The 286,800-nt window shown below is 45.7% G+C and overlaps 5 protein-coding genes across 17 annotated transcripts in view; 4 read left to right on the plus strand and 1 right to left on the minus strand.

Moving 5' to 3' along the window:
- TOR1AIP1 (torsin 1A interacting protein 1) overlaps nt 1-10,107 on the plus strand; it is a 26,377-nt gene extending 16,270 nt beyond the window's left edge. Inside the window, exons 6-9 of the mRNA XM_066361667.1 lie at nt 529-570; nt 1,128-1,190; nt 4,742-4,798; nt 7,711-10,107. Of these exons, the coding sequence (XP_066217764.1) occupies nt 529-570; nt 1,128-1,190; nt 4,742-4,798; nt 7,711-8,498 (950 nt within the window). The 3' untranslated portion in view covers nt 8,499-10,107. The remainder of the gene's footprint in view (nt 1-528; nt 571-1,127; nt 1,191-4,741; nt 4,799-7,710) is intronic.
- A 19,899-nt stretch (nt 10,108-30,006) lies between these two features.
- Nucleotides 30,007-154,483, plus strand: CEP350 (centrosomal protein 350). Of its 12 annotated transcripts, none has more exons than XM_066361651.1 (40): nt 30,008-31,014; nt 48,242-48,316; nt 50,394-50,479; nt 51,397-51,443; nt 54,147-54,261; nt 58,454-58,613; nt 63,326-63,948; nt 68,949-69,062; nt 72,827-72,940; nt 76,956-77,102; nt 78,324-78,979; nt 79,759-79,880; nt 82,469-83,538; nt 85,311-85,461; nt 87,644-87,816; nt 90,616-90,802; nt 92,182-92,402; nt 92,807-92,970; nt 93,266-93,376; nt 94,567-94,707; nt 96,663-96,799; nt 97,589-97,711; nt 98,448-98,617; nt 105,407-105,603; nt 106,183-106,367; nt 107,248-107,335; nt 107,989-108,135; nt 111,033-111,190; nt 119,547-119,669; nt 120,757-120,956; nt 124,270-124,481; nt 125,449-125,593; nt 129,010-129,170; nt 133,512-133,648; nt 136,261-136,343; nt 137,410-139,397; nt 140,216-140,623; nt 140,718-140,864; nt 145,275-145,397; nt 150,704-154,483. In XM_066361651.1, the coding sequence occupies exons 3-40, from the start codon at nt 50,407-50,409 to the stop codon at nt 150,866-150,868; spliced, it is 9,486 nt and encodes a 3,161-aa protein (XP_066217748.1). In that variant the 5' UTR covers nt 30,008-31,014; nt 48,242-48,316; nt 50,394-50,406; the 3' UTR covers nt 150,869-154,483. The 12 variants fall into 12 exon arrangements, with proteins under 12 accessions (XP_066217755.1, XP_066217748.1, XP_066217752.1 ...); XM_066361655.1 differs by having other exon boundaries at nt 51,400-51,443; XM_066361658.1 differs by lacking the exon at nt 48,242-48,316 and having other exon boundaries at nt 30,007-31,014; nt 68,964-69,062.
- Nucleotides 30,604-31,344, minus strand: LOC136391943 (putative uncharacterized protein FLJ46214). Its single transcript, XM_066363871.1, has one exon. The coding sequence runs from the start codon at nt 31,342-31,344 to the stop codon at nt 30,604-30,606; it is 741 nt and encodes a 246-aa protein (XP_066219968.1).
- Nucleotides 154,484-174,390: 19,907 nt separating the features above from the next.
- On the plus strand, nt 174,391-218,878 carry QSOX1 (quiescin sulfhydryl oxidase 1). Of its 2 annotated transcripts, XM_066361665.1 has the most exons (13): nt 174,394-174,746; nt 182,513-182,613; nt 196,277-196,322; nt 196,792-196,894; nt 199,057-199,147; nt 201,903-202,048; nt 203,526-203,660; nt 205,509-205,638; nt 208,762-208,884; nt 210,059-210,206; nt 214,910-215,089; nt 217,016-217,290; nt 218,077-218,878. In XM_066361665.1, the coding sequence occupies exons 1-13, from the start codon at nt 174,482-174,484 to the stop codon at nt 218,083-218,085; spliced, it is 1,752 nt and encodes a 583-aa protein (XP_066217762.1). In that variant the 5' UTR covers nt 174,394-174,481; the 3' UTR covers nt 218,086-218,878. The 2 variants fall into 2 exon arrangements, with proteins under 2 accessions (XP_066217761.1, XP_066217762.1); XM_066361664.1 differs by having other exon boundaries at nt 174,391-174,746; nt 217,016-218,878.
- A 20,947-nt stretch (nt 218,879-239,825) lies between these two features.
- On the plus strand, nt 239,826-283,711 carry LHX4 (LIM homeobox 4). Its single transcript, XM_066361666.1, has 6 exons — nt 239,826-240,030; nt 257,285-257,456; nt 272,114-272,316; nt 276,348-276,502; nt 276,875-277,046; nt 279,045-283,711. The coding sequence occupies exons 1-6, from the start codon at nt 239,955-239,957 to the stop codon at nt 279,437-279,439; spliced, it is 1,173 nt and encodes a 390-aa protein (XP_066217763.1). The 5' UTR covers nt 239,826-239,954; the 3' UTR covers nt 279,440-283,711.
- Nucleotides 283,712-286,800: the final 3,089 nt, after the last annotated feature.

Genomic DNA, 286,800 nt, shown 5'->3' on the forward strand with positions numbered 1-286,800 from the left:
ATTGTAGTATCATTTTCGAGTTCCGTTGTATTATTTTACAGTTGTCCTGAAATACAGCCCCAACACATGCAGTAGCGTCTTTTATTTCATAACTACTCTGCAGTGTCCAGAGATTTGCTTACATAATACATAACATTGTAGATGGACAGTCTGGGTTTACATCTCAGCCCTACTACTTTGAGATACATAACTGGGCAAGTTGTCAATTTCAGTTTCCTTTTTTGTAAAATAGGAATAATATAGTATCCACCACAAAAAGTGTGGAAATTAAGTAAATTACACCGACACCAGGTAAATATTTAATACAGTTTGTCATTATTTTGATGGTAATATCCAATTTCTGAACATTTTGAAGTTTAGAAAAGGGAAAACAGTTACATATTGTATATGTTTGGGATTGATGAAAGAAAGGTTTTGGTTTTGTTTCTTTGCTTTATAGTATCCATAGTAAACAAGCAAAACATTTATGCAGTGTCTTCATTGTTTTATTTCCATGTATTCAGTGACCTTTTCTGTTTTCTCTTTCAGGTCCAGACTTCTCGTATCTTAATAAGCAACATTCAGTGCCAAGTAAGTGGCTGGTGGCTGTTATAGGTCAGCCAGCTCTAGCCTGTCTGACTCTGCCTACACAAAGTGCTTGTAGGATTTTGAGTCATTTTCTCCTCTTTGCCTTTTAGTTCAGCACACATTGGTACTACATGTGGTAGTTTTCTCCGTGAAATGAAAATATGTTTGGGACCATTTTACCAAAAGTAATTTATTTGCAAGAGTAAAGGATTAACTTTTCTTAAATAACATTGAAATCAAGTTCAGTGTTGCTAAACTCAGTCATTCTCAGAGACCAGAGCAAAGGACGTGTACAAAGTTTTGTTTCTTAGGTGATTACAGGAATGGGCAACAGTGTTGTAAGTATGGGAAACAGAGTTTATTGTGTTATTATTTACTTATTGTGTTATTTATTGTTGTTACCCTACTTTTGCCCACCCCTGTATATTTAGTTACTACCTGTTTTCCTAGGAGATAGTTTATCTTCACTGATGTGGTCCTTTGACATTATCTAACACTGGGGTCTGGTATACATTTTCAGAGTATGTGAAATGATATTTTGATATATGTATTTGCTTCAGGCCCAAGAAGGCAAAAAAAACCTGTTGGGATTGAAACCCCAGGAATAAGGCCGAGGATACGAAGTAAGTTAATAAATCTCTACCTGTTATTGAAATGGTTTTATTTGCTCTTTTTCTTGGTTATTTAATATGCAAAAATATATAGTTATTCAGATAAGCATTTAGGTTGTTTGTGATTTCATTGGTAAAGGACAAAACTACAGTTACTAGTTTAGTTATTCCTGTCTGCTTGGCCTGACAGAGACGGACCAGATACGAAGTGTAGGTAGTGGTGTGAGCACACCAGGGAGTGGGTGATGGGTCTAGACTGGACCAGTTGTCGGTTCTGTCTACCAGCAGCACAGTCTCTACATGATAATGAGAATCTGCTCTTTTAACAATACCTGTTTTTTATTTTTAGCAGATTTTATTTCTACATAAGTAAACTTGGGACAGCTTTGTGTACCCATTATTTTAAGTAATAAAGGCTGAAATCCACAAATTGTATTTTTATGTTTAGGTATAGAATGAATTGAATGTCACAGATTTTAAGAAATACCACAAATACATGTGATGAAACAATTATATTTTGGATTCAGTGTCCATCATAATTTCTCTGGCAATGTGTTTATATTAAACCTTGACTATAAAAAATAAAATTCCATGCCTTAAGTGACCCTTAATCTTTCTCCCTTCTTTACTCATCTAATTACAGTAGGTGTCAAGGTCATCAGGTATCCCCTTTTATTTAGATAATATAAACATTCCCATCATGTGTCTCTTGCTCATGAAATGACTGACTATAATTGGGCAAGGTAAGCTCTATGGTTTTGTTTCCCATGAGTAATAAATGGTCACAATTCATTTTTTCCAGCAATGAAGTTTCACTGCACATAAGAGCTCTTCAGTTGTCTAAATGGGATTAGCTTTTTGCCCTTGTCTTATTGGCTGTCATTTCTTAACTGTTGTGTGTACCTGCTTTTGGAAGACCCTTTCTTCTTACAGTTTGCTCTTCCTGTCCTACCAGAGTTAGGAAACCAAATATTATTACTCAGTTTATTAGGATTATGTTTATAACCAGTATAAAAAGTTAAAATTTACTTTGAAGACCTGAGCGATGCATGAGTTTGAATATATATTCTAAGAAAAGCTCAGAGACTTTATGTTATTTCTTAGTTTTTAACTATATATTCTGGGTAATTAATATCAGATTACTTTTAGATAAATGAAGTTTAGTATACAGTATTATAAAACTGTTTTAATAAAAAAGTAAAAATAAAGCTGGGAGATTTTATGTAATAAAGTGGACTTAAGACTAAAAGAAAAATATAGTTTTTATTTTTTCCAATAAGACACTGCAAATGCAGTGTAGAAGGGAAATAATTATATTGAAGACCTGGTTGGAATATAGAAATACAGTAGATCTCTTAGTTGCTGGATTTGTAGCTAATTTTTTGTATTGTATGTGTTAGCTTTCCTACTTTTTCTTAAGTTAGTGTGTTTATTATGGTTTAAATAGTTGTATACTGATTGATAGCCCTATATAGTGTGTGTGTGTGTGTGTGTGTGTGTGTGTGGCTTTGAAGGTTGTATGGAAATTATATACCTTATAAGTTTGCACATTAAAGTTCAGGCAACATTATTTTATACTTTTTTTTTACTTTTCCAAGTGAGAGGAGGGGAGACAGAGACAGACCCCCACGTGCCCCTGGCCAGGATCCACCCAGCAGCCCCTGTCTGGGGCCAATGCTCTGCTCACAACCGAGCTATTTTTAGTGCCTGAGGCGATAGGCCCCATGGAGCCATCCTCAGCATCTGGACAGATATGCTCAAACCAGTTGAGCCACTGGCTGTGGAAAGGGAAGAAAAAAGGGAGGGAAAGGGGTGGAGAAGCAGATGGTCATTTCTCCTGTGTGCCCTAACCAGAAATCGAACCTGGGACTTCCACACACCAAGCCCATGCTCTACCACTGACCCAACCAGCCAGGGCCAATATTTTAGACCTTTAACCACACAAGGACTTTAAGATAAGAACAGTGAACAGGAGGAAAGTATTTTCAATGACAGTAGAAGACTGCTGTGGTTTATAAACAGCCTTATAGATGTATTTTCCTAGGCTTAACTAGTAATTGTAAAACAATATGCCTTTATTGTTAAGGTTGGTGTCATTTGTTTCGTTTGAGGTTTTTTTATCATATGACCAAAAAGACTGTCACTGCACCTTAGCAGTGCTAATCTTACTTCTCCAGTTTAGTTCAGGATTTCTCAAATGAAAGCTGTTGATAAACACCATGAAGATACACCAGAAAGATCATTTATATAGATATAACATTTGTAACTTCAGACAAGTGATAGAGGTCAATTTTGGTAAATGTAGATCATACAAATGAGTAACTTAGCTTATTCACCTTCTGAACCCTGTCCTTCTCTAACCTCTCTCTTAGAGATTAAAATCGATGGCCAAGTAAAACAAGAAGAAGAGAGGGAAAAAGGGAAGAGTTGGGATAGTTTTTAATTTGTTTTTTAAAGTAACAAAAGAGGTAGAGATTCAATGAAATTGTGAGAAAACTATTTTTGAAATCTATTGTTTAGCCACAACCCTAAAACAGATTTACTTGTCTATTAACAGAAATGATGAAGTTTTTTAAATGTAATTTTTACATTAAAATTTTTTTAAATTACAGTAGACATTTAGTATTTTATTTTCAGGTTAGATGTTTATATGTATAACATACAAAGTGATTCCTCGTAAGTCTGGTACCCACCTGGCCCCATACATAGTTAAAAAAATATTGTGGACTATATTTCCTATTATACTTTACATTCCTGTGACTCTTGTACTGCCAATTTGTACTTCTTAATCCCTTCACTTTTTTTACTCATTTTTCCAACCAAAATAATTTTTAAAAATCACTTATTTTTGAAGTGATCAGAAGCACCAGAGGAAATTTTTTAATCAGTTTGAGGTAGCAAATAAGGGTAAGATTCACTGTTGCATTAAAATACCTTATCCAGCCTGACCTGTGGTGGCACATTGGATCAAGTGTTGACCTGGAATGCTGAGGTCACCATTTCAAAACCCTGGGCTTGCCCGGTCAAGGCACATATGGGACTTTTTGCTTCCTGCTCCTCCTCCTCTCTCTCTCTCTCTCTTTTCTCTAAAATGAATAAATAAATAAAAATAATTTTAAAAGTACCTTATCCAGATAGTTCAATAATCCATAATCCATATTTCATTCTTTTTTTTCTCTTTGCAGCATCATCACTAGGCAATAGTTTTAATTTATGTCAATTTTTCAGCCAGCGTATGTTTCCTTTTATTATAGTTGTGCTTAGGTACTTGGTCCTCCTAACTTTGTCCCAGAAGTTTCACAACTCCCATCAAATACTTCCAGGCTTGCTCACACGGTGAATGAGTATGCTCTGTCCTAGACCACCACACATCGGCGGTACTGTGGGAGGAGTGGGTTCCTGTCTCAAGGACCTGTCATTCTACTGAGCATTTCTACTTTTTTCTCCTGTTTCTGGCTGGTCTTCACTTCTTTTATCTGGATAGACTTCTTATTTTCTTTCTCTGTTGGTAATAAGTTAGTTATGAGATATAAATTGATAATTTTTATCACTCTTATCATTAGATGACAACATTCAGAAACCACAGTTTGGAAACCAGTCTTCATCAGCGTTTAGCCAACGTAAGTTTGTTCAGTTTTTATTGAGTCTCTGAAAGTAATGATCCATAATTGTTTTTAACTTTTTTTTCTTACAGCAAAATAACTTAATACTATTTGAAGAATTATATTGTAAGCACTTCAGAGGAAAATGTATGTGTTTTTTTAACAGTGAAATTCTTTGAGGGTAACTATATGAAATGACATCTGGTTTTCCTGTTCACTTTATTGTCCTTAAGACCAAAAGTAAAAGTTAGTAACTAAAGCTACTATTAACCGAGTGAACCTTGCTAAGTCAAGAAAAGACTGCACATAGCATAACATAATGAGATTGCCAGGGGTTTTAGAGTCCACGGGTCCGTATTTGAATACAGTTGGACCACTTATCTTTTCTGTACGCTTGGGGACAAGTTTAGTTTTCTAAGCCTGTCTATTATCCTGAGTAAGTACTAAGAACAATAGTAATTCTCGCAGTTTTTTATCTCAATGCCACTTTCTTGAGTAAAATTAATAAGTACTCCAAAGACCTTTATTAAAATATATATACATATGGGTTATACCTGTTCATATTTACCTAGATATTAAAATTGAAAAAGTTTCTCTTATTTATTTTTAAATAATTTAGTAAGAAGAGTGACAAATTGCTTTATATTTTTTCTAATCTTTTTAATGCCTGGCTTAACATTATAGAGCTATATTCTCATATCTGCTTTCTGCATTCAGTGTGTTGCAGTATATTATTTTGGTTGAAGTATCTTCAGAAAATCCAGCTTTATACAGATATGTAGAATTTTAATAGTTTCAGGTAATTGTGGATATTCTTTTTTTTTTTTTTTTTTTTTTGTATTTTTTTGTATTTTTTTGAAGCTGGAAACGGGGAGAGACAGTCAGACAGACTCCCACATGCGCCCAACTGGGATCCACCCGGCACGCCCACCAGGGGCGATGCTCTGCCCTTCCGGGGCTTCGCTCTGCCCCGACCAGAGCCACTCTAGCGCCTGGGGCAGAGGCCAAGGAGCCATCCCCAGCGCCTGGGCCATATTTGCTCCTATGGAGCCTTGGCTGCAGGAGGGGAAGAGAGAGAGAGGAAAGGGGGGGGGGTGGAGAAGCAAATGGGCGCTTCTCCTATGTGCCCTGGCTGGGAATCGAACCCGGGTCCCCCGCACGCCAGGCCGATGCTCTACCGCTGAGCCAACCGGCCAGGGCCTAATTGTGGATATTCTTATTTTGATACTCTCCAAAATTCAACAAGTGGTAATTTCTAAGTGTTATTTGAAATGAGCAGTCTGACACCACAATAATGAACTTTTTGTATTCTATGAAATCTATTGGTCTTTGTTGTACTTTGAGTAGAATATCAAGCACTAGTCAGTTGGAAATACTGGTTCACTAAGTTACGTAGTTCTTCCAAATGTTGAGACATTTGTAATACAATATTTTAAAATTATATTTGTTAAAATCACACCAGCCTCAAGACAAAAAGATATTTAAGAACTGGGAGCTTTCAAACTGATAGTGGCAGATATAATATTTCCACAATCCTAATATTTACTTGAAACCTTGAATTTTATAATAGCAATAAATACTGTCAGTTGTCAGGTTATTTCATTTTCAAGAAAATGGCTATTGGCCCTGGCCAGGTAGCTCAGTTTGTTGGAGTGTTACTCCAATATGTCAAGGTTTTAGGTTCGATCCCCGGGCAGGGCACATACAAGAATCAACTAATGAATGCATAAATTGGTGGAACAATAAATGGATGTTTCTCTCTCTCTCTCTCTTTCTTTCTCTCTCTCTTTCTCTTCTTCTCTCTCTCTCTCCCTCTCTTCATCCTCTCCCTATCCCACTGCCTCCTTCTCCCATTCTCTCCCTCTTTCTCCCTTCACTAAAGAAGTAAATAAATAAAATTATAAAATTACAAAAGAAAATTGCTATTAAATATGCAAGTCTGATATTTGTCACTGTTCTTTCAGTAAAAATTTTATTAGAAAATCTCTAGTTCAGCTCAACTCAGTGGCACAAAATCCTTCTCCTGAGAAACCGGTACTGTGCTGTGCATCAGAAGTGCTGTATGTGTGCTTCTCATTTCTTCACACAGAATATTAAAATTTATACACAAGACTTGAATTTTAGTGAGATAAATAATTTTAACCACATAATGAAGGACAGTCAAGTGAAACTGATAACCTTGAACGCATGGCCATCAAGAATAAAAAGACTAGCCTGACGAGGCAGTGGCGCAGTGGATAGAGCGTCAGACTGGGATGCGGAGGACCCAGGTTCGAGACTCTGAGGTTGCCTGCTTGAGCATGGGCTCATCCAGCTTGAGCGTGGGTTCACTGGCTTGAGCCCAAAGGTCACTTGCTTGAAGCCCAAAGTCACTGGCTTGAGCAAGGGGTCACTTTGTCTGCTAGCTCACCCCCCCCTTCAAGGCACATATGAGAAAGCAATCAATGAACAACTAAGAAGACTGAGGAGCCACATCTCTCTCCTTTTCTTACCTGTCTGTCCCTATTTGTCCCTTTCTCTGTCACTCTGTCACAAAAAAAAAAGAATAAAAATAAAATCTTTAAAAAGAAACCTATGAGGCCCTGGCCAGTTAGCTCAGTTGGTTAGAACATCTTCCTAAAGCACAGAGGTTGCCGGTTCAATCCCTGGTCAGGACACCTACAGAAACAGATCGATGTTCCTGTCTCTCTCTCTTTCTTCCTCTGTCTCTAAAATCAATAAAATAAAACAAAAACAAGCAAAAGAAACCCATGGGTGTGAGCTTTCGTGAAAACAAGTAATTATTTCTCTAAGAAAGTAAATTATCAGCTCCCTCTTTGTATTTGTTCCTTTGTTTAGTGTTTATAATGATTAACATTGGTTTTATAAATGACTTGCCTTTGGGTCTAAGAAAATTATATTTGTATCTGTCATTTTTTTTTCCTGGGCAGACGTGACTGGACAACCCAAAAATGCATCTTTGGTCAAGATGAAGTGGTGGCCGATAGTTCTCCTAATACTTCTTCCCTTTGGGATTTGGGGGTACTCTTTTTATTTTTCTAAGGTAAAAACCACCGCTGTGCAAGAGTTCCAGAACCAGATGAAACAACTTATGGATAAGTACCAAGGTCAAGACGAGAAGCTGTGGAAGAGGAGCCTGACACTCCTGGAGAAGCATCTCAATAGCTCCCAGCCACGGCCCCAGCCCGCCATCTTGCTGCTGACCGCTGCCCGCGATGCCGAGGAAGCACTCAAGTGTCTGAGTGAACAGATCGCCGATGCCTACTCGTCCTTCCAGAGTGTCCCCGCCATCCGGATCGACGGGACGGGCAAGGCTGCTCAGGACAGTGATGCTGTGAAACTGGAGGTGGACCGCGAGCTGAGCAACGGGTTCCAAAATGGCCAGAAGGCCGCCGTGGTGCACCGCTTCGAGTCGCTGCCCGCGGGCTCCACCTTGATCTTCTACAAGTACTGTGACCATGAGAACGCGGCCTTCAAAGACGTGGCCCTGGTCCTAACTGTGCTGTTGGAGGACGAGACACTTGGAACCAGTCTAGGCCTAAAGGAAATTGAAGAAAAAGTGAGGGATTTCCTCAAGGTCAAGTTCATCAGCTCTAACACACCCAGCTCCCACGCACACATGGACCCGGACAAGCTGAGTGGGCTCTGGAGCCGTATTTCCCACCTAGTCCTGCCTGTGCAGCCTGAAAATGCCCTGAAAAGGGGCATCTGCTTATAAAGGTTGACAGAAGAGAAATCATGCCTCAACTTCTGAGAATTTTCCAGACTTTCTAATCAGAGACAGAATTTAGAGCTCTTTTTGAAAGAACTGCTTTATTTTGAAAGGAAGTTTTTATGAAACATGGAACATCTAAATCATTTGTCCAGTCTGTTACCTGTTATTTGAGTGAAACATTTCCCTATTTCCATTGCGATCTGTGTTACTAGTATCTGAGGACTGTAAGTTATATGCAGTTCCATAGAGGGTCAATTCAGATTCTAGGTTGAATCATCACTGCTATGGTATGACCAATGGGAAGCACTAGAAAATCCTTCCTACGAATTCTCCCAGTTTTTAACTTAGACTTTTTACTGATTTGTTATTAGTAAGGCAGCTCCTGAAATGCAACTGGGTTTCCCCATTTTGTTTTCTTTTACTTCACTTAGGTTTGAGTTCCTTAGTCAGTTTCTGCATGCATGTAGGAACAGAAGTAATGGAAGATTATCCTAGTGTGTGTTTGGGTTTTGTTTTGTTTTTTTTCTCTTTGTTTTAGAGAGTAGGGGAGAAGGAGGCAAAGGAGAAGAGAGAAATTGGAGCATGGGGAAAATAAGTCTTTAGGATGAAATGTTAAGCCCCTTGAGACTTAGACTAGTCAGACATAGTTATCTAAACTCCATTCTCAGTGAATTCTGTTGGGATTTGTTTTCCTGTGTCCTTTTTGTTTTTTGGGTTGTTTTTTGTTTTTGTTTTTCACCTTTTAAGAAAGTTTTGGTCTCCCAAAGATTTTGAAGCATGTATATTATGAGGTTAAGATGTTTGTTCATCTGACTTTTAAGGGCAGGTAAATTCAGAGCAGTTTTTTTTTTATAATATCCGTAAGGTTTGTTTTGAATTTTGGGAATGAGTGAACCATTTGTTAAACAGCTTTTCTGGGCTATTGAAGGATTTAATTTTCTGAGTGTCCACTTGTAGCAGTCTAAAATTTTTTAGTTACACTCTCAGAACAAATAAAAAGATTTACTATGCACATGATAAAGTTTATTGAGTGCCTCAAGCCAAAAAGAAAGTGAACTTTACCGCATATGAAGAATGTTCAAATGTACTACTGTGCATTACTGTACTATAGCATTTTAGTTGTAACTTTGCATCGATAACAGCCTTCTCATCTATCAACTGCTTTGGTTTGCTTAGAATCGTAAAATTCTAGAGCTATCTTTTTTTAATTATCAATAAACCTTTAAATGAAAATACTGTTTTTAGAATCCTAGAGCCAGTCATTGGCTTCACCATTTAACTTTTGAGGATCCCATGACTGGTAGTAGAGGGGTCTAATTTCTTCCCACTAGGACTACCAGTATTCATCAATTTATACCTCTTACTGTAATTTGTTTCTGTCAGAAGTCAGATTATCTGATTTATAGAGGATTCTAAGGCAAGTGTCTTTGAAAAGGCTTATTTTATACCTATATATTGTATGAAGAAACATGCTTTTATTAACATTTCACTGACCAAAATAAAGTAATTAATTTTACTTACCTTTCAGGGAAAATAATTATAGCAGTTGATCTATAAAGGACTTTAAAAGCTATTTTAGTAACTTAAATAAATGTACTTTTCTCGGTTTGTATTCTCTGTATGTGTTGAAAACTTAATGACTCATAAACTTTTTAAAAATTAATCCTAGAGTTTTCTTTACACTTCACAAATTTTAGTGACTTCTGCTAGGAGAAGCAAAGGCCACAGAATTGGATCCATTCACAGATACATTGGTTAGAAGTATAACCACCATGACTTTCTCTTTTATCCAGGGGTCTTGAATTATCACTAAAATGGAATTAATTTTGGTATTCTTGACTTGACAAAATAGTCTATAGCTCTGGTTTTCAAATTTTTCATTCTCACCTCCCTAAAGAGCCTTATTAAATGTATTTTTTGTCATTGTCTTCCCCCATGAAATTATAATACCACACATATTCTGTGTACATGTTTATGAACTATGTATTTTGGGGCTTGATACATATGAGTAAGACTTTTATGCCCCCATTGAGAATGCGTACTCAAGAACATTGTGTTTTAGATCCTTGCTCCCTGAAAAATTCTATTTTCTATTTATGTTATTATAATCCTTTTGCAAGGAAAAAATTAATGTCTTTATCTTGAAAATAGGAACTAGGGTCTCTAGAAATTAGTCACATTGTGATTGGGTGACAACACTGGTCCAGGAAAAACCACAGTACAGTACTGGTCATACAGATGGCTAGAAACTTAACTTGCTTCCCTTTTAATGACTTTATTTTTAAGAAAGTTTTCTAAACCTCCAGCCCTCAAAACAAAGGTTGGAAGTGAACTTGATTCCCATTCTGTGGGGAGAAGAACAGAAAGGGTTTGCATAGTTCATGCCTAAACTGAAGGCAAAACTGTTTCCCTGTGCGCTCACGTCTTTGGAAAGGGGCCTTTATGTCGACAGTGTAAAGAAGCATTTGTCACTGAGTGCGTAAAGATAATGGACTATTCTGCCCTATTGTCCCTATTAAGGGCATAAAGCAAAATCTTATGGTATAACAGTTCGACTGACATTAGCCACCTTGGAATGAAGGTGTGAGTCCTGCATCTGGGAAGCCAAACCCAGCAAGCTGCCATTGACTGGCAAAAGGAAGCTTCTGTTGAGTTTGAATACATGTCTCTCTGGCCTAGATGCAGAGCAGTCCTGGAGTGCCCGTGGGCGCTTCTGTATGGAGGGAGAAGTATAGCCTATCACCTGACCATAAACAAGGAGAAACCACCTCACAGTCTACACTTTGTACTCTTCCCTTCTGTGCATGCTTGGAACCTTCTGGAATGCAGCTTTTCCTGCCCCCTCCCTTTCCCCAGTCTCATGCTCTGCTCGTTCTTACTTGTTTCTTAAGACCTTACATATTTAGACGTCACTGAACCCTTCCCTAATTCCCTGCCCCCCAGTACTGACTGGCCTAGCTGCCCTGTCTCTGCTCTCCTTCATCCGGGACCATCGCTGACAGCAATGATAGTCCACTGCCTCACGCCCCTTGAGAGCAGAAGTGTCATCCACCCATGCGTGATGATAATCACATCGCATGCTCAAATATTTGTTGAATAAAATTTGCATGCCCTACCTAGTTAGCTAGATTAGGTAAAGTGTATCACAGTGTTTTGTTAGCTATTCCTGAGCTTAAATTTTTTTTTAGTCTGTACCTTTCTTTTTTTAAGATTTTATTTATTGATTTGAGAGAGAGAGGAGTAGGAGAGGAATAGGATGTGTCAACTCATAGTAGTTGCTTCTCGCAACTGGCTTGACCAGGCAAGCCCAGGGCTTTGGACCGGCAACCTCAGCATTCCAGGTTGACACTCCATCCACTGTGCTGCCACAGGTCAAGGCTTCCTGAGCCTTCTTAAAAGGCTTATTTTATATAACTATTTCACCCTGGATTCAGCGTTGCTGTGAGTAGTTTAAGACAAAAGGGACCAACCCCAGTGGTGCGAGGAAACTAGCCCTTTTGCAGGGAAGCAGGGATCATGAAGGAGAGGTCCCCAAGGGAAAATGAATGTTCAAGAGGCAAAACTGAGAGGCCCTGACGTCTTTACACTGTGAGATTTGGAATTTGAATTTACTTAAAAGCAAGTTTTCTTACACTTTCCCATGTTGCTGGAAGAGACTTCTATGGTTTGGATAAGAGAAGGTGTGGAAGGAAGACGGAGAAGTGGAATTCACAAGGTTGGTCACTGAACGTGGTGTTACAGAGCAACTGCTTCACAGGAGAGACTTCAAAGTGCTGTAGTACTAAAATAGTATTTTAGCTCGTGTCTCTTCTCTCCCCAAAAGACTAAGCACATGGTGTTGGCCTGAATTCTCTCTGCATGTCTTTATGTTGACTTTAGCAGTTTAAAGTAGAGAGAGCCACATGTTTACTCAGGAATTGTTTGATTATAAATAAAAACCCAGTCTAACCAGCAAAAGAGAGAAGGAGGAGTGGATGGCATCTCAGACCCCAAGGCAGGAAAATGTCAGGGCTGGGAAGGCTGTTCTGGACGGACACTCAGCAGCTGCTCTCCCTGCCTCTAGTTCCAGTCCACTGCGCCTTTGTCCACTGTGCCTCTAGTTCCCCTTTGTGCCTTAAACACGCCAACGGGCGAATCTGATTGGGTGATCCCTGAAAAAAAATACAACTGACCAGGCGGTGGCGCAGTGGATAGAGCGTCAGACTGGGATACGGAAGGACCCAGGTTCGAGACCCCGAGGTTGCCAGCTTGAGCTTGGGTTCATCTGGTTTGAGCAAAAGCTTGGACCCAAGGTCGCTGGCTCGAGCAAGGGGTTACTCGGTTTGCTGAAGGCCCGTGGTCAAGGCACATATGAGAAAGCAATCAATGAACAACTAAGGTGTCGCCACGAAAAACTCATGATTGATGCTTTTCATCTCTCTCTGTTCCTGTCTGTCTGTCCCTATCTATCCCTCTCTCTGACTCTCTGTTTCCGTTAAAAAAATAATAAAATAAAATAAAAAAATAAAAAATAAATAAAAACAAGAATTCCTTAAAATATTTGTATTTAAAAAAAATTTGCCAGCCCTGGCTGGTTGGCTCAGCGGTAGAGCGTCGGCCTGGCGTGCGGGGGACCCGGGTTCGATTCCCGGCCAGGGCACATAGGAGACGCGCCCATTTGCTTCTCCACCCCTGCCCTCCCCCTCCTTCCTCTCTGTCTCTCTCTTCCCCTCCCGCAGCCAAGGCTCCTTTGGAGCAAAGATGGCCCGGGCGCTGGGGATGGCTCCTTGGCCTCTGCCCCAGGCGCTAGAGTGGCTCCAGTAGGCAGAGCGACCCCACCCCACCCCCGGAGGGGCAGAGCATCACCCCCTGGTGGGCAGAGCATCGCCCCTGGTGGGCGTACCGGGTGGATCCCGGTCGGGCGCATGCGGGAGTCTGTCTGACTGTCTCTCCCCGTTTCCAGCTTCAGAAAAATACAAAAAAAAAAAAATTTGCCTAGGTCACCCCTTTTAACAGGGGTGGGGATGGCGGTCTGCTGAGGTCAGATCAAAGAATAAGCAGAGATGGTTAAGGGATAATAGAATACATTTCCAAATATATAAAGACATATATATATATGTATATGTGTGTGTGTGTGTGTGTGTGTGTGTGTGTGTGTGTGTAATGCGATACTCAGCTGGTTAATTCATTTTATTTTTTAAAAAATCAATGAAAGGAAATTAAAGGTAATGGAAATAATATTAAAGTTTTAAAATCTGGGTCCTGGTCACAGCTCTGTCTAGATAAATTTGGCCTAAGCAAGTCCTTTTTGTAGCTCTGCTGCAAGTGTTCTGATTTCTTCCCATTGCGTCTGTGCTTTCTATGCTGACAAAGGGAAAGTTCATCAAAACGGATACTGTTTTAATATACAATGGCTACAGTTTTTGTTGTCAGATCCCCAGAAGAACACTGAGCTTTCTTTACTTTTCAGTCTGTTTCTTGGGCAAGTGAGTGCGGTAGGCACCCATGTACCGCTGATGCAAACCTAACGTCTTGGCGTTCTCCCACTTGAGAGAGCACTGTTCTCGGGCTCACTGGAGGACAGGACCTGCTCCATGCTCTACTGCCCTCTGTGGAGCGCATTCCCCCATACTAGTTATGTGCATTTCTTCGTGGGCAAAATGTTTTTAATCTCAATCGCTCCTAGTTTAAATGGACTTCCTCCTTTTCATACAACAAAAATGGAAAAGAGCTATACAAAGATCTTTATATTTGAATATGTATTAAGTTGCCTTCGCCCTTTTCTATATCTTGTTAGCTATTTATTGAGCACTTATCCAAGCTGTTCCAAGTGCTTTACATGTATTGATTGAGTTCTCACAATAACCTTGTGACGTGGGACTGTTACTTCAATCTGATAGCCAGGAGGCTGAAGCACAGAAAGGTATAAAGTGATGGTCAGGAGTGCCCAAGGAGCAAGTGGTCAAGCAGAGAAGTGAACCAGGCAATGTGGCTTTAAAACATCTCTTCTGGGCACTGTGTGAATACTCTCTACAACCCCACATAAAGTATCCCCCCCGCCCAGTCCCTTTAAGCTTTCTATACACTCTTCCAACCTGTAGATTCTCATTTCTGGCTCTCCTTTAAACCCTTTTTTTTTTCTTTCCTTCTTGCTCAGCTTTGTGGAATTTAATATTACAGTCTGACGAAGTTCAAGTGGAACAGTCATCACATGGTCGTACCTGTTGACTCATATTTGCTCTCGTTGGCATCATGCTTTTTTGAAAGCCTGCAGTGTTGGCTCCCAGTTCATTTTCAAAATACCTAACTGCAGCCTGAGTGTCTAGCTTTCCCTGCATACCACACAGCCTGTTTCTGCCCTCTCTCAGCCTTGATGTAGAAGGACACCTCTTTGACTTGCTAAGATAGAGCCCGTTTGCATCAAAAACACTGTTGACTTCACAGAAATGGAAGGGAGAGGAGGATGAAGAGCACAGGCCCTCCAGTCCTGGATCTGCCTGCCCGAGCCCCAGTCCCAGACCCACACCTTTCTCACTGCATGACACTGGCAAATTTCTTACTTTCTCTCAGCCTTGGTTTCTGCATCTTTTTTTTTTCTTTTTCTTTTCTTTTCCAAGTGAGAGGAGGGAAGAAAGACAGATAGACTTCCACATGTGCCCCAACCAGGATCCCCCTAGCAACTCGTGTCTGGGGTCGATGCTCTGTGCATCTGGGGCCATGCTCACAACCGAGCTAATTTTAGCACCTGAGGTGGAGGCTCCAAGGAGCCCTCTTCAGCACCTGAGTCTGTGGGAGAAGAAAAGAAGGGGGGGAGCAGATGTTTGCTTCTCCTGTGTGCCCTGACTGGGAATCGAACCTGGAACATCCACACGCTGGGCTGACACTCTACCACTGAGCCAACTGGCCAGGGCCTATTTCTGCATCTCTAAAATGGAGGAAAATCATGGTAACTACTATCCTAGAGTGTTGTGAGGATTATGTCAGGTAGTACATGCAAAGCACTCAGAAAGGGCCAAGCATGTCAAAGTCTTAACTGTTTTTGTTTCCCCGGTATTCTTAGCAAGGAGTCTCCTCGCCCCTTCTGAATAGCATCAACTGGGGCTGAATTCTATTTTCACCCTCCTGGTGACCCTTATTATGCAGAATACATGGGGTTTCTTCCATGTTATACTGTCATTACAAGCCCTAACCCATCACAATGTTCATTAAACAAAGGGCTCACAGGTACTAGAATCCAACCTCTCCAAAAACTGGGGGGGGGGGGGGGAAGGGGGGAGGTGCATTAAAAAGAAGGAGAAAGTTTTCCATCTTATTCAGTTTTCTTGTCCTGCTCTTGTTCTTAAAGACCTCACTTTTAGTCAAGCATCTGTAATTTGTTGATAGTATTTTCCAAATGCTGCACAGACCACCCACAGAACAACAAAGGGACCCTTACAAGGTAGAATTTGTTGTGCCAGCTGCTGGGTAAGCCATCAGGGGACAGCTTTCACTGTCAGTCACTTCATGGATTGCCTCCGCTGCAGAGAGCCACTTTGCCTGGGGTCATGCCCTGCGAGGGAGAGTGGTGCATGCGCAATGACTGATGGAGGGAGTATGGAGGCTCAGCCTTCTCAGCCCAACACAGTGCACCTTAGAGCTCCCCAAGGGGTCAACCGAGGCTATAGGACCTGTATTACAGCGTGACTTCTCCTCTCCCCTCCTGCCTCCTTTTCCTCCCTTCCACAGGTGTTCATACAAAGGCTACTTACTCCCTAGTAAAGATCCTGCACACTATATTTTGTCTCATAGTCTGATTTTCAGAGACCTCGACCTGTCTCACACCAAGCTTAGTATAACCTAAGCTAATGTTTATTGAGCACATAATATGTGCCAGGCACGTCATAGGAACTGTACACATATCTAATTTAATTTCCATAATCTTTTGAAGTAGATACTATCACTATCTCCCAGTTACAGATGAGGAAACACAGATACTAAGCTATACTGTTAGTAACTGAAGGAGGTAGGATTTGAATTAATGGTCTGACTTCAGAACCTACATTCTTAACCATCATGCTACATCATAATATCTACTTTTAAAGGAGTGACAATGATATTAAACCATACCTTATAAACCTTAAACATAATAGACATGAGAAATACTGTAAAGCCCATGATATTTTGTTTGATGTTTCTGATAAAAGTTTATCTCCTATAGTGCATAATCTATCCATTGTTCAATGAGATGACTCAAGCTGTGTTTGTGTTGTATGGTACTTGCCACTTGAAATAGAATGTCTTTATGGGCAGACTCCAGTGAAATCTTCCTTTGATAATAGTCCCAAGAATTAAAGTTTCTGTTGTTATCTGGTAGATTCCAAAGAACAAGTTGGCTTCTCTGAAATATTTTTATTAGCCTTGGATAAGAAGGTTGACAGACATAGGGAATGTAGTGATTTCATGTTCAGGAAATGCAGCCAACTTCCTACCTCTGACTTCACCTCTAAGTTTTCATTGTTACTGAATCAGTAGCTCTGCTTTTTGAGTCATCGATTGTTCCTGAAGTAGCCTTTTGACCTTAGCCATTTTTCTGGAGGAAAGCAATGTGTATTAGCTGGTTGCACTAGAGGTTAAGCTCCAGGTTAGTCCTCAGCAAATAATCCTTTGCTTCCTTATGTCATGTTATCTTGTTCCACTAGAAAAGGGGCACAAACACCAAAATTGAGAGCAGGTTCAACATCTACCTTAAATCTTTCACAAAGTATACAGCGAGGAATATAAAGGGATATGTGCATGCTCAAAATTACCTTTTCATATGAATACAAATATAAACAACTCAAACAAGAAGGCTAATAGAACTCTCATAGCTATAATTACAAAGTTGTTTAAGTGCTTATTTGTTTCAAATCTTGAATATAAGCATGTGAGTTTAAACAAAAAGAAAAGAGCAGAAAACATTCAAGCATGATTTTATAGTTTCTTCAAAGCATCAACTCTCCTCGAAATGATGCAAATGGTACAACAAAGTTAGAATGCATAAAGGATACAACCAGAGATGAAGAAAGAAAAGCAAGTCGAACAGGAAAAGTTTGGAACGTAGCTGCTAGGATAATCTGCAAGGCTGATGAAGTCCAACTTTCAGCCAGAATGAAGTCATGCCTCAGATAATAAAATCCTTCTGGCGCCTTTCATCCGAGGTTCTCCAAGGGCTTTGCTGACATTATCTAATAGCAAATATTATTTACCCCCATTTTATTGGTGGAGAAACTAAGATAATAAGAGATTAAATAACTTGGGTGGGTGATGGAACCAGAAAATTATTTCAGGAATCTAATCTGCTTTTCTGTCCATAGCCACTAGGTCAGCTTTCTAGAAACCAAAAGGTATTTATTGGTATAAACTCAAGTAAATGTCCTTTTAAAACTGATATCATCTGTAAACAATTGGATAAAAATGTTTTTGGTATAAATTCTGGTTGTTTTTGGTCGGAGAAATTTAAGAGGTGATTTTAAAAGAAATTCAGCCAGGGTCAAAACAGTATTCACATTTAGGTTTAGGATATTTAATAAAATTCAGAGCCATAGTAAATGATATCAGTTAATACTCAATGTTCTAATGGTCATTTTATTTATGTGGGAGATATTATTTTTAGTAGGGTGGGCCATGAACAGGAGAAGCCAGGAATTATTCTATAATTTCTAGCCCCACTCAGCTCAGAACTGTCCCTGAAAATTCTGTAATCTCTGTGGGAACACATCATGAGACAAGAGGGTTGTTCATGGCGGTTGTCCTTCAGAAATGTTACTCTCTCCCGTTAGCCTGACTCTCCAAGCTCCTATAAATGTTTTATATTCTGCTTCATGAACACAAACGTTTTGGTGCAAAGTCGATATCACTACTCCTGACGGAAATCACAAATAAGATTTCTTTATAACTACTAATATCAAATACTTGTGTGACAAGAAAACTAATAATCATGGGACAAAGTTTTATATTAACTGCATGTAAACTAACTACATTTCAAAGTGAAGATTAATAAATCTCTCCTTCATTTTGGCCTGAGGTAGGATTAAAGTGACTGACAGAAAATCAGTTAATTTAGGGCAAAAAGCTGCATGTAAATACCCTTAGATGTGTATATCTGCATATATGTACTACTTTCTTCATCACCTGTGTGCTCTGGTCAAAAGGTGGCTAGAGAGTTGGAAGAATGAGAGGAATCAGAAACCCAGGAAACAGAACTATTTCCACTCAGTCACTCATAACTTTTGTGTTTTGCCGAACCACAGAAATCCACCCTCCAGCGTTCTTTCTGAAGAACCTCTGATTGCTCTGAGCAGCCAGAAATGTTGTAGGTTCAGACGATGAGGTGCCAGTGTCAGCTCTGCCACACTCTAACCTGTGGCCAAGACCACGTCTCTTCACCCTCCTAAGCATCGGTTTCCTCATCTGTAAAAGAGGGGTGATGGTAGTACTGCACAGGTTTCAATGAGAATTAAAGCAGCAAGTGTGAATAACTAAATTCATTAGAAGTTATACAAGATTTACTTCAATATATGTTATATAATATATATATTAATGACATAAAATGCATATATATGAATTACAATCACGTAGGTATGTAAAATAATTATCAGCGTATATTAGAACAGGATCAGCCCTGGCCAGTTGGCTCAGCGGTGGAGCATTGGCCTGGCATGTGGAAGTCCCGGGTTCAAGTCCTGGTCAGGGCACATAGGAGAAGTGACCTTCTGCTTCTCCACCCCCCATCTCTCTCTTTCCCCTCCCGCAGCCATGGTTCAAATGACTTGAGCAAAGTTGGCCCTGGCCGCTGAGGATGACTCCATGGCCTCACCTCAGGTGCTAAAATAGCTTGGTTGCTAAGCAATGGAGCAGTGGCTCTGATTGCCTGTTAGGGGGCTTGCTGGGTGGATCCCAGTTGGGCGCATATAGGAGTCTGTCTCTGCCTCCCCACCTCTCACTTAATGAAAAAAAAAAAAAGAGCAGTATCTGTATCTATGTTTGCTTTGTCAAATTTTTCAAGTCACACTTGATAATGTATGCAATCATTTTCATTCCCAAATCACTCTTGTTTCTGCCTGTCAGTTTTTCTGTCACACAGTTCCAGCTGCTTTTACCCCCTTGTCATGTTTTCTGGGCCTTCTGCTAATGCAATAGGATTTGTAACCAAATGCTCACACGTTCTCATTTCTTGTTCAACAGGTGGGGAGCACCCAGTCACGGGATTCCAGGAGTGTTTTAGTGGCTGATAAGCTTCATTAAAACCTGTGGGTCTTCTTCCAGCCCGGGCACCCAGCTGCCTTTTTCTATTTTTGGAACGGCCACAGAAAATCTCCTGTCAAGAGTTTAAAACTTTCCACCGCCTATAAATAAGCCAGTTCACCCTCGGCAAAATATAACCTCATTCTGACTTATAGTCTTCAGCTTTTTTTTTCTTTAATTGCAGCTGTCTTGCTATATTTTATTGCATGTTTCATTTTTATTACTAGTTCATAAATCATCGAAACAGAGACATGCTCTAAAGAGAAATGCTCTTCTCTTCAAGAGTATCCTAAGAAAAAGAGGTTGCCTACGTATAGTAAGGATCGCCGTACCATGTCTATCAAGCTAAGCAATTTAAAAGGAATGTCAATAGGGAAAATACTAAGAAAGAAAGGCGCTCAGCATGAAAACAAACTAATCTTTGAAGGTTCATGGGGATTAAATATAGGAAAATACAATTTTTAAAGGTTAAAAATATTTCAAAATCACTCATTTAAGAAGTATTTTTGTTGTTAACACGCACAAAACTTAATTTGGGAAAAATAGGAAAGACTTAGTATTGATACTTAGATTTAAATATATTGGCTGTCTCATTGACAAGTCTTGCTGGGAAAACCTAACTAGATAGGAAGCAAATCATAGCAACAAAATGATCAAAAGTCAGCCTCACCTTAATCTACGTCTGCTCCCTAATGCCAGTTTACGGTTTTTACATATTGTTATATACTTGTGTATATGCATGTATCCACAGAACATGTACAGAACTACTTTGGTTTTATGTACATAAACATCAGACTGTTTAAGCAAGTTGTTTTTTACACCCAACAATGCTTTTATTAAACAATGCTTTTGAGATGTACCAATTGTTTCCAATGTCTCACAATTGCTATAATGAACAAATCTATGATTCTAAGCCTCTGTTAAAAAATAAATAAAATTAAAATGTCAGCCTCAGGTTTGTGCTAAATCCTGGTTTGCTTTTGACCTTACCAGAAATGGAGGAAGAAATATACTAACCCCATTGTTTGGCTTTATTCCAAGAGCACTTCAGTACTCATTTTAAGGGAGGGATTAGCCATCAAAAGTGAGATGGGGATTTGAAGCAATTTTCCAGATAATTCAATCTCCATAAAGCTACTTTGAACTGTACAAGTAGCTGTTTGAGAAGTGGGATTTGTTCTGCCTTTAAATTTCCAGCTAGTTCTCTTGGTCTACTTGACTGATGGAATGAACTTCATTCATCCATCCATCCATCCATCCATCCATCCATCCATCCATCCATCCATCCATCCATCCATCCAACTGTTTAATGAGTTTTTATTAACTGTTAGAGCTAAATTCATGGTACTATTAAACAGTTTTATATCTTATATGTGGTTGTAAAGTGTTTTATTTGTTTGTTTTTGTTTGTTTTGAGAGAGAGGCAGGAAGAAAGAGAGACAGGAACATTAATCTGTTCCTGTATGTGCCCTAACTGGGAATTGAACTGTCAACCTTCATGCTTCCGAATGACACTCTAACCAACCGATCTATCCAGGAGGGCTGAATTTTTATTAATTTTGAGAGAGACAGAGCAAGGAAGGGAGAGGGGGGGAGGGGGAAGAGAATCATTCATCCGTTGTTCCACTCAGTTGTGCATTCTTTGGTTGCTTCCCATGTGTGCCCTGACTGGGGATCGAATCCGCAACCTCATCATTTTGGGAAAATGCTCTCAACCGATTGAGCTAACCGGCCAGGGCCAATAAGGTAAGTTAATTAGAATAACAGCCTCTATTTCAATTTTACTAGACCCTGTTTAAATAGAATTTCTTTTCTTCCAAGCTATGTTTTTTTGCAACTAACAGGTAACTTCACATTTAAGAAAGTGAGATTCTGAGCTACAGCTGAGTTCCAATCCCAAATTCCTCTTTTCCGATGAGGTAGACAAACACTGTTGTCTTATTGGTGTGTTTTACCTGTGTCCATGGCTGAATTTTCAAAGAACTCTAAGGTACATTCCATGTTCCATATTTCTGACCAGCAATGGGCCTTAGCCTGTGCCCCTCACAGGCCATTCCTCTGCACTAAGTCATGGTCTCAGGACTGAGGGGCGGTGTCATCAGAAAAACCAGAAGAAAAAGAAGACTCCCATCATTTCATATCTTTGCCAATATGTAGTATTAGCAGACCTTTTCATTTTTTGCCAACCTGGTGGGTATGAGATGGTTTCTCATTATTGTATTATTGTTGTATTTTGTCTTTGACTGATTGCTAGTGGTGTAAGCATTTGACATTTTTTTAAAGATTGGGTTATAGTTTTTTTGTGTGTTTTTTTTAATTACTGAATTTTTCTGGACTGTTGCTGCAAATCTTCAATTTTTTTATTATTTATTCATTTCTTTCTTTTATTCAATGTTCCAAAGATAGACCATGTCTGCTTATTGCTTTTTAAATATTTTCCTCTTTCTCTCTGTTTCCTTATTTTTAACCATTCTGTTATTGCCTGTGGAATGTTGTTGGTGCTATTATGACTGGCTTTCTGCCTTTTGACTCTGCTGATCTTCCTTGGGTTCCCTTAGGGCAGGGGTCCCCAAACTACGGCCCACGGGCCGCATGCGGCCCCCTGAGGCCATTTATCCGGCCCCCGCCGCACTTCCAGAAGGGGCACCTCTTTCATTGGTGGTCAGTGAGATGAGCACATTGACCATCTCATTAGCCAAAAGCAGGCCCATAGTTCCCATTGAAATACTGGTCAGTTTGTTGATTTAAATTTACTTGTTCTTTATTTTAAATATTGTATTTGTTCCCGTTTTGTTTTTTTACTTTAAAATAAAATATGTGCAGTGTGCATAGGGATTTGTTCATAGTTTTTTTTATAGTCTGGCCCTCCAACGGTCTGAGGGACAGTGAACTGGCCCCCTGTGTAAAAAGTTTGGGGACCCTTGCCTTAGGGTCTCCGCTTTTGGTACAAGTCACCTAACAGCTTTCTGAATAGCAAGACTCAAGGGTGTAAGTAATATTAAAACCAACTTTATTTTGTTTTCCCACTGTCCTAACTCTGTCATGTGGAGGAAAATCTCTCTTACTCCTGGATATAACTCAGGCTGGCTCCATGACTTGTCTGATCAATTTTAGTTAACAGAAAGTCTTACATCACATGAGCTGACAAACACAGTGTTTCTTGTTGTTGTTTAATTTTTTTTTTTTTTTTTTAGCGAGAGAACCAGACAGACAGGGACAGATAGGAGACAGATGAGAAGCATCAACTCATAGTTACAGCACCTTAGTTGTTCATTGATTGCTTTCTCATATATGCTTTGACCAAAGGATTCCAGCTGAGCTAGTGACCCCTTCCTCAAGCCATCAACCTTGGGCTTCAAGCCAGTGACCTTTGGGTTCAAGAGAGCAACCATAGTGTCATGTCTATGATCCCACGATCAAGCCAGCGATCCCATGATCAACCCAGCGATCCCACACTCAAGCTGGTGAGCCTGCGCTCAAGTCGGCAACCTTGGGGTTTCAAACATGGATCCTTAGCATTCCAGACTGATGCTCTATCCCCACTGCGCCACCGCCTGGCCAGGCAACCACAGTTTTAATTCAATAATTACAGTATAGAAATCAATATTCAAGTGCTTTCTTCCTGTATGTGTACTTCCTGTTTCTGGGTAGGGGGCATGGTCCTCCTTTTCTCTTTTTCTGTCTGGATGGTCTCCCCTTACTCAGGTTTGCTAGTTTCAGCCACTGCCCTGCCCAGGGCAGGCAGGGATTGGGGAGGGAGGGTGGAGATGGGAGAGATGCGAGAATATTCTCACCTAACTGGTCCTGTTGTAAGGTGGCTTTGCCTTCCCCAGATGTGGTAGATGTTTAAAGCCAATCTTTCTTTTGGAGTATTTCCCTGGGATTTTTAGAGATTTTCCTGCCCAGCCTCCGCATCTGCAACTCCCTGATGTGTGTTATGTCCCTCCTTCTGCTGGCCACACCCAATGTCCCGTCATCTACCTCCAACCAAATACTTTTCATTCTGGGCTCCATTAACCCTGGCACACTGCCCTCTAAGGAGAATTTCTTCAATTCTTTGATTTTAATTAATTTTAAAAAGAAAAATTCCTATTTTTAAAAATATTTATTTTGGGGGCCCTGGCCGGTTGGCTCAGTGGTAGAGCGTCAGCCTGGCGTGCAGAGGTCCCGGGTTCGATTCCCGGCCAGGACACACAGAAGCGCCCACCTGCTTCTCCACCCTTCCCCCTCTCCTTTCCCTCTGTCTCTCTCTTCCCCTCCTGCAGCCAAGGCTCCATTGGAGCAAAGATGGCCCGGGCGCTGAGGATGGCTCTGTGGCCTCTGCCTCAGGTGCTAGAATGGCTCCGGTTGCAATGGTGCAACGCCCCAGATGGGCAGAGCATCGCCCCCTGGTGGGTATGCTGGGTGGATCCTGGTCCAGTGCATGTGGGAGTCTGACTGTCTGCCCCCCACTTCTTACTTCAGAAAAATACAAAAAATAATTATTTTTTGAATATTAGTTCAAAAATTTTAAAGTACAAAAGAATGTGACAAATAAATCGCCCTCTCACTCCTGGTCCTCAGTGTTCTTCTGGGTAGCAGCCAGTGTTAGCCTCCTCTTCTGCATCCCTGTAGAGATGTTTTGTGTATGTACAAACAAATGGTGTCTATCTCCCTGCCTTTTCTTAACTCAAATAGTAGAATACTATTTATGTGGCTTCCTACTTCAAGTCTTACCTCAGACCTCTGGGGCTGCCTAATTTCTGGCTCCTTTTTTTTTTTAAATTTTTAAATTATTTTATTTTATTTATTCATTTTTAGAGAGGAGAGAGAGAGGGAGAGAGAGAGACAGAGAGGGAGAAAGAAGAAAGAGAGAGACAGAGAGAGAGAAGGGGGAGGAGCTGGAAGCATCAACTCCCATATGTGCCTTGACCAGGCAAGCCCAGGGTTTCAAATGGGCGACCTCAGCATTTCCAGGTCGTGGCTTTATCCACTGCGCCACCACACATCAGGCCTGGCTCCCTTTTTGCAGCAGGAACATGAGCCGGAGCCCGAGGGCACCATCCTCTACTCAGACCCTTTTCAAACCCAAATCCAATCCAAACTCAGGCTACTTGAGTTTCTAGAGAGTGGGGCACACACTGAGCTCTCCCTGCTGTCTCCTCAAAGCCCCTCTCACTACCTTGATAAGGAAGAAGGTACCTCTGGACCCCACTGCCTGTTCCCTCCAAAAACACTTCCCCTCAAGATCTTTGGAATTATAGTTAGCCCATTTTTGTTTTTTTATTTTTCATTTTTCCGAGGTTGGAAACGGGGAGGCAGTCATACAGACTCCTGCATGCACCCGACTGGGATCCACCAGGCATGCCCAACAGGGGGCAATGCTCTGCCCCTCTGGGGCATCGCTCTGTTGCATCCAGAGCCATTCTAGCACCTGAGGCAGAGGCCACAGAGCCATCCCCAGTGTCCGGGCCATCTCTGCTCCAATGGAGCCTCGGCTGCGGGAGGGGAAGAGAGAGACAGAGAGGAAGGAGAGGGGGAGGGGTGGAGAAGCAGATGGGCGCTTCTCCTGTGTTCGATTCTCCTCGGGAATCGAACCTGGGACTCCTGCACGCCAGGCCAACGCTCTACTGCTGAGCCAACCGGCCAGGGCCTAGCCTGTTTTTGTTTTGTTTTTTTCATATCATTGACCAAATTGAAGGGGCTTGGGTGAGGGGCCCGAGAATCACATAACTGGTCTCATGTTACTCCTTTGAAAAATGTAATTCTTGGAGGCTGTCCCATACCTTACTCTGCTTGGTTGTCATTATCATTTTGTCCTAGGACCTCACTCAAAAATTCCAATTTACTATCCCATTACAGTCAAATATGGCTAAGGGCTGCCTCACAGATATTTCTGTTCTGCTTCTGCTGTCTGGATTTGAAACACAGGGACTTCTCTAACATTTCCTTGGCTTGTGTGCTCATACACACATACTCTCACACATACCTGATATTTACATATATGAAGATAAATGACTATTTCTATTTTCTTGTTGAAAATTCTTATGGGTAAATGGTAGGGTTTTTTTCTATAATTCTGCCTATCGGAACACCACATGCCCTAGAAAAGTTCAAAACTAAGCCAAAAGACTGAATCAAGGAAAAGAAAGTAACCAGAAAACTCATCCCTAGTTTGCTAGAGTTGCACAGTTTGTCATGTTTGCAATCTGAATGGTTAAATTTATTACCAAAAAGGTGGTGAACAGGATTACAGATCAGATTTGGCATTTAGGCTTGACATTTCCATAGCAATGTCTTTAACCAATCCTGACACGTAATTGCATTTCATTAACCTCAAATAGGAGTGACATTGTTACATCACCATAGCTGTATCTCTCCATTTCTCAATTTGTTATGTTTTGAGATCAATGTCAAATTTCACATTCTCAGGACAGCAAACATGTTGCTACTCACCAAAATTTAATTCAACAAACATTCAATTCGATTGAACAAATATTGAGAACCTAGCTTATGCAAGGTGCCTATTCCGTTTATTTTAAAAATACTACAAATAACCAACATTTTTGAGTACCTACTATGTGCTAAGTACCATGCTACTTCCTTTATACATATTATTTCTTTTATTTATTTTTTGACAGAGACAGAGAGGGAGTCAGACAGAGGGACAGATAGGGACAGAGAGACAGGAAGGGAGAGAGATGAGAATCATCAATTCTTTGTTGTGGCACCTGAGTTGTTCATTGATTGCTTTCTCATATGTGCCTTGACCAAGGTGCTAAAGCAGAGTGAGTGATCCTTTGCTCAAGCCAGCAACCATGGGGTCATGTCTAGTATCCCATGCTCAAGCTGGTGGGCTGGAGCTCAAGCCAGATGAGCCCGTGCTCAAGCTGGTGACCTCTGGTTTTGAACCTGGGTCCTCCGTGTCCTAGTCTGACACTCTATCCACTGTGCCACTGCCTGGTCAGGCACACACGTGTTGTTTCTTTTTCTTTTTTCTTTTCTTCTTTTTCCAAGTGAGAGGAGGAGAGAGAGAGAGAGAGAGAGAGAGAGAGAGAGAGAGAGAGAGAGACTCCTGCATGCATCCCAAGTAGGATCCACCCAGTGACCCTCATCTGGGGCCAATGCTTTGCCCATCTGAGGCCATACTTGCAACTGAGCTATTTTTAGTGCCTGAGGCAGTGTTCAAACCAATTGAGACATGGCTATGGGAGGGTAAGAGAGATAGAGAGAGAGAGGTAAAGAAGCAGATGGTCACTTCTTCTGTGTGCCTGGACCGGGAATAGACCCTGGGACCTTCACACACAGGGCTGATGCTCTACCAGTGAGCCAACTGGTCAGGGCTATACATGTTGCAACTGGACAAAAGGGGAGTACAGTAGTCTCTCCCTATCCTTGGTTTTGCTTTCTGTGGTTTCAGTTACCCATGCTCAACTATATTTGGAAAGCATTAAATGGAAAAATTCCAGAATGAAATAATTCATAAGTTTTTTGAGAGTTTTTTTTGTTTTGTTTTGTTGGGTTTTTTTTTGAGAAAGAATCAGGAAGGGAGAAAGATAAGAAGCCTCAACTTGTAGTTGTTCATTGATTGCTTCTCATACATGCCTTGATCAGGGGACTCAAGCTGAGTCAATGACTCCTTTCTTAAGCTAGCAATCTTGGTATTTTGTTGAGGATCCCGTGCTCAAGCCAGCAACTCCGAGCTCAAGCTGGATGCTTAAGCTGGTAACCTTGGGGTTTGGAACCTAGGACCTCAGCACCACCAGTGGTCAGGCTAAGTTTTATTAAAATTTTTTTTTTTTTTTTTTGTATTTCTCTGAAGCTAGAAACGGGGAGAGACAGTCAGACAGACTCCCACATGCACCCGGCCGGGATCCACCCGGCACGCCCACCAGGGGGTGACGCTCTGCCCACCAGGGGGCGATGCTCTGCCCCTCCAGGGCGTCGCTCTACAGCGACCAGAGCCACTCTAGTGCCTGGGGCAGAGGCCAAGGAGCCATCCCCAGCACCCAGGCCATCTTTGCTCCAATGGAGCCTTGGCTGCGGGAGGGGAAGAGAGAGACAGAGAGGAAGGAGAGGGGGAGGGGTGGAGAAGCAGATGGGCGCTTCTCCTATGTGCCCTGGCCAGGAATCGAACCCGGGACCTCTGCACGCCAGGCCGACGCTCCACCACTGAGCCAACCGGCTAGGGCTAAAAATTTTTTTATTGGGGTAACATTGCTTAATAAGATTATACAGATTTCAGGTGTACAATTCTATAATACACCATCTGTATATGCATTGTGTGTTCACCACCCCAAGTCAAGCAATTCATAAGTTTTAAGTGAATGCCATTCTGAGTAGTGGGATGAAATCTTGCTCAGACCCAGTCCATCCTGCCTGGGACATGAAAGGTCCTTTTGTCCAGTGTATCCATGCTGTTAGTCACTTAGTAGCTGTCTTGGTTATCAGATCAACTGTCTTGGTATCACAGTGCCTGTGTTCAAGTAACCCTTTTTTGTATTGTTGTAATTGATATGTTTATTATTAGTTATTGTTGTTAATCTATTACTGTGCCTAATTTTCAAACTGAACTTTACCTTAGGTATGTATGTATGTATGTATGTATGTATAGGAAAAAACATAGTATATATAGAGTTTGATACCATTCATGGTTTCAGGCACTCACTTGGGGGTCTTGGAACATATTCCCTGCAGATAAAAGGGACTACTGTAGATATCAGAAATATTTGTCAATGGTATTTAGAGACTTAATAATTGATTGGGTAGGAGCAAGGCATGGGAAAATATATAATATTTCCAAACTTTTGAGCCTCTCAATTCTCTGAAGGGTTTTCTGCAATCGCCATTAACAGAATAACAGGGCAGGAGGAGAAACTAGCTTTGTGGGTTAAGGAGAGGGAATGGATAAACCTACTTTGGGAGCTGGAGGTGCTGGTGGCTTATGTATCTATATAGAGGTGGGTAACAGACAATTAGAGAATTTAGTCTGAAGTTTGGGCCAACACCCTGTTATATAAAGGAAGTTGAGAGTGCACTATAAAGCATAGAGAAATTCAATTTTGGTGTCTACTAAGAAGTAGAAGAAAAAAGGGAACCTTAAATACCTATTATGTGCCTAGTACAGTGGAAAAGTGACAAAACTCTTTTTAATGAAGCTTCCAATTTTTTTTTTTTTTTTTTAAGAGAGAGAAGGGGTGGGAGGAGGAGCCGAGAGCATCAATTCATAGTAGTTGCTTCTTGTATGTGCCTTGACTGGGAAAACCCAGGGTTTTGAAACAGTGACCTCACCATCCAGGGTTGATGCTTTTATCCACTGAGCCACCACAGGCCAGGCGGAGCTTTCGATCTTGTTCCAGAGATGAATCACTCTCATGAAACTATGAGCAAGTAGGACAAAACTTAATATATTCAAGAGCCAATCTGTAGGGTATAAATAATAAGACATATGGGATGTTGAAAAGGAGAGAGGTTGACATCTTTGAGGTATTTGGGAGGTGTGGGAGAGGGCAGGGATTGGTGCAAGGTGTAAGAGTTGGAAATTGTACATAGGCTGACATGAGTGTAGCATTGCTCCTCAGGTATGACAGGAACTTGTGGCGTTTTCTCTGTTGCCCAGGAAATATCATGGGGGTGGAAAATTATAAATGGGCTTTGGAGTAAGAGAAACCTCAATTTTTATATCTGCCTTTTACTGAGGGTATAATATTGGGCAATCTCGAGGTTTCCCCTTTTTTAAGTGAGTATAATACTTAACAAGATGGTTGTATAAGTTCAGTAAAATAACACAGGAAAACCTAAATAACTTTTTTCTTACGTTGCTTTTGTTACTATCACTTGCACCATTGGGATACCCCATTTCTTGTTCTTCCCTCCAGCCCATACAAATGCTGCACTTGTATGTACAGGAGACACAGTACATACAAGTGCAGCATTTTTGTGTGTCCACTTAGCTCTTATTCAGGTGTAGCTATAGGCTCTCCAAAAACGGGGGCAGTTAACCACCTCTCACTTTTATTGATATGATCTGCTCAACAAGCATTTATTGAGCACCTACAATGTCCTAGTTACTGTGCGAGGCCCTGTTGGGGTATATATAGAGAGAAGGTACTTAAAAATCCTCAAAATACTTAAAAATGAGCAACAGTCTCTAGGTAAACAGATGTTGGACTTCCGAAGGTGGAGGCAAGTGATGGGTGGGGACCTTGTGTGCAGTGAACACCTAGCGGAAGGCGCAATGATTTGCAGCAGAGCTGTCATTTAAGCTAAATTTTGACAGATGATAGAATTCACCACGCGGAAACTGGGGACAGAGAATAAAGATATTAGAAGAGTTGTTGATCGCAGAGTGTCTCAAAGCGGAGTTATATCAATGCCAACACCCCTCAGGAGGGATCTCTGTTCGACTTGCTCTTAAGTCTTAAGCCATTAGACAGAATGCTTGCTGAACAGAACTGTAGCCCTCGCGAATCAGACGGCCAGTGACAGCAGGGGGTAACCGCAGCAGCCGCAGAGCTGCGATTGCTCTGAAACTGGGGTGAAGAAGACTTATTTGGACAATTGGTGAAACATCGTAAACTCCTGAGAAGCTCAACCTTGTCAAACGTCCCAGCTTGTTTTTTCGGCCGAGGGTGAAACAGGCAACCAGGAGGCCCAACTAGAGTCAGAGGAAAGAGGGTGGGGGGAGCTCTCCGCTGCGGATCTACTCCGGCTCCTCCCGAGTCCAGCAAGGCTCAAACTTCGCCACACCAAACATGGCGCCCTCAAGGTTCCTCTCCTCGCTTTCTGTCGTCCTTAGTTTTTGGCCACATTCAACATGGCCCTAACCGAAGGTTGCATTCCTGCGGAGCCGTCTCGGGACAGTTCTCGCGAGGTTTGCCCGGGCCCCCTACTGCTCCCGCCCTGCCTCGCGCCGCCGCCGCCTCCGCCGCCGCCACTGCTGCCGGCGCCGCTCCTCCTCCGTGTCAGTTGTTGGGCTGTAATGGCGACTGGGCCGCCGCTGCCGAAGTGACTCCCGGGCGGGGGAGCGGGGCCAGACCTGCGCCAGAGGAAACTGCAGAGAGCCGCAGCTCAGGGGCTGGCTTGCTGTGGGGGAGGGGAGGCAGCCTTTCCGCCTCTCCTTCCTTCTCTGCAGACCCGCGGCTCCCCGGAGCCGGTGCGAGGCGGGCACCCGGTGCGTCCCTGGAGCGGGGAGGCCAGGCCGGGCAGCCCTGGGGCCGGTCGGGGCGGCGTCACTGCACCCTCCGCCAGGCCCCGCGGGATGCACCGTGGGAGCCGAGGGCGGAGGCGACACTCTCAGGTGAGCTGCGGGAGGACCTGGCTGGGACCGCGGACGCTCGCTCAGCCTCCGCTGCCTCTGTCCGCGGTCCCGGGTTCCTGGTGGCGGCGAGAGAAGCGGGGCGGGGCGCGGGGTCCCTAGCCCAGCCTGGCGGCCCCCTCGGTGAGCCTCCCTGGGTCCTGAGGCTTTGCCGGGAGAGCCATCTAGAGACCTGGGTTTCAAGTCCCACCGGTGCCTGCCGAGGATGGGCTTCCCTGCCTTACCTGCCAGTGCGCGCCCCCCGCCCCTCCCCTCTGCCGCTGAAGCTGTAAGGTACCTCTCACCTTTGGGCTCCGGAGGTGTCGTCTTCATTTAGAGATCAGGCGTATTTTGGGAAATTCCGGGGAACTGGCTCCAGTGGCAAGGATGACTAGTTTCTGTTCCTTTTTGGTAGGGATAAACATTTTCAAGTACGTATAGGGAAAACTTCGATCTTCTGCTCCAGGCTAGCAGCTGCTGAATGTCGTCTTCTGATTTATTAACAATTGATTTAAGAGAAATTTTAAAGATCTTGACGCTCTGAAAGTTGTCATTCCACCCACCCCTGTCCTCTTTTTAAATGTAGTCCAACATACTAAAAAATATGTAGCTAATGTTACAAATGTGGGTTGGAATTTGGCTGGATTTTTAGTTTTCAGATAGGAAGTTACACACAGGTATAGGTTTTAATGCGGCTTTAGGGTCGTATCAAATCCTTCTTTTGGAGAAAATAGGTTGTTAGGAATAGTGTCAGTATCCCTGTACCTGATTGTTTTGTTTTGATGCTGATCCTTGTTTTGAATTTGGAAAAGTCGTTAATGGTCAGGTTGCCATGTTAATAGTACCTCCTCCTTCCCTGTACTTTAAGGGTTTCATAAAGGAAAGGCTATCGTGGGCAAATCTAGTAGCAACCTGAAAAAGGTTTGTAGAAGCAATGATAAAACACTGAAAGCTGCTCTTCACTTTAAAAATGTCTTAGTTTAAAATTTTGTTTTTAAATAAGGCAATGTTCTACTAAATAACATGAGATTGTGACTTTGGAGAATTGGTTGTAAGACCTGTGCTAGAAGTTGACTCAGACTCTTGGGTGTGTGTGTAATTGTTGCGGTGTGTCAAATCGACAAACTCCAGTGTAATAAAGTAAAGCAACCATTGAACCCTCATTGCCCTGGATTTAAGATACTTTAATCAGAAAACAAACATCAAGTTAGAATACATTGTATGTGTGGATAAATACATGTGTATCTTTCTTACCCTTTCATAGTCATTGCAGGACTTTATAATAATGGTGAGTTATATGTAAACAATTCTGTACATGTGTGAAAGAATTTCTCTGATTCTCTGAGACATAGTGCTGTGTAGTGTTATGTAAGAGCTTTAATGCTTGAACACCCAACCTCCTGTGGGATAATTTATGAATTAGGAAGTTTTAAATTTTTTTCTAATACCACTAATTGCCAATCTTTTGCCTGTATTATAATACACCTGCCATATCATGGACAGAAGAAAGGCAATGAAGTCTCTATCTAACCAATTTTGTTTACTAAATTGCTTTGTTATAGTGGGAACAAAAAAGAAGCTGCTGTCGCAAATAACTGACTTCATTTTTTGGTGTGGTTCTACATACATTATTTTATTTATTTATTTATTTTTTTACAGAGACAAAGAGTCAGAGAGAGGGATAGATAGGGTCAGACAGACAGGAACAGAGAAAGATGAGAGCATCAATCATTAGTTTTTTGTTGTGACATCTTAGTTGTTCATTGATTGCTTTCTCATATGTGTCTTGACTGTGGGGCTACAGCAGACCGAGTAACCCTTTGCTCAAGCCAGCGACCTTGGGTCCAAGCTGGTGAGCTTTGCTCAAACCAGATGAGCCCACGCTCAAGCTGGTGACCTCAGGGTCTCGAACCTGGGTCCTCTGCATCCCAGTCCGACGCTGTATCCACTGCGCCACCGCCTGGTCAGGCTTTATTTAGTCTTCATAGCAATTTTGTGAAGTAGGTTTGTAAATATCATCCTTATTTTGTAGTTGTGGAAATTGACACACAGTGAGGTTCATTTATTTATGTGAATGCTGCTCTTATTTCTGCAGATGATCCAAATTTAGTTTTATTTTCATTTATTTTTTTATTGAGGTATAATTGATCTATATCATGTTTCAGGTATACATCATAATGACCCAATACTTGTATATGTTGCAAAATAATCACAGTAAGTCTAACATTATAGAATTAGTTTATTTAAAATTGACTTAATATAGATACTTCTAGTATTGGTTATTTTTAAATCTGAAAAAAAATTTTGTTTGTGTTTTTTGTCATACCACTTGCTCCTGATGTTGAGGATTGTCAGGTCTTTAAAAACATTAGTATTACTATAGCATTTGTTAACGTTAGCAAGTCATGAATTCTGATAATATATTGCTTTATTTCTGTATGTACTTTTTGCTTGAACAGTGTTCCTAAGAGATTGTAGTTAATTTGTTGTCTCTCATTTTGTTTGGATACTCCTGTTATATTTGTTACTTCAAATAATTAATATTCTTGGTTATGTAAAATAAATATTCGAGCTACATGGTCAGTAACATAACTGAAAACTAGTAACATCTTAGTGATTGAAGAAAAGTGATGATTTAGAAAATCAACTGGCCATCTATACTTGGGATTGCTATTTTTGCAGGGTAGGGCAAGTTGTGAAATAATATATTTATATATTTAAAGATCTAATTGACTTTGTTAAGCAATTCATGAATCGAGCAGCATCTTATCTAGGAACTAGAAGGGCACTCCCAAAATAATTACCATTATTGACTTTTTACCCCATATCAAATAATTTCTAGTGTCACAAATAGTTTTCAAAAAACTAAATAATCAGCTGTCAGTGGTGCAGTGGATAGAGCATCGGACTGGGATGTGGAGGACCCAAGTTTGAAACTCTGAGGACCCTGGCTTGAGCGTGGGCTCACTAGCTTGAGTGCGAGGTCACTGGCTTAAGCATGGGATCATAGACATGACCCCATGGTTGCTGGTTTGAGCCCAGAGGTTGCTGGCTTGAAGCCCAAGGGCACTGGCTTGAGCAAGGGGTCACTGGAGCCCTCCGGTCAAGGCACGTATGAGAAGCAATCAGTGAACAACTAATGTGCCACAACGACAAGTTGATGCTTCTCATCTCTCTTCCTTCCTGTCTATCTGTCCTTCTCTTTCTCTCTTTCAGTCTTTCTCTCTAAAAAAGAAAAGAAAAAAAAAAAAGCCACTGAGCATAAGCCACAGGTGGATCCTGAAAACTTTATTGACTATTTTAATGATTTGCCTAGATGTTCTGGCAATAGTTAGTGTAATTTAAATAAATTAGATGCTTTAAGACCCTGCCTGTTATACTAGTATTATAATTATAGGCTTGTGATAACTTTGTCACTTCTTAATTACAGTATTGGGAGGAGCTTTAAATCTTAATGTCCAGCTAGTCCAATTCCCATGTTTTATACATAAGTAAACATAGCATTATGTGAGAGAAATATCTCACCCATAGTTGGTTTCATAACAATGAAAAATTCACCATATAGCTACTAAGACTGTATTTGTTTAATGTGTCAGATAATTATCAAATGAGAGGATAATTGTGAACAACCAGGCAATCTATTCTATATCAGTATTAATTAAAAACTCGAAACAGGCCTCTCTTTTCAAGAATCAAAAATATTTCCTAACAGTGAGTTTCAACCCTCTCTTCTGTCATTGGACTATAGATTGGTACAACTGAAACAATGTTCTGGAAGGACATTTGGCATTACCTATTAAACTTACAACTAAAAATGTGCTCTTTTGATAAAGTCACTTCATATATAGTTTATCTTACAGATTTTTTTTTTTTTTTTTTTGTATTTTTCTGAAGCTGGAAACGGGGAGAGACAGACAGACTCCCGCATGCGCCCGACTGGGATCCACCCGGCACGCCCACCGGGGGGCGACGCTCCGCCCCTCCAGGGCGTAGCTCTGCCGCGCCAGCGCCCAGGGCAGAGGCCAAGGAGCCATCCCCAGCGCCTGGGCCATCCCCGCCCCAATGGAGCCCGGGCCACGGGAGGGGAAGAGAGAGACAGAGAGGAAGGGGGGGCGGAGAAGCAAATGGGCGCCTCCCCTATGTGCCCTGGCCGGGAATCGAACCCGGGTCCCCCCGCACGCCAGGCCAACGCTCCACCGCTGAGCCAACCGGCCAGGGCCTATCTTACAGAATTTTTTTAAAATTTGTTTTTAATTGTCATTTTATTAAAAAAAATTTTTTTAAGACTTCATTTTAGAGGGGGGGGGGGTAGAGATAGAGAGAGAGAAGGGGAAGGAGCAGGAAGCATCACTCCCATATGTGCCTTGACCAGACAAGCCCAGGGTTTTGAACCAGCGACCTCAGGGTTCCAGGTTGACACTTTATCCACTGCGCCACCACAGGTCAGGCCAGAAATTTTAATACAAGAGCACAAGAACAAATCTATAAGGATGTTCATTTTAGCATTATTATTAATAAATGTCATTAACATTTATAAATAACAAGAGAGTGTTCTAAATGTCTTCTGGTGGGGGACTAGTTAATATTATAGTATATTTATGGTGTGAGGTACTATGCGCTTGTTAACATTGTGAGGGATATTTCCATTTCCAAGAAGTAGCTGAATGTACCCTTGAGCATAGTGACCATGTAGCAGACTTTCTGGGTTTAGATCCTAACCCCATCATTTATAAGCTGCGACCATTAGGAAGTTACTTAAATTCATCTATAAAGCGAATATAATTATAGTTTTCTCCTGCAGGTCTGTTATGAAAAATAAGTTAATATTTAAACCTTAGGTAAGCATAGTAAGCAGCACCACATGAGTGTTTACATCTACTATTATGTACTGACTCGGAAAAATGTTCAATATGTAATATTGAGGGGGAAAAGTTGCACTACACTGTGGAATATGATTCAATTTTGTAAGAACACACACACACACACAGGCAAAGAAATGTAGTTTGACTTTCTTTTGGTTTGTATGTGCATAGGAAAAGGTCTGTAAGGATAGATGTTAAGCTATTAGCTGTGTTATCCCTGGAGGAATGGATGACTCCTTTTTATACTCTCAATACTTTTGTATTATTTTTCATATGTCTCACTTTTATATTTGAAAGCTTTTAACCTGACCTGTGGTGGTGCAGTGGTAAAGCGTTGACCTGGAACGCTGAGATCGCTGGTTCGAAACCCTGGGCTTGCTGGGTAAGGTATATATGGGAGTTGATGCTTCCTGCTCCTCCCCTCTTCAAAGCTCTCTCTCTCTTCCTCTCTAAAAATGAATAAATAAATTTTTAAAAACTTCTGAAAAAGAAAATATTGAAGTCAAATTTTTCTTTTCTTATACAGTCATATAAATGTATTTTGAAGATAGTAGTTTTTGAGAGAGCGACAGATTTCATCAACTGAGAATAGCACATGATTAGATTCTGTTTTCAATCCCTAATGTAGTTATATTTCTACTAGCTTTATGACCTTAAACTTCATTTTGGAATTTACAAAGTAGCATGTAGGGTAGATCAGTATATATTTTTAATTTTAATTTTATTTAATTTATTTTTAAAATTTATTTGTTTAAAGAGAAAAAGAGGAAGGGGGGAAAGAGTGAGAGAGAAACATCTGTTTGTTTTCCACTTATTTATGCATTCATTGGTTGACTCTTGGGTAGGCATTGAACTTACAACCTTGGTGTATGGGGTGGTGCTCTAACCAACTGAGTTACCCAGCCAGGGTCAGATCAGTATATTTTTTTGTATTTTTCTGAAGCTAGAAACCGGGAGAGACAGTCAGACAGACTCCCGCATGCGCCCGGCCGGGATCCACCTGGCATGCCCACCAGGGGGCGATGCTCTGCCCCTCTGGGGCGTCGCTCTGCTGCGACCAGAGCCACTCTAGTGCCTGGGGCAGAGGCCAAGGAGCCATCCCCAGCGCCCGGGCCATCTTTGCTCCAATGGAGCCTCGGCTGCGGGAGGGGAAGAGAGAGACAGAGAGGAAGGAGAGGGGGAGGAGTGGAGAAGCAGATGGGCGCTTCTCCTGTGTGCCCTGGTCGGGAATCGAACCCGGGACTTCTACACGCCAGGCCGACGCTCTACCACTGAGCCAACCGGCCAGGGCAAGCAGATCAGTATATTTTTAAAAAATGTTTATTGTATTGATTTTGGAGAGAGAGACGGGAACATGGAGCTGCTCCTGCATGTGCCCTGACTGGGGATCAAACCAGCAGCATCTGCGCCTTGGGACGATGCTCCAACCAACTGAGCTGTCCGGCCAGGACAGATCAGTATTTTTAAACTCAAGGTTCCCAAACTGTTTCCCAAGTTAACTAGGAGCAGCATAGTGAACTCACATGGGCACTGTGGGGTATTTTTAAATTTTTGAGGGAAACAGTAATATGTGACGGCTGTGGGATATGTGTGGGATATTTGACATCTGTGGGACACTGCTCAAAAGTTTAGTTGGAGATAGTGCTCTTGAAATTGTGCCTCATTGCTTTGGATGACAGAGTGTCTTCAAAAACCAAGGTTTTGCCCTGGCTGGGTAGCCCAGTTAGTTGGAGTGTCCTGATATGCCAAGGTTTGGGTTTGATCCCCACCCAGGGCACATATAAGAGGCAACCAATGAATGTACAACTGAGTGAAACAACAAACCGATGTTTCTCTCTCTTCTTCTCTCTATCTCTAAAATCAATAAAAAAAAAAAAAGGCTAGGTTTTGGGGGATTTGCTGTGATAAAAAGCAAGTACTGTGCAAAAATCATGGTGAAATGGTCAGTGAAAGTGATAGTGTCCAAAGTGATTTCAAGGCTTGAGAAGTTGTGTAATGTCTGTTAGATGCACACATTACATTAGTAAATAATTGTTATTAGTAATAAAATGTTTCTTCCAACTTATATGTATTTTTCAAAGTTGTTAGGACATACATACTTAGTTGTGTGGACCTAACTACTTAATAAATGAAATTGTTAGATATTCCTTGGGCCTAGCGCCACCATGAAAAACTTACTGAGCCTGACCAGGCAGTGGCACAGTGGAAAGAGTGTCAAACTGGGATGCGGAGGACCCAGGTTGGAGTCCCCGAGGTCGCCAGCTTGAGCGCAGGCTCATCTGGTTTGAGCAAAAGCTCACCAGCTTGGACCCAAGGTCGCTGGCTTGAGCAAGGGGTTACTCGGTCTGCTGAAGGCCCATGGTCAAGGTACATATGAGAAAGCAATCAATGAACAACTAAGGTGTTGCAATGGAAAACTAATAATTGATGCTTCTCATCTCTCTCTGTTCCTGTCTGTCTGTCCCTATCTATCCCTCTCTCTGACTTTCTCTCTGTATCTGTAAAAAACAAACAAGCAAACAAACAAAAAAAACTTACTGAGTGCTAGGGTCCTGTGAGCTGAGAAAAGCTTGGGAACCTCTGGAACTCCTTTGGCAGGAGACCCACAGTAAGAAATACATTTTCCGTGGAGACATAATATTCATATATATCTATACATAAAATAGAACAAAAGTAGAATTTGAAAAACATGAGTCTAGATGACCCTGACTTGAGCTTTAATATGCTTTGTTCTCTGATTTGTTATAAAGCTGGACTATACTTATACAATAGATGTATCTCTGAAAACTTGTGTAGATACACGTTTTTGTATGATGAATTGTTTTAGATGCTGAGAAATAGTGATTTCAAAGTAAGGAGATCTTTTTACAAATAGAAGGATATTTTTTCTAACAGAAGAATCTGACTTAGCTATGATAAGTTTGGGTTTTGGTGATTTTTAAAAAGTTAACCACTTAGCTTTACCTGTGGTGGCGCAGTGGATAAAGCGTCGACCTGGAATGCTGAGGTTGCCGGTTCAAAACCCTGGGCTTGCCTGTCCAAGGCACATATGGGAGTTGATGCTTCCTGCTCCTCCCCCTGTTCTCTCTCTATCTATCTCTCTCTCTCTCTCTCTCTAATAAAAATGAATAAATAAAATCTAAAAAAGTAAATAAATTTAAAAAATTAAAAAAAAAATTAAAAAAAAAAAGTTAACCACTTAAAATTTTCACTGTTGTTCTAAGTGGACTTGTAAAGCTGTTTTTGGAATTGTGGTATCTTTTCCTTTATATTTTATTTATTTTTTAACCATTTTTAAACTGTGGGTTGCTTGTCATATGTGCCTTGACTGGGTAAGCCAAGGGTTTCAAACTGGCAACTTCAGTGTTGCTCTATTGATTGATGCTCTATTCACTGTGCCACCACAGGCCAGGCTTCTCTCCCTTTTAAAAACGACATTGAGCCTGACCTGTGGTGGTGCAGTGGATAAAGCATCAACCTGGAATACTGAGGTTGCTGGTTTGAAACCCGGGTTTGCCCGGTCAGGGCACATAAGAGAAGCAGCTACTATGGATTGATGCTTCTTATTCCTCCACACCCTCTTCTCTCTCTTTCTCTCCTCTCTCCAAAAATCAATAATTAAAATCTTAAAAAAAACTTACATTTAAAATCATTTATAAGTAATAGCGCTTGCTGCAAGTTAATAGTAAAAATATTATATGAACAATTTTTTTTAGTTTTGGGCTTGTTTTAAAATATAAAATGCATATGTACACATTTATTTATTTATTTTACATTACCATAAAAGAAAGAATTTTTCTGCTTAAGAGTGGTTAACATCTTCATATTATATGTAATACCCCTGTGTGTGTGTGTTTGTGTACGCACGCGCGCACGCACCTGTTTGCATTTAAGAATTGGATTCTGGCCCTGGTGGGTCGGCCTGGCGTGCAGAAGTCCAGAGTTCGATTCCCAGCCAGGGCACACAGGAGAGGCGCCCATCTGCTTCTCCATCCCTCCCCCTCTCCTTCCTCTCTGTCTCTCTCTTCCCCTCCTGCAGCCAAGGCTCTATTGGAGCAAAGTTGGCCCAGGCGCTGAGGATGGCTCTGTGGCCTCTGCCTCAGGCGCTGGAATGGCTCTGGTTGCAACAGAGCAACACCCCAGATGGGCAGAGCATCGCCCCCTGGTGGGCATGCCAGGTGGATCCCAGTTGGGCGCATACTGGAGTCTGTCTGACTGCCTCCCCGTTTCCAACTTCAGAAAAATACCAAAAAAAAAAAAAAAAAAAGAATTGGATTCTGAGACATATCGCTGAGCTCGTCATCATTCAGCAGATAGCTCTGGAGCCCCCAGTCTGTGCTGGGTACTGTGCATGGACTAGGGCTATGGAGAGGAATAAGACATCATCCCCACAGCCCCCCAGAAGAGACAGATATGTAAATAATAGTATGTGGGTGGGTAGCAGGAAAAACAAAGAGCTGTGGATTCACAAGGTGGGAGCAATTGCACTGTGTCAAGAAGTCAGGAAAGGTTTCCAGTGAAAGAAGGAGTAGGTGTCTTTGTTTCCTTAACAGCCTCTAAATTAGCTAAGTTATTGACTGGAAGGAAACTTTTCAAAATTATTTATTTTTCCCTTTTTTTTTCTTTTCCCTCAAAAAATGATAAGTGCATCTACTTTTAAAAAAGTGGAAAACATATCCACTGGAAAGTTGGCTTCCTATCCTGGACCCTCACTCTCTCCCCTTGGAGTTACCCAGTGTTAACAGTTTCTTCTGTATCAGGGAAGTTTTTGTAGTGAAGGTTTTACACTTTAGGGCAAAAAATAATCCTGACTTGCAAACTGTAAGACTCCTTTATGGGGATATATTTCTTGGAATTAATTTAGAAGAGTAAATACTCAGGATAACTAGATAGTGTTTAATTAAAGCAAAATGAAAAATATAGGCTTCTATTTTTAGTGTGTTTGTGTGTGTTATTTATTTATTTATTTATTTTTGGTCTTCTGTTCTCAAGTAAAAGACTCCTTTCACATCAGTGGGGAAGTTGTGTTCTTTGTGATCCTCACCATGGCTCCTCTACCCCAGCAGCCAAACTAATACCAAATATTACATAGTTTCTTCTGGATTCCTGAATTATGGTAGTTCAATCAAGTATTTGTAAAAGTATATAGTTGTTGAGGTTTGTATTTTAAATATTTTATTTTTTAAACTTGATTTTAGAGGGGAGGGAAGAGAGAAAGAGACAGAGGGCTAGAGATAAAAGAGAGGTATATATAGAGAAACATCAATTTGTTTTTCTACTTGTTTATGCGTTCACCGGTTGATTCTTGTGTGTTCCTTGACTGGAGATCAAACTAGTAATGTTGGTGTATCAGGATGACACTAACCAACTGAGCTACCCTGGCCAAGGTTTGTTATTTTATATGTAAAGAGAGATGAAGCTAAATCCTCAGGTCATTTGTATTTGTATATTATATTATGGGAGTGTAGGTTATTTATAGTTTACTTGGAACCATATAATAGATCTGGCTTAGAGCTGGAATGTTTTCCACTTTTCCTAGCCTGCTGCCTACTAAATTTGTCCGTTCTGTAATGAGACTAGTTTGTACAACTATTGCAGGGTTGTCTTTTCTTAACCTTTCAGGCACAAATGGTTGTCACATAGGGACTGATAGAGAAGAGAGAACTGAAAAGTAGCAAAGGTAGGGGAAATTGTCTCTGTGAGGCAGAATGAAGTCATTTCTTTAATCTTTTATCCCTAGCACATAGTAGGAGCCCAATAAATAATTGCATTGAATGAGTCTGTATGACTTGCATGTCCGTAAATGTGAAAGGAAAAATGGCTGTTAGAAGATAATTGTGAATTGAGTATGTCATCTTATATCTTATTTGTGTATATGACATAGGCATAGGTCAGCATTTCTCAAACTTTTTGGTATCAGGACCACTTTATACCCTTGTGTTACTGAAAACTCAAAGAGATTTTGTTTATGTGGGCTATATGTATTGTTATTTACTGTATTAGGAATTGTAATCATTTATTAATTTACTTAAAATAACATTAAACACATAACAGATTAACAAATAATCATTTTTTAATGAAAACAAAGAAATACTTAATGAAAAGAGAGACATTGACATTTCTCAAATATTTTTAATGTCTAGCTTAATAGAAGACATCTGGATCCTCATATCTGCTTCTGCATTCAGTCTGTTGGGGTATCAGATATTGTGAAGCCTTAGGGAAATTGCACTGGACACACTCATAAAAGAATGAGCGAAAAAAGACAAATAATACCTTAATATTATTATGGAAATAGTTTTTTTTTTTTTTTTTTTTAATTTTTTTTTTAAATTTATTCATTTTTAGAGAGGAGAGAGACAAAGGAGACAGAGAGAGAGAAGGGGGGAGGAGCTGGAAGCATCAACTCCCATATGTGCCTTGACCAGGCAAGCCCAGGGTTTCGAACCGGCGACCTCAGCATTTCCAGGTCGACGCTTTATCCACTGCGCCACCATAGGTCAGGCCTGGAAATAGTTTTGACTTAAGGAACTTCCCTCTGAAAAGGTGTCATAGACCCTCAGAAATCTCATGACCACACTGAGAGCTGGTGGTGTAGATCATTAAATCAGAATAGAAAAGGACCTTAGAGAGGTAATATCACCACTTGTGGCTATTTCTGGCTTGTGCAACTGGAGTGAAATAGGGAATACCTCGTTTGCTTTTTGGGAATAATCATGAGTTGGCTTTTGGAAATATTGAGTTTGATGTGTCTTTGATATTTCTGAATAAACAGTTTGATATGTGGGTTAGGATATCAGAGACAAGATCTTGACTGGAATTTTGGCAATCATTGACATATAGGTGGTACTTTGAAGCTTTGAGCAGCTAAGGAGAGAGTATAGTGTTAGAAAAGAGACCAAAATTATACCCCCTTGAACCTTAAGATTTAAAGGAGAAGGACTAGCTGGCAAAGGAGAAGGAGAAAAAGAACTAGAGGGGGGTGGGGGGGTGGGAAATCAGAGTGGAGTGTAATAGAAGCAAAGGGAAGAGTGTTCCAGAGAGTGGTTGGCTGTGATGAATGCTGCCAAGACATCAGGCAGGTTGAGGACTTTTTATTTGAAAATGCCCATTAGATTTAGAGATGAAGAGGTCTTGGGTGATTTCGTGAGAGCTGTTGTGGCAGCTGATTCGGGGTTGCTTGAAAGGTAATTGAAAAAAGAAAAAGAAAAATATTCTAAATAGAGACTGAATATATTCAACTTTTTAGAGATGTTTGTGAAGGTAAAAGAGAGCAGTGACAGAGGAGGGAGCTGGGTTGAGGGACTTTTTTGTTTTAAGTAAGGAGACTTGATTAAGTAGAAATGCTGCTAAGAATCTTGGTGAGGAGAGAAGACAAGCGATACACAAGAGAACAAGGTAGTTGATGGTTGAAGTTTCTTGAGAGAATGTGGAGTGGGGAGATCTTGAAGCAGGTGAAGTATTCTTATGGCTTCTTTCCTCTAAAGGTTATTTTTTCTGTTTTTTTTCCTATTCTCCCTATTTATGAATTCTAAGCTTGCCTAAAAGAGAAAGTTAAATGGTAAATATAATTATTTAAAGTAGTCAGACTTATTGGCTATTGGTTTTCTTTGAGCCGTTATACTTATGAGATGAATATTTTGGTGACATTTGAACTGTGGACTCCTTGTTGGCTTTAGATTATATTTGATATGAGCAAATTGTTCTTTAAAGTTATATCCTTATTTGATTTATAGGCCCTTGTACTTCTTATTTATATCTTTTTTTTTTTTTTTTTTTTGTATTTTCCTGAAGCTAGAAACAGGGAGGCGGTCAGACAGACTCCCGCATGCGCCCGACCAGGATCCACCCGGCATGCCCACCAGGGGGCGACGCTCTGCCCACCAGGGGGCGATGCTCTGCTCCTCCGGGGCTTTGCTCTGTTGCGACCAGAGCCACTCTAGTGCCTGGGGCAGAGGCCGAGGAGCCATCCCCAGCGCCCGGGCCATCTTTGCTCCAGTGGAGCCTCGGCTGCGGGAGGGGAAGAGAGAGACAGAGAGGAAGGAGAGGGGGAGGGGTGGAGAAGCAGATGGGTGCCTCTCCTGTGTGCCCTGGCCAGGAATTGAACCTGGGACTTCTGCACGCCAGGCCGATGCTCTACCACTGAGCCAACCAGCCAGGGCCTTAACTGATTCTTTTTATGTTATTTATTATTACTTTAGGGAAATTAAATTTTTATTTTAATTTCTATTTTCTGTTGGCAGGTTAGAGTCATCCTTAGTTAATTTGGGAAGTTGATTATCGCTTTCATTTATTTATATTTTACATGATGTAAATAGAGTCATGTCAAATATAGTTTCTTTTTTAATTCTCATAATATTTGACTTTAACCTGAACAAAGCAGTGTTGTTCATTTATTTTAACTTTTGCATGAAACAACTTGTTTCTCTACAAGATGCCAGTTAAATTCACTGTAGAGAGGACAGTGGAATAAAACTTTGAGTCTCTTAAATGAATAATAAAAATGTTTTTTAGTTTTCTGAAATTTAATAAGCTTTCAGTATAGGAAGAGACAGAGTGCAATAGAGTAACACAGTCTATGTTACTGGTTTTTCATCCCATTTGTAATATTTGTTGAGTATCAATGTCCCAAGCAAACTTTAGACTGAGTGTGGTGCCCATGTTTGTTTCCCTCCCCTCCCCTCCCCTTCCCTTCCCCTTCCCCTTCCCCTGCCCCTTCCCCTTGTGAGAGAAGAGACAGACAGGAAGGGAGAGAGATGAGAAGTATCAACTCTTAGTTGCAGTGCTGTAGTTGTTCATTGATTGCTTCTCATATGTGCCTTGATGAGGGGTGAGTGCTTCAGCTGAGCCAGTGACTCCTTTCTCAAGCCAGCTTCGTTGGGCCTAAGCCAGTGGCTTTAAGCTTCAAGCCAGTGACCGTGGGGTCATGTCTATGATCCCACACTCAAGCTGGTGACCTCAGGTTTCAAACCTGGGTCCTCAGCATCCCAGGTCGACACTCTGTCCACTGCGCCACCACCTGGTCAGGCTGTTTGTTCTTTTCACAACTATATTCCCACTGCTAGGCACTATTCATTCCTACTGCATAGTCGGCACTCATCAAATATTTGTTGAATGAATGGGTGGCAAGAGTCAGATTGCGGAATAGGGTTTTCATGAGTGTGGAAGAACACAGCCTAATGCAGCTGGGTAGGGGTGGGTGGCAAGGAGTTTGCGAAAATATCTCACTTGTCCTGTTTAGGAGGAAGGGGAGAATAAAAAGCTTCATCTATAGATGTTTGTGAGGAAGCCTTATCTTTTGGGGTGAGTTTGATAATGGTCAAGGCACATTGGTTAAATGAGTATTCTCTAAAAAAAGTTAAAATACGTTGAAGTTCATGGAATAGAGGAGGTTCTAACGAGGATAGAATACAGGTGGGATAGCAGGGTGTCTTATGATGAAATTACAAGAGAGGATAGGGAGTTTTGTTATAGATGGTGGTTGAGCTTGAATGTTATGAGAGGCATTGTGTGAATGACCCTTAGAGACTTTCAGAGGTCAGAGAGAGGTTTAATTTCTAGTTCTTTCTTTTTTTTTATTTGTTTGTTTTTTTGTTGTTTTTATTTTATTTTATTTTTTTACAGAGACAGAGTGAGTCAGAGAGAGGGATAGACAGGGCCAGACAGACAGGAACTGAGAGAGATGAGAAGCATCAATTATTAGTTTTTCGTTGCACATTGTGACACCTTAGTTGTTCATTGATTGCTTTCTCATATGTGCCTTGACCACGGACCTTCAGCAGACCGAGCAACCTCTTGCTGGAGCCAGCAACCTTGGGTTTAAGCTGGTGGGCTTTTTGCTCCAACCAGATGAGCCTGCGCTCAAGCTGGCGACCTCCGGGTCTTGAACCTGGGTCCTCTGCATCCCAGTCTGACGCTCTATCCACTGTGCCACTGCCTGGTCAGGCTAATTTTTAGTTCTGTCACTTATTAGCTGAATGACCTTGGAGTAGTTCTTTGGTCTGTTTGATACTGTTTCTTCATCAGTAAAACAGATATATGGATAGTTGCCTCATGGATTGTGACAGAGATTAGAAATAATATATGGAAAACAATACTGTCTTTGGCTTACAGAGAAGGAACACAGAAAATGATAGTTGTGAATATTAATTGCTTGCATGATCATCCCTGTAGTGTTAGAAGTCTGTAATTTTGGCTTCTAGTTTAAAGGGATTGTTGCTGTCAAATGTTCTGGAGCTTCAGGAGAGAGATTTTCTCAGATGATTTGGGGAATAGGATTAGTTCTTTCCACTGATGTTTATCTTTATGGAATTAACTGTTTTCAGAGGCTTCAGACTTCCAAAAGTAGAATTGAAGTTAATCTCTTGGGATGTAGTTCTCAAAGCTGTTGTATTTGGGGATCTTTGTAGACCTTTAAACAAGCGAACTTGACTCAAGAACTCCTGAGCTAAAGCCAGCCCTGTAGACCTTTAAAAATTCTGGGATTTTGCCTCTTCTGAGACCCACTGATTTAGAATCTCCTGTGGGTGGAGCCTCAGAATCACTGTTTAACATGTTTTCCAGGTGATTTTCCCAGAGCTGCTTGAGAAAGCAGACTCAGGAGATAAAAACTCTGCAGCTGCTTGGAGGAAGGCAGTGTGCGGCTACTTAGAAATTCCTTTGCAGTGGGAATTACTGGGAATGTATGTATGTATGGGTTATTTGGTAGAGAGTTTTCTTTATAGACTTAAAAACTAGCCTGACCAGGCGGTGGCGCAGTGGATAGAGCGTCGGACTGGGATGCGGAAGGACCCAGGTTCGAGACCCCAGGGTTGCCAGCTTGAGTGTGGGCTCATCTGGCTTGAGCAAAAAGCTCACCAGCTTGAACCCAAGGTCACTGACTCGAGTGGGGGTTTACTCAGTCTGCTGAAGGCCCGCGGTCAAGGCACATATGAGAAAGCAATCAATGAACAACTAAGGTGTCACAACGAAAAATTGATGATTGATGTTTCTCATCTTTCTTCATTCCTGTCTGTCCCTATCTATCCCTCTATCTGACTCTCTCTCTGTCCCTGTAAAAAAAAAAAAAATTAAATAAATAAAAACTAGCTACAGAGGTTAAGTGGGAGGGGGTGTTAACGGTTTCAAAGTATTGTTCTTTAAAAGATATTTAAATACAAAGGATGTTTTCTGTGTGGTCCTATTTGACATGGATTAAAACAATTAGATATGATAACTTAATGACTAAAGATGCATTTTGACAATACACTGGCATCAAAGACGTACTTTGTGCATTAACCTTAATATCAGTTCATGTCATGTACCCACATTTTAAAAAATAAGCCAAGTGTGTTATGTTTTAATAAATATATATTCATATATATGTATATATGTGTGTGTATATATATGTATGTATAGCATATCTCAGTGTGGTAAAGGTTTTTTTTGAGTTATGAGAGAAATTTTATTATGTCATAGTTTTATTTATAAAGATTTCTAAACCTTTTTCAGATTTAGAAAAGTTAATCATAAACATATTAATTATAAATATGAATAGTAGATATAAAATGGGGTAGTTAGAGGTGAGAAAGGGGGCAGAGGAAATCAGATAAGAGATTAATCAGGAAACAGGAAAACGTAAGAGGGAAAGTATTATATAAGAACATAGGAGGTAAATAGGAAAAAGAAAAATAGACTGCTGATATTTGAAGAGACTATGCCAGATTTGTTTTTTGGGGGCTAGATATAAATGTTTCCCTCATTTTAAGCCCATTTTCTTCAGTGAGACTGGACTGGAGAGAGAGAGGACAGAAAGCATTAGGATCCCGCCGCCCCCTTTGGCTCACTTTTACCTGTAGGATTTTAAAGGGAATCGTGTGGTGTGGGGTTTTTTTTGTTTTTGTATTTTTCTGAAGTTGGAAATGGGGAGGCAGTCAGACAGACTCCCACATGCGCCCGACCGGGATCCACCCGGCACGCCCACCAGGGCGTCCCTCTCTCTGACTCTCTCTGTCTCTGCCCATCTGGGGCGGCGCTCTGTTGCAACCAGAGCCATTCTAGCACCTGAGGCAGAGGCCACAGAGCCATCCTCAGCGCCTGGGCAATCGCTGCTCCAATGGATCCTTGGCTGCGGGAGGGGAAGAGAGAGAGAGGAAGGAGAGGGAGAGGGGTGGAGAAGCAGATGGGTGCCTCTCCTGTGTGCCCTGGCCGGGAATCGAACCCGGGATTCCTGCATGCCAGGCCGACGCTCTACCACTGAGCCAACCGGCCAGGGGAGGTGTGGGATTTAGGAGAAGGAAAACATGAGCTTTTTTGCTTGAATTAATCAAATATGATCTAGAACAGTGTGCCTACATTTCTATTTTCATTTATTTCAATTTCCATGTTAGGATTCTGGCTGCCTACTGTCCATGGGATTACTGTACACCTTGGAATCTTTGCTCCTGGATTTCAGTATAGATCAGGTAGAGATCAAGTCTGTTGAGGACAATCACTCTGGGACATCATCATACTTCCAGAATAAGGGAACCTGATTGCTAACAAATGCAGAATTCCTTTTTTTTTTTTTTGTGGCAGAGACAGAGAGAGTCAGAGAGAGGGACAGACAGATAGGAAGGGAGAGAGATGAGAAACATCAGTTCTTTGTTGCGGCTCCTTAGTTGTTCATTGATTGCTTTCTCATATGTGCCTTGACCGGAGCTACAGCAGACTGAGTGACCCCTTGCTCAAGCCAACAACCTTGGGCTCAAGCTGGTGAACCTTGCTCAAACCAGATGATCCTGCGCTCAAGCTGGCGACCTCAGGGTCTCGAACCTGGGTCCTCCACATCCCAGTGGGACGCTCTATCCACTGCACCACCTCCCGGTCAGGCCAAACGCAGAATTCTTAACAAGGTCGATGTGTTTGCCAAGTTGTAGCCTGGTAGTTAGCAGTATTACCCTTTAGTAATTCCTGCAAAGAAGCAGTTTAGCTAGGGCCACACCATTACCCTTGAAGAAGCACTCAGATTTTTTTGTGAGGTTGAAGCCATAGGTCTGGCAGTTAATCTTTGCTCTGGGTTAGTAGCTGGGAGAAATGTCTTCTCTTTTTCTCAGTAGTTTCTGCTGCTCATAAACTCTTACAGGCTACTTGCAAATTAATATAGGATTCCATTTCCCTGTTTTCCATTTCTTTTTTCCCCCCCTGGTTTATGGACCTAGTGGTGTATGTTGTGTTCCTCTTCCTTTTGCAATGAATCTAGATTGCAGTGTTTTATTGTTCCAGTTTAACTGCTTATTACCTAGCTCATGTCTGGAGAGTGAATAAATGAATCTTCATTGTAGTCTATTCATAGTTCTTGTACTGTATTTTTGGCTTAATGTAGTAAGGCTTTTACTTGGTTATAGTTAGAGCACTGGCATTCTCTTTTTCTCTAGTCTTCTCATGCATTTCACATTGATGATGTGCTTTTATCAGGTGACTCCCATTGTTTCCATGGCATCATACATTAGCTTATTGTATAGCCACCTGTAGCCCTCTTTTTCCCTCTGTTATTGCCAGCAAGGGCAATTACGCTTTTTGTGTGTGTTTTGTAATTTTATCATAAATTCTTACAGGTTACTTGCAAATTAATATAGGATTCCATTTCCCTGTTTTCCATTTCTTTCCCCCCCCCTGGTATGGACCTAGTGGTGTATGTTGTGTTCCTCTTCCTTTTTCTATGAGTAGTTTTCCACCCTGGCTTTTTTTTTTTTTCCCAGCCTGACTTTTTAACCACCTCTTCTGTTTCTTTGATAATGTGTTTTGTCACTTTCATTGATTGACCCCACTCCCATTCCTATTCTTCCTTTCATAAGCCACCCTGCCTTTGATTCTTCTTTATTCTTTTCTGTTTAAGTTGAGATCCCAGCAATTTCCAACACCACCATTTGTTTATCTGTTCATTGAAGGACTCTGTTGATATGAGGATGAATGAGAAGACATAGTCCTTAAGGACAACCTTGTGAGGACACTGAAACATTACATGGTGTTTGTAACTTTATTATATAATCATCACATTATATATTAACTATTTGTTTATCTGTGTCTCTTCCATTAGATTGTGAAGGTTAAGTGTTCAACTAATGTTTATTGAATAAAGGAATGAATGAATGATGGTGTATGTGTGTGATGATGATAAAGGCTATAAAAAGTTAATAGAATGCTATGGGAAACAGATGAAGTAGTAATTCTGTTAAAGTGGTTAGAAAAGGTATTTTATGAATTAAAATTTATACTTTAAAGAATTAGCTTGACAGATTAGATTCTCTTTCTGTGAAGAGACTTCTTTCATTGTACTTTTCCACAATAATATTTTTCTATTTTATAGAAAGTGATTTTTATACATTATATTATTCTTACATAAAAAACAGACCTACTTAGATATAGAATATCAGGAATGCTTAAGATGGTATAAAGATAACAAAATTCTTTTCTGACTTTAGTGAAAGGCTGGATAAGTCAGGGCATTTTCTTGACTCACATGTAATGTGATGCTCAGTGGATGCTCTGGTGTGATTGCAGGTAAATTGGCAGGATGAGGAGCAGCAAAGCAAAAGAGGTGCCTTTACCAAACCCAAGGAGCTCTCAAAGCAGGGACCCTGTTCAAGGTAGGATTTGTTTGTAAACTGAACTTAATCCCTTGTTTAGGTCGTTTGTATAAAATTCTGGGCTAATCAGTAGATGAAAATTGTACATATACTTTGATTATAAAAGGAAATATATAATTTTAAAAATTCAATTTTGTTTTAAAAAATACAATGTCCTTCACCTTCAAAGACATCCTAAAGTAAAAGAAAAAAAATCCTTTTTGAAAAAGAATCAGTATATGTAAAATTAGTTTTATTTCCTGAGAAATTCTAACTTAATGTCAATAAATAGTATTATATAGCTCTTAATATAGTTATAGGTCTATAGTGCACAGATAATGAAAATAATAGTCTCATTGAACTCTTTAATGATGCTTTGGGATAACATTAATTTAGAGCGTAATGTTTTTTTGAGGGACATTGACAAACTGGAGTATATGTGGAGGAAGATAATTGGGTTTGTGAGGGATTTGGAAATTATGTCACATAAGAAGCGTTTGGAGGAAATGAAAATATCCTAGAGATGGATGAACTTGGGAAATATGCGGCCTTATGCCATTCGAAGGGCTGTTATATGAAAGACTAAATATAAATAGATTTTACCTTTGTTTCTGCTGGTAGATTGATGTCTAGAGTAGTTTTCTAATCTTTACACATTATAATGTGAAATACCATACAGTGTAGGTGTAGGTTAGTCCAGCTGTCCTAAGGAGTAATGGGACCAGTGTCAAATACCACTTTGAACCACATGGTGGGAAGCTCAACTTTATTGGATGAGAGAAGAACCATGCTTGGCTCAGCATAATAACAGCACTTGCTGAGGAATATTTCTGCCTAAAAAAGGGGTTCTCAAACTTTTGTGTGCGTTTGGGAGCTTATGAAAATTCAGAGTCCGTGGTTAACTGCAGAGATTCTGAGTAAATATCAATGTTCCCCAGCAGATTTAACCACATCGTGGCATGCACTTTCTCAGACCAAGGCTGCTGTAAGTATTTCCATTTATTTCTTTCTGGTTTAAAATTGATTACTTGTTATGATTGAAGGAATTTAAATTTTTTTCTATAGTGGTTTTTGGTAGAAAAATAAAGTTAATATTTTGGTAAGAAGTTATATACCATATCATATATTAACAAAATGAACATTAATGACAACTATTAAATAACAAAAGAATAATCAAGATACTTTAGGTATAAGGAACATTAACACTATGACATGAAATATTAAAATAATTTGTGCTGTTTATTATCTTTTATTAAATTTGCCAATTTGGTATGAAGATTTAAAACAAGGAATGCATTTGGGAAGGTGAAGCTATATATCTGTGTAGAAGGCTCAGACTCAGGAAGGGAAAGGAACAACTACTTCTTGAATGGACTGTGAGTTCCCTCTTCTTTTTGGTGGCAGTAATAGACAGTTTCTCTCAGCACTCCTAGAGAGTGACTGTGGACCCTCATTGTCCTTTGTGTTCTGTTTAGTCTTGTCAGGAGTTTCAGAATCCAGACATGGCAGGTGATGCATAGTGCCTTTGAAGAGAGACTCTTTCCCTTTTCTCTTCTTTTTCATTTGCTCTCTGAGCACATTACTCTTCTAATAAATCCATTTTGTTTTCTTTTGTATCCTACCTGGATTTGAATCACCTATTTCTTTGTGGTTTGAACATGGTATTTTCTGTCTCCTAATCTTTTGAACTGGTTTGCAAATCACTCTAGAAAAGTACTGTAACCTAGATTTGGTCATAATGCAGAGTTAACTTTTGACCCCATAAACAGCAGTATATCTTCTCTCTCCTCTACATATGTAATTAAGAATCGTTTCTATACCCCAATTTAATTTAGAGCTAAACTAATTTAGAGCTGAACTTTTAGTTTGTCAAAATGATTGGGCGTTTTTAAAGAATTTTTAAGGATGATAAGGGGCTCATAATACATATACATAGGGGAGGGAGAGCCTGATTCAGAACTATTACAGGATTATTTTAATTTTGTGAGCACATTGTACTGCAGAAATGCAAAAAGAGGTAAGTCAGAATTTTATACAAAGTTTTTTATATCTCTGCTGGGATTTTGATGATTTTAACTTTGTATTTTATACCTCTTCTGTTTTCTTTTTCAGGGAGAGAGAGAGAGAGAGAGAGAGAGAGAGAGAGAGAGAGAGAGAGAGTGTGTGTGTGTGAGAGAGAGAGAGAGAGAGAGAAGGCGAGGGGAGGGGTGGAGAAGCAGATGGTTGCTTCTCCTGTGTGCCTGACTGGAAATCGAACCAGGGACAGCCACACACTGGGCCAATTCTTTATCACTGAGCTAATTGGCCAGGGCCTATATTTTTTATTTTTTATTGAGAGACAGAGGACTGGAGAGAGAGGGAAAGAGAGCAAGAGAGAAGCATTTACTTGTTGTCCACTTAGTTGTGCACTCATTGGTTGCTTCCCATGTGCCTTGACCAGAATTGAACCTACAACCTTTTGTTTTGGCTATGCTCTAACTGACTAAGCTAACTGGCCAGGGCAGAAAATGCTTTTTAAAATCATTCAGAATATTGGTGGTTGTACAAAAAGTATAACCACACAAAGATTTGTATGATGAATTATATGGAAACCTGAATTCTGTATTTATTGTGAAACTTACTGTACAGACATAAGACTATAAAAAGTTGTGACTATTTGAATAATCCTAAATGTTAGTCTAGCTAAATTGTTCTTTCCTCATTTTTGCTTGTAAAATGTACAAGATATATGCATAATGATAGGCAGCATATAATGTCAGAAAATTTTTACTACTTTAAAAATACTCAATTAAGCCTGGCTTGTGGTGATGCAGTGGATAAAGTGGCTACCTGTAACAGTAAGGTCACCGGTTCGAAACCCCAGGGTTGCCTAGTCAAGGGACATATGGGAGTTGATGCTTCCTGCTCCTCTTCTCCTTTCTCTCTCTCTTTTCTCTCCCTTCTCTCTCTCTCTCTCCTCTCTAAATGAATAAATAAAACCTTTAAAAAATACTCAATTAAAATATAGGTCAAGGCCCTGGCCGGTTGGCTCAGCGGTAGAGTGTCGGCCTGGCATGCAGGAGTCCCAGGTTCGATTCCCGGCCAGGGCACACAGGAGAAGCGCCCATCTGCTTCTCCACCCCTCCCCCTCTCCTTCCTCTCTGTCTCTCTCTTCCCCTCCCGCAGCCGAGGCTCCATTGGAGCAAAGATGGCCCGGGCGCTGGGGATGGCTCTGTGGCCTCTGCCTCAGGCGCTAGAATGGCTCTGGATGCAACAGAGTGACGCCCCAGAGGGGCAGAACATCGCCCCCTGGTGAGCATGCCGGGTGGATCCCTGTCGGGCGCATGCGGGAGTCTGTCTGACTGCCTCCCCGTTTCCAGCTTCGGAAAAATGAAAAAAAAAAAAAAATAAAAAAAATAAATATATATATATATATATATATATATGTCAAGACAAAAGAAACACTGACATTCTTCAGACTTTTTGATTTTCTCTAAATTTTGGCAGCATTGTGCCAGTTATTAATACTGCTGAAATAGTAAACCATGAAAAAAAGCCTGTTTTTTTTTCTTCATTAAATAAAATATTTGAGTTTTTTTCCTGCTTTGGATAAAGGTATTGGACAATATACTTTTAAATAGCAATGTGAATCATTAATAGCTGGTTATTTACAGAATTAACCTATTTGTTTGATGGTGTTTAACTTCAGCTGAGACACATTGAAAACAAATTAGAAGTCACCCCTACAAGTACAGCTGTGTTTGATTCTGTCATGGATACCAAGAAATATTCTGCAGGTTCTACCCGAAAAATAAGTAGAAAAGGTATGTCTGGTGTTACTTCCAAAGATCTGAATATATTCAATGTAAATTTTTTATGTTGGTTTGTTTCTGTTTAATTTCTCTTACAGTCCATGTGTTTGCTTGCTCTTGTCAGATGACACCTCATCAGCCTCTAGGTTTTTTCCTTCGGTACTGAGTAGTATAGTATAGTACGTGGCAGCCCCAGATTCAGTGGCCCTGGAGAATGTTTTCCTCAATTTTTAATTTGGGGCTTTAGCGCCACTATACCACCGGTGACAGTGAATTTTCATTTGTTTTTAGTGGAGAGAATTTGATATTGAGCCTTTGGGGTTACATACTGCATACAAAAATTAGGGAATATTTTATTGCTTCATATTTATTTTGAAATATCCCCTAATTTTTGTGAGCAGTATATATGTCTTTTTTACATTTTTTCATTTATAGGTTTTTATATCACTTTGAAATTTAGTTGGCTTAATAAGATTTCTATTTTTTGGTAGCGTTTAAAATTATAAATGGAATTATCTATCTTCTAGATCCTATCATAAATTAACACAATGCCAGTATTTTCTTTGTTTACCTTTGATATGTTTAATTCTGTGATTTCTTAATTAGTGGGTTAAAACCTGCAGGCTAGCTAGTACTTTCCACAGAAACTTAGATTTTTTTTTTTAAACTTGTGACTCTCTTGGGTTTTATCTGATATATTTTTTTAAGTGAGAGCTATTGACAAAAAAGAGTTTTCTATGTTGAATTTTATTTTGCATTGTTTGCACAGAATATACAGTGGTACCTTGAGATACGAGTTTAATTCATTCTGTAACCAAGCTTGTAAGTCAGTCAACTTGTATATCAAACAAATTTCTCCCATTTAAAGTAACTGAAATAGATTTAATCCATTCCAGCCCTGTGAAACATCCCCAAACCATCCTAAATTATGAAAAAAGACGTTTTTAATTAAGAAACACACATGTATACTTTACCAATGCATAACAAACTATATGAAATAAAAGAAAAAACTTATTTAGTACTGTATTCTTACCTTGGAGACAGACGAGTGTGGCTAACGGAGGTGAATGGCGGAGGAGGAGGGAGGGAGGAAGGGATGCAGGCACTGTAGACACGTAAACTAAAACTGCACTTTCTTAACACTAAATGTAAACTAAAACTGCATTTTCTTTACTTTAAACAAAACTAAAACTGCACTTTCTTTACTTAAAATAAAACCACAAAACTTAATTGTAAAAAAAATGCACTTTCTTAACTTTATAACCTAAGCTTAACATTACGTGTTTTTCATTTAATCATCACCTGTTTTTGCCTTTTTGGCTGCACTTTCAGCACTTTCACTTGCAGGACTTTTGAATAAAAATCTCTCCAGCCTGACCAGGTGGTGGCGCAGTGGATAGAGTGTCGGACTGGGATACTGAGGACCCAGGTTCGAGACCTCGAGGTTGCCAGCTTGAGTGCGGGCTCATCTGGCTTGAGCAAGGCTCACCAGCTTGGACCCAAGGTCGCTGGCTCGAGCAAGGGGTTACTTGGTCTGCTGAAGGCCCACGGTCAAGGCACATATGAGAAAGCAACCAATGAACAACTAAGGTGTCGCAACAAAAAACTAATGATTGATGCTTCTCATCTCTCTCTGTTCCTGTCTGTCTGTCCCTATCTATTCCTCTCTCTGACTCTCTCTCTGTTTCTGTAAAAAAAAAAAAGAAAAAATCCAAAGAGGTTTACTTTTGCCTGCCTTTTAAAATGTTACAGAAATGTGACAAACAAGTATCATTAAATGTGCTGAAGCAGGACCAGTTGAAACTTTTTCTGGGTGTTTCTTTTCAATGAAACTTGAAAGCTTCTCCCACATTGCCAGCATGTCTTTAATTTCACTTGTAGAAATCACTTCCTCCGACTGGACCTCCTCCTCACTACTAATCTCTTGCAGAAGCTCTGTATGCTGCATCATCTGTAGCTCCTTCAACTCCTCAGTTGAGAGTTCCTCCTCATGTTCCTCGACAAGCTTGGTTACATCACCCTCATCTACCTCCGGACCCATCGACTTTCCGAGGGACACAATCTCTAATGCTTCTATGTCAGTCTCAGTCTTTGGTTCGAATCCTTTGAAGTCCCTGTCTGCAACAACATTAGGCCATAACTTTTTCCATGCCGAGTTCAAGGTTCTTCTTATAACCTCTTGCCATGCCAAGTCAATAATGCGTAAACATATCACAATGTTGTAGTGATCTTTCCAAAACTCTCAAAGGGTTAGAATTGTATTCTCAGTCACCTCAAAGTGGTGGAACAAGTGCTTTGTGTAAAGCTTTTTAAAGTTGGGAATGACCTGCTGATCCATAGGTTGCAAGATTGAAGTTGTGTTGGGTAGGAGGTAGAGGACTTTCATGAATTTGAACTCATTGAGAATGTCATCTTCAAGACCAGGTGGGTGGGCTGGAGCATTTTCAAGGATTAGTAATGCTTTCATCAGGAGTTCATTTTCTTGAAGATATTTCTTCACTGCAGGACCAAAGACGAGATTTACTCATTCAATAAAAAGCTGCCGCGTAACCCATGCCCTAGCATTGTTGCGCCACATAACCTGCAGTTTTTCTTTAAGAATCTTGTGAGTCTTAAGGGGTCGAGGATTTTTGGAATGATACACTAGCAGTGGCTTTACTTTACAGTCACTGCTAGCATTTGCACACAATGCAAGGGTCCCACAGTCCTTCAGGGGTTTGTGGCCTGGCAGCAGCTTCTCTGCAATGAAAGTCCTCCAGGGCATTTTTTTCCAAAAAAATCCTGTTTCGTCACAGTTGAACACTTGTTGGGGGATGTAGCCTTCCTTTGCAATAAGTGCAGCAAAATGTATGATGTACTCCTCAGCTGCCTTAACATCAGCACCCGCAGCTTCACCATGCCTCACCACCAAGTGGATGCCAGATCTCTTGAAATTTTCAAACCAGCCGTGACTTGCCTTAAACGTATTTTCTGCTGCCTCTTTTGAGGTTGATGGTTCTTTCTTCTTCAAGTTGCCGTAAATAATATGTGCCTTTTTACATATTACAGTCTCCATCACTGTATCTCCTGCCAGCTCTTTCTCTTTCACCCACACAAGCAGAAGCTTCTCCATTTCTTCATGGATATTTGTCCTTCATAGGGACAGAATTGTAGTTCCTTTCACTGGGTTTGCGCTTTGATGGCATCCTTTTGTTTAAGGATGGTACAAATTGTAGATGTATTGTGGTTGTACAGCCTTGCCAGTTCCATCACTCGTACACCATGCTCATGTTTTTCTATTACTTTTTTTTTTTTTGTATTTTTCTGAAGTTGGAAACGGGGAAGCAGTCAGACAGACTCCCTCATGCGCCCGACCTGGATCCACCCGGCATGCCCACCAGGGGGTGATGCTCTGCCCATCTGGGGCGTTGCTCTGTTGCAACCAGAGCCATTCTAGCACCTGAGGTAGAGGCCATGGAGCTATCCTCAGTGCCTGGGCCAACTTTGCTCCAGTGGAGCCTTGGCTGCAGGAGGGGAAGAGAGAGACAGAGAGGAAAGAGAGGGGGAGGGGTGGAGAATCAGATGGGCGCTTCTCCTGTGTGCCCTGGCCGGGAATCGAACTGGGACTCCTGCACGCCAGGCCGATGCTCTACCACTGAGCCAACTGGCCAGGGCCTTTCTATTACTTCTTGCTTTACTTCTATCAACATCATTCTCTTCTTCTCACCACTGTCCTTTACACTCACTTTCTTCGGCCCCATGATAGCACACAAGAAAAGTTAGTAAAAAATGCAAAAATGATGCAAGAGCGAGTATAGCACACAAGATTCTACTTGATTCTGCAGGTAACACATGAGAAAGAATGAGATGCTGATGTTGTGCTGCAGATACTGGACCCGTGTGCCAACATGCCAACTACCAGCAGCTTCCCGAATCACGACATGTATCTTGGAATTTTGCTCGGATCTTGAACAAAAGTACAGACCGAGTCATAGCTCGTATCTTAAAAAATTTGTATGTTGTTCTGCTTGTATCCCAAGGTACCACTGTAATCTATAGTTATGTAATAATTTAAATAATCTGAATATTTTTCATCTACTTATATAATATCCTACTATAGATGACAGAAATAGTAGATACCTAAGTATTTTCTTAGATCCTTACCAAATTCGAGAGTCATATTTTATATCATATGTTATCACAGATTTTTTTCCTTTTCTTTAAGATGGTAGATACCTGGATGATTCTTGGCTTAATGCTCCAGCCTCCAAATCTTCTAAATCACGGAAAGAGAAATCTCGCAGTCCTCTCAGAGTTACCACCTTGGAAAGTAATGTAAAGAAAAGTAATCGTGTTGAGTTCCGTGAACCTTTGGCTTCTTACAGGTTAGTGGATTTTTTGTTTCTGTTTTTTAAGTTACCAAATAGGACTAGTCTGTAATGTTTACAGTAAGATTATAGTTTATTTTCTGAGTTTTTCATAGCACTCTGGCTCTGGTATTATTATTTTCATTTTTCAGAAAAAATTAAGCAAACATCTTTTATATTACAAAATACTGACTTTCTACTTTTACTGAGTAAATACTGGGAAGGATAGAAGTAATAATATTTGCTCCAGGCCACTATCACCATTGCAATAAGTATGTTTTCTATAGACAAATTACTCAGGAAATGTGGCTCCCCACCCCTCTACTATCTCAGATTGGATGTTCTATCTAATGGACTTTGTATAGTTTAGTTTTCTTCTTCTCCTTTTTTTTTTTTAAATAGCATTAATCAGTTACCTAAAATTTCTTCTTGAGAACATGGGTTGGTTTATTGTTTTACCTTTTGCCAGTGGCTCCTTTCAGCAACTTATTTAGTCAGATGGTCAAGTTTGATGTATGAATTTTGATAGTATGGATAATACAAAATGCTTTGTGGTTTTGGTTAGCTGATAATTAAGGATATTGAACAGATAAAATGATCAAATTTTGTATTTAAGGGTTCTTTTGTTAGCGATATGTGTGTGTGCTCTTAATATATCAAGTAATAATTAATAAATACTGTTTAACACAACCATTTAAAAAGTTTCAAAGTGTCAATAAACCATGGAGTTTCATGATGGTGCTTGATAGTACTGGGTATATATTTGAACTCTTAAATTTGAAAGAATTTGGGAGATGGAAGGGAAGAGAATTATGAGTTCAATTTTCAGTATCTTTAATTTGATGTAGTTTTGAAATATGTGTTCAGTAGACATTTGAAAATTTTGGTAGGAATGTGTATGAAAAGATCGGACTGGGAATATAAATTTGGGCATTGTCACTATGTTGTAGTGATCAAAATGGTGAAAAAAACCTTAATTTGGGTAAAACTTAATAGTTTAGAAAAAAGAGATAGAAAGAAGTTGAAAAAAGGCAGAGTTCAGAATCTTATTTTCTTTTTTTTTACTTTTGCTTGAGAGTTCAGAATCTTTTACTACAAAAATATTAGGTAACTTCTCTAGAAACATAATCACTATTAGAATTAAAACTAAGTTACTTTTTTTTTAAAGAATGGGGGGGAAGCAGGAGAGAGAGAGAGAGAGAAAGAGAAGCATTAACTCAGTTCCACTTAGTTGTGTGCCCATTGATTGCTTCTCATAGGTGCCCTGATTGGGGCTTGAACTAGCAACTTTGGACAATGCTCTATCCACTGTGACACTGGCTAGGGCCCTACTCTTTATATATATTCTAATGTTTTTCCTGCTAAGAATACTACCTAGTATTTAAAATTGTGTAAATTATTCATCTAAATTAAATAAAATTAAACTAAAATAAAATACCACCTGACCTGTGGTGGCGCAATGGGATAAAGTGTTGACCTGGAACACTGAGGTTGCCGGTTCGAAACTTTGGGCTTGCCTGGTCAAGGCACATATGGGAGTTGATGCTTCCTGCTCCTCCCCCTTCTCTTTCTCTCTCTCTCCCCTCTCTCTAAAAATCAATAAATAAAAAATATTTTTAAAAAAATTAAAAACCTATATAAGTATGAATAAAACGCTCTTTACCTGGCAGCTCCATTCATCACTTCAGACTCATCTTTTATCACCTTCTGTATGAAGCATTGCAAGATCTGATTCTACCCAACTCCATAACCCTTCTTCTCTGCTACTATAATACTATATAACTTCCTTTATTTTTTATTTTATTTTATTTTAGTTTAATTTAGTGACAGAGAGAGAGATAGGGACAGACAGGAAGGGAGAGAGAAGAGAAGCATCTTTGTTGCGGTAACTTAATTGTTCATTGATTGCTTTCTCTTATGTGCCTTGACCAGGGGGCTACAGCAGACTGAGTGACCCCTTGCTTGAGCCAGCGACCTTGGGCTCAAGCCAGCAACCTTGGGCTCAAGCTGGTGAGTCTTGCTCAAACCAGATGAACCCACACTCAAGCTGGTGACCTCAGGGGTTCTCTGCGTCCCAGTCCAGTGCTCTATCCACTGTGCCACTGCCTGGTCAGGCTATTTAAATTTCATGTTGTTATTATTTATTTTATTTTATTTTATTTTTTGAACAGAGACAGAGAGAGTCAGAGAGAGGGACAGATAGGGATAGACAGGCAGGAAGGGAGATGAGAAGCATTAATTCTTTATTGTGGCACCCTAGTTGTTCATTGACTACTTTCTTGTATGTGCCTTGAGTGGGGTGCTACAGCAGAGCGAGTGACCCCTTGATCAAGACAGTGACCTTGGGCTTCAAGCCAGTGACCATGGGGTCATGTCTATGATCCCATGCTCAAGCCAGCGACCCTGTGCTCAAGCTGGTAAGCCTGTGCTCAAGCAGGATGAGCCCACACTCAAGCTGGGTGACCTTGAGGTTTCGAACCTGGGCCCTCTGCATCCCAGTCCAATGCTTTATCCACTGTGCCACTGCCTAGTCAGGCTTATTATTACTTTTTGGGGGAGGGGAGAGGAGGGCAGATAGAGAGACAGACTCCCACACGTGCCCCAACAGTGATCCACTTGGCAACCCCATCTGGGGCTGATGCTCAAGACCAAGCTATTTTTAGTGCCCGAGACTGATGTGCTCCAACTAAGCTATCCTCAGTGCCCAGGGCTGATGCTCAAACCATTTGAGCCACTGATTGCAGGAGGAGAAAAGAGAGAGAAGGGGAGGGAAGACAATGGTTGCTTCTCCTGTTTGCCCTGGCCTAGAACATCCATACCTGGGCCAGTGCTCTATCCACTGAGCCACTGGCCAGGGCCTGAATAACTTCCTTTATTAGAGCATTTTTATATTGCATTATGTTTTGATTTCATATCTACCTATTGTATTAGTTTATATAAAGCTGTAAGTCTAGCTTATCCTCAAATCACCATTGTAATGCCTGTCATTTACTAACTATTACATAAATATTTTGCCCAACACTTTATTATGAAAACTTTCTGCCTTTTTTGCCTTTTTTTTTTTTTTTTTTACAGAGACAGAGCAGACAGACAGGAATGGAGAGATGAGAAGCATCAATCATTAGTTTTTCGTTGCGCGTTGCAACACCTTAGTTGTTCAATGATTGCTTTTTCATATGTGCCTTGACAGTGGGTCTTCAGCAGACTGAGTAACGCCTTGCTCGAGCCAGTGACCTTGGGTCCAAGCTGGTTGCTTTGCTCAAACCAGATGAGCCCGCGCTCAAGCTGGTGACCTCGGGGTCTCAAACCTGGGTCCTCTGCATCCCAGTCCGACGCTCTATCCACTGCGCCACTGCCTGGTCAGGCGAAAACTTTCATATTTACAGAAATGTTGAAAGAATTATCCAGTGAACACCCTTATATGTATTTAGCAAATATTTAGTGAGTGAATGAATTCTTTTTTATCTCCCTCCTTTTTTCCTTTCAATGTCCTTCCCTTTTCTAAGATAGAGGCATGATATGTAATATGTCTTGTTATGCTTTATTTTATTATCTACATGCGCTAATTTTGTATCTTTTGAATTCATATGTAATTAGCATTCTAGCGTATCACAGTTTGGACTAGCCACATTTCAAGTGCTCAGCAGCCACATGAGGCTAAATCTACTTATTCAGACATTGCAGGCCCAGGTTGTTGTTATGCTTTTATAATTTTGTTGAGTGTTTTTTCATGACTCATGTACTCTTCTTACTGCTGAAGCCTTTTGGTCTTCATTTACCTCCCTTGTAATAAACTGCTTCTGTTCCTAAAATATAACTTATTGTAATGATGTATATATAAAATAGAAATAGTCTCTGAAGGAAGACTTTTGCTAATGTTTTTATTAATAGAGAATATGGACTTTGTCTTTTTGTTTTGTTTTTTAGATTTTATTTATTGAGTTTAGAGTTGGGGAGAGGGGGGGGGGGAGAAAAAGAGGGAGGGAGAAAAGGGAAAGAGAAAGGGGGAGGAGCAGGAAGCATCAACTCCCATATGTGTCTTGATCAGGCAAGCCCAGGGTTTCAAACCGGCGACCTCAGCGTTCCAGGTTGTCACTTTATCCATTGCGCCACCACAGGTCAGGCCAGAATATGGAATTTGTGATGTGTACTTTGGCTATGTCTAGGCTTTTTGCTTACACTAGAGTTTCTAGATATGCTTTACATAGTTTGAAGCTGCCAAAAAAGTGGTCAGTGGTGTAGAGAGGTTTGACTTTACTAACCACAATTATTTGAAGGAAAATATTTATTGTACTTTTATTTCTGCTCCCAATCTAATATTTGTTAATTAAGTACATTATTTAGAAGTTATACGTATGAAATGCCAGTATTTGAGAACTTTTTTTTCCTAGTACTTAAGATTTCATAAAGGAGTAAAATACACATTTTGTTAAAAGGTGTCAAGTGAATGTTCAAAATCAGATTGTAATCCTGTTTTCTGGAATTCTTAAGGAAATCTCTGTATACATTTTTTAAATTTTTTCTTATTTTATAATATGCAGATTCTGATTTAGAACTTTATAGAGGGGTCGTTGAATCTTAATATTAGTAATGGTTATTTATTAGTTTTAACTTTCTGGAATTTCTGGGGGGTTTTTTGGTCTCCAAATTTTAGCTTAGACTTCTCGATTTGTAAGACTGGTTTCAGTTTTTGTGCTTTTTATTTAAAACTTATTATTTTTTAATAATAGGGAAATTCGTGGCACATCTTCCAACATAAGCCCCAGCCCTTTAGAGTCAAAGCATGTATATTGTGTGGATGTTAATGAAGAAAAGTCTGAGAATGGGAACCGGATGGTAAGCAATCGAGAAGAGCGGAATATACATTGCTGTGATTTTGAGAGTTCCCAATCATCTGTCATCAATGATACTGTTGTTAGGTTTTTAAATGATCGACCAGCAATTGATGCATTGCAGAATTCTGAGAGTTTGATTAAGATGGCAGCTCCTGTGAGAACTGAGGAAGAAAAGTCGAATAGAACAAAAGGAAATGAGAACAATTTGAAAGCTCCAGTCAGTAACATGGCCCATGATATTGACCCAAAAGTGTTACGGCTAACTGACTCTTCTCCCTCTTCTACTAGTACTTCTAATTCCCAAAGATTAGATATTTTAAAGCGGCGACAACATGATGTCAGACTGGAAAAACTCAAAGAGCGAATTAGGAAACAGTGGGAACACTCAGAAGAAATAAATGCCCGGAGCCAGAACCTGGGTCATACTGACCATCCAGTAATGGTTGTTAATGTTGATAGCTCAGTGACAGCAAAAGTCAGGAAAGTGGCCACAGCACCACCTGCTCCAGCATACAGAGGTTTGTAATCAGTCTTTGTTCCTTTCTCTTTCTGCCTCCCTATCCCCATCACCCCATGATGTATTTGAGTAGAGATGATCTTTAGAACAGAGTCTTATTCTTAGATCAAACACAGAAGACATTAATCCAGGGCCCTGCAGGTGAAAAATGCAGTTCTCTGGACCTAACTCAGAATTTCTGAGGGTAGAGTCTAGAGTTAGAATATTTAATAAGTCCATCAGGACCACTCTATGAACATTTAATAAGCTGAACAAAAGAGGGAATAAGGACTAGTACATTTTCAGAGATCTGAAAGAATATCTTTCTTATACTAACATTATATTTGGATTGTTATTTCAAGTTCTTTCAAAAGTATTAAAAGTTAATTCAGTCATTTTGAGTTAATATTTGGTTATAGAATATTTTGGCACTGACATTTGGTTCCTGCTTTTTAACTTTAAGTTTTAATACTAGTGTTTTTTCTTCTTGTGTTTAAGAAAACAAATATTTAAATCACATTTATACCAACATTGTTAGATTTTTATTGAGAAAATGCTTTTCAGAGAGAATTCTTATTTTTAGCCAGCTCAAGTTTTTATATATTTATGGTTTTAAGGCGTTTGTATTTTTATGTACCTGAAATTGTTTCCATAGGGTCATCATGTAATGTTTCTAACAAAGAGTTAATTCATTGATCAGGTGAGTCTATGTTAGACTTTTGTCAGGGAAACTTCTGCCATTGTAACCTTTCTTTTGTAGGTATTTTTCCAAGTTCAGTTTTTCTAGATGTATGAAGATCAAAATATATATTGTCAAGATTTGTTTCTGTTAATTTTAAGTTATTAACAAATTGGGAATGATTTTTGCTGCAATTTATTTTGAATTTTCCTACTAAGTCTAATTTTTCTCTGACAGCTTTTGTAATTTTTTTTTTTTTTTTTTTACAGAGACAGAGAGAGTCAGAGAGGGGGCTAGACAGGGACGGACAGACAGGAACGGAGAGATGAGAAGCATCAATCATTAATTTTTCGTTGCACATTGCAACACCTTAACTGTTCATTGATTGCCTTTTCATATGTGCCTTGACCGTGGGCCTTCAGCAGACCAAGTAACCCCTTTGCTCGAGCCAGCGACCTTGGGCTCAGCTGGTGAGCTTTTACTCAAACCAGATGAGCCTTCGCTCAAGCTGGCGACCTCGGGATCTCAAACTTGGGTCTTCCGCATCCCAGTCTGACGCTCTACACTACCGCCCGGTCAGGCGCTTTTGTAATTTTTTCTAATTCTAAAGTATCTTTAGGCATTTTTATCTGCGAAACAAATTTTACTGTGTACACTTAGAGCAATGACCAGTTTTATTTTTTTGCTTGTTGTTTTGCTGGTGATATTCATTGTGAATCAGATTTTTTAAAAAGGGGTAATTTAAAAAAAAAGGGGTAATTTATATTTTATTCTAGCTAATTTGTGATGAAATTGTGAGCAGTTCCTTTTAGAATGCTGAAAAAGAAAATGTTCTCTTTGCCATGATTGGTGTAATGCATTATTAATAAAAATTCTTTTATATCCTTTTAGTTAAATTTGTATATCATGTAGTAATTGTCCACAGTTGACAGAGCAAATAGCAGATAGTGGGATTAGAATGTTCTTGTTGGTTCTGAGCTAGTGAGTGATTATCCAGAACTTTTGCTATACTTATATCAGACTCATTAAATGTATACTGCACATTTAAGGTTTGTTTATTTTAGAAGTTACCATTCTAAAATTCCAGTGTTATTCCACTAAGGCAAAGTTAAGAAGTTCAATTTGAATCTATATTTTATTTAATTATTTACAGAAATCCAAAGTGACAGTTTCATTTGTTCAAATACATAATAAATTTAGTTGGTTCAAAAGTCAGAAGATAAAAAGGGTGGACTTTGAAAACCTCTCTGCTCTATCCACTTGGTCCCCTTTCTGGAGGTTACTGGGTTAATGTTTGTGTATCCTTCCAGAGATATTTTTGCATACACAAAATATAAGAGAAAAAGAGAGTTAATTTCTTTTCTAATAGAGTTAGTATACAAGACCCATTCTAATCTTGGTATTTTATTATGTTTTTGTGGGCTTTATTTTTTTAAGGAGATATTGGAACTGTTTTGTGATTCTGCTTTAAAATTTGAAGTACTAAACACAAACAGTGTTTATATGATTCTTTATTTAAAAAATTTTTTTGAGAGGGAGACAGAGAGAGCGACAGATAGACAGGAAGGGAGAGAGATGAGAAACATCAATTTTTCATTGCAGCACTTTAGTTATTCATTGATTGCTTTCTCATATGTGCCTTGATGGGGGTAGAGGGGCTACAGCCAAGCCAGTGACCTTTTGCTCAAGCCAGCAACCTTGGTCTCAAGCCAGCAACCTCAGGCTTCAAGCCAGTGACCTTTGGGCTCAAGCCAGCGACCATGGGGTCATGTCTATGATCCCATACTCAAGTGTGTCCCTGTGCTCAAGCTGGAGAGCCCGGGCTTAAGCCAGCGACCTCAGGGTTTCGAACCTAGGTCCTCTGTGTCCTATGCTGATACTCTATTCACTGCGCCACTGCCCAGTCAGGCATATGGGATTCTTGTCTTATACTTAGTTGTTTGAATATCCTTTTCTTTACTATGTAAATGCCCATGAAGGTTAGAGCCCAAATAAGCCATCCTTATTTTATTTCAGGGCCTAGTATAGTGTGTTAAATATTAATAAGTGTACAGTACATTTTTTATTTAATAAATACAACTAGAAAGAGAAAAAATGGACAAAGAATGGAAAGAAAGACTGGGGGACAGAAAGATAAACTGATGTAGATATTGAAAGCTTCTTGAAGTTAACTTCTAAGTAAAGACACAAACGTAAAGAAAGGCTCCCATGGAGCTAAGTAGTTCTTAAAGAGGAAAGGAGAAGAAATGACAGAGTTGATGCAGAGACGTGAGATGGTGGTGATGGTGAAGAGCTGTGGAGAGATAGAACCTTGCATGAAATTGCCATATTTTCTTATTATAAGCTATAGTTTATAATAGGCAGAACATCATGTTTATAAAATTTTTCCTGATATACCGGCATAATTGTGTGCCCCTTGCCACAAATGTCAGATGAAATTAAGTTTATGCTATTATACCCAAGAGCTGAATAGATTATTTGTTATCAGACATGTAATTAACCTACCAGTTCGTTTTTATGTAACACCTTTAAAGTGCTTTTACCAATTTTGACTCCAACTCATTCTTTATTTTGATATAATTTTACAAATATTTATTGGCTGCCAAGTTTTTGATAGGTTGAACCGTCTGAAAATATAAATCTTTGTCCTACTGTGGTTACCATCCATATTTATCATTTTAGGTTTTTTTGTTTTTGTTTTTGTTTTTTTTGTGGCAGAGACAGAGAGTCAGAGAGAGGGACAGACAGGGACAGACAGACAGGAAGGGAGAGAGATGAGAAACATCAATTCCTCTTTGCGGCTCCTTAGTTGCTCATCGACCAATCTCCCACATGTGCCCTGACCTGGGGGCTACAGCAGACCGAGAAACTCCCCAATCGAGCCAGCGACCCTGGGCCCAAGCTGGTGAGCTTTTACTCAAACCAGATGAGCGCACGCTCAAGCTGGTGACCTCGGGGTCTCGAACCTGGGTCCTCCACATCCCAGTCCGACACTCTATCTACTGCGCCACCGCCTGGTCAGGCTCATTTTAGTATATATTTTGTAAAGTAACATTCCAGGTTCAGTGCATTTCTTAAAGGGTAATGATCAGTTTGAAATAAGAAGTCAGAACAGCAATTTCTAGGAAAAAGCATGTGTGTTAGGTTTTTTGAGAAATTGAATAGTATGTTTTAAAGACCCATTTTTCACACTTTGGGTGCATTCTGCCTGTGTAGGCAGTTTGTTCATTAGTTCAAGCCATGGGCAGAATCAGACAGATGTTAGCGATTAATGCCTGTCTACAAAGAAAGATTAAGTAGTGTAGTCTCTCTCTTAGTCTTGAGAAAAATAGTTTATATCTTTGAAATTTATAAAATGTGATTAGCATTTTTTATAATTTAGTGTTTTCCATTTTTATTCTTTTTGAGCAAATGTATATTGCTCTATCTCATTAAGTCTACTCTTTCCAAATAATATTAGTGAACACATTGTGTGGTAGCCAGTTATGCATTTCTCTCTTAAAAGCTTATAAAGCTGCTCAGCATTATTAGTTATTAGGAAAATGCAAGTCAAAACCACAATTGAGGTACCATTTCACACCTACTAGGGTGACTAATAAAAAAGACAGACAATAGCAAGTGTTGGTGAGGGTGTGGAGAAATTGGAACCCTCATACGTTGATGGTGAGAGTGTAAAATGATACAACTATTTTAGAAAACTGTTTGGCAATCCCTCAAAAAGTTAAACATAGAATCATTGTATGACCCAACTATTCCACTACTAGGTATGATAACCAAGGGAATTGGAAACGTATGTCTGCACAAAAACCTGTACACGAATGTTCAGAGCAACATTATTAATAATAGCCAAAAAACAGAAGCACCCCAAATGTCCATCAGCTGATGAATAGATAATAAATGTCAGTATGGCCACATAATGGAATATCATCCAATAATAAAAAGGACTAAAACTTTGATACATATTGTATAGTGGATGAATATTGAAAACATTATGCTAAATGAAGAAGCCAGACACAAAAGGCCACATATTGTATGATTCTATTGATAGAAAATGTCCAGAATGAGCAAATCCATAAAGAAAGTAGATTAGCAGTTCCCAGGGAAAAACAGTACTGTGGGGCATGACTGCTAATGTGTACAGGGTTTTTTCTGGGAGATGAAATGCTCTAGAATTAGATGGTGATAGTTGTATAACTTTGGAAATATACTACAGATCACTGAGTTGTACACTTTATAAGAGTGAATTTTATAGTATGTTAATTATATCTCATTAAAATAAAGAGTATAGCAAACAACATATAAAACAAGTTTGACGAATGTTCTGTACTGTTGATATGTATTAGGCTTCAATCCTTCAGAGACCAAGATTCGGACACCTGATGGCAGAGTGTGGCAAGAGGCTGACTTCCAAAACATGAGCAGAGAACTCTACCAAGACATAGCAATTCACTTTGCAGGTAAGAGTGGAGCTTTCTAGGATTTTGAGTGTTTTATCATGCATGCTGTCAACTTAGAATGCTTTTACATAAAATGATCACCAAGTTAACATTTCCCTTTCCTAACTACATGGTGTGCTAATGTAATGGTGGTTTTAGTCATAAGGCTCTCTTAGTCTCTAGGCTCTGCTCCAGGGTTAAAATTAGCAGACATGGCTGATGAGACAGAAACAAGGCTATTTTTAAACTGAGGGACTTCCAGAGTAGAGCCTGTCTGATTTGAAGAAAATACAGCAGTCTAGTAAAGTTTAGTTGAGATCTCTGAGATCTAAGAACTCTGAGATCTTTGAAAGGGTCAGCAATTTGGCAGGCAGCAGATTAGAAGATACTAACATGAAGGCAAAATGCAGAAAGAAAGGGAAGGGAATAATGCTGGAGAATTGGAAATATGAGGAACTTCTGGAAGATCAGAAGAAAGAAGAGGGAAATAGGAAGGCTGTACTCGTAATGTTACTATGTATTGAACAGCTAGTATGATTTTAGGCAAGATGCTGGGTACTTAGTATTCTGTATTGTTTACAGCTGTGGAAATAGAGGCTCAAAGGGGAATTCTCCCAAGGTTGCATAGAGAAGTTAAGAATTGAAGCCAAGGTGCAAAGCTGACTCTGACTGTAAAGCTTGAGATTTTTCTAGTAAGCTCCCAAAGAGATTCTTCTAATAAATTGTGTAGCATTAAGTGTTCTGTCTAGTTTCCCTACTATTGGAGCATGTATTCAGAAACTTTTTTTCTCCTGTGAAGACGTAGAATGTAATAAATAGGAGCAAAGACTTTGGAATCAGCTTAGAAGGGTTCAAATTTGGGCTCTGCCACTTAGTAGTTGTGTATGTTCTCTGTGTTACAGAACCTTTCTTCCTTGGTTTTCTCATCTGTAAAGTAGGGGTAATAGCAGTATATCTCATAGGACAGTATCATTATGGACAGGTAGAATGCTGTGTGTCAGAGAACTCTTAAACAAGTTTGTACACTCTTATTAAGGCAGATGAACTCTGTGCTTCTGGCTAAGACCAACCCATACAAAAATTTGCTCTTGTGTATTTAAGACATAACTTAAGCCCTGTGTCCATCCTTCTTTCCTTCCTACCTTCCTTTCCTTTTTAAAAAAATTTTTTTCATTCATTTGAGAGAGAAGGTGGGAAGAAAAGGGAGAGAAAGAGAGAGAGAGAGAGAGAGAGAAGTGTGAACTCAGTGTTCCACTTAGTTATTCCATTTAGTTGTGCACTCACTGGTTGCTTTTCATATGGGCCCTGACCAAGGATCAAACCCACAGTCTCGGCACACTGGGATGACATTCTAACCACTGAGCAACCTAGTCAGGGCCTCCTTTCTTTTACATCGTCAAGTTTTCTCTCTCTACAAGGTCATGCCTGTCAACATATTTACTATTTGATAACATGCTACTATCTCAGCCATCATAAAAGCACCCCTCGCCTGACCAGGTGGTGGTGCAGTGGATAGAGCATTGGACTGGGATGCAGAGGACCCAGGTTTGAGACCCCGAGGTCGCCAGCTTGAGCGCAGGCTCATCTGGTTTGAGCAAAGCTCACCAGCTTGGACCCAAGGTCGCTGGCTCGAGCAAGGGGTTACTCGGTCTGTTGAAGGCCCACTGTCAAGGCACATATGAGAAAGCATTCGATGAACAACAAAGGTGTCGCAACGAAAAACTGATAATTGATGCTTCTCATCTCTCTTCGTTCCTGTCTGTCTGTCCCTATCTATCCCTCTCTCTGACTCTCTCTCTGTCTCTGTGTAAAAATAAATAAATAAATAAATAAAAGCATCCCTCTTTGGGCCCTACTCTCTTTAACTACTGCCCTGTTTATCTCTCTTTATAACAGAACTTCAAAAAGTTGCCTTATACTCATTGTGTCCAATTTGTCTCCTTCTTTTTATTCTTGGATCCTTTCTGTTAGGTTTTTGCTCCTATTTCTCTGTGAACTGCTGTCACCAAGGTCATCAGTGACTTCCATGTTGGTAAATTTAGTGTTTAATTCCGGTTTGTCATCTTGATCTCTCAGCAATGTTGGACATGATTAAAACTCTTTGAAACTCTTCACTTGACGTTTAGAAAACCATAAGTGGTTGGTTCTCCTCCTAAGTCTAGTTGCTCCTTTTCAGTTTTTTTCCTAATCAACTCCCTGATCTCTGAACATTGGCATATCCATTCTTGGTACTTGGTTTGTCTTCCTTCCTTTCCCACCCTTTCCTTTTTAAAAAAACCTCTTTCTTTATCTGCATATACACAAGACAAAGTTCATCTAGTCACAGGGCTTTAAATATTTATTGTTGATGATGATCCCCAAATTTATGCCTTTGGTTCAAACTTCTCTTCTGAACTCAGACTGTTTCAAAGTTAGAATATCAGCTGCTAATTCCACATCTCCCTTTGGATGCATAATAGATTTCTTAAGCTTAATATGTCCAAAATGGAGTTAACTAACTAAATGGGGTTACTGAACACTCCTTAAGCCTACTCCTCTCTGGTAGTCTCGCCATCTTAGGTAATACTATTCTTCTAAATGTTCAGGCCCCTTGATCCCCATATTTCCCTCATACCTTATATCTAGTATTGTCTGAACTATATCTAAAATAAAACCACTTAACCTGCCTCTGTCACTACCATCTAGGTTCAAGCCACCGTCAGTCTCTTGCCTGGATTACTGCAGTAGCCTTCTAACTGGTCTCCCTGCTTCTGCCTTTCATCTGAGTCTGTTCTCATCACAGCTGTTAGAGTAAGCTTGTTCAAATTTAATTGAGATTATATCACTTCTTTGCTCACATCTTCCAAAAACTTCTATCGTTCTTGAGTAAATCTTGAAGTTCTTGCAGTGAGCTTTTTAAGCCCTACATGATCTGGCCCTCAGTTATGTCTCTGATCCTAGTTATGACAGCTTTTTCTCTTCGTTTCATGCACACTGGCCTCCTGCTGTTTCTTAGACACTAGGTATGCTCCTGCCTTAGGGCCTTTGACTCATATGTATTTCCACTTTGCCCAGAATGCAGAGTTCTATATGTATTTTAAAGTATATTTATTTAGATCTGTAATGGAGGTTAATTTTTATATGCACATATACACACGAATACACACAAGAATAGGTAAAAATGGGTTTATAGTTATAAGTACACAAAATAGTTTATTTCTGTTATTTATTAATTGTATTATTTGTATTATTTAAACCTACTTTTGCCCACCCCTGTATATATTCCCAGATTAGAATTGAAAAAATTAATAAGTAGTAAATTATATGGGATGTATCTTGATATGTTTCACTAGCATAACCATAAAAGAGTTATTATATTGAGTATTTTATGAAGTTTTATTCTAGAAGTTCGTGAATATCTCAGTTAAGTAGGAAGTTTTAAATGAGATTGGAATCTGAGAAAGTGCTTACTTCTGAGACTGTATAAATGTTATATGGACCCTGGGTTGGAAACCATTACTGTTGCAGTTTCTTGCAGTTTGTGAAAACAAGTTAAATTTCTCAAGTGTTTCTGGAAAAAACACAAAGAATTGGAAGCTAACAGTGGAGTAGTGATGGTAAACTTGAGACCTGTCTATAAGAGGAGTTGGCATTGGTAGCTTGTGGGTCACAGAAATAGCCACAGTGAAGGTTTCTTTTTCCCTACCTGAATTGTACATTTTATAATGATTTTTCCAGCTATGGGGAGGATGAATGGATGGGCAAGAATCATTGTAGTATTTCCTGTAAATGTTTCTGCTTTTCAGATGATATCTCTGTGAAAGAAAAACCTGCTGAAAAAAGTAAGGAGAAGAAAGTGGTCAAGCCAGTACGAAAAGTCCAAAAGGTAGCACAGTTTTCAAGTCCAGAATGCAAAACAGGTTAGTTTTCTCAGTATCATGTACCTCCTCAAGTTAGGTATTACCGAAATGGCATCTGTGTGGAAATAAATGTTTGTAAGCCAGATGTTCTCATTGTTTCGCACATGTAAAAATGGAATACAGGCCCTGTCCGGTTGGCTCAGTGGTAGAGTGTCGGCCTGGCGTACAGGAGTCCCGGGTTCGATTCCCTGCCAGGGCACACAGGAGAAGCGCCCATCTGATTCTCCACCCCTCCCCCTCTCCTTCCTCTCTGTCTCTCTCTTCCCCTCCTGCAGCCAAGGCTCCACTGGAGCAGAGTTTGCCCGGGCGCTGAGGATGGCTCTGTGGCCTCTGCCTCAGGTGCTAGAATGGCTCTGATTGCAGCAGAGCGACGCCCCAAGATGGGCAGAGCATCGCCCCCTGGTGGGCATGCCGGGTGGATCCCGGTCGGGTGCATGCGGGAGTCTGTCTGACTGCCTCCCATTTTCAGCTTCGGGGGAAAAAATAATAATAATAATAAAAAATAAAAATGGAATACAGTTTACATATCATTATTTTGTGTAGGTATGTTTAATTGATATAGCATAAGCTATATGTTTAGAATGTATAGTTTGATAAGTTTTCATAAATATATGTACCCATGAAATCACATGTTCACCATAATACTAAATACATGTCATCCCCCCCCAATTTTTTCCTATCATTTTTAATGGAAATAAGAAAGATTAAAGATAGTGATTTTTATGTAGTGAACTTTTTATTTTTTTTTGGAGAGAGAGAGTCAGGGGGACAGAGACAGAAACATCGAACTGCTCCTATATGTACCCTGATTGAGGAACCAAACCAGCAACCTTCACACTCCAGAACAATGCTCTAACCAACCAAGCTATCCGGCCAGGGCTTAATTTTTTTTTTTTTTATTGATTTTTAGAGAGACAGAGGAAGGGAGAGAGAGGGGAGGGGTAAGGGAAGCATTCATTTGTTGTTCCACTTATTTGTGCATACTTTGGTTGCTTTCCATGTGTGCCTGAGCGGGGGTCAAACCCACAAGCTTGTTGTTTCAGAATGACGCTCTTAACTGACGGAGCTAACCAGCCAGAGCCAGTGATCTTTTGTATACAAAGGGATTGCTTGTGACAGTCACTAGGATAGTATGGGTGTCTGTGCATCTAGTGGTCAGGCTGAACTATGAATAGAGCAAGACTGGGGAAAAAGAGAATCCCCTAGTTCCATAGTGATCAACATTTCCGGCTCGATCCACATTGCTCAGATTTATAACTTGGCTTTGTTCCTTTGGTAAATGAATTAATTTTAGTGCCTTTCATTTTCCCCATACATAAAATGGGAAGGCAGTAGTACTTCTCACAGGGTTGTTGTGAGAACTAAAATAATATCTAAAAGCACTCAATATCATACCTGGCACATGATTAGGAATGATTCTATTAGGAATATTAGGAATGATTCTATTAAATATTAGGAATGATTCTATTAATAATAGTAATTATTATTTCTGGCTCTACTAAAAATAGCTATTTAGTATGTCATATTCATGTCAGTGAGTAATTTGAGCCAAGAGAGTGGAGAAAGTTGGGAACTTGTCACTTTCAGTTTGGAGACATTTTTAATCAATTATTCATACATTCATTCATTATGCAGTATTTTTGAGCACTGGCCATATGTGAGGCATTGCGCTGTCCTTAGCTTTGGCAGTACAGTGGTAAGCAAGACTGCACATGGCCCCTGCTTTCCTGGAGCGTATATTCTTGTCAGGAAGACAGCAGATACCTACATAGTTAGAATACAGTATAATGAATGTTCAGGAGGGGATGTACAAGGTCTGGGGGAACGATGAGCAAGAGTGATGGGCACTGGTTTTGACTAGGCACTTGTTTTTCTGGTTATAGACTAATCAATAGAGTGGCAAATAACATATTCTGTGATCCCCATTGTTAATTCTGTCAGAAGAGAATGACCCTCAATGGATACAAGTAAAAGATAAAATATTATAGAAGCATGAATTATCTGGACACTAAACTAAACTAATTCTTACATTAAAAGGATGACATTATTTTTCATGAGCTACTGTGTAATACTGTTGGGGGCATGATTAGAAGTGAATGGGATCACTATAAATTTTGAACACTGATCTTGGATTGTACTTGTCCAGTTTTGTGGTAGGCTAATTTCCATGTGTGCACTGGGGCAGTGAACGAGACAGAGAGTCATTAAATGTGCAGAAGCTGTATTCATAGTTTATCTATAGTGAAAGTTCTCTTTTTCTGCCAATGACAGCATGAGACTATTCCAGAAAGGCAGAAGTTAGAATTAACCACCCACCATATTCAAAAGCCAACATTTATAAATAACTGCCCAGTATATTCATGGTTGCTTGCTTTTGATTCAGAAAAATTAAGCTGAAATTGAAGAGAAGCCTGTTCTCATTTTGCTTAAGAACATAAAGCATTTTATAAATAGATTGAGCAATAGACTTCAAACCTTTTAAATATTTTAGATAGACTGTTTACAGTTAAAAACCAGATACAAAAATATTCCTTTTCTAAAATAAACAGCACACATTTATAATTTGTTTTTTATAATGCATTGAAACTATACTTGAATTTAAACTTTTAAATTAAAATCACTTTTTAAAGGCACGCTAATGGTAATGTCTTTTATTACAAATACAATTAAAAAACATCACAAGAAGCTTGAAAAATAGAACACACAAAAAAACCACTACTTACTTAAATAAAGTACTAGTATTTGTGTACTTTCTTAGAATAGTTTTAAAATCATAATAGCACATGATTATAATCATTGTATATTTTATCTTTTTCTCTTAGAAGCTTTCCACAGAATATTTCTGTTACTTCTTATGGAAATTTTGGCTTAAAATAGTCACACAGTGCTCTATCTGGTAGAAACAGTTTAGTTAACCATTCACCATTCTTCATTATTTATGTTACTTCTAACATAAACCAATGATAGAGTAAATGTTTTCATTTATTCATTTTTTCTTTTGTATTCTGTTAGATACAATGCTATTACTTGGATTATTTGAGCTAGGTGAATGAGCACATTTAGGGTCCCTGACACATAATGCTATGTTTTTATTTTTATATATATTTCCAAAAACACTGCATAAGTAGAATGACGTATTATAACTTTACCAGTATTGGCTAGGGGTGGGTGTAAAAATCTATTTTTCTAGTTTAATTAGCTTTAAAGTACTACTTTATTATTTTTATTCCATTTCTTACATTGCTTTGCATTTAAATACATATTTCATGTTTATTTTTATGGTTTCTGTTTTATAAACAGTCTTCTATGTCATTTGTTGTTTTTTTAAGTTACTGTCTATTTTGAGATGATGGTCTAATTTTTTTAGAATCTGAAAATAGTTTCTCCTGGCAAACAGCTGTATTTAATGGAACACATTCTTTTATTTTTATGAACTTTTATAATTAGGGCAATTAAAATGTTGTTGGCATTTGTTTTTTGAATGTCATTATTTTATGCATAAAAAGGTGTGTAGTTTTGGCATATATCTATAAATCTTAACATGAAATTCCTTGTAATACCACCTCCTCCAAAGGTAATCCCCGGTAACTGTTATATATTATGTATTTACTAAATTTTTTTTTCCTGTGCTTAGAGTAAGTCATTTGTTTCTTCAACAGAAAACTATGCTGGGGTTGAGAAACCAGACACTAATTATAGTTAAGGTATACTTTTGTTCTGTGCCAAAATTGTTGGATTCAGTGGCCTAGTTTTTGAGGTATTAGTTGTTACTAATATTTGATACTGAACTTACAAAGCATTTTACATTTATTTGAGGTGTTTGGGTAGATCAGGATTTAAACAAACTGTTTATTGATTTTGGAGACTTGGGTTAAAAATTAAAGTAGATTGTAAACCCCTTGACTTTGGCATAAGATAAGTGTAAGATTATTAGAAAATCTGTATGAGTAGATATACATATTAGAGCTCAAATTCAAATTTTAAATTTAATGCAGTACATGTATATGTATTGTAGGTAGCAGTCATCTGATAAGTACGTCTGCTTGGCGAGACGGACAAAAATTAGTAAAGAAGATTCTGGGGCCTGCGCCCAAAGTGGAGCAGAGAGAGCGAAGAGCAGCATCAAGTGACAGAGGTGGGAGAGAAAGAACTATTAAATCAGGTAAAAAATCAAATTATTAAAGTATCTCAATAATCAAAATTGAGAAAAACAAGTACAAGTTGCTCGTGTAAGTGCTTAGCATGAAAATACTCTTTTAGGAAGGAAGTCTTTATGACTTTGGTTTATATGTATAATTGTGAAAGTAGCTAAAAATAAAAGACATGTTCTGTTGGGCTTGTCTATGGATAATTACTGCACAGAGGTGTTTTGATGAACTTTATTAACAGTTCTGTTTATATTATGTTAATTGCATTTAGCTGTCATCATGAATAGTACAGCATCACTTAATCAAATATTAGACTTTTAGGAACCTTAAGGAATCAAATTCAGTCTCTCATCCCTATACACACATATACCAACACACAGACACACATCCACAAAGTTGAATTTGTTATTTAGCAGCTGAGGGAATTGGGTACATGTATGGGTGGCAGAGTTTGATCTGGGATCCACAACTCTCAATCCATAACTCTCCATTACGTTTCTCTTTTTGAAATGTCTTGAATGCTACTTGCAATAACTAGTTTTTCATGAACATGAAAAATTTTTGGGCATGAAATATAAATACCTACAGGCTAGGTATCCTTTTCAGCAGCAAAATTTGTCATAATTTAAAATTTTGGAATGGAGTCAGTGAGGAATGCAATTGCAACTAAAATTTAGTAGATAGAAGTCAATGTATAATTAGTATTTGCTTCTTCCTCTTCACTTTCATTTAGCTTGTACGTGAACTCACGTGCATTCGCAGTATAAAATTAAGCTACACCAACAAATGTCCAGATGATAAAATGATTGTTTTTGTATGAAAAAATGATTATTTTTTTCTGTCAATTATTGGAGAGTTGTGGCAGCTTACCATTTTTTTTAAAATCAAACTTTAGGGGGTTTGGGAGGGAGAGTAATATTAAATAAACAGATGAGAGAGGAATAGTAACTCTCTGTTAGTAGTTAAATATTGACATCAACAATAATATCCTTATTTCAGAAATATAAAAGATGCATTTTTTTCCAAATGTCAAGGAAGTAGAGTATTTCAGAATATAGAAATTCTCCTACTGCTACATGTTTTTGTCTCCTTCTATAATATCTTTAGAAAATTTTATACAATATTTGAATTAGAATTTAAGATAAAGTGAAATTTTGTAATTTTCTCCTGAATACAGTAAATTATAGGGAGGAGTACAGAATTTTAATGCATGACTAACAGTTCATTTTTTGCAGGGGGTCATATTGGAAGAGCAGAATCTGATCCCAGGTTGGATGTTTCACATAGACATCTCCCAAGAAACTCAGAACGTTCGAGAAGTAGAGCTTGGTCTGAAAACAATATAAAGAAATTAGCTCCATCTCTTCCAGATGATAAACAGGAGGAAAAGACTGCCTTGAACAAGGACTTTTTACCTGTTGAGATCCGTGGAATTCTGGATGACCTCCAGCTGGATTCCGCAGGGCAGGCCACAAGGCAAGAGGCAGGAGAATTACAGACTCAGAAGTTGTCGGCACCAGGACCAGCTCCAAGGAGCCATAGCCCGGTGAAGAGAAAACCTGACAAAGTAACAGCTAACGAAGACCCCCCTGTTATTTCTAAAAAGCGCCACTATGACACAGATGAGGTACGACAGTACATCGTTAGGCAGCAGGAGGAGAGGAAGAGGAAGCAAAATGAAGAGAAGAAGGCTCAAAAGGAGGCCACTGAGCAGAAGAACAAACGATTACAGGAGCTGTACCGGAAACAGAAAGAAGCCTTCACTAAAGTAAAAAATGCGCCTCCTCCAGAGCCATCAGCCACCAGGCGACTGCAGGAAACTTACACCAAATTGCTACAAAAGACCTTGCTTGAAGAGCCGACTCCTCAACATGTTATGCAGGAAACACAGGTAATAGTGGCAGAAATACAAAGGAAAGTAATTTATGGTTAGGAAAAGTTTATTTACTGTATTGTTTAAAAATTACGAACCATTCCAAAGATTCAGATCAGTGAAATCCTCAGACAGTATTTGTAATAATGATGGAAATTTATTGTGTATGAAGTTATTTGATAAATATTGAACACAAGACTCAGTTTTACTGTTTCTCTTCTGCTAAACTCTGTTCATCTCATCATTGCTATTACATCCCTGCCTCGTTTTCATTGTATTCCTGAGCAAATGAAGTTGGATTATGATAATGAAAAGCCTAGTTTTTGTGATCTGTGCTGAAATTAGAGAATATCCTTGTTCATTGTGATAATTTTATGAGTATTGCAATGTTTTTTAAAATAATAAGAGTAACATTAAGTGCATATCATGAGCTACATACTGTTCTAAGGTTTTACACACTTAAACTTTGGTAAATTTTCACAACCCTGAGAAGATGTAGGTATACTACTAGTATTTATACATACCCAGTGAAAAACTCAGGTTTAGAAGGACTTACATCCTCCAAGTTACGCAGTTGATAGTAAGTGCTCTTGTTGAATTTCAGGTGTAATTTCATTGTTAATTGTAATGGCTGTTTTTAGGGCAAAATAAGTTTGAATTAATTTCATTTCTCAGAAAAAAAGGCTATATATTTCATGATCTTTGTAATGGTGAAATGACTTACTATTTGTCTCATGTATTCCCTGAAAATATCTTTGTGATGGGAGTCAGATAAACCAGATGTCCTTTTCTCCTAGACCAAACCAGGGTATCAGCCATCGGGAGAATCTGACAAAGAAAACAAAGTGCAGGAACGTCCCCCAAGTGCATCTTCCAGCAGTGACATGTCTCTGTCAGAACCTCCACAGCCTCTTGCAAGGTAAAAAGGGGAGTAGAAAAGATGATTAAGGGTCTTTCTTTCCATGAAATTTCATATACTGGTCTATACTCAGTTTATTTTGTTGATTGACTTATGTGAGCAAGAGGTTTATTTATAAATTGGTTCCTATCTCCTGATGGATACTTAAGAACACTGGTCCCCAACCCCTGGGCCGCAGACCGGTACCAGTACTGGTCCGTGGGCCATTTGGTACCGATCCGCAGAGAAAGAATAAATAACTTACATTATTTCCGTTTTATTTATATTTAAGTCTGAACAATGTTTTTTTGTTGTTGTTTTTTGTATTTTTTTGAAGTTGGAAACGGTGAGGCAGTCAGACTTCTTCATGCGCCCGACCGAGATCCACCCGTAATGCCCACCAGGGGGCGATGCTCTGCCCATCTGGGGCATTGCTCTGTTGCAACCAGGGCCATTGTAGCGCCTGAGGCAGAGGCCATGGAGCCATCCTCAGCACCCAGGCCAACTTTGCTCCAATGGAGCCTTGGCTGCGGAAGGGGAAGAGAGAGACAGAGAGGAAGGAGAAGGGGAGGGGAGGAGAAGCAGATGGGCACTTCTCCTGTGTGCCCTGGCCGGGAATCGAACCCAGGACTCCTGCACGCCAGGCCGACGCTCTATACCACTGAGCCAACTGGCCAGGGCCACAATGTTTTATTTTTTAAAAATGACCAGATTCCCTCTGTTACATCCATCTAAGACTCAACTCTGTCTTGGTCACGTGATACATTTATCCGTCCCACCCTAAAGGCTGGTCCCTGAAAATATTTTCTGACATTAAACTGGTCTGTGGCCCCAAAAAGGTTGGGGACCACTGCTTAAGAATGATTGCACCTATACATACTGTATCTCCTATGCCATTGCTCAGCTTTTACCTGTCTTAATACCCAGGGTAAATGTCAGTTCCTCCTGGGATTCACCACAGTTGGAAGCATTCTTGCTTTGAACTAAACACATAGTAAAAGTTGGTTGGATGAATGAATCACAGTGAAATTAGTATTTTAAAGTATTGGTAGTGAATAATTTTCAAAAGGCACTTCTGTATCTACTACTATTCAAAATTTTTCATGTGACTCCACACCAGTATATTTATTTTCTCAAAAGTTTTATTTGGAGATGCATGTGAACCCATGAATAAGGATTAGGAAGGTTTTGATTTAATATCAGACTGGTGGTTGAGTGCAATTTTACCTTAAATTTTTGTAAAAAAAAAAAAAAAAGTTTTTGCTGTAATATATTGTTTGAAATAAATAAAAAAACTATTTGTGCAGGCAAGGTAAAATGATTTTGAGATTATATGGTTATGAACAGTACTTGAACCATTTTAGAAAGATTTTGACAGTCGTCTTTGAATGCAGAATTTGGCTTAATTCCGCATTCCAAATTTGGGTAATGCAGATGGTTCTCCCCCTCTAGTAAAACTGATAAAATAGTTAACGGTTACTGAGTACTTGTTAGGTGCTAAGTACTGATCTAAGTGTTACACTTGCATGTGTTATCTTATATAATCCTTATAAAATTTTTTGATTTAGGCACTATTATTTCTGTTTTATGGAAAATGTAATTAAGACCTAGAATTTAATTAAATTTCTCAAAAATCAAAATGTTAGTGGTAGAGATGGATTTGAACTTAGGCAGTCTGATTCCAGAGGCCTATACTTTTACCCACTCTATACACTATCTCTCAGTAAGTGAAATGTTTCATAGGATTTGTTTAAGGTTGTCAATACATTTCAGATTTTAAATATAAATTGGCCCTGGTTGGTTGGCTCAGTGGCTAGAGTGTCAGTCGGCGTATAGATGTTCTGGGTTCCATTCTCCATCAGGAGCACACAAGAGAAATGACCATCTGCTTCACTTCCCTTCCCTCTTCCCCTTTTCTCTCCCCTCCTTCTCTCTCCTCCCTTTCTCTCCCCCTTTCCTCTCCCCTTCTCTCTCCCCCTTCTTTCCCCCTCTTCTCTTTCCCTCTTCTCTCTCTCTTCCCCTCCCACAGTCAGGGGCTCTATTAGTTCGAGCATGGCCCCTGGCTCTAAGGGTAGCTCTCTTGGTCCCAGCGTCAGCCTCAGAAACTGAGGATAGCTTGGTTAATTGGTACATGGAACAGGTTGCCAGGTGGCTGCGTGAGTTGCAGGGCGCATGCAGGAGTCTGTCTCACTATCTCCCCTCCTCTCACTTAAAACAAAATTTAAAAAGATAAAAAATGAAAACAAATAAAGAATTTTGTCCAAAAAGTTTTAAAGATAATAATGCCTTCTCTTTAATTAATAGCATAAATGTCTTAGTTGAAGAAAGCAGTTCGTTTGCTAAGATTTCATTTTTGCGAAAAGAGCACCAAAACACACCATCTACATAGAAGAACATTTGGGAAGATATAATTCTAAATGAAATATTAATAGTACCTCTGTTATTGTGTAGCTATGAGTAATCTTTATTTTATTTATTCTTTTACCTGTCCTTTCTATTTTTACAGTGAGTGTGCATTACTTTAATAATCAGAAAAAAACAAAACTTAAAAAAATGGTGGCTCAGTTATGAGTTGCTGTGTTAACTAACGTTGTGACTTTCATTTGCAGAAGGGACTTGACAGAACCTACGTGGATGCAGCCTGACAGACTGAGCCCACGAGGTCACCAAGGTCACCATTCGCAGCCACAGCCTCTTGTTGGAACAGCTGGAAATTTACTTTCCCATCTCTTGAGTCTAGAGCACGCAGGATTTTTGCATAAGGATTTTGAATCTATTTTACCAACCAGGAAAAACCATAATATGGCTTCAGGGCCATTAACTTTTACACCTCAACCATATCTGACCTCACCAGCTGCTCATCCAGATGCCTTGTTAAAACCCAGTGCCAGCCAATATAAGAGTAAACTGGATCGCATTGAGGCCTTGAAAGCAACAGCTGCTTCTTTGTCCAGCAGGATTGAAAGTGAAGCCAAGAAATTAGCTGGGGTTCACATTAATTATGGGTCAGTATGGAACCCTGAGTATGATGTGCAGCAGACACCCCAAGAAGATGGACCTTGGATTAAGGCTATAAGTCCACCTGTGAAAGAGGATACTGAAGATGTTTTCTCTGCCCGAATTCAAAAGATGCTGGGAACCTGTGTGTCTCATGCAACTTTTGATGATGAGCTTCCTGGTGTAGGCAATCTTAGTGAGTTTAAAAAGCTTCCTGAGATGATAAGACCTCATAATGCCATATCAAGCTTCAGAATGAGATCCCCTGGTCCCAAACCAGAAGGGCTGCTGGCACAATTGTGTAAGAGGCAGACTGACTCTTCTAGCTCTGATTTGCAGGCTTGTTCTCAAAACAAAGCCAAACGATCTCTTGGTTCTAGCGTAGACTCAGTCAGTGAAGGACTTCTTCTCAGCGAGGGCAGTCTCTCTGAAGAAGAGGGAAGCCGAGATGGACGACCCCCTCTGAAGATAGCAGAAATGTTAAAAGAAAAGGAATTTTGTGCTGGTGACAGAAATGCTTATGAACCCATCAAAGAGTTTCAGAAGGAAGCTGAAAAATTCTTGCCACTTTTGGGGCACATAGGTTGTACACAAAGCAAAGGACCATGGGAAGAATTGGCAAAGGGAAGTCCACATAGTGTTATTAATATTTTTACAAAATCATATCAGTTATATGGAAAAGGTAAGAAATATAAGTAAGCCTTATAATAAATGTAATCTTAAGATACATTATTTCAAACTCTATAAAGATAATAAAGTAAAAATTTTATTGTTATTATGAGGGTAATAGAAACATTGTCTAAATTGAAATTACCGTATCTGCAAGCTTCAATTAGAGGATGGTAATTTAATCTTTAAATTTTTATTATTTTGTTTTTATTGTCATAAAATGATAGTTGAATGATAGTTACAGAAATTTTGTTCTAATTTAGAGAAATTGATAGGTGGTGTTCAGGATTTGTATGTGTCAAGTATATACTAGGCTTTCTGACCTTAGAGATTTAAATAGTATGTGACTTAATATAGTGAATTATTAAGAATATATAGTGGGGAAAAAAAAGAATATATAGTGAATTATTAAGAATTTGGTGATCAAGAATTAAGAGGGGCAACTATAGTATCATTTCTAATACGAAAACAAATCTATTACTGTTTGCCAAACTAATGTTAAAAACAGACCTTGATTGGTAATGTAGCTTCACATTTGGTTCCTGAAACAATAACTTCTAAAGTTCCCCTCCTATCCCTGAGATTCTGCAACACAGCTTTTCTTTTCTTTGATGGACTCAGTTTCTTCAAGTCCCTTTGTTTTTCCTGCCATAGGTGGATTCTACCCATCTTTTGCTAACATACCTTAGAATTTCAGGTTATAGTATGAGGCTGACTGAGACTTAACTGAGACTTACTGTGTTTTTTTATTTACTATTTTACATGGTGAGCAACTTATTTGACAAATAAACTGAGTTCATCTATTCATCTTAAGCTTAATTGGGTCACACATTGTGTTTTCCCAGAATTCCTATTTAGCTTCTGATCTTATGTAGACTTATATATGCTTTGGTATAACACATTTCTATAGCTGATACTTTAAAAATTTTTCAGATTTTAAAGTTCTTTTGATGAAAGCACAATGCCTTTAAATCAACACCCTTATTTTTTTTCATAAGAAGTTTAGGTGTGGCCCTGGCTGGTGACTCAGTGGATAGAGAGCATTGGCCCGGTGTATGAATGTCCTGGGTTTGATTCTTGGTCAAGGCACACAGAGAAGTGACCATCTACTTCTCCTTCCCTCCTTTTCCCTCTTTTTTCCCCTCTTCCCCTCCTGCAGCCAGTGGATCATTTGGTTTGAGCATGGCCCTGGGTGCTAAGGATAGCTCCTTTGGAATGCACCAGCCTTAGGCACTAAAAATAGCTCAGTACTTGAGCATTGGACACAGATAGGATTGCCAGGTGGATCCCAGTTGAGGTACATGCGGGAGTCTGCCTCACTATCTCCCCTCCTCTCACCTAAAAAAAACACCCCAGTTTGGGTTGGTTCTTAAATCCTTCTGTTAGGTTTTCATTAAGATTTTATAATTATACTGAAATATTTACAGTTGAAATGATATGTTATCTGCAATTTGGTTCAAAGTTATCTGTAAGGGGAATGAAAGATGGGGAGAATAGGAAGTTTAATTGAAACTAGGTTGATCTTGTATTTATAATTGTTGAAGTTGGGTGGTGGATACATTGGTTTTAATATGCTAGTCTCTACTTTCATGTATGCTTGGAAATTAATTAAAAATTAAAAATAAATTGTTAGATAGAAAGATAAATAGAAAGGAAGCACTATTAAAAGCAAACTAAAATGTCCTTAAATCTGTGTTGTTAATCCCCATGTTGTGGACTGCTTTGCTTGTGGTACTTTTATTTGTGTTTTAAAACACTTTTCTTTTGAATTACCGCTTTTGACAGAGATCGAAGACAAGTTGGAAAGAGGAACATCAGCATCACGGCCTTTGAATGCCAACACAACCCCTCTGAGCAGTGTTTCCTATGAAGATGATTTTGTCTCCTCTCCAGGGAGTGGGACTTTGAAAGAAAAAAAATCATCTCTTGAACCTAGGTGAGGATATGTTGACAATGTGGAATAAAATTTGAAGAGTGAGAAAAAAGTACAAATGAGGACTGTGGCATGAATAATAGTCAAATTTTGCTTGTTTAAAGATACACGATGAGATTGTATAACAAAGTAGTTATTAAGAACACAAGCTGTGGATTCAGACTGCCTGGGTTTAAGTCCTGGCTCTCCTAATTAGTAGTTGTTTGTCTTTGGGTTTATTGCTTGACTTCCTTGTGCCTCAGTTTTCTTCTCTGTGAAATGGAAAAGAATAATGGTACCTATCTCATAGAGTGTTATTAAGATTCAATTAAATGCAAAATACATAGAACAAGGGCTGGCACTCAGTATGTAGAATATAAATTGTTAAATTAATCTGTGAGTTCCCAGTAGACAGTCGTGTTAGGAAACTATCCCATGGTATACTAATGTAAGAAGATTAAGAAATGGTTTTCTGGCCCTGGCCGCTGGCTCAGCGGTAGAGCGTTGGCCTGGTGTGTGGAAGTCCCAGGTTCGATTCCTGGTCAGGGCACACAGGAGAGGCTACCATCTGCTTCTCCACACCTCCCCTCTCTTTCTCTCTTTCTCTCTCTCTCTTTCTCTCTCTCTCTCTCTCTTTCTCTTTCTCTTCTGCAGCCATGGCTCAAATGGTTCAAGCAAGTTGGGCCCAGGTGCTGAAGATGGCCAGGTGCTAAAATAGCTTGGTTGTTGAGCAACAGAGCAGTGGCCCCAGATGGGCAGAGCATTGCCCACTAGGGCTTTGCCAGGTGGATCCCATTTGGGGCACATGTCGGAGCCTGTCTCTCTGCCTCCCTGCCTCTCACTTAATAAAAAGAAAAGAAATAGTTTTCTGTATTTTCCTTTCAAGTCAAGGATGATGAGATTCTTGACTTCATGATCCCAAGTAATCAGTAAATTTTTTCTTAATAATTGGGATAACATCTACAATTTTGCAAAATTTTGAAGAATAACTATTATAATATTAATATTCATGGAACACTTATGTGCAAGTTACTGAGAGGACTGAGGGGCCTTTACCTGTATTATAGCCTGATGTGATTAGTTTTATTGTTACCATTCCAACTTCAGGAACTGAAGCACTGATTGAGATTAAGTTATTTGTACAAAAGCATACAGTAACTGAATCAGGCTTTGCCAGAGAGTATTTCTTCCCTAAATTTTGTTACTATATAAAGTAATTTGTAATTATGTACATTCCATGTAATTTTCTTCAAAAATTACAAATTGTAATCCACATAAAATTATTAGATGATCTTTTAAAGATAGTTATATTTAGTTGGACTAATGAAAATAAGTATTATTAATATTATATCTGGAAAAGTATAGTTTTAAATTTTGAGTTATAAAAAATTAAATTTTAAAATAAAAACTTGTAAGGATTTAATTGTGACATTTAATATCACCAGTCAATATGCTTTATTATATTTTATTTCTAGGTTGAAGTGGAATTATTAAATTACTCCCTGTAAGATTATCAGAAGGAAAATAATGATTATATATTAAATTATAGATGTGAATGAGTGGAAATTGAGGCCACATTTTCTAGTATCCAATCTAGTATATTTTTCTCTCACGTTTGGATTGGTTTTTTTGTGTGTTTTTTTTTATGTGACAGAGATAGAGAGAGGGACAGATAAGGACAGACACACAGGAAGGGAGAGAGATGAGAGGCATCAATTCTTCGTTGTGGCATCTTAGTTGTGCATTGATTGTTTTCTCATATGTGCCTTGACGGAGTGAGGGGGCCTCTAGCAGATCAGCTGACCCCTTGCTCAAGCCAGTGACCTTGGGCTCTAGCTGGTGAGCCTTGCTCAAACCATATGAGCCTGCACTCAAGCCAGCGACCTTGGGGTTTCGAACCTTGGTCCTCCACATCCCAGTTGGACGCTCTGTCCATTGCACCACCACCTGGTCAGGTGAATTGTTCATTTTTTTATTGATTTCACTTCAGGAAACAACTCCCTCATTTTCTCAGTAATAAATTGAGTTAGAGGAAAGAATCCAGGCTTATGGTAGTAGGAAAACAAAAAAGAAAGCTGGAAGGCATCTTTGAGTAGAGAGTCAAGTTACATTCTCCTTGTGATTAAATAGATTTAAAATATCTATACTTTTAGCTGCGTTTTAAGACTTGTTATTGCTTTCTTTGACCACTGTTATTCTTTGACAGTATTGGTGGTGGCAGTTTGGGCATGAAGGAGGACCATTCTAGCAGGAAGTCTGCCTATGATCTTTCCTCTGTGGACGTTACCTCCCAGCATTCATCAGGGGCCCATTCTGCTGCATCATCTCATTCATCTACTTCTTCTAAAGGAAGGAGAGGAAAAACGAACAAGACAGAATGTAAGTGGAATTCTATCTGGTGACTTTTTTTCTTACCAGTGATTTTGTGGTAGTGATCTAAAGTTATGATTTTATTCCATAAGCAATTAGGTAAATTTCTTGATGCAATGTAATTAGCTTTCACATTTATTGTTATAGCATTACCTTTTGAGGTAATCTTTTTGTGTATTAAGCATAATCTTTTGCTTTATATACAAAAGGAATACATTTGCAGTCATTAAGGCTTGTCATTAAACAAGCATATAAGAAACATAGGTCCCCATTGAACCCTCTGCTCAGAGATAACTACTGTTAGCACTTGGTATCTTTTTTACCCAATATGTACCTAAAAACACATACACATATATTTTATTTTTAAAAGAAATAAAATCATATTGTTTACAGCTTTTTTTATATTATGTACATTTCTGAGTGTCATTATATATAATACTCAAATTTTCTTTACAGTAAAGATGATAGCAGATGTTTCATATGGTAATTTTGAAGCTTTCATGAAATTAACAGATAGTATGTGTACTTAGCACAGTCGCTGGCCCTTTGGGCACTCTTAAGTATTTTTAGTGATTGAGCGGATTGAGTATCCCTCAGACCCTGCCATTCCGCTCTTGGCTGTGTTGCATTGGAGGTGGAAAGATACAGAAATGAGGCAAAGACCTCTTAAACTCACAGTATGGTTTTTATTCTGCTTCTTTTATTTTTATTTATTTTTTATTTTTTAGTGACAGAGACAGAGAGCGGGACAGATAGGAACAGACAGGAAGGGAGAGAGATGAGAAGCATCAGTTCTTTGTTGCGGCACTTTAGTTCATTGATTGCTTTCTCGTGTGCCTTGACGGGGGGGGGGGGGGGGCTATAGCAGAGCGAGTGACCCCTTGCTCAAGCCAGCAACCTTGGGCTCAAGCTGGTGAGCCTTGCTCAAACCAGATGAGTCTGTGTTCAAGCCTGTGACCTCCGTGTCCCAGTTCAACTCTCTATCCACTGCGCCACTGCCTGGTCAGGCTGTGCTTCTTTTAACATAAATATTTCTCGATGCTGCTGTTGAAACATATCATCAAAGTGAGTGATGCACTAGATGTAGAGTCATGAGGCCTGGGTTTATGTCCTATTTCTTTTGTTGACCATGTATCCTTAATCAAGTAGCCTCTTAGATCTCTAGTTACTTCATCATTAAATGAGCATATGCTACCTACTTCATAAGATGTTTAAGGGCAATAAGGTAATATACAGTGTGTCTGTAAAGTCATGGTGCACTTTTGACCGGTCATAGGAAAGCAACAAAAGACGATAGAAATGTGAAATCTGCACCAAATAAAAGGAAAACCCTCTCCCAGTTTCTATAGGATGATGTGGCAGCATGTGCGCATGTGCAGATGATGATGTAACATCGTGTATACAGCGGAGCAGTCCATGGCCCTGCCAGTCGAGATGTGGACAGTACAGAGGAAAGTTCAGTGTATTCTGTGGCTTGCTAAATTTGAATCCGTGACCAAAGTGCAACGTGCATATCGGCGCGTTTATAATGAAGCACCACCACATAGGAATAACATTACCTGGTGGGATAAGCAGTTGAAGGAAACCAGCAGTTTGGTGGAGAAACCCCATTCTGTTAGGCCATCAGTCAGTGGTAGGCCATCAGAGGCTGTAGAGGCTATACGGGATAGCTACCTAAGGAGCCCTAAAAAATCTGTGCGTGAGCCCACATCGAACTGCACTGAATAGGTTTGAAACTGGGAGAGTTTTCCTTTTATTTGGTGCAGATTTCACATTTCTGTCGTCTTTTGTTGTTTTCCTGTGACTGGTCAAATGTACACCATGACTTTACGGACACACTGTATATATGGGGTATATTTTTAATCCCAAAGTGCTATTTAAATGTTTAAGTTACTGTTATATGTGTAATTTAGAGTTAGAACTAACTCTTCCATTGCAAATGCAGGTTGAACTTTTAAAAATTCTATAAAGTTCATTGAATAGCATGCAGTAATTTTTGTTTGTTGGTGTCAATAATCTCTTTATGATTTTCCTGTAGGTGAGATTGTTCTGAGTCAGAGAATATGAACATATTTATAAATGTGGCTATGTAATTCTTGCCATATAGTTTTCCAAAAGGATTGTGTAGTCCAGTTGGCATTTTTTCCAGCCTTAGGTTTTATCCTTGAAAAACTTCTCCTTTCTGTTTACTTTCTCATAAGCATAAACTAATACTATATACTTGTCAGGTTTAATCATTTAATTTAAGAACCATCTTTTTTTTGTGAAAGAGATGGAGAGAGACAGAGAGAGGGACAGATAGGGACAGACAGACAGGAAGGGAGAGGTAAGAAGCATTTATTCTTTGTTGCGGCACCTTAGTTATTCATTGATTGCTTCCTTATATGTGCCTTGACCAGGGGACTACAGCAAACCGAGTGACCCCTTGCTCAGCCAGTGACCTTGGGCTCAAGGTGGTGAGTCTTGCTCAAACCATATGAGCCCACGCTCAAGCTGGCGACCTCGGGGTTTCGAACCTGGGTCCTCTGCGTCCCAGTTCGAGGCTCTATCCACTGTGCCACCACCCGGTCAGGCAAGAACCATCTATTTTTTAATAGCAAATAAGGGATGTTAATGGAAGATACTTCATTTTCCTGAAATGTAACCAAAAGGGTGAACTTTATTTTACATTTGAAAAACAAATTTTAAAGATAAGTCAATTTTTAAATAATCTGTTCTGGGCTTATTTTTTTACTGAAATCTAGGTATCAGTTACCTTTCAATAGCTTCTGTTGGGAGTCAGCTTTATAAGAAATTTACTTTTTACAGGGCTAGATTCACTCTCTGGAAATGCTCAGAGTTCACTTCTTGATGAGGAAAAAGTGCACTCTGGCTCAGAACGTGGCTCTCACCCAGGGAAGAAATCTGAGACCAGTATCAAACTTTCTGTCAAAGATTATGAGCACACTCTTGACACTGATAGCACTTTGGAAGATCTTTCTGGGCATTCTATGAGGTTAGTAATGCTTATTTTGTACTGCAATTTATTTGAATTAAAATTACAATATCATTGATGTTCAGAGAAACTAATAAATTTCTGTATTTTATGAATAGAGACTGTTGTTTTGTTCATAACTCCAGTCTCTTATCTATATTTTAGAGTGTGGCCATCTCTCATCTAAACTATTAACAACATCTCTTTCAGGAATTCTCTGCCTCTAGCATAACCCACATTTCTATTCTGAAAGCCATTGCCACAGTTTTCTTGACTCAACCTTTTGACCAAGCAGTGACTTTCCTTGGGGAACATTGGCAGCTCACAGTTACCCCATAGATCCACTTTAAGAGCTTAACTTTATTTGAAGTGTTTTCACTAGGCTCTCCCATTTCCTTTGTATATTTTGTTTCTCAAGTGTGTTCTTTTACTCTTTCAACACAACTACTTAGCATTCTTTTGGTCTCATTGTTTATTTCTTTCTTTGAACTTTTTTCTCCTGCTCAACTTATTGGATGTCTCCAGCACACGGGTTGGGAACCCTTTTAGCTGACAGAGCCATGAACGCCACATATTTTAAAATGTAATTCCGTGAGAGCCATACAACGACCCATGTACATTACACATTATCCAATAAAAATTTGGTGTTGTCCCGGAGGACAGCTGTGATTGGCTCCAGCCACCTGCAACCATGAACATGAGCAGAAGGAAATGAATGGATTGTAATACATGAGAATGTTTTATATTTTTAACATTTTTTTTATTAAAGATTTGTCTGCAAACCAGTTACAACCATCAAAAGAGCCACATCTGGCTCGTGAGCCATAGGTTCCCAACCCCTGCTCCAGCAGATTTTTGAAATCTCACTCTTATATTATGGAGCTTGCTTAAACTCTTTCTTTTTTCCCTTTGAGTTAAAAGGACTAGCAGAGTAGTTTTTGTCATTTTTTAATTTTTAATACAAAATGATATTTTTTCTCGTTCAGAGACATATTAAGTGATTTTTAAAATAACAGACTGATCTTACCTTTTATATATGGCTGCAATTTCATTGCTATATAATATTTTAGAGGATTTTGCCTCATACTGCAATGTTAATTTGTGGTGCATTTACATTGTAGAGGAAAGAGTTGACGGCAGTTTCATCCAGAGATTCCTTTTCCATCTTATTTTAGGCAGGGTTTGCCCTGAGCTTGTTTACCACTGTATCTGTGACAATAAGGGGAGCGCTTAGAGTAGTTCATTCAGCACAGCGACTAGGTTGAATGAATAAATGCCTGAATCACAGCTTTTCAAAGCTGATGTCAATAAAGAAAGTAGTGCATGATCTTATGAATCATTGAGCTGGTTCCTGAAGTAGTTTTCCCTTCTCTAATGTTTATTTGAAACAAATCTTCTAGTGTCTCATCAGACAAGGGAAGATCTCAGAAAACTCCAACTTCTCCCCTGTCTCCAAGTTCCCAGAAATTGTTGCCGTTTGACCTTCCAGGAACGTCATTAGAAAGATCTAAGTCCTCGGTTATAATGCCTCCACCCATCACGGGATATAAGCCCAACGCCCCTCTTCCTGAAGGGAGCCCGGCTGCCGGCAGAGCGGCCACAGAGATGACTTCAACACCAGGCAAGTTGCCCGTGCACTTGTCATTTTAAATATAAAGTCAATTCTTTAAAAAATTTTCTTGAATTTAATCATAAAGAGATGTTTTTTCAAATGAATGTGATTACTCTTTGAAGTATTAAACAAACTGTGCAAGAAAATAGATACTGAGAAGCATGACAGATTGAGTAGTGGTGATTTTTCCCATCTTGCCAGCTTTAGCAAAAACACACTGAAAAGTGTACCGTGTATGTATTCCTAAGTGGTATAGGTGCATATATATATATATATATATATATATGTTCACACCCATGCATGTGTGTACACACACCCCCAAACACACACACAAAAGCAGTAACTATTAAAGTACATTGTACTCGTAAGTCACTGTCTTTGTTTCTGGCTTTGACAACTGTTACGCTCTCCAGGTTCTAAGCGCTTTTCTCCTGCCGGCCTCCAGCATCGCATGGCAGCTGAACTCAGCTACCTGAGTGCCATTGAGGAGTCTGTGCGCCAACTGACAGACATAGAAAGAGTCAGAGGCATTTCGCTTGCTCAGCAAGAGAGCGTATCTCTGGCCCAGATCATAAAGGTATTTGTGGAGTTTTCTTCTTTAGCTTTCTGGGCTTTTTGTTTGTCTGTTTTCTCTTTTCTTTGCTATTTAAAATAGTCTTTTGATGAATTAAAATACATCATAGATGGTCACTAAATATTTTGAGAAGTGATAAATGGTTGATGTCTATCATGTTTACCGTCTTTCCATTAGGCTTTTGTTGGTTGCTTCAAAAGATTTGTGCTGAGAAAATAGCATTGTGTTCAATACAGTCACTGTGTTTTAATAGTTTAGTGTCTTAGAATTAATAGTCGGTGGCTTCTCTACCCTGAAGGCACAGCAGCAGCGCCATGAAAGGGACTTGGCCCTTCTGAAACTGAAGGCTGAACAAGAGGCTCTGGAGTGTCAGAGGCAGTTGGAAGAAACCAGAAACAAAGCAGCTCAGGTAACTTGCAGCAAGTACTCTTTATTGAACTTACATTTTTATGTTTTAAATCACTTTAGTATTTTTTTTATTGTATAGGGGTAAAAAAAAAAGTGTGAAAAATGCCATGGTGGCCCTGGCCGGTTGGCTCAGCGGTAGAGCGTCGGCCTGGCGTGCGGGGGACCTGGGTTCGATTCCCGGCCAGGGCACATAGGAGAAGCCCCCACTTGCTTCTCCACCCCCCCTCCTTCCTCTCTGTCTCTCTCTTCCCCTCCCGCAGCCAAGGCTACATTGGAACAGGGATGGCCCGGGCGCTGGGGATGGCTCCTTGGCCTCTGCCCCAGGCGCTAGAGTGGCTCTGGTCGCGGCAGAGCGACGCCCCGGAGGGGCAGAGCATCACCCCCTGGTGGGCAGAGCGTCGCCCCTGGTGGGCGTGCCTGGTGGATCCCGGTCGGGCGCATGCGGGAGTCTGTCTGACTGTCTCTCCCCATTTCCAGCTTCAGAAAAATACAAAAAAAAAGCGCCATGGTTGTTAATTTTATGTCATTTGATTCTTGTTAACAGCCCTGTGAAAGTAAGTAGTCAGGATTTGACCCCAATTTAATTTTATTTTCAATTTTATTTTATTTTATTTTTTCAGAGACAGAGAGAGAGTCAGAGAGAGGGATAGATAGGGACAGACAGGAACGGAGAGAGATGAGAAGCATCAATCATTAGTTTTTCCTTGTGACACCTTAATTGTTCATTGATTGCTTTCTCATATGTGCCTTTGATGGTGGGGCTACAGCACCAAGTAACCGCTTGCTGGAGCCAGCAACCTTGGGTCCAGGCTGGTGAGCTTTGCTCAAACCAGATGAGCCCACACTCAAGCTGGCAACCTCAGGGTCTTGAACCTGGGTCCTCCACATCCCAGTCCGATGCTCTATCTACTGCGCCACCACCTGGTCAGGCTTGACCCCCATTTAATAAGTGGAAACTGAGGTACATAGTAGTTACTTGTCTACAGACACATCAGCTCATGAACAGTGAAGTTAAGACTTAATCTCCAGCAGTGATTATAAGACTCCAGATTTTAAACTCTAGATTTTGAGACATGAAATCCAGGTAGTAGTCCAGTGGGTTGTTTTTTTAAAATGAGGCATATGATCCATGAAACAGATTTGCAGATTCTGTGACATGACAGAAGTTCTTTTGCCCTCTTCTATTTACAGGTCCATGCAGAATCATTACAGCAGGTGGTTAAGTCACAACGGGATGTAACGGAAGTCCTGCAGGAAGCCACTTGCAAAATAGCTGCTCAGCAAACAGAGACTGCTCGCCTCACAACTGACGCAGCGCGCCAGATCTGTGAGGTGAGAACCTCTGAGAGCCCTTTCCTCTTGAGTTCCTTTCGGTTGGTCAGAGTAACTGTGGCCTTTTACTGCAGTGTCGTGTACATTTGAATGTATAGAGGCCGAGAAAAAGATGAACTCTTAAGTTTCTGCCCTTGAGTAAGCTTTTTTAAAAAGTACTAATTTTGCCCTGGCCGGTTGGCTCAGCGGTAGAGCGTCGGCCTAGCGTGCGGAGGACCCGGGTTCGATTCCCGGCCAGGGCACATAGGAGAAGCGCCCATTTGCTTCTCCACCCCCCCCCCTCCTTCCTCTCTGTCTCTCTCTTCCCCTCCCGCAGCCAAGGCTCCATTGGAGCAAAAGATGGCCCGGGCGCTGGGCATGGCTCTGTGGCCTCTGCCTCAGGCGCTAGAGTGGCTCTGGTCGCAATATGGCGACGCCCAGGATGGGCAGAGCATCCCCCCTGGGGGGCAGAGCACCGCCCCTGGTGGGCGTGCCGGGTGGATCCCGGTCGGGCGCATGTGGGAGTCTGTCTGACTGTCTATCCCCGTTTCCAGCTTCAGAAAAATGGAAAAAAAAAAAAAAAAAAAAAAAAAAAAGTACTAATTTTACTGATGAATTATTTATAAATAATAACATGAATCCTTTTTCGGGATATAGCTTGATGACTTTTGATAAATATATAGATTATTCTATTTGTATATTCCTGTGTCTTATCTATCCATCTATATAAACATTGTTATAATCAGTATTTCCAACACTCTAAAAAGTTCCCTCATGCCCCTTTGCGGTCAATCCACAACCTCAGTTCCAAGGAGTCACCAATCTGCCCTGTGTGAAGATGTTTCATTTTTACCTGGAGTGGTGTTGGTGTCATACTAAAGGATAAAGCTAGAAATAGTTTTACTGCTGTCTCTATATAGGATATCATAACTAATAGGTATAGTTTTAGTTTATTTTAGCAGTTATTATTTTGGATTGCTTGTGAAATGATTGTTATTAAAAAAACCATAGCCCTGGCCGGTTGGCTCAGCGGTAGAGCGTCGGCCTAGCGTGCGGAGGACCCGGGTTCAATTCCCGGCCAGGGCACATAGGAGAAGCGCCCATTTGCTTCTCCACCCCCCTCTTCCTTCCTTCCTCTCTGTCTCTCTCTTCCCCTCCCGCAGCCAAGGCTACATTGGAGCAAAGATGGCCCGGGCGCTGGGGATGGCTCTGTGGCCTCTGCCCCAGGCACTAGAGTGGCTCTGGTCGCAACATGGCGATGCCCAGGATGGTCGCAACATGGCGACTCCCAGGATGGGCAGAGCATCGCCCCCTGGTGGGCAGAGCGTCGCCCCATGGTGGGCGTGCCGGGTGGATCCCGGTCGGGCGCATGTGGGAGTCTGTCTGACTGTCTCTCCCTGTTTCCAGCTTCAGAAAAATGCAAAAAAACCCCAAAAAACAAACAAACCATAAACCTACTATATGTTGGAGACTGTGGGATTGTGCAAATAAGTATAAAGTAGTCTCTTTTCTCAGGAAAACTTTTAAACAACATTAACAAAGATTTCAAAACACTTTGTCATCAAGGCAGTTACCAAAAAGTGCAGAATGAATAATCCATGCAGCAGTGGTACTGGTGGCTAAGAATAGGGAAAATGCACCTCACATCCTTGCTCAGAAAAGACTCAGGAACTAATCACTCAATTGATTCTCAAAGGAAGATTTAACTTTTGGTTTACTATGACTCATCATATAATTTGAAGGTTTTCTAATTTGTAGATTATTATATTGATAGTTGGGCGACCTTAATAATCATGTTGTGTATATCTCTTTATTTTTATAAGGAAGCTGTTGAAACTTAAAGAGTCTAAATAAGTTGCCTGCGATATTTCACTTATTGCAAAATTTGCTCATTCTCAATCCAGTGCTCTTTCCAGGACACTCTGCTGCTCCCTCCAAGTTCTTCATACTTTTGCCTTGTGTGTGTTCACATTTAGATGGCAGAGTTGACTCGAACTCATATCTCAGATGCCATCACTGCTTCAGGAGCTCCCTTAGCAGCGCTGTATGACCACCACCGGCAACATGCCCCCGACTTTGTGAAACAGCTGAGGACCAGAGCTGAGACAGACAGGTTAATAGTCATTTGCAAATATATGATGAGTATCTACTGTGTTTCAGGCACTATTTTTGGTTATAGGCATACAGTCTAGACTAGAGGGCAAGGTAGGCGTTGATCAAATAGTCACTTAAGAAAATGAATGCTGTAACTGAGGTAAGTGTTGTGAGTGAAAGGAATGTTGTGGCTAAGATACATAACAAAGGAATTTGAATAGCTGGGTACAAGGAGGGCAGAGAAGGTTTTCCTGAGGAAGTAAAGCTTATGGTGAGATGTAGTGGATGAAAAGGAGTCTGATGTAAAGGAGTCAAGGAGTAGACAGGTCGATACATGCAAAGGTAGGAAGGGGAAAGGAAGGAAAACCAACGGGACTGGAGGCAGAGAGCAAAGGGAGGAGGATGGGAGGAGACGATGAAGGATTAGACAGGCCTTGCAGACCTTAAGGATTTTGCTTATTCTACAGCAATGAAATGTCATTAGAGTTTTTTAGGCGGGGCTGAGTGATGTAATCATGTTTGCGTGTCTTCTTTTATATCACATTTTGACTGTCTCTGATTCATAGATTTTAAGTCTATTCACAGTCATTGATACTTGGGATATTTGTGCTTATTTCTCATAATAAAGAAGGTATTCTTAAATGTGTTATACATTCTTTCTATGAATGAATGCCTTCAAATATTTTGTAAAATTTTTCATAATTCCTATTCATTCAAGGTTTTATCTCATGTTAATGTTGAGCAGTATTTAAAATCTTACTCTTATTAAAGACTTTAAATGTTTAATCAGTTTTTATTTTCTTTGTAGGAAGAGTCAGCCTGTTTCACTGTCTCACAGTAAGGAAGGGACCCCTGACTCAAAGCATCAGAAATATTCTCCTTCATATGATAGTTATTCTGAGTCTTCAAGATACAGGCATCATGATAGAAGGTGAAAAGTTTGATGTAGTAAAGTCTGATAGATGGCTGAGATACTGCTTTTATTTAACTTCTTAATCTCATTTCTTTAAATAAAATAATGTCTTTCTTTCAAAGTAATTAGCTAATTTATAAAACTGTTGTTTCATGTAATAGTATGAGAACTTATATTGTGTAAGCACTGTTTTAAGTTTTTTTTTTATACTACTTAATCATTCATCTAGATTACCCTAATGTTAATGTTTTACTACATTTTGCTTTAGCAAGTAGAGCTTTTAAAAGAGGAAGTAGAGGTCAGCATCATCTAATGTTGCAGATTTTCTATTGAATTTGGCAATGGGAGTTTAGGTAGAGTTTATAAGAATAGTTTCTATAGAGTAGGGTTGAAGTACACTGTGGTAGGTTGTGATATTGGTGAGCAGTAAAGGAAGTGGAAATACCAACTAGAAGCCCCTTTCCCAGTGGTTTTAAAATGAAAGGTAAAATGGACCTGATAGCCTGAGAATGGTGGTTGCCTCATATGACTTAAAATGTGAAACCTTTCTCTCTTCTTCTTATCTTTTCTAAAAGTTTCTTCTTAGACATATGTCTACTTACTATTTTTATGTTTTATGTTACATCTTTTATCATTTTATATCTTGATCACAAGATCCATTTGTTTAGCCAGATAACTTTATTTTGAAGTTATGATCCTTAAATCATTGCCTTTTTTTTCTTTTTCGGTTTGTTTCTGTGATATTCATAAACAGAAGTAGTAGTGGTAGCAGCCATCAGGAAAGTCCTTCAGTTCCATCTTCTAAGGAAAATGAGAAGAAACTTCACAGTGGAAAGATGGAGAGTTCTATTGATGAACAGGTTCAGACTGCTGTTGATGATTCTCTCCGAAGTGACAGCGTTCCGTCTCTTCCTGATGAGAAAGGTAACTTCTTTGCACATATGTGTGTAATTATTTACTTGTAATTTTTTGCTTCCAACCCTTTAAGATATTTATGACCGAGCTAGTTAATACAATTAGAACATGGTGATAATGAAGACAAGATTGTATGTATGATATATGATATTAAATTTATCCAGGTAAAACCGTTTTTTGTTTGTTTTTGTTTTTTGTTGGTTTTGGGTTTTTTTTTACAGGGACAGAGAGAGTGTTAGAGAGAGGGATAGATAGGACAGACAGGCAGGAATGGAGAGAGATGAGAAGCATCAATCATCAGTTTTTTGTTGCGACACCTTAGTTGTTCATTGATTGCTTTCTTATATGTGCCTTGACCACGGGCCCTCAGCAGACCGAGTAACCCCTTGCTCAAGCCAGCGACCTTGGGTCCAAGCTGGTGAGCTTTTTGCTCAGACCAGATGAGTCCATGCTCAAGCTGGCAACCTTGGGGTCTCGAACCTGGGTCCTCTACATCCCAGTCCAATGCTCTATCCACTGCACTATGGCCTGGTCAGGCCAGGTGAAACTGTTTTAAGGCCACATATTATGCCAGCAATCAAATACGATTGTGTGTCATGATCCTAAGAGAAGGCAAAAATAAATCTAGGAGAATGTTCTTGTGAATGAAAATGTATGCAGGCTGTCTCTGAGTTATGAACAAGATTGGTTCTGTAGGTTTTTAAGTTGAATTTGTATGTAACTTGGACAGGTACATTTACCTATTAAATGCAACTTAGGTGTTTGTCTTAACATAGTATTTATTTCTATCTTTCTGTGCATGTAAACACTTAAAACATGCTCAGATACAACCTTAAACAGTCTTGGATGATGCAGGAGATGAGGAACTTGTTAGAGAGGGTGGACGGTGTTAGAGTCAGGGTTGATCCTGCTGCTGGAGTCAGTGTCCTGAAGGAGGCATCCGGGGAGGTTAGGACAAGAGCCTTTCTTTTTCTCATCATCAGGCCCTGTAGCGTCTCAGGCCTTCAGTAACTGTACAGTAAACTGTGGTGAACCTCTCTGTGTCGGGATCTTGCTCCTCTAACTTTGCCATTTCTGCTTTAATAAGATGAAAAGCATTAGCTAAATCTTTTGTAGAAACCTTTTTTGGTTCTGGAGATTCTAGGTCCCATTTTTCTTTTCTAAATGCTGTCCTCTGCTGCTCCAGTTCCAAAAGGTCGTCATCGGTTAGTTTTTTTCCATGGGAGTCGAGTAACTCTATGATATCATGTTCACTGATGTCCAACTGCAGGGATTACCAATAGCCCTAGGGTGCTCCATTCGTAAGTACAAGTAGTACGTAAGTTTGAAGTTTGTAACTCCGGGACTTACTGCATGCAGCCCTGAAAAAAACTACTTTTATCCTATTACATATAGCTACGTAACAAGCATAAAAAATGCATTATTAGAAGTTTACATGTTAAACAATATAAATTCTTATAAATAATAACCTTAGATATAATAACTATATTAAAATGGATTACCCAATTCCTTTTTAGATCATAAACAAAAGCTGTATTCCTGTCAAATCATGAGGAGTAAATAACACAAAACAATCTGGCGGCCCTGGCCGGTTGGCTCAGTGGTAGAGTGTCGGCCTGGCGTGCAGAGGTCCCGGGTTCGATTCCCGGCCAAGGCACACAGGAGAGGCGCCCATCTGCTTCTCCACCCCTCCCCCTCTCCTTCCTCGCTGTCTCTCTCTTCCCCTCCCGCAGCAAGGCTCCATGGGAGCGGGGATGGCCCGGGCGCTGGGGATGGCTCCTTGGCCTCTGCCCCAGGTGCTGGAGTGGCTCTGGTCGCGACAGAGCGATGCCCCGGAGGGGCAGAGTATCGCCCCCCCTGGTGGGCAGAGCGTCGCCCCCTGGTGGGCGTGCCGGGTGGATCCCAGTCGGGCGCATGCGAGAGTCTGTCTGGCTGTCTATCCCCGTTTCCAGCTTCAGAAAAATACAGGAAAAAAAAAAAAAAAACCAATCTGGCAACGAAGGACACCTTTAAGATGTTAAGTCAGAATAGTAGCAGCCTCCATTCTCGAATTTATTTTTTAGATATCTGGCTCTTAAGCAGTGCTTTTGATTGAGTCTAGAACTGTAGTCTTCAGAGAAGGATGAAAATATTTAATTTTTTGTATATTATAATTTATAATGAAAATAATATCTGATATAGCAATCTATATTTATGGCAGCTCTAGCTGGTTAATGCAGACCTTGGTACCTAGAAATGGGGTGCTGCCATGGCAGATACTAAAGCTGTGGAAGTGGCTTCGGAACTGGCTAGTGAGTAGAGGCTAGAAGTTTTGAAGTGCATGCTGGGAAAAGCCTACATTGCTTCATTGGTAGAAATACGAATGTTAAAGCTGATTCTGATGAAGTCTGATGAAGATGGAAATAAGGAACATATTGAAAGCTGGAGGAAAGGTGGTCCTTATAAAGTGGCAGAGAACTTGACTGAACTGTGTTCTAGAGTTTTGGAGAAAATGGAAGTTAAAAGCTAAAGGAAAGAGACTTTGTTTAGGGCGGAGGGCACATGATGTAGAGTGCAGATGGTATTCTATTGAGAGGTACATTTGAAACCTGTGTGCCTTTTAACAGACCAGTATCATCCCAATTAATTCAAATTAAAAAGAGAGAGAAAGTGCCCTGGCTGGATGGCTCGCTTGGCTGGAGCATTGTCCTGCAATGCAGAGGTGGCTGGTTCGGTCCTTGGCTGGGGCACATACAGAAACAGATTGATGCTTCTTTCTTCCCCTTAACCCCCTTCCTCTCTCTGGATTCAATAAAAATAAAAGATTAAAAAAATAGAAAAAAATAAAGACAAAAAAAGAGAAAGAGAGAAAAAGTAATGGGTCCTGGCTGGTTAGCTCAGTTGTGCCAAACACCAATGTTACGACTTTGATCCCCAGTCAGAGCACATATGGGAAGCAACCGAAGGACATACAACTAGTGGAACAACAAATGAACACTTCTCTCTTTCTCTCTTTCTCTCTCCCCCTCCCTCCCTCCCTCTCTCAAATCTATTAATTTTTAGTAAAGTGATGAACTTAGATATTTAGCTGAGGAAATTTCTAAGCCAAGCATTGAAGTCATGGCCTGTCTCTCCTTACTGCTTAGAGTAAAATGTGAGAGGAGACAAATTGAAGAAATTATTAAACAAAAAGGAGCCAGAACTTGAAGATCTGGAAAACCCTCAGCCTATCTATGTTATAAAAAATATGAAAACATGTTCTGGAGAGAACAGCAAGGGTGTGGCTGGACAGTCACTCCATAAAGAGATCACCCGTGAATTGACTCTTTCATCTCAGCAGAAGCCAGGAATAGAGAGGGGGCTGTACCAGCGGAGACACTGCTGATTAGGATTGAAGGGCAAGAGATGGAATGATATTTTGGAAGGGTTTCAGACTTCTGGGATTCTCTGGAATGAGACAGTAGAGCTCTCCAGCTGTGAACGTGCTTTATCCTTCAAGAAAGGGGAATGGTCCTGAGCGTGATTCACATATCTGCAGGGCAGCCACTGCTGCCGTAGGCTCCCAGCTTCCAGGTGACAAGGCTGTCTACTTGTTGGCTTCAGAGGGTGGGGCCACCTCCTTGGTTTCTGTGGTCTAGGCTGTCTCTGGCCTCAGGAGTGAAGCCAATGGCCAACAGGGTGTAGCTGCCACTCAGGTAAGGGGCCAAGACCCCCCTGGTGGGCATGGGAAAGATGGCTGCCACCTCAGTGGGCTTGAAGAGCAGAGCATCGAGCCAAAGAGGATTGTTTTTGAGTCTTAAAATCTGATGGAATTTGCCCTGCTAGGGAACTTCCTTGAGAGCTGTTAACACCTTTCTTCTTTCCGATTTTTCCCCTTTGGAATAGAATGGTCTATTCTGTGCTTGTCTCATCATGGTATTTTGGAAGCACATAGCTTGTCATGTTTCATAGATTTATAGCTAGAAAGGAATTTTGCCTTAAGATGAATGATACCTTGAGTCTCACCCACATGTAATTAGATGATGCTCAGATGAGACTTTGGATGTATAGTTGATGCTGGAATGGGTTCAGACTCTAGGGTTCTTGAGATAGGGTGAATGTATTTTGCATGCAAGAAGGAGTGAATTTGGGAGCCAGAAGAGGGCATATTATAAACTAAATTGTGTCTCCTCAAAATTCCTATGTTGAAGCTCTAACTTTCAGTGTTTTAAAGGACTTTTAAACCCCAACAAGAAAACCACCAGCCCAATTTAAAAATGTGCAAAACTCTGAATAGTCACTTTATTGAAGAAAATATACAAATGGCAAATAGACATAGGGATGGTCTTCAGTGTCATGGATCATTTGGAAAATGAAAACTAAATCACAACATGATTAGAATAGCAAAAATCCAAAAAACAGCAAATTGGTGCAGGCATGCAGAGCAAGAGCAGCTTTTACTCATTGCTGATGAAGAGTGCAAAATGCTACTTTGGAGACATTTTCACAGTATTTTGTAAGGACCCAGCAATCACATGCCTAGGTATTTTTCCAAATGATTTGAAATCGTGTCTGTACAAAAGTCTGTCAGTAACATACACAGCACTATTTTTCTTACCATATTTCCCCATATAAAAGATGCACCCTTTTTTGAAAAATTTGGGGTCTAAAAACTGTGTCTTATACCATAGTTGTGGCATTTCAAATGGCTTAGATGGAACTGAGGATGAGGCAATATATGAAGACAGTGACTTGTCATCAGACACAGATGAGGACAAGCTAATAGATGGGAGTTTTGACAGTGATGAGGAGTTCTATGAATATTATGATGAATAAAACTTTAGTTCAGTAACTTCATGTAATACATTTCTTTTTCAAATTTCAGGCCCCAAAATTAAGGTGTGTCTTATATATGGGGAAATACGGTAATTGCTAAAAACTGCAAGCAACAAGATATCTTATGAGGGGAATGGATATACAAACTGGTAAACCTATACAATGGAATACTAGTCAGTGATTAAAGGAAAGAAGATATTGATTCATGCAGCAACATGAATGAATTTTAAGTGAATTTTACTAAGTGAAAGTTAAGCAAGCCCCAAAAGGCTATATATTGTATATTCCATTTATATAAAATTCTGGAAAAGGCAGAAGTATGGGGATGGAAAACAGATTGTTTCCCAGGTGTTAGATGGAAGAAAACTGGTTGACCACAAAGTGAATGCACAGAGCTTTTAGTGTGAAACAACTATGATGTAAGGCATTGTATGTTCTGTATGCACTGTCTGATGCTGTGCATTTGTCAAAACCATAGAATCGTAGATCACAAAAAGCAAACTTTAACATATGCGAACTAAACACATACACATCAAACAGATTGTGGGGCGTGGAGATGTCTCAGGATGGAATGCAGCCTAAGGCCAATGAATCTAACTCTATTACAAACATATGGCATAGCTGCACTGTAGGGCTGGCGGGAAAAGGAGCTGACCTAAGTAACTTTGGAGAATGGTATTTTTGAGTGGAACCTGTAAGTGTAACTACAAAAGAAACAGTACACACACACTCTGCCCCCCACAGGGAGACAGGCTAACAATTCTTTACATATACATTTAGAACAGATAACAATGTAAATAGTTGTTGGATTGTGGGAGCAAGGTTTCTCAGTGTCGAGGAGGGAACTTATAGATACACGAGAAGGGAAGACTAGAATGAACTCTGTGGTACTGGATTAGTTGGAACCATCAGTATGAATCTATGTTTGGGAGGATGGAAACAGGAAAGAGTGCGTGTACATGTATTTTTTTTTTTTTTTTACAGAGACAGAGAGTCAGAGAGAGGGATAAATAGGGACAGACAGACAGGAACGGAGAGAGATGAGAAGCATCAATCATCAGTTTTTCGTTGTGGCACTTGAGTTGTTCATTGATTGCTTTCTCATATGTGCCTTGACCGTGGGCCTTCAGCAGACCGAGTAACCCCTTGCTCGAGCCAGTGACCTTGGGTCCAAGCTGGTGAGCTTTGCTCAAACCAGTGAGCTCACGCTCAAGCTGGCGACCTCGGAGTCTCGAAACTGGGTCCTCCACATCCCAGTCTGACGCTCTATCCACTGTGCCACCGCCTGGTCAGGCTGGATTATTATACATGCATATGGTACGTAGCTCTATCATCTGATAGAGTGAAGAAACAACAAAACCCCAGTGGTGACAAGGACAACCAGAGCTCAGATTGTGGCTCCTAAATATTCTCCAATAAAAGAAACTAGAGCTCTTTAGTGAAATGACTATAGGACTGGGCAGGGAAAAGACAAAGTGAGCTTGGAGCATTTTGTAGTATCAGAAACTAAGGCTGTTCAGTGAATAGGACTGTTGGGGAGTGGCGTGTTAAAGGCACACAGGACCCAACTTAAAAGAGCTGTTGTGCTTTTAATTAACATGGAATCAGTGAGTTCTGAAATTTTTAAATTTGCATTTTTATTGCTAGTAATTTAAAGCTTATTTTATCTTTATTTTGGCCATTTCTGTTTGCTTTGTAAAACATCTGATCATGACCATTTCTCATTTTTCTATAGAGGTAACAGACTTCTAATTGCTTTGTAAGAGCTCTTTGTATGTGAAATACATTATACTTTTTACCGTATTTCTTATACTAATATTTAGATATTTTAGCGTTTTTTCTTGTTTGTAAGATAAGTGCATTTTGCTTGTTTCATGTTTACTGCTAGTGATTACTTACATGAATTTGTTATATTGTCCCATAAAGAGGCAGCAAGCACTATTAATTGAATGCCTACTGAAAATTGTCATATTGATAAAATCTACGTGCTCCATAATCTTTTAGATTCAGCTTCTATTGTAACAGAATATTCCTTGAAATTTGATGAATCCATGACAGAAGATGAAATAGAAGAAAAATCATTTCGGTCTTTACTACCTTCTGAGAGTCATCGCAGATTTAACATGGAAAAGAAGAGAGGCCATCATGATGACTCTGATGACGAAACATCCCCGGAAAAGACTGCACTGTCTTCTGCAAAGGTGGGCTTTGGTTTACCTGGAGGCACTGTGGGAGCAGTTGTAAAGGTGCTCTCTCAAGGGTGGGAGGGTCCATTTTGTACCTATTCTCAGCTGTCAGCTACCAAAATGATTTTTCTGAGATTCCAGTTTTGTTATATTTTTGCTATAAAATCTAGTTTTGCCTTTCTTACAAAATAGAATACACACTGTTTTTTTAAGGCCTTTGAGGATCTGGATAAAAGTTATCTGTTTAGCTTTTTTACTTGCTTCACTCTTTATTTAAAACGTTATTTAAAAATTTATATCATTCTTACTAAATTGGAAGCCTTTTGGATAATAGGGACAAATTCTTACCCTGGTTTATATCCCTGGGACAGTACCAATCTTATAGTAGTTTTTTGTTGAAATTATAATGGCTGAATAAATTAGCAGATGACTGTTACTCCCTCTTATGGGCCTTTTTTGAAAAATATTTTCTACATGGTTGGCAACATTTTTAATTTCTATAATTTTTTTGTACGTGCATACCTCTTTTAATGAAACTAATTATGTTCCAAAGTTTGAGATGGTGATAAATTCAAAATAAACTCTCCACTTTAGGAGCTGAGCATGCCATTCTCAGGAGGACAAGATAGCTTTTCTAAGTTTACTATGGAGATGGTGCGACAGTATATGAAGGAAGAGGAAATGAGGGCAGCCCACCAGTCCTCCCTCCTACGTCTGCGCGAGAAAGCCCTGAAGGAAAAAACCAAGGCTGAGCTAGCCTGGCTAGAGCATCAGAAAAAGTACGCTGCTCAGTCAACACTGCTTCCACTGTTTAATTTCTCCTTTCATTGAAAGGGAATGCTTTGTTTTTAAAGATGTTTTTGTTTCCTCGTTTAATTTAAATTGATTTGATCAGCCCACTTTCACAAGTTAGAAATGGGGCTGCCATCCTTGAACATACTGTTTTCAAGACCTACTCATACATTTTCTTTACATTTCTCTTTTATCACTTAACAGGTTTTTTTTTTCTATTTTTGGTATTTTTCCAAAGTGAGAAGGGGGGGGTGGGGGGGTGGGGGGGGGCGGCAGACAGACTCTCGCATGCGTTCAACCAGGATCTACCCAGCATACCCACCAGGGGGTGGTGCTCAGCTCCTCTGGGGCATTGCTCTGCTGCAACCGGAGCCAAGGAGGCCATGGAGCCATTCTCAGCACCTGGGCCAACTTTGCTCCAATGGAGCCTTGGCTGCAGGAGGGGAAGAGAGAGATAAAAAGGAAGGAGAGGGGAAGGAGTGGAGAAGCAGATGGTCGCTTCTCCTGTGTGCCCTGGCTGGGAAACGAACCCAGGACTTCCACATGCTGGGCCAACACTCTACCACTGAGCCAACCGGCCAGGGCCTTAACAGATTCTTAAATGTTGTTATTTTATACTTAATTCCTTTATTATATTTTAAATTTCTCAAAGCTGTTATCTCTTTAGAGGACAGTCTAGGGTTTGCATATATTACATATGCAGTAAAATAATTGTTGGGATAGGAATTGCTGCATACTGCAACTGTTTTCACCATTTGAAAAGGTTTAATTGGTGTTTAATTGGTAAAAGAGACTTTAGTGGTTGTAATTATTGACATTAGGATAGAAATGGAGGCTAATCTTTGTCTTGGTGGGAAATATTTGCAGACATCTACGAGACAAAGGAGAAGATGATAAAATGCCCCCACTTCGGAAGAAGCAGCGTGGTTTGCTCTTAAGGTTGCAGCAAGAAAAGGTATGTTAGGAAAAATATTCCTTTAAGAGAACTTATCATAAATCACGTTGGATTGTGAAATCTGTTTTGCCTAATCTCTTTTTCTTATTATTACCTTAAATGAGACTTAATTGATATCTACCACAGTTTATGCCTATACTGTAATAGTTAAAGGAGTTACTTGGTAGTCTACCATATTTTTCCTAAATTTTCAGTAGCATTGTTTCTAATGTAGGCAACCATCTTATCTAACCATAGGGCAACAGGTAAATGAAATATACAGTGCTTGCAAAAATTAGGGGATATTTTATCACTTTATATGAATAAGAATAATGGTTATGTTAATGAGTTTACTTGATATGCTAATATTAAATAAGTATAAAGACCAGGTAGCACTATGGAAAAATGTGAAGAATATATTAAGTTTAAAAGCAGCACATGAAAACATTAGTCTGTGTAATTATAATTATGTAAATTAAGGGATTATGTTAAATTATTTTAGATGGAATTATGTGACTTGTTTTTTTTAATATTTGAAAGTTTTAATGTCATTTTATCCTGAAATACTGTATACATTTATTTTTGTTATATGCAATGATTGAATTTTTTTTTAAACATTACTTTGGACTATTTCTTCTAAATCTCAGTACCCCCCCTAACTCTTTAAACTGTAGGCAGAAATTAAACGTCTTCAAGAAGCCAATAAGGCAGCTCGGAAGGAAAGACAGCTGATTCTTAAACAGCAGGAGGAGATAGAAAGGATCCGACAGACCACTCTAAAGCTTCAGGAGAAGTTAAAGTCTGCAGGGGAGAATCAATTGGTAAAATCTTACTCAGTGTTTCAACCTGTTACTGTCATTAGTTTTGATGCTCACTTTGTCCCAAATTGGGCCATTAGGAGCCTCTCTTTAAGCGAGTTTTTGTGTTCTTTTGAAACGTCCCCATCAATCTTTGAGCACTTTCATGTTTTCTGAAACAGGGATCATCTTGTACTTTGCCTGCCTGGCCTTAGAATCAGCCATTTTCCAAGGAGGAAAGTTATTTAGAAACTAAGACCTGGAACATGGCGTGCTCATTGCTGTTCAAGTGTTGCTCCTCTGAAGCAACAGTCTAGTGAATATATAAGTGTCGCTGCTATAGATAAATGCACATACTTTACCTGTATATTTATTTCTGTATGCATATATACACATGCTGTATATGTATTGTGATTTCATACTGATAAGTCAGGAGTTCAATACTGATCCTTTCTGTTTCAACCCAGCACCCTATTCTAGTTTTCTCTCTTTTGGAACATCCTTCTCTGACAGATAATTGGTTAACATTTTCCTTAATGTAGTTAATGATTTGATTATTCCTGCTATGTAACCCATCTCCCATAACCACTGCCACCTTTTCCTCACGTGATTGCCCTTCTTACCTCACCTAGGCTCTGACTCCCTAAGTCAGGCTATTTCCCACCCCCTTGCCTCTTCTCTATACCTTTCTTATCTTCTTTGGACTCTGTTCTCTGGGAATCCCACCTCACTCTGGGCTCACGACTCACCGTGTAAGGACCTCTCCCACGTGGACATCCTCTCTGCTGCCTGTGGGTTCTGACTCCCCCTTTAGGTCACTGTCCAGCATTACATGTCCTCCTCATCCCACTTGGGCTGGGACACCTCACTCTTAGCCCCTTTGTCTTTCTCCACCTTATTCTTTTCCATCCAGTGATTTTAACCCTTTGAGTAGTACAAACGTTTATGTACGTCCTCGTGCCTCCTCACCATCCAGAGTGCAATTGATATATTTTAAAAATGTGTAAGGCAATATTAAAAAATGGCAAATGTAGGCCCTGGCTGGTTGGCTCGGTGGTAGAGCGTCGGCCTGGTGTGCAGAAGTCCTGGGTTTGATTCCCGGCCAGGGCACACAGGAGAAGCACCCATCTGCTTCTCCACCCCTCCCCCTCTCCTTCCTTTCTCTCTCTCTCTTCCCCTCCCGCAGCCAAGGCTCCATTGGAGCAAGGATGGCCCGGGCGCTGGGGATGGCTCCATGGCCTCTGCCTCAGGCGCTAGAGTGGCTCTGGTTACAACAGAGCAATGCCCCAGATGGGCAGAGCATCGCCCCCTGGTGGGCGTGCCGGGTGGATCCCGGTCGGGCGCATGCAGGAGTCTGTCTGACTGCCTCCTTGTTTCCAGCTTCAGGAAAAAAACAAAAAAGAAAAGAAATAAAAAATGGCAAATGTATGTTCTTCTTGTTTCCATCAGTTATCAAACTCATAACTCAAAAGGGTTAAAAGGACTGCATTGGTCAGGAAGGGTAATGGGAAGGAGAAGGGCTCTGCTTTGTGTTGTTCACAAAATAGAAAGTCATGATTGTTTCTACTCTTCCTGAGAAGTTGAGAGAATAAATGACTATTTTTAGGAAAATCTTCCTAAGCAATGAAAGTTTTACTTTTGTTCACCAGAAATAATACATTGCTTAAACCAGTAGTTCCTAAATTTATTTTATTATTTTATTTTATTTTTTTAGCGACAGAAATAGAGACAGGCAGGCGGGAACAGAGAGAGATGAGAAGCATCAACTCTTCATTGCAGCTCCTTAGTTGTTGTTTTATTGCTTTGTCATATGTGCCTTGACCAGGGGGCTACAGCAGACTGAGTGACCCCTTGTTTAAGCCAGCAACCTTTGGACTCAAGCCAGTGACCTTGGGATCATGTCTATGATCCCACATTCAAGCCAGTGACCTTGTGCTGAAGCTGGTGAGCCCATGCTCAAGCCGGATGAGCCTGCAGTCAAGCTGGCGACCTTGAGGTTTCTAACCTGGGTCCCCTGCGTCCCAGTTTGATGCTCTGTCCACTGCGCCATGGCCTGGTCAGGTCTTAAGTGTTTTTATTACAAACTATTTAATTTGTAAAAATGCTGTTTTCTATAAGAAATATTTAACGAAAAAAGATTCATCCATCAGTGTGATTAAAATTAGTTAGGTATACCCTTCACTCTTTGTGTCTGTACATATGTTTTATATAGTTATAATGTCTGTAATATTATATTCTTTAGAGTGGTTTAATTTTTAAAAATTAGTGAGGGTATGTAAATACCAGATTACTAACAGAAGTTTAAAAAATATTTTACATCTTGGCCCTGGCGGTTGGCACAGTGGTAGAGCGTTGGCCTGGGGTGTGGAAGTCCTGGGTTTGATTACCAGTCAGAGCACACAGGAGAAGCGCCCATCTGCTTCTCCACCCCTCCCCCTCTCCTTCCTCTCTGTCTCTCTCTTCCCCTCCCATAACCAAGGCTCCATTGGAGCAAAGTTGGCCTGGGCGTTGAGAACGGCTCTGATTGTAGTGGAGTAATGCCCCAGAGGGGCCAAGCTTTGCTTCCTGGTGGGCATGCCAGGTGGATCCTGGTCGGTTGCATGCAGGAGGCTGTTTGACTGCCTCCCTGCTTCTAACTTCGGAAAAATACAAAAATATATATATATATTTTACATCTTAAAAAATTATTACACTTTGTGATTTTATATAAACATATGTAAAGTATACTTAACATAAAGTTTATATTTTGCCCTGTTTTAAATACTGTGTGTGATATAATTTTTTCCTTTAATACCTTTATTTTGGCTATTTTATAAATACTGTTTTGAAAGTAAACTTAATTTTGAAATGACAATGTTCACGATCACTTTGAGATCTTAAATTCCAGTGAAACTGTAATACTGTCCCCCTCTTTGTTGTAGGACTCCCATAGTGATGATGATGCAAAGGACAATAAGGCAGGCAGTCCTGGTCCCACTGACATGGAGACCCGCAGTCCTTCCCCCATTTCCATCTCCAGCAGCGAAACCAGCAGTATTATGCAGAAACTGAAGAAAATGAGAAGCCGCATGGATGAAAAGTAATTCATTTTTATAAATATCTCTTTACATTGAAAGTAATAACAACAAATAATATTCTTAATGTATTTTATTAAATTAGATTGATATAACATAGTTTTTTATGAATTCAGTAGCATTTTAGCAGAATTATTAACTCAGCCTAGAAGTCAGTTAACTATAAATCTGATTTATAAAACAAACATTTTTGTTTTTAATACAGCCAAGTTTCTTATTTTAAAATTCAAACTAGTATTTGCACATAAATCCATGACATTGCTTTCTCATTTCTTTTACTAAACGTTATGAGTAACTGTGACATTTGTACCTGCTCAGAAATCTGAGGACAGGTTTACTGACGAGGGAGCAATTAATGGGTATATGTCCTGAGGTCCCATCCTGTGGCTCTCTGACAGCTCTCAGGCTTATTCAAATAGAAGACTGAAATTTAACCTTGTGAGTCAGTTTCGCAAGATGTGGATTGCTCAGTTGAAACCACAAAGACGGAAATTCTGGGATGTTGAATGATTTGGCACTGTACCATTTTTTAGAAACATTTCTAAGTATTAGTTTTTAAAGGTTCTTTTAAAGAAAGGTACTCATACTTAAATGTAGCACAGTTGTATGTCAGCTTTGATCCTTTATTATAAAAGGAAATTTATGTGAGAATTTACTCTTTTGGGTGTACATTTAATTAAATATGCCTGTAAATTAGTTGCTTGTGGACCCTATCTTTTGACTGAATGACCTCTGCCTTAAGTATAAAAGAGACCCATTACAACTTTTTGTTGATTAATATTTTATTTTAAGTTAGCAATTTCAACCACAGGTTGAACTTAAGTTGTATCTTGATATTCTTTGGCAGCATACCATAATCACAAAATTTAATAATGATTTATATTTATAAATATACTCTATATTCAACATAATGCTCTGTATTCATTAAATCAACCTATGATTTAATTAGTTTCTGGCCCTGTCCGGTTTGCTCAGTTAGAGCGTCATCCCTGAAACACCAAGATTGTGGGTTCAATCCCGTCAGGGCACATACAGGAAGTAACCAATGAATGCATGACTAAGTGGAACAACAAATGAATGCTTCTCTCTCTCTCTTCTCTCTTTCCTTTCTCCCTCCCTCCCTCTCTGTGTCTCTCTATAAGCAATCAATAAGAAAAAAATGATTTTCTGAACAGCCAAGCAGTGGTCAGTCAAATCTTATTTACTGTAGATGCAGTGCTATACATTAGCACTTTATTGTTTATTTGAAATTGCATTTCATTAACTTGATATTGGCATTTCATAACTTAAAAAAAACCTAGATTGATTTTAAAAATAAGTTTTAAAAAGTAAATATAAATTTTAAAAAAATTTGAGTGGTTGAAACAATATTCACAAATGTGCAAATATTTCTTTTGGATGATTTCCATGGGTTAGATTAATTAAGGCTTTTTCAAATAGAAATTTATTGAAATGTTGACTAAAGATATTTTCTTCTGTTATGATAAAATTTTTCAGTAGCCTGTGTAGACATGCTGTATTGCTCTGAGGATCTTTGAATTTAGAATAATCCCTTTCATAAATTTTCATAACTGATTTGACATTTTATATCTGTCTCCAAATGTCTTTGAATGGTAAATGTTGAAGGAAAGATAGCTAAAGGGGTAATATCTTCATTGATCTTTTGCTTGTCTGTGTAAGATTTTCATTGCTGGACTCTATGAAGAATAATTTAATAATTCTAATCACATCTGAAGAAACTGTTAATCCTTGTTTATCTGTGAGATTAGTCCGTTTTATATGGTGCTTATTTCAGATTTGGTTAAACCTTGACAAATTTAAGGTTAAATTTATTTTTGTTTTGTTACTTTCTCAGAATCCAAAATATTAAACACCTGGAATTTTTGAAGTATTGTTCTCCTTTCCTTTGTCAGTTATCAATTACTACAATAAACGTCTGAGAAGTTTGTCAAGGAGAATAGGTCTGAGGCATTAGTGACTTTTTTTTTTTTTTTTTAATTTTTTTTTTTTTTTTTGCATTTCTCTGAAGCTGGAAACGGGGAGAGACAGTCAGACAGACTCCCGCATGCGCCCGACCGGGATCCACCCGGCACGCCCACCAGGGGCGACGCTCTGCCCCTCCGGGGCGTCGCTCTGCCGCGACCAGAGCCACTCTAGCGCCTGGGGCAGAGGCCAAGGAGCCATCCCCAGCGCCGGGGCCATCCCTGCTCCAACGGAGCCCTGGCTGCGGGAGGGGAAGAGAGAGACAGAGAGGAAGGGGAGGGGGGGTGGAGAAGCAAATGGGCGCCTCTCCCATGTGCCCTGGCCGGGAATCGAACCCGGGTCCCCCGCACGCCAGGCTGACGCTCTACCGCTGAGCCAACCGGCCAGGGCATGACTTTTGTTTTTTTAATGACACCTTGATTTGTTGTTTGAAGTGATGCAGTTGTGTTTGTGGGTAGGGAAGAGGTGAAATGGAGTAAGGACGGTAGTGGCAAAGAAATTTGTTTTAAGGTTTGGGTGATGGTGCTGAAATTTGAGGATAAACAGGTGTTCTCCAAAATTATCTATGCATTAAAAGCAACATTATTGTTATGCAATTTTTTATCTCCAGAACAAAGTAATGTGAAAACTAGTTTTTAAATACCATTCAGATCATTAAAAGCTGTAGAATTAGATCTCCTTCAACAGCTCAATAAATAGTGAATTAATTTTACTATGGTAGATATTTATAATAACAGATTCATTTGAGCCTTTGTTAGTAGGCAGTGCTGTTTGTTCTGAGGGATATGGAGAGGAATCAGGTATGAATCCTGCCCTCACAAACATGTTATTTTTTGGTCTGATCATTGCAGATCAAGGTAGCATGGAAAAATGAAGCCTATATTCACAAAACTTGTTACATTCTTTTTAAGTATTTAAAAATGTTTCTAGTTAGGAGTATTAATAAACTCATTTGGTTTTGATTTTAAAAAATTAAACTAAATATTTTATGACGTAGCTCTTTGTCTGTGTAAAAATATTTATGGCGCCAGAGGGGAGGTAGGTGGGGGGACTGGGTGAAAAAGGTGAAGGGACTGAGAAATATAGCTTGCTAGTCACGGAATAGTCGCAGGGATGTCAAATCCAGCACAGGGGACATGGTCAGTAATATCCTAACAACTGTGTATGGGGCCGGTGGATATAGGACATACTGGGGGGATCACTTTATAAAGTATGTGATTGACCACTATGCTGTACACCTGAAACTAATACAAAATAATGTAAATGTAAACTGTAATGGAAAAATAAAAATTTTAAATTATTTAGTGAAGGCAAAAAACAAAATCAAATTTATGGTATTGCCTGACCAATATAGAAATCTTCACATACTTGCTGAATTTAAAAAATTAAGGATTTGCAAGGGAAGGTTTTTGATACTTCATTAAAGAAGACACTTTAATTAGAATTTTAAAGGATGTGTTACATAATATTCTTAAATTAAGCCTATCTAGTCTTCATAAATCATCATAAGTTGGAGTTCAAGGTAGATGTCCATTTATAATATTTTAATGAATTAAACTTTTCATAGAACCAGAAGACTTTTGTAATAAAAATAGAGAAACTGATAATAACATTACTGAACAGTAAAAAAAATGAAAACATAGTGCCTTAAATTAGAAATACAATTTTATTTTTTTTAAAATTCCCCACCTGACCAGGTGGTGTCGCAATGGGTTTAGCATCAGACTGGGACTCAGAGGACCCAGGTTCGAAACCCTGAGGTTGCTGGATTGAATGCGGGCTCACTAGCTTGAGCACGGGGTTGCTGCCTTGAGCAAGGGTCACTCAGTCTGCTGTAGCCTCCTGGTCAAGGCAAGTAAGAGAAAGCAATCAATGAACAACTAAAGTGCTGCAATGAAGAATTGATACTTCTTATCTCTTTCCCTCCCTGTCTGTCCCTATCTGTCTCTCTCTCTTTCTGTCTCTGTCACAAAACAAAACAAAAAACGTTTCCCATTGATTTGAGAGAGATGAGGAGAGAAGCATCAACTCCTTGTTTCACTTAGTTGTTCCATTTAGTTGTGCACTCATTGATTGTTTCTTGTACGTGCCCTAACTAGGGGGTCAAATGCGTGACCTCTGGTGCACCAGGCTAGTCAATGCTTTATTTATTAAGCCACCTGGCCAGAGCCAGAAATACAGTTTTCTTAGAGAAGGTTCTAGACTAAGTTTAGTAGCTGAAGAAATCCTGATAGTCTGTTAAAGTATTTTTATTTACTTTCTAGATTAGGAATTACATACCTGTATTATTTTGTTTATTTAAATATGTGCAAATTATAATTTTAATAGAGTAGATTTTGTGTAGGAAAAAATACTAGGCTATATTTTCTTTTAAGTCTGTACTATCCATATCCTTATTTATCTTTCTTTTTGAATATCAATTTTAAAATTTAAAACAAATTTTGTTTTTACTTACAACAACATAGAATTAAAGAATCATGGATGCAGAATCTTAAAATGATTTAGGGTATTAGATTTTTGTTTACTATCTTTCAGAACCAGATGATTTTAGAATTGGAAGTTTCATTTAAAATTTAGATCCAGCCTGACCTGTGGTGGCACAGTGGATAAAGCATAGACTTGGAACACTGAGGTCACGAGTTCAAAACCCTGTGCTTGCCCAGTCAAGGCACATATGAGAGTTGATGCTTTCTGCTCTTCCCCTTCTCTCTCTCTCTTTCCCTCTCTAAAATAAATAAAGTCTTTAAAATAACCAAAGAAATAAATAAATAATGGTTAAAATGGCAAATTAAAAAAAATTAGATCCAAATGTTTCTCTTTCAAATTAAAGTATGATACATAATCTGTTGGAACAATCTACAGTTATATTAGCTGAGTGGGGGATAAAAAGGTTCTCATTTATGTCACATGGTCTAACATTTTGTTGTGGTATTGAATAAAAGTGTGAGGAGTACTTGGATGGAGAAGGAAAGAATCCTAAAATGCTGGAACTAGAAGAGCTCTTAGGGAAGCCGTCTAGTGTGGTCCCTTAGTTTCACAGGAAGGAATCAATGCCCACAGAGATTAAGTAACTAGTCCCAGATCATACATGTAGCATAATGACAGAGCTAGATCTAGGACCCTGCTCTCTGGGCTTCAGACAGCTGAAGGTAAAGTAGAGTTAAGTTAGCCTATCTGCTTTCAACCTCAGATTTTTCAAAAAACTACAGTGTGTCTGTAAAGTCATGGTGCACTTTTGACTGGTCACAGGAAAGCAACAAAAGACTATAGAAATGTGAAATCTGCACCAAATATAAAGGAGAACTCTCCCAGTTTCATACCTATTCAGTGTAGTTCGATGTGGGCTCATGCACAGATTTTTTAGGGCTCCTTAGATAGCTATTCCGTATAGCCTCTACAGACCCGTCACTAACTGATGGCCTACCAGAACGGGGTTTCTCCACCAAACTGCCGGTTTCCTTCAACTGCTTATCCCACCGAGTAATGTTATTCCTATGTGGTGGCGCTTCATTATAAATGCGCCGATATTCACATTGCACTTTGGTCAAGGTTTCGAATTTAGCGAGCCACAGAACACATTGAACTTTCCTCTGTACCGTCCACATCTCGACTGGCATGGCCGTGGGCTGCTCCGCTATATACACGGTGTTATGTCATCATATGCACATGTGCACATGCTGCCACATCATCCTACAGAAACTGGGAGGGTTTTCCTTTTATTTGGTGCAGATTTCACATTTCTATCGTCTTTTGTTGCTTTCCTGTGACCGGTCAAAAGTGCACCATGACTTTACGGACACACTGTACATTGATGACTTAAAGTTATGTAAGTAGAAACTGACCCTTCTAAATAGTATTTATTGAAACTGGAAAAGTGCCTATTGGCTGATGGCTAGAGTTGAGTAGCTGCATAGCTCAAGCAAGTTTAGAGTGTGAAAGTGTGACTTTTAAAATGAATCAACTGGCCCTGGCCGGTTGGCTCAGCGGTAGAGCGTTGGCCTGGCGTGCGGGGGACCCGGGTTCGATTCCCGGCCAGGGCACATAGGAGAAGCGCCCATTTGCTTCTCCACCCCCCTCCCCTCCTTCCTCTCTGTCTCTCTCTTCCCCTCCCGCAGCCAAGGCTCCATTGGAGCAAAGATGGCCTGGGCACTGGGGATGGCTCCTTGGCCTCTGCCCCAGGCGCTAGAGCGGCTCTGGTCACGGCAGAGCAACGCCCCGGAGGGGCAGAGCATCGCCCCCTGGTGGGCAGAGCGTCGCCCCTGGTGGGCGTGCCCGGTGGATCCCGGTCGGGCGCATATAGGAGTCTGTCTGTCTGTCTCTCCCCGTTTCCAGCTTCAGAAAAATACAAATAAATAAATAAATAAAATGAATCAATTACTCATGAATTTCTTAAATGAAGCATTATGGGAACATAATCTCCATACTATAATTAAATCTATGTATTATGCATCTAATCCTAATCTACAGTTCTATTACCATGAAAGGCCTGTTGTAGTGATGTGTTAACACCAACTATAAAGTGTATTAGTAGTATTTTCTATTAGTAGGCATTTATGTCTCTATGATTTCAAATTTTATTTCTTGTGTAGCATCTTGAAGGATTGTCAACTCTAGTGTGAAGCACTGCTTTTATCTCAACTTTATTAAGCTTTTAAAGGATATTCTTTATTTCTACATTGTACATTATTAAATAAGGAGTAAAGGAAGAACTAACTTTAAGTTAAACCTTTTTTTTAAAGTTAAGCTTTTTTAATACTACTTCTTAAACTAGTTTCTTTTCTTTTTCTGTTAGCCATTTCTTCTGTTGTTCATTTCTAACCTAGAGCTTTTGAATATGCTTAATTTTTACAAATGAAAAAAAATCAGTATTTTTTTAATAGAGAAAATTATCTTTTATTGGTCTGGACAAAAAAATTGAATTGTATCTTTTTGGAGTTTATTTCACATGTTTCTGTATTCTACTTTCGTACTAGGTCATGCATGCATTTAGCAGTTATACACTTAAGAGGGTGGGTGAAATTTGAATGTTATAGTTTTTTGGACCTTTTGCCAAGTACATGTGTTTTTGCATAATATTTTGATAATTGGCATCAAAATAAGTTTATTATACATTCGTGAAGAATGGCAAGGAAGACTGCAGTGTCTTACTGAAATTTGGCAAATTTTTTCTTTAATTTTGGTGCAGAAAATCAAGGCAATCCAGGGGTGTGTGTGTGCGTGTGTGTGTGTGTGTGAATGAAAGGAGGTGAAATACTAAGTTGTATGTAGGAAACAGACATTGCAGTAGTCTGTTTTCGAAAGTACAAATGTGGGCAAGATTCTACGTACTTTTTAAAATCTAAATGAGTGGCTGGATTTATACCTAGATTTTCTCACTTCTGTGACGTACTTACTGATATCATTCCTTGCCCTTCGAAGGCAATACATGTTGCCTTGATCTACAAGTTATTGTTGTGTGCATGTGAACAGGAGCATGCTCTGTCAAAGAGAATTAACCTTTCTGAACTATTACTAGACTTATTTATCCTTTCATGTATATAATCTATTTACTATTTAAAAAGAAGGGAAACTAATGGATTTTACTACTTTTATAACTTTAAGATATGTAATTTTCTAACCTTTAACCTTATTATAGAACTGTCCACAGCATGATTTTTTTAATAGCAGTATTTATTGAAATTAGCTTAGTTTATTCATAATTATGTGTCCTGATACTTTATATATAGAATGGGTATTATATTTCAATATTATTATTAAAGTGGGCCTCTATTAAATATAAAGCAGGATACCTCCACTAGATCCTTGTTAGTAGCAATCAGTTTTATGTTACAGAGGTAAACAATGTATTTTTACTATAAATTGGTTTTCTAAATTTATTATTATTTTCAAGTTGATCATGCTGATAAGGTTAAGTAAGGCAAATGTAGTGCTTCTGATTTCATTTCAAGCTTAAAATATATGACAAAATACAGATACAAAAATCACTTGCTCAGGATTATATATGTATGTAGAATTGCTGATATATGGGCTCATAGCCATAATTGTTGTGCTTGTGTTAAAGCTTACGGGAAAACTTATTTAGCTCCCCGACGTACTTCTCATTACTTTCCTCACAAACAGTAAAATTACCTGAAAGTATAGTTGATGGTTAAGCAGGATGTGAGAAGAAAGGCACGTTTGTTCAGAAATCATTGGTAAGATCTATAAAAAGTACATGTTTTATATGTCACAGAGTATAACACTTGCCTTAACCGAGTAGCTTAGAATGTTTTTCAGGAAACATAATAAAAGTCTCTCACTCGGCTCTTATGGTTTCCCTTTCTCATTCTTTCTGCCTCTTGATCTCTTGGTTTTAAAATCTTCCTCCTTATTTTGTAGACACTGCTCTCCTGTTCACTACTTCTTCTCTGTCTTTACGTCTCATCACTGGGCCTCTCTCAGTGTCTGTTTTCCCAACCTCCATCCCAAATTCCAGCTGTATATCTACAACCAGTTGGTCAGGTAACTTTGCACCTTTTTCAGTGCACTCTTTGATAGAGCATGCTCTGTTCTTTTTGTTTGTTTTGTTTGCTTCCTTTTTTTTTTTTTTTTTAACGGCCTAGAGGCCTCTTGTCAAATGTCCCATAGAAATTACCTTTTTGTTTCTACATTAATTTGACATGCTGACTGTTCTAGCAATGGAACAACAGTTCTTAAGTTTTTTTCTCTGTTTGTTGGGTGTGTGGGTGCATTTTTGTTGATTAACTACCGCAACAGATCTAATACCAGTAATATGAGCAACCCACCTTTTATGTAGCAGTGGTGTCAACATTTGAAGGGAGTTAATAATAGCTTTTTAACTACTCCAAAAAACTTTTTGTAAGTCAGTAATTTCTCTCAACATTTTGGAGCTCAGATATATATACCAGGATGTTTAGTCCAAAGATCAGGTTAAATAGAAAAGTTTGAGGCATTTGGTGACTCCTTTTACTCTAGTAAATAAAGTTATGCTTATGTGCATAAGGCATCTTACTGGGGTGCTCAGTGCTCTCTCCATGAAGAACAGAATAAGACCTGGCATTGTGTCTCTTAGGTAATGGGTACCAAACTCACTCTTACCTGAAGCAAAACCAGCCTGAATCTGAAAATAAAAATCAAAAAGGGACATGAACGTGTTTTTTGTTTGCTTGCTTGTTTGGGGGCTTTGGAGTTTGTTTTTTGTTGTTGTTTTGGTCTTTCTTGTTTTGCATTTGTGTGTTTTCTGGCCTGAGCCTTCAGAAAAAATTTCTTATGTCTTCTCAGAATCACCTATGAAAAATGAGTATATGTTATCAGTCATGGTTGTGCAGATGTTCTGAAGATTTTTTTCCCTGAATTTGCCACTCTTTTTCCTTTGTTACTTTTATAAACATTACAAGTAAAACATAAATTCTCTTATATTCTGAATATGTTGACTCATCAAAGCTTCTGTTATTTCAAACGTTTTTCAGAGGAGTAGTGTGAATGGTCTTTTTTACACAGCTTGTTGCAAGGTAATGAGTGATAGAGCTCTCAAAGTGATTCTGCCTATAGATCTGTCCTCTCACTGTCCTTCATGATGTGATCATAGATTTCTGACAAAGCGGGAGCAAAAACTAATGCAGCGGCGACAGCATGCAGAGGAGCTGCTGGAGTGGAAGCGACGTTTAGATGCAGAGGAAGCAGAAATTCGTCAAATGGAAAAGCAAGCATTGGCTGCCTGGGACAAAGAATTAATAAAACCTAAAATCCCTAAGAAAGAACTAGAGGACCAGAGAACGGAACAGAAAGGTAATGAATTCTGACTCCACTCAGGCTACAAAGTAAAGCCTAATATAATGAAAAGTTTACTTCATTATTTTTAAAAATGTGAACGATTAAAGGTGATGAAGGCGATACATATACAAATGCTACAGAAACTGGAAAGTTGAGAGAATATTATGAATAATTTTATGCTAGTGTACCTGAAAACTTAGAGGAAGTGGGTGAATTCCATGAAACAGAAATGGGGTATTCCATGACCAAATGGAGTTTAACACATATTAAGAGTTGATAATATGGTGAATTACTTAGACAAATTAAAGGAGAAAAAAATACATGAAATCTCAGTGGATTCAAAAAAGGTACTTAATAAAAGCACTTGGAAAAACTCCAAGTGGTCAATAAACATGAAAAGGTGTTCAAACTTCATTAGTATCAGGACATAAAATCGTAAAGAAATATCATTACATACCTGTATACATTTCCCAAAATTTGGTGGCTTAAATTTTTCCCCCTAACTTTTGGAGGCCTGAAGTACAAATTCAAGGTGTTGGCAGGACTTTTGGTTCCAGAAGACAGTTCTTTCATCTCTTCTCCCAGGTTCTGGTGGCTAAGCTATGGGCCTTCCTGCTATCTGCATAACTCCATTCTCACATATTCATCTTCTTATCTGTCTCCTTTTTTGTCTCATAAAGAAACTTGTCATTGCATTTAGGCCCTAACCACATAATCTAGGACCACAATTTCAACCAGAGTGCTGCAAGAATCTTTAAAACATGCAATGCTTACTACTTATTCAGGGGTGCCAACCTCTTTACCCTTAGATTATCAAATTAAAAAATGACAACAGCCAACACAATGGCCATCTGGCATGAATGAATCAAAATTATACCTATTTTTTTGACATATTTTTTGGTATGCTGCAGAATTTTTGTAACTGGTTTATGTGTGTCATGAGATGAAAAGTTTGAAAAATCACTGATCTAGGATGATTTCATCACACGATCCTTAATTACATCTGCAAAGACCATTTTTTCCAAATTAAGATTACATTTACAGGTTCTGGGGGTTAAGACCTGGATATATCTTTAGGGAAGTTATTTTTCAAGCCATTTACAATACTGCCTGACCTGTGATGGCACAGTGAATCAAGTGTCGACCTGGAATGCAGAGGTCGCTGGTTCAAAACTCTGGGCTTGCCCAGTCAGGCACATATGGGAGTTGATGTTTACTGCTCCTCCCCCATTCTCTCTCTCTCTCTCTCTCTCTCTCTCTCTCTCTCTCTGTCTCTCTTCTCTAAAATGAATAAATAAATAAAAATAATTCACGCCATTTACAATGCTAATCAAACCTGTTGGTGTTTAAGTGGCACAAAGAATGCTATTCTGCTTCTGGGTATATACCGAAGAGAACTGAAAGCAAGTTTTCTAAGGGATATTTGTACACCCATGTTTATATCAGTGTTATTCACAATAGCCAAAAGATGAAAGCAACCCAAGTGTCTATCAGCAGATGAATAGATAAATAAACGTGGTACACACATGTAGTGGAGTATTAGCCTTAAGAAAGAAGGAAATTCTGACACACATTATAATGTGGATGAATCCTGAAGACATTATACCAAGTGAAATAAACCAGTCTCAAAAGAAGAAATATTTTATGATTCCATTTAAATGAGGTACCTTGAGTAGTCAAATTCATAGAGACAGCGGAATGGTTGTTGCTAGGGGCTTGGGGAAGGGGAGTAGAGAATACAGAGTTACTTGATAGCACTGAGTTTCTGTTTGGGAAGATGAAAAAGTTCTGGTGGTGATGGTTGTACAACAGTAGGAATTTACTTAATTTCACTAAACTGTACACTTAAAAGTAGTTAAGACTGTAAATTTTATATTATGTGTATTTTACCACAACTCAAAAATAAAAATTTAAGAACAGTCAGATTGTATGGTATAAAGGTCCAGAAAGACACACACAGAAGCAACCTGACCTGACTGCCATTGGTTTACATGAGGTACGGAAATTGGGCAGATGAGAATGGTCAAGGATAGTGTACGAACTAATACTTTGCATCCTTCTGCATGATTTGAATGTTGTTTTGTATTATGTTCTTGTACTACTGTTACAATTTTAAATACAAGGGAAAAGGCAAAAAACATGAAGACGTCCAAAATGAAGTCTTCCACAGACAGCAGATTGGAGAAGTTTCGGTAGTTATCTCTCAGGAGGTCATAGTTCAAGTGACTTATTTTTTCTTTATACAATTTTTTATACTGTTTGAACTTTTAAAATGAGTATATGTTACTGTTATTGAACAAAAACTATGTTGAAGGACAGAAAGCTAAAATATAGAGGATTCTTCTATTGCTTACTACCTAAAAATTAAATCATTTTCTAAACCATTTAAAATTTTATCCACAGTCTACCTTAGAATAGATGAATATCCCTGAGGATTTTTAGGATTCCTTCCTTTATTGTAAAACACTCTTTGTGGTAAAGGTATTTCTTATGTTAAGTAAACGTATTTTTTAGTTTTTAGGCCCAGAATCTTAAGTGAGATTTAGAATTAAGTGTATCAAATGTAAGCAGTGCTGACTCCAAAGTGTAATATAACCTAATTTGGGGGGACGTTTTACCTGTAGCGACAAAGAAGGAAAGTAGTGTTACATTCTTGAGATAATACACGTGTAATGTCAAGAATTTTCTGTTTAGTGTCAAACATATTTCGGTTTTCTTAGAGCAGAGGCCACATGGACAGGAAACTCCAGAGGCAAGACAGCACTACTCATTTTATTGCTATGCAGTGTTTCATTGTATAAATAAACCACAATGTATTCATTTTACTGTCAGTAGGCATTTGTATTTCTTCTAGTTTTTAACCATTATAACAATCCTGCTAATGACCAAGTACCTGTCTCCTGCTGTTTATAAGGAAGATGTCTCTAGGGTGTATACCACGGAGTGGAGTTGCTAGATCACAAAGTGTTTTCCTCTTTTTCAAATTCTACCACATTTTCTTCCAAAGTGGTTGGACCAATTTTTACTTCTAAACAAATATATGAGCTGCAGTTGCTTTGCATCTTCATAAACATGTAGGATGCTAGTAACTACCATTGCTGATTGTATGTTAAAGAGAATATTTCAATGTGTGTCAGTCAAAATTCTTAATTAGACCAACAGACTTTATATTATAGTCAGTGTGGTTCATTAAGTGATGGGATTAAAATATTTATATAAATGCAGCTAATGAAAAAATGCTAAAAACAAATTAAGCTAAAAAGTATAACAATGGAACATTTTACTTGACTCAGATTGTATACTTTCTCTTGTGTTCATCCTCTCTCAGTAGAAATAGTGAGCGAGGCAGAGTCTCCAGTCCCTTCCTACTCCCACCTGCACAGTGAAAGCTCTGTCCCAGAGGAACTGGTCAGCCCCGCTGCTGACTGCGTGCCGTCTGAGTCCATAGTGCAGGAGCAGCCAGGTAGCCCGGATCACAGTGTGCTTACTGAAGACATGCTGTTTTCGCAAGAACTGGAATCTTCTACTTCTGGTAAACATGTAAGTTAATGTATATTTATATCTTAAAGCTTTAGAAAAACCGATCTAAAAGGTATGTTATTAACAGTTATATTCTTGCTATTAATGACACATAATGCTGTGTAAATTTAAGGTGTACAGGATAGAATGACTTGACACATATATTGTGAAATGATTGCCACACTTAAGTTTAGTAAATATTCATCACCTCATATAGTTACAAAAATTATTTTTCTTTTAACTATATGAGAACTTTTAGTACCTTAGTTCTGTCTTAGCACTTTCAAGTACACCACAAGCAGTGTTAACGATAATCATATGGTACATTACATCTCCAGTATTCATTTCTTTTATAATTGGGCGTTTGTGCCTTTGCCCACCTTCACACAATTTGTCCATTCCCCATCTTCCACCTCTGGTAACCACAAATCTGATTATTTTTTCTAGAGTTTGGTTTTTTTTTAGATTCCAACTATCAGTGAGATCATACAGTGTTTGTCTTTGACTCCCTCCGACTTGACTTCATTTAGCATGGTGCCCTCAAGGTCTGTCCATGTTGTCACAAATGATATACTACATTTTCTCTATTTATTTGTCTGTTGATGAAGAACTTTCATATGATCCAGCATTTTCACTTCTGGATATATATCCAAAGGAGACAAAATCACTTGTTGAAGAGAGATCTGTACCCCCTGCCCCAATGTACTCTTTTTTAAATTTAAAAGAATAAGAAGATAAATATTACTTTTGCAATAGCTACTTCTAGTTTATTATAAACATCTTTTAAAGCATACTCTTTTATAACTTATACTGTATCTTTAAAAAAATTGAGGTCTTATCCTTTATAAACTTTTTTTACTTTTTATTTCATAGAGTTATTTAAAATTCTTTGTAAATAATATCTTTAACTAGTTAGTTATCTCAAGTTGTAAATAGAATTTACAGCTATGCCATAGAACAGTTCTCATTTGGTTTTCTATTTGAACAGTCACCTCCCAAAAGCTGCACATCTGTGTTAAAGCAGGAGTCTAGCAAAGGAAGTCATAGGACTGGAGGACAATGTCGTCTACCTGTCAGGTCCCATCAATCCTGTTACAGTTGGTCAGATGAGTCATTATCTATGACACAGTCAGGTAAGTCAAATAATGAAGAGTTTTTTGCTTTGTACTATATTTGAATTCCTCTTAATAAATTTTGTTTAACCATTTGCTGGTATGATGTTACCTTTTGTTGTATTTGCTAAGCCTTTTTACTTGCCAAGATTAAAATGCATAATTCTTTGCTTTTCATTGATAATTAATTATATCCCTGATTACACTAAATATGTAACTCTTATATTCTCTGGTATTTGTTAATGGGCGTCATTTATTCATTAGACATATTTAGAAATTGTTTCTATGTGTCAAGCATGCTTATGTGTTCCCACAGTGCTCTGTGCTTTCACTTGTCATACCAGACAAGTGTCTGTTGCAACCAAGCATTACCAAGCAGGTCTCCCCTCCTAGTATACAGACTCCTGGGATAATTGTAGCACCAGAACCCAGGTTTTTATGGTCAATTAGTATTTGACAAAAAAACGAGGCAAAAATATACAATGCAAAAAAATGAAACTAGACCATCTTCTTACACCATATACAAAAAATAAACTCAAAATGGATAAAAGACTTAAATGTTAGATTTGAAACTATAAATATTCTTGGACATCCCTTGTAGCAATATTTTTTTCTGATATATCTCGTTGTGCAAGGGAAACAAAAGAAAAAGTAAACAAACAGGACTACATCAAGCTAAAAGGTTCTTGTATAGCAAAGGAACCGTCAACAGAATGAAATGACAATCCACTGAATGGAAGAACATCTTTGCCATTCATATATCTGATAAGGAGTTAATATCCAAAACATATAAAAAACATGTAACTCAATACCCCAAAAAAAACAAAAACAAAAAATGGACAAAGGATCTAAATAGTTTCTTCTTCAAAGTGGACATACAGATGGCCAATAGACAGATGAAAAGATATTCAACATCACTAATGGTTTTAATTTGCATTCCCTGAAATGCAAATTAAAACCACAGTAAGATATAACTCACACCTGTCAGAATGGCTATCATCAATAAATCAATAAATGAGTGTTGGTGAGGCTGTGGAGAGAAGGGAACCCTCTGTACTGTTGATGGGAATGCAGACTAGTGCAGCTACGGTGGAAAGCACTACGAAGTTCAGAAAATTTTAAATGGAATTAACTGCCTTATGACCCAGCAATTCCACTTTTGGAATGTATCATAAGAAACCCAAAACACTGATTTGAGAGAATATATGCACGCCTATGTTCATTGCAGCATTATTTACAATGGCCAAGATTTGGAAGCAGCCCAACTGTCCATCAGTAGATGAACAGATCAAAAATTTGTAGTACATTTACACAGTAGAATACTACTTGCTCGTAAAAAAAAGGAAATTTTACCCTTTGATTTACTTTTGAGAATAGGCATTTAGTAAAGGAAAAGCAAAAACTAATCTATTTTTGGTCTTTCATTCTTTTCTCTTTTTTTTTGTGACAGAGAGAGGGACAGATAGAGACAGACAGGAAAGGAGAAAGATGAGAAGCATCAATTCTTCATTGCGGCACCTTAGTTGTTCATTGACTGCTTTCTCATATGTGCCTTGATGGGGGGAGGGAGGGAGCTACAGCAGAGTGATGAAACCCTTGCTCAAGCCAGCGACCTTTTGACTCAAGCCAGTGACCATGGTTCATGTCCATGATCCCATGCTCAAGCCAGTGACCCCACACGTGCAAGCTGGTGAGCCTGCAACCAAGCTGGATGAGCCCACACTCAAGCTGGAGACCTTGGGATTTCAAAACTAGCTCCTCCGCATCCAAGTTCAATGCTGTATACACTGCGCCACTGCCTGGTCAGGCTTACATTCTATTCTATACCTTCTTTGTTTTCAATGTTTCAGACAATAGTAGATCATGAGATTTTTCTCACACCCATATTTATAAATCTCCCTTATTCTTTTAATAACTGAATTATACATATTTCAAAGAATATAGATATACCATAATTTTTTTATCCTGTCTCTAATGATGGTTATTTAGATTTTTCTCAAAATTATTTAAATCAAAAATAATGTAATAAACATATGTATATATATTCTTGTTGAATATTTCAGTAGGAATAAATTCTTAGTAATGGAATTAATCAGTTGAAGAAAGTTATCTATCATATTTATCTGTTGAAAGTTATTAATACTATTATATGTTTGCTTTCATGTGCTCTGGTGAAAAGTTACTTCCAGTAGAGTAACATGTCAGTAGACACACACTTGATACTTGGAAACATACATTTTTGGTTCTATTTCTTGCTGGTGACTTTCTGCAAGTTTCTTTCCCACATTGGATAATCTTTTCCATCTGTAGCAATAGAATAATATCTTAACTATCCTCAGGTTAGTTACACACCAAGATTAATGATAATATTCATAAGATACAGTTTGATCAGTAAGGCATTCAAATACGAATAGTTTAGAAAAACAGCTCTGAGATTTCTAAATTATAGATGCCATTCATGTATTCATGACATCATTATGTATAGTATTTACGGAAGTGATAAAATTTAATATAGTGGGATTATATAATACTTTTCTCACTTAAGTGATAGTTTGTTAACCAAATTAAGCATCAGCATGTGTCAAATAATCAGAAACTTAATCTTTAATTAAGCAATTCAGTCTTGACATGTTTTAACACTGAAGTGTCGTTTATCTGCCACCTCCCTTTCTCCCCATCTCCCAAAGATCCCTATAGGAGAGAATGTCATAAAGACAATATCTTCATCTAGAGAGTTGCTTGGGTAAAACAAGCAATTTCTCGCCTAACCTGTGCTGGTGATGCAGTAGATAAAGCATCAACGTGAAATGCTGAGGTTGCTGGTTCGAAACCCCAGGCTTGCCCAGTCAAGGCACATACATACAGGAAGTAACTACTATGAGTTGATGCTTCCCACTTCTTCCTCACTTCTCTCTTCTCTCTCTAAAATCAGTAAATACAGTCTTAAAATTTTTTTTTTCTAGAAAGTCCCTTACATGTTGCAGATGATAAATATTATACAGTAATAACTTGTCTCCAGGAAATAATTTCTAACACAATGTCCAGATTTCACTGACCTAAAACTTTTAAAACTTCCAGCTGCTTATCTTTCCAAGACTGGGTACCTTGAGGTTTATTTACAATGACAAATAGTATGATTAGAAAGTGAAAATAGATAGGAAAACCACCGTCACCGAAAAAATAGAGACTTAGGGAAAAGGAAGAGTGCAAATCACTAATAAATATTTTTCAGAAGCTCAAATTTCTTGTTTTTAAATATATGATTGGCTTTACTTTTTCTTATATATTACTTCTCAATTATAGTTTACTGAAAATTTTATTAGTTTCTAGACTGACTGACTTTAAATGGAATAATAGTACATTGCCCCTTTTAATTAGCAGTTATTGAGTTCACTTTTTTCTTAAGTTAAAATTAAAGACCTTGGTATCTCTTTCAGAAACGACATCTGACCAGAGCGACATTGAAGGCCGGATCCGAGCTCTGAAGGATGAGCTGCGGAAGAGAAAGTCAGTTGTGGATCAGCTGAAAAAGGAACAGAAAAAGCGGCAGAAGGAAAAGTTGAAAGCCCAGGAAGCCAGCCTGATCAAACAGTTAGAGGTCAGACATGGGAGTGGCGCTTTCACGTCAAGGCTAGGTGTGAAGCCTAGGATGGTTTTAGTATTGTTAATAAAGCAGTGAATTAGGGTTTTTCGGTATTATTTCGGGGCCACATTTTATCCTAACTCTTAAAAAAAAGTCTGAAGCTGTCTAAACAAACTCTTGCTTACAACACTAAATTAAATATTAAATTAATCTATTAATATCATATTAAGTATTAATGTAAATATTAAAATGAATTAAAGTATTAAAATAAGGGTTTTTTTTTCCTGAATAGAGAGATTATACCCATGAAATATAGATTGGTATCTATACTCTCTTAAGCTAAGAACTGTTAGATAAATGATTCTAGCTATTGGAATTATTATTGCCTTTAAAAAATTGCTTTTTATTGTTAAAAGAATGATGTTTCCTGCCACACAACTTATTAATACAACTCTGTGCTATTTGGATGGCTCCTAAATAACTAAACTTGACCTTTCTCCCAGGATCTAGCAGCCTTCCCTGATCCTATGGGCTAGAAACCCTTTTGTGTGTGTGTGTGTGTGTGTGTGTGTGTGTGTCTTTTTCCGAAGTTAGAGGCAGGGAGGCAGACAGACTCCATGTGCCCGACCGGGATCCACCCAACATGCCCACCAGGGGGCGATGCTCAGCCCATCTGGGGTGTTGCTTCACTGCAATCGGAGCCATTCTAGTACCTGAGGTGGACACCATGGTCCATCCTCAGCCTCCGGGCCAACTTTGCTCCAATGGAGCCTTGGCTGTGGGAGGGGAAGAGAGAGAGAAAGGAGAGGGGAAAGAATAAAGAAGCAGATGGGTGCTTCTCCTGTGTGCCCTGACTGGGAATCGAACCTGGGACTTCCACACGCCGGGCCAACGCTCTACCACTGAGCCAACTGGCCAGGGTCTAGAAACCCATTTTTGAAGCTTCCTCATTATGTTTTCTTCTGTCCATTCAGTCACCAGATGTCATTGATTCCTTTTTTTTTTTTTAATTTGAGAGCAGGGGAGGCAGAGAGACAGATTCCCACATGCGGCCTGCGAGGATCCACGCAGCAAGCCCTCTACAGAGTGATGCTCTGCCCATCTGGTACCGCTGCTCTGTTGCTCAGCAGCTGAGCTATTTCAGCACCTGAGGCAAGGCCTTGGAGCCATGCTCAGCACCTGGGGCCAATTGCTGGAACCATTCGAGTCATGTCTATAGGAGGGGAGGAGAGAGAAAGAAGGAGAAAGGGGAGGGGTGGAGAAGTAGATGGTTACTTCTCCTGTGTGCCTTGACTGGGAATTGAACCCGGAACTTCCACACACCAGGCCTATACTCTACCACTGAGCCAATCAGGCAGGGTTCATTGATTCCTACTTATAAAGTCTCTTACCCCTTTCCATTCCTACTGTCATCAAACTGAGGCCTTTATGACCTCTTGCTTCTTCTGTCTGCTTAGTCTTTGGTTGTTTTCCTATTGCTTGCATAAATTCTGTCAGTCTATTTCAAGGCACTTGATTTCATTGTTGACTCTCTGCATTCTAAGTTTCAGAGAGCCCTTTGTTATGTTTAGCCAAAATTTGTTCTTTTTTTATTTTTTTTTTCTGAAGTGAGAAGCGGGGAGGCAGACAGACAGAGTCCCGCATGCGCCCAACTGGGATCCACCCGGCATGCCCACCAGAGGGCGATGCTCTGCCCATTTGGGGCATTGCTCCATTGCAACCAGAGCCATTCTAGCACCTGAGGCAGAGGCCATGGAGCCATTATCAGCACCCAGGCCAGCTCTGCTCCAAAGGAGCCTTGGCTGCCGGAGGGGAAGAGACAGAGAGAAAGGATAGGAGGAAGGGTGGAGAAGCAGAGGCGCTTCTCCTGTGTGCCCTGGCTGAGAATCAAACCTGGGACTTCCACATGCCAGGCTAACACTCTACCGCTGAGCCAACTGGCCAGGGCCAAAATTTCTGTTCTTTTAATTGTACTTGTTATGGTAACACCAAACATGTGTTCCTCCTACATTTATTAATTCAATCATCAAATATTCAAGTGCCTATTTATGTGCCCAAAAGTTGGCTAGTTACTTTAAATACACACCCCCACACAGACACTTTATATATATTTTTTTTATTTTATTCTCAAACCAACAAGGCATGAATATTACCTTCCCTGTTTTACAGATGAGAAAACTGAGTTTCAGTGAGATGGATAATATCCAGGGACCCATAGTCCAAATGTGGTAACTAGGGTTTTATTCTAGCTCTAATTCAAAATCCTGTGCCCTTACTGTCATTCTGCACTGCCTTCCACCTGGAATATAGGCCTGCTAACAGATCTGTGCAGAAAATAGTCATTTACACAGTAGGATTGGGAACTGGGACTGAATCTCACATAGATGTTTAGAATTAGGAAAAAGTGATTAAGATACAGTGTCCATACTGCGAAGTTCATGTTGGAAAGTAGTGGGAAACAAATTTAAGAAGAATTCTGTTCAGGACCTTAGAAATCAGACTGATGGGTTTGGACTTCATCCTAGGTTACTAGTCTTCAGTCTGACTATACATTGGAATTAACTGAGGAGGTTTTTGAAAAACACCAATATCCAGGCTTGCTTCCAGAGATTTTGATTTAATTGGTTTAGGTGGCGCCCAGGATTTAAACATGCTACTATAGGTGATGAGCCATTGAAAGCTAATTGAAATACTACATATTAGGTTGAATAGCATTGCTCAAAAACGTTCATTAAGGAATATGTTAGAAAGATCTCTAGAGAAGTGCCATTATTTAAATTTTTTTTACTTAGTGGGAGGAGGGAAGACAGAGACAGACTCCCACATGCGCCCAACTGGGATCCACCCAGCAAACCCACTAGGGGGCGATGCTCTGCCCATCTGGGGCCCTTGCTTCATTGCAACCAGAGCCATATTTTAGTGCCTGAGGTGGAGGCCATGGCGTCATTCTCAGTGCCTGGAACCGACCAATTTGCTCCATTTAAGCCATGGCTGCAGGAGGGGGAGAGAGAGAGAGAAAGAGAAAAGTGAGAGGAGGAGGGATGGAGAAGCAGATGGGCGCTTCTCATGTGTGCCCTGACCAGGAATCAGACCCAGGACATCCACATGTCAGGCCAACGCTCTACCACTGAGCCAACCAGCCAGGGCCTTACTCAGCAATTTTTTTTTTTTTAGATTTTATTTAGATTTTTAGAGAGAGAGAGAGAGAATGAAAGAGAGGGGGAGAGATAAAGTGGGGGGAGAAGTGGGAAGCATCAAATCATAGTAGTTGCTTCCTGTATGTGCCTTGACCAGGCAAGCCCAGGGTTCCAAGCCGGTGACCACAGCATTCCAGGCCCATGCTTTATCCACTGCGCCACCACAGGTCAGGCTTTACTCAGCATTTTATTAAATGGTTTAACTAAAGATAAAAGGAAGTTCTGTGTTTAGGTTTTAAAAGTATAGTATATGATAGAGAAATATTTAGTCATAGTTCATATTAAAAAAACCTTTTGTGTTAGATTTGATCACAGATTTAATAAATCATCTACACTTATATGATGTCTCAGATCTGAGCCCTCTTACATACCTAGTGAACTAGATTATCTTGGTGTAGAATATGTTTACTACCAGAAGTTGTTTTATTAAAACATTGAGAATTCAGAGGAAGGTAATGGATGGTGGGAGTTGTAAAAATAGGGGTTTTGGGGATCTTTAGCAACAAAAAAGCATCCATCTGCCCACTGATTCATTCTGTAATATTTATTGACAGCTTCTTTGAGCCACATACATTGGACATAGTTTTGAACAAAACAGCTGTAGTCTCTAATAGTGAGAAATGTAGTGAAGTTTTGTTTACAGAATGGCTAATTACTAGGAAACATTTTCTGCAATTCTGAACTATCACACTCCCAGCCACCCCTTTCCTCTCTTCAGGATTTGTATACCTAAGTGCTTACTCCTTTCAAAGCTTTCTGCCAGTGAAACTCAGCATAATGGCGGATGTCTTTAAAATACCATGAAAGTATTAGGCCATCCTTTAGTTTAAAGAATAATTATATCATCAGCTAAAGAAGTTTTTTAATGTGGCAGGGGGTGAATTATTGCTTCTGCAGATTAAAGCTATTATTTTCTAATTGACATTAGAATTATAATTCTAATTCTTGCTTATACGTAGACTGTTAGACATAGGCTGTTTCAAGAAGGTTATACAAGTAATTGCTGATAGAGCTCTCAGGAATGACACTGATGCTGGGAGAAAGATTTCTACATTACATCTTCTTTACTGTTTGAATATTTTATAAAATATATGATTTTATAATTTAAAGTAGTTTTTAAAATTCTGTATAGTGACTCCTTTGATTTTCCTAAACTTAGTCGTATGATGAATTCATTAAGAAAACGGAAGCCGAGCTTAGCCGAGATTTGGAAACATCACCAACAGCCAAGCCTCAGATTAAAACACTCTCCTCAGCTTCCGAAAAACCCAAGATCAAGCCCCTTCCACTGCACAGGTAGAAATTTTTGATAACTTATCTATAATTCTGCCTTGTTTGAGGAAAGAATAAGGAAAGAATTTTAGTAAAAGCTATCTTAAGTAACTGTAAAATTGTAATAGTAAAAATATTAGTTTATATTTTTAGTTTCACTAAAGTAAAATCATTATATGTGATATAACTACAAATCAAATTTATAATAAGGGACAGACTTTAAAATACATTTTGTACCCTGAAATCTGGTTGGTGCAGTGAAAGTAGTACTTTCTAGTATTAATTGTAGCATTGTAAGTTTGAATAGGCTTTTTGAAAAACAATTTGGCAATGTTTCAGAAGTCAAAAACAATTTGTAACTTTTATTAAAAATTTTTTTAATTTACTGATTTTTGCAGAGAGAGGAAGGGAGAGAGAGAGAAATAATCAATTTATTCTACTTATTTATGCATTCGTTGGTTGGTTCTTGTATGTGCTTTGACCTGGGATCAAAATCACAACCTTTGGGTATTGGGATGATTCTCTGACCAACTGAGCTCCCTGGCCAGGGCCAGTAGCTTTTGACTCAGTAATTCCACATCTGGAAATCTAGCTTGAAAAATATGGCCTACCAGAAATCTCTAGTTGCAAGAATATTTTTATTATAATATCCTTTATATTAATAAAACATTGAAATCAATCTTTATGTTTAAAAATAGGTGAATAGCCTGGTAAATTATGGTTCTTTCCTAGGTAGAATACTATGCAGCCTACTAGTAAACGTGAATACAGAAGACACTACATAGCAACATAAGAATAGACAATATGGTATATAAAAAAGTTAGGTTGTAATCTTTAAAATAAATTTTGAACAATGAGTAGGGATTAGGCAGGTCAGTGGGACTGAGAAATAGGGACTTTTCAGAGAGAAGAGTGTTCATGAATGACCAAAAGCATATCATAGAAGCTGATCATAATAGGATTCTAATCATAATAGGATTTTGCTGGAGTTTGAGGAAGAAACTAGAAAAACAAATGAAAACCAAATTATGAAAACTTTATATTCATTCTTGGTAGTTTTTATTTTAAAATAGTTTTTATTTAATTTTTTAGGGAATGTACCTATTTTGGAATTTCTTTGTTTGTTACAGAAGTAATACAGGCTCATTACAATTAATTTAGCATGACCTGAGTTTCGATCTTGGCTCCAATATCAGCTAGCTATTCAACTTTGGTCATGTTAGTTAATCTCTCTGTGCTTCAGTTTTTTAATAGTGATGTATATTCCTATAATAACACCCGACTAAAGAACTTGTTATGAGGGTTAAAATAATGAACTTAGAACAAGGCCTAGCACATAATTAGCATTATGTATTATATTAGTTATTGTTATTATTATTGAATGTTCAGGAAAGCAATTCATATCATACCTAACTATCCCCAAAAAACTAAGTGTCAACAATTAGATATATTTCTTTCTAGGATTTTTATACGTAGATTTTGTGTGTATTTTTGTCAGATATACATTTTTCTATTATAAACTGTAAATTTTATTTTAATTCTACATAATATTCTACTGAATAGTTTAAGAGTTTTATTAACCAAAAGACTGAAGGATTTTAATCAGAGAATGATACAGTTATATTTGTTTTTAGACAGATCTTTCTGACTACAATATGAAGGGAAGATAGGAGTAAGCCTAGAAGTAGGAAGAAAATAGTCTAAGCTAGGCCTCAAATAATCAGCAATAATAAGAATAGAGAATAGGAGATAGATTTTAGGAATATTTAACAAGTAGACTTGACTAATTAAAGGGTTTGATAGGGAAGCAGAGGGAATCTATGATTCCCAGGTTTCTCTTAAATAGTTGGTTGGGTCAAGGTTTCATTAACCTAAAAGCTATAATCCTCAGGTGGCCTTTTGTAGGAAGCTAATGATTTTGGTTTTAAAATGTTAAATTCAAGGTGCCTAAGTGGAATTAGATGTCAAGGTTAGATATATGGGGATAATCAGCAGTAGACGGTGGCTGAAGCCATAAATATAGCAACATCACCCAAAGAAGATATGCATTCAGACAGCATAAAAGGAAGCCAAGTGCTATATGATAAAGTAGCAACATTTAAGGGCATTGTAAAAGGCAGGAGTAGAAGCCAAATAAGACAGTTGTATGAGCCGGAGGAATGAAGAGTTGAAGGGGAAAATGTTTTTGAGGCTTGAGGTATACCTATAAGCTGAGGGGGGAAATCCTCCAGAATGAAGGACTAAAGATATAGGAAAGAGAAAGGCTATGGAAATGTGTGGGATTTGGGGCGAATGAGGTTCAAACAAGTAGCTTTGAACAAGTGTGAGAGACACACCTTTTTCTTCCCTGCAGACAGGAGGAAAGGCAAGTGGAATGGCTGTGAATATAGATAAATTTGTAGGTTAAAGGTGGAAGGCAAGAAAGATCATGATGATGGCCTCTTTTTTTCTCATTAAGAGGCAAGATCATCTATTGAGCATGATGAGGGTCAGAAATAGATTTGATGAAAGTAGCAAAGGTTCGAATACCCCACGTGGAGAAGAAAGAAGTAGTTTTCTAAGAATTGACAGCTTTTTGATAGTAGTTATTAGAGTATCAGGCATACATTTATTTCTGTTCATTAATTTCTATTCAGATCTGAAACAGCAAAGAATTGGAAGTCCCTAACAGACTCAGAGCGTTCCAAGGCATCCCTGGAGTCTATTACTGAGCATATTGGTATGTAACTAGAAAAAATAATGACTCTGTATCTACGTAGACTGAGGATTTATGCTAATGACTACACAAATTCTCTCTGTACAGCTTTTTTATTACAAAATGAATTTCTTAAAGATAATAGATTATTTAATATTTTAAGTTACTTTTATACTTTTAAAATTATTTATTGATTATGCATAAGTTATATGAGTCAGTCTGTATTGTCCCAAATTTATGATTAAAAACCTGAGGCGTAAAGACATTAATCTAAAATGGCTGAGTATATCATCATCCTCTCTAACTTTTCCTTTAATCAGATTTTGTTTCTGATGATATATATTATTAGCCTATACTACTTCTCAGGGTAAGTGGTTATATATATATTTTTTTCAATTTAATCCAAAGAATTGTTGAGGATAAATTATAAATCAATGAGGAAATAAAACAAAGCCGAGGCATAAGCCTTTGTAAAACAATGGTGCAATAGCTATTTGAATTCAAAATGTTTATTCCTTTGTTTGTTAGCTCATTAGATCTTCTTATTTTGCAATTTTAGTTCTTAAAGTGCTATGTTTGCAGAAATGGTTGATCTTTTTTCTATTTTTTATATTCAAGAGCTTAGTTAAAATCCCCAAGAAATTTCATTCTTTTAGAAGTATATATAGAATTATATTTGTCCCTCCTTTATTGCTTTTCTGTTTAAAGGATGTGTATAATATTTGTCACAATTCTGCTTTTGCATGATTTGAGAATGATCATGCAAGTCAGCACCTCCATAAAACGATCTATTTATATTTTTCTTTACTTTATAAGTTAGGATAACACTTAAGAAATTGTTCCAACTTTAAATTTTCAGTCATTTTAAATGTTTGTTTATTGTTGGTACAGTGTATTCTCTTAAAGGAAAAACTTACCTTATGTAGTAACCAAAACAGGTCATATTTTTTAAAAAAAAAAAAAAAACCAGGTCATATTTATTGACCAAAAGTGTTTCCTCACTAAAAGCTGGATTTTATTTAAACTTTGATTCTAGAAGTTGAGAGATTGCAATTAAATAATTTTTATGTGATTTTTTTTTCCCTTTAAGATGCTGCGTTGTCAGGTTCTGATAGATCATTATCAGAAAGGTCTTTATCTGCATATGCAAAGAGAGCCATTGACTTGGACAATCGAACAGAAGAGCAATTTCAGACTTCATCTCCAATTCTTAGATTATCAAGGAAAACCAGAGCAGAATGTGGAGATTCTCTAGAAAATATACCCTCATTACCTCTTCTCAAAGAATTAAATGCCCCCAATAGAATTCTGGACGTGTCGGGTGCCAAGGTTGAAGAAGCTTGTCAAAAATCAGAAATACAAGAAGTAAAATACACAAAATTGGAAGAGAGTGCAATTGAAGAGGCCTATTTTAAACCATCTAGGAAGTCTGGTGTCTTACTGAAACTAGACCTGGAACAGGGAGATTCGTCTGAAATTCTTCTAAAGAAAGATCTTCCTTTAGATGCTATAAATGTTCAGAAAGACTTAGTTAGATTAGCCATTGAAAATCTTAATGAAAAAGAGTTGAAAGAGAGACAATCAGATCAAGATATGGATCATAATCAAAACATCCAATCAGAAAAAGATACTCATCAACAAAAGAGTATAAAGGAAAGGGATTTGTCTTTGTCAGAACATCTTTTTGCTCCTAAAGCGATAGCATGCTCTGAAGATTTTGATGTGTCTTCTTTTAAGAAAGACACATCCGCTGAATTATGCAAAGGTGACTTTGAGGTATCATCTTTGTTGTCACTCAGGAAAGACTGTCAGTCTTGCAGAGATAAGTCACAGCCAACAAGAAGCTCTAAAAGCAGAGCCAGTAGCTTTGGTACTGATGATGAAATCAGTGAGTGCCTCAGTGAGAAAAGCCTTTCTCTTCATAGCAATATCCACTCCGAAAGGCTGTTAGAACTCAAGTCTCCTACTGAGCTTATGAAAAGTAAGGAGCGCAGTGATGTAGAGCATGAACGGGGGGCTACTGAATCCTCTTCTTTGGTTTCAGTTCCTGTTGCAGATGAGTTACTTGACTTCCACATTGGTGATAGGGTGTTGATTGGCAATGTTCAGCCAGGAACTCTTCGATTCAAAGGTGTAACTAGTTTTGCTAAAGGGTTTTGGGCTGGAGTGGAGTTGGATAAACCTGAAGGAAATAACAATGGAACATATGATGGCATTGTATACTTTGTGTGCAAAGAGAAGCATGGTATTTTTGCTCCTCCTCAAAAAATATCTCACATTCCAGAAAACTTTGTGGACATAAATGAAGATGAAGACTGTTACTCAGATGAACAGTATCAGTATGATAACCAAGAACAAAAAGATACAGAGGGTCCTGCATTTGATAGAGAAAAGGATGCAATTGAATACTTGTATGAGAAATCTTTACCTAGTATGCACAATGTAGAAGCCTCGGTTGATAGAAGCCTTAAAATAGAAACAGACAATATACAGGACATTTCTGGGGTACATGAAGCCCATGTTTACCAGCAATCTCCAGTAGATTTACTGATTTCTTCAAAGGAAAACAAAGACTTTGTTTCTGGTGCCACAGAAGAGCTTTCCATTGCTATAGAAGACGATACGTTGGACAATACCTTTTCTGAAGAATTAGAGAATCAACAGCAATTTACAGAAAAGGAAGAGAACTTGTCTCCTGAGATTTCAGAAAAGCTTTCTACCCCACTTCTGGATCTTTTAACAAGAGAAAAGGACCAGTTAGAAGCCCAGCTGAAGTCATCACTAAGTGAAGAAAAAAAGTCAAAGCAACAACTAGAAACAGTCAGCTTACTAACAGACAGCTTGCTGAAAATCTTTGTGACGGACACAGTCAGTCAACTACAACAAATCAAAAAAGCTAGAAATGAGAAAATCCAGCTTAGCAATCAAGAACTTCATGATGATCAGAAAAAAGTGCCACCCCAAGGCCTTTCCCCAAATCTTGAGGAACAATCACCAAGTGTTCCTGGTTGCTTCTTAAGGTCTGATTTGGATGATGACAAAGAAGAGATTTCCTCACCAGATATGTGTCCCAGACCTGTAAGTATTCTGCCTAGAAGAAATATCATTTAACCTCACCTTTGTAGTGCATTTTAATTCAGATGGGTTTTTTGTGACCTGTTATTTGTTAGATGAAGATTACTATACTAGTTTTTAAAGGCCTTGTAACTATTTTTCTGTCTAAAGTGTAATTGTCCTCTAATTATGCCATGAGTGGTCACTATAGGGTTTCACAAGCACCTGCATGTTTATGCTGGATTGACAACTCCTGAATGCTGCTCACAGATGAGATTCCCTTTCAGCTTCATTGAACAGATTTATCCCATGGAGCTTTCCAATGGTTCCCAGCCCAGTTCTTTGCCTATGAAATTGTGTCCCCATATCTACGCAGTCATAGGTGCCCTGCAAAGATCACCAGTTGTGATAAACTGGTAAAACGGAATTAGATCCACTATAACATATACTCAGACCATCAGCTTGTTTAGGTTGTCCATGGACAATTGAACAAAAGTCATGATTTTGAGTAAATTGAATCAGCTAATCACTAAAGGTGAGAAATTCCATATCCCAGAGACAAGATAGTTCTGCAGAAACTGAATAATGATAATACACAAAGGAAAGAAAAGCTAATCAATAAATATTGTATAAAGATTTAGCTTATATGTAAGCAGAATTCTGGGAAACATGATAGTTTTTTCTTAAATTGTTCATTAGCAGCCACCATATTTTTGTTTTGCTTATATATTAGAGATATAATACATATACAAATAATATATTTGCTTTGTCTTTAACAACAAACACTTAAGTGGTCTGAGGTCACTAACTGGCGCTCTATTTGAATGGTTTTGTTTCTGCAGGAGAGCCCAGTGTTTGGCGCCAGCGGGCAGGAAGAGCTCGCTAAGAGACTGGCTGAGCTCGAGAGCAGCCGCGACTTCCTGAGCGTGTTAGGAGATGATCAAGACTGGTTTGATGAAGATTTTGGTTTGAGCTCCTCTCACAAGATCCCAAAAAATAAGGCAGAAGAAACAATTGTACCTCTAATGGCAGAACCTAAGAGAGCTCCCCCAAAGCCCTGTGAAACTCTCTTGGCAGTCCCACATACGGCGGAGGAAGTGGAAACCCTTGTACGTAGTGCAGCGGAAGAGCTTTGGAAATGGAGAGAATTAGGTCATGATCTTCATAGCGTCAGTGTTTCTGCAGAGCTGCTTGGCTCTGCCAGCAAGGGTCTGGACATAGAAAGCACTAGTAAAAGGGTCTACAAACAGGTATGTGACATGGAAGGGGAATTCTAACTTTTAACCTTCTCATCTGAAATTTGGGTTCTTAGCCATTTATTTTGTTTACTTTTTCTCTATAAAGGCGGTTTTTGATTTAACAAAAGAGATTTTTGAAGAAATATTTGCTGAGGATCCCAACTTGAATCAACCTGTCTGGATGAAGCCATGCAAAATCAACTTGAGTTATTTCCGACGAGTGAAAAATCCAAATGACCTGGATGAGATCAAGGTAAACTGCAAACTAGAGAGTATCTCCTTTTTGACTTTCAGCTCAGTTACACAGGTATTTACATTCTGTAAAAGCACGTTCTCCTCCATATTATTCACCTTCTGTCCTCAGGGCCTGTCTTTTTGTGGGTATTCAGTAAATACGTGTTGATTCATTGAATCATGAGCAGTGGAGAGTGGGCTGAGAGGGAGTCCTGAATCCTCAAGATTTGAACACTTGGCCCTGGCCGGTTGGCTCAGCAGTAGAGTGTTGGCCTGGTGTGCGGGGGACCCGGGTTCGATTCCCGGCCAGGGCACATAGGAGAAGCGCCCATTTGCTTCTCCACCCTCCCCCTCCTTCCTCTCTGTCTCTCTCTTCCCCTCCCGCAGCAAGGCTCCATTGGAGCAAAGATGGCCTGGGTGCTGGGGATGGCTCCTTGGCCTCTGCCCCAGGCACTAGAGTGGCTCTGGTCGCAGCAGAGCAACGTCCCGGAAGGGCAGAGCGTCGCCCCTGGTGGGCGTGCCGGGTGGATCCCAGTCGGGCGCATGCGGGAGTCTGTCTGACTGTCTCTCCCCGTTTCCAGCTTCAGAAAAAAAAAAAATTTTTTTGAACACTTGAAACTGTTTGAATCGAGGGACTTGAAGCAAGACTGTGTTCTGTTCAGTTTGAACACACACCCTTCCCAGCTGTGGCAGCACAACCCAAATGCTACTTTTTAATTGTACTTTTATTTATCATTGTAATTATTGTTATTGTCATTATTAACTGGGGGTAAGAACATCTGAGAGACGGGTTTAAGGGTGTTCACACCATTCCCTGCTGTGTTGATTCAGACTTCCTATTGTCTTTATCCAAGTTTTTTCCCACAGTATTCTAAAGTAAGCCAAGCTGTGGGGGCCCAGAGTGCCACCTGCTCTGGCTGGGTCTCTGTTGGCCATGTCGCCCACCTCACCCACGCACTGGCAGTGTGGAGGCCCAGCAGCCTGTGGATGAGCCAGCTGTGTCTCACCGAGTGCAGGGTGTGGATCAGGCGGGCGGCTGTAGCTCTGCTGTACTCAGGGTCCCTTGGAGAGAGAACAAACCATCAGGTGCGGTTTTGCCTGAATCACAACACCAAGACCTTCCAGCCTGTGGGAGGAGTGAGGGGAGCAGGTCAAGGGCATGCTTTGTAGCCTCGATCACCACCTGTTAGCTGGGGAGAAGGTCAGCATTTTGTATTTGTTCCACTGATGCAGCTTAGAACCACACCCCAGAAAATTGTGGTCAACTTTTCACAAACTTGAACATGTTGAAAACAGCTTTTTGTATTTTTGTTTGTGTTTTCTTAAATCATGCCCCCCAAAATGGATTTGCAAAACAAAACATAACATTTAATAGTCATTTCCTATATATACAATTTTTTTTTTTTTTTTTTTTTTTTTCCATTTTTCTGAAGCTGGAAACAGGGAGAGACAGTCAGACAGACTCCCGCATGCACCCGACCGGGATCCACCCGGCACGCCCACCAGGGGCGGTGTTCTGCCCCCCAGGGGGCGATGCTCTGCCCATCCTGGGCGTCGCCATATTGCGACCAGAGCCACTCTAGCGCCTGAGGCAGAGGCCACAGAGCCATGCCCAGCGCCCGGGCCATCTCTGCTCCAATGGAGCCTTGGCTGCGGGAGGGGAAGAGAGAGACAGAGAGGAAAGCGCGGCGGAGGGGTGGAGAAGCAAATGGGCGCTTCTCCCATGTGCCCTGGCCGGGAATCGAACCCGGGTCCTCCGCACGCTAGGCCGACGCTCTACCGCTGAGCCAACCGGCCAGGGCCAACCTATATATACAATTTATAGTGTCTCAGAACAAACTAGGAAATACTCAGGGAGATAAATTATTGTGCCTCATAGGCATTTTAAGTGAGTTTTAGGTCATTTTAGAAATAAATATAATATCCTAGGAGTACACCTGAAAACGTGTCATGTGTCAAACATGCCCAGCCTAGAGACACAGAGGTGTTACCTTTCCATATTCGATTTTGGAGTTTCCAAATTGGTTATGTGGTTTTGAAATATGTGGGACAGTAATGTGATATATAAAAAGTACCATTTGTTATCTAAGAAGCCCCTGAAAAGATAAGAGTGCCCCGAAGCTACAAAGACTGCCAACAAACCAACTTTAAAGTTACATTGGTAGAAATTCTCTGACCACCCACATGTTTCTTCAGTTATATTTTCAGTGGAGTGCCTCTCAGACTTCAGCATGGGTGTAACTCACCAGGCACACTGGTAAAGTAGAGATTCTTACTCAGTAGGTCGGGACTAGGGCCTGAAGTCTGCATTTCTGTCATGCTCCCAAGGGATGCTAATGCTGTTGATTCTGGGACCACTCTGAATGGCAGGGCTCCAGAGCTGTGCTTTCCAAACTTAGCTGATCATAGAAAGCTTTTGATTTCCCAGAGAGCATTCCACTGACTACTCATCTTATATCATGCAGGACTGTACTTGGACTATCAAACTACATTAAGAGAACATACACATTATTCTGGTATATAATGTGATGGCATTGCCTAAACAAAGTCCTTTTTTGTTTTGTTTTGGGTTTTTTTGGGTTTTTTTTTGTTTTTTTGCATTTTTCCAAAGCTGGAAACGGGGAGGCAGTCAGACAGACCCCTGCATGCACCCGACCGGGATCCACCCAGCATGCCCACCAGGGGGCGACGCTCTGCTGCATCCAGAGCCATCCTAGCGCCTGAGGCAGAGGCCACAGAGCCATCCTCAGCGCCCGGGCCATCTTTGCTCCAATGGAGCCTTGGCTGCGGGAGGGGAAGAGAGAGACAGAGAGGAAGGAGAGGGGGAGGGGTGGAGAAGCAGATGGGTGCTTCTCCTGTGTGCCCTGGCCGGGAATCGAACCCGGGACTCCTGCACGCCAGGCCGACGCTCTACCACTGAGCCAACCGGCCAGGGCCACAAAGTCCTTTTTTAATTGAGAGATACCTGACAGTTTCAGATGTATAACAACATAATGATTTGATATTTGTATACATTACAAAAAGATCACAATAAGTCTAATTATAACCACATGTAGTTACAGATATTTTCCTTGTGATGAGACTTTTAAGATCTATTATTATCCACTTTAAAATTTATAGTACAATATTATTAACTATAGAAAGCTTTTGAAACTATTTTTTACTGACAGGACACCAACAGGTATTTATGAGGTATAATGAATGCTTACATCAGGGTAGGCAAACTGTGGCCAAATCCAACCCACCTCCTGTGTTTATAAATAAAGCTTTCTTGGACCACAGCTACACCCATTTCTTTACACATTGTCTATGGCTACTTTCCTGCTAAAATATTTATAACCTGGCTCTTTACAGAAAAGGTTTTCTCTCTCCTGCATAGACTTAAAAAAAGTTTTTAATGATTAATTTTATTATTTAAAAATAAGCCTTTTTTTTTTTTTTTAGACAGAGAGGAAGGGAGAGAAACAAGCATCAAATCAGTTGTAGCACTTTAGTTGTTCATTGACTGCTTCTCATACGTGCCTTGACTGGGGGCTCAAACGAGCGACCTTAGGCTTTAAACCATTGACCTTTGGGCTCAAGCCAGTGACCATGGAGTCATGTCTATGACCCCATGCCCAAGCTGATGAGCCTGCGCTCTCGCCAGCAATCTCGGGGTTTTGAACCTGGGACCTCAGCACTCCAGGTCAATGCCCCTGTCCACTGCGCTGCCACCACTGGTCAGGCTAAAAACAAACTTTTAAAATGGTTTTCGACTTTGAGGGTTAGAGTATCAGAACAACCTGGGGAGCTCTCTCAAAGCGCTGGTGTGCTTCGTTTCTCTCAGCCCTCCCCATCGTTGAGGTCGTGTGTACGTGTGGTAGAGCTTGGGAGTACGCTGGTCGTTTGAGAATCTTCTCAAATGATTCTGATTCATAAATGTACCCTTTCCTTCATTAAGAATATTGTTTTTAAACAAGTAATAATATTAGACTTAAGTATATAGTTAATGCTTTAAATTACTTAAAAGTCACAAAAAATCCAAGTTATTTTATTAATAACATAGAACAAATAAGTTGAGAGTAAGATAAGGCACATAATATATGCCAGTGATATTAGAGTGTATATATATGTCAATATAATACACCGTGATTCTCCCCACTAATTTAAATATTGAAATAACATTTTCTAAAGTTGCAGATTCATCAGTGGGTTTTACTTTTGTATATAGTATTATAAAAAATAGGAATTCTTTTAAGTGAATAAAATCTGAATTTTCAGAAAGTTTTTCTTTTTAAATTACTAAGTGGAACTGTAAGTGGAAGAAATTTGTATGCTCTTTTATTATAAACATGATATTCTTACCATAAATCTGTTTGTTGCATTATATAAGCACAAAATTTCAGGAATTTTGTTGTTTGTATCTTATTCATTCTTCTTATTTTTACAGACCTTCATAGCAGCTGAAGTACTCAAGTTGTTCAGTCTTAAAAAGGAGCCGAACCACAAAACAGATTGGCAGAAAATGATGAAATTTGGAAGAAAGAAAAGAGACCGAGTAGATCATATCCTGGTCAGTATGTATGACTGAGCTATATTTATTTTGACCACCTCTTCTGAAATCAGAATGTGGTTAGATTCTGGAAGGAAAGGGTGTAGAACTGATCCTAAGTCTGTGATAGTAAAGCCATAAAACTTTCTTTTAAACTCAATAGGTGAATATTCAACTTAATGGTATTTTGTGGATATGGGGAAATAAAAAGCTGAAAGGAAGCAAAGTTTATTAACCAGTGTCACCCCAATGGAAAGAAAGAAATGGGAAAAAGAAAAACATCAAACAGATGAAAAGAAAAGGGAAAAAAATGGTCTTTCATCCTTTTTTCCCTGAAAGAATGTGTTAAGTAGTAGCAAACCTTAGGAAACTCAAGTGTTACTTAGTTCAGGCTAATCTCTAAACATTTTCATTCTGCACGTTCTATCTTGTCTATATTTAAATTTATATAATGAAAAAAAGTATAATGCTTAAATGTATTCATTCTCCCCAAGTACGTTCCTCTGTAATGATTCATTTACTCAGCAGTAACTATGCTAGATAAATACTTATTTAGTGTTTTACAGTTCATCCTTCTCATGTCTTATTTGAGCCTCACAGTAATGAACTCAACAGTGGTTTTGTAAAGAGAAATGGAGGGGAAGCGGCGACAGGAGAGGGTTTTTCCGGCTGGAAATAGGCAGATAGGAGGACTTTAAAGGAGGAAATGTGGTGCAGAGGACTCAGGGCACTGTTAGAGTGCTGTCACAGAACAGGCAGTGATGGGGGCCACACAGGGAGGGTGGGCCCCGAACAAATGGACTATTGCCTTTTTAAAGCCCTTGTAACATGGTAAACTATTATAGTAAACGTTTTATAATAAATAGTTGCTTCTTCTGGGTTAAGGAAATGTATATATTATTTAGCTCTTGTTGCTTGAACTAGGAAGGTCCCTAACCAGTCTAACTAACTATACATGTGTCTTTAGGCATTATTTGAAATAAGTAAAATACAAAGAATGTTTTTTAGACATAAAGGCCTCTGTTAGCCAAAAGAGAAGAGGACTCTTTCAAACCTAGTTCTCATTCACTGTCCCTCTACCACCTCACAAAGACTTTGGTTCATTTACATGTTAGGTTAGCTGAGAATATTAGCTATTTTTAGCAGTGCATTCTCAAATTACACATGATGTGGAATGAGTAGCAATTGTAGTGGCCCCCCTTAGCTGAGGGCGTATGTTTCAAGATGCCCTCAGTAGAAGCCTGAAACCCTATATACACCGTTTTTTCCTATGCAGACCTACCAAGATAAAGTTTAATTTATAAATTAGGCAAATTAAGAGATTAACAACAATAATAAAATAGGACAATTACAACAAGATACTGGAATAAAAAATATGTGAATGTGGTCTCTATCTGTCTGAAAACCAGTTTGACAACCAAGATGGCTTCTTAGTGACTAAAAGGTGGGCAGTTTACGCTGTGTGAATATGCTGGACAAAGGGACAGTTCATGTCCCAAGTGGGATGGAGTGGGACAGCTGGAGGTTTCATCATTTTCAGAACAACCCACAACTTAAAATGTACGAATTATTTCTAAAAGTTTCCACTTATTATTTTCAGACCACAATTAATAGTGGATGACTGAAACCTCAGAAAGCAAACCCGTGAATAAAGGGGTGCTGCTATATTAGACTCACTTGTGTATGTCCTTTATATACAGTAGCCTTGAAAAATATTCCTCCCTAAGTAGAATTGCACTTAAAATGCAAATCCTGCAGCAAAGCCACCAAACTAATGATTGAATCCTCTTAATGATCTGATAAGGTGTTAGTTCCTGACTTTCTACTCACTGTCGATAAGTTAGTTCTCTCTGATGGTAAGCCTAAATTAGCTTTGATGTAATTAATTTTACTTTGCTTTGGGGCTTTATATAACAATTCAGATTTTTCCTGCATGTCTTTGAAACAGCATCCTGTTTCACCCGAGTCCTCTCTTCCAATTAAACTTTGGTGTTCTTTCCTGTTGTCTGACAGGGTTTTTGAGTCTCTTCTACTTTTCCACCAGCTTTAGCTCTTTGTCAGTGTCCCTCTTTAAACACAGTGCTCAAAATCAACCCTAAAATATTTTGTGTATTGTTTAAATTAGCAGTCATACACCCTCCTCCCTTTTTCTGTCAACTGGATAGTGGTCCCGCACCACCATAGCATTTCAGGCAACAGTGGACCAATATAAAGTGGTGGTCCTGTAAGATTGTAATGGGGCTGAAAAATTCCTGTCACTAGAGACATCATAGCTATCGTGTATGACTCATGTGTTGTGATGTCAGAGTAAATAAAGCTGTGCCTGGCAGTTGTGTAAAAGTATAGCACATAAAAGTATGGACAGTAGTACATAATACTGTATTACTGGATTATGTATTTGCCATACTACAACTTTTTATCATTATTTTAGAATGTACTCTCTCTACTCATTAAAAATGTTTACTGTGCCGGGTGGATCCTGGTCGGGCTTATGTGGGAGTCTGTCTGACTGTCTCTCCCCATTTCCAGCTTCAGAAAAATACAAACAAACAAACAAATAAATAAATAAATAAATAAATAAATAAATAAATGTTTACTGTAAGACAGGATGCTTCATACAGCTCCAGTTTACTGAGTTTCTTGTTACCTCATTTTCCCTGTGTTTGTTTAGTTTAATTTCGGGTTGTTTTGTGTGGTGACAGGCAGTGCAGGCTCAGAGCCTAGCAGCAATAGGCTGGCCATGTCACCTCCATGTGCAGTGGGTTGTGCCATCCTGGTTTGTGGAAATGCCCTCTGGGAGGACTGTGCAATGATGAAATCAGCTAGTGGCACGTTCTTTTTTTTTTTTTTTTTTTTACAGAGACAAAGTGAGTCAGAGAGAGGGATAGACAGGGACGGAGAGAGATGAGAAGCATCAATCATTAGTTTTTCATTGCGCATTGTAACACCTTAGTTGTTCATTGATTGCTTTCTCATATGTGCCTTGACCGTGGGCCCTCAGCAGACCGAGTAACCCCTTGCTGGAGCCAGCGACCTTGGGCTCAAGCTGGTGGGCTTTTGCTCAAACCAGATGAGCCCGTGCTCAAGCTGGCGACCTCGGGGTCTCGAACCTGGGTCCTCCGCATCCCAGTCTGACGCTCTATCCACTGCGCCACCGCCTGGTCAGGCGGCACGTTCTTTTCAGAACATACTTCTCTTGTTCAGTGGCACAGGACCGTACTCTGATTAATGCGGTTTATAATCACAGTTGTTCTGTTTATTTTTATCTATATTATTCTCCAGGGAGTTACAAAGCTTAGGAAAACCCCAAGGCCAAAATCTCAACCTGTACTTTTGGGCACAAGTACAGGACCTTATTTTATTACTTTGTCTTGTTAAATTTGACCCATTATTCTAAGATACCAGTCCACTTTGAGGTTCTTTCTTCCAACATAGATATTGTATTTCCCAGCTTTGAGTCCTTCTAAAATTGATGCACCTGCCTTCATCTAGATCATTGCTGAAATGATGAACTGGACAGAGCCAGAGACGGACACTTTTAGCACTCACTAAAAATCCATGTGCCAGATACGTAACACCTATTTGTACTGTCTTGGTGACTAGGGAATTATAAAGAAAAAGAAAAACCTTGAGGAGCTAACAGTACAGCTCCATAGGATGACTACTACGGCAGGGTGTGAACAGGGCGACTGGGAGTCCCGGGGGAGCTCCTGAGTCTTGCAGGCAGACCCTTCCTTCCAGGTCGATAGTTGACGTATTCTTTTTTTTTTTAATAAATTTTAATTTTCTTTTTTTTATTGATCTTAACTTATTGTGTTTACATAGATTCAAGTGTCCCACTGAATACATCCCCCCCCTGTGTTCCCCTCTCCCCCCAACGCCCTCCCCCCTTCCCTCCAAGATTTGCTTTTCTGCTTTCTCTAACACTATGTTATGTGTATATAATTTCACCAATCTCTTTCCCTTCTCTGATCCCTGGAATCATAAAAAAAAAACAAACAGAAATGTCAAGCACAGTATCAGAAATGAAGACTACACTAGAAGGAATTAAAAGCAGACTGAAGCAGAGGATCGAATCAGCGATTTAGAGGTCAAGATAAGTGATAGCATGGAAGCATAACAGCAAAAAGAAAAGAGGCTCAAAAAGTCTGAGGAAACTCTAAGAGAGCTCTGTGACAACATGAAGAGAAACAACATCCGCATCATAGGGTTCCTGAAGAAGAAGAGAATGAGAGGACTTGTGTCCCTTTATCAGTCACTGCTGAGTGTGGGCCTAGACTAGGGTTTACAGTCTGCTCTCTGCACCTAGTTTCCACCCACTGACATCCTCACATGTAATAAGTCTAGCATGTTTCTTTTATAAGTAGTTTAAAATTTTTTTATTGTGAACAAGCAAAAAATCTTGGACATTTAGTTCTAATTCGATTAGTTATGTTCTATCTTAGGAATCCCAAAATCCAAAAATACAAAAGAACAAATATTGTGTAACAGTGATTTTTAAAATAAGCTTAAGCAATAGTACATTTTAAAAATACTCTAATGAATACTAAATTTTATTCATTTATTTATAGCATTCCAGAATCATATCCAATATTGTCTTTAGACATGCACATTTTATAATTGTAAAACCATATAACTAGTAATTTGCTTTCTTTTTCTTTACCTTTTTTTTTTTCTTTTTTTAGCGAGAGAGGGACAGACAGGGACCAACAGGAAAGGAGAGAGATGAGAAACATCAGTTCTTCATGGCGGCTCCCTAGTTGTTCATTCGTTGCTTTCTCACATGTGCCTTGACCAGGGGCTCTAGCCGAGCCAGTGATCCCTTGCTCAAGCCAACAACCTTGGGCTCAAGCCAGTGACCATGGGGTCATGTCTATGATCCCACGCTTCAAGCCTGTGACCCAGCGCTCAAGTTGGATGAGCCCATGCTCAAGCCGGCAACCTCGGGGTTTCGAACCTGGGTCCTCTGCATCCCAGGCTGATGCTTTATCTGCTGCACCACCACCTGGTCAGGCTTCCCTTACATTCTTATACTCATCTTCTTATGTTGACATACACAATATGCTTGCAATCCTTAATAAATATAAAATACTGAGATATCATTAAATTTCATTTTGACATGTTTGGGGCTACTTTTATTTGGCAATTGAGCTTTTTCTGTTTTTGCTACTTTGACAGGGTTGTTGATATCATCATATAACTTACCATTTTTCTCTGGCTTATTTCCTCAGCCTATATTCCTGTGGATGGGCCTGGAAAGTCAGCAGGTATAATACATTTCCTAGCTCTTATAGGACTGTCTAACCTCTGTGTCTTCTCAATTCTAGGTCCAGGAGCTTCACGAAGAGGAGGCACAGTGGGTGAACTATAATGAGGACGAGTTGTGTGTGAAGATGCAGCTAGCTGATGGGATCTTTGAGACCTTGATCAGAGATACTATAGATGTTCTGAATCAAATCAGTGAAAAACAGGGGAGAGTGCTACTTGTGTGACATCTTGCAAATAAATCGAACACTGAGTGCTAATATGAGTCCTGGGCTTTTCTGCCTCCTGATACACACCCCATCTCCATCATAGCAAGATTGCTTCTGGACCTGGTACCTGTTCTCAAAGACGACTGGTTTGGAGTCCACGGGACATTGTGGTATATCTGGTATTACAGCCTCTGCTGTCCACTGGATGAATTGTTGCTTTTCAGTGGGCACGGTTGCACACCTGATGTTGACACACAATATAATTCTACACCTCTTGTTAGCACCCCAACTGGGTCTCAGATGAGGGCTGAAAACACCAGACTTACCTCGTAGCTTAGACTAGGATATCACTTCTTGAGTCTGACGTCAGGCAGGAGGGTATGCAGATAAATGCATCATACTGTTTTTGACAAGTAATCCTGGTCTATGGTAGTCTCTAAACAGTATTAAACCCTTAACCACTTCTAAATAGGCAAGTTTGATCATGAGTGCCTATTTCATATTATGGAGCTCATTTTATTTCTTTTTGAAGACCATTCTCTTCCATTGTTGTAGTTAAGTGGACTATCAAGTTAACAGAAATCAGTGGTGGCCTTGCCTTCTGAGCACCATCTAAGGAGTTGTAAACCTTTGCATTATTTTTAGTTTTTTCTCTATGGGCATGGAAACAAAGAACTGCCCCCCACTGAAGACTGGGCTCAAGGACTGAGGCAGGGCTGGCTGGCTGACCCTCGTCGTCTCTTCCTCTTCTGAACCTCTGCCACCTGCTCCCAGAGTCACAGACCCTCAGGACCATCTCAGGCATCCAGGCATGGCAACAGTGGAAACAATTCATTTTGGCCTTCAAACTTTCAACTCCCATCTCTTCCCCAGGAAATCAGAGATGCTGTTACTTGAATGGCTTAGGAAATGAGTGTGTGCACCAAAGACAAAAAGATACTGGCTGTTGTTTGTGTGCTTGTGTTGTGCATGGAACATTTTTAATTTATTTTAAGATAAATTATTAAGATGAAAATGTGTGTCCCTATTCAGAAGCAAAAGATTCTCCTTACAATAGTTCCACTTCCATCTTGAAGCTTCTCTGGTTCCCAGTCTTTACACAGGAAACCGGTTTTAACAAAGCCGTACACACACCGAAGAAGGCAATCTAACTCAGTGAAAAGAATATGGGCTTTTTCTCAGCTCACCTGCAGCAGCAGGAATGGGACAGAACTATTGCAAGACACTGTACAACTTGGCTCTGCCTCTCACAGCATTGCTTCTCGCAACTATTACCTGTATCTGAAACATCACCTGGACTCCGGCTGCTACATCAGAGCACATGAGATGCTCTCCTGGGACCTCAGTGCTCTGCCTTCTTGGCTGGTTCCTCTTGATCAGTCCTCTCCTTCGAGTATCTAGAAGAATGTGGATAATCCTAGGCGTGAATGTAAATGCCTTAATATGGAAGGTCCTGATTAGAAGCATGATAGGAGACATCCACTGGATTCCCATTTCCAAATATCCTGGAATGTTGTAACTTCAAAATACATTAGAAAACCCCCAAAGATGGTCTGATCTTTGTGTGCACATCGTTCATTTCTGCATCTTTCTTCCAAACTTGCCTTTGCGCCTCCAACGTTTCGCTATGCACGCTTCCATTCCTCTTTGGTTTCATCTTGTCTTTATGAGGAACCTACTGAGATAACATTGGAATATTTGCATTTTGCACAATGACTGGTATGATAGCTCTTGACAAATAAGGAAAGCACTGAAATGATTGGGTCACGGGAAGTGCTCGGATTGATGTGTTGCCGGCATTTCTTCTGAGCTTTGATGTTAAGCTCTAGTCTCGTAGCCATAATGAGCAAATTGACTAAGAGAAGCTAGTGTTTCTTGGGGTTATTAACCAGTAGTGTGGAAATATTATGTTCATGTAGCCAAGGAAAAGCAAAGCCTTTTCAGTTTATGTTATTTGGAAGACAGCAAAACATCTTGTCTACATCCTTTGTAGGATAGCATCCTTATGATACTGAAACTTTACAGCTGCTGTAAATTTTTTATAAAGGAATATAAAAATAGGATAGGAATATAAGTTGTTTTTCTACATCTTCATTATTTGGACCTGAATCGATTTTTAATGAGAAAGTTTATTATTCTTTATGACATTATGATTCCAGACACGAAAGAAGTGCTATAAGTCTGTGGAATCAGCAATCTGGGCATAGGGTCCCCGGTAAGATGCTGCCCAGAGTGAAGGCAGCCGTCCTGACACACTCCAGCTGTCTTCACCACCTGGAGTCCTGGGTTCCAGGTGAGAGGCAGGAATTGATCCATCTTACTCCTTGCCACAAATGATTATCCATAGTTTTGTAGCAGAAAACAAAGGAATTTATAATTAGCATATTTCTTATCACTTTAACTATTTGGATCTAATTGAAATTAGTGTATTGTTAGGATTGGGATGATAAATATGGATACCCAGCCACTTGTTCCATATTGGGATCTTTTTAATCAAGTTCTGCCTCTTATCCACAGATCTAAATATTCCCTCTTTGTAATCTTTGTTTCTTCTCCCCACATTCCCATCCTTGTCCGCCCTTTCTTCATAACTCCTCTAAGAAAAAGATCTTTGCATCAGCAGTAATCTTTTAGAATAGCACTCAGACTTTAGTAGTAAACCAACATACAGGCTTCAGATTTACTTCTGAGTCCAAAACAATTTGTGCTCTCCAGGGTGCTTAACTCTGGGTTCAATAAGTACAGGGTATAGATTCCCTCTTCAGGTCTAAAAGGCATTTTTACTCTAGGGAAAGTGGGAAGAACTCAAAGTAGTTCATTAGGAAGGTAATTTGTTTTTCTTTTACATAAGAGAAAAGAAAATTCCTTCTGTGACTACAAGTCTCTGAGAAATTATCTTTCAGAAGAGATTTCATTGCTCATAAGAGTGTTGTGGCCTATTGATAAAAACAATTTTGTTCACTTTCTTGTCTTGAAAAAAAGTGGCCTTAGCTTTTTGCAATACTTGAATCAAGTGTGTTCTCGCACAGCATTAGAGACTCATAACTTTTCTGCAAGAAGTTCGAACTTACATCTTCTTTTACTACCTTAAGAATACTAGTGAATAAAATATTAACTCAACGAGCAAATGATAGAAACTACAATGATGTTTAATGCAAATTGTAGGAATTTACATGTTTACAAATCATCTTAAACTGGTTGTGCAGCAATTCAATAAAATATCTTTGTATTATAAAAATGTGAAGAAAAAAATATATAAACTGATGTAAAGGAGGTACTGTCATTTTAATTAACCGATGTTTAATAGCTTTTCCTTCCGGACTTTGCACAGCCTTCTCGGGAAACACATTGCAAGCGTTCTCTGGGAGGCCTGGCCTCCATGTGTGTACTGTATCGTGCAGACATGAAAAACAAACCCGTTTACTGTGTGTGTAAATAGCCTGGTCACAGGCCGTTTTCAGCCAATATTCACATCCAGTGCAGCTTCGCACAGAAGACTTGGGGTGTGGTTTGTAAGTATGATGTAACATAACTGGGATGAACTCCCATGTACACCTGTGTAAATAGATTTGTTAATGGAAATGTACTTTAAGAAAAGATAAAAATCTGTAAATAAACTGATTTATAAATTAATTTTATGTCAGGTGTTCATTTTTTCCCACGTTGTAAGCCAAGTGTGGAAAGTGAGGCCCTGAAAACCTTCTTGATCCCTGATGTCTCGTGGGCAGCCAGGGTGCCGTGCCGACAATCCACTGAGGTGCGTGGTCTCGGGGCGTCTGCTCTGCACAGAAACACCTGGGCACTCACCAGAGCACTCCCACGGTCATCTCTCACATGTTACCACACCTTCCTGGTCTGAGTGCAGTGCTGAGTGCTGGGACAGCAAAGATGACAGACATGGACCCTGACCTCACAGAGCTTAAAGTGTAATGCAAGAATAATCAAGAAATAAATTTAGCCTGACCAGGCGGTGGCACAGTAGATAGAGCGTCAGACTGGGACGCGGAGGACCCAGGTTCAAAACCCTGAGGTTGCTGGCTTGAGTGTGGGCTCATCTGGTTTGAGCAAGGCTCACCAGCTTGGACCCAAGGTCACTGGCTTGAGCAAGGGGTCACTCAGTCTGCTATAGCCCCCTGGTCAAGGCACATATGAGAAAGCAATCAATGAACAACTAAGGTGCTGCAACAAAGAATTGATGATTCTCATCTCTCTCCTGTCTGTCTGTCCTTATCTGTCCCTCTCTCTGTCACTAAATAAATTCAAAGATTAGGCATGATAAATTGTAGTAAGCACTGCAGAGGAGTGGAGACAGGTTTGAGACAATTTAACAAAAGGGCCCAAAAAGTGGGGGTGGCCAGAGAAGAGCTCCAGGTCAGTTAGAACTTTGTGCCCTCCAGTGATGGGCATCTCCCCTGTAATTCATGACAGGTTACTTGAGTTTTGGGTGATCCCTTTTGCAAAGTGACACAGAAGGGTAGCCTTTTTTTTTTTTTTTTTTTTTTTTTTTTTTTTTCATTTTTCTGAAGCTGGAAACAGGGAGAGACAGTCAGACAGACTCCCGCATGCGCCCGACCGGGATCCACCCGGCACGCCCACCAGGGGCGACGCTCTGCCCACCAGGGGGCGATGCTCTGCCCATCCTGGGCGTCGCCATGTTGCGACCAGAGCCACTCTAGCGCCTGGGGCAGAGGCCACAGAGCCATCCCCAGCGCCCGGGCCATCTTTGCTCCAATGGAGCCTTGGCTGCGGGAGGGGACGAGAGAGACAGAGAGGAAAGCGCGGCGGAGGGGTGGAGAAGCAAATGGGCGCTTCTCCTGTGTGCCCTGGCCGGGAATCGAACCCGGGTCCTCCGCACGCTAGGCCGACGCTCTACCGCTGAGCCAACCGGCCAGGGCTTAGGGTAGCCTTCTGATGACCAGGTGTGGAGGCTCTAATTCATTTCTAGAAGTATGAGCTTTTAGAAGATGAGCTAGAGCTAGAGAAGAAAAAAAGAATTTCAAAGACAGCGCCCTGATGTGTAGGGTGTTCAGGATAGTGAGGCGTCTCTGCTCTAACAGTTAGTAGTAACCACCATAGTCTCCCCCATGTTCCTCAGTAGCCTCCTGATGGCTGTCTCTGCCACACCTTTAACCCCTCCACAACCACGGACATTAAAGAAATTCTCGGAAATGACCCCAAAGTGCACAGATTCTAAGAATACTTTGACTCATAAAACAGATATTTGGGCCCTGGCCCGTTGGCTCAGTGGTAGAGCATCGGCCTGGCGTGCAGGGGTCCCGGATTCGATTCCCGGCCAGGGCACACAGAAGAAGCGCCCATCTGCTTCTCTACCCCTCCCCCTCTCCTTCCTCTCTTGTCTCTCTCTTCCTCTCCTGCAGCCAAGGCTCCATTGGAGCAAAGTTGGCCCGGGCGCTGAGGACGGCTCTATGGCCTCTGCCTCAGGCACTAGAATGGCTCTGGTTGCAACAGAGCAACACCCCAGATGGGCAGAGCATTGCCCCCTGGTAGGCATGCTGGGTGGATCCCGGTCAAGCACATGCGGGAGTCTGTCTGACTGCCTCCCCGTTTCCAACATCAGAAAAATACAAAAAGAAAAAAAACACCCAAACAGATATTTGAGTACCCACTATGTGCCATAAACTGTGTTTGGTGCTAAGGACATGATGACAGGCCGAATCTTGGGAAAGACCAAATGCCTGTGTCCCTTGACTCAAAATAGATGAACATGGTAGATAGGAGGGTGGCAGTTGACACAGCAGAGCTAAGAACGGTGAGTACCTACAGGAAGTATTGTATACACTGTTGAAACCAGCAGTTGCCCTACAAACCCCAGAGAAGCTGAGAGATGGGAGGCTGTGACTGCCACAGATAAAGCTGTGAAGCATGAGCTGATGCATTGGTCTCTGGGTGGCCAGGCTGTGGCGCCAAGGTTAAAAGGCAGGTAAGTGCCAACCAGGGAAAAGACCCCGTGAGACACAAAATCGTTGAGCACACACAGCAGCAGCCCAGGCTCATGTGGTACAGGGTTTCCTTAAGCAAGGGAGGAGAATGCACAGGATCCAGCCCCTTGCAAAGCATCGCTCCCCCATGGCCAGCAGGTTCCCCCTGAAGCCAGAGGGGGTGATGTGACTGCAGGCACCCACTTCTTGCCGCCATGGGAGGAAATACAAAAAGCCGTGGGCATGCCAGAGCGCTGCTGCCACCTGTGCTTACACAGAGCAGAGTCCGCATTGAGTCTGAATCAGGAAGGGCATTCCCACGTAAGGTAACAAGCAGGCCCAGCCTGGGAGGACTTGATCTCTTGGCAAGTAAGGAAGTGTTCCAGGCCCACAGCCCATTCAGATGTGACCGAAGTGGAGGCCCGAAGCGATGTGTGACTGCCTTCCCCGCAGGCCACCCACCCACCCATCCTGCACAGGCGCTGAGTTAGCAGGAAAAGCACCTCCGCGGGGACCACGGCCTTGAATGTGTAGGCGGAGCTGGGTCTGTGGGTCCCTGAGCAACTGGATGGATTTGAGTGCTTACAGAGCCTCCTTGTCATTTAGTCGGCACTTTACCAGGGTCACTAGGAGGACCAGACTCAAGACGGTGATCAGGCTTCCAGTGTCTGGACTAAGCCAACTATAATGGTCAGAAAATGAGTCTGAGGGAACTACACAGGCAATAACCACCCTGCCCAAGCTGGGGCTTCTCCCCCCCCCACACACACACACTGTTGATAGATTCACAGCAAGAAGCGTTGGCATGACAAAAATGCCACCCTCTTCTGCCAGCAGATAACTGAGGGCTGTTCAGGTGTCCATCACTCCATTGGCTAGTGACCTCACTGATTCTTATTGGTCTAGAGCAGTGATTTTTTTCTTTTTTTTTTCTTTTTTTTTTTTTTTTTACAGAGACAGTCAGAGAGAGAGAGATAGATAGGGACAGGCAGGCAGGAACAGAGAGAGATGAGAAGCATCAATCATTAGTTTTTTGTTGCAACACCTTAGTTCAGGGGTAGGCAACCTTTTCATACCTACCGCCCACTTCTGTATCTCTGTTAGTAGTAAAACTTTTTAACTGCCCAACAGTTCCACAGTAATAGTGATTTATAAAGTAGGGAAGTAACTTTATTTTATAAAATTTATAAAGCAGAGTTACAGCAAGTTAAAGCACATAATTACTTACCAAGTACTTTATGTCAGATTTTCGCTAAGTTTGGCAGAATAAATCTTTATAAAACAACTTACTATAGTTGTCTTTTTATTTATACTTTGGTTGCTCCGCTACCACCCACCATGAAAGCTGGAATGCCCATTAATGGGCAGCAGGGACCAGGTTGACTATCACTGCCTTAGTTGTTCATTGATTGCTTTCTCATATATGCCTTGACCGTGGGGCTACAGCAGACCGAGTAACCCTTGCTTGAGCCAGCGACCTTGGGTCCAAGCTGGTGAGCTTTTGCTCAAACCAGATGAGCCCGTGCTCAAGCTGGCGACCTTGGAGTCTCGAACCTGGGTCCTCCACATTCCAGTCTGATGCTCTATCTACTGCGCCACCGCCTGCGAGCAGCAATTTTCAACCAAGGTGCCGTGGCACGGTGGTGTGCCACAAGAAATTTTAAAACATGCAATACCTGACTATTCAGTCAGGGGCACTGACCTCTTTTCCCTTAGATAGTCAAGTTAAACAGCAAACACAATAGTGGTCTGGTATGAATAAATCAAAATTACACCTATTTTTTTTTTGTCAGATTGGCAAAAATACAATGTTTTTTGGTGTGCAAAAGAATTGTAGTGATTAGTTTATGCACGCCATGAGATAAGAAAGGTTGAAAACTGCTGGTCTAGAGGGAAATCCAAGTCCTTGAGGCCTGGCCAAGCCATTAAAATGGAAGCGAGAGATGCCTGACCTGTGGTGATGCAGTGGATAAAGCATCAACCTGGAACGCTGAGGCCACCGGTTTGAAACCCTGGGCTTGCCTGGTCAAGGCACATACGAGAAACAACTACTACGAGTTAATGCTTCCTGCTCTCCACCTCCCGCTTCCCTCTCTCTCTCTCCTTTCTCTAAAATCAATAAATAAAATCTTAAAAAAAAATGGAAGTGTGAGACAAGAAGGACTTTATTCTGGGATGACAATGCTGTATTGTTTGAGTTTGCCTCCTCTCCCTGGGAGTGCTGATCCCTATCAGGGTTGTGGTGCCGGCCCAGCAGGCCAGCTGCGCTTCTGTAGCAGTGAGAAGAAGATAGGTTCACATTCCCGCGACTTCCCAAGGCCTGAGATGCTCCTCTTCTACTTCCTCGGGATCCACTGCCCCTGTTGCTTGACCCAAACCTTTTGGTCCAATCACCCAACCTGGGAAGGGAGATCACACCCTGAATAAAGTCACACCTGGACATATCCTATAATATCACCAGTTAAGTCAGAGGTCCCAGCACCACCGGAGCCCTAGTGCCCTGAGATTCTGTCATCCTCTCCCTTATTTACATGGGGTCTTCCAGGAGAGAGGCCCCAAAAGGTAGCACTGCCTCTTATTTAAATTGGGAGGGCCTGCCTGACCAGGCGGTGGCGCAGTGGATAGAGCATTGTACTGGGATGTTGAAGGACCCAGGTTCGAGACCCCGAGGTCGCCAGCTTGAGCATGGGCTCATCTGGCTTGAGCAAAAACTCACCAGCTTGGACCCAGTGTCGCTGGCTCCAGCAAGGGGTTACTCAGTCTGCTGAAGGCCCGCAGTCAAGGCACATATGAGAAAGCAATCAATGAACAACTAAAAAGTCGCAACACGCAACTGATGCTTCTCATCTGTCTCCATTCCTGTCTGTCTGTCCCTGTCTATCCCTCTGACTCTCTCTCTGTCTCTGTAAAAAAAATAAATAAATAAAATAAAAAAATAAAAAATAAATAAATAAATTGGGAAGGCCTACTGGTGATGCCACTTGGCCCTGAGCACAGGTCACCCCCAGGGAGTGCTCTGCAACAGGAGAAAAGGAAAAGAATGATCGGGTAAACTGAGGATGGGATTCTACCGTCACAGCCTAATCTGGTGACTGCATGGTCCTCCACCCGCTACAGGTTTGGTATCACCCACTGTGCGTTGGAGAGCAGCGTTTTATGTTCCAGTGACTTTTCACAGGTGGAGGCGCCATCCACTGAGTTGTTTTGCCGATGGCCTTTGTATAGCTGTTGCCTGAACCACTGATTTCAGTGTTGTCTTGCCCCATCTGGGGGTGAGCAGGGGCATGAGAGCTCCACTGATGTCATAGGAGAATGTCCATCCTCGTGTTGTTTGGGCTGTGAATAGGATGTTGTGATCAGATGAGAATTTTGTTGGATATCTGAACATATTGTAAAGGTCTTTCTTTAAAGCCACGACAGTGGCCTCTGTTGATGTGGCACACTGGGATATGTGTCCCTGTGGTGAGCTGCTGGAGTCGTGACTGGGGACTGGCAGTCCAGTGTGGTCCATTTGCCATATTGTGTGGGCCTAAGTCTGCTCGATGAGCCCGGTTCCCCACGGTGCACCACCTGCACGTGCTGGCAGGATCACACGATTGTGTTGTATCTTTGGCTTTCACCTTTTGGAGGCGGGTCCTTGTGATTTTGTCCGTCTTTGTTTCTGAGGTGGACTTTTATGTTCCATTTTGTGGTGGACCCAGCGGGCAATTGTGATGATTTGCTGACTCACGTTAGTTGACCTTATGAGTTCTGCTTGCATTTTTTTTCCCATGGATCTTTATTATTGGGAATTACTGTGAGTGAGGAATAGAGTACTTGAGGCCTAAAAACAACCCAGCCTTGGAGCTCCCTGCACGAGGTCCCCAGATTTCCCCGGGACACTGTGGGAGTCGGCCTGTGGCGTGGGCCTGTGAAGGCAGAGGAGAGTGAGGTGGAGTGTTCCTGCTCCTTCTAGGCCCCACTCCTGTACTTCCATACTCATCCCTTCAGTTGACTCATCAAGGTCTATAGAGAGATTCTTGGTAGCCCATTTGTCCCTTTTGGCGGGCCAAAGTGTACCTTAGCCCTCCATGAGAGCCGTACCCGCCCCAGTAAGCCGACAGCACTCTGGGATGGGGTCTCGGGGGACAAGTTCTTACACTTTCAGAGGTAAAGATGCTAAAGTGAAATGATTAACAGTGGGGATCTCTGGGTGACGAAGAGGAGAGGAATAGAGCTGAAGATTACTCTGTGTATATGTTTAATTAAAAGCCTTTTTTTTTTTGCTATGTAGAAGCATTATGTTAATAATGAAAACTAATATTGCATATTTAGATAGAACTATACTCCCCTTCCTCTTATAATTTCAAAGCTATTCCAGTACTATTATCTGCAAAAGTTAAATTTGGGTCCCAGCTTTTCAACCTGAATGTTTTTTATTTCAAGTAAGAATTCGACTCAGACTAGTGAAAACGTCATGTCGTCATGCCTGATTTAAGTGGTGCATTTAACATAATAAAAATATTTAGCCCTTTTGCAGGTTAAAAAAAAAGATTAAAGATGTGCTTGTGTACTCTCTCTCTTTCTCTCTCTCTCTCTCTCTCTCTCTCAGTTCTTGAAACTAGCATTGCATAGGAGAGGCAGCCAAGATGACGGAGTGGTGAAGGAGAAGCCAGTTTGTGCAGAGTTTGTGTAGAAAGAAGGATATGGGAAACAGAGGTTGTTGGTTGAATAAGTTTGTAAATAGGATATATATGTTTGCTCGTTTATAGTTTGCACTGGGTGTGGGAGATAGGCTGTAAGCAGGCAGGGTCGTTGGTTTTAAGACTAAGCCTTTCCACCCTAAGTGACTTTGTATCAGAGACTTCCTTGTTTGAATATTGGATTAAAGGTTTTGATTTCTACACTATAAAATGGGGCAGAGGAGCCCATGCTGGAAGAGAGCAGAGAAAGGCCACATGGAGGAGAGGAGAAGCAGCCAAGATGGCGGAGTGCTGAAAGAGAAGCCAGTTTGTGCAGAGTTTGTGCAGAGAGGAGGAGATGGGGAACAGAGATTGCTGGTCAAATAAGTTTGTAAATATGATATATATGTTTGTTTGCTTGTGATTTGTATTGGGTGTGGGGGACAGGCTGTAAGCAGGCCAGGTCGTTGTAGCCTAAGGCTTAGTTTTTTTTTGTTTTTTTTTTTTTTAGAAGCTGGAAACGGGGAGAGACAGTCAGACAGACTCCCGCATGCACCCGACCGGGATCCACCCGGCATACCCACCAGGGGCGATGCTCTGCCCAGCAGGGGGCGATGCTCTGCCCCTCCGGGGCGTCGCTCTGCGGCAACCAGAGCCACTCTAGCGCCTGGGGCAGAGGCCAAGGAGCCATCCCCAGCGCCTGGGCCATCCTTGCTCCAATGGAGCCTTGGCTGCAGGAGGGGAAGAGAGAGACAGAGAGGAAGGAGGGGAGGGGGGTGGAGAAGCAAATGGGTGCCTCCCCTATGTGCCCTGGCCGGGAATCAAACCCGGGTCCCCTGCACGCCAGGCCGACGCTCTACCGCTGAGCCAACCGGCCAGGGCCCTAAGGCTTAGTTTTAAGACTAAGCTTTTCCCCACACCCTTGACTGCTTGCATGATCTGGGTGGAGCACTCTCATGAGGAATCCAGTTATGCCTCAGATAAGTGACTTTGTATCAGAGACTTCCTTGTTTGTATATTGGATTAAAGGTTTTGGTTTCTACACTATAAAGTGGAGCAGATTGGGAGCTTGCTCTCTCAGTTCTTGCTATCACGATTGCAGGGGCTTCCCAGATCCCTTGCCCTTCATGGGAAAAACTGGTTTTCTGCTTTTCCCTTGTCTTCTCTTGTGGTTTTCCTATCTTGGTGAGACACCAATAAACAGGATGACCCACCATCATCCAACTCCGCCATTTCTTTACCGTCTGCCTGAATCCAATGGGAATCTGCATGTGAATGGCCATGATGGTGGCTCCTGGCCTTACAGAGATGAATAAGGCTGGTGAGGTAGAAACCTTTGATTCTAGGAAACTCGGATAAGCCAGTGGCTTTGGGAGCCCTGAATGGAAAAGAAGTGTTTTCCCACTGTATTTCTTGACCGCCGGGTGCAAGCTAGGATTAAAGATGATGGTCCACCAGTTCTTGGTGCCGTTGTTTCATTACCGTCTGTCCGAATCTAATGCGAACTTGCATGGGCCAGGTGGCTGTGAAGGTGGCCATGGCTACTGGCTTTACATTTGGCTTACTCTGTGGCAGGATTCAATACAAATCATTATGGAGCCACCACCACCTTTGAGCAGTGGAGTAGAGGACTGGCTGCTGTTATTGTTCCCCATGGCTGTCCTTTTGGGGGCCGTAGGCTGGCTGACTTTTACAGCCATGTGTGAAAAAACCGAGAGCTCTATGGAAGAGGCTGCCCAGGACCTGCAAACCGTGCAGTGGAAGGAGCTGGAGCAAATGTGGGAGAGAGAGAGACGCCGATCCTGGAGCTGGAGCCAGCAGCGGTGGGAGGCTGGGGCTGAGGCCAGGGCCGGGGCTGCAAGGCCTGTGGAGCAGAAGGCGGTGATGGCCCAGAGCTCAACCCTGGCAGTGAGAGCTGGTGTTTTCAGTTCCTCTTTGGAGGATGAGGAGAATTGGGTTGGAGTTGCAATCCGTAGTCTCCAGAAGGTGAGAGCCCAGTAGCAAGGAGTACCTACTACACCTCTGGTAGGTCTGTGATTTTGGGAGATAGCAGTGGATGCCATCATGCTCTCTTGAGCAGAGATGGAAATGCTAACTGCCATTGCCATGTGCTCTTCTTTGAGACAGTGTAAGACCTGCCAGGACGACAGAGATGAGGAGGGTGGCTGGGGTCCCATGTGCATGGACTGATTTCTGAACTATGACCAGAGTGAGCACTGGCCCCTTTGCTGGATGGACTTATGGATTTTGGACAATGTGAAATACCCTGATGGTGGCTTTGCTGGAGGCCTTTCCCCTGCCCCGGGAAGCTTTTCTCATGGCTAGAAAAAAGTCTGAGGACATTTTACACTTTTGGTAAAATACTCAGAGACTAGTGAAATATATCTTTATAACTGTTAAAATTGTATAATTTGTCATGTTGTAATTTGTGTAATATGCCTAATTTCCTTGTGTAGGAATAACTGCTTTAGATTGTAAGCAAGCAAAAGGAATGGAATGTTGGTCAAATAAGTTTGTAAATATGATGTATATGTTTTCTCCTTTATAGTTTGCATTGGGTTTAGGGGACAGGCTGTAAGCAGGCAGGATCCTTATAGCCTAAGGCTTAGTTTCAAAACTAAGCTTTTCCCCACACCATTGACTGTTACATGATAAAGAGTGGTGCACTCTCATGAGGAATCCCATTTATGCCTCAGATAAGTGACTTTGTATCAGAGACTTCCTTATTTGTATATTGGCTTAAAGGTTTGGATTTCTACACTATAAAGGAGAGCAGAGAAAGGCCACGTGGAGCAGAGAAGCAGCCAAGATAGCGGAGTGCTGAAGGAAAAGCCAGTTTGTGCATAGAGAAGGAGATGGGGAACAGAGGTGAATAAGGCTAGTGAGCTAGAAACCTTTGATTCTCAGAAACTTGGATAAGCCAGTGGCTTTGGGAATCCTGAATGGAAAGGGAATTGTTTTTCCACCGTGTGTATTTCTTGCCTGCTGGGTGCAAGCTAGGATTAAAGCTAATGGCCCACCAAAAAAAAAAAAAAAAGAAAAAAAAAGATGTGCTTGTGATGGTAGGTGGATAGTGTGGGGAAAGGATTAGGTATCACTAACTGCAGCCTCATTGTGTCAACTTGCATAACCCTGCACTCTAAAGGCACTGGTTTCTCTTGGCTCTGTAACTTTCTTACCCATTAAAATGTATTCTGGTATCACGATACTGGCATCTTTTGTAAGTAGATATCAAATTTTCTTGTGCTTTTGTTTTGAACAAGAATATCGCCCTGGCCGGTTGGCTCAGTGGTAGAGCGTCGGCCTGGTGTGCAGAAGTCCTGGGTTCGATTCCCAGCCAGGGCACACAGGAGAAGCGCCCATTTGCTTCTCCACCCCCCCCTCCTTCCTCTCTGTCTCTCTCTTCCCCTCCCGCAGCCAAGGCTCCATTGGAGCAAAGATGGCCCGGGCGCTGGGGATGGCTCCTTGGCCTCTGCCCCAGGTGCTGGAGTGGCTCTGGTTGCGACAGAGCGACGCTCCGAAGGGGCAGAGCATCGCCCCCTGGTGGGCGTGCCGGGTGGATCCCGGTGGGGTGCATGCGAGAGTCTGTCTGACTGTCTCTCCCCGTTTCCAGCTTCAGAAAAATACAAAAAAAAAAAAGAATATTGTTAAAAAAAACATTTTATGCACTTGTCTCCCCAACTGAAGAGTGCATGTCAGGAAACTCAAAACCACACTTTAGTTCCAAACACATTCTGGGATTCTGAGTTTCTACAACACAAAGAAGCATGTGTGACGAGCCACTTGAAGTACAGTCAAAATATTTTTAAAAATAATAATCATCTAAACAACATCCCCAACTGCTCTGTGTTATTTCTACCATTTTTGAGAAAATTAATTCAAGTGATTAGCAGAGAGAAATGGAATTAGAACTCCAAATTCCGACTGTGAGTCTCAAAGTTGAGTTTCCTTATTTTAAGAAAAGGGATAAACAAATCCTCTACTCAAGAATTCCTTGGGAGCTACAATATTAATCATTCCTGCTTGTGGCCTTTGAGATCATTATATTGTTAATTTGCCACAAATATGCTTCATGTGATGTCTGTGCTACTTTTTTTTAGCATATTTGGGAGACCCAGATTAGAAGACAGGAGAATCTCCTGGTTTCTGATGAAGACGTGGAATGATTTAAGACTGTAATGTGGTAGCACCATTTCCCAAGCCTCTGGCCTGGTTCCCTTGAAGGTTAATAATAACGATAAGCAACATGACCGAAGATTTACTCTTGTTGGTTGTCGTTCTAAGTGTTTACATGTATTCATGTACATTATTTCACTAAATTTGAAAATTACTCTATGAAACAGATACTCTTAGGGGACCCATTTAATTAACAGATAAGACGACAGGCTCCTGGCTCCTTGTCAGGAGGCATAGGGAAGGTAATTAACATGCCCAGTATCATTCAGCTAGCAAGCGGTGGAGCTGGATTGGAATTGAGATAATGGATCAAGAGCTCTATATTGCACCTGTCCACAGGTGCACACCAGCATTAGGTCTCAGATCCTAAATTTGGCGCTGAAGCCCAATGTCAGGGTATCTGTGCAGGGGAGAGAGAAAATCCTCTGGATCTGCAGCTCGCGCTTTGACCTCCAGAGTCTCTGGGAGCCCATGAGGACCACATAAGTTCAATTCCTGTCTAGGACTTCAGACACACATCTGCCCTCCTAGGGCCAAGGAAAGAATGGCAGTTTCGACATCCTATTGTTTAAAATTCCTAGTGCTTTCCTCCTCCTCAACCCTTCCCGGTAACATCTTGCCAGAGATGGGTTTCATAACGAGTTGAAAGGCAGCCTTTGTTTCTCAATAAGAACATCAAACTCTTGTCAAATGATGGTCTATATGAAGCCATTAAAAACTGCCTACCTAAAGTAATTTACATATGTATGGATTTGTGTGTGTGGTGCAATTATTATTAGCAAAGGGGATGGTCCAAGACCAACACAGCTCACAGGAAGAAGAATTTTATTTTATTTTATTTTTTAAATTATTTTTATTTATTTATTCATTTCAGAGGAGAGAGAGAGAGATTGAGAGAGAGAGAGAGAGAGAGAAGGGGGGAGGAGCAGGAAGCTTCAACTCCCATATGTGCCTTGACCGGGCAAGCCCAGGGTTTTGAACCGGCAACCTCAGCATTCCAGGTCAACACTTTATCCACTGCGCCACCACAGGTCAGGCCAGGAAGAAGAATTTTAAAGGAAGGGGAGAATTCTGAAGGCGGAGGCGTGACCCACCACATTCCAGGAGCCAGGACGCACTGGCTATCTGCAGCCCCCAGAGTCTCACAGCAGGGACAAACTGGACCCCATCCCTCCAGCTCAGCTGTGCCCGGCCCCAGGACTTACTATTAGGAGTCTCTGTTGTTCTTTACTTTGGCTCCTGCTAGCTCTGTGCTTTGGGGTGGCCTTGGGCAGCTTCCTAGAGGCAGCTGAGCCACAGGGCATTGTGGCAACATCACTGAGTGAGTAGACTTCCCCACTTAATCCTTGGAGGTGGAACACAGAAGAGTCTCAGTGGTTGCATTATTTGCCTAGGGTCATACAGCGAGTAAGTGGTGGAGCTGGGATTTGAACCCAAGGCACCTGCAGCACCAGGACACCAGCCAGAGCAGGCCTCCCTCAGTCCTTAGCCTCGGGGGGGCAGCAGTGAGAGAGCCTCACGGGGTTTCCTGGGTACAGTGGGAATGAGCAATATTTGAAGAGCAGCAGCAGGAGGACTGGACTGGCAGCCACTGTGCAGGGCCTCCCTGCGAGCTGAGCGTCAGGACCTCTGGACAGTGCACCACTCAGCCCAGAGGCTGCCCACTGCCCGCATGGAAGGAAGCCCCAAGCCAGCGCCCGGGGCCACAGGCCCACCCCCAGTTCTGCCGAGCCAGGGCATGAAGACAAATGGAGGCCACAGATCATATGTCTAAATATTCTAAATATTTTAAAGTTTTCAAGTCAATGAACTGTTCAGTAAAACATGTTCTCTCCTCCCACCTTCACACAAAAACCTTCATGATGACCTGGGAAGCCAGGCTGGGAGTTAGATTCCTGATCTCAGCAGAGCTCTGGGTCTGAACGTGGAGGCACCGGGAAAGCGGCCGCCCTTCTCGGGGCCGGCACTCTGTCCCCGTGAGAGGCTTTCCCAGACGTGTATGAACACTGGGCCACCACTGGGGCCACGCAGGGGTGCTCTGCTGCCCGCCTTCATGAAAATGACCTCAGGGAAGAGGTCCTGGAAGCAGACTCATGACCATTGGTCTGGGAATTCCACAGTCCCAGGTCCCCAAGTGTGGTCTAGAAGGGGGATGTGGGCTTCTGCTTGGCCCCGTGGGTCTGCGCCTCGTGGGGAAGGACACCCCCAGAACAGAGCCTTCTAAAGCACGAGGACCTGGGCAGACGCCCCTGCAATCTGGGTCTGAAGAGGCTGCTGCCTCTATACCCTTTGTGACATATTGAGCACATTAATCCTCTGTACCTTGTTTTCCACATTTGTAAAGTGGAGGCAATTACAGTAAGGAACAATGGAGTTATTCAGAATGGCTAAAGTGCTTAGAACAGTGCTTGGCAAGTAATAGTGTTTCGTAAGTGCTGTCAATTAAATGCTATTACTATTTAGACTTAGGCATTCTCAAAGTTGTTACCAGATTGAGTCCTGAAAAAAAATACCACTACTCATTTTTTGACTGGTTATGGGCAAGAGCTATTCCGGGAGACCTGGAGGGTTCCAAGGACCAGGCGCCCTGGCAGCCTGACCATTGCTCGGGTCAGAGCTGTGATAGGAGAGATGGCAAAAGGGGGGCGGGTCAGAGGGGGTGGAAGGGAGGGATGGGTGGAACCTTTCCTGCTAACTCATTCCAAAAGTATTTCTTGGGCAGGTGCTTTTCTGGCCCTGGGTTACAGTTCTCAGGACAGACAAGGGTCCCAGCCTTCATTTATGTACCTTCTCGGGTACATGGGGTGGGGGAGAGAAGGAAGATATTTGACAAGAAAGCAAAGAAACAGATGTGATCATTACAGATAGAAGGAGAGTGAAAGGAATTAAATGAATGACTGGGGAGGAGGGGGAGTTGGAGCACACCTTTCATTAGGACGGTCACAGAAGGCCTGTTGGAGGAGGCCACATTGAGGTCTGCACAATGAGGAGGAACTGGGTGAGTCAAGGGTCAGGAAGAAGGTGTTCCAAGAATAGAAATTAGCCAGTGCAAAGGCCCTGAGGTGGCAGTGTCCTGGGTGTAGCCTGAGCAACAGAGAGGTAATAAATTTGTGTTGTTTTAAGACAGAGTTTGTGGGAGTTTGTTACTACAACAACAGAAAACACATTCACGTAGTTTAAACTAAAAGCCAAAAGAAGAAAAGTGTTTCAAGAAGGGAGTGATCAGCCTGACCAGGCGGTGGCGCAGTGGATAGAGCGTCGGACTGGGATGCGGAGGACCCAGGTTCGAGACCCCGATGTCGCCAGCTTGAACACGGGCCCATCTGGCTTGAGCAAAAGCCCACCAGCTTGAACCCAAGGTCGCTGGCTCCAGCAAGGGGTTACTTGGTCTGCTGAAGGCCCGCGGTCAAGGCACATATGAGAAAGCAATCAATGAACAACTAAGGTGTTGCAACGCGCAATGAAAAACTAATGATTGATGCTTCTCATCTCTCTCCATTCCTGTCTGTCTGTCCCTGTCTATCCCTCTGTCTGACTCACTGTCGACTCACTGTCTCTGTAAAAAATAATTAATTAATTAAAAATTTTAAAAAAAGAAAAAAGAAGGGAGCGATCAGCTGTAGGAAGGGCAGTGTGGGGCTGAGCAAGAGGAAGCCAGGTGCGGTGTGAGCACTGGGAGAGGTGACCCAGAACGGGTTGTTCGCCCTGGCGGCAGCTTCAGCAGGGAGGTGAGGGCTGAAGCCAGGCTGGAGTGGGCTGAGGAGTCAAGGGCAGGGTGAGGAAGGGGCGGCAGTGAGCACAGACAACTGTTGTAAAGCCAGTTGTGAAGAGAAGGAAGGGCATGGGGCCCAGCCGTACCTGGAAAGAGCACATTCATCAAGGAGGTCCGTTTTGTAGGTTTTAGTTGGAGCCAGAGAGGGATGGATCTAAAAAAGAGGAAGAGTTAGCTTTGCAAGGGCGGTGGTGAGGAGTCAGGAGCAAAGCCCTGGAGCTATGAGAGGGACCTGACCCAGAGCACAAGTGGCAGGGGTGGGAGGTGGCATTGATGGGTGGACGAAGCTGGAAGCCCAGATGGCACAGGTGCAAGTTTAATAGTGGGAGAAAAAGGAGCTCTCACGTGTGCCTTCTATTTTGTTATCAAAATTACTAAAGTGAGGTCTCTTGTGAGGACAGGAGGGCGTTGGTTCAAGGAGACAGAAAAAGATATAAAATGGTTTATCTTGGAACGTGGGGAGCTGGTGGATCGCAGCGGTGGAATAGCGTTGCTCCGGGCAGTGGTGGCCTCTGCCGTCACAGTGGGAAAGTTGTCAGGGCTCCTACCTCACTCTCATCTGTAAAAATAGGTTCACAATGCCACCAACCTCACAGAGGTGGTGTGCTGACCTAATGAGTGATATCTTCAAAGTGCTTAGAACAGCAGGTGCAAAGTACTAGCTAATACTGTTATTCTCATTGGATTCATGTTGGCTTACTTTCCTTCAGCTTATATGTAGGACGAGGAACAGGGCACCTGGGTAGGTATTGCTAAGTGCCTCCATTTTCAGTGTTTTCCTCAGCACTCTTTCCCTCTCCTGAGATTTCCTACTCTGTCACCTTTTCATCCCAGGAAGCTTCTAGAAGGGCAAGCTGTGATTCTCATATTTTCTTCTCTCAGTTCTAGACCAGTGTTTTTTCAAATGGTGGCCTGGGGAGCCCTGGGGTTCCCAAGAAGCTCCAAGAAGGCCACAGAGAGTGGGTATCACTTTAGGTCACACCCTTCAGCTTGCTTTTGTCTGTTTAAGCTTCTTTTCAAGATTCTATTTACACAAAGGCTTCCAAGACTTTAAAAAGTTCAAAATCCCTATTCTGAGATTGGAACCTCAAATTTTATAACTCTCAGCCTCAATTTCTGTGGCCCCATTGCCAAGAAATTTTCTCTAATCTATTCAAATAGTTTGTATTCTTTTCCATCTCTGACACTCAGAAACAGATATGTGAACAGGCACATCTTTGTGCCTCGCCCAAGTCGGCATGTTCAGCAGACATTGTCTCCTTCATCAGCAGGCCCCTGGGGAAGGTAACTACAAGGCTGTTTAAGAATGGAGACATTTAAAGGCACTTGCCTTTTACTGGCACCCGATCCTGCGGCTGGAATACTTCCATCCCCTGGAATTCAAGGTTATACTAAGGGACCATCTATCCTGATGACTCCAAGCCTGGCCTGGTCCCAGTGGCTGCTAGGAGTGAGGGAAGTGGTTACTGAGTGTCTGGAGTTGGCTGGGGGAGTTGGGGAGGTACTAACGCTCCAACCGGTCATCATGGAACATCCCTGTGGAGTTCAAGACTGCACACTGGGAATATGAACACATGAAGGCAGCAAACGCCATATCCTCCAGCTCTCTCCCTGGAATGCCCGTATCCCAGATTGCCACAAGGCTTCCTCCCAGACTTCATTTGGGTCTTTGGCTCAAATGTTAACTCATTAGATCTGGGGCAAGAGGAGCAGCTAGCTACCTTAGGTTCTGGGCTCTCTCTGTCCCTCTTCTAGCCATGCCCCTTTTCACAGATCAAGAAACCTATGGGCCCAGAGGATGTGCCCACCCAAAGCTCCTACTCCTCTCTCCTTAGAAATCATACTATGGGCCCTGGCCGGTTGGCTCAGCGGTAGAGCGTCGGCCTAGCGTGCGGAGGACCCGGGTTCGATTCCCGGCCAGGGCACACAGGAGAGGCGCCCATTTGCTTCTCCACCCCTCCGCCGCGCTTTCCTCTCTGTCTCTCTCTTCCCCTCCCGCAGCCGGGGCTCCATTGGAGCAAAGATGGCCCAGGCGCTGGGGATGGCTCTGTGGCCTCTGCCCCAGGCGCTAGAGTGGCTCTGGTCGCAACATGGCGATGCCCAGGATGGGCAGAGCATCGCCCCCTGGTGGGCAGAGCGTCGCCCCTGGTGGGCGTGCCGGGTAGATCCCGGTCGGGCGCATGTGGGAGTCTGTCTGACTGTCTCTCCCTGTTTCCAGCTTCAGAAAAATGAAAAAAAAAAAAAATGAAAAAAGAAATCATACTATGGTACTGAGGAGCCACTGAGCCACTTCACCCACAGGTGTTGTAAAGTACCAAAAGCTACAGAATTAATATTAATATTTTGGAAGGCTTGAAGAACATTTTATTAATTTGGGTTAAGGTGTGCAGAGAAATTGTGAGAATAGTCTCTGTACTGTGTGATTGGCATTGTATTGTAAATGCAAAGGGGAGGAAAACATGGATCCCCAGACATTCCACCACACTGTGGGGAAAGGGGTGCATGGCTAGCCAGGTGCAGGGAGAGAAAAGCCAAAATAAACCTTTTCTTATAACTATGAGCCATTTGCGGGCATTTGTCCCCATGGAAACTACCTCTCCTATGTAAATGCATGTAGTTAACACGTGTGACTCTGGACAGAGAGATAGCAGATGAACACTAGATAATATGGGAATGCCTTTTAATATGTAAAAGATATCTTTCTGCCATTGTGTTGACTTGTAAATTTTGTTTTCTCCAAAAGGATGTATGGCTTGCAAATTGAACATGGTCCTATCATGTTAAAGGACATATGACTATAACCAATAGTGGTAAAGGCTCCTAATTACAATTTTTGCTTCTGTACTTCCCACTTACAAAACTATAAAAACCAAGTAGAACAAAGGGCTGGCGTGCTCTCCCTCAGATTCCTGTTGGAGTTCCCGCCGCTTGGCCAAGCTAGACAATAAAGCTTTGGTGTGTAATCGACGGACCTTGTTCGTGTCTTCAATGTTTTGGGTCCCTCCAGATTAGGATTAACAGCACCAGAGACCCCCCACAGCACTGGGCCAGCTTCTAGAGACTGTACAGGCTTTCCCCCAAGGTTTGTCGACCCTCTTGAGGAGCCAAGGGGTGGCTATTTGCAGGAGGTGTGGACTGATCTCAGATGTACAGACCGGGATGTTACTGGTGCAGGCATAAGGCCCCTTGAATCATGGGATACAGCTAGAGTGCAAAGAGGAGTAGGAAGGCCAAGGGCCAGGGACCCAGTTACTGCTTAAGCAGCTCCATTTCAGGGCACATCTCGGGGGAATCCAAGAACTCTAAACTTAAACTTGGTCTTCCAGATTATTACGAAAGCATCCTTGTCAAGATAAAAAATAGGAATTTTACATAAAGATTTAACTTGAGGCCCTGGCCGGTTGGCTCAGTGGTAGAGCGTCAGCCTGGCGTGCAGAAGTCCCGGGTTCAATTCCCGGCCAGGGCACACAGGAGAAGTGCCCATCTGCTTCTCCACCCCTCCCCCTCTCCTTCCTCTCTGTCTCTCTCTTCCCCTCCCGCAGCGAGGCTCCATTGGAGCAAAGATGGCCCGGGCGCTGGGGATGGCTCCTTGGCCTCTGCCCCAAGTGCTAGAGTGGCTCTGGTCGCAACAGAGCAATGCCCCGGAGGGGCAGAGCATCGCCCCCTGGTGGGCGTGCCGGGTGGATCCCGGTGAGGCGCATGCGGGAGTCTGTCTGACTGTCTCTCCCCGTTTCCAGCTTCAGAAAAATACAAAAAAATACACACACACACACAAAAAAAGATTTAACTTGATATATGGGCCTCCGTTTGTACTATTGAGCCTGGCTCTGCAAATATTAGGGGTGGCCAATCTAAAACAAACAAACAAAAAAATAGCACTTGCCCTGTCACTCTATTCTTACCTTATATTTCCTTGTAACATCTGTCACCATCAGATCTACATTTACTTGTGTCTTATCTCTCTATCCTTAACCCCACTGGAAGATGAGTTCCATGACTGTAGAGTCTTGATTTTGTTTACTGCCTTATTCTTGGTACCTGCAGCAGTGTCTGGCATAAAGCAACCACACAGTACATGCTCATTGAATAATGACTCTCATCTTAGGTGGCTTCCAGGCAAGGTGGGCTAACCCAGCAAAGAAAAAGGAAAACGATCATTTATGACAAACAACCCTCTGAGGAGTGCCTTCTCCTCTCAAAATAACTCAGCATTAGAACTACAAAATGTAACCAGGGGAAATTAACCATTAAGACCTTAGTATACATGAACACAAGATCAGGTTACTTGGGAGAGCTGACCTTTAAAGTGAGTATGGAGAGCTGCGAGTAGACTGCAAGTTAGATGTGGGGGGCCCAGGCTGCCGGGAGCCCCAGTCGGAGTTCTCACTCTAACAAACTTATGAGGGTGGCCAGACCTCTGTGCTGAGGAACCCCGATTCCACTCCAGTGGCCATGCAGATCCAGACCAGCATAAGGTGGGGAGGGGATTTCTCGTCCAAGATTAGGAAGCCCTCAAATAATGTTTCCCATAGTTGGTCACAGGCCTCAGGGGGTGTGGCCACATCTGATCGTCGTGGGAGTCCTGATGGTCAAAGCCTCAGAGACTAACCTACCCACCAGCGTCTTTTCTCCCACCTGCTTTTAATTTACACGTCTTATCCCGTATTCCAACTCATTTCCGGTTGGACACAGAGGCCACCAGAGAAGTCAAATGACCTCCCCAAGTCCCGAGCAGTTACAGGAAAGCTGGTCCCGACCTCTGCCCGCGGACATCCCACTCCTTCCATTTAAGGGGTGTGGGGGCTCCAGGGCCTGGGCTGCACTCCCGCCCCACAGGCGGGCCGGTGGCAGCGCCACTCAGACGCTTTGGGCGAACCGCGAAGGGGGCGCTCTCGGTCCAGCCCGGGCTCGGGCGCACAGGCCCCGCCCCCGCCCGCTCCCTCGCCCATTGGCCAGCCCGCAGGGAGCCGGGGTGGGCGGGCTCGCTGGCTCCTCCCAAAAGACAGAGGCTAGAGGTGCGGCGGCGTCGCCGCCAACCAACTCAACCGAAACTTGTGCGCCGTGGTGGGCGCAGCCGCGGAGGATGGGGTGGTGCAGCGGCTGCTCTGGGCCGCCGCCGTCCCTGCTGCTGCTGCTGCTGCTGTTGCTGGCGGTGCCCGGCGTTGGCGCGGCCCCGCGCTCGGCGCTCTACTCGCCCTCCGACCCGCTGACGCTGCTTGGGGCGGACACGGTGCGCGGCGCCGTTCTGGGCTCCCGCAGCGCTTGGGCCGTGGAGTTCTTCGCCTCTTGGTGCGGCCACTGCATCGCCTTCGCCCCAACGTGGAAGGCGCTGGCCAACGACATCAAAGGTGAGAAGCCGGGGGAAGAAAGGAAGGCCCGCATCCCTCGCCCCACCCGGCCGACCCCTCCCCACCCACCTGCCCCGCGGATGGCCCCTCCCATCCGTCGGGCCCGCTTCCCACTGCCCGCTTCCCTCGACCCATCACCTCCGCCCACCTCTTCCTCTCTGCCCCTCCCACTTCCCCTTTTCCACATCCCTCAACTCCATTTTTGCTCCTTCTCTACTGTCTTTGCTCTTGGTCCCTGTTCCGAGCTTCTCTCCCCTCCTCGCAGCCTGGGTCCCCAGACCTGCTCTGCCTTCCCCTCTGCTCCCCTGCCGGCTTACTGTCCCCAGCTCAGAGACAGGGTCTCCTTTGTTCCATCTCGGCTGACACCTAGAGTTTACAATAGTCCAGCCTTGTGGCAGTCTCCTTCCTCTTGCTCAGGGACCCGTGCCGCCTTCCTGCCAGGTTCCCCAGCTACTGGGGCATCAGTGCTGAGGAGAACAGGAACCAACACTCGCTCTGCCCCCTGCCCCCACCTTGCCCACCCCCATGGCTAGTTGACCCAGCTGGTACGCAGACGTTCTTTCTCAGCTTTACCTTTGAGGCAGAGTTTTTCTGACTCAGTTCTAGTCCCGCTGCATCTGCTGTCTCCGGCTCCTTAGTTTCCCATTCACGGGTCTCCTTAGTTTCCCATTCACGGGTTTAACCACTCTAACCGTATTGCTTGGATTCCAAGAGCCTCATCAGTTGTGAGATGCACCATTCATTTACTAACAGCCTGAGGGGTAGACGGATTAGAAAACCCACCCCTAAATGTAGTGAGTGAAAGGTGTCCCCTACTACACAAATGTTAAAACTTAAGGCTTCTTAGTAAATATGGTAATAATAGTAAGTAGCATTTCCTGAATGCTACTATATGCCAGACACCTTTCTGAGTAAGTGCTTGACATATATCATCTCAGTTTCCTTTCCACTATTTAAAGGCCCCTGTGGTGTCACACACCTGTCTAGCCCACGCAGTGATTATTGGGGGGAGGGGGGCACAAGGTAGTGATTTGCTTCTGATTTTCTGCCTCTGAATGTGCCTTCCTGACTGTGGTGCTAGGGCCTAGCAGGGCTCCTGATCTGAAATGGTCAATGAATGAGGACTGTGGGCATCTTAGGAAATGGGCGGCTTTCTTGGAGAGAGGAGAATTGGAACCCTGTTTCTCTGCTGTGCCACTGGTATTTTTGGATAAACTCAACTGTTCGTGGTCAAATAGCTCATTTGTAGATGCTAGTTTTCAAACTCGGGCTACCTCTTCTCGTGAGTAGCTTGTAGAGTTGTTACCGAAGTAGCCATGTAGTCCTGGAAAGTTATTTTTAAATTAAATCGATAAACCATTTCATCTCCAATAGCCTTATAGACACTTGTCTGCATGCCTCTCTGGTCCCATCACCTGAATGTGCCATTTCTCAGCAGCTCTTCACACTATTTTAGTGATGTCAACACATCCTTTCAGGGCAGGAGGGAGAAAGAATGTTGAATGTGGAATTGGAACACCTAAGGGGACATCCAGTGTTTAGGGAACTTTGTGGGCCTGAACATCATAAAAATCCTAGTATCATTTTCCGCTTTGAGGCTATGAGAGGTGTTGCCTGACCTGTGGTGGGGTAGTGAATAGACTGTCAGCCTCGAACACAGTTTGCTGATTCAAAACCCTGGACTTGCCCTGTCAAGGCACATACATGTAAAAAGCAATCAATGAACAACTAAAATGAAGCAACTACAATCTCACTTCCTCTCTCTCTATCTCTCTCCCTCTCTTTATGAAATCAATAAATAAAATCTTTTTTTTTTTAATGAGGTCTTTAATGGCTGCAGATGGACTCAACATAGAAGATTCTTATATCTTGAGAGTGCTTAGTTTCCAGCTGACTCACATGTTTGGCCTCTTGCAACCCAGAGTTTTCCAATGAATTGCACAGCCAGATACTGTCCCCGCCCACTTCTGGATGAGGGTTGCCACTTCCAAAAGGGGTCTTTTCCCCAGTGCATGGAGTGACAGTCCCTAAAAAAAAAAAGGTAAAAAAAAAGCAAAAGGTAACCTCAAAGGAAAATGGGAGCATCAGAGTTAGTGGAGATGAACCACAGTCAGAGACACGTGAGAGGTAGGTGGGAAGTGGGGATCTCCCATGCACAACCCCCCACTCCACTCCAGGGGGTGTTTCCGAGGGAGGCCCTGCTGAGAAGCCAGGTTGCTCTCCTGTCTTTGTTCTCAGGTTCCTTGAGAAAGTTTGTGGGCCAGCCAAGGGCAGCTCCCATGCCACCCTGGGCCACGGGAGCATGGTCCCTGCCCCCTGCCAATGGTATGGGTACCTTAGGTAGGAGCAGCAAGACTGTGGAAGGTTGTGGGGGGACAGAAGAATTTCCCAATCCTGCCCAGCTGGTCTTAGGCATTTAATTGGACTGGCTAGGGCTCATTTCTTCAGGGACTTGTGGGGTAGGTTCTCTGGGGCAGTGGTTGCCATGGGGCAGAGCACTTGTTTCCAAGGACCTGGCTCACCTTTCTCTAGTCCAGAGCAGTCCGTTTGCCTCACTGTCTCTGTGGGAAATCGACTGTGTTCATTTTAGAACTTCATTACTCTTTACCAGCTAATCATCAGATACTTGTTGAATGACCTCTGTATACAAAGCATTGTTTGCATTGCAATTGTGGGAAATGGGCTTCACAAAGCAGGAAAATTGGCAGCAGCCAGAGCTGTGTTTGAAAAGGGTCAAAGGAGCAGCTCAGTCATTTTTTGTTGCAGGATTTCAAGGAAGGGGAAAGTCACAGGTGGCTATCTGGTCAGCAAAAGCCTTCATTCAAGCAGTATGTATTACACACTCCCTTAATTCCAGGTACTTTGCTAAGGGCCTTTACAGGCCACCGTTATATATGATCTTTATGAGAAAATATCTGAGCAATAGATTGTGTGTGTGTGTGTGTGTGTGTTTTTTACAGAAAAGTGACTTGCCCAGGATTACAGAGATGCTAGAGGAGGTCCTTGAACCCAGCTCCTTCTGACTTTCCAGAACCTGGGCAGGTGGAGAGTTGGGTGGAGGAGGAAGGGCCTCCAGGTGGGATACAGCCAGTGCAGACCATGGAGATGAGATTTGTAAGGCACAGGTGTCTGAGTGACAGTGAGCGGTGGTAGTTAGCCTCCCTTTCTCTTCCAGGGCCTAGAGCACCCCTCCTACTTGTACCCCTGAGATGCCTAGCGCAGAGCCTGGCATAGCTAGGAGCCTGCTGAACACTCATGCAGGCCAGTGGCATGAGCCTCCCAGGGCTTGTATGGATGTGAGTGACTGAGCCTTCTGCTGGCACTGTGGTTCCTCTTGACTCAGACCCGGATGTCAGCGAGGTGTGAAGGGTAGGGAAGGAATTTTGTTCATCCCGTGACCTCACTGCCTATAAGCAACAAGGAGGAAGAGGCGAGTGGTGACCTCAGAGTACTGGCTAATTCCCTGTGTCAGGACAGTTCCCAGAGACTTTGGTGGGGCTTTAGTTCTGACTGCTCGGCTTGACTGGTTCTTGGTGAGTCTGGCCCCTGCCTCATGGCCATTTTTCTTGCCAAGTGTGTATCATGCATCATCTGCATGGTTGTCAGAGGTGGAAAGAACATGAAAAAACTTGACCCATGAGGAAACTGAGGCCAGTTAACAGCTCTGAGCAAGTTTCATGGCTCTGGGTCCAGTGCCTCTTCCTGGATTTGTGAGTGGGGGCAGGGATGCTGCTTGTGACTCCAGAAATAGTCCAGCACCCCCTTACCACAGGGAGTCCCTCAGCCACCACCCCCCCCCTCAATGTCCACAGCTGTCCTGGACACATTTGCCTCCCTACCCTTCCCCTCTCCATTTGCTCTTTCACTCTGTTAGCAGGGAAATTACTTGGCCAAGGCAGTAATTACATAAGGAAATTTTTTTCTCCGCAAGGGCAGGACTGTACTGATCTATAGGTGTTAGGCCTGCAGGTATTTAAGTCACCTGACACCTTTTTGAAAAAGCCTCACTGACAGGGTGCTAGCCCTCTGACACAGGTGTTCGCAGTGGAGCAGCCAGCTGGGATCACCAGAGATGAACAGTCAGGCCCACGTGGTTCGTGCAGGCTAGACCTTTATGTCATTATGGCTCATTAAGGTATTGACATTGATAGTCCTGAAAAACATTCCTCAGCCAGGACTCTCCTGCACCTGACTGGCCCCAGCCTCTGCCCCCACCTCCCCCTGGGCCCGGGCAGGTCGGAAGAGGCCCTGCTTCCATTTCTTGGAGGTACAGGGAGTCAGGCTTAAAGGGAAGGAGGCATAGAGCACTCAGGAGCAAGAGGCTGGGATCCCAGGCATTGCCTCTCCTTACTAACAACATCCCAGCTCCCTGCGTCTACTGGTAGGGAAGCCAACAGAGCAGCTCTCTCTCCTGTCTGGGGCCCTCTTGAGCAGATGGGCTCACATTGTGGGTTCAGCTCCAAGATTCACCATTGATTGGTTGTGTGCCTTGGGCACTGTATTCTAATCTCTGTTTTACAGGTGAGGAAATCAGGTCCCCAGATAAGTACCTTACTTTTCTCATAGGGTAGTTATGAGCATTAAACTAGACTAGATCATTAAAGTACATGGTAAACTCCTCTGCCCTCCGGGCGGTATAATATCATCCTCATTTAAGTAAGAGCCAAGTCTGTGATATTGACCTTGTGAGTTACAGAGACTGGTATGGAACCAGTAGACAAAGCTGTTTCTACCATCTCTCTCCTGGAAGGTTGTGAGCAAAAATAGTAAGGTACTGTCCACACCAGACCCTGAGAAGCCTCTCAGTCCCTGTTTGTTTGTAAAGTGGGGAAATGATGGCCACCTCCAGTGGCAGTGGTGGAGTATCCCCTGGGTGCTCACTGAACGCTACCTTTCCCTTCTCTCTCCTCATCTCTCCAGAGTCTTTGTGCCCCATTGGGCATCAGGCACTGACCTGGCCTAAGGGATGGTGACTTAGGTTCTTGTGGAGGGCAGAGCAGTTGCGGCCTGCAGCCTTTGGTCGTCCTGCGGGGGCCCTCACTGGTGGAACGCTAGTCTCCTCAAACAAGATGACCAGAGCCTTAGAGGCAGAACAGGAGCCAAGCTGCTTGTAGTCAGGTGGCCAAAGGGGGTGACCTGTGCTTCCCACGCTTTCCCGGGCCTTGCTTGGGCAGGGAAACTACAGAATAAAGGCCTGAGCTCTCTTTCCTGTGATCCAGGGCAAAACCTGGTACCTGGGTGGCGATTCTCTGCCACATTTGCAGGTGATGGGCGATCACCTCACCCCCTACCTGGACCTGGGGATACACTGAGGCCGAGAGCAGCGGCCCCAGCACCAGAGCCACTGAGAGCCACTCCTGGCCAGGGTCGGCTGTGCAGTCAGTCAGCAGTCCCCGAACACCTACCGTGTGCTGGATAATGGGCAGGCTAGGCCGTGCGGCTGCAAAGGTGAAAAGGCAGTTAAGATGGACAGGCTTATAACCATGTGGTAGAAATGCAGAGAGGGCCTTGAGCCTTGGGTCTGTAGGCAGCTCTCTTCCTGGGGGGGAACTGTGTTCAAACTGAGGTGTTTCTGACAAATGAGTTTGTGTGTGTGTGGGGGGGGGTTGCTATAGTAGTGGGCTGGAGGCAGGAGAAAGTGACAGACTTGTGCTCTGGGGAAAGTGGCAGAGAGGCTGGGTGGGCAGGGGCCAGATGGAGAATGGCTTGTGGCCGTAGGTTTTCTTCTGAAGGCCATCGGGGCCACCAGAGGATATTGAGTAGAGGGTGACACAGTCCCATTCACAGAAAGGGTCCTTGGGTGGCTGGGTGGGCTGGTGAGAGCAGTTGCTAGGAGAGGAGCGGCCTGGGAAACCTGCCCTCGGGGAACCCGCGGGAGGGGAGCTTAGTGGGGAGGTGAGTGAAGAACACAGTCCACCCAAGCCCACCCCCACTCCCTCCCACTTAGGAGGAGGGGAGACAGGATTTGGAGGCCAGTTGGGACTAGCGGATCTGTGTGGGCTGACTGCCCAACTCTGCCCCTGTCGGGCGGTGCCCACGCTGGGAGGGCGGCGGTTGACAGGGTAGAGCGACTGTCTGGGAGAGCCAGATGGATGCTGTCCTGAGCATGTGCAGTTTGTGCAGCCGAAGGGGGCGTGCCAGCTTGCAGATGTTTGGCTAACCCAAACTGCTGCCCTCGTGTGCCAGGGGAGCCAAGTGAGCTCCCCAAAAGAGCAAGATGGGGAAATGGCACGGTAGGATGTGGCCCACCTGTCTGTCCCAACCACATCCCTCCATCTCCTATCCCTCTTCCCTCTCCTCTGCCCCCACTGACTCCCGATCTTGCCAGGATTCCAGAAGCTTCAGTGCCAAGAGTGGAGTGCCAGCAAAGGGAGAGGGGATGGAGGGCCCGGAAGAGAGAGGGTGTCGCCTCAGGCCTGCTCCACAGCCCTAGGCCCCCTCCTCTGTGTCCCTACAGGAAGGACCAGCTCAGTTGCTGCACATCTTTCCTTTGAGGGATGGGGCAGAGGTCGTCTGGGAGGAGTCCTGCCTCTTTCTGCTCTGTCTTTTCCCGTGGAAGTGAGGGTAACACTCCTTCCTTGAGCATGAAAGGTCATTGGGAGCTTTGACGCCTTCCAAAATAGATTTTTCAGATGTTGTAAGGAACAGGTTTGAGGTGAGGTAAGAGGCCCTGGCAAAGCCAGGGCTGTGGGAGGCAGCCCCGGCCCCTCCAGGCAGGCGCCCACACTGGCTTCTGCTGACCCCCAGCAGGGCCTGCTCTCCAGCCAGCTGGTCTCCAGCGGTCCCTCACCACCTGCTGCCTCTGAGTTGCTCACACAGTTCCCTGTCCACTCACCATCAAGGTTTCCCTTAATTCCCACCTTCCTGGCCAGGCCCATGCTTAGTCCCCAGAGTTGGTCTCCTGTGCCCAAACCCTTTAGAGCTCTGATACGTGGCGCGACACCAGCCCTTCGCCACCTCACTGTCCCTGTGGTTGGTGTATAGGTATCCTGCCTGCCAGCTGGAGTGGCCTCAGTAACATGGAACTTTGGTGGGTGTTTAAGGGGCACCTTGACCTTGAATCAGCGCCTGGGAGGCCTGCCTAGTAGATGAGTTTGCTCTGTTTCCCAGATCCTGGCTGTGGCCCAGAGTGGTGCCATTGTTCTGTCTGCCAATAGGTTGCGAGGACATGTAGGCTGGGGCCTGACGCTGGGGCGCTGGTACTCTCCATCCAGACTCTGGCCCCAGGGCTCTTTCCTGTGGCTCTCGGATTCCAGGCGCCTTCCCTTCCTCCTGGGACTGCCTGCCTCCATCTCTGGTTGGGGAGCCAGGCCCCAGCTCCCTGTGCTCTGCCCACCCAGGCTTGGCTAAGCGCCAGTTCCTCGGCTGCAGAGGCTGTCCCTGGGGGTCCCCTGGGAAGTCCCCGACTTCCCGAGGCGCTCCCTCTGCCTCACTGGGCCTGCTCCTCTCCAGAGGCCAGCAGGGACTGAGCGACGTTGGGGCTCTTCCCTGGACGACCATCTCTCTTCAGCAACTCCCCTATTCGGGGGAGCACAGATGCCATACAAGACAGCAATGCTTGTGCTATTCAGCTGTGTTCCTGTCACCAGCGGAATGCAGAATAATGAGTAGATCAGAGGTTCTTTCTCAAGGAGGGGAGACCTTTCTCATAAGAGCTTTGGGGCAGTGTGGTGGGGCTTGGTGGGGGTGGGTATTGCAGTGTTGCATGGGGGAGGTGAGCAGAAGTGTCAGCCCCTCCTCCTTACCCGGGTGTCTTGTCCTTTCAGACTGGAGGCCGGCTCTGAACCTTGGTGCACTGGACTGTGCTGACGAGGCCAATAGCGCCGTCTGCAGAGACTTCAACATCCCTGGCTTCCCGACCGTGCGGGTGTGTGTCCAGGAGGGGGGCGGGCTGGGGCGGGGGCATGCTGCCAGCTGCTGCCCATCTGCCTGCTCTGTGGGCTTCGCTGGTGCTCCTGGTCAGGTGCAGTCCCAGCCCGGAAGCACTGTCCTTTTGCTCAATGAGACAGGTGTTATGGAGGCGGAAAGGGATGAGAGTTGGGAGGCAGAAAAGAAGGAAGTTCACTCAGTCCAGCAAATTCTCCCTTTTATAAGGGGAGAGGGCTGTGTGTGGGTGTGTTGGGGTGGGCGGATTTCAGCTCCCAGCTCCAAGGGGCCTCTTCCCAATTCCTCCTCCTCTTGACTTCCTGGCTTTAGATGTCTGACTTAACCCTATAAAACCCTGGTTCAGGCTCTGGCTCGTCCACGGCAGGACCAGACTCAGGTGGCCCAGTGGTCCCCCAGAAAAGGACCCTGGAGACCTGGGCAAGCCTCACCGTCATCAGGCAGGTGCCTTGAACCCAGGGAGCTCAGAAGCGGCTGTCAGGATGGCCTCACCCCACGTCACAATGCCAGGGTGCCTCAGGCGGAGCGGATCCCCATCACTCAGAGGGCTGGTGACATACCCAGTGCACGAGGGCTCTGTCACCATTATCACAGCTCTGGCTAAAAGTAGCAAGGGCCTGGCCTACCACTCTGCCCACTGTGGGGCATGACAGCATAATTAACATCTGAACAACTTCCAAGGCGCTCCAGTGGGCGGCTGGCCGGGAAGCCCAGAGTGGCAGGGCTGCCCGGATCTACTTACACCCTCCCCAGGTTCAGGCCAAGGGGCCCCAAACCCGAACCTCTGTCTGACTCCAGCTTTAAATAATTAGCCTCCTCCCACTAAAATGCCATCTAGAAAAAGTGGTTTCCTTTAAAGCCACTAATAATAATCATGAAATGCCTCTGAAAGCTGAAAGGCCACACATTGTCCCCAGAACAAGCTATCTCTGTGCTCAGGGGCTTTGAATTCCAAGCAGAATCACGAGCCCTATCTCAACCTCATTACTCCAGAAGAATTACTGGAAAGCCAAGCTCCAGGCTCCAACAAGGGCCAGCTCCAACTCCACGGGACCTTCCTATTCCTCACGCACAGTAAGGCCTGTGGTTGAGGGTTTCCACGGCCCTGGAGAGCTCCCATCCACGCTGCTGTCACCACTTAGGGTCAGGGCTCTGGCCCAGTTCAGCTGAGGCCGGGCTGGTCCAGGAACGGTGTGGTGAGCCGGCAGCTCTGGCCCTGTCATTTAAAGGTGGCAGTGGAGCGATTGTTTCTAAGTCACCTCTTTCAAGTTAAAAGACCTCCCTGGCAGGATCATTTTCCTATTCTTGGTCCCAAGATATGTAACTGAAAACATTTAAAAGATTTACTCCACAGGGCGAGATTGGGCGCTGTCCTCCTTGCTGAGCTGGGTGAGCAGCCCTGAGTGGGAGCGGTGGGAAACCAGTGTGGCAGCAGGGGGTCCTTGCTTACAGGCTCTTTCTTCCCGGGGTTGGTTGGGAGTGGGGGTGCTCAGAACAGGTGTCCAGCCCCCGGGAAAGGGACTGGCATGGGTACTGTGGCCAGGTCAGGACATCCTGTGGAGGTTCTATGGGGCCAGGCACGTGGGGCTTTCTGTTTCTTCCTGGGAGAGGCTTGGGGCTCAGTGGGCGTGAGAGAGACGGCGAAGCAGTCGGGTCATCCTCAGCCTCCCAAGTCACGCAGCGCACGCAGCCCGGATGCCTCCGGTGACTAATCATCTCCTTACCCGCCCAGCTGGCTGTGGGAGGGGAGCAGGGAGGGCCCTGAGCTGGTCTCCTTGACCTTCCCCTGCCTCCAGGGCAGTGCCTGGGTAGGCCAGGCCGGTAGTTATCTGTCCATTTCTTAAGAGCCCAAGAGACAATGGTGTGACCTCCCTGCCTCTCCTGGGAGCCTGCCGGTCAGTTTCAGCAGGGAGAGTGCCTGGTGGCCTGTCCTTGGGACTCTAGCCCAGGGCGCAAATGGGTCACACTACCAAACTACTGGTGGGTCTCTGTCTAAGGCCCTGTGCAGAGGCTTTTAAACATTGTGTGACGTACAGTAAGGAGTACGCATTTACTACAGTGAGACCCAGAATTTGGTTTATCACAAATGTTTTGTAAAACAGTATTCTTACTAAGAGCTGTGCGCACTGATGCTTTCTGTTTTACTAATTTTTTAAAGTGCCATGACTCACTAAATTGATTTTACTACTGACTGCTAGATTGCTTCTAGTGTTTGGAAGACACTGCTCCAACAGGGTCTCTGTCAACTGATCCAGTTGACAGAGATTCTGGCCCATTGAGAGCCCAGTGCACCTGTGGGCAGTGTGCCTGCATGCCCTAGAAAGAGGTACAAGCCCTAGAGGTCGGCCAGGCTGCCCTGTCTGCTGCCACCTGGGGACTGGAGCCCGACCTCACTCCTACCCTTAAAGGCTGTGACAACGCTAAGATAAGGACACATTGAATAGGGCAAGGAGAGAATTGCTGGTGTGCTGGGGAAAGGCCCACACAAGAGTCTGGCCACCCCCAGTGACATATGTCATAGTCCCTTTTCTCTGCCTCCTGCCCTTTGTCACCCTGAGCAAACAGTGAGCCTTCACCAGCCCAGCCTGTTTAGCAAATACCTGGTCCTGCAGGGCGGGTCGGCTGTGTCAGGGCCCAGCAGACAGCTGAGCCCAGTGAGGAGAAAACAAAAGGGACTGGTTTGTAGCAGGTTCTGGGTGGTGCTTGGAGACCTAGAGGCTGGAACTTCTGGGGGGAAGGGCTTTGCCATGAGCCAAGTTTGTGTGGTGCCTCATTGTGGCCAAAGGCCTGGCTGGGATCAAGGTTACAGGGAGTAGTAGTAGTACTGGGGTGTGAGAGCACAGTCTCCCTCTTTGCAAGATTCTTAGTTGATAATTGATATACATTCAGATTTCAGCTCCACTGCTTACTGAATGTAACTTGGGAAGTGGCTTAATAGTGCCCCAGCCGCAGGCCTCAGTTTCCCTGTCGGTAAAAGTGCAGTGATAATATCTACCTGTTGAGTAAACAAGTGTGTTAGGCTTGCTGGCTTGTGCTTTACCTGATTGGTGCATGAGCACAGGGCAGCACCACGTGTGTATAGTCTCTGGAAAACTGCAGGTGCTTGCCCTCAGGGCAGCAGATTGTAGATGCGGATTGCCTGCCACCATTGTGTGGGGCCATTTTTTGCTATTGTTTGCTGGAAAAAGGTTCCTCCCTCCCTGGCCTGTTTGCTTGTCAGCCCTAAGAGAGAGAGAGGCGGTCTTCCCTGCCTTCTTGCTTGTCTGCTGTTGCAAGACTCTAATAAATGGAAAGGCCCCACAGTTCCTTTAGCGAAGGGGTCCCCAAACTACAGCCCATGGGCTGCATGCGGCCCCCTGAGGCCATTTATCCGTCCCCGCTGCACTTCCGGAAGGGGCACCTCTTTCATTGGTAGGAGGAGCATAGTTCCCATTGAAATACTGGTCAGTTTGTTGATTTAAATTTACTTGTTCTTTATTTTAAATATTGTATTTGTTCCTGTTTTGTTTTTTTATTTTAAAATAAGATATGTGCAGTGTGCATAGGGATTTGTTCATAGTTTTTTTTATAGTCTGGCCTTCCAATGGTCAGAGGGACAGTGAACTGGCCCCCTGTGTAAATAGTTTGGGGACCCCTGCTTTAGTGTCTGCCACAGAACAGTGCGACCAGTAATTGTCTGGGTCCTGAGTGAGAACGGTGCGGAATGAAGAAATAAACTCAGAAGAAGGATGGAATCAGGAGGCCTTTGCAACACCAATAGCACGTCGCCACCCGCAAACCACTTTATTTATAGGGCAGGGCAGAGCAAAGTCATTACCAAATCAAAGAGATCTCGGATACAAAGTCACATTTCCAAGGCAACCCAAGAATTCTCCCAAGTACAGCAAACCCTCCACCCTGCATAACATCTTAACTTCACAAAACGAAGGGTAAACATAGCTAACTTGGAGGTGTGGAGAAGGGCATGTAAATTACCTTTGCCAACTTAAACAGTCAGAGGTTGTGGGGAAGAAATTAGTCTTTAGCAACTTAATCAGGCAAGTGAGGTGGGGGGATGGGACGAGTACAAATACTCAGCTTCACAGCTAACATGGAGGTGTAGGGCAAAAACTTAGCCTTTAGCTTAAGCCTTAAACTGCGAAGGCTTTGCCAGCTTGCAATCTCCCATAAGCATTTGCCCGAATCCAATCGGGACCCAAATGGTCATGCCCACCAGCCTTACACCACTTAATGGGCTTGTTGCCAAGTATGAAATGAGATCTTATGTGTGGATGTGCTGGGACACTCTGTGGTGTTAACTTGCTGTTCACTAAGTATTAGTTGTCTTGCATCCTGTAAGTCCAGTAGCCATGGCCACCATCACGGCCGCCTGGCCCGTGCAGGTTCGCATTTCATTTGGACAGATGGTAATGAAACAACAGAGCTAAGAACTGCTGGGCCATTAACTTTAATCCTAGCTTGCACCCGGTGGGCAAGAAATACACAGTGGGAAAACACTTCCCTTTCCATTCAGGGCTCCCAAAGCCACTGACTTATCCGAATTTCCTAGAATCAAAGGTTTGTACCTCACCAGCCTTATTCACCTCTGTTCCCCATCTCCTTCTCTCTGCACAAACTCTGCACAAACTGGCTTCTCCCTCAGCATTCCGCCATCTTGGCTGCTTTTCCTCCACGTGGCCTTTCTCTGTTCTCCTCTCTAATGCTAATCTCAGGAACCGAGAGAGAGCAAGCTCCCGGTCTGCCCCATTTTATAGTGTAGAAATCAAAACCTTTAATCCAATATACAAACAAGGAGGTCTCTGATACAAAGTCACTTAGGGTGGGAAAGCCTTAGTCTTAAAACTAAGCCTTAGGGTATAATGACCCTGCCTGCTTACAGCCTGTCCCCCACACCCAATGCAAACTATAAGTGAACAAACCTATACATCATATTTACAAACCTATTTGACCAACATTCCACCCCTTTTGTTCACTTCACAATCTAAAGCACAGGTATACCTGCACAAGGAAATTAGGCACAGTACACAGATTACAACAACATGACAAATCATACAATTTCAACAATTACAAAGGTACATTTCACCAGTCTCTGAGCACTTTTCCAAAAGCACAAATTGTCCTCGGCCTTCTTTCTAGCCATGGGAAAAGCTTCCCGGGGCAGGGGATAGCCTCCAGCTAAGCCGTCCCCCACCCCCATCAGGGTATTCCCATTGTCCAAAATCTGTAAGTCCATTCAACAAAGGAGCCATTGCCCACTCCAGTCATAGTCCAGGAATCAGTCCATGCACATGGGGCCTCAGCCACCACCCCCCAAATCCCTGCTGTCCTGGCAGGTCTTACACTGTCCCAAGGAAGAGCACGTGGCAATGGCAGTTAGCATTTCCATCTCTGCTCTAGAGAGCATGATGACATCCACCCCTATGTCCCCAAATCGCAGGCCTACCAGGGTGTAGTAGGTACTCCTTGATGCTGGGCTCTCACCTTCTGGAGACTGCGGATCGCAACTCCAGCCCAATTCTCCTCATCCTCCAAAGAGGAACTGAAAACACCAGCTCCCGCTGCCAGGCTTAAGCCCTGGGCTGCCACCGCCTTCTGCTCCACAGAGCTTGCACCCCCAGCCCCAGCCTCCTGCTGCTGCTGGCTCTCTACAATGTCCAGGGCAAGCTGCAACTCACGAATCTCTGATTCCTTCTCCAGTGGCTGCTCCATTTCCAGGCGAATCTTGCAAACCTGGTCAGCCTCCTCCTCTAGCGCTCCTCCAGCTCCAGGGTCAGCATCTGTTTCTCCCACATTTGCTCCAGTTCCTTCCACTGCTCAGTTTGCAGGTCCTGGGCAGCCTCTTCCACAGAGCTCTGTTTCCTCACACATGGCTGTAAAAGTCAGCCAGCCTACAGCCCCCAAAAGGACAGACATGGGGAACTATAACATCAGCCAGTCCTCAACTACTCCACCGCTCAAAGGTGGTGGTGGCTCCATACTGAATTCCGAATCCTGCCACAGACTACGCCAAATGTAAAGCCAGTAGCCACAGCCACCATCACAGTTGCCTGGCCTGTGCAGGTTCGCATTTCATTCGGACAGACGGTAATGAAACAACGGAGCCAAGAACTGGTGGGCCATTAGCTTTAATCCTAGCTTGCACCCAGTGGGCAAGAAATACACACAGTGGGAAAACACTTCCCTTTCCATTCAGGGCTCCCAAAGCCACTGACTTATCTGAATTTCCTAGAATCAAAGGTTTGTACCTCACCAGCCTTATTCACCTCTGTTCCCCATCTCCCTCTCTCTGCGCACAAACTCTGCACAAAATGGCTTCTCCTTCAGCATTCTGCCATCTTGGCTGCTTTTCCTCCATGTGGCCTTTCTTTGCTCTCCTCTCTAACGCTAATCTCAGGAACCGAGAGAGAGCAAGCTCCCGGTCTGCCCCATTTTATAGTGTAGAAATCAAAACCTTTAACCCAATATACAAACAAGAACGTCTCTGATACAAAGTCACTTAGGGTGGGAAAGCCTTAATCTTAAAACTAAGCCTTAGGATATAACAACCCTGCCTGCTTACAGCCTGTCCCTCACACCCAATGCAAACTATAAGCAAGCAAACCTATACATCATATTTACAAACCTATTTGACCAACATGTCTCATTGCTCCTGGGGCTCATGGTGGCTTCTCTGGGAGCACTATGTTTGAGGAAGCCTGTCCACCAGCAGAAGCTATTGAGTGAGTGTTTGCTGGGTACACAGCACTGTGCTCACCATTGTGGCAGAGTCTAAACTTGTAGATGTGGCCAGAAACATGAGAGGTTCAACACGAAGGCCCTGTCCACTGGGCCTCAGCTCACCAGCCAGCTGACAGGCTCTCCCTTGAGGGTCAGCAGACTTCATGGAGAAGGGGAACTTCTGCTTGGTGCCTGTAAGGCTAGTGGCCATGGCCATGCAAATTCGCATTGAATTCAGGCAGAGGGTAAAGAAACTGTGGAGCTGGAAAACGGTGAGCCATACCTGTTTATTGGAGGCTTGTAAAGACAGAGAAACCAAAAGAATGGGAAAAAAAAAACAAACCCAAAGGAAAACCTGCTTTTCACAGCAGAGGGCAAGGGATCAGGAAACTAACCACACCATGCCACCTACTCCCTGCTCCTGGCGAGTCTCTAGCATTCTGCCAGACTGTTCGAGTGGCGGCCATCACCCATTCTAATAGGGTATGGTTTCCTGGGTTGTCACGGCAGTTCTGAAGATGCTGCCTCAAGGAGGAGTGCCTGGTAGTGGCGGCTACTTTCTCCATCTTTGTTCTGGAGAGCATGATGCCATCCACCCCCTATGTCCCACAACTGCAGCAACCAGGCTACCAGCAGCTCAGTGGGTTTCTGCCTGAATTGCGCCCCCAACTCCATCAACTCTGCCTGGGTGTAAGGCTGGACCACAGAGTGCTCCACTACCTGGAGAGGAGGCTTTGCCTGCCTCTGAGGGACTCTTTGCTGCTGGGTTTTTACCCTCTGGGCGACCAGTGGTCAGGCTCTTGAGTCCGCGGATGGCAGTTGCAGCTTGAACTTGCCCCTCAGAACACTCAGAAATGCCAGCTCTCACTGGTTCAGAGCCAGTTTGTCAGCACGGCTCCTTTTTCAGCGACCAGTTCAGCTCCAGCGGCTGCTGGCTCTTGGCCTGAAGCTGAGACTCGAGCTCTTGGATTTGCATTTGTGTCTTTACCAGCTGTCAGTGCCAGTGTTCTGCTTCCAGGACAAATTGCAACTCGTGAACTTGTAATTCCTTCTCCAGCGACCATTCCAGTTCCAGGCGCTGTTGGTGTTCAGCCTGCATCACACACTACAGCTCTTGAACTGGTCAGCCTCCTTCTCCAGAGACCGTTCCAGTTCCAGGAGCTGTTGGTGCTCAGCCTGCATCACACACTACAGCTCTTGAACTGGTCAGCCTCCTCCAGTGACCATTCCAGTTCCAGGCGCTGTTGGTACTCAGCCTGCATCTCACACTGCAGCTCTCTGACCTGGTTGGCCTCTCTCTCCAGCACTCACTCTAGTTCAAGCTGTTGTTGCTGCTCGATCTGCACATACCCTGGAACTTTCGACCTTGGGCAGCTTCTCGTACAGAGCTCTTGGTTTCTTCTTGCAAGGCTGTAAAAAGCACCTAGCCCATGGCCTCCAAAAGGAGAGCCAAGGGGAACCACATGCTGGAGAACAACGACCACTCTTACCGCAAGGGTGGTGGCGGCTCCATACCAGTCTGATCCAAATCTTGCTGGCTGTGCCAGATGTAAGGCTGGTGGCCATGCCTGTGCAGATTCACATTGAATTCAGGCAGACGGTAAAGGAACTGTGGAGCTGGAAAACAGTGAGCCATACCTGTTTATTGGAGGGTCACAGACACAGGCAAGCCAAAAGAAGAAAGGGAGAAAAACGAAGGAAAACCTGCTTTTCGCAGTGGAGGGCAAGGGATCAGGACATGAACCTCACCTTGCAGCGGCAGGAGCGTGATCTGCTCTGACCTGACCTCCCCTGAGGGGAAGCACAACCTCACCATAGTTCTGTCACATGCTCATGCACCAGTCGCACCAAATGCTTAAAGCCAGTAAACTGGCGAGCAAGCCTAACACAGCCGTTTCCCACATAGTGCCAGCAAACGTAGGGAGTTTGGCGAGGAGAGCAGGAGTGGGCACTGGGTAGGAGGTGAGCGGCAAGGCCCTGTGGGGAGAAGATGTGTGCGGACAGACTGGTCTGGCCGGAGCGGAGGCTCCAGCGCGGGGCTGAGGCCGTGCTGGGAAGCGGACAGCTGAGTCCTGGCAGGTCCTGGCAGTGAAGGCTGGGAATGTGAACACCTGGTGGGACACAGAGGCCCTGGGCCATTACCTCATGTGGCTCTTGCTAGAGGGTAAGATATCAGGGAAGGGGCAGGACTCGGAAAGATGCCACTGCGTCTGCCTGGGAGAAAGAGACAGGCCTTCTTCCTGCTGTGTCCTCCTCTGACTGCCCACATGTGGGAATGGTCAGGCTCACAGAGCCTTGTGGGCTCACCGTGAGAGACTCGGGAACTGGGTCACTTTTCGTAAAGCTTGTTCTAAAAGCTCGGAGTCCGTGCCATTGATGGTCACCACTGGAAAGTGTGCTTTCTGTTTGGCCCAGAGGGCAGCTGCTCCTGGTTAGGTTGGTAAAGCTCTGCCCGATGCCAGCTGGGGACACGGGGGTTCTCCAGGGCTCTGAGGTCGAGGAAGACAGGAAGGAAAGGGACCGGGTGCTGACCGCTCCCAGAGGAGAGAAAACTCGCTGCTGAAGTCCTAATTGCCTGTTTCCAAGGCGCTGTGGTGGTTCCCTTGGGTAGGGCACACACCTCCCACAGCTGACTTAATAAGAGGACAAAAATGTGCCCTGACTAGATTGGACTGTGATTTTTACATGAGCTTCCAAGATGATCAAAGAACAGAGATTCTCGGTTTAACTGAACAGATACCTTTTGAGTACTTCCATGTCCCAGACACTGTGCCAGGCACTGTGGGGCTGACAGAGGTGAGCAAGCGCTGGCCCTCCTGCCCTCCCAGTCGGGGAGGGGGTCGGGGGTTGGGGAGGGTTCAGGCTAAGTCCACTGTGGCTGAGGTGTAGGGAATGGGGGGCAGCAGGAGGTGAGGTTGAAATCAGATCCTGGCAGGCCTCGAATGTGGGGAGCTTGGACATGATTTACTGGCAGTGGGAGTTGTGGAAGGGAAGAGCTTTGCGGAATGACGTGATCAGACCAGAATTTTGCCTTAGAAAAGTGAGGAAGATGGTGGGACTGTGAAACGACTGAGCATTTAAGATTTCCAAGGGCATGAATTGGGGATAGGGAAGGACCATTATGCGGGCCAGGAGCTCAGCGGCTGGCCCTGGGCTACATGAGGCAGCTGGTCTCGAGGGCTGTAGCAGGGGTGTCGCAAGGATTAGGTCCACAGAACTTGTCCATGGCTGATGCGGGGCTGTGGGAGAGGTCACTGTTGGTTTGGGTGACAGCAAGGAGGACGGTCACTGGGTGAGATAAGAACTCAGGTGGAGAAACAGGTTGGAGGAGGGGCGACTCAGTCTTAGAAAGAGGGGTGTTGCCCCTGACACTGGGGAGGGCACCAGGGAGAAACAGCAGTCTAGGGACCAACGAGGACCCGAGACAGTGGGATCAATCAGATGGCAAAGCTGTAGGTGACATTGACAAGGGAGGCAGACAATAGGCCTGTTTGTCCCTTCTCTCCTTTAGTCATTTATTCAGAAGCACAGGTGGTGCTCCTCCTTTATGACAGTGCCTCCTGGGCTGTTCAAACAGAAGAGTGTCGTTATCGGACGAGTGGCCGTAGGGGAGGCTGCGGGCGGGAGAGGAGTCAAGGTCGAGTCTGGGACAAGGGCGAAAGGCAGGCTGGGAAGGTGGCCAAGCAGCCTGGTCCGTGTCAGGCCAACCTAAGGAGGGTGGCGACCTGAAGGCAAAGAGGGAGAGTGTCAGGAAAATGTGCCCCAAAAGAAGAGCGAACCCTGGCCATGGGGGAAGGCAGGCAGCGACAGCATCAGACCTGGCAAAGGGAGCAGGACGGCCGTGGGCTGGCCACAGAGGACGTCAGCTGGGTGGCAGGGGACACGCCACCGCAGGCTGGTTCTGGGCATGAAGAGAGGAGGAGCATTGGGGGAAGGAAGCAGAGTCTGTTTGGAGCATTGGGTTGCGCAGGGACTGGGCATTGCGAGAACTGGGGAAGGAAGGATGGCCACTCTGTTTCATTCCCTTCCTTTCCAGTCCTTTCTTTTTCTTCTTTTTTTGTATTTTTCCATAGTGAGAAGCAGGGGACTGGGGGAGGGAAGGCAGTCAGACAGACTCCCACATGTGCCCAACCAGGATTCACTTGGCATGCCCACCAGGGGACGGTGCTCTGCCCATCTGAGGCATTGCTCCATTGGTACCAGATCCATTCCAGCACCTGAGGCAGAGGCCATGGAGCCATTCTCAGTGCCGGGGCCAACTTTGCTCTAATGGAGCCTTGGCTACGGGAGGGGAAGAGAGAGACAGAGAGGAAGGAGAGGGGGAGGGGTGGAGAAGCAGGTGGGCACTTCTGTGTGCCCTGAGCAGTAGTGGAACCCAGGACTTCCACATGCTGGGCCGATGCTCTACGACTGAGCCAGCCAGCCAGGGCCTCCAGTCCTTTCTTTAAGAAAACAACAAGCCTGACCTGTAGTGGCACAGTGATAAAACGTTGACCTGGAATGATGAAGTCACTGGTTCGAAACCCTGGGCTTGCCCACTCAAGGCACAATAGACAAGCAGTCAATGAATAAAGTGGAGCAACTATGAGTTGATACTTCTCGCTCCCCTCCCCTGTGTAAAATCAATAAATAAAATCTTTAAAAAAACAAAACAAAACACTCTTGAGTAGGAGGATAGGCATCTCTTTGTAGGCGTAGGGGAGAAGCTGGCAGAAAAGGAGAAAGAGGAAAGAGATTGATAGGAAAAAGGTCATAAAGAGTGCGAGGTGCAGGAGCGAGAGGCAGGCGGCGACTTGGTTCCAGAAGTTGGTGGGAGCTTCGCGAGCAGAAGGGAAGGCTGGGTGAGAGCACAGGTGACTGGAGGGAGGTGAGCGCCTTCCCTGTAGCCCTGCCCCTGGGGGGGGGGGGGGAGGTGGAGTTCCGGCATGCCCCTGGGCCACTCTTGCTCACTGAGGCTCTTGTATACTCCATACTGCCCATGGCTGGGGCCTTCAGAGGGTCCCGGGAGCCTGCCTTTTTCATTTCTCTTTCTTTTTTTGAGGTGACATTGGTTTGTAATAGTATATAAGTTTCAGGTAGACAGCATTATAATTGAAGCTGCCTTCTGACTGAGTTAAGTCCTGGGTAACCTGATGGTTGATGGAAGAGCTATTGTGTTACTTTGCTGTAACTGAAACTGACAGCTGTGGCCATGGGAAAGCCACACGGTATAAGGCTTCATGCCATCAGGAGTGTTTTATGCCCATGGTATGTGTCAGGTCTGTTGTGTCCGTATGTAGATGGAGCGCCATCTTCGCGGGTAACTACAGCTATAAGGATCTTCCTCTGGGTTTTTGGTGACCATCCAAACCACAAAAGAGGTGCATTTTTAATTTTGTTTCTGAGAAACAGTTTCAGTCCATAACTGCCTTCACATGCTTTTTCTGTTTGATCGCATGTCGACCTCATGGTTTTGAACCTGGAACCGCAGTGTCCCAGGTTAATGCTCTATCCACTGCACTACCATTAGTCAGGCTAAATATGTAGATATATGTGGCATATATTTGTAGATGGTTTTCACCCCCAGTGAAAGTTGATATTAATGCTCTAAAAAGAGAATCAAGTGACGAGCAGCATTAGGTCCAGGGGAGGTCCCAGGGAGCAGGAGAAGGTTGCATCTTTGTTCCTCAGGTGAGAGATGGGGGCAGGTGGCCCCAGGATTTGAGTTTTCTGCCAACAGATTGCTGGAACAAACAAGTGCCAGGTGATCTGTATTTCCTAGTGTTTAAGAGGTAGGCACAAGGGGAGGTGATGCTACCGCCACCGCTGTTGATGCAGTTAACATTTAGTGGCCCCTTACTGTTTGTCCCAGGCGCCGTGCTGAGCACTTTAGATGTATTATCATTGACTCTTCACAGCAGTTCTTCAAGGTGGATGTGTCATCATCGTTTTAAAGATGAGAAGGTTCAGAGAGGTTAATGATTGCCCAAGGTCACACAGCCAGGGTGTCGCAGAGCCAGGTCATGAACCCACGCCTGGCAGACCCTATGGCCTGCACTTAGCCACCAGCTTGAGACAAGACCAAGTGGCCACGCTGTGGGAGGCAGAGGTCAGAGGTGGTTACCAGTGGCCCCAAGGTCAGGGGCTTCAGGAGGAGTCCTCCTCCAGCCTGCAGGCTCTTCTCCAGGCGGTTCAGTGGCTGTCTGGTAGGACGACTGAATCTGTTCCTCCCGGCGCCTGGGAGGGCAAGGCCAGAGCGCTGGCAGCTCTCTCGCCGTTTCGGCAGGAGCCCAGATCCTGGGAGCTGCCCTCCGTCTGGTCTGTCCTCTTACCCAAGGAGTGACTGGCGGCCTGGAGTGTCATTAGGTGGAAGGGGGCAAAGCAATGAGTTGAATTGGTCTCCCTGTAATGACTTCATTTATTCAGAGGCTCAGGCGCCTTTTAATAGGGTGGCATGTAGAGCCTCTGGTGAGCCAGGCTAGTTCTCAGGGCACAGAGGCAGCAGCCTCCAAGCCCCTTTTCCAAGATGCGGGACACGGACAGATCGCCTCAGAGGGCGGCTAACATTTCCCAAGGGGTGGTGGTGTATGAAAGGACTTCACTTTAGTTTTTCAGGTGGGTCTGCAAGGAAAAATAGCAGTGGTCTTTGTATTCATTCATGCAGTTACTGTCTTCCAGTCTCTCTGGGCTGGCTCTGGGACTTGGCCGACACCGCCCACCTGTGAAGTGTGAGCCGCTGCACCAGCCGCCCTGGGCGCCTCAGACTGCGGGCTTGGGGCCAGGGTGCGAGGACAGTGGGGAGGATCTAGCTCTAGGAGCAGAGCCCTCCCCATCCTGGTTTCCCCCACGGAGAAACTGAGGCCCACCCAAATTCAGCGCCACGCCCAGAGCTGCCGCATCATGCTGTCCGCAGTGCGTTTGCTGACCTTTGCCTGTGTGTTTGTTTCCAGTTCTTTACAGCCTTTTCCAAGAATGGCCCGGGAGCGCCATTGCCAGGTGGGTGTCCTGGCATGCTGTCCTCTGTGCGTGGTCAGCATCTTCCTCTCCCTGCTTCTCTCTTTTACCCGGGGTTCTATGGTGGTGAGTGCCCAGCTGAGAGCCGAATCTGTGTCTTCCCAGCTGTCCCCGAGCCGGGCTGGGACACGCCTTTCGGAAGACGAGGCTGATGAGCCCTTCCATTTTGGTGCATCCAGGGTTCTGGGAGGCACGTGGGTCGCCATGTTCCCAGAATTGCCCTTTATGTCAGGGGTTGGCATCCAGAGGCGCTGGTCAGACAGCCCCAGGTCTGAGGCACTCCTGCCCCCCGGGGGAGGGGTCCCCTGGTGTAGGTCAGGGCCGTGAGTGCGGAGGAGGACTGACATTCCTGAACTATCAGCCCCGGGCCCCTTGTCTATGGGTGAATGGATGGGGCACTGGATTCCTTCTGCTCCCCTTACGCCCTTCCCGTGTCCGTCTTCATTCACAGTGGCCGGGGCTGATGTGCGGACGCTGCGAGAGAGGCTCATTGACGCACTGCAGTCCCATACGACCACGTGGCCCCCCGCCTGTCCCCCGCTGGAGCCGGCCAGGTACTGGGGCCTGGGGCGGGCTTGGTGCGGTGTGAGCCCAGCGGCGAGAGGGTGGTAGGGACAGCAGGGCAGGGGATCCAGGCCAGTTCTTCCCTTTGCCTCTGGGACAGCCATCTCAGTGGGCCAGAGTTCTTCCTGTTGCTGGAGGTCCTGCCTAGGAGCCCTGTCTTCCTGGGGCTGACTGGCAGGTGCAAGGACCCATCCTGCCAGGTGGGAAGGAAAAGGGGCAGTCAGAACCTGCTGCTGCTGCTCACACATGTGCCCAGGGATGTTTGGGGATACAGCAGAATTTCATGTGATGTAACCTAGAGGGCGACCGGGAGAGTGGACGTGGGGAGGGAAAAGGGATCAAGGACTATTTAGAGGAGAAGGCAGCGGGGGCTGAGAAGAGAAAAGCCCCGTCATGTAACCTGAAGGTGGTCAGTTTATTTGAGCAATGGCTGTGATGGGGGGTGGGGGGTGTGACTGTTCCCTGTGCTGCAGAGCGTCAGGCATGGTGGCTGGTGTCCTGTACCTCCCTGCCAGGCAGGCTTCCGGGATTGCCTCTTTTCTAAGAAAATGAGGTGCTGGAAATGCCCCATGAGGGATGTCCAGAAATGAGAGACAGAGACATGGGCATTTAGCAGTGGAAGAACCGAGGAGGAGGGTGCAGGTTGGCCTGGCCATTTCCTGGGACCCCAAACCACACCAAGACTACATGCTGGGTCCAGGGTCTCCAGGCGGCCCTTTGGCAGATAGAGGATTAAGAAAAATGGTAAGAGTCATGTGAGTTGAATTCATAGGTGCTGTTTTCTTTTTTTATTTTTTTTAAGTGAGAGGAGGGGAGATAGTGAGACAGACTCCTGCATGCACCCCAACTGGTCCACCCGGCAACCCCCATCTGGGGCTGATGCTCGAACCAGCTGAGCTACAGGCTGAGAGAGGAGAAGAGAGAGAGAAGGGGGAGAGTGAGGGGAAGAGAAGCAGGTGGTCGCTTCTCCTGTGTGCCCTGACCGGGGGATCGAATCCGGACATCTACACGCTAGCTGATACACTATCCACTGAGCCAACTGGCCAGGGTTAATAGGTGCAGTTTTCAATGTGCATGTCTGCCCCTCTGTGGGAGAGTTAGGGCAAGATACCATGCAACATGGGGCCAGTGCTGGCGCCCAGCCCAGTGACAGACAGCACAGAGGGATATGCTGGGGGAGGGGGGAGGGGCGGGACAAGGGGTGCAGCCCTCTGGGGTACACTTTGGCCCCCACCTCTCTGGTGTATCTGTGCTGTCAGTGAGCTGGGCTCCAACCTTAGCCCCACATTGTGCCTTCTGTCTGGAGGTGATCACCACCATGTCACTGGACACAGTAGAGGGAACTAGATTGTCAGGTTGGGGATAAAAGGAAGATGTAGTCCCCCAATTCTGTCTCACCTGCCGGGCTCTTACACATGTGTGGTCATGTTCTGCTTTTAAGTAGAGTAAGGAGACAAATCATTTTTGTGTTATGGAGTTATTTTCTGTTGAAACTTCGAAGTATGAAAACAATTGGTAGCTTAATTCTCTGACTTGGGGACATAATAAAATTTGCCACCTTATTACTTTCTACCTAAGCTCCACTTCTCTGTGTCTTCATGTTACACTAAGGAGGTTGGATTAAATAGCTTCTACAGGCTTCTGTATCCAGGGCATTCTGATTCTTAAATTCCTTTTTTATGCCTACTCTAGGAGAGGAAAAAGCAAATCTCCCAGTTGGTAGGGACTTACCACAGAGCAAGGCTTGTATCTGGTGGGTACTAATCACCTGTCTCTTACGGGACCATCAGAATCCATATTTGCTAAGCCTGGGCCTTACTCAGAACATAGAGACAACTGGTCTCTAAGTGTCACTTCCTAGTCCTCCCCAAACTACCTCCTGCTCACTCCTGACTCGTAAAGAGACAGGGTGGCAAAGCAAGTCAGCCAGGTGGGTGAGATGAGGAACCAGGGTTAGGTAGGGGGCACAGGCCTTTGAGACTGAGGGTTCTGTTTAGTCCCACTGGAGGGTAGGCACGGGGTGACTTCCATGAAGCCTTGAATAGAGGGAGTTTGTGTGGCTGTACTTGTAATATGGTGTCAGCTGGTGTCACCAGCAGTCTTGCTTCATTCCCACCGACTGCAGAGTGACTGTCGGCCTTGTCTGTTGCAGGCTGGAGGAGATTAATGGGTTTTTTGCAAGAAACAATGAAGACTACCTGGCCCTGATCTTTGAAAAGGAAGGTTCCTACCTGGGTAGAGAGGTGAGCTGCCCTCAGGGTCCTTGTAACTCCCAGATAGCCCTTGGGAGATGGCCCACTGAGTTCCGAAGGAGGGCTGTCCCTGCAAATTGTAGAGTCTCTGTCCAGGCATGGGCCCAGGTCTGGACTGGGACCCGGGGAAGGTTTGGCACTCCTCAGCAAAGCTCTGTGCACTGCCAAACCCAGCACTGGCCTGACCCCTGCTGGGCAAAACAGGAGGTGCAGGAGCTGGATCTTTCTGTTTTAAAACCTTTGTATATTTCTCTCTTTTTTTTAATTGAAGTGTAGTTATGCAGTATTATATTAGTTTCAGGTATACAACATAGTGATTTGACATTTGCAGACATTTTGAAACAATCACCACAGTTTAAGTCTAGTTACCATCTGTCACTAGACAAAGTTAATACGCTGTTACTGACTTTGCTGTACTTTACATGTCCTGTGTCTGTTTTTCCCATCCAAGTACTAACCAGGCCTGACCCTGCTTAGCTTCCGAGATCAGACGAGATCGGGCACGTTCAGGGTGGTATGGCCGTAGACTCCTGTGTCTGTTTTTATCTCCTTCATCGAAACCGAATTTGATAAGACCAGCTGCTTATTGAGCATTGGATTAGATTGCTGGCTCACATGGTCGCTAATCTTCACAATTAACAATGGTGATCATATAACAGTGACTCCGTAGAGCAGGGGTTTGAACCAGCTCTGCCTCCAGGGCCCGTGTCATTGCCACTCTGACCACCCTCTCGTACCTGTAGAATTGAAGTAAAAAAAAAGAAAAATGGCAGGGAGATAACATCAGAGATCATCTAATCTTTTATGAGGAAATAGGGGCCCTTACCAGGTGAGGCAAGTAACACAACCAGGCAGGTTTGGAGTTCCACTCCATCGCTTACGTGGTATATGTCACGATCAAGTTACTCGACTTTTCTGAGTCTCATATCCCTGTCTGTAGAGCAGCGAGCATTGTCTTTCTTCGGAGTATTGTTGGGACAGTCAAATAAGGCAGCTGGATGGGCGGCTAGCCCAGAGCTGGTGCTGTATAGAGGGCCCAGTCCCCTGGCCTAACGCAGAGAGCTGTCCTTGCCACCGCCGGCTCGCAACCTTCTTCTCCAGGCCATGTGGGGGCTTCTCCCGGGTTTGGAGCTGGAAGGGCCGGTGCCTGGGAGAAGTCTAGAGGCAGCGCAAGGGGACAGGAGACAGGAGACATGAGAGTGGGGATGAAATTAAACACCACTGCTGGCTCCAAGTGGCTTTACTGAAGCCCAGCAAGCACAGTGGACAGCCCTGTGCTGTGTCCAGGGCCCTTAGCCCTGGGAGGGGAAACAGGGAGGTGGGGAAGGGGCATGGAGCTTGTTGAGGGGTGCCTGACCCTCCGGGTCGAGTCCAGGGCTGGGGTCATGTCTGTCACGTAGAAGTGATGGATAAATGCTCATTGGAATCAGTTCTCCTCCTCTCTCCCACGTCCCCTGAGGGAGCAGGGACAAGGGCTCCTCTAGACTGTGTCCACGAAGAGGTTCTCAGGGATGATTATTAGTTTGAGAGGCAGGAGGGCACAATGCCAAGGGCCCAGGGCCTAGGCTCTAGAGCCAGATTGAACCGGGAGTTCGAGTTACATAGCCTAGCTCCGGTGCTCACCAGCTGCGTGGCCTGGAAACAGGATTTCACCTCTGAGCCTCGGTTTCTTTACCTAGAGTAGGAATTTTTTTTCTTCATATTTTTCCTAAGTGAGAAGTGTGGGGAAGCAGTCAGACAGACTCTTGCATATGCCTGACCGGGGTCCACCTGGCATGCCCACCAGGGGGCAATGCTCTGACCATCTGCAATCGAAGCCATTCTAGCACCTGAGGCAGAGGCCATGGAGCCATCCTCAGCACCTGGGCCAACTTTGCTCCAATGGAGCCTTGGCTGTGGGAGGGGAAGAGAGAGACAGAGAGGAAAGAGAGGGGGAGAGGTAGAGAAGCAGATGGGTGCTTCTCCTGTATGCCCTGGCCGGGAATCAAACCCGGGACTTCCACATGCCGGGCCAACACTCTACCACTGAGCCAACCGGCCAGGGCTGAGTAGTTTTATTTTTTAAATGAATACTTTGTACCTGCTGTTTGCTAGTCATCATTATATACACTTTTATAAAATTAACCCGTTCAATCCTCTGAGGTCGGTATTGTTGTTACAATTCTGCAAGTAAGGCAATTGAGTCAGGGAAAGGTTTATGCTGGTGGGGCCAGGATGAAAGCCTGGCAACTTGCGCCTCCTCGCCTGGTCTCCTCACAATGGTTCCTGTTTCATAGTGTTATTTGAAGGTTAAATGAAGCAGTCTGTATACAGCACACAATACATACTCCATACATGTTACCTAATATTCTTTTTCTCCCTATTTCTTTCTAAAAATAAAATCGTCATGACTCAATATGTTTTTCTAATTTGGAATATATATAGATAGGAAACCTTACAAATACAGTGTGAAATGCACCCACATTTTATTGTGCCGCTTACAGATTGCTTGCATTGGAAAGACGATGACAATAAATTGGGACAGTCCTGGAAGCTGGGTGGTGCACACAGTTCCAAGGCCCCTCCTCTGGGAGTGCGTGGCCCTTGTCCCTATGGGGTAGATGTGGTCAGTGGCCCAAGACTTTCACTCATCAAACAGTCTCTCCTTTGACAGGTTTAGGGAGGGTGGAGCGCCGCCCCCCAGGCGCCTGTCCAGAGCCCCCTCTGCCCGATGGCTTGCCCCCCAGATGTCTGACTGTTTCTGCAGGTGATTCTGGACGTGTCTCAGCGCGAAGGCATTGCGGTGCGCAGGGTCCTGAACACGGAGGGTGACGTGGTGAGCAAGTTTGATGTCACTGACTTCCCATCTTGCTACCTGCTGTTTCGGAATGGCTCTGCCTCCCGGGTCCCCGTGTAAGTGCAGCGTCCCTCTGCCCCCGTGTCGTCCCTCACTGTGCCCGTCCTCTCTCCCTGCCTAGAGAACATGCCCGCCTTTCACAGGGGCTAGCAAGTTCCTTCTCCTGCAAGTCTCCTGAGGGGCCGTGGGCAGGCAGGTGTCTGCCTGTGGAGTGTAGGACCATGTGGCTGCAGCCAGGAGACGGCCCGGGATGCTGCCCAGACCCTGGCTCGGGTCCTGCCTCAGCCCCCGGCGCTTGGGCACCGTCCCCACCGCAGCCCTGGCCTTCCCCGCTGCCCCCGTTCAGACAGACGCATTGGCAGGCTGCAGGCCTGGCTCGCACTCAAATATGCCTGAATCTCCCTCCCTTTGGTTTTCTAATTGCAGAAAAGTTCATTAGGAGCCAGACAATAGCCAGTTCTAAAATGCCAAGAGAAAACAATCAGGCCAGCCACAGCCCCTGTCAGGCTCCCGCTGCTGAATGGCCCGTTAAATGGCGCCAGATGGTGCCTCTGCGCCCTCCCTGGGCAGATGATGGATGTCGGCCTGGCCCTGCGGCAGGAGCCCGGGGGCTGGGCGCTCAAGGCTTGCCGGAGGTGCCCAGTGAGCTGTCCCTCTGGGCCATCACTGCTGCCCTGCTCTGAGCTGGGAAGGGCAGCCACTTGCCCCAGCCAGCCCAGTCAGCAGGTGGCCTGAGCCAGACCTGTCAGAGCCTTCTGCTGGGAGAAGGAAGTACAGTGGCCACAAGGGGACAGTAAGGACTCACTTTCTGCGCAGGCCCAGACAGCTCTGGTCCTAGTGGGGAGAGGCGGCATTGTTTCCTTAGGGGGAGTTGGTGGAGGGGAAAATTGTTTGTGACGACGCTGCTCCTAAGCCATCTGCTTATAGATAAACATCGGGCCAGGACAGCGGAGTGGAAAGCCACGCTTCCCGGTGCCAGCTCCCCTGGGGGTCCCCTCACACTGCGCTGGGCCGCACCTCCCTCCCTCCCCGGGGCCCTGCCCAGAAGACACCCCTGCCCTTGGCAACTCCTCTACCAGGAGAGGGAAAGGAATCTGAAGGATTGGAGAATTTTAGTGCTTTGGGGTTGTTGCTATTTTTTTTAAAAATTGCACATTAAACTCCCTTGACCTCCTTGGGGAGTAACGTCCCCTCTGGTCCCTCCAAGCAAGCTTGTGAGTGCAGCTGGCACTGTCCCCAGAGGTGCTCTGACCCCTCACCTCTCCAGGCCAGGTTAGCTGCTTTTCCAGACAAGATTCTGACGTCAGACTGGAGCCCTGAGGCTTTGCAGAGCAGGGGCAGTGATGAGAAGGGGTAAAGTGAGGCACGGGTGCCCTGGTTTTGACCTCGCTGAGGATAAGACTGACCACATTCAAATGTTTCTTACTTAACATTTCTGTCCCACGAGCCGCTGCCCACTCCCGACGTGGCTCAGCTGTGAGGTCTGCTCCGTGATGCTCACGGCCTGTCCTCTGCGGCTCTCTCCCCACGCAGGCTCATGGAATCCAGGTCCTTCTACACCACGTACCTGCAGAGGTTTTCCGGGGCCACCCGGCAAGCTGCCCAGACCACAGCTGCGCCAACCACCGCTAACACGGTAGCTCCCACCGTGTGGAAAGTCGCAGACCAGTAAGGCCACACTCAGTTTTCCTCACCCCTTCCCCACCCCAGTCTGTGAGCCTTTTCTCTGTTCACAGATGCCCCCTACATACTGCACACTGTTCCCTGTCATGGGCTGGGCACAAATCATCCTGAGCCCAGACCCCCCAAGGGGTCCTTTGGGGGGGCCCCCCTGGAGGCCAAGCCCAGGAGTGCTGTAGATGTATAGGAACAACAGATTTCTTTGTATCCTTCCTGATGGAATGAATACTTCCCAATGTCCACATTCTTTAAGCTTAACTCTATCAAAAACAAGGAGAATCAGCTTAGAAAGATCATCTGTGGTTCCCCAAACCAGCTTCCCACCCCAGCAGTGGTTTCTTCAGCAGATAGTTTCGGGTGCCTGCTACGTGCTAGGCATTGTGAATATGGATTGTGCACACAGTCCCTTTACACCCCTTCTAGGAAGGCACCCAGCTTTACTTCGGCGTCTCTGGTGTTGGGGAGCTCACTACCAGTTGAGGTAGCCTGCATCTTTGTGTGCACAGTTGTAAGCATGAGAAAGCTACTCTATGCTCTATAGCTCCAAGTCTCTGAGACTGCTCTTGTGGTAGAATTCCTGTTTTTGGGGTGAGGTGACAGCCATTAATCTTTTGTGCAGGTACCCAGGGCATAGCCTGTGAGAGCTCAGAACTGCATTAGGAAGACGACCTCCACAGGCGGTGTCTGATTTTCAGAAGGAATTTGCATCACAACCTTAGGGACTTTAAGGGTAGAAAGTGCTAATGGAGAGATTTTTAGTAAATCAGAGGAGAAGTAAAGAGAGTAAGAGGTTTGAACAGTCATTATGATCATTCAAACTAGGATTATTCAAAGCATTCAGATGATAATAGCTGACAGTGGCCTCATAGGCCAAACTCTGGGCTGGGCACTGTCCGTATATTATCTCTTAGTCGTGAGGCCACTCCTTCAGGCAGAACACAAGAATGTAGAGGTAGACTGAGGCCCGGGGACATCACAGCGGAGCAGGGAGTAAAGAGCTGGTGGTCACGGTGCCCACCCATTAGCTGACCTTGTGGCTCCCTACAACTGTAGGAGGTGGGACGACCGAGGCCCAGAGCAGTTGGGGTGGCCCAGCCCCCGCCCGAGGTGGCTTCCTGTAGAGCTGAGGCCAGAGCTTGAGCTCGGGTCTCCGGAGGCGGCTAGAGAAGCAGCCAGCACTCCAGGAGTCCGCTCATCAGAGCCCTGAGCCTAGAACCCAAGTGAGCAGCGGTGCACAGGGTACAGCAGCCCGCCCGGAGCCTGCAGCCTTCCCCCAGGCTGCGTCAGCACAGATGTAAGTTGGAGGTCTGACACCTGTGAGGACATGAGGACATCAGTCCCCAAGTAATACACACGCCACCCCCGCCCCTTCACCCCGCTGTGCCCAGCCTTCCAGAGAAGTGGTGGCTGGATGCTCCTGCTGGTCTGTCTGTCCCCAGGGGTCTTCGTTCAGAACTGAGAGTAAAACTCAGCCTTGCTCTAGTGGCCTAATGAAATAAAACACGTTTAATGAGTCACAGGAGAGGCTGGCCCTGGACCCACAGAGGGGGATCCTCTGCTCCATGCCAGGAGCTGCTGGGGGTGCAGATTTGGACTCTTATTTAATCCTCTCGGCCTCCTCCTACCTGTGAGCTCTTTTTGTCATCCCCGTCTTACAGATGAGGAATTGAGGCTCGCAGAAGCTAAGCAATGTACTCAAGGTCACAGTTACTGACAGAGCCAGGAGCCACTTACGGGACCCTGGTCCCGACAGCGGGGGCCCTCCTCGGCCCTCCCTTTAGCCCAGCTGGCCCCGTGGCTAATGCTCCATCTCTCTGCCTCCCTCTGCGTCTTCAGCTCCAAGATCTACATGGCTGACCTGGAATCCGCGCTGCACTACATCCTGCGGGTGGAAGTGGGCAAGTTCTCTGTCCTGGAGGGGCAGCGCCTGGTGGCCCTGAGAAGGTTTATGGCAGTCCTGGCGCAGGTGAGCAGGGCGCTGACCTCCGCTGCCCAGTGGCCACGTGGCGGGTCAGCACCAGCCCCGCTGCTCCTCGGGAACTCGACTCTGGCTGGACATCTGGCCCCACGGCTGTTCCTGGCCACGTGGGCGGTGGCCCTGCAACCTCAGCCATGGCCCACGCCAGCCTGCACTGCGGGGACAGCCCTGGGCTGGGGTGTGGGTGGGCCGGGCCAGGTGTCCTGCGGATTTCCCAGCTGCTTCAGTGGCCGTGGCCGAGGACATCCACCCCTTACTGAGCCTGGAGTATGGCGTCTCCCTGCCATGGTCATTGGGAAAGCAGGGTCCGTGGTTGCCACGGAAGGGAAGAAGCCTTTTATGAGTCTCCTCCGTGCCTCCCAGACACTGAGTGGAGTCCAGCCCAGGTCCCGGGCCCCAGCCTGGCCTTCCTTACCCCTTTGTAGTTTCCTGCCCACAAGGCCGCGCTGTGTAGTGCAGCTGCTACAAGCTGAGGGCCTGTGAGGGTGTGTGTCAGGCGGCTGCTCTCCCTTACTCACTGCAGGGGGGCGAGAGTAACCCCAGTTAAGGGCCCAGGCTCCTTGAAGGCCTCGCCTTCTGGCTGCTGGAATCCCAGGCAGGAGGAGGACAGGTGGGGGTTTGAGCTAAGCTCTTGGGCCCCAGAGCTGTGCCCTCTGCCATGTGCCTTGCTCCTCTGAAGCTAAGAAGTGGGCTGCCTTTTCCCCCTGCCCCTGCCCCGCCTCCCTGTGCCCTCCTCTCTGGGTCCAGATCTGCGTGGTGCTCTGGCCACCAGGGGCCGCTGAGTCAGATCTGGGCTCCAGTCCCCTGACATGCTGACTCAGCCACCCGCAGACCCAGGCACTGGGTCTGAACTTCTGGGCGCAGGTCTTTGGGCAGCTGGGGCTGTCGCCTGTGAGGGTGACCTGCGCCTGTCCCTCGGGAACTGTCTGCCAGTCTGCTCCCTCTGCCCCCCCTCACCAGCCTGGCCTTCCAGCTCACTTGGCGTAGTCACATGCATGTGTGATTACACCGAGGACTCAGGAGGTAGCCAGGGCTCTCCAATCTAAGACAAGACAGCCCTCAGCCCATGCTGATAAGAAAGGCCCTTCCCCAGAGGCACTGTGAGCCACTTGGTCCCCAAGTCACCCAGAGAATGGGAGGAACAGTCCTCGAGTGGTTCTGCAGACTGCCCTGCCTGACACAGGCCCGCCTCCCAGAGTGCTCAGTGGGCAGCGCTCTGGGGGAGGTGAGGAGGACACCCCACCCCCAGCTCGTCCAGCACGCAGGAATCATCCAGGGAAATTGTTCCTGTGAGCTGCTCACAACCACTTTCCGTGTGGCCGGCGGCGTGACTGTCTGCCCAGCATGAGCAGGGGAAGAAGGGGGCCCAGGAGGTGCTGGGGTCGGGCAGAGGCTGCAGCCACTCCCCCTCCAGGGCTCTGGCTGAGCCTCTGCCCTCAGCAGGGGCTGGATATGAGTTTGGGGTGAAGGAGCCCTCCCTGCCAGAAGCCAGGGTCCTCAGAGAGGATGGGGCTGGGCTCAGGCCAGAGGGAAGCCTGGCCCATGCAGGACCAGGAGCAGAGGGCCCGCTGGGGCCGCCCTTGCACCTCCTGGAGACTGCGGAGTAGTGTCGCCCCCACCTCTTTTGGGCATCTTCTTCCTCAGTAGTTATCACAATAGTAGCTCCATTTCTGGAACTCTGACGGGGTGCCAGCCTCTTCCAAGTGCCCTTTGTGTATTAGCTTATTTGTATTTCTCATAGCCAAGCCCCCGGGGTGGGCCTCCTGTCACAGAGAGGAAATGGAGGCCCAGAGGAGTAAAGCACCTTGTCCCAGCCGGGGGTGGTCGAGCTGAGACAGGCACCCACGTGTTGTCTAACCTAGGTCCTCACCCAGTGCATGCATGGGGTACTGAGAGCCTGAAGGGTGGTGGTGCTCACTGCACCTCAGCCCCAACGGTCAGCCCTGCCTGTGCCCGTGGGAGGTATTCTGCGTGTCCTGAGGGTGCCCCCTCCGGCCTTGCCCCCTGAGCAGGGAGCTCCTGCTCTCTCACAAGCGGTTGGCAGGACTCACCACTGGGTGGCGTGTGGTTACAGGGTTTCCCTGCTCCCAGCAGGGAGGGTGACTCCATGTAGCCCAGAGCCCCTTAATTCATCCTTCCTCCTGACACCATGGCCTTCGAGGACCAGGTTCCCAGCCGGGATGACGGGCGAAGGTCAGAAGGAGGTGCTGACTTGAAGCTGTAAATCTGTGTTAGGAGCCCAGAGGCCCATGTGAGCTGACCAAGAGGGCGCGTGTCGGAGCCCAGGTTCTTTCTGGCCACTTCTCACTCTGGGGACATGTCCAGACCTAGAGGTTTTATAAGATTAGGGAATGGTCTTCACAGAGGACTGGATCGGTCAGCAGGATTTTTCTGTCTAGTGATAGTTCCCATCTGCAGAATCTTTCTTCTCTAAGCTGCTTTTCTGTGCTCGAATTCTCCTCTGCAGGTTCCTCAGTGCTGTCCTCCTGCCCTGCTCAGCCCCCCCCCCCCACCGCCACACGTGCACACACGCAGATCTGTCCTCCTCCCTGGAGTCCTTGTGGTTTTAAAGTGCTGATACTAATCAGATTTGAGCTGACTTATTGTCAGAGCAGCTTTCCGTGTTCCTCAGAGACTGCTGGGAGTTACCATCAAGATTGGGATCTTGGCTCTAAGCCCACGGGCTGCCTTGTCATGACTGGCAGCCCGTGGAATACAAATGGCAAATGGAAGGCCGTTTGCCCCTTGCCCCGCCTGCCGGCCGGCCAGCCAGCAAGTCAGCTGCTCTGTCAGAGACCATCCAAAGGGAGGCCCGTGGGGCCCGGGGCTCCCAGCAGCCCAGTGCCCATGGTGGCATGTGGACAGGGGTCTGTGCAGGAGCCTTGGCCTCGAGAAGAGGAGGCCTTCTGGGTGCAGCCGCACCCCCAGCCTCTCTCCTCTCCCCAGCTGTGCCCCGTGCCTCACTGGGTGCCCCAGAGCGCTGGTGGTGGGGGGCCACATCTGTGTCTTAGGTAGGGTGCTTCCCCGCCTTGGCCCACTTCACTGCCCCAGGGACAGGGGCCTCATGGGGGGGCAGGTTCTCATCTGTACCTTGCACTTGTGTCTCCCTAGTACTTCCCCGGCCAGCCCTTAGTCCAGAATTTCCTGCACTCCATGAATGAGTGGCTCAGGCAGCAGCAGAGGAAGAAAATCCCCTACGGCTTCTTTCAGACTGCCCTGGAGAGCAGGCAGGAGGTGAGTCCAGGCAGTGACGGAAGGGCCCTCCGTGTCTGTGACTGGAGTGGGGGTGATGCCACCTCTAACCTCCACCAGTGTGCGTCCAGGGAGGAGCCAGGGACCTGGTGGGATCCTCCCATTCATAGGAAGTTACTGGGTATTGAGCATTCTATAAGCATAACTTACTTAATCCCCCAACATTAGTTCAAAGTGGATTTTATTCCCATTTAGCAGTTGAAGAAACTGAGGTTAAGTAACTTGTCTAAGCCCATGGTGGTTGGGCTGGGATCTAAAACTGATTATGAGACAGCAGTTGGGACAGGTTTTTTTTGTTTTTGTTTTTGTTTTTTTCATTTTTCTGAAGCTGGAAACAGGGAGAGACAGTCAGACAGACTCCCGCATGCGCCCGACCGGGATCCACCCGGCACGCCCACCAGGGGCAATGCTCTGACCACCAGGGGGCGATGCTCTGCCCATCCTGGGCGTCGCCATGTTGCGACCAGAGCCACTCTAGCGCCTGAGGCAGAGGCCACAGAGCCATCCCCAGCGCCCGGGCCATCTTTGCTCCAATGGAGCCTTGGCTGCGGGAGGGGAAGAGAGAGAGAGGAAAGCGCGGCGGAGGGGTGGAGAAGCAAATGGGCGCTTCTCCTGTGTGCCCTGGCCGGGAATCGAACCCGGTCCTCCGCACGCTAGGCCGACGCTCTACCGCTGAGCCAACCGGCCAGGGCCTTGGGACAGTTTTTAACTACTGTCCTCTGTGGCCTCCAAGCACTTCTGCTGCTGGCTCAGGGTGGGTTCTCTGCGCCTCTCCAGGGCGCCTTTCTGGGCCCCTGCTCACGCCGCTGTGTGCAGAGGAGCCCGTGGCAGCCAGCAGGAGGAAAAGCCACACAGATTTGTGGGATGTCAAAGCTGGAAGGAACCTCCAAGATCAGCCCCCCTCGTTGAACAGATGGAGAAGATGAGGCTAGCATGGGGCCGTGACTTGCTCTGCGTCACAGGTTTCCAGACCTGAGCCTCCTTTGGTGGGTGTAACCAGAGGCAGGGAATTCACTGTGCTAGCCTCATCCACCGAGAGGACCTCATTTGCGTCAGGGCTAACTGCGGACCTTTGAGTCCCCTGGGAGTTTCTCTTCTCGCCTCCCAGCCTCTTGTCTTCTCCATATATGCACTCACGTTCGTCTGTGTCCTGTAGGGAGCTGTGATCACCAAGAAGGTGAACTGGGTCGGCTGCCAGGGGAGTGAGCCTCACTTTCGGGGCTTTCCTTGCTCCCTGTGGGTCCTCTTCCACTTCCTGACTGTGCAGGCGACACGGCAGAGTGTGGACCAGTCGCAAGAAGCAGGTGAGTCCGGGGCTTGCACACCTGTTCTGCCTCCATTGGCTCCTGCTGCAGCCTGATAGGGGATCTGTGTTTGCAGCTGGCTGCACATAACCAGAACAGCCCGCGTGGGACCAGAGGGAAGGACCTGGAAAAGCCACCAGTCCAGCCCCTGCCCTGCCAGCTCGGGTGTGAGGCTTCTCCCTGGCTTTCTCAGAGCCATGAGCTTGCTTTGTTTTCAGTCTTCATGAAAAATGAGTGGTTCCTTTTTTTCCCCTGAAGTTAGAAGCTGGGAGGCAGACAGACAGACTCCTGCATATGCCTGACTGGGATCCACCTTGCATGCCCACCAGGGGGCAATGCTCTGCCTGTCTGGGGCATTGCTCCATTGCAACTAGAGCCATTCTGGCACCTGAGGCAGAGGCCATGGAGCCATCCTCAGCACCCGGGCCATCTTTGCTCCAATGGAAGCCTTGACTGCGGGAGGGGAAGAGAGATAAGAGAGAACAGGAGAGGGGGAAGGGTGGAGAAGCAGGTGGGTACTTCTGTGTGCCCTGGCCAGGATTCGAACCCAGGACTTCCACATGCCAGGCCGATGCTCTACCACTGAGCCAGCCAGTCAGGGCTGAGTGGTTCCATATTTTATACTCCGATAAAGGAAAGAACTGTGTCTATTTCAGTTTTCACGGCCAATACCATGTACTTTGAACAATTTTATTGTTTCCCACTGAAAAATCATTTTCTAGGGGAAGCTGGGGAAACACCTTGCCCCTCCTGCCCCGTTCTCCCCAGCTGTGCGGCTGTGCTCCATGACCCGCACTGCCTCACACCTCCACGTAACGACCGGTGGGCATCCGGTTCCGTCCATACTTACCCAGGGACCAGGGCTGTATCCGGCCAGGGCTCAGCTGAAGGAGGCAGAGGTGGAGAAGAGTCCTATTCTCGGTGGGCTGTGGGACAGGTGGGCAGGTAGAGTGTGCCCAGGGCAGGAGCCAAGGGGGCAAGAAAGGTATTCGGAAAGACAGGAAGTGCTAGGTCTTTGGGAAGCACTGATTCAGGCAGAAACTCAAATAGTGTTCTGACTAGGAGATAAAGGCAGGGGGTGTTTATGAGAAGGGAAGGGGAACAGTTAACATCAGTAGGAGGAAGGCATTTCTATTGGTATGGATAAACTCACAGAGTGACGCTAATTCTAAATAATGTTTTTAATTTTCAGGCTGGTAGCCATTAGTCCAGTGGTCGTAATCTCTGCTTTTGTTGTCATCTTTGCAAACAGTTGTTTGGGACATAATGTTGCTTTAGGCCCATTCCAAAGATTTGAGACATAGTAAGACAGGCAATGGAAATCCCCTGGGATGGCATCTCCAACTCCATTTTATTTTATTTATTTATTTTTTCCAACTCCATTTTTTTTTTTTTTTTTTTTCATTTTTCTGAAGCTGGAAACAGGGAGAGACAGTCAGATAGACTCCCGCATGCGCCCGACCAGGATCCACCCGGCACGCCCACCAGGGGCGAAGCTCTGCCCACCAGGGGGCGATGCTCTGCCCATCCTGGGCGTCGCCATGTTGCGACCAGAGCCACTCTAGCGCCTGAGGCAGAGGCCACAGAGCCATCCCCAGCGCCCGGGCCATCTTTGTTCCAATGGAGCCTTGGCTGCGGGAGGGGAAGAGAGAGACAGAGAGGAAGGCGCGGCGGAGGGGTGGAGAAGCAAATGGGCGCTTCTCCTGTGTGCCCTGGCCGGGAATCGAACCCGGGTCCTCCGCACGCTAGGCCGACGCTCTACCGCTGAGCCAACTGGCCAGGGCTCCAACTCCATTTTAAATTGGCTCCGTTATTATTTCTTACAGTGGGAGTTGTTGAGAGAACAGGAGTTGAGCTAGGCAGGAAGAGCATCCCATCCCCGGCAGAGAGTGGGAATTAGCAGAGCTGCAGGGTGCGGGGACAGCCAGCCAGGCACTGTGTCAGCCAGCGTTGACAGAGCGTCTCCAAAGCACCAGGCCCTACCGTAGCGGGGCGGGGGGTACCCCATACGAGATGAGAAGTCCCTGCCTCAAGGGGACAACATTCCAGTGGCAGAAAACGACAGTAAACAGACAGAGAGACCATTTCAGTTATGATGATGGAAGCTGTGAAGAGGACAGAGCCAAGTGGGGTACATGAGGTCCTAGAGTGGGGTGCTGTGTTTCGACAAGGGGCTGGGGAGATGACCCGGTGCTGACACCTGAATGAGAGGGAAGCAGCTGTGGGACATCTGGGAAGAACTTCTAAACAGAATTAGGTTGCGAGAGCCGCCGCAACCAAGGCCACACACTGGGGGGCTTACACAACAGGTGCATTTTCTCTCAGTTCTGGAGGCTGAGAGTCCAAGATGCAGGTGTTGGCAGGGCTGGTTCCTGCTGAGGCCTCTCCTTGGTTTGCAGACGGCCACCTTCTCCCTGGGTCTTCACATGGTCTTCACTGCATGTGTGACTGTCCAGGTTTCCTCTTCCGAGGAAATTTAATCGCCTCTTTAAAGATCCTTTGTCTAAACACAGCCACATTCTGAAGCCCTGGGGGTTAGGGCTTCAACATATGAATTTTAGAGGATGCAAGTGAGCCTGTCACAGAGGTCAAGGACGAGCAGTGCAGAGAACAGTCTGGCACGTGTGCGGCACCATAAGGAGGCCCGTGTGGTGCTGCCTGGGAGCAGGGAGGCAGGAGAGGAGAGGGACAGGCGATTTGGACTGTGGTCTCAGCATGATGAGTAAGCAGGGCATGGTGCAAACGACAAATGCTTCAGAAAGGTGCCTGGTGGAGGGTGGGCTGCAGCAGGGGATGGTGGAGGCAGTGCAGCCAGCGTGGAATTTGTGGAACTGGTTAGTCTCGGAGAGGAGAGGTGGTGGGGGCCCAGACCAGAGCTGGGGGTATGCATGTGGGGTGGGTGTTCAGATTGGGAATGTTTTGAAGGTAGAGGGGATGGGACTCAGCAATGGACTGGATGAAGAATGTGCATGATCTGGGACTCATGGTGGTCCTGTCCCTGGAGCTTTTGGGCCTGAACATTTGGCAGGTGATGGTCCTATGAGCCGAGAAGGAGGAAGGCTGGGGGCGGGGGGGCGCAGACTGGGAGAAAGGGTCTTAATGGTCTGTGCCCCTTGGACATCTGGAGGAGAGTGTGACAGTCGAGTCTGGAGCCCTGGGGGAGGTCCAGGATAGTGGGGCACACCTGTGGTCATTGGCATGCAGATGACAGATAAAGCCAAAGGACTGGGTGAGCCCGTTAGTGGGTGGGCAGAGAAGGGAGCTGAGGCCTGAGCTCCGGGCTCTGCATTGTCTGGACCTCTGGGAGCGGACCAGCGCTGACAGAGGCGACTAACAAGGAGCAGCCATTGCGATTTCAAGAGGGGAGTACACGTAGAGTGTTTCCAGGAGACGTCAGCCGAGCAGGTGCTGCTGTGTCTGTGGGTTTGGGGCGAGACAGACCTGGCTGGAGTGGGCTGGAGACAGGAGCGGGGAAGAAACTAGACGTTGGGGAGTTCACTGTAGTGTAACGGGTCCGAGGAGGGGTTTCATTATTGTCATTGTTTTCAGCGGTCAGAGTGGTCTCAGTAAGGGAGATTGATGGTGTGATAACAGAAGAAAACACAGTAATAAAATTTTAAAGGAGGGGAGAGGGTGGGGTCCAGGGCATGAGGGCGGACAGAGGAGGTGAGACAGCTGCAGAGCAGGGGCAGGTGGGCAGCTGGGGTAGAGCTGAGGGGCAAGGCACAGGTGGGGGTGGGCATGGTGGCGTGGGACAGAGCACAGCAGGCCAATGTCCCAGTGGATGCAGGGGTGGGACTAGACTGGCTTTTGAAGGGCTGAGGGATTTGCAGCAGGAAGGGGAGTTTGGAAGCCAAGCATCAGGCCACTTCCCCGTCTGTGGCCCTCGGGTGTGTGGAGTGAGAGACAGAGGGTTTAAGAGCGGCGGGGCGAGGGGGCAGCCCAGAGCCCAGAGCAGCAGGGAGGGGGACTACTTGGACTGTGCTGATGCCAGTCCAGAGGGCCCTGTGGGAGGGGGTTGAGGGAGGGGAGGTGGACACACATTAGGGGACATGCAGGATTCCTGATGCTGTGCCCAAGGGAGGAGTCCCGACAGGGAGCAGGTCGGAACAGGAAGCCCAATGCAGGTGGGACCACGCTGGGCTTGGGGGCTGAGTGGTGGGCACTGTGGCCCCCACCTCCCTCTCTAGCCATTTCTCAAGGAGTCCGATTGTCCTGTTGACATGTTTGGACATTAGCAAGTGACAAGGGCCTGGCTGGGTGGCAGAGGTAAGAAATTGGGTTTAGCCTGACCTATGGTGGCTCAGTGGATAAAGCATCAACCTGGAAACACTGAGGTCGCCGGTTCTAGGCCCTGGGTTTCCCTGGTCAAGGCACATGTGGGAGTTGATGCTTCCTGCTCCTCCCCCCTTCTCTCTCTCTCTCTCTCTCTCTCTTTCTCCTCTCTAAAATGAATTAAAAAAAAAAAGAAGTTTAAAAAAAAAGAAATTGGGTTTAGGAGTTTGGGAGGAGAGGGAGTCAGCTCTAAATTGACCCTTGGAAGGTGAAGTAGGCCGAGAGACCCCGGGCCCCTCGGTGGATGGGCTGGGGTGGGGGTCCCTGTGCAGAGGTGACTGTGGTGAGCCCGTGGAGGGGAGGGTGGGGGGCTGGCGAGGGCATTCGGCTGGAGGGCCCCTGTGAGCAGTGTCCCCTCTGCCCCGCAGCCAAGGCCCAGGAGGTCCTCCAGGCCATCCGCGGCTACGTGCGCTTCTTCTTTGGCTGCCGGGAGTGTGCCAGCCACTTTGAGCAGATGGCCGCCGCCTCCATGCACCGCGTGGGGAGCCGAGAAAGTGCTGTGCTCTGGCTCTGGTCTAGCCACAACAAGGTCAATGCTCGCCTCGCAGGTAAGGGAGGGCCGCCTCCAAGGCCGGGGTTCACCTACAGAGGGGGGATGAGGTGGGGTACTTCGGAGATGGGACACTCGTCCCCCAGGTAACACCCCATGTGTCACAGTGTTTCACAGCACGCAGAGCCTTTCACATGCTCTACCAGCCCTGCTGATGGATATCAGTATCATTAGGCCCATTTTCCAGATGAGGAAACTGAGGTTTTGATACTTGAAGAGCCTGGTTTTCTGATGCCCTTGATTTTTTTCCCCTGTACTGGGGCCCCTCCCTCTGGCCTGTCGGGGTCCCTTTCTGCCTCCCTGTTCTGCTCTCTGGCTATTGGCCCCCTACTCAACCCACAGGGAGGAGAGAGCCAGGCTTTTCTACTCATAGGAGGGCTCTACTGATAGCATGTTCTGGAAAAGAACGACCAGGTCTTTCCTAGGAGTACCAGGGACTTGATCCCACCGCGGGAGGACTTGTCTTCTAGTTCCCTCATTGACAGTGTTTCTCTTCCCCGGGCACCGCACTCCGATGGGTCCAACTGGCAAAACAGTAATGTCCAGGGATGAGCAGAGCCGGCAGGTGGGGAGGGGCCCTCTGTGGACGGGAGCTTGGGCCTGTGTGGGGGGAGAGAGGAGTGTGTGTGGCTGGGACAGACCTCCCAGCAGTGCGGGGGTGGGATGGGGGGTTAAAGGGGCCGAATGGAGCAGGTGGTGGTACCAGAGGCTGCACTTGGTCTGGGTCTCCTGGGGCCTCCTGGTGGACTTTGAAAAGAAGACATGTGCCTCTCTCTTCCCACCTCCCCTCCCCACCCTACCCTCCCACCAAATGCTCCATCTGACCCTCTAGCCCTGTGACCTCTGCAGGCTCCCAGCTTGCCTCCGGGCCCAGCTGCCACTGATAGGCCAGGAGCCGGCGGGCCAGGAGCCAGGGCCTCTGTCTGAGGACCTAAGGAGGGCTGTACCCTGCCCTCTCTCATGGGGGCCTTTCAGATCAAACTAATCACAGTGATGGGAGGTACAAGCTGCGTGCTCACTGACCCTTGGAAATGCTTGTCGCTCCCTCCCCAAAATAACCTAATCTGACTTCTACATCACTTGCTGTTGCCTCATTCTGGCCAGTAACTTTCTTTCCCTATTAAACCCTTTAGGAGGGGTGCCTCCCACATGAGAGATGGGCTGACTGGCATTCCCTGGCGACACTGGGCGAGGGGCTAGTGGCAGGCCCTCGGGGGCTCAGCCTGGGTTTGCCATGGTCATGGCCCTGCTTGGGGTCCCTGCCGCCTGGCGGGCACGACCACTTCCTGACTCTCCCTCGAGTTCCTGCCCTGTCCAGGCCGCCAGGTCTTCCCATGCCTACCCCTTGGAGCCCACCTGGGGAGGAAACTCCCCTAACTCCTACCCACCCCGAAGGGCTGCAGCGGGCTTGCCTGGGGAATTACTGGGTGCCACATACTCTTGTTTCAAAAGACATTTTCCCTGTAATGACAAAAGCCATATATCTCCATGGTGTAAAACTTGGAAGATATCAGAAAAAGGCCAAGAAGACAAATACCAGCAGACCATCCAAAGACTGCAAGACAGGTCCTTCTGAGTCCTCTCACCTTCCGTGCCTGGTCTGGGGCTGCAGGCTGGAGAGATGTCGGCCGAGGGAGACAGTGGGTTCCTGGGGAAGCGACTGGAAGGGAGCTGTTTGCATTCCCTTGGGACCCTGAGTGCTGGGGTTGGGGTGGTGCAGGACTACCCCTCACCTTGAGTGGCACCATGTGGGCGCTGGGCCAGGCCCCGTGCTAGCTAGTTCATCGCCTGCCTCGGCTCAGACCCGCCCCTTCCACGGTGAGCCCTTCTGCAGATGAAGCTGGCGTTCTGAATGGAAGAAGGACGTCTGGGCTTCTGGGTGGGTTCCATGTCCCAGCTAACCTGTGTCTGCTTCTCTTCCCAGGGGCCCCCAGCGAGGACCCCCAGTTCCCCAAGGTGCAGTGGCCGCCTCGCGAACTCTGTTCTTCCTGCCACAATGAACTCCGGGGGACACCTGTGTGGGACCTGGGCAGCATCCTCAGCTTTTTCAAGACCCACTTCTCCAGGAACAACGTCATTGTGGACCCCCCTTCGGCTGGGGCGGGCTCCCGGAGGGGCGCGTCACGGATGGCGGCCATCCCGCAGCCAGAGCTGGCAGCCGGAAATTCTACTCGGGGCCCTGCATCGGCTGAGAGCATGGTAGGCCCAGGGACAGAGTTCTCCAGGACTGTCGTCCTGGATGTTCCGGCGGAGAGACTTGGGCCAAGCCACCCCCCGGAGATGCAGGCTGGCCCCGGTGTGACCGGAGCAGAGCTAGGCCAGGGGCCTCCTGAGTACATGGCAGAGGTTCAGAGGGATGAGCTGGAGCAGCCAAAAGGGCAGCGACCCTTGAGGAAGCGAGACACAGGGGCTGAGCAGCCGGCAGCATTCCCGGCTGAGAAGAACCCCCGTGGGGGCCCTTTGGGGCTGAGACGGGTGGGCCGCAGCTCCAAACAGCTGGCCAACATCCCTGACGGGAAGCCAGAGGCTGGGGTCCTACGGGGCCGAGGCCAGTGGCTGCAGGTGCTGGAAGGGGACTTCTCCCACCTGGACGTCAGCCTCTGTGTGGTGCTCTACTCCCTGTCCTTCATGGGCCTGCTGGCCGTGTACACCTACTTCCGAGCCAGGGTGAGGGCCCTGAAGGGCCACGCCAGCCACCCCGCAGCCTGAACCCTCCCCCTTGGGAGGGCGGCAGGAAAGGGAGCTGCTATCCGTGGGGCTCTTCCAGCCCCTTGCCCCCCTCTCCTCCCCTTGCTTCCTGTCCAGAGAAGTCCAGGAAAACCAGTGAACCCTCCTTGGTCCCTGTAGGGAGTGTTACAGAGACCTGAAGCCATGCACAGAGTCCCAGTCATCAGACAACACGGCGGGGCGGGGGGGGGGGGGGCAGCCTTGGGCAGTGACAGGCTCTGTCCCTGGCCTCTCAGCACTGAATTCCTCTTTTTTCAGCTAATCTGAAGTCCTGCCTCACTCTTGCTGAAACTTCAATGTCTCCTGCTTGGTCTCAGCCCCAAATTGGGGCAAATGAGCCAGTTTCCAAGGCTCCCAATCAGAGGAAGGTCCCCGGGCTGAGTGGGCTGGATCAGAACTCCTCACCACGTCCCAGGGCCCATCCGTCCCTCTCCCTTCTGGACACGAAGAGGCCTTCACACCGGGACTGCCTCTGGCCCTCTGCGGCCTGCGCCTCCGGCCCCTCAGCCCTCCTGGGTTGCGGGGAGCTCTAGGGTAGGGACTGGGAGCTTGTGGAAGTCGTGCTGGCCTCTCAGGTGACATTTATGGGAGGAACACCTCAGGCTGGTCCTTCCCAAACCTGTGCTACGAGAAGCGTACAGGCGCTGGGTGGGTGATGGTCACTGGGCTCGGCGGGGGCGAGCGGCTGGCTGGGCAGGGCCTGGTGAAGAGGCAGTGTGGGATCTAGGTTAGGGCTAGAGGCTAGGACCTGCAGTGCCTTACTCTGGGCTCAGCTAGGAGAGGTCGAGTGAAAAGATGGTCGCTTCAGGTGTGCTTTGGCTTTTCCCCCTGTGCTCACCCCTCTGGGAGCGGGGTCTTTGTTGATTTGGTCTGCAAAATAGATGCTAATATTTGAACACGCAGTCTGCTGCAGTGAGTGGGGGGTCATCTCCCTCGAGCGCCCACCTCCTGCCATGAGGTGAAGGGGCCTGAGGGAAGGTGACACTGTACACGTGCTCGATTTTCACTCTGCCCCCTGCTTGTGAGGGCCGTGGAATAAATTATTTTTGTTAAGGCAGCACCCATGTGTCCTGTAACTTGCGACTTGGAGACCTAGTGCCTAGGTCTGGACAGAGTGTGCAAAATCCATTCAGCCAGATGCGATCTCCCCTGGCTCACAGAGCTCCTGGCCTGACAAGGGACCCGAGTCACAGCCCGTGGGAAGGGGCCTCCCACGGGCACCAGGGCGGGCCTTGGTGGGGTGCAGCCCCGCCGCTCCCCCGGGGCACCTGCCAGCTGCTCTCAGCTCTGCGGAGGCTGGCCTGTTGTCCTGCGTCTCCAGCTCCCTCGGGAGAACAGGGCTTGTTTGTAAGGGGCCAGGCTGGCTGCTCAGCAGGGAGGAGTCAGCCAGATTAGAGGGCCTGCCCCTAATCCGGGCAGCCGGGTTTTACAAGGATCAGAGCAGCTGATAATGAACCTCATTAAGGGGGAGCAGGAGCCGCAATCCGATTTGGGGTTTTCTCTTTGACATCACTCTGCTCAGATGGTCTGGCTCTGGATGGAGCAGTTAGGGTGCCAAGCGCGCCCCCCCTGCTAGGGCAGCTGGGGCGGGGCTCGAGTGGGGGATGGCAGCGGTCAATCCCCCTCCCTGCCATTGTCAGCCCCATTACCTCCATTACCTCGGTGTGACCTCTGGTGGATCCCAGCCGTAGCTGCTCTGCAGGCCTCTCATCTGTCCGAGGGTCCCTGTCTGTGTCCCTGTGGAAGGAGGCTACCACGGGCCAAGACTACTGAGTACACCTGCCCCCCAGCCCCGTGCTGACACAATGCCAAGTGCAGAGGACTCCCTCCGCCAGCCCTCCCAGCTCCAGAGCTGCAGTGACCCTGTTTTCTAAAACCAAGGTCAGGTATTCAGAGTTAGGGCCCAGCACGGGGTGGGTCTCCGCCTTCACAGAGGCCCATCTTCCTGCCCGTTCCAGCCCCTCTGATTGATAAACAAGGGGTGGGCCTCCTCCTTAGCAGGCCCTGCTGCCTTTCACCTTGATTTCCCCGGGGCTCTCGGCAGCATTGATAAACCGCTTCGCCCACCAGCTGGTCCCCTCCCCCATCCGTCTGCCAGGCCCGAGCTGGGGCTTCTGTGACTTGAACGCTCCAGCCACCTCCGTTCAGGGTGGTTCTCTGCACCCTGAGAGAGCGCCCACCCAGGAGAGGCCTCAGGGAGGCCTGCACAGTGGATGCCTCAGCCTGAGGCCTCAGCCTGGGGCCAGACGGAGAAACCTCATCTGCCTGGGATGCTCCCTGTGGGGGTGCAGGGCCTGTGTCCTAGGGGAGGAGGCAGCGGCACTGGGCTTTGAAGGGAGTGTTAGCAGGGAAAGTGAGAAAAAGGGCATCCCAGGCATAGGAGAATGCTCATGTCACCGAGTCCAGCATAGAGAAACAGTGAATACAAGAAAATCAAAGCAAAAACTAAACAAATATACATATTTAAAGGCGTTTTTCAAAGTTGCACTAGCCTAGAAGCTGGGGAAAAGCAGAGAAGAGCCGTGACCTCTCCTGCTGTAGTGGAGCCTGTACTCTGGAGGAAAAGTGAGCAGAACTGAGAGCTAGCGGTAAGTGGTGGCGGCCTCTCTGAGACCCCAAGGAGCAGGGGCTGTGTGAGGACCACAGCCTGAGGGGTGCCTGCCTTAGAGGTCTCCCCCAGGCAGGGGAGCACCCAGAGAGGTGGCCGCCTGCCTCCAGAGGTCTCCCCCAGGCAGGGGAGCACCCAGAGAGGTGGCCCGCCTGCCTCCAGAGGTCTCCCCCAGGCAGGGGAGCACCCAGAGAGGTGGCCGCCTGCCTCCAGAGGTCTCCCCCAGGCAGGGGAGCACCCAGAGAGGTGGCCCGCCTGCCTCCAGAGGTCTCCCCCAGGCAGGGGAGCACCCAGAGAGGTGGCCGCCTGCCTCCAGAGGTCTCCCCCAGGCAGGGGAGCACCCAGAGAGGTGGCCCGCCTTTGGCCTGGCTTCCCCAACAGCCTCGGCACGGGGTGGCGGTGGGGGGGCCCAGGAGCAGCCCCCACCGGCTGCGGGGTGAGGAGTGGGCCCCTGGGGACCCAGACAGCCCTGGCGCTGGAGGAAAGTCCTAGCAGTTGAAGGAGCAGACCTGGTTCCTACCCCCTGGCTGCCCGCTCACCAGCTGGTTCTAACATGTGGGTGCACCATCAACCTCTCAGGCCTCAGTGTCCTCACCTGTGGGTGCAGGCTGTAGACTCCGTGGTTGCCTTTCCCTCGCCTGCCTCGCTCTCAGCTCAGTGAGAGGCTGTGCCTTCAGAGCCTTCCAGAAAGGACTGCTGACTAAAGGGAACTGCAGCCTCTGTGACCTGTGTCTCCACAGGACAGCTGTGGAGGGGAAGGCTCACTCAGGCTGCAGCCCATGGAGAGCATGCTGGAGGCCTCCCGGGCCCCAGCATGACCTTGCTCTCCCCGAGACTGCCTCCCTGAGCCTCTTCCAGGTCCCAGGGAAGCTGCCAGTGGCCTGCCCCGTCCCAAGCATCTCCTTTCCGCCACCCCCTCCCATTTTGGGGCCACCCTCCTATGAAGACCCCTTCCCTCCCATTTTTGGGCCACCCTCCTATGAAGACCCCTTCCCCTCCCATTTTTGGGCCACCCTCCTATGAAGACCCCTTTCCTCCCATTTTTAGGCCACCCTCCTATGAAGACCTCTTCCCTCCCATTTTTGGGCCACCCTCCTATGAAGACCCCTTTCCTCCTATTTTGGGGCCACCCTCCTATGAGGACAGGGCTGATCTCCCCCACTCACACATTCACACTCACACATACTCCATTTTAACAACTAAACCAAATTCCAAGAACAATTTAATTTTTACCCCCCAGCCCCCTTGTGCCTGGCTTGCTTCCTGCTACGTCCTGCGTCTGAACCACCTGGGCCCTGGTTTCTCCCCAGTGTCCAGCCTGGCCCGGCTGTCCCTGGCACATGCTTGCTCCCTTCCTTGCTGCCCTGGGGGACCATTCCCACTCCAGAGAGACAACAACTGCCCATCTCATTCCTCCTGCTCCACCCCCGGCCTTTGCCCTCCAACCTGGCCCCAGCAGTGCAGTCTCCCGAGTAGACAGAGGCCCCATGCACAGGGGATCTCGGTTCCTGGAGCCTCGGCGACCGGCCGTCTGTTAACCACAGAGCAGGTCTCCTTTGCAAGCCTGGGGCCCGGCCCTGGAGGACAGCGTGCCCAGGAGTGGGGGGTGATGGCCCCCAGGGAGGTCTCAGGAGTTCCCAGGTGGGTGGTCCAGGCTCTGCTCACCACGCTGGCCCTTCCCCGCAAGCTTCACCCACCTCTGCCCGGGGTGTGTGTGCAGGTGTGGGTCACAGACAGTGAGGGAAGAGTATGGAAGTCCCAAGGCCATGGTGGGGGACCCTCTGCCAACCTGAGGTATTGTCTCCTCCTGCAGTTCCTCTGAGCCCCCTGAGGACAGGGACAGCAAGGCAACCCTGGCAAGTACTTCTCTGCACCTGAATTTCTTCGTCTGTGGAGGTAATACAGACACAAGGTGTGGTTAATAGCACCTGGCACATAGTAGGAGTTCACCATCTGTTGTTATTAATACCCTTAGCCTTCTCCTAATAGCCAAGGGCCAGGGTTGGGATAGGGGTGGACTTCAGAGACCCAGGCAGCCAATGCCCCTGGGGTTATTGTGAGTCCTACCCAACAGACGGCAGACGACTGCATATTGGAAGTGGCTTGGCATCGGGGGAGACAGGGTACCCTTCCTTGAAGGGACTTAGTATTATTCCTCAAAAGCAAAACCACTATGCTTTCAAAGTCCCTTATTCATCTGAGTCCTTTTGCATACTTTGTTCTTTTAAAATAATTAGTTTCGTTCATTGTTTTCAGTAGGCAACACATGCTTAGGCATTCAAAAAATTAAAAAGAACAGAGTGAATTGTCTTTCTCCCTGCGTCTCCTGGCCAATCAGGTCCCCTCCCGGGCAGCCAGGGGCACTGCTGGTTCCCCGAGTGTCCTTTCAGACAAGTTCTGTGCAAGACACATACTCTAAACACCATTTGGCACAGTGTTCTCCACACCTCATACTACACCTTGAAGATCCTTGTATCATTTGCTAAATCTGTTTTGGGGGGAAAAGAGAAAAGTAGGGGGCTTGCACTGTAAGTTTTTAAAGTGTGGTTTTACCATAGGAACAAATGACCAATGGATAATAAGGGAAAGTTCAAAGACAGAGCCATGAACATATGGAAGTGTGAGAGCTGATAAAGGTGGCATCGTGAATCGATGTGACAGTCGGTGATGAGGACACTGGCTCAGTATACGGAGAGGAAGAAAACTGGATCTCTGCCTTGTACCAGAGATGGACTCGGCATGGAGGGAAAACCTCAACATGAAAGACAAAAACATGATAAAGCTAATAAAAGAAGATTTGGGAGCATAGCATTGAAACATAGCGGTGGGATAGCACTTCTTAAGACCCAAAATGCACAAACATCATAATGGGGAATTTCTGTTTATTGGAGGGTCCCATAGGCCAGTGGTCGGCAAACTGTGGTTTGCGAGCCACCTGCGGCTCTTTGGCCCCTTGAGTGTGGCTCTTCCACAAAATACCACATGCGGGCGCTACCTCGATAAGGAATGTACCTACCTATATAGTTTAAGTTTAAAAAATTTGGCTCTCAAGAAATTTCAATCGTTGTACTGTTGATATTTGGCTCTGTTGACTAGTTTGCCGACCACCGCCCTAGGCCAGTGAGCGGAGAGAGTACAGGCTGGGAGAAAATACAACATCTGAAACTGCCCTTGTCGTCATCCAATGTAGACCCAATGACAACGCTGTGGGGAGGCCTGGCAGGGGGCATTCCATGCCCAGATCAGGAGGGGACAGGGCTAGTAGGTGAATAAATCCGATGACACTGCAGACAAACGACTGTCAGGCCAGAGGCCAGACGCTCCCCCACCCAGGGTGAGGGGTTCCAGCACTTGATGGCTCTGAGACCAGCCCCCTTCGCGGCCAGCCACCAGCCCTAAAGTGTGTGTGGTAAAGCGGGCAAATTACCCTGACGAGTTCCAATTTTCACCCTCCAGGAGCCCTTCCGCAGGCCTAGTCCAGACGACAAGTGTGAAATGCGGCCTTCATGGTGGATTACCAGCTGAAGGAAGCTGTCGCCTCCAGGCGCTGGGAGAGAGGGGGGCAAGTTCTGTTTCTCCCTGGGAGAGTGCCTTCCTGTGTCTAGCCTGTGGCCTGAGCGACCCTCACTGTCCCCACTGCCCTGTTTCTGTGGCTGAGAAGGCGGAGTCAATACTGTGTATATGTGTTTTGGAGGATGGAGGACTGGCCAGAGCAGGCCACAGTCACTGGCTATCAGACTATGGGGCAAAGAGTGCTGGTCCTCACACTTTGTCCCCCATCCGGAGGAAAGCTTTGGGTGGGCTTCTCCGGAGGGGCAGTAACATGCCAGACAAATAGTTACCTGTGCCCTGCTCTCAAGGGGCGTGGGGCCTTAAAGGGAGACCCACGCGGAAAGGGTTCCATTGCATTCAGCCTGTAGATACATGCCCCTCTGAATGGCTGGGGTGCTCTGGGACCCTGGGGTCACCTCGTCTTTGGGTAGGGAAGGCGGGTCAAGCAAGAAGAGCAGGGGTTCCCCAGTATATTAGCATGGGGCCGGGGGGGGGGGGGGACCAGCCAGAGCAGGGGCCTGAAGGAACAGTCTGGAAGTCTGGACAAGATCCTGAAGGCAGGAGGGGGGTTTTAACAGGAGAGGGCACAGTGTTGGGGATTTTTTATCCAAATGTCCCTGGTGTGAAAAGTCCAGACCTGAGGGGTAAGTTCCTCTCAGCCAGGACCGTGTCAGTGGGGCCTGTGGGGCCCCCAGGTCTCAGGCTGTCCCACTCTGTGGGCCTTTGTGTGTGCCCTACCCTTCCCCCCAAGTCCTTCCCCCCAGACTGCTGCTGGTCTAAGTGGCCCCTCCTCTGAGAAGCCTTCCCAGGCCCTCCTCCTTCCTCCCCTCTGTGGGCCATCTGGGAGGGCTGCAGCCTGTCCACCCCTGTGGCTGTTTGTCACTCTGGCTGCTCCGTTAGTGGCTGATGGATGCATGGCCTCCACACTCACCAGTGAGTAAAACACTTCCTGACTTTGCTGGGACTCAACTCCTCCGCCCCAGGCTTCCTAGGCTTGCTCTGCCCTGCACTCAGCATCCTACAGAGAGGAAAGATACCAAAACATGTTTTTTTTTTTAAGGATTTTAGTTTATTCGTTTTAGGGGAGGGAGGAGCAGGAAGCACCAACTCCCATATGTGCCTTGACCGAGCACCCCCAGGGTTTCGAACCAGCAACCACAGGGTTCCAGGTTGACGCTTTATTTATTGCGTCACCACAGTTCAGGCGAAAGATTTTATTTTATTGATTTTAGAGACAGAACAGGGGAAGAGAAAAGGGTGGGAAAGGAGCAGGAAGCATCAACTTCCAGTAGTTGTGCCTTGACCGGGCAAATCCGGGGTGTTTTTTTTTTTGTTTTTTTTTTTGTATTTTTCTGAAACTGGAAACTGGGAGGCAGTCAGACAGACTCCCGCATGTGTCCAACCAGGATCCACCCGGCATGCCCACTAGGGGGCGATGCTCTGCCCATCTGGGGCGTCGCTCTGTTGCGACCAGAGCCATTCTAGCACCTGAGGCAGAGGCCACGGAGCCATCCCCAGTGCCCGGGCCAACTTTGCTCCAATGGAGCCTTGGCTGCAGAAGGGGAAGAGAGAGACAGAGAGGAAGGAGAGGGGGAGGGGTGGAGAAGCAGATGGGCACTTCTCCTGTGTGCCCCAGCCGGGAATCGAACCCGGGACTTCTACACACCAGGCCGACGCTCTACCACTGAGCCAACTGGCCAGGGCCCAAATCCGGGGTTTTTAACTTGGCCACCTCAGCATTCCAGGTTGATGCTTTATCCACTGTGCCACCGCAGCTCAGACCCAAAAGGTATTTTTAAAAAAGCATTTAGGTTCTCAGAAGCACCATGAACTTTGCTCATTGGTAGACCCTTTCTGGTGAGCTGCCGTGTTCACAGGGAGGCCAGGTGCCCGCAGTGCAGGGGTGCACAGACAGAAATCTGCAGGAACGGGCTGGGCTAGGGGTCCCTTCAGGTGCTTCCAGTCTGAGGGTCTGGCCCGGAGGTGGGGTTAGGAGGGGCCAGCCCTTGGGAACTAGAGAAGCAGCAGCGTCTGAGCCCTGGTCCAGCACACTGCGGGCTCACAGGCAGGGACCCCCAGCCTCATTCCAGCCACAGCAACCGAAGCATCTGTGTGGCTTTTCCTGTGTCTCTGGGTCCAGGTCATCATCCCAGGTTTTCCCTTTCTTCCTTAGCTCTCCTCACAGGGACGCCGTGTCTTATGTAATAGAGTCTGCAGAATGCCCCGGGGAGAGCAGGAAGTACAGGAAAAGCCAGGGCCGATTAGGGGGAGAGGGAAGCGGGGCCCTGACAGCCATAACCATGAGGATGCAGCCAGCGACCACACCAATGACAGGTCGGACAGCCTAAGCAGGCCTGACGGCCACCGAGGCTGCTCCACTGGCAGGGAGGAGACTTTCGGCTCCTCCCCATTCCTGGGCCCTAGCAGGGGATCCATCACAAACTCACTCTAAACTCACTCCTCTGTCCATTCATGGAGCAAATATTCATGAAGACGCCATCATCTGCTGGGCCTCGGCCTTGGAGCTGGGGATGTAATGGTGACCAGCACCGCCTCTCTACTCTCTACCATCAGGAGAGAGGTGTATAGAGAACCGGGCAGGACTTCACAACAACCTTAATTACTTTCAGCAGAGCAACTCTTGAGGACCAGGGTCTAAGCACAGAGTTTCACGTGCAACCCTGAGCGCACGTGCTCTCCATTTGTCTGTGGTTGAGTGCCTTGCCCAAGGTCTCTGGCGTTGAGGCCTCCTGTAAGTGAGGCGCTTTTGGAGAGTGAAGCGAACCAATCTGGGGCCTTCTCAGAGTCGCCCGAGAGGTCCCCATGACCGGGTGGCTGGAACAAGGTGGGGGCGCCCAGGTCCTGTCACGAGCAGGAGCGTGTGTTATCTGGGATGCTCTTATCATGAAGAGCACTGGAACCCCCAGGAGGGGCCTGTCCTCGCTAGCAAAGGCGGTGGGTGGGAGGGTGTTTTCGGGGAGCAGGGGCCTTGTCAACACTATTTGGTGTGTCTGAGGCTGGGAGGCCTGGGCCCTGGAGACTTGAGGAGCCTCTGCTGGGGGAAGGAGGGAAGGCCATTGGCAACACCAGCTAGCCACCAGGATTCACCCAGTGTCTTCAGATGCTAAACCTGTGCCCGACAGCTGGGCATGGCCGGGGGCTAGGCAGAGACCCGCTGGAGCTCACCTCCAGGCACAAGCCACCCTGCAGAGAGGCCTGGGCTGTGGGGTGTGGGCAGAGAGGCCTGGGCTGTGGGTGTGGGCAGAGGAGGCCTGGGCTTCTCTCATCAGCCCTACACACAACATGACCAATGGACACACGGCCTAGAGACCAAACATCTCTGTTGCCAGCACACCTCTGTTTCTTCCTTCCCTCCCTCTCTTTCTGGATATCCAGTCTCCTGCCCTACCCCACAAAACACAAATCCCTTGCTATTTGGGCTAGGGCAACCACCCCAGCCATGTAAGTACACAGTTTAACCTTTGTGTCCCCAGGGCGCTCAGTGGGCCCGAGAAGAGCCTGTGAGAGGAGGGTCCCCTACACTAACTAGACTGTCCATGTCCCGGGCCAGTGACAGTGCTTTATCCACCTCCGTGACCTCAGAACTCATTCTCTGCTGCATGTACTTATGTTTTCTCCTTGTTCTGGAAACGGTGCACTGTTCTCTTCGGGATACATTTCAAGTGTTTAAAAAGTTATGTTAGGCAAATGAAGTAATTTTATAGTCAAAAACTGAGGCAAATCACATCAGGCTTTTACTGATCCTTATGAAGAAGAGGCGGGACCATCTCTTTCTGGGGCAGTTGGGCCTCAGGGCCCAGAGGAGAGTCTGGCGGTTGCGACTGGCCTGCGTATCAGGGATCTTGGGGCCATTGTTGCTGGGAAATGGGGAGCCGGTGAGTGGGCCTTCCCAGGGTCGCAGATCTAGACCCTTCTGCCAAAGCCTGGAGCCAGCGTGAACGCACGAATACACGCTGAGAGCTAATAATGGCCCTCTGCGTTCGTGGAGCTCTTCGTGCGCTCACTTACTTCAGCAGCGCGAGGGCCACACAAGGTCCATGTTGTTATTCTGCCCACTTTCACGTGAATCTGTTCCACCACTTGCCATTGCATCACATCACTTTATCACTACACGTGGTGTCCTCTAAGTGCCAGCTGCTCATGTTCTGCTGGCCCCACCCCTGGTTCCAAATGGCGCAGTCAGACCCTGCCTCTCATGCGTGTCCTCACCTTTCTTTTCACCCCTTCACTCACCGGATTGCCTTCTCCCTTCTCCACCGACCCAGGTCCTTCCTGCCTTCCAGCCAGCTGACCACTCCGTGCCCACTGGTCTCTCCCGCGCCTGACCTCTGACCTGCCTGGCCCTGCCCCAGAGTTAAGCAGGGTAAATCTCCACTCTGTGGACAGCGGGGTCTCCGTGCTCTCCTGGCCACTTTCAAAGAGCATGGGGGCTGTGAGTGGTCAGATGAGGGTCCTCCAAAGGCAGGCTGGGGGGCAGGAGGGGCACAGGGGCCCCCAGAGGCCACGGCCTGTCCCCCCACCCCCGGCTGAGGGACAGAGCTCACCAGGCTCTGGGGTGGAGGTGCTGGGCTGAGCTAATCACCTAAATGGACACAGGCTGTTGAGAGACAGGCTCTATTCCCTAATAGAATTTGCCCTCAAGTGCAATTTAATTTTCTCTGTGGCGGTCTCCGGCCCCTCTGCTCCCCTCCCCCAGACAGACCCTCAATCCCTGGCTTCCAAGGGGGCGCAGAGCACCTTCTCTCAGCGGAACGAGAAGAGGGGCCTCCTCCGGCCTCTGTCCCAGTCCTCCTCCTTCGGAGCAGCCCCCAGCCCGCCCTCCGTGCCCGTCCCCAGCTCCCAGCCTGGACGGGACGGACACTCTGACTTTCCTCTAGAGCCTCCTGGACTCAGCTGTGACAGCCATCCCGGCCGTCACATCCTCACCATGAAAGCAGACGCTTCCCCCGATCTCTGGTAAGTCCACACATGCTTCGAGAATTCTCTTTGTCCTGCTTAGTGTCTGAGGCTTGGAGGAGAACTAGTCCCAAGGGGAGCAAAGGAGATGGGGAAATGGGAGGGTCTGGGACCATGTGTGCACACACTCGGGCCAGGTGGCAGGACAGAAACCAGCTCAGGACCCAGTACTTTGGGACAGAGCCCGGGCCCCAGCTCCCGAGCACCCTAAGGACCCTCTTGGCTCACCAGACCTCTGATGGTTTTCCCTCCATACGCCCCGTACTCCCAGACCCCGTGCCCTGACCCCTGACTGCTCACTGCGGGCATCGGAGGCTGTGCAGACCCGGGCTCTGGGCTGTCCTTTCTTCCTCCTGCCAATTTCTGGGTAGAAGAGGGGGAGCCTCGAGAAACTGCTTTCCATCTCATTCTCTGAGACCCCCTCGGGCTGTGATGGGGGCCTCGGGGAGGTCACTGCAGGTCCATGCACTGTAGAAATGGGGTGGGGACCACAAAGAGAACCCTGGAAGGAGAGCAGAGGACACGCGCGGCACCCCTGGGTTCAGCTGAGGTGGTGTTCAGGGAGCCAGGAAGCCTGCAGGGCAGAGAGGACCCCTGACTGTCATTTCTATCTGGCCGCCCCTGGGGAGGGAGCACCAGGGTTTCTTTTTCTTGGCCATCAAAGCCCTGAAAAGAGCAGAGGGCGGGCTGAGCATGAAGGAGAATGAATGGGTGGCAGGTCAGGGTCAACTGCAAGGGGGAGATGGTCATTCCTCAGGCACAGCCACCTGCTCTGTGTCTGCCACGTCTTGTGCAGCTGAGGTCTACATCAGCGTGGGAGCCCATCTCTCATGGGGCTGCGTTTGGGAGCACCCTCCCCCCATTCACTCAGCCAACGCTCCTTAGTGCTCTGCTTGGTGCCAGAAACTGTGCTGGGTGCTGGGAGGAAAAGGGGTGCGTGCACGCCTGGAACGGCGCCGTCCAATAGGAACATAACGCCAGCTGCTTGCGTAATTTACAATTTCCTGGTAGCCAGGCTACTAGAAAACAGAAGTGAAATTAATACTGGGTTTTCTTTAACTCAACACATTCAAAATATTATTATTCCAACATGTTATAGAAGTTTTAAAAACTTTTTAAATAATTTTTTAAACATTTTAAAATTTACAAATTAAATTTAATGGGGTGGCATTGATCAATAAGAGTACATAGGTTTCAGGTAACATTTCTATAGTGTTTGAACTGTTGATTGTGTTGTGTGCCCATTGCCCAAAGTCAAAACATTTTTTGTTACCGTATATTTGTCCCCCTTTACTCCCCTCCCCTCGTCCCCCTCCGCCAGTAACCACTTCACTTTTTTCTGTGTCCATGCATCTCATTTTAATATCTCACCTATGTATGAAATCATATAGTTCTTAGCTTTTTCTATTTACTTATTTCACTCAGTATAACGTTCTCAAAGTCCATCTTTGTGTCATAAATGGCAACATGTCATCATTTCTTAAGGCCAAGTAGTATTCCATTGTATATATGTACCACATCTTCTTTATCCAATCCTCTATCGAGGGACACTTTGGTTGTTTCCATGGCTTGGCCACTGTGAATAATGCTGCCATGAACATGGGGGTGCATGTGTCTTTTTTTTTTTTTTACAGAGTCAGAGAGAGAGTCAGAGAGAGGGATAGACAGGGACAGACAGACAGGAATGGAGAGATGAGAAGCATTAATCATTAGTTTTTCATTGCGCATTGCGACACCTTAGTTGTTCATTGATTGCTCTCTCACATGTGCCTCAACCACAGGCCTTCAGCAGACCGAGCAACCCCTTGCTTGAGCCAGTGACCTTGGGTCCAAGCTGGTGAATTTTTGCTCAAACCAGATGAGCCCATGCTCAAGCTGGCGACCTCGGGGTCTCGAACCTGGGTCTTCCGCATCCCAGTCCGTCGCTCTATCCACTGCGCCACCGCCTGGTCAGGCAGGTGCATGTGTCTTTATGTACCAATGTTGTTGAGTTTTTTGGGTAGATACCCAGTAGGGGGATTGCTGGGTCAGATGGTAGCTCTATTCTTAATTTTTTGAGGAGCCGTCATATCGTCTTCCATAATGGCTGTACCAGTTTACATTCCCACCAGCAGTGAATGAGGTTTCCTTTTTCTCCACAACCTCCTCAACACTTGTTATTACCTGTCTTGTTGATAACAGCCAACCAATGTGAGGTGGTCTCTCATTGTAGTTCTGATTTGTATTTCTCTAATAGCTAGCAAAAATGAGCATCTTTTCATATATCTATTTGTTGTTTGTATGTCTTCATGAGAGAAGTGTCTAAAAAATCTTAATGAGATATTTTACATTCTTTCCTTTGTACCAAGTCTTCAAGATTTAATGTATAATTTACGTTTATGGCACAGCTCATTTCTGAGTGGCCGCATTTCAGTCCTTAGTCGCCACCTGTGACTAGTGGCTATGGTATCACAGAGTAAAGGCTGAGAGCATCCCCACACGCAGTCTGGCCCATAGGCCAGCAGCACAGGTGTCACCTGGCTACTTGTTAGAAAGGTAGACTCTCAGGTCCCGACCTGCTGAGTCGGGATTTGTACTTCAACGGAACACGCAGGTACACAGTACCTCTGAGGAGCGTGGTGTGCAGGGCCGGGGAACTGAATGAACAGTCACAGCGTGTTTGCCCGAGGAGCTCTCCGCAGTGGCTCTCACAACAGCCCCTTCTCAGGAGAACCGTCTGAGGATTATCACCTGCCCCCCCCCCCCGCCCCATTAGCGCAGGTGAACAAAGGCTCTGAGAGTCACTGCTCACAGCTACAAAACTCGGATGGAGAGAGATCCAGGATTCATATCTTTACACACACCCCCAACGCTCTTCAAATATTTCTTCCTTGACCATCAAAAGTGGCCATAGTCACGGTGTCCTGGTCCCTTCTCTGTGGGCCAGTGTTTTCAAGCAGAAAACTTTGGAGACCCAAGGGCAAGCCCCTTCACGATGAGCCAGGGCTGGGAAGAGATGTGAAGGTGCTGAGTTCCTGTCCTTATCCACTAAAGAGAGTTGACATCTAAGGGGACGTCTATGTGCCAGGCCCTGTGCTAATAGCTGTAGCCCTCCTGTGACAATACTACCAGGCAGGTGCCATGACGCTAACCGCTATACAGTTCTGTACATGGAGGCTCCCAGCAGGTCACACTCCAGCTGGACACTGAAGTCCATCCTCTTCCAGAGTTGGGAGTCTGACCCCGGCCTCACCACTTCTTGTTGCACGACCCTCCTGGACTGGGCCTTTCTCCTGTCATCTCTGCCCACATCTAACACATCCGCATCTTTCGGTTGTAAGTCAATTCCTAAGAGCAAACTTGCTGAGTTAAGCTCCTCCAGTAAAAACCCTTCGCCAGAGCGTGACGGGGTGTTGAATACGTTAGCCTTGACACCTGCGGCTATTTTTACTGGAGCCAGGCTGGACTTGCTGCCCTTCCTTCTCCCCACATCTAGCTGCCTCTTGAGCGGCTCTGGGACTGAGCTCCACCTTCCTGCCTTGATTCCTCCCCTGAGCCCTGGACACTGAAGAGGGAAAACAGGGAAGGGAGAGAGGGTCTCAGCTGGGCAGCCTTGGAAGTCCAAATTCTTTCATCAAATAAACTTACAGATTAAGTCAGCTTTAAAAACAAACACAACCTGGCCCTGGCCGGTTAGCTCAGTCAATTTAGAGCCTTGTCCCAAAACAACAAGGTTGTGGGTTCAATCCCTGGTCAGGGTACACATGGGAAGCAACTGAAAAATGCACAACTAGGTAGAACAACAAATGCTTCCCTTTCCCCTCTCTCCCTTCCTCTCTCTATTTCTCTAAAAAAAAAAAAAAGGTGAATAAAAGTGAAGTCCTGGCTGGATAGCTCTGGAGTGTCGTCCTAGAGCACAGAGGTTGCCAGTTCAATTCCCAGGTCAGGGCACATACAGGAGCAGCTTGATGTTTCTGTCTCTCTCTCCTTGCCTCCCTCAAAAATACAAAAACATGGCTGAGCAGGTGGTGGCGCAGTGGATAGAGCATCAGACTGTGACACTAAGGACCCACGTTCAAAACCCTGAGGTCGCCAGCTTGTGTGCAGGCTCATCTGGCTTGAGCATGGGCTCACCAGCGTGAGTGCGGGATTATTGGCTTGAGTGTGGGATCATAGACATGACCCCATGGTCGCTGGCTTGAGCCCAAAGGTTGCTGGCTTGAAGCCCAAGGTCTCTGGCTTGAGCAAGGGGTCACTCACTCTACTGTGCCCCCTGGTCAAGGCACATATGAGAAAGCAATCAATAAACAACTAAGGAGCCACAATAAAGACTTGATGCTTCTCATCTCTCTCCCTTCCTGTCTGTCTGTCCCTAGTCCCTCTCTCTGTTTGTCACACACACACACAAAACCAAATCTAAACAACAACAAAAACACAAAAGAGCAAAATCGCAGGTTGTGTGGGAAGAGTAGCTTCTGAAGAGAAGACAAAATTGGGTGTCTTGGTGTGAGGTAGAGGCTGCTTGGGGAAGCGGGCAGAAAGATCAGAGTCATCTCATTGTGTCCGTGGGTCACTGTTAGTAACAACTGCCAGAGTGACATTCCAGTGTCTTCTGTGGGTTGAACACGGCTCTGGGGTTTAGACGCATTATCTCCAATCCAACAAGGACCTGTAACATAGGGGGGTTAGGGTTGTCCCCATTTTGCAGATGAGAAAAATGAAGTTGGTAAGATTAAGTGACTCGGATGTAGTATATCAGAGGGCTCATCCCGGGGGGCCCTCTCCCAGCCCCTTCCCAGGTGTACCTCTCTGTCTCCTTCGCTTGGTGGAAAAGGCGCCTGTTTCCATGACGGAGTGGGAGCTTTTTACTAGATAAGATTTTACCCGAGGAGCAGTGCTGGCACCTTGATCTCAGCTGCTGACCATGTGTTAAGGGCAGTTTTCCTCCGCCCCCCAGGGGGAAAAAAACCCCAAATGCCCCCAGGATCATGGGCTTCTCTCTTTCCCAATTAACATTTTTAGGAGAGAAGAGCTCCCAAGTTCAGATCTTTACCTGAAAACATCCAAGAGACTTTCTTGTCTCCTGGTTTCTTCTATAAAAACAAAATAAGAGAAAGGAAAACAGGCAAACTGTTACCGAGGGGGGACAATAATGATGCCAGCCACGTTTCTAAGGAAAACCTTCCTAGGTGCCTCTGGTGGCCATCTGTGAGGTGAGGAGGTACTATCCAGCCCCCCACCACCACCCAGAGAGCCAGTGAGAAGGCAAAGTAAAGAAACTACAAAAGGTTACCCCAATTAGGATGTATCCAAGTCGATATTTGAAGGCAAGACTCTGAGCCCAGAACCCAGTGTTGGCTAACCCACTCTCCAACTGCCATCGGCTCAAGGAAGGCAGGTGCACCTGGGGGATTTTGCTGACAGTTTCACAGGAATGCTGGGAATCCTGGAGCAAAGCGAGCTGTGGATGGGCTGTACTTGGCGCTCCAGGTAATTGTCACCCGTGGTCTGCCGTACACTAGATGCTCAATAAATGCATGAATTAAGGAATGATCTAATATACCCTATACTTTTAATGGGAATTAAGGAGAATAAACCCTGAGATTAGAACAAGACCTGATTCCCTGATTCACTGTCCAGCTTCCCATGCACACCGGCCATGCCTGGACGGGATGGCTGCACAGGTGACTCTCGAAGCACTTGGCCTTGCCTGGTAATGTGCTCTACACAGACCCACCACCTGGCCATGTCCAGGGACCTTCAAATAAGAGTTATTTGATGCTGCTGTTGCTGCTACTGGCAAAGATAGAGCCAGACTATCTGGGACTATATCCTGGTTCCACTGCTTACTTACCTGTGCAACCTTCGGCACATCATTTGACCTCTCTGTGCCTCAGTTCTCTCACCTGTAAAATGGAGATAATAATAGTACTTTGTGAAAATGAAACGAGTTAATACATTTGGAGCACTTTGAGCAGTGCTGGCGCTATGTCAGCTGGAGTCACTTTTCTTCTTCCTCTGAGGGTCCCCCGTGCCCTTTGCTGATTCTGTTTCTCAGCCACTTACTGACTCAGAATGTTTTCTTGAGAGTTAGATGCCCAAGTACAGGGCCATCTCTTTTCCATGTCCCTAAATTCCTGTGTCAAGGACACAGGGCAAGTTTAAGATGAGCAGCAACTGCCTTCTGATCAGTATCTTAGGGGGGGAGAGACCCCTGCAAGGTTCTGGGAAGAGAAGGAGACAAATGACAAAGTGGTGGGCTCACGAAAGGGACCTGTGACAAATGACTGGAAGGACTGGGTGGACAGATGGAGAGGAGCAAAGGCCCCTGTCCTTTTATTGGAGAACTCCTTGTGGTTCCCTGAACAAGACAGTGGCTCCCCAGGGGCTGGGCTGAGGGTTGGTCTCCCTGGCTCTCTCTGCTGGGATGAGTAATATGGACCGGGGCAGAGGGTCTATATCAATCTAGCCCAGCAGAAAAATGAATGAAAATTGAATTCCCCAAGGAGAATTGGGGAGCTGTTATCCAGACAGAGATAAATCAAAGGATGCCACAGAGAAGGGGAGAGCAGGTTTCCAACAGCAGGAGAATAATTAAGGAAACAGTTTCTAAATGCAAATGATCAAAGAGCCTTTGAGAGGAATGAGGACAAGAAGGAGATGATTGGAGGTAGGGTGACGGGGAGCAGGGGTGGTGAGTCTGTTCCCCAGGGGAAAAGGGTCTGCGGGCTCAGGATTGCTGGCGTCTGGGGGCCAACCCGCCCCCTTGGGGAAGCTCCCGCAATGGGAGGGTGAGGAGACTCTTTCGTCTGCCATGCTGCGTGGAAAGGGCACCAGGTTGACAGTCACAGGCTGGGTTTAATTTCCAGTTGGCTCTGCAACTTCTTAGCAGTGTGACCTTCGGCAAATCACTTAGCCTTTCTGTTTCCTAATAATCATACCCAAGCCCAGGCATGATTGTGAAATCAAATGAGACAAAATAGGTGGGGAACTCTGAAAACAGTGCCCAGTCCTGGGCTAATGTACACTATCATCATTTTCCTAAATTGAGTCTCTGGAGATTCTTTCCTCAGAATTGGGTTCACTGACATGTTGGGTTTGGTTCCCAGAAATGCAATGTGTAAGTGTCCAGAAAGTACTGGATACTCTCAACCGACTTTTTGACCTACTGTCCTGACATAACTGAGACCTGGGGAAAGCCACCTCCTGTGGTGCCCACCCTCCAACCAAACCATAGCCAAGAGCCACAGGTCTGAGGTCAGCTCTGAGGACTTGCTCCTAGAAGGTCACCAGCCAGCCCTGAGTGGCCTTCTGTGAGAAAAGCCCCACTGAGTCAGCACAGAGGTTTATGTCCCCGCCGATCCCCCCCCCCCAGGGTCTGCCTGCGGGATGCAGTTATTCCCCATTCTCTGGGGACAGAGACTAGCTTAGCCCCTGCTAGCCTCAGTTTTTCCATCTACCTAGTAGGTATGATAATACCGCTTATTGAATTGTTGCAAGGAATAGGCCATGTTAGTGGATGACCTTGGGAATGGGACCCAATTCATACCAGGAGGCAAATGTCTCTGAAGAAGTCCTGGAATGGGGAAAGGGCATCTATTGGCTGGGCTACTGACCACAAGTTGCAGGGCTGAGGGCCAGGTGGGCCTCCCAGGGCTCTTCTGCCATTGTGTACAAGTGACAATGGCCTCCCCTGCATCGGCATGCCGGGCACAGGAGAGTCCCCACCACAGTAATGCTGCCTCTAACCCAGTGTCGGGCTAGTGCCGTGACAGAGGGCAGGTTCATATCTGGGAAGCAGGAGCTGCAGAGAGCATTTAAAAAAATATAATTCCAAATTATCAAAGTAATTACATAGGCTCTACATTTCACAGCATGTCAATATTTTATCTTTTAATAACATTACTGAAAAAAATATAACCACTTTACAGAAAACCTGGGAAACAGAAAAAAGAAAAGAATTTCACAATACATCTCCCTAATAATATACTTTTTATCCTAACACATTTTTGAATAGCACTTTGATATCTTTCCTTTCAGTTTCCCCCCCAATTTTTGGAAACAGATTTTATCAGTTTTTTTTTGTTTTATAAAGTAATGTGCTTGTTGAGGAAACTGAAAAAAGCAAAAAATAAAAATCTCCACTGTACAGATAACCACTTTTATATTTTAGCACAGTTTTCCATCAAGACTTTTCTTTTTCAAATTATCTTAATTTTATTTTTCATATTATTTTTTCCACCCTTCCTAATAAGTCTCAACATTACTGAATATCTTCTGTTGTATTTTCTAATGGCTACCTAATATTCCATTTTATTTACTCTAATTTATTTCATAATCCCCTATTGTTGGATATGTACAATAGATTATTCTCTTTTTAAAAATGTTATAATCATCCTTTCATTTACATCTTTATAAATATTCTTTGTTTATTATTATTTTTTTGTAGCTACATTTCTAGAAGGTTTGGGTCAAATTTTTAGGCTACAAAACATATTGCCAAAATACCTTCAGAAGATATTGTCCCTTTTTGTTTTCCCACCAGGAAATTTTCTTCTAATTTCTGAACACCCGCACCAACAATGGGTATTATAACTGCTAACATTTTTTCCATACCAATAGTCATACAATATTGCATCCTGCTTTTTAAAAATGTAGTCTTCATTCCCATGTTGTTAAATTTCCTAATTATTTTCAATAATTGTATAACATATTACCAAGCAAATTCAGTATACTTCACTAAACACCTTTTATTTTGTTGGGTATTCAGTTTGTTCTTCTCCAAAACGTAATGCTCTACTAACTTCTTCATGTATGAAACTAGTTTTTCAAATATTACTTCCGTGTAGTAGACACTCAAAAGTGGAATTACATGAGCTAAAGGGTATGAAAATTTTATGGCTTTGATACATATTGCCAAATTGCTTTCCAAACAGATTTAAGGGTTTATACACACACGGGCAATATTTGTCAGAGTACCAGTTTTGAAGCACCTTCAGCGGTACTGAATTCTCCCATCCCCCAACCCCCACAGTCACTTAACAGACAAAAAGAGGTGTGTACTGTGATGTTTTGTTTTGTTCTGTTTGGTTGCTAAAAGAGGCTGGCATTTCCCCGTGTCTGTTTACTAGTTATACTTTTGTAGAAAACATTTTGGGAAACACTGAAAATGTCATGGGCTTCTTTGCTTTTTTTCTTGGGGACTGGAGTCATCTCTCAGGTAAACAGGGAAGAAATTATGCCAAGCCAGTGCCAGTAGACATAGAAATTACTGTGACATCAGTGAAGACAAACTCTAAGCGCAGACAGTCACGCCATCTCCCCCTACCCTCATGCTCGTCCCTCTCCAACCCTCGTGTCCCTTGTTTGGGGACAATGTCAGGTGGAAAAAAATAGCAGGGGACGCACCTAAGGCTGGAGAGGGTACACAATCTTTCCTCCCACCCGGGCTGAACCCCACCCACTAGGCTGGGAGGACACGTCTGTCTGCATCGTCTGTCTGCATCGCTGGAACGAAACTCAGAAGTGGGGTGTCGGGGGTGTCCCGAGGGCTGGAGAGCTGCTGCGTCCTGCGGGCCTGTTGTTGGGTTTTCCGTGCCCGCAGTCAGGCGGTGCGTCGAGTATCTGATCAAGCATTAGACCTGTTCCAGCAGTGGGCCTCCTGTTTTATCTCCTCCAGGACTTGGCGTTGAGAATTTAAGCGTTTATCTGTCTTGTAATTAAGGAAGCAATGCCCGTCGACTGGTTAGCCCCAGGTGTCCGTGTGCGCGCTGCCACCCTACGGAGCACGAGGTCGCGAATTGTTCAAAGCGCCCGCGGTTGCGGTGGTAGCCTGCGACGCGGGCGGTCTCTGGGGATCGCGGGCAGAACCGCGCGGGAGGCCCTGCCGCCCAAAGCTGCGGGGCCCCGACCGGGCCAGAGAGCGCATAGAGCGCGCTGCAGGCCGCGACGTGCCGGGCGTGCCCCGTGGGCCCGCGCCCCCGCCCCGGCGCACAGTCCCTGCCCGCCGCCCCTGGCCTGCTGCTGCCCCTGCGCGACTCACACGTTCCGGGCGGAGCGGAGGACCGGCTGTCCCCGGCCCACCAGCCGCAGCCAGATGCCGGGAGACAGCAAGGGCTAGGAACACCAGCAGGAAAGGAAGGGGCCAGAAAAGAGGAGGAGGAGGATGGAATCATCTGATTACCGAACGCTCGGTCCAGCAGAGAGAAGCGCGGACCAAGAGCGCGGAGGGGAAGACAGTGCCGCGGTCCCGGCCGCCAGAGGGTCCGCCCCGCCCTGCCCCGCCCCTGGTCCCGATGGGGGCGGGGTGGACGCGAGCGTGGACAGGAGCCAGAGCCCCTGGAGGACCCTCGGAGACCTGCCAGCCCCGAGCACGCGTCCCAGACCACCTGCTGCCGCTGACAGGACCTCCCGCTGTGTATTTATACTCGGAACCGAACTGAACCGCACAGCCGGGAGCGGTGGGGGTGGGGGCGGCCTGGAGGCCCCGCCCTGCTCCCTGCTGCCCCGCCCTCCGGCACCGAGGGGCCCCACTTGGGGCGCCAGGACCCCCACTACTCCCGAGGTTCCCTGCTCGCCGCCGGATGGGGTATCGGCTGGAGGGCGGGCCTCCCTGCGGAAAGCGACGTCACGGCCGCTCCTGCAGTGTGAATGAATCAAAATGCCTGGGTGACCGCGGCCTCTGAGCGTCCGGCACACGAAGGGTGGAGGGGGAGGGGGAGGGACGGGGCGGGGGAGGGAGGAGGGGAAAAAAGCCAGGGCTGCAGCAACAGCGTCTCAACCGGGATGTGCACCAGCCCGGGAGAGCGACATCAAAGGGATTTGAAACAGACTGAGGACTGGCGGGGGGAGGGGCCGGCCAGTCTGTGGAATCCTCCCGGAGAGGCGGAGGGTCCGGCTTCCACCGTGACTTCTGCGGTCTGGTTGGGGTTTTTATTATTTTTTTCAAATTTCTGAATCCAGCTTGAGCGAGAGAGCGAGAGATCTCCGTAGACTGCGACTCGCTGGCTCTTGCTCCGAGATGATGCAGAACGCAGCTGTCCCCGCGGAGGGGGCTGTCAAGGGGCTCCCGGAGATGCTTGGTGTGCCGATGCAACGTAAGACAACCCCCTTTCTTGCTGATTTAATTTAATAACAAGACAGTCAGCAGCTCTGGCTGGTGCGGGGCGGGCCGGACGCTGCGCGTAGCTTGGACCGGAGGGGCCGGGCGGGGCGAGGGGCCAGCGGCCCGGGCGCAGAGGCGGTCACAGGGCAGGAGCGAAGGGCCTGGCTCTTGGCTTTTGGGGCCGAAAGTGAAAGCCTTCCAGATCATACCGGAGGCAAGCCGAGGGTACCGAAACCCACATCTCCAGCCCATGCCTTTTCTAGGACCATTGGGGAGAGTGATGTTTGGGGACACCGGCTGCAGGGCAGGCCCGGGGGTGGGGTGGTCTCCCCAAATCATCTTCGCTCCCACCCCCAGGGGCTACAGTCAAAGATCCCAGTACAGCTACAGCAACTTCACCCTAGCTGGCAGAAAGTTGGAGAGCGCGTCCCCCGCTCCCCGGGGCTGGCAGCGTGGAAGCCCAGGCCAACAGTTCTGTCCCCAAGCACAGAGCGCGCGCGCCTGGTGCGTTCCCGGCTGCCGCTGCCTGCAGCGCCCGCAGCCTGTGCAGCCGGGCTGCCGGCTCCTAGAGAGGAACTCCACTCGCCATATTCCATCTAGTCAAGGAATGCAAAGGAGGGAGAAGCACTATGAAGTTGTGAACTCAGAGAAGAGCCTTTGTGCACGTGAGAACAGGGTCTCAGCAAGTCTGGGACTCCAGGGAGAGAGACAAGGGTGTGTAGGTGCTTTGCTCGCCCTCTGGCTTTCTTTCCCGCGCCCGAAATTAGCAAGACAGCGGGAACTCTGGGCGTGTTTATCTCAGGTCTGTGTGTGTATAGGTGTGCACGCAGGATTTTCCGGAGGGAATCTGTCTCTGCCCCCCCACTCCCGAACTGAGAGTCTGCAGTGGAGGATCTGTGCGGAAGCGGGAGCAGGTCCTGGAGCGTCCGCTCGTGGCAGGGGCAGCGCTAGTCCTGCCCCACAGGCTGGCGGGCTGTTTGGAACACTTCTAGGCACCCTGGAGAGACGAAGGGTTCCTTCACTCGGCTTGCCAAGGGGCTGTGCTTCCGCCTGCGACTTCTTTAGTGCAGCAGTAGCTACATCTGTAGGTTTATTTTAAGTAAGGACCAGTTCATCCAAGGATGCTGCCTACCTATGAACTAGGGCGCACGAGCGCGCCCTCCTGCGCCCTGGGTCTCCATGGCAGGGTTTCTGTCCGGGCCAAATCTCGAAGCAGGTTGGCAAGCATGTGTTCCCGGCTTCCCGAGAAGTGTCTTAGAAGGGACTAGAGGAGCATGGCTTTACCGAAACCTATTTAGTTTGTTTCTTGACTACATTTTGCAGTTATCCTTTGCGCCTAATTCTGTCAGCTGTTGACAGACAATTCCACGTCTGCATGGTGCTTTGAGGAGTTGGCCCAGGTGTGTCTGTAAGAAGGTGTTGGGTGTTCACTGCCCCCCTTACTGTCCTTACCCCACCACAGACAGGGAGGGAGTGGCAAACACAAATCCTGGCAAAGGTTCTCCAAGTTCCTAAACTGATTGCAAGTCCTTAAGTCAGGGGAGAGTGTGTGTGTGTGTGTGTGTGTGTGTGTGTGTGTGTGTGTGTGTGTGACTTCTGTCCTTGTTATGCAGTACTCTGTGCTTTAGTATATATACTGCTCACAAAAATTAGGGGATATTTCAAAATGAATATGAAGCTATAAAATATCCCCTAATTTTTGTGAGCAATATATTGGTAGTCCATACACAGCCAGTTTGGACTGCAGTGAGGGACAGGTAGGGCTATGCTCTGACAGCCTTTCTCAGTGGGATCCCACACCTCTCTCAAGTGGTCTTAGTTTTTGTTTCTCTTACGCAGAGACAACTCTGATTTCTATGTCAGAGACTTGATTTCCTAAAATGCCTAGAACTCGCCTTCAAAGCTACAATTGGCCAGGGCTTCAAATCTGGGTTGGAATTCTGAAAAACTTCCTGGGGTAGAGAAGGGGACTCCTCCAGGGTGGCCCAAGGAGGCAATGTCCAACCAGGAGGGGGTGGTCTGTCCTTACTTCTGTTGCGCCCAGGTTCTGTGGCCTAGGTTGGCCTGGGAGATTTGGGATGCAACTTTTCTTTTTTAGGATATGAGTGGATCACACCCTATCCCATTGCAGCAAATCTCACCGCTGCCTTTTAAGCTGTTGGTGTTTGCATCTGGGCATAAGCAGGACTGGGTCCCCTCACACACATACACAACAGTTCTCTTTCCCGGGACAGGGTGTTAGTGACCTAAGAACTCCATGTAGCCGTGGGGTGAGGGGCAGTTCTTGGGCCTCGGAGAGAAAGGATAACAATCCTAGGCCAGTGGGTGTTTAAACCTGGGGGGTAGGGAGAGTGGACCACAGAAAGGCTCTCCAATAGGCGGCTCTCACACATGTACACATGTTCTGGCTCCTTAACCTTGAGCCACCACACTTGAAGCATTTGGGGGTTCCGGCTTAGGGATCCCCATCCTCAGTGCCTCTGGTGCTCTGGGGTCCAGGATATTCTTTTGCTTATTTGAGGATGGGTGAGGTGCACTCATTTCAGAGAAACATTGCCAAGTACTGCCAAGTACTGTAATGTAATTTTTCTTTCTCTCAGTGGTCCTTTCCCTTACACTGTGTCCCCCACCTCACACCACTGCTTGCTCTTGGGTAGAGGTGGTTGACGGGTGGCCCCCTTCCTGCTTCCCAGCAAAGAAATGGTGACCATCAGGGTCTGGCTGCTCTGACAGCCCCGGGTGGCCAGATAAGCCCCTCCACCCCCACCCCACCCCCACCCCACTACCATTGGGAGGTTCCGGGACAAGCTGGGGGGGTCTTCATTGGTTTGAGGGAGAGGCCTGGGGCAAGAAGCTCAGACAGAACTGGGTGAGAGGCAGCTGGGAATCATCCCGGAACAGCCTGGGGTGGAGAAATAGAGCCCCAGCCCCTTAAATCATGGTTGGTTGGCTGGGTGCTGGCTCCTGCCTCAGGCCCATGTTTCCTAAGGAACCCAGAACTCCGGCTCCTGGCTCTGGGTGGCAGGAGAGCTGTTTGCAGGAGGTGGCACTTTCTGGTCACGTCCAGTTAGAGTGGAGGGTCCCTTTGAAAGGGTTCAGTGGTTTTTTTCTACACCAGGTGGATAGGTTTGGAAAGGGACTCGTCCTGATCCGTGGGTCCCGGTTACTTGGACCAGGATTTAGAACCACAGGTCCCTCTTGGGCCAGGCATACCTTGCCTCTCTCCCAGCATCCCCTCTGCCTCCCTCGGAGCGGCAGGAGGGTCACGGTCCGGGTCCTCACCCTGCCGGACCGGGCAGCATCGGGAGGTGGCGCCTCCTCGGACCTCTCACCTCCCGGGTTAAGCAGTTCCCCTCCCCCGCCACGCCTCTGCCTCCTGAGGCCTCTCTAGCGGCCAGGAGGACTCGGGACAGTGCGGGACACTATGGAGGTGGGCGTTCTGTCCACCCTTGCCCACGTAGCCTCCGGGGCATTGATCGAAAGGACAAGGGACACCTGCGGCCCCGATTGCCCGCCCGATTTCCGGCCCGATTGCCGGCGGAGAGCAGGGGTAACCCCCGGGCGGGAAGAAGGAGCGCCCGGCCCGGTCCAGGCTGGGGCGGTAAATGGGGACCTGCCCGGCCGTCTCCCGTCCCTTCCGTGTCTCCTACAATACCTACTTCTTGCAGCTCTTGTGAACCCCGAAGCTGTATTAGATTTTGTGTCTGGTGGGATCTGGGCGAAGGGATTCTCTAGGGCGCCCCACTCTCCTCCCCTCGCTTCCTGGGGCTCCCGCGGGCTGTAGGTCCCCCGGCACCTCGGTCCCCGCTCCCCACATCCCCGGCCTCGGGCCGGTCACTTCGTAAGGGGAGGGCGGCCTCGCTGCCCGGCCGGAGTCCCCGCAAACTCCGGAGCAGCGACCGCTCTTCTCCCAGCCCTCGCGGTGCCGGTGAGGGTGGGACACAGAGAACCTCACTCAGACATTCTGTCAGATTCCCAAACAGACAGACAGCTGCCCCGATGCCGCAAACCCGTTCCCGCGGCTCAGACAGAGTCTCAGGGGCGGGGAAAGGTCAGACTGGGTGCCCCGCCGCAGACCCGGGCGGCGCGGGTTGCGGTTCGGGCCTCTCACTGCGCGAGTCCCGCAGCCCGGAGCCAGGGCTGCGCGCCACCCGGGGGGAGTGTGGGGAACCCGGGGTGCCCGCGGCGGCGCGTGGCTTGGGGGGTGCGGGGGTCCCGGGGACTAGCGGCGCCAGCCCCGTGGTCCCCGGCCTCCGTCAGACCGGAGAGGAGGCAGCGGGGAGCCCTCGGGGAGTCGCGGTGCTCTGGGGGAGGCTCTGATGATTTAACTCGGACCCGGAGCGGCCGCCGGGGTGGCCGAGGGTGAAGGTCTGCACTGAGCCGTTCCTGGCGTCCCGGGAAGACAGAAAGTCGGGGCTGAAATGAGGGAGCAACACCGAACCCGGGTGTCCTCTCGCTCGGCCGGGGCTCACGGGAACGCAGGGCCCGCAGGGCTGGGGCGAGCGCTGGCTTCAGGTCTGGGACCGCGACCTGTGCGACCTCGCGCAACCGGGCAGGACTCCGCCCCGCGGGCAGGTGCGGGCCCGGGTGCCGTGGGGTCCCAGGGACGCCGAGTTTCTTCTCCTAGAGTTTGCCGCGCATCTGCCCGCGACGCTGGTCCCCGCGCTCTCGCCACGTGCGCCCGGGAGTCTGGAGGGCCCGCCGGGGAGGCGGCGCGGACGGGGCGCCCGGCAGGGAGAGCTGGCGTTGCCGGCACCGTGTCCTGCGCCCCGTAGTGGATCAGAGGAAGTGGCTGCGGAAGGGGCAGATGAAGGTGGAGGCTGTGCCCACCGCACTCCGCATTCGGCATTCCTGCGCTTCGGCCCTTTTCTTCCATCTCCCTTTCCGGTTCCTTTCCTGTCTTATTCTCTCCGGTTGTCCCGAGCGGGTTGGAATTGGCCAAGCCTGGGACGCAAGTCCTGCCGCTTTGGAGCGGAGGCAGGGACTTTTTATTTCAGTGGGGAGAGGCGCCCAGACGGGAGCGCGGACAGGGCACCCAGCTAGGGGAGGCTGGGGGAAACCCTTTCACACCAAGCGTTTGGGAATAACCAAACTAAACCCCAGTTCCAGCGGCACCAGTCTTTCGGTGACCTTTTAACCCTCGGGAAGCAGTTCTCCGTGGTTGGGAGCGGCGCCTCCGGCACAGAGCCTGGAGGTGACCGGCGGGTACAAGAGATCTGCGCGCCCTGCCCGAGGCCGCGGCTCCCTGCTGTGCGACCCGCGCTGAGCGGACCTAGGAGAGCGCTGGCGGGTTCCAGAGAGACGAGGTCTCGACCTGGGCAGCCAATAATGTAAATTCGAACTGGAAAGGGAGTTGATGACACTGTGAGCCAGGGAGGTCGAGGTGGTCGCTGAGGGCAGGTTGCACCGAAGGTCCCAAAGGAAGCCGCAGCTGGCCTGGGACCCAGTGTCGGCTTCAATCGGAGGCTCAGAGGTTGGTTTCATCCAGGATGGGACCTGGTAATCATCATCATGATCATCATTACTTTTTTAAATAGGCAGGGAGAATATCTTTTAAAAGGATCTGCAGGGTGAAACTCATCAGGAAGGAGAGGGAATTACTAGCAAAGCCGGGACAGGAGGAAGCCGAGAGCGGCAGGAAATTAGAGGACGGAGGACCGGAGCTAGGTGTACCTGCCTCCAGACCGGCCAAAAACAAAGCGGGGTTAAGGCAAGAATGCACGCTGAATGCTCTGGGGATTAGAGCAACCCGAGTCCTCACGACGTCCTGGAGACCGCCTACATGGCCGCAAATCCCAGGGCCAATTTTCTAAAAACCAAGCCCTCCCAGAGGTGAAGTGGGGGTGGAGGGAGGAGGGAAACCTGCAAAGCAATTTCCTTCCATTGAGGAGACAAAACACAGCCCACAAGGGCGTCTTACACGTGGAACAGTGACCTGATGACCCCGCTGACCAGGTGTAGACAGCCTCAAGTCCTAAATGTTTCTATTGTCCCAACTTCCCACTGGCCTCGGCTCTTAGTGCCCTTTCACTCCGCGCTGCAGTCAATTAGTGACTACTTAGCACCAAATTAGCAGACAGAACCCGGGAGACGCCCACCCGTGCTGGGGAGGTGACAGTGGGAGTCGCACCTGCAGTGGGCCAGGGATGAAAAATTAGTCACAGGGACTAACTAGTCTTTCTTTCTGTCACATTGTTAAGAAAGCTCCCTTGAGCTTCTTGTTTTAATCAGGAATGGTGGGGATCTGGTGGATTTCTCTGGCGGGGAAATTAGTCCCCTTCTCCAGATTGAAGACTTGTGGATGGGGGGTGGGCTAGTGGCATTGGATGGAGGACCAGTGTCATTTCTTTCAATTAGGGAAATTTATCAGGGTTAGTAGAGCTGAGGAACTTTGGAATGCATAGAGGTTTGGAGCCACTTTAGCTGATTGGAGGAAGGAAAGAAGGAAGGAAGGAAGGAAGGAAGGAAGGAAGGAAGGAAGGAAGGAAGGAAGGAAGGAAAGAAGGGAGGGAGGGAGGGAGGGAGGAAGGAAGGAAGGAAGGAAGGAAGGAAAGAAGGAAGGGAGGGAGGGAGGAAGGAAGGAAGGAAGGAAGGAAGGAAGGAAGGAAGGAAGAAAGAAAGAAAAGAAAAGAAAGAAAAGAAAGAAAGAAAGAAAGAAAGAAAGAAAGAAAGAAAGAAAGAAGAAAGAAAGAATTCCCCACTTTGGGAGACCTGGGGCTGGAGACAGACAGAAGCGGCTGTTTGCATTGCTGTGTAGACTGCTGGGTTGGGGGATGGCTGGGGAGTGGGATTTTGTGATGATTTTCTCTCTCTTCTCTGGGGTGAGTGTGAACAATGCTATGACACAGATGTGAGCGAACAGGGTCTACTGCTTTTAGTAAATTCCATTGTGGCTTGAATGTCTTCCTCCTCTGTCTTTCCCTCCCTTCCTTCCTCTGATAAATCTTTGCAGGAGGAACTCGGGATTGTGCCTGAATTCGCAGCAGACGGGCTTCTTTGGGGGTTGAGCACCCAGCTGGCTGCAGAATGATGAGGTCCCTCTCTCAGCTTTCTAAGGGGCCTGGGAGGCAAGGGCTGTTTCTGGGTTCAGGACAGAAGCGGCCCTGGAGCTGGGCTATTGTTTGTGTAGGAAGAAATCAGCTAAAAGATTTTATAGGAGCCCTGATCAAAATGGAGCACGAATCAACCATTTTGAGGCACTGCTGCTGGGGGTAGGTGGACAGGTTGGGTTTAATTGGAGAAATTGAAATTGATTCACCCTCGGAAAATGTCCTGTGGGTTAACTGTATTAGTGGCGGACTGGACTGGAAAATCAGCTTGGGAGGCAAGCCCTAGCTCCTGTTAGAATTTTGGTGAATTTCTTTTCTGGGCTCTGCCCACCTCCTTTGCTCCATCAGTCTGGGTCTAGCCACAGATGCTTTACTGCGGAATCTCACCCCTAAATGTCTTTAAAGTATAATTTGCTTTCATTATAATATTGGGGGGTGAAGGAATTGGTTCTGGGAATAGCTTAATAGAGACATAACTTGCAGCCAAATTAATTGAAAGTTTCTTCCTATGAGAGGGAGATTGCCAAACATATGGAATATTGCTACAGAATGAGACATGAGAAAAATACACTGTGAGATGTAGCAATGATTAAAGGTGTCAATGGAGTGAACTGTCGAGGTGTGTCTAGAGCATTTCCATAGATTGTCATGGGTTTGTTTGATGTGATTTTCCTGCTTTATTTGCAATTGCTGAGAATATTTGATATCCTACTGAGGATTACAAATTTTGTGTCAATGTATAACCTAGAAGATAATCCTATACCTGCAAATCCATATTTACATTGTGTATTTCCTTATCTAGAAGACTCCTATTAAAAGGTTATCCAAATTCATCCTTAAAATGGTAACATTGAAATTGTCCCCAGGATACTTTTGAATTTGATCTTTTACTGAAGAGGTTACTATTTCTGAGCTGTCTAAGCAGAGAAAGAACAAAGCAGAATTTCCAAGGGATCCCAAACCACCAAAAGAAACAAACAGGACCGCTGGTGGGAAGGATTCCAGAGAAGCTGGGGGAAAGACAATGTTAGGAGCGATCATTTCTGATAAGAGGAGAATTTTCTGATTTTTTTTTTCTGGCTGTTAATCATTTGTCAAGAAAAATAGAAATCACTAGAAGTTAGATAAGACATGTGTAGATTGGTGTATTTTAAAGTATGTAAGTGAATATAATTGTAATAGAGAATGTGGTTTACCTTAAATGTAATGCCAGTTTTTTATTAGACTTTTCCCAGTGCTTTTCTGGCTGGCCCAGATCTCTGTTTAATTCTGTCATCACCATCGCCAAAATACCATGATGTTCAATGTGCCGTTTCGCCTTAAGTTTTAAAGAATTAATATTGGAATTTTGTGCCTCAGCAATGATGTTTATGAGAGTATGCTTACTACTAGCTTTTAAAGATCCCTTAAATGGAAATTTATAAAACATTTTGGTTTCTTTAAGATAGATATAGGTTTAGAATAAGGGGAACTATATCTTAAAAAAGGAAGCTATAAATTGTTCAATAAAAATGAATGGTCTTTAATAGGAAGATGGCAAATAAAGAGCAAGGAGAGAAAAAATAAACAGACCCTTCGAGTCAACGATTTGCAGGTGAATCTGTATCCTCCCCCTCAGGTTTGCCCTGAAGGTGGACAGCATGGAGGAGTTAGCCCTCGGTACCTTTGGGGGCACAATTATCAGGTGATACTAATGGGCTATTGTGAGTAGACAACAGGATTTTATCATCTGTGGTGGAGGTGGTGGTGGCAACTTGGAATGGGAAAGTTTTATTTTTGAAATATGTATGTATCCAGTGGTAGAACTTCTAATTTATTGAATTGTAGTTTAGCTATACCTCTGTTATATTTCTTAGACTGGGATATTCCAGAGCTTGGGTGTAAATTTGGGCAGCCATGGTGCTATACTTCATCCATGTCCATCCGTCTGGAGCCCTTCCATTGATATTCCTTAGAATTGGTTGTTCCCAGACTACATCACTAAGCCCCCACTGAGTATCCACCCAGCCTGCCTTTTAAAATCATCTTCTTTCTTCAGTACTGGGAGCCTTAGGTCGGGAGCAACAAAGTTTGCCATTGGCTGTTGTTTTCTCTTATACTTGGGGAAGGAATGGAGAATTCCAAAAAAAAACATTTGCATAATATTTTAATTGCCTGTGTGTTTCCTTAAAGCTCATTGGCTTCTCCTTTCCATTTGTAGTCAGTAAAGAAACTTAACAAATAAATACAATTATGGACTTTGGGGACCATACATTGGCCAAATGTTATTTAAGACAGAGTTCAAAAAATGACTTAATCCTGCAGTGAATTCACCATCAGCAAAAGGATTTGGGGCAAAAGCCACCAAACAGAGGTGACCTTTGGCGAGCAAAACTAGAAGCTTCGGTCTTCCATCAGCCCCACCGTCTGTCCCAAAGAAAAAAAGGTTTCAGCCCCAGTTTGGCCTCCAGCCGTGTGCCCTCTGAGGCGGGGGTCTTTTAAATGTAGAGGATGACTGTTGACAAGATCCCTGGGATGAGTCAATGAGCTTGCAGATTTTCTAGTAGTTAACGAAGTTCGGAGTGTTGGCGATCTTAAAGACTGGAGTCGTGGTTCCCATTTTGCAGATGGAACCGCCCTAAGTGGGCTGGAGTGCTCCTGGGTGTCCCAAGAGGTGACCAGGTTGACAGTATTGTGAGCTCTGTAAACTGAGAGACCTGGAAGCATCTTCCATGGACCCCTATCCTGAAAGAAGCAAGGACAACCTCGTCCTGTGCACGAGGCTGTCAAGTGAGACTGTTTGTGAAACAAAAGAAATGCTGTTCGTCCAACAGGCAGTTTAAAAAGCAATGCCTCGTGGTCTGTCCAAGTCTAAGTTTTACAAAATACAAATCTGATCTCACAGTGTGGTTTAATGAACATTATTCCTATCAGTACAAAAAAGAACACTTAGTTTTACAAACATTAAAGTCTTCATCAGCATTATAATTCCATTCGGAAAATCTGAAACTTTATTTCCTCAGAAAGATGCACATTTTATTTATTTGCACTTTCTTAACTACATTTTAGAAGTCCTTGTTAAGCATGTTGGTTCTAGTCTTAGTCTCTTTAGTGAAAAAAAAAATTTTTTTCCCTCACTTTGTTGATCTTCTGTGACCAAAGAGATCGAAAACACCATTTTTCAAAGAATTAAAATCGATCAAACAAACAAACAAACCATCTCTGAAATGTTGCCCGGTGGCCCTGGTTCCTTGAGAGCAGTTTCTTGGAAATGAAGAGACGTGAGCGGGGCATACAAATGCACAGTATTTATTAGAGACCACTAGAGGGGTATGGGCTGTTTGGGCTACCACAGACCACATCAGACCTGTTTATAGGTCCTGCTTACCAGCTTCCTGAAACTTCACTAAATGGAGGAATTTGGGGAATTAAAATGGAATCTATTTTCGATGGGCCACTCTGAAAAATGAGCCCCCTGTGCCCCCCATGGCAGCACCTCTGGTGACTCGAGGGCCGGGCACTCTATTGTGGGTTTTATGAACTTCCTTGACGAAGAAGTAGATTCCAGCTTTGGGCAGAGGGTTTTTAGCCACTCCTTATCAAATAAAAAATAATCACTTTTTCACTGGGCATTTAGATGCATCCGAGAAAAATTCTAGAAGCCTCAAATAGTAATCTGAACTCAACCCATTCTTACCTGAATACATTGCAGTGAAGTGAAGTGAGGCCGTTGGTGGCCCCAACACCTCTGTTCTCACCATTCACAGGAGGGGAGGGAACGAAGGTCTGGCAAATTTGCCCTTCTGTGGAGCGCAGAATCAGCCGGCTTTCTTTATTCCAAAAACACCTGAGCCCTTGTAATGCTGCAGGGTCTGCTGTTTATACTCTGGGCTTCTGCTGATTAGAAGGGACGCATGCCTTCCCGATGCTTTAGAACTAAGGGGATGGAGAGGAATTTTGAGTGTTGTGGTGTGGGAGGGCAAAGGAGGGGGAAATAGTATGTTGGGAAATTCAGCATGAAGTACTTTTAAGATACTATATGTATATATATATAAATTTATCTTGTTGGTGAGGGGCCATGAGAGTGGAGGAGGGAGCTGACCATTGAGCTCAGACAGGGACTATGGGGCGAGGTGTCTTATTATCTGATGTGAGGGGCTGGTGTTGTTATTTCCATTTTACAGATAAGAGGATTGAGGCTCAGAGAGGTTAAACTCTTTGCTCAAGATCCCATACAGGGTAGAAACAGGATCTGAACCCAGGAGTGGCAGACACTGATCTGGGATTGATTGTAAGCAATTTGGCTGACCTAAAGATGTGAGGGTCTAAACTCTACGTGGAAGGGAAAACTTTCAAATCCCCCAATCGTTTTCCAAAAAGAGTATTTGAACCAAATGTGTCCTGTCTCTCCCCCCACCCCCAGTCTCTGCTAGCTTTCCACTGCACTCCTGCTCACCAGGGGGACCACCCCCCATTCAGGGGTGGCTAGAATGGGCTTTTCTCCAGAAAGGCGATGCCTTAGCCTGTGTGTGAGGATGCGTGTGCATGCACGTGTTTGTCTGTATGTGTGAGTGTATCTGTGTTTGTGTTCATGTGAATGTATGTGTGCTAAATGTGTGAGTAGACGTGGACATGTCTGTGTGTCTGAATGTGGTATGTATGGGTGTCTTGTGTATGTCTCAGGGTAATCTCTGTGATTGGGTATGTTTCCCTATGTGGTATGTCTGTGGTAATTCGTCTGTGTGAGTATGTGTCTGTGAATGTGTGCATGTACACACACAGCCGCTCACCTTGTGAGGTTAGGCCTGTGCCTTCAACCATGTCACTCTACAGGCCAGCAGGCTGGGGACCTGGGGGAACAGGACCCGCCAGGGGGGAGCGGATGGTACTGTGTGGCCCAGCGTCTCCGCAGATGCGCTGGCCACTCCAGGGTGGTTGCGGTCTTTAGTGCCCGAGTTGACCCTCCACAGAGTCCCAGCGAGAGCACCACCACAGAACACTTGTGTGTGGATAAGATAAAACGTTTTCATTTTAAATGAAATGACTCCTCACATCAGGAACTGAGTTTGTAGATCAAATGCTGTCTTAGTGACTTGACTCCCAGGGTCTGTTTATATTCCAGTCTTTAAAGTGGAATTTTGCGATATCACATACTGGATGAAATAAGTTGACTTTGCTAGGGATTTTGAAATCTTCTTGCTCCTTAGAAACTATGGCCACAACTTTATTTCTGCTAGGAGACCTATGTAACCTCTGTCCTGTTCAGTCTCTCCAAATTGTAAAACAATAAAATAAAAAATTATTACTTTATGGTAAGTTTTTAAAGGAAAGACTTGTGTGTTTGCTTTTTGAACATTTTCTAGATAGATTACATTTCATAAAGATCTAAATAATTACATGGAGCACTGTCACCTTAAGTGTGGGACCTGAATTCACCCCCCTCACACGCAAGGGTGAATCTGAACTTGACAAGTGCCATCAACAAGCTGGTAAACTGCTGGGTGGAGGGTACACCGTACAGGGGCTCCTGTTTCCAGGTCTCCCCAGGGCACTAGGCGTCCGTAGGACACATGCATACTCTGTCCAAAGGACCTAAATCTGTGCCTCAAACATTTCCATTTGCCCAATTGTTAAGGAAATATTAAACGTTTCCATTTGCCCTTGTCACTGTGCTTTGAGATTGTCTCTTTGCTTCCGTCTCTCCATAAAAGGGTAGGGTAGAGCCAGCCAGGTGAGGTGATGCCTCAGACCTCTCCATCTCTGAGGAGGGTTAGTTAGCCCACCTTAACACATGAGCGGTTCAAATCCTGGCATCCTGCTGTGGGACATTGGGCACTTTGCTTAACCTCTCCCAGGCTCCGTTTCCTCATCTGTAAAATGGGGATGATTATACCTTCCTCACCCAGTTGCATGGATTATTGAGGTCATATGCATTCAGGACCTTGCACGGTTAGTTCATAACAGACTTGATCCCTGGATTTACAATTGCCATTTCTACATTATCTTTGTTTTAAAAATCGTTCTCTGCCTCTCTCCTTACCTCCCCCCCCCCCAATCTACAGTGGAGAAGGTTTTATTTTGAATTAAAAAACTACCCTCAGTATGTGGACCCCGGTTTGGTCTCAAGGCCTCCCTCTGAGCACCCCAAGTTTGGGCAGCCCAGCCCAATCCAGCAGGAAGCCTCCCCTGCAAGTTGGCAGCTGAAATGGCTTGTCTGCTTTTAGTGCCGTTCCTAAACGTGATGCTGTCTCGGCTTGCAAGCCTGAGACTCCCTGCCCGCCCTTCCCTGCATACATTAGCCTTAATGTATTCTCTCTTGAATACTCATCATATTAAGGCTCCCGCTAGATACCTTGCTCGAAATAAATTTTATGGGCATACATCCTCGCCCTCATCCCCGTGCATTTGCTGCCGGGAGGAGAAATATAGGCGCATCTTCCCTCCCAGACAAGGCCAAACAACAATTAGGTGGGAATCGGCGGCCTCTGGCCCCAGACGGCGAGGCGCGGGGAGGGAGCGGGCGCGCCTGCAGGGCTCGCCCAGCGCCCGGAGGATGGTCCTCCGTCCGGTCCTCTGTCGGGATCTCCAAGGGTGAATTTGCCTCTACTGGCCGGCCGGCTCCCCGGCTCACGGGGATTGCAGCCGATGTGCTCGCACAAGACCGCCCACCCCCAGCAGGTGGTGCGCCCGGGGCGGTTGCCCGGCACCGGAGGCTGGGGTTAACGCGCTCCTGCGCTCTGCCCCCGGTTGTCCGCAAACCCCTTTCCTGAGCCCGGAAGGCTTCTCGGGTAGATATGCCCTCCCCTCTCCTGCAAAACGATGCGATAGCATCCTTCCTGCCACCCCTTCCTCAGCCCCTGGCCCGGCACCTGCAAGGGCTCAGACGCCAGCGCTAGAGGGCGAAACCCCACCCCCTTGCCCTTGAGCACCCTCTTCACCTGGATGGTCCCTCTCTTCTCACTCCCCCACCGCGGCCTGGGCTTGTCACACCAAAGGAGCTCCTGGTTATCCACCCATCACTCCTCACAGTCTCACAGTGTGAAAGCAGACCTCTCAGCTCCTAAGTCCCTTTGCACACCCAAACCCTCCCTGGCCACTCTGGGGATGCCAATTGCTGATTATTCCTGGAGAGAGGCAGCCGTGCGGTTGAATTAGCACCTGTCTAGAGGCAGCCCCAGCCCCACATCGTTGCTTTGTGCTGTGGGCACTCTCTGAGCCTCCAGGGGGAGGCTCATAACCTTAAGGCAGGCGTTCCCAGGAGGGTTAATGAGCTCAAGCCAGCGAGCTCGTCTGTAACTTTCCTTTTCCCCCAGCCCCAGTCACACCACATCTAGAATCTGGTTATAGCAATTACTCCTAATAAGCCCTTATTGAGCACCAGCTGTATACTGGATGGTTTGATTGTCTTCACAACAATCCTATGCGGTACTAGATCATCATCACCCGCACCCTCCACTGCTTTTACAGGTGAGAAAAATGAGGCAGAGAGAAGAAAAGTAACTGTTTGAGGTTAAAAAGCAGAGACAGGACCCAAACCTAGGCAGCCTAGCTCCAGAATGTGTGGTCTTGTGTCCTCTCTAACTTCTTCTTAGATGGAAATTCCTATAGTCATCATGTGCTTAGCACTCTGGCTGGGCACATGGCAACCCTTTGGTAAGTAGCTACTGGTTGAACAATTTCTTTGTCATGGAGGAAACGTTTTGAGATAGAAAAAAATAAATAAATCTCATACAAACTGAGACAGGTAGCAAGTGTCCAGTCTTCCCGTATCTTCCTGAGTGTGCCCCCTGGCAGTTTTCATGGGGCATTTTGGTCAGAGAATGAGGTCACAGGGCAAGGCATCTAACATCTGATTTTTAGGCAGAATTGGTGGCTGCCAAAGCCATGAAGGGTACAGGATGGGGTTGGGGTTTAACTGGGTTCAAGATTGACATGTGAATACAGAGCTCATGGTGACAGTGCAGTGACTGTCCCGACAGCCTGACTGTAAGTTTTAGATAGAAATGACTTAATACTTGGGAAAACATTCTCCCTACGTAGGTTTAGATGTGTTTCCCTCAGTGCACTGAGGCTAATTCCCTTATGTTAACACTTTTAAATTATGTCACAATGAACAAACACGACATGAATCAAGAAACGCATGTGACTCCTGAGAGATTTGGTTTTATGACTTTTGACATTTTGGAGTGTGCAGGAGAAACTAGTGAAGACATGTTTCAAGATGAGCTTTTTAGAGAGGATTTGATCAATTACTAACATCTGTGATGTCACTCTTGCGTGCCGGGCACTGTGCTAGGCAGTGAGGATACAAGGCTGAGAAAGAAACACTGGTCCTGCCCCTAGAGGATCCCACCTTCTTCATCTTCCTCTTTTTAAAAAATTTTATTTATTGATCTTAGAGGATGGAGAGAGAGAAATGGGGATGGGAGGTGGGACGCATCAACAGTAACTGCTCCTTCTATGTGCCTTGACCAGGCAAGCCTGGGGCTTTGAAGCAGTGACCTCAGTGTTCCAGGTCAAAGCTTCCACTGAGCTACCACAGGTTTTAAAATTTATTTATTTTTATTGATTTTAGAGAGAGGAAGGGAGGGGGAGAGAGAAACATCAATCTGTTTCTGTATGTACCCTGCCTGGGGATTGAAACAGCAACCTCTGTGGTTCCTGAACAATGCTCTAACCAACAGAGTGATCCAGCCAGGGTAGGGTCCCACCTGCTAATGGGAAAGACAGGGTGTAAACAAATAATTAGCAAAAGGCCTGACCTGTGGTGGCGCAGTGGATAAAGCGACGACCTGGAATGCTGAGATTGCTGGTGTGAAACCCTGGGCTTGCCTGGTCAAGGCACATATGGGAGTTGATGCTTCCTGCTCCTCCCCCTTCTCTCTCTCTCTCTCTCTCTCTTTTTCTCTCTATCTCTCTCACTCTTTCTCTCTCTCCTCTAAAATGAATAAGGTCTTAAAATATTTAAAAAAATAATTAGCAAAAGTCCTAATAGACGAGAAACACTGGGGTTGTCAGCTTCTCCCTGTGCCGTATTAGGAGGCCAAATGCTTGTATTTTTAAAAAATGTTTTTTGTTCTTAATTTGTTTCCTTCTCTTTGGGGAGGGAAATGGCTAGAGATGCTATCACTACTTACTCATCCAACCATGGAAGCCTGACCATTTTATATATTTTGAAACTAGTGACTCAAAATCCCTTGGTAAAGATGAAATGGCAGAAAAACAGACCTTGGATAGGAAGTCAGGCAGGGCAGCAAGAACAGGGAGGGGTGATGGTTAGGTCAGTTGCAGACAACAGAATCAACTTTCACTATTTAGATGGAGAGTGGTCAGTTAGCAGGTGTTAGCTGGCTTTCATCTCCCTGGATTCAGCGCTGGGCCAAGCTTCTGGGAATAACTCCCAGAGCCAGAATTTCACTGCCTCTGCCAGGATCAACCAACCACAGACCCTCACAGCCTCTGCCTGCTCCACTCCAACACCGTGGGAGCCTGCATGGGGGCTGTGCCTGCATTTAACTTAGTTCTGAATTTAGGTCCCTTTTAAGTACATCTGATTGGTAGACTCTAAATCGTATTGGGAACCTGAGCTGCAAGAGAGTCTGGAAAAGCAGTTTCTGGTTTGTCTGTCTGCAGCACGGGAAGGCTCAATAGAAGAGGAGATGTGGTTGGAGCCCATCCATGGTATCCACTGCAGTTCATTAAAATACACTCAGGAGATTCTCTCAAAGCACGTCCCCTCCAGGGGTGCCCTCAGGCCTGGATCGCCATCACTGCTCACGCCCCACACAAGTCATGTGCTTTTCCAGCCCAATAGCCTCTCAGTTCATGACCAGGCAGGGCTCACTTTGGGGCTGATGTCTTGAGCCCAGGCTCCACCCCGTATAGAAAATGTCATGGCACTAGAGGTGGATGTTGTTGGGTGTCCCTGGTCTGTTGGCTGTGGAATTGCAGCTGGCATTAAGGGGGTTAGCAGGTGCCACTAGCCTTGTGGTACCCTTAGAAACACTGGCAACTCCTTCGGGCCAAAGTCTGCAGGGCACAGACTGAGTTTTAGCGCCCTTGGCCGAGCCTTTGTGGAGGCTGGCACAGCTAGATGTGTCAGCCCTGGGGGCTTGGGCGAGTCCTTTCCCACCACTGGCAGTTCATAGCGAGGCTGGGCCAGTTTGCCGTGCGGTGCGTGCAGAGGGCTCACGCAGCCCTGCTGTCCTCTCCCCACAGAGATCCCCCAGTGTGCCGGCTGCAACCAGCATATCCTGGACAAGTTCATCCTGAAGGTCCTGGACAGACACTGGCACAGCTCCTGCCTCAAGTGCGCGGACTGCCAGATGCAGCTGGCTGACAGGTGCTTCTCCAGGGCCGGGAGCGTCTACTGCAAGGAGGACTTCTTCAAGTAAGTCAGGGCCGGGCGCAGTAGGCAGAGGGGCGGGAGCTTGCAGTGCGGTGGGGTGTGGTGGGGTGGGTGGTGGGTCCAGAGGCTGCTCCGCTGAGGTCCCCCTTGGGATCACCAGCCCCGTCACTGCCCAGGTTGCCACCTCCTTTGAGCTCTGCCAGGCAGCCGTCAGTGACAGAGTTCCTACAAATCCTAAAAGGAATTTCTTTCTGTCCTGGTGAGTGGGTGTTTCAGGGCCCTTGGCTGTATCATACCTGCAGGTGTTTTGAGGGTCCTGTCCTGATTCTAGAGGAGTCTTGGTGGCTGTGTTTCCCTAAGTTGCTTCATGGGCTTCTGAGGTTTGGAAGACTTGTTTCTGGTAGGGGTCCAGCTAGGCTCTGCCATTGTCATCACTTTCAATGGAACCTGACAATCGGGCAGTTTCAAGTGATGGTTAAGAGCCCAGATCCTGGCCCTGGCCGGTTGGCTCAGCGGTAGAGCGTCGGCCTGGCGTGCGGGGGACCCGGGTTCGATTCCCGGCCAGGGCACATAGGAGAAGCGTCCATTTGCTTCTCCACCCCCCCTCCTTCCTCTTTGTCTCTCTCTTCCCCTCCTGCAGCCAAGGCTCCATTGGAGCAAGGATGGCCCGGGCGCTGGGGATGGCTCCTTGGCCTCTGCCCCAGGCGCCAGAGTGGCTCTGGTCGAGGCAGAGCAACGCCCTGGATGGGCAGAGCATCGCCCCCTGGTGGGCAGAGCGTTGCCCCTGGTGGGCGTGCCGGGTGGATCCCGGTCGGGCGCATGCGGGAGTCTGTCTGACTATCTCTCCCTGTTTCCAGCTTCAGAAAAATACAAAAAAAAAAAAAAAAAAAAGCCCAGATCCTGCCTGGGTTTGAACCTGCTTATTAGCTGTGTGCTTTTGGGCAAGTTACTTAACTTCTCTGTGCCTTGGTTTGCTTACCTGAAAAATGGTGTTCATAATAATAGTTCCTACCTCATAGAGTTGTTATGAGCTTTGAGTCAGCCTGTGTAAAGTCCTTAGGATGGTGCCTGGCACCTGAGTGTTAGCTTTTCGACTGCCCTCGATTTTTCAATCTGATGTTGGGTCCACCAGAAAAAAATCCTTTTGGAGCTTTGGGTCAGGGAGAGGGGACCTCCTAGAATTTATTTCCGTGGCATTTCGTCTGGGACTTCTCTCTAGAATTTATTGCCTGAGGCATTTAGGTTGGGGTCTCAGCTGATGTGGACCCGCTGATAACAGTAAAGCCAAGAGCAGGAAGTGGGGGCTGTCTACCAGTGGCACTGCACCCAGTGTGGATGGGTGGTGGGTGTGTGTGTATGTGGGGGGCTGGGGCTGGGTGGGGGCTCACCAAGGCCTGAAAACATTTGGCAGAGTGAGCAAGCCCCGAGAGGCAGTGTGCATCCTTCTGAGGTTGTGTATTCTGGAGACAGGAGGAGAAGCGCCAGTCCTGGAAATGTAATGCCATTTCTTCCAAATCTCCCCAAAGGTTTAAGGGCAGGGAGTGTCGTTTGTATTTCTGAGGATTCTCATTTGTGTGTGTGTGTTTGTATAATATGAATAGAAAAGCCCGTTTAAGATCATCTTGGTAAAACAGGGGCTGCCTCCAGGGCTTGTGTTCAGGAGCAGCCCCATTGTCAGTCACCTTCACACTTTGGTCTAATATGCGGCTGTCTCCGTGCCAGCACACACGCATGTGTGTGTGGTAGCTTGGGTGCAGGTTTGGGAGAAGTAGTGATGAGGAGAGAGGGTCCCCCTACAGAGAAGGTGCTTAGAATGTGGGATAGGGAGGGATTAGCACTGGCTTATGGGCCACAAGCTCTTGACCAGAAATAACAATGACTATCACTCACTCAGTCTGGTACCCAGCCTCCCTGATGGGTGCTCTGCTCCTCATGACAGCTCATTAATTGTCCCCAGGCACCTGCTTTCAAATGGTGCCCCAGGGCTCAAGTGCAGTGGGGTGCTGTGAGCAGAGAGAACACGAGGTGGGAACAAGGGCACAGGGCAGTCCTTGGAACCCCAGGTCTCCCCCTCATCGCATGCTGTAGAAACCGGTTCAAGTGCTGGGTGCCCGTAGGAAAGTTTCTTGACATCTCTGGGCTCCATTGTCATCTTCAGGAAAAATGAGAATGATGGCTGCTTTTGAAAACCTGGCACACTGGAGCATCTCCTGAAGGGAGTGATTTTACCAGCGGAGTGCTTTAGGGAACCTAAATTCTCTGCACCTTGCACCTGAATTCGCCCATCAGACCTCAGATGGCTTTCAGCTATGGGATTTGGAAGATGCCTGGTCAGATCTAAGAACTCCTTCTCTGTGCTCCTCGAAGTAAACGAAAAAACAGAATCACTACTGTAATGTGAAGAGCGTCCCCCTGGGGGCGTGTCACATCTCGGAAGTTGGGGGAGGATTGAGGGGAAAGTTAGAGGTCAGTTTTCACCTCAGGGAGATGTGGTAATACTGGTGATTGGCAGCAGAGGGCGATGTTGGTGTGTCAGAGGCAAAGAAGTATCATGGAAGATTGTACTCTGTGGTTGTTGCATTTTTCTTTCGGGGGCTGTTGAACTCTGTCTTGCTCACTGACATTGTCTGCTTTATGTTTTTGTTTGTTATTGTTGCTTCTCGGGTCCTTGGCTCCCCGTCTCCAAAGGAAATAAGATTCTGAGGCGCGGGAGGAGAGCAGTGTGGTTTTAAGGCTATATAATTTCACCCACAAGCCTAAGCGCCAACAGCTCCTTGCACTGCATTTGCTAAGCAGGTCCTTTCAGGACTGTGTGCCCAGCATGTTGCTCGTCCCCTGTCTCCCAGCAAAGGGACCAGGGTCCATAGTGGTGGGGGGGCAGGGCTCTGGAAGTAGGGCTTCCAGGTTCGCTTCCGGGTTCTCTCCCGGTTACTGACTGGGTCCTGGGAGGGCCCGTCAGCTCCCTTGCTGTGAAGCGCAGTGAGGACAGGCCAGGTTCTCCGTGCTGGGTGCCCTTAGACAAATTCCTTGACATCTCTGAGCTCCAGTGTCGTCTTCAGGAAAAGTGCGAATGCTCTTGGAAGCCCTGGAGCATTTGTCAAAAGGGAGTTGTTTTACACACAGAGCAGTTTGGGGAGCTACTCTGCTCACTAAATTCTGGACCTATTCCCTCAGCTGTTAGGAAGCGGCCCTTCCAACACACAGAGTTGCTAAAGGGGGCTGATGGTGTGTAAATTGAGCCCACCACAAGGCTGGGTGCTTTATCAGTATCTCTGGGTCCTGGCCCTGGGGGCCACTTGACCCACAGCCCTTGAGGGTCCTTCGATGCTGGACCTGTGCTGGCTTCTGACCTCCTCCCCTCCTCCCCACAGGTGAATTCCCATTCAGATGGCTTTTAATGGCCTAGACACCCTCAGGTGCCAGTGGGTAGCCTGGCAGAGCGAAGAGCACACAGCAGTGTGTTGGGGAAACCACGGGGTAAAGGTGCCATGTAGAGTCACGTGAGGCTGTGGAAAACCAGCTATCATGGTGACACTGAAACAAACATAGCTGTAGAATCAAAGAGAGGGCCACAGTCATACGACTATTGAAAGGGAAGCACGGCCTGTAGGGGCATTCCAGGCTGGTGGGGCTCCCGTCTGCACCTGGCTTCCAGGGCTGTGAGCTCACTTCTGCCTGCCTGAGGGTTGTGGGGAAGAGACGGAGGCATTCTGAGGGTGACTGTCACTCCAAGGGGTTCCTGTCTAGAACATCGTGCTTTTCTGTGGGTGTCTCCCTGCCCCTGAGGCCCTCGCCTGCCTGGTGGGCAGAGATGGGCACTGTCGGGGACCTGGCGGGACAGAGGGCTTCTGTGTCACTTGTCAGGGGGGAGCTGTGCTAGCTGCCCGCCCAGCCAGGCGGTTCCACGCCTCCCCCAGCCAGTCAATCTCCAGGCAGTCTGCAGGGCTGCCAGCCAAGGGCAGGTAAGAGGCGTCCTTGGAGCTTGGAGCCGGGAGCTGCTGATTTATCCCTGCGGTTCAGAACAGCCTGTTTCAGCTCGGGCACACTCTGCCTTTGGCCCGGCTGCAGGGCCGTTTCTCTGGCTCCTGTCATGTTTTCCCTAGTGCCCTTGGCCCTGTCACTCCCGACCTGGGCCTCCATCTGTCAGCTGGGCAGAGGCCTACAGGCTATGGGCTAACAACCTCTGTGCAGTGGACTTGATAGAGGAAGCGGGAGCGGGTTTTGAATACAGGTTCAGTGTGGATTTGGGGCTTTAGTCCTCTCTGAGCCTCACTGGGCCATCTCTAAGAAGGATGGCAACAAAAAAATTTCCTTTTTCGAGTGACTCTGAGGATTGAGTATGATGAAGAAAGTGTTTAGTTATCAATATTAGTAGCTAGCTGTTCTTATTAAGGTCACGAAGGTGTATCTGCATAGGAAGAGAATAAACAAGAGAGGGAGGCTCTCGGGCTACAAAAGGCCTTGGGCCAAACAAGGGTTGGGGGTGGGAGGTGGAGGCCTGTGTCCAGTGGCAACGGCAATTAGGGGCACCGCCCCCTTTCAGTGTGGGTGGGGCCATCCATCCTGTGTGGTCCAGAGCTGGTGGCAAGAACTGCACCCCCAGCTTCCCTTCCCAGGGTGAGGTTCCCAACCCTGGCCAGAGGGACCAGCCTGTGCTCATGTGACCACCTCTGGCTGGTACCCTGTTGCTCCAGGAAGAGGCTCCTTCAGTTCCGGGGTTGTTTGTGGGTTCAATCTGGGGCCAAGTTCTTGCATAGCTGCTTGTTATTTCTGATAACTACATACTTGTGAGGCCACACACATGTACACACACATACACACACACACACACACACACACACACACACACACCCTCTAGGAAAATATGCTTAAGGAACTCACAGGGGGAGGGTCCCTTTGACGTGTGATTTTCCATAATTTCTGAATAGTTTATCGTCTTAATTCCTTGCTAAGCAAATTAAACCTTTTAAGGTAATGATCAGATGGTGTAGATAGTGGCTGTGTGCGTGGACATTTATAAGATTCAAACACACTGGTGGGACCAGGCCCACAGTCATTTGCAAAGGCCTGTAATAAAGGCAGAAGCAATTACTTAGCGGAGCGGCTCCCCCTGGGACCCAAGGCTGTATATCAGGGGTGAAAAGTCCGTGATGATCCGTCTGTCCGCCCTCCCAGAGCCGGGTCTTGTGACATCTGTATACCTGCGTCCCAGAGACTTTGCTGCTTGGGGGAATCTGGAGCCACGTAGTTGCAAATCAGTCTGGGAGTCAGATGGCACCTGGGCTGTGGAAATGGGGTCCCTAAGCAAAGAGAGATCCAGGTGACATGGGCATGGGAGGTGTGGACCAGCATCTTTGTCCTAGAAATCTCCCCCCCCAGCCACGCAGCCCCATTCTCCCCCCCCCCACCTACCCCACCTCCCACCAAGTCACAGGATCCACCTCCAAATGTGCTCTTATCTATCCCGCCTGACTCTGTCCTCTCTCAGGCCCCTGTCACCTCACCTCTGCACCCCTGGAAGCTTCCCCAGTTGGCTGTCCTTGTTCCTGGGTCCCCCTCGGTCAGTCTCTGTCATCCTCCAGACCTATCCCTGACCACGTTGCCCCTTGGCCTCCTGAGACGCCCAAGCTCAGCACTCAGGGGCTGCAGTGATCTGGCCTGACCCCATTTCCTGCTGACTCTCTGGCTGAGGTCACATGGAGGGGACTGTGAGAGCCAGGCTCTGGGTTGTTGCTCCGGATCCTGGAGATCTGTCTGTGCCCCAGGGAGCCCCACTTGAGGGGGTTGGACTCTGTAGGCAGTGATGGGCCAGAGCAGTGGGTGAGCCTGGGGTGTGCTGGTGTGGCGGTCAGATGGGGCTCTGCCCCCAAAAGTCCGTGCTGCCGCCTGTCACAGCGCCTGCCACACCATCCTTGAGAGTGAGTCCTTAGCTCTTTTTTTTTATTACTGATTTTAGAGAGAGTGGAAGGGAGACGGAGAGGGAGAGGGAGGAAAAAAAAAAGATAGCAATATGGGTCTGTTTATGTATGTGCCCTGACTGGGGATCGAATTGGCAACCTCTGAGCTTTCGGATGACACTCAAACCAACTGAGCTATCCGACCAGGGTGTCCTTAGGATTTGAGGGACCCAAGAATCACCAGGAAGTCTGCAGTTGAGGGCCAAGAGTGTCTGACACCCAGGGTTTCCTGAAGAGTGGTCCTTGGACAGCCACCGCAGGGATGCTGTGGAGGGCTCCATAAGTGTGGACTCTGTTTTAGCAAACCTCCCGGGTGGCTCTCCTGCTCGCTGTGATCTGGTACCAGCTGAGCTAAGGCCCTGGCAGGGAAGAAGGAGCCTGGACTAAGGAGGGCAGCAGGGGAGGGAGGAGAGTGTGGCTGGGCTCCCAGCCTGCTCCCGGCTGTGGGAAGGGAATAATGATGCCCACCTGCAAGGGCTGCTCTGGGGCTTACCTGAGATAGCTCACCTGGCATTGCCTGGTGTGTGCTCCATGCTCCATGTGTGTTTACACAAATCGAGGGAGGGGACCAGACTCTTCTGGAAGAGGGCCGGATCGTGCCAAACCCTAGCAGGCAAGGAGAAGGGTGGCTGAGGGGAAAGGAGAGTTGGCTCTGGCTACTTTTCTGCTACTAACTGAGCTGTGTGATCTTGGGCAAGTCACTTCCCCTCTCTGGGCCCCAATTCCCGCCTGTGTGAAATGAAGGTTGGACTAGGCCACTGGTGTTAAAGCTTTACCAGCAGCGCAAGATAATAGTGAATGTTCGTGAGAAAGAAAAACATATTTAAAGCCCTAAATACAAAGCAGAGCACTGTGGGGCAGTCCTGGTGGGCCTGGGAGGTATGTGAGTGAGTGTGTGGATGGGGGGTGCTGGGTCCCCACTCCCCAAGACTAGAACATTCCCTGGTGTCAGGCCTTCTCCAAATATGGCCCCTGTCAATGTCTGGAGAAGGCTGACCATTCTCGGGCAGAACTTTATGTGCCCATGACATGGCTCTGGTGCTGATATATGCTGGAAATATTAGTACATACAGTAACAGTAAATATCAGCACCTTACCTGTCAAGTGTGCTGATAGATAAAAGAAATACACGTAGGGAAGTGTCAGCTGGGAAAAAAATATACGGCCTGCAGTAAATCACCACCAAGCAATTAAAGCATAAAATTAAGTTATGTGCTATTTTGTTTCCTCTGGACAGTACACTGTGCCGCAGCAGCTCCCACACACGGGAGGCTGGCGTGGGCCTGGCCTGGCCTGGCCCCCACTGACTGTCTCCCAACGGCCAAGGGCAAGGAAGAGCACTGGGTTCAAATCCCAGCGCCACTGTCTATGGCTGTGATGCCTCTGGCATGTTCCCTACCCTCTCTGAACTTGTTTTCCCATCTGCCAACAGGGGAAGATATATTAATGCATATCATAAGCGTAGGTCATTCATTATTCATTCACCAGATAGTCACAGAACACATAGTCTGGGCCAGACACTGCGCTAGGCACTGGAACAGAACAGATGTAGCCCTTGCTGACCTTCTAGAGTGGGGGAAAGACAGTAACAGACAAGATGCCCTGTGTTTCCATTGGAGATGAGTGTTTCGGAGAGGGGCGGCAGGGTGATGGTCACGGATGCCCCCGGAGAAGCTGGTGGAAGGCAGACCTGCAGAATGGGCAGGCGTGAGCCACACAGGTGTCTGGGGAAGAGTGCTCTGAGCGGAGGCAGCACAGGGCCCGGAGCCGGAGCCGAGGTAGCTGGGACGGGAGCAGGCGAATGGCTGAGTAGAGGCCAGAGTGTCGATGGGGGCCACAAAGGGACCATGACCTTTACTCTGAGCAAGAAGGCAGCCACTTGGAGGCTTAGAGCAGGTGGGCTATCTGGTTTGACTCAGGACCTCTGTGATGATTGTGTGGAGCATGGAGGGGGCAAGGAGTGAAGCCAGGAGGCCCCTTCCAGTTCGGAGGCGGTGTGGGTGAGGGTGATGGGGACTGGACCAGCGAGGCCGCAGTGGAGAGGTGAGAAGTGGTCCAACTCTTGATGTCATTTTTGGTAGAGCCAGCAGGATTTGCTGACACATCAGAAGGGGGTGTCCTAAGCTTTTGGCCTGAGTGGTTGGAAGAATGAAATCACCCTCTTCCTCGGGAGGAGCTGGGTTTGGACATTCCGATACAGGTGCTGAGCAGGCCCTGGGATGCATGGGTCTGGAGCTAGGTAAGAGGTCCGGACTGGGGGTGGCCCTGGAATCCCCAGGGGGGCGGAGCAACAGGAGGGTGGAGGGTGCTGCAGGGGGTGGAGAGGCTGCCAGGGTGGAGGGGTTCAGCAGAGGGTGGAGAGGCTTCCAGGAAGGAGGGTGCTGCAGGGGGTGGAGAGGCTGCCAGGGTGGAGGGGTTCAGCAGAGGGTAGAGAGGCTGCCAGGGAGGAGGGTGCAGCAGGGGGTGGAGAGGCTGCCAGGGTGGAGGGGTTCAGCAAAGGGTAGAGAGGCTGCCAGGGAGGAGGGTGCAGCAGGGGGTGAAGAGGCTGCCAGCCAGAAGAGCAAGGAAGAGCGGAGCCTGAGAGCTGGTCCTGAGCCCCAGTGAGTGCAGCTCTGTGGAGCAGGGAGGGAGGGGCCAGTGCTGTTGAAAGGTCAGGGGAGGCATGTGCATGCATGTGTGAGTGTGTGAAGAGCTTTATTGCAGGAACTGGCTCATGTGAGTTTGGAGGCTTAGAAGCCCCAAGATCTTCAGTCAGCAAGCCAGAGACTGGGAAGAGTTGAGGGTTGTAGTTCAAGTCCAAAAGCCAACGGCCTTCAGACCCGGGAAGAGCTGATGTTTCAGTTCGAGTCCAAGGACAGGTGCAGACCAGCGGCCCACTCCATGCAGTTGGCCTGGGCAGTTGCCTCTTGCTCTTGGGAGGGTCTCCCTTTGTGTTCCATTCAGCTCTTCAACTGATTTGAGGAAGCCCAACATCGGGAAGGGTAATCTGCTTTATCTGGTCTGGTCCACCAATTCCAATGTGGCTTTCATCCAGAAACACTGTCACAGGCACACTCGGGGTCATGGTTGGCCACATATTTGAGCACCCTGTGCCCAATCATTGTCAACTTGACACTTAACCACCAGAGTGGGTTCAAGAGAAGAGCTGGAGCATGGACAATGGGGACCCTGCCTCCAGACCCCTCTTTTGAGAACTGGGTGGTAGATGGAGGGAAATGGGGGGAATTTTTTAAGCAGCAGAAATAATAGCATGCGGTGCATACACCGCTGGGCAGGACCTAGCACAGAGGAAGATTAATGACACGGGAGGCAAAGGAGACAGTTGCTGGGAGAATCGTCTTATCAGACGAGAAGGAATGGACTCTGTGCCCAGGTGGGCAGCCGGCCTTGCCCTTGACCATGGACGGTCCTTCTGTGGGAAGCGGGAGGTGGGCCGGCGGGTGTGTGGACAGGACGGGGAGCAAGGGGCAGGTTTTGGTTGAGGCTCCTCTTTCCTCCAGGGAAACAGGAAGCGGGGTCACAAAGCTGAGAGCAAGGATGGAGACCTGAGAGAGAGAGGGTGGGAGGCGGGGAGAGGAAATGGATAGGGGTGTTTGTGGTTTCCCAGGAGCTCTTGAGGTTCGGAGTGTGCATTTAAAGTGAGCCCAGTCGTGGAGGTGGTGTGTGTCCCTCAGCTCTGTGCAGACCCCCGCTGCTGGGTGGAGAGGCTGGGGGCTAGACAGCGGGGTAGAGAGCTGAGGGCGTGTGCAAGGGGGGGAGTGGTCAGAACGACCTCCACGTCTGTCTTCTCTGGGGAAGGCGGTGAGGCCGGGAGGGGGTGAGGGACAGTGAGAAGGATGAACTAATCCCTGCCCCAAGTTGCAGGATCCTGGGTGTGGGGCGCTGCAGGGAGGGAGCTGGCTGGACAGGAAGGAGGTGACAGCCACATCTGGGAGGGCTGGAAGTAATTCCTGGCGCTGCTGCAGTTCTGGGTAGCAACGTGGTCTGTGAGCATCTGAGGCTCCATGGCAGCCACGGCCTTCAGGAGAAGAGGGCGAGGAGTTGAGAGGGCAGGGGCAGGAAGGGAATGACGGCAGGAGGGACAGGGATGGTGACGGCTCGCCGAGGGATGAGGGGGTAGTGCTGTGGGTGGCAGTGACCGCCACAAGTAGGGTGGCGGGTTGTAGCCGAAGGGCTGGAGGTGAGGCCTGAGATGAGGCACCCACAGGGACACACAGGGGTGCTGGGGAAACGGGAGCTGTGTTCATTAACCCAGTTTCGGTGACCAGAATATGGTGCCTGGCCTGGTCACAGGGCAGACTTGAAACCAGGAATGTACCAGAACCTCTGTGGTGTAGGGTTTATGTGCGCCTGTTTCTAGACAGTATGGTACCTGCAGGGACTGTCTGTGCCCTCTTTCTGCCGGATCTGGACACCCTGACCTCGGGAGCTGTCCCACCAGGCCTCTCAGGAGCAGGAGGGGTGGACAGGTGCTAAGGCTGAGCATGGGACACAGGCCGGGCCACTTCCTGGGGTCAGGAGCAGCTTCCGAACGTCCCAGTGATGTCTGGCGCACTCCCCTGCCCGCAGGCCCAGGACCCTGTCTCCTGGCCTAGTGGTAGGAGCATGAAGGTGGTGTGACTGTCAGTGTGTTGGGGTGGACGCCCCAGGAAGTGAGGGTGCCCAGGGCAGCCCCAGAATTTCAAGCCTGAGAGCTTCATGCTCAGTAGCTCAGAGCAGCTGGGGACACTTGAGGGGACAGGATCCCTCCACTCAAGTTCTAGTCTAGGGTAAGGGCTTAGTGGATTTTGCTGCTTGTGCTCTTGATGCCCGCTGTGTGCCAGCTGTCTTGTTAGTAGCACTGAGTTCAAAGCCTGGTTCTCACCGCCTGTGTGAGCTGCGGCGGGCACCCCCTCCCCCAGTCTGAGCCTCAGTTTCTCATCTGTTGGAAGGTATCACCTGGCAGATGGGACATTCAGGAGACAGGTGTGAAATGGCTGTGCTGAGGATAGCAAAGCCAAAGGAAAAGTTTGTTTTAGGGCACTGTGGGCCTCATTTCAACCAGGGTTCAACTTCCTTTTTAGAAAAGCCTTTGTTAGGAGCTACTGTTATGCCATCAATCCTCCGACTGCTTTGGACACGTGCTTTAAGGAGCAGTTCTGGCATTCATGCGTGCATCCGTTTATTCACGTGTTCAGTGGGTTTCTGTTGCTTACTCTACACCAGGGGTCCCCAAACTTTTTACACAGGGGGGCCAGTTCACTGTCCCTCAGAGTGTCGGAGGGCCGGACTATAAAAAAAACTATGAACAAATCCCTATGCACACTGCACATATCTTATTTTAAAGTAAAAAAACCAAAACGGGAACAAATACAATATTTGAAATAAAGAACAAGTAAATTTAAATCAACAAACTGACTAGTATTTCAATGGGAACTATGCTCCTCTCACTGACCACCAATGAAAGAGGTGCCCCTTCTGGAAGTGCGGCGAGGGCTGGATAAATGGCCTCAGGGGGCCGCAGTTTGGGGATCTCTGCTCTACACTGTTAGCATGGCCAGGGATGCTGGTCTGAGGGAAGTAACACGGATCAGCTCTGCTGCTGCCTCTGGCGTGTCCTGGCCACGGGGCACCAGACTGTCCCACTGAGCGAGGCCAGTGTGGTTCGCACTGCCATGGTCCAGGCACTGCACACAGTAGGTGCTCAGCGATGGGATGCAGGGGAATTGTCTGGGTCCTGGGAAAGCCCCAGGAAGCCTTTGCCTTGGCCAGTGTCCAGCTCAGCCCCAACCCCCGGATCCTTCAGATGTAGTCAGGCTGGTTAGACTGTTACTTCTCTGTGCAGCAGCAAAGTTCACAGTTAGACCTGGTTTTGGACCAGGGGATCTAATCATGGCAGTCTCAGTATGCCTGCCACAACTGTGTAGTTTGCCCAGGCTGTGGATGTGACTACTGGTCCTAGATCCGAAACTCAGCCCGTGTCTCCATTGCTGACACAGCCCCACAGGACCGCAGCCTGCTCCGGTCCCCCCACTCTGCGTGGGGCGGGGTGCCTCGGGCTGGGCCACGCTGCGGGAGCCCTGTGGGCCCAGGGAGTGCGCACAGTCCCCTCAACGAGGGTCCCGCTGGCTGTGCCGCAGAGGGGCGAGGTAATAAGGACCAACTTCCACTTACCATCGGTATAAATCCCACAATCAGGAAAATTGCTTCAATTGCTAAAAAACGCTGGTGGGAAAGTCCATTTATTTTTCATTTTTCTTGTGCACTTGCCACCCTCATGCATGAATCACTGTCGGTATGCAGATTAAATTTATACCCCCGTTATCCTTCATGTCTCTGGGGCGCGGGTGTCAACTGGGTTTCTGGTTACTGAAAGCCACTGTCTGCCACTGTCTGCTTTGTGGTGGTGTGGCCCACTCTGTGGGGGAGGCCACACTGGGGGGGTCCCCGCTGTGTCCTGGAGTCTCCCCTCAGCCCTCCCCACTTCAGTCTCTCCCCCACCCCCACCTTTTGGCCAAAAGACAGGACTTGCTTTTTGGGAAACTCAGCCTCCCCCAGAGCTGCTTCTGCGCCAGTGTTTGCACCTGGATTTCGGGAGGTTTGTTCAGGGGGTTTTGCAGGGAGCATGATGAAGGCACTGTTTTATTTGGAACACCTGCCTTGAGGATTGGCTGGGACTGGATGCAGAAACTACAGGTGTTTTAAAAACACGCTCCTGTAGCACATACCAGGTTGGGCTAGAGTCAGCTTACAGTTGTTTGTAGGGAAAATAAAAACAGCACAAGGATAAATACTTTTGTGTACTCACAACTATAACCTACTTTTGCCCACTGTTGCACTGGCTTCCTTCCTCTTTGCCCACAGCCCGGACACACACACACACAGAGTGCAGCCGGGCTGCCTGCCTTCCTCTGGGACACTGGCACTGTGCTCAGACAGCAGCTGCTGAGGAAGCCTGGCTCTCACCGTGTCCTGGAGGGCGCAGCACGTCCAGAACTGATCGTGTGCTTTGTGCGCCGTCCTCACATTTCTGTGCTCATCCATGAAAACATGCTTTATTCTCTGACTTAGGAGTCGACATGTGTTAACTCCACGTTTCCGGATTGGACCCCTTTGAGAATCTTTTGGAAGTGCAGGCCCCCCTCCAGATGCACGATTTTGAACAACTTGGGCGTGGCATACAGAGCCCTGGCCCTGTCCTACTTGCTATAAGGAGAACTGCTCCATGCACCCCCACCCCCAACAAAACCAACAGCCATTCTAGGAGGGTCCTTCCAAGGCAAACACCGCAGCCCTCAGACCCCGGCCCACTTCAGATCTCATCTCAGATTGGCAGTACCCTGGCCACACTCCTGGCTCTTTTGGGGTTACCAATCTAGACTCAGATCCCCCATTTCTTAGTGATACCATGCCCCTGGGAAGGGGCTTCTGAAGCCCCAGCTAGCCACGGCTGCTCCAGGTCCTGACAGCCCCCCAGCAGGTATCATTACTGCATAAGAGACCCATCATTCTGCATTAATCTGGGATTCATCATGATAGCCATGACCATAATTAATTTATTTGGTATTAATGTGGATGAAATATGTACTGTCCTTTCAGGGGAAATCAGGCTGCCTATAAGCATTAGTTAAAAGGACCATTAAAATCAAACCTTCCCCAGATCCATTAGGCAAAGTCTTTCATCCTGAAGAAGATAAAGTTGTGCTGTGTGAAATGTCATGAATAATTAGGTTGATTGCTGTTTTAAACTCTGCCCCTGCTTCCCCAGCCCCTCCCGCCTCCCTCCTGAAGGGGGCAAGGCTCACCTGCAGCTGGGTGCACCCCTCCATCGCCCACGTCTACACTGGCCCCAAGTTGCCTGCTGACCTCCATGGCCACTGGTATGGTTCTGTGTCTAAGGCCAGAATGGGCAAGGAGCTTAAAGGACCCCACTGGACTGTATTTTCAAGATGTCCAGGTCTCCCTCCCTCCCTAACCGTGGCCCAGGGAGGCTGCAAGTGCCTTCCTGTTGCTGCAGTACTGGTCCAAAGTGGTATGGATCAGGGAGGGGCCCGAATCGGCATTCTCCAAACAGAGCTGCAGACTCTCTGCCCTGAATGGTGCAGGGACATGAAAATGCAATTCCTGGGTCCACCCTGAACCACATCTCAGGGCCTGGGCCTGGGATGGGGCTGGGGGCTGGCTCGGAGGGGGCACTGAGGTGAGGTGAGTGCCGGATGGAGGGGCAAAGTGGGAGAAGAGCGAGCCCTGCTCTGCTGCCCAAGCGCAGTGTCTCTGGAGCTCCAGGTGGACACAGCCACACAGGGTCCTCCAAGGGGCAGCACGTGCAGAGTTTGGCAGGCTGCTTCATGCGCAGCAGTGTGGGCACACGCAGTCGCGCCGTGGGCTGGTCCGCTAGGCCTCACCGTGGAGCTGGAGGAACCAGGAGGCAGAGGGTGAAACGACCTGCTCGGAGGGGACTGAGGTCCCCCTCGGTCCCAGGTGAACTGATGTGTGCTAACCGGGCAGCTTGGAGCCCTGGGGGGCCAGCCTTTGGAAAGGCACTGGGGACCCCAGTTCTGATCCAGCCTCTTCATCTGTGGTTAGAGCCCAGACACAAAGCAGTGAGGCCAGTCAAAGGTGGGGGGACCAGATGGTCAGCACTGGGTGGCCTCCAGGTTGCTGTCCACAGACACTGGGAGCAGTGGGGCGAGCTGGGCCCGTGGGCCGTGGGAGGTCGCTGGACACTCCCTGTGCCCTAACCCTCCCACGGTGCTCCCACAGGCGCTTTGGCACAAAATGCACGGCCTGCCAGCAGGGCATCCCCCCGACCCAGGTGGTCCGCAAGGCCCAGGACTTCGTCTACCACCTGCACTGCTTCGCCTGCATCATCTGTAACCGGCAGCTGGCCACGGGGGACGAGTTCTACCTCATGGAGGACGGACGGCTGGTGTGCAAGGAGGACTATGAGACGGCCAAACAGAATGGTAGGTGGCGCTGCCCCGGGGGGCCCTCCCCCAGACCTGTGTCCAGGCCCGGCCCCTCAGCCCTGGCCCCTCAGCCCCGCTCACACCCGCCTCCTCTGGGACCCACTGCCACTTCCCTGTACGGAGAGTGCACCTCAACACCCAACCCTCCGGCACCTGCCGGCCTCAGGGGAGCTTTGCTCAGGTTAGGGTGACTGAGGGCGCACCTGCTGTCCACTCCGGGCTCAGGAGCAGCCAGGGTTGTCGTCATCTTGGTGGCTCCTTGTCTGAGGCAGGGCTGGGAGGGTGTTCTGTCTGCAGTGGGTATTTGGGGACGTTGAGTCTTGTGTCTGGGGGTGTATGTTCACCCTTCATCCCCACACTGCAGAGCCCACAGCCAGCCGGAGCCCTGGTGCTGGCCCCAGTCACCCCCGGAAATGTCGGCTCGGACTGCAGTTAGCTGTGCCCTACCCCGCTCAGCTAATGGGACAGGGGCTTCCGGTGATGACTCGGGCCTCCCGAAGCCCCTGATGCGGGCGCAGGTGCTCAGCCATGTGACTCCCACCCACCCGCCGCCCCTCGCAGCTGCCCAGCCCAGGCCCACTCTGGTGTCAGGCCCAGCCCTTAGCCACACCTGGAAAACCTGCCTTCACCTGGGCAGGCGGCCAGCAGCTGCTCGTGCCCCAGGGGCATGTTCTTGGGCGGCCCGGCCTTTCCCAGGCCCAGACTGGGCTTGGCCCCCCGCCTGTCCTCCGGCTCCCCTCCGCTCAGGGTGCCCCGCCTCCTGCCCACCCGCCTGGGCCGCCCACTCACACCTGAGTCTGCACGGGGTGCCCTTCGCCAGTTCCAAATCCGGCATTCGGCCACACCCAACCTCACGAAGTCACAAAACAGATGCACAAACTCACATAACATCAAGGTTGTCTGCCTTTGACTAGCATTTTTATCAATTCAGGGTGTCACTGTGGAAAGCAGCTCTCATTGACGGCTCTGGGCTTGATGGAGAAAAAGCAACAATTTCATGTATTTCCTTCTAGAGCTTTCCTGGGCCCACAGGCATGTGTTACATAGATCTGATCACCACTTGGAGAAATCAGTTTTTCGTGTAAGCAGTGGTGAGGAGGCCGAAGTAATAACCCCCGGGGTGGGCGGGCACGTGGCTTAGGCAGGTGGGCGGGGCCTCTGCACTCTCCTCCCACCACCCCAGCTCGGCCTCTTGGGGGTGGACAGGCCTTCAGTCCCAGGCTCTTTGCCTTAATGTGTTTATCTGCTCTGGCTCCTTAAAATTCACTCAGTGCTGTTGCTTTGGAGTCAATTATGATGTCACAGAAGATTAGGGCATCCTGTCAGGGATAAACCATCAAAACAGATGGGCTGTGTGATCCCAAGCTGCCTTTGGAACTCTGATGCCCTTCACGGGAGATCCTAAGACTGCACGACCTCCCCTGGGGCCCTGGCGGCTGCTTGTCAGAGGCCTCATTTGGGCCCTGAGCACTGGGCCCGGCGTCCAGTGCGGCTGTGAGTGGTTCAGGGCAGGGGAGACCGGCTGGGCGGGCAGCAAGGATGCAGCAGGCTAACACGGAGGATTGTGTGCGTCATGGCAGACCTCAGTAGCACCTGGAAAGACACTGGATTTGGCATCAGAACCTTGTGGGCATCTCTGCTGGGTCTCTAAGTCGGGGTCCTTGGCAAGCTGTGTAACTGGTTGAGCCTTGGCTTCTCAGCTCTCAATGGGGGGGGGGGGGGGATAGCACTGGCAACACAGGGCTGTTTTCCTGAGGCTTAAATGGGATAAAGCGCGTGGAATGAGATGTTAAATGAGGGTGAGACCAGTATGGAGAAATGCAAACAGGGGAACGGCTCTGCTTTAGGTTTTCAGGGAGCTGAAGGTTACACAGTATTTCTCATGGGTTCCCCCTGTCCCGTCAGCGAGGCAGGGGCCACTCCACCCTGTGAAGCAGGGAGACCCCGAGTGCCGTTGGGGACCCTTGTGTGCTGTGGATATTTGGCGCTCTGCTTTAATTCCTCCTTGCTGCTAATCTACACCCTCTTTCAGGCTTACACTTGCCTCCCTCTGCTACACAAAGGATCTAGTATAGCTATTTGTATCTTAGTGTGAATTATTTTGTTCATTTGTTACATCTCCCGGGTATTTGCATTTTCAATATAATGAGGTTGCGTTTTGTGCCAGGGACAAGTGCTAGGAGACCCTCCATATTTCAAAACTAACATATTTTAAGGCTAATTTCCCCATAGGAATTAATGTAAAAAGTAAGGGAGGGATGTATTCTGGGAGCACATAAATCCATAACCAGTGGAATGTATCTTTGCCTTAATGCTACTTTTTATTTTCTCAGCTCCCTCTCTAATACCTTGCAGAATGCTCTCTTCTAAATTAACAGCCTAGGGTATCATGGTCTTGCTTGGCCTTCCTCATAGCATTTTATCACATTTAACTTCCGTACCAAAGTTATTGATTTTTGGGTACATTTTTCAGCATAAGCACGGTCACCGCTACTTAATGAATACTTGGATGACATTGTTATAGGATATAAAGAAGATTTTAAATTATAATAACAGTGAATGTTAAAATAACAGCATAATAGTCCCCATAATCGCAAGAAGAAAAGTCCTGTACACGTAGACAGTGCGGAAGCAATGTACCACCAACCCAGGATGGTGGGTACAGCCCGGTGGGGTGGCCCTCTGGCTATGATGACACAATTCCAATTCACTAGGGCAACTGACTTTGAAATTAAGCAATTCTTGATGAGTTAAAATTTCTTAGTGGTTTCATTATTTCAGACTTTATAGGTAAGAGACTATAGAGGTATTTTAATATTTACATAAAATATCATTTGATGCTATAAATATGGGCAGAAGGATTAAGTTCTTAAGACAGAATTTAAAGAGTTTGGAGGTTTTCCTTAGTACCTGCCACTGCAGCTCCGGAATCCTTCCTCTTTGCATTTAGGACTCTAGGGAGGGCCCTGGTGGCCGAGGTTCTGCTGGAGGAGAGAGGACCTGGGGCCTTGTCCCCCCTCTGCTGCGTGCACAGGGCCCACCTAACACACCACATGCTCAACAAAAACCCAGGTCCTCTGACTCCAAGGGAAACCTTTTAGAATTGTTCTGAGGGTTGTATGCCCATGACAGCTCTTGGATCAATGCCAGGCACGCAGTAGGCACTTAATAAATGCTGGTTATTGCTGTTGTTCCTGAGGGTTTTCCTGCATGGAAGGGAAGGCGGGAGTGCGACAGGGACACCGTCAAGGACACTAACGGGAGGCGCCCGAGAACCCGGTGGGCCTGGGACACAGTTGTCGACTTCACCCTTGATGGGTGTTCAGAGAATTTTGACTGTGAGCTACATAAGAAACTCATCCACATCATTTCAGCTTAGCACACATGCTTTCACAATGAGTGCTGACCGCGTTTCATGAAACACTCGTGGCCCTCATCCACCCCACCCCACCCATCTCATGTCCTCAAAGCTCTTTAATCCATTATATGAACTTCACAGCCCCCCAGTGGATTGACCCATCATTTATGAGCACTTGTAGATGACCAGTGAAGGCGCAGGGCACCCCTCCTGGGAGCCCAGGGAGCCTGTGGCAGAGGAAAGGCGGCCACAGGCAGGACCTGATGGCAGGAGGGGCAGAGGCGTGAGGGACAGCCCAGAACCCAGCCTGCACCCTGGCTCACTCACCTTCGTGGTGCTGGGAAGAACTCACACGGAGGTCCACTGCAGGGTTAGGCATGAAAGGGAGATGCATGGCATTGTACATCGCCAGTCCGAGGAGAGCCCGTGGTGGCTGGGCTGGCAGGGGCCAAGGCGGCCGGAAGGAGGAGGACGGTGTCCTCACGTCTCAGTGACCCTGGAAGGCCTGTGGTGCAGGAGCAGGCTCCACAGGTTTGGGACCGCTCCGCCCCGACGTCCACCATTTCGCCCCCACTGCTCGGCCCACAGCAGGCAAGATTACATGAGGAAAGGCGGGGACACACCCGGGAGCTTCGGGTGGGCCGAAGCCAACCAGGGCCTTTCACTGCAGATGACTCTGAGGCTGGAGCCAAGAGGCCCCGGACCACCATCACGGCGAAGCAGCTGGAGACGTTAAAGAACGCCTATAAGAACTCCCCCAAGCCTGCCCGGCATGTCAGGGAGCAGCTGTCCTCAGAGACGGGCCTGGACATGAGGGTTGTGCAGGTGAGGCTCCAGCTGCCCAGCCCCCGGGGCCCCTTTGCCACCTGGGGACCTGGGGCCCAGTGCCACCCCTGCAGGGCCTGGGGCAGGGGTGGATGGTGTCCTGGGCCAGTCCCTGTGCCTGTGCCCTCTACACGAGACAGGGAGAGGGGCAAACAGGTCGGGCACTGATCCTGTTTGGGAGCTGGGCTCAGGGCCGGCCAAATTGGAAACTTCTGAGGCTCAGGCAGAGGGTGTTCTGCGCACATCGCACTCCTGGCCTTGAACTCTACTGCGGCTTCAGTCGCTGTCTCCAGCCTCCTGTCTCAGGCACCCTGGGGGCTGTGGCTTCATGGTGGGCACCCGGCGAGTGTGCTCTGTGTGCTTGTGCGGCAGGTCTGGTTTCAGAACCGAAGGGCCAAGGAGAAGCGCCTGAAGAAAGACGCGGGCCGGCACCGCTGGGGCCAGTTCTACAAGAGCGTCAAGAGGAGCCGTGGAGGCAGCAAGCAGGAGAAGGAGAGCTCTGCGGAGGACTGTGGGGTTAGTGACAGTGAGCTGAGCTTCCGAGGTGAGCAGGGCTGGAGGGGCAAGGCCCAGGCCTTAGGAGAGGCCCTTGGGAAGCAGTAATCCTGGGTGTTCAGGGGCAATCTTTCTTGAGGCCTTGACAACTCCCTCCTGAACCCAGGCAGCAGTGGGCGGGGACATGGCAGTGACCCTTTAAAAATGGCGAGAGCTCCTCCGCTGGGCTGTGAAAGTGGGGTTCCCTAGGACTGTGGGCCAAGCCCCCCTCCTTTCCTGCGACGGGGCACCCCCTCACCAGCCTGTGCAGCTGTGAATAGAGCTGGGTCTCAGCCTGTGCCCTCAGCTCCTCTGCAGGGGCCCTGGCTCCCTCCCGGGATTCCCCAGAGTGACCCCTTTCTCCTGTCCTGGTGTGGGGGGGCATGCTTACCAGGCCCTTTGCCCTGCGATATCCTACTGTGAGTGCATGAGAGATGGGGACCAGCCTCCTTCCTGAGCCCCTGCCCCCTCTGCGCACTTCATCCTGGCCCCCACCCACAAAGGCTTTGCAGCATGCGCTGTGTTCAGATTGGTGCATCAGCAAAATTGCAAATGACTGCATGTTTTGGATCATTGGGTTGTTTGCGAGGAATAGCCTTAACTTCTCTTACACTGAGTCCTCACGTGGAAGGCCTTCTGTTGTGGGAGGAGGGAGAAGGATGAGCTGGGGTCGGAAACTAGGTTTCCAGTTGTGGCTCTATCACACTCACTGATTTACTTCTCCTGAGCCTCAGTTTCCCCACCTATAAATGGGGAGTTACCACATCCTTGCTTATCTCACAGTGTTGTTGTGGGGATCAGTGAACACAAATGATACCCCAGCACAGTTTACACAGGGAGCCTGTGGCTCCCACAGAGGGCCCTGGTCCTATGGGATGACAGGTTTAGGCAAAAGGCCAAATAATGGCCATTTTACTGTGGAGCTGAGCCTTCATCTTCCTGCCCCCTTTAAAGGGCACATGCTCCCCTCCCCTCTTCTTCCATTTTCATGGGTGGAATGAGGGCAGGTGGTTGGGGGAGCCCTGAGTGGGAACTGCTGCCCAGCCCCGGGTGGGAACAGGACAGTGCAGGGTAGAGGTGGCACCGGCTGCTGCCAGGAGCACGCGCCCTGAGGGCACTGCGGTGCAGCCTGGAGGTCCGTCCCGAGGCCCCGGGGATGGCCCAGGGGTCTTCTGCTCACCTAGGCCTCTGCCAGGGCTGGGAAAGCCATGTCATCTCATCTGAGCTGCTGAAGTCAGTGTCAGGAACACAGAGGACTGTCAGGTCTTGTTTTGTAGCTCTGTTCTGTTGGGTGCAGGCAGGTCCCCAGGGCAACATATCATTGGTCTCTCTGGGTAATTAAATAATCCTGTATTTCTTAAGACTAAAACTGCCCACATCTGCTGGAAAGATACCTTCTTCCAAATGGCAAAGATCCCATTAGATCCCCTTAATGAAATTCTGTAAGAAAAAAAGTCCATTTGTCATAATCAAGTCAACACTGTCCCCAGTGAAGACCTTGTTAGATGGAGAAACCAAGTCCTCTGATACGGAATCTCTTTCCCAGGTAGGCCGGAGGGTTTTGTACACATGTCTAAGACTGCTCCCAGCCACCCTTACTATTTGGGCCTGTTTCCCGCCCAGCTAACCCAAGCACTTGACTCAGCTTGAAAATTCTCAGATGAAATCTTGTCAGCAAAGTTCCCGCCATGCTGTGAGGCATTCAGAGCCCTCAGTGTAGCCAGAATCTTAGCACCTGAGTGACATGTGACCAATGCACTCACCAAACGCTGTCCAGCCATCCGGGTCCCGGGAATGTAGTCTCTGTAGGGGTTTCTTCTGTTTTTCCCCCTTGACATGGGTCAGTCTTTGGGTGCCCGGCTGACATGCTGGTCTCTGACCCCTGCTTGGCAGTGGGGCAGCTGTCATCCTTGGGCTTCTTTTCTGGTCGGGTGTGTTCCTAGGTTGTGAAGAACGGGACCCTGGAGTCCTGGCGGCTGACAACAAATCTCCGTTCTTTTGTCCACAGAGGATCAAATTCTCTCAGAACTTGGCCACACCAATAGGATTTATGGCAACGTGGGGGACGTTACAGGCGGACAGTTAATGAATGGGAGCTTCTCCATGGACGGGACAGGACAATCCTATCAGGACTTGAGGGATGGGAGCCCCTATGGGATGCCCCAGTCTCCATCCTCCATATCGTCCCTGCCGTCCCACGCTCCCTTGCTCAATGGGCTGGATTACACGGTGGACAGTAACTTGGGCATCCTTGCACATGCAGGGCAGGGAGTGAGCCAGACGCTGAGAGCCATGGCTGGGGGACCCACCTCTGACATCTCCACAGGAAGCAGTGTAGGCTATCCCGACTTTCCGACTAGCCCGGCCTCTTGGCTCGATGAAATGGATCATCCTCCTTTTTAAACATCCGTCCTCCCCACCATACCAGTCCTTCTGGCTTGAAAGCCTATCTTCAAGAATCAAAAGAGACTTGCCTTTTCAGGAAGAAAAGTGCGCCAAGGTGAATGTCCATTGCTTTCAATGGAAGTCCTCTGCTGATCCCTGGGAGGTCACCCGGGTGCTGTTCCCCTGGGGAAGTGGTGGGGGCGGCCTCCTCTCAGAACACAGCACAGGATGCAGAGCCCAGAGCGCTAGGGTGCTGGCTTATTGGCTCCCTCTCCCACCCACTTCCAGGCTTTGGCTGCTCAGTGCTTGGGAGCACAAGGTGACTGTGAGGCCACCCTGGTCTTAGGGCCTTCTGCTCCCACTGGTGTGTGTCATGAGATGCCTCTCAAACCAGTGCTCTTGCCAGAACTGAGATTCCTGTGGCAGAGACATCATAGCCCTGAAGTATAAGAAAGGTGATTTCTGGACCACCCTTACTGAACCTTCACTTTCAAAATAAAACAAAGTCACTTACTAAATGTCAGTGGAAACTCTGATGGCCACAGTTCGATATTGAAACATGCCCCGTCCTTTTTCTTCTGAAAATTATGACTTCTTCCCTCTCCAGAAGTACAAACCAGAGAATACCTGTTAGTTCTGGTTTGTGAGAAATCCCTTCCACGTCACTGAGTCCACCCCTGATGGCAGGAAGCGGTTTTCCTTGCAGGTGACTCTGAGGCTGGAGCTGAGTGGCCTTGGACCATCACAGCAACTGCCTGATGAGTCCCCTTGGAGCACAATGTGCCTTTTTAATTTGCTCGTATCATTTATTCCACTAGACAGGCTGTTGGTTACAAAATGATCAAAGATAAAATATGGAGAGAACAGAATGACAATCAGAGAAAACATTTGTAGACCCATTTGGATTCCAAACGTGCAGTCTGTTTAGCCAAATCAGCAGATGCCAGCCTCCCAGAGTCCATTCTCTTGCAGGGTGAGATGATACTGTGTTTTGAGGGAGTTGGTTTAGATGAGTTTCCACCCGCACCTGCAGCTAACTCTGCCCAGCCCTTAAGAACGAGAGCTTTCTCTGCTGTGCTAGCCGACTCTCCTGGCCTCTTCTAAGTCCTAGCAATGCTTTTTGACCCATCTGGGTTGGGAGGAATCATTTAGGAGCAGCCCTAAAATTGTCGAGAGGGTTCCAAGTGGTCCTTGGGCTGCATCTCCCTGGGTTCCGAGTTGCCAGCTGGCCTTCTGCCAGGCCCTGTGGCGCTCCAGCCCTGCACCTGCTTGGAAAGGGGAGCTCTCCAGCCTGTGGCAGTGCTCTCAGCTCGCAGGTTTGCAATAGCACATCACCGAGCCCGAGGAGAGGGCAAAGGCAAGGCCTCGGCCTCCCTGCTTTGTGGGCTGCGGCCCTGCAACAGACTGCACTCCAGTGCGGGACAGCACTGTGACTGGTGCTGTGACTACCACTTCAGGCACCGCCCCTCCGAAGTCAGGAGGTTCCCCCTGTGCACGCTGGAAACTAGCCAGGGAGCACTTACTCCAGTCCCCTGGGAAGCGGTGGTTTGCCTGACCTGGCCTCCTGTTTCTTCAGATCATCAGAGTAGGGAAGGGTAAGAAGGCATTGCTTTTCTTTCACAGGATGTGATGGGGTCCAAGACCCTAAGGGCCCTTTCTTCCATGTCTGTCACCATTTGAGGACCGCAAAGATTTAAGTGTGTGCTAGGCAGACTCAAGGAAGAAACAAACCCTTCCTCTGTGGCTGCTGCATCTTCTGTAAACGTCTTTCCAGAACCAAACTACAGTCAATTAAGCTTCTTTAAAATACACCGTCTGTAAATTCCTGGGATCAGTCTTCAGGCCACCTTTTCTCTGATCAGTTTTGTAGTGCACCCTTATTTCTGGATGTGCTGCAATTGTTGTGACTTTTGCTTGGGAAGTTTACAATGTAGGTTTTCTTCTTGAGGCTCCTGGAGTAGAGGTGATGCCGGGTGAAGCCCAGAGAATTCCCAGTAACGCCAGCAGTGGGAGAGGCGATGGACACACAAGGTAACGAGCCACGTGCCGCTGTCCTTTTGGAGCACAGACTCTGAACACACTGTTCCTAGCAGGCTGCTCGCAGTGCACAGGAGAAAGAGACCATCCTACCCAGGCCACTGTTGCAGCTTGACTGCTTGACGCAGGAGCTCCTGGGACCCCAGAGGTGCTGCCTTTTTGTGGGGAGTGTAGTACAGTGAGGGCAGACTCTCCAGAGGAGCACGACGCTCTGCGTAGCACTATTTTTAAGATCGGTTGACCTGTTTTGTCTGTGAGTTAACGGTGAGAGATGGGACGCCTTTCTCCACCATACTAGTAACACGTCTCCTGAGGAACCCAGTGAGGACAGCTGGTGTGGCGAGAGCTGCTTTGGTTTTGGTGGGGCGGGCTGGCTGCATGAGCTCTTGAGAGCACTGGCCATAAAGCCAGGACAGTTGAGTTCCCCAGAGAGCAGCAGACGCTGGAGCCCCACATAGAAGCACAGCCACGAGAGGCCTCAGATTTTAAGTGGATCTCCTTGCAGGCAGGGTTAGCACTATGGATGGGCTGGTGCCACCAACGAGCCACCGCGTGCCAAGACTGTTCCTTGGCTCTTTTGTGGTTTGGAGATGGGGAACACGGAACATAACCTTGAGATCCCCCCAGGCATGCCTCTTTCGCTCAGCGGTCTGTGACCTGGGTGTGAGGTGCTGCCTGGGAGCTGTTCCCCCTTGCTGAAGTGACATGGATAAATTTTAAAAATGAAACAAGACCTTCTAGAGCTATTTCCATCATTTGGAGCTGTCTTTGGCTCTAGGAGAGCAATTAACCAGCAACATTTGTCTGCAGTACCTGGCTGATAGACCTTAGGGTAGGAGGTTTCTGAATCCAGGAGCAAATTAATAATTAAAAAAACTCAACAACACCCAAGTTCCCAGAAGTAGCTGGTATAAGCAGAATGGGGCTTGTGGGGCTATGGAACAATCTATCTTTCCTAAACGTAATAAAACCTCAGAAGAAATACCCAATGCAGGGGCTAAGCTGGCCCACTGGGTAAATCACATTGTTGCCAAGACTAGTCCTGGCCCTTTCAGGGACTTGCTGTGCAACCTGAGGCACACTCCTTTCTGTCTCTGTGCGTTCTTTCTCCTCTCATCTGCCAATTACAAATATAACATAAGGTGAAAGTCAACTACCATACTGATAACATTATTCCTGCAAACTAATAGAGTGAAATGTCAGGGAAAGAGGACAAAATTAAGACCTGAGAAAAGTATTTAGCAGTGTTCTTAAAAGGTTTTTTTTTCTTTTTGGTCAACATAAAACATGAAATCTAGCAAGATAATTGGAGGCTATCTGATCATCATGATTAAGTTCACTTTGCAAGAAGTAAAAGTAATCTCTAGAACAGAAGCATCTCTGAGCATGTCAGAGCACCTCTGAGCCTCCAGCTGAGCAAAAGCTGTGTTACGGGTGCTGGTGCTCCTACCCCACCCTCCCACACGCCACTCCTGACAAGTTGGTTATAACCATGGAGATAATGACCATAACTCCTCAGCCAGCAGGGTCTGGAAGGACTGAGGACGCTCATTTTTAAACATTGCACTTTAAAAATTGGAAACCGTGAGATGAAGAAAAATTCAATTAAGCGGAAATGAGTTTTGTTTTATTGCCTGCTGCTGAAGGGCGCTGGGCATGCTGAAAGCGAAATGAAAAGCACATCACTGGCTCTCTCTTTCTTGGATTGGTCAGTTGGCCCTTTCTGCAGTGATTGCTCCAACTGCTCTGCCACGGTGACAGGAGCCAGAAAGAGAGAGCTCAGCAAAGTCATCCCACCCACACTCTGCTTGGTAGGCCCACGAAAGCACAGTTTCATGCTGCTAGCTCTGGGGAGGAGACAGCTGCAGGTCTGGAGGGGCGCCAAGCACTTCTCTGCTTAGGGAGGCAGAGCTCAGGTGGACAGAGAAGGACACCTCGCTCTCATCTGCTGCCCACCTAGAGACAAGAGTCATTTGTAAACCCCCTCCCCCCACTCGAGGACTGTTCAGCCAAACGGGCAGGTCTAGGGCTGCAGGACCTCGGATGCTGCTCTGGACCTGCATTCAGACCTCAAGGCCCCATATCCCCTAAGCTCTGGCTTGTTGCCCTCACCCTTTGCAGTGTAAATTTTGTACAGTGAAAAGAAATGAAGTCTCATTTGATGGAAGAAAAAAGAAAAAGGAAAAAAAAAAGGACCTGCCCATCCTTATTTATTGCCATGTGACTGGAACGCAGACGCTGGTGCGTTCGTTTGTATATGCCTCCTGTGTGTTGGCATGAGATGTGTATGGTAAAACTGTCAAATAAATACGGACGTTCTTTACAAGCTGATGCGTCCTGCTTCTCATTTGGTTTTCTGGAAGTTTTTTCTCTTGACCTAAATCAAATGCAAAGGTGTACTGACATGGGACCCTTTCATCACCAAAAGAAAACCCAAAACACAACTCTGAATGCCAGAGCTGCTTACAACCATAAATACCAGAACTGCTCAGTGAAGACTTAGAGGAAATTCCCTGAGATTTCTCATAGCAATTTGCTGGGGCTCCTAGACAATGGGTAGAGAAAACCCGGTGACCACATTCCTTTTAGTTTCTGTTTGTCCTTCACATTTAATACATTTTCTCCCTTGAGAAAGTATGTGTGAATGTCTGCTCTTCGGTGAGAGGTGGACAGAGGGGCAGAAATACCGACTTGGTCAGTAGGGAGCCCAGAAAAGCTTTTCTAGGGAAATTTCCACCCAGACTTTCTCCGCAGGAGGCTCTATTAGTGCAGGAGCTGCACTTTGGTTGGAATGGAAAGAGCAACAGCGAGTCTTAATTCACAAAAGCCACAGCCTCCCTTTAGGGCTAGGGTCCCAACTAGGAAAAACTAGAGAGTGCTTTTCCTATTGATTCGTGTTTTGTTTGATTGAAGAGAGGATCCAAACAGAGGTGCACTGTCTATTATGGTAGCTAGTAGCCACACGTGGCTATTTACATTTAAATTGCTTAACATTAAAAAAAAACTAAAAGTTTAGTTCTTCATATTAGCTATATTTCCAGTGCCCAATAGCTACATGTGGCTAGTGGCTGTTGCATTTGGACACTTATAAAATGCTTCTATCACTGCAGAAAGTTCTACTGGACAGTGCCGATGGAATCTGGCTCAGGAGGATGGGAAGAGAAAACTCATTCATTGCCTATTTAGTTACTAGTTATCCAGGAGTACTTGGTGAAGGATTCCGAGACTCCTCAGACGGTGGTAGTGACAACCATCATATCCTGTGGGACGTGTTTGGGTACAAAGCATGAGGCTGGCCTATGGGCTCTGAGATCTCAGTCTAGGATGTACCCAGGTTGTGGGAACTCCGTCTAAGTCTCAGACTTTCTTTGTGTCCAGTCTACCCAGCGAAACAGGAAAGGCAGAGCCTTCCCAGGACCTCCACTGAGATTCTTGGAGGGCTTAAAGGTCTTTTTGTGGAGACGCCAATCTCTGCTATCACAGGAAGGAATTTATGGTCCTTTGCCAAATCATCCCCCGTGGGAAATACTTTCTAGGCTGAGAAAGACAAAGGGCCTTACTGGGTTACATACCAAGGAAGGCTGAGGATCCGAGGGACCCTTCCTGGGTGCAAGGGAGGGTGAAGACGAGAGCACCATTTGGGAGTGGGGTGCTGGTGGAGCAATACAGGAGGTGTGCACATGTGTCTTCCCTCTCTCAGTCCCCTGGGTGGCTGTTAGGGAAATTTGCCAAGTGGCTATGAAGGCTCTGTTGCTACTAAATTTAATCACTCATCTGAGCACTCCTACGGCATTCATAATGGGGGCTGGGGGCTGCGCCAGTGTGTGCACTGTGCACCATGTCTGTAGTTTCCCATTCTCAAACCCCATCCCCAGCCTGTCTCACCGATGCTGCTTTCCACACATGAGCAATCGCGTGGAGTGGACCAGCTGACGGTTCAGTGGCCTGTTTCCACTTGGTGCTCTCGTGCACCCTGATCCCACCACCACGCTAACCTCGCAACGTTTGCAATGATCAAATGAGTTCTCAGCTCACAGAGGAAGGAGAGGGTCTGGTCCTTCATTCTGGTTTGGTCCCTGGAGACCAGCTCCCAAGCAAGTGGTTCTCTTTCTGACACTGGCTTTTCTAAAGGACAGCTGCTTAGAGAAAAGTACGGGAAAGAAATCACCAGCTGGGAAGAAAGAAATAGAACACCAACTTGGGAGAATGGAAAAGGCTTGACAGTGCTAACACTGCTGTCCGGGCCTCCTCCTCCTCGGGCCGGGACTCCACCCAGCTCAGGTCAGAAAAGGACTAAAACGAGATCAGAAGCAAGTCAGGAAGTTTGTAACTAACCGACTGCCAAACCAGAAGTAAAGTCATAAATGATCCTCAATGCTTATATTTCCTTAGATTTGAGACATAGTTTAAAAATTGTCCTTTGCAATCTAAACAGAAATGTGTTGTATCCCTTTGCCATACCTCTTGGGATGAAAGCTACTCCAGTCTGTACTTCGTAAACTCAGCGTCTCCCCCATATCCTCTGCCGGCTGGGCAGTGAGTGGTGGGCCACGGGGTAGCTGTCCCAGGGAAATAAGCGACAGTCAGCCACGGATACTGAGGACACACTGGGACTAAGGAGGGAGGGGAAGAACCCAAGTGTTTATTAAATGGAGCCAATCGTCAGGAAGAGGAAACATTTTATCATCCTTCTAAAAGGAGTCATAAAAAAAACATATCTAACATATTAAATAAAGGTCTTCAAGTCATCAGCTCCTGCCCTAGGAATGTGGATTACCTCTGTTCAGAGAAAAGGAGTGTAATCTTTGTCTCGTGACTTTTTGCCCCTTTTCCTCTCTCATTTCTGCCCAATGTGCTGTCAGGATTTTCCTTTAGAACCCTTTCCTTTGGCCCTCTCCCCACTGAACACAAAAGTGAATTTAGGTATGTTGTTAACTGAGACGTTATTCTGTAATGAAACGAACAAGTCACAGGCTGTCCCTGACAGTACGCCCCTGCCTGCCCAGGGAAGGGGCTCTGAGGAGAGAGGTGCTGCCACACGACCTCCTCACACTCCAGCTGCAAAGCAACCTGCACTGGCTGGGCTGTCTAGGGAGCCGGGGAGAATTTTTGTGTTTTTTTGTTTGTTTTAAGATTTATCTTTCTCTCCCTTGCTTGCCAACTCTGGATGAGGATCTCCCTGTGGCTTGGGAGGGGTGTGGGGATTTTGGAAAGGCTGGGAATTATCTACTGAAAGATAAAACAGACCCCAAAGAGTAGTCTTGGCCCACACTTGGAGTTACAAATAAGCAGCTGAACCCCCCCCCCCAAACCCATTAAAATGGTAAATAGGTTTCAACAGA

The sequence above is a fragment of the Saccopteryx leptura genome, chromosome 2 (assembly GCF_036850995.1).
Source record: "Saccopteryx leptura isolate mSacLep1 chromosome 2, mSacLep1_pri_phased_curated, whole genome shotgun sequence".
Taxonomy (NCBI): Eukaryota; Metazoa; Chordata; class Mammalia; order Chiroptera; family Emballonuridae; genus Saccopteryx; species Saccopteryx leptura.

Excerpts from the sequence above, each read along its gene's own strand:
- LOC136391943 (XM_066363871.1), bottom strand. The coding sequence starts at position 31,344 with ATGAAGACGACACCTCCGGAGCCCAAAGGTGAGAGGTACCTTACAGCT.
- CEP350 (XM_066361651.1), top strand. The coding sequence starts at position 50,407 with ATGAGGAGCAGCAAAGCAAAAGAGGTGCCTTTACCAAACCCAAGGAGC. Across the intron at positions 72,941-76,955 it reads AAGTCCAGAATGCAAAACAG|GTAGCAGTCATCTGATAAGT; the intron begins GTTAGTTTTCTC and ends TATGTATTGTAG. Across the intron at positions 92,971-93,265 it reads CTCTGGCCCAGATCATAAAG|GCACAGCAGCAGCGCCATGA; the intron begins GTATTTGTGGAG and ends TCTACCCTGAAG.
- QSOX1 (XM_066361664.1), top strand. The coding sequence starts at position 174,482 with ATGGGGTGGTGCAGCGGCTGCTCTGGGCCGCCGCCGTCCCTGCTGCTG. Across the intron at positions 196,323-196,791 it reads CCCGGGAGCGCCATTGCCAG|TGGCCGGGGCTGATGTGCGG; the intron begins GTGGGTGTCCTG and ends CTTCATTCACAG. Across the intron at positions 199,148-201,902 it reads GTTCCTACCTGGGTAGAGAG|GTGATTCTGGACGTGTCTCA; the intron begins GTGAGCTGCCCT and ends CTGTTTCTGCAG.
- LHX4 (XM_066361666.1), top strand. The coding sequence starts at position 239,955 with ATGATGCAGAACGCAGCTGTCCCCGCGGAGGGGGCTGTCAAGGGGCTC. Across the intron at positions 240,031-257,284 it reads GCTTGGTGTGCCGATGCAAC|AGATCCCCCAGTGTGCCGGC; the intron begins GTAAGACAACCC and ends CTCTCCCCACAG. Across the intron at positions 276,503-276,874 it reads TGGACATGAGGGTTGTGCAG|GTCTGGTTTCAGAACCGAAG; the intron begins GTGAGGCTCCAG and ends CTTGTGCGGCAG.